Source organism: Coregonus clupeaformis, chromosome 23, assembly GCF_020615455.1.
Source record: "Coregonus clupeaformis isolate EN_2021a chromosome 23, ASM2061545v1, whole genome shotgun sequence".
In the NCBI taxonomy this organism is placed as follows: Eukaryota; Metazoa; Chordata; class Actinopteri; order Salmoniformes; family Salmonidae; genus Coregonus; species Coregonus clupeaformis.
The window spans coordinates 22941986-23230343 of NC_059214.1; the positions used below are offsets into that span (position 1 = coordinate 22941986).

General features: G+C 42.7%; 8 protein-coding genes across 11 annotated transcripts in view; 2 read left to right on the forward strand and 6 right to left on the reverse strand.

Annotated features, from left to right (window-relative positions):
- Positions 1–10288: 10288 nt before the first annotated feature.
- Positions 10289–24667, reverse strand: LOC121536749 (ras-related protein Rap-2a). Its single transcript, XM_041844261.2, has 2 exons — positions 24160–24667; positions 10289–12030 (listed from the first exon to the last, which is right to left on the reverse strand). Exons 1-2 carry the CDS (start codon positions 24471–24473, stop codon positions 11793–11795), a joined length of 552 nt encoding a protein of 183 aa, XP_041700195.1. The 5' UTR covers positions 24474–24667; the 3' UTR covers positions 10289–11792.
- Positions 24668–28228: 3561 nt separating this feature from the next.
- On the reverse strand, positions 28229–64176 carry LOC121536741 (muscleblind-like protein 2a). The gene is given in 11 exon segments (XM_045206587.1): positions 28229–30036; positions 32161–32196; positions 32746–32781; positions 33047–33200; positions 33589–33642; positions 36660–36914; positions 37082–37306; positions 37420–37584; positions 57533–57639; positions 57642–58327; positions 63918–64176. Coding segments are annotated over 10 exon segments (1221 nt in total). The 5' UTR covers positions 57706–58327; positions 63918–64176; the 3' UTR covers positions 28229–29911.
- A 10877-nt stretch (positions 64177–75053) lies between these two features.
- On the forward strand, positions 75054–76731 carry LOC121536744 (2-oxoglutarate receptor 1). Its single transcript, XM_041844257.1, has 2 exons — positions 75054–75125; positions 75234–76731. The coding sequence occupies exon 2, from the start codon at positions 75263–75265 to the stop codon at positions 76289–76291; it is 1029 nt and encodes a 342-aa protein (XP_041700191.1). The 5' UTR covers positions 75054–75125; positions 75234–75262; the 3' UTR covers positions 76292–76731.
- A 2228-nt stretch (positions 76732–78959) lies between these two features.
- hs6st3b (heparan sulfate 6-O-sulfotransferase 3b) lies at positions 78960–205584 on the reverse strand. Its single transcript, XM_041844229.1, has 2 exons — positions 204280–205584; positions 78960–82386 (listed from the first exon to the last, which is right to left on the reverse strand). The coding sequence occupies exons 1-2, from the start codon at positions 204816–204818 to the stop codon at positions 81651–81653; spliced, it is 1275 nt and encodes a 424-aa protein (XP_041700163.1). The 5' UTR covers positions 204819–205584; the 3' UTR covers positions 78960–81650.
- Positions 205585–215461: 9877 nt separating this feature from the next.
- uggt2 (UDP-glucose glycoprotein glucosyltransferase 2) lies at positions 215462–267216 on the forward strand. Of its 4 annotated transcripts, none has more exons than XM_041844214.1 (41): positions 215462–215486; positions 215985–216112; positions 216482–216564; positions 216859–216989; positions 225005–225117; positions 225330–225507; positions 226385–226481; positions 226571–226640; positions 226724–226824; positions 230765–230864; positions 231185–231245; positions 231487–231578; positions 231800–231950; positions 234491–234610; positions 234804–234889; positions 235005–235140; positions 235412–235543; positions 236062–236226; positions 236403–236526; positions 236632–236730; positions 237634–237728; positions 240321–240530; positions 247377–247508; positions 248467–248597; positions 249198–249293; positions 250263–250365; positions 251675–251754; positions 253154–253343; positions 253463–253621; positions 253855–253940; positions 256157–256241; positions 258631–258713; positions 258863–258946; positions 261218–261322; positions 261524–261608; positions 262218–262400; positions 262568–262728; positions 264067–264181; positions 264356–264472; positions 265410–265593; positions 265951–267216. In XM_041844214.1, exons 1-41 carry the CDS (start codon positions 215463–215465, stop codon positions 265971–265973), a joined length of 4698 nt encoding a protein of 1565 aa, XP_041700148.1. In that variant the 5' UTR covers position 215462; the 3' UTR covers positions 265974–267216. The 4 variants fall into 4 exon arrangements, with proteins under 4 accessions (XP_041700148.1, XP_041700149.1, XP_041700150.1 ...); XM_041844215.1 differs by having other exon boundaries at positions 258866–258946; XM_041844216.1 differs by lacking the exon at positions 258863–258946 and adding an exon at positions 259037–259060.
- A 3658-nt stretch (positions 267217–270874) lies between these two features.
- On the reverse strand, positions 270875–279458 carry dnajc3a (DnaJ (Hsp40) homolog, subfamily C, member 3a). Its single transcript, XM_041844228.2, has 12 exons — positions 279249–279458; positions 277440–277547; positions 277109–277233; positions 276821–276895; positions 275193–275345; positions 274833–275014; positions 274586–274705; positions 274188–274293; positions 273936–274059; positions 272238–272370; positions 271990–272138; positions 270875–271402 (listed from the first exon to the last, which is right to left on the reverse strand). The coding sequence occupies exons 1-12, from the start codon at positions 279328–279330 to the stop codon at positions 271254–271256; spliced, it is 1506 nt and encodes a 501-aa protein (XP_041700162.1). The 5' UTR covers positions 279331–279458; the 3' UTR covers positions 270875–271253.
- A 3378-nt stretch (positions 279459–282836) lies between these two features.
- Positions 282837–284537, reverse strand: LOC121536745 (claudin-10). Its single transcript, XM_041844258.2, has 5 exons — positions 284232–284537; positions 283837–283998; positions 283660–283744; positions 283440–283550; positions 282837–283291 (listed from the first exon to the last, which is right to left on the reverse strand). Exons 1-5 carry the CDS (start codon positions 284461–284463, stop codon positions 283093–283095), a joined length of 789 nt encoding a protein of 262 aa, XP_041700192.1. The 5' UTR covers positions 284464–284537; the 3' UTR covers positions 282837–283092.
- Positions 284538–285323: 786 nt separating this feature from the next.
- Positions 285324–288358, reverse strand: part of LOC121536748 (claudin-10-like) — a 3657-nt gene continuing 622 nt past the window's right edge. The window contains exons 2-5 of the mRNA XM_041844260.2: positions 287158–287319; positions 286158–286239; positions 285940–286044; positions 285324–285801 (exon numbers count right to left, since the gene is read on the reverse strand). Of these exons, the coding sequence (XP_041700194.1) occupies positions 285651–285801; positions 285940–286044; positions 286158–286239; positions 287158–287319 (500 nt within the window). The 3' untranslated portion in view covers positions 285324–285650. The remainder of the gene's footprint in view (positions 285802–285939; positions 286045–286157; positions 286240–287157; positions 287320–288358) is intronic.

The window sequence follows — 288358 nt, forward strand, 5'->3', positions numbered from 1 at the left end:
AGCAAGAAAGAACAGGATCAAGAAACTCTCGGAAAACTCAATCATACAACTGGTGGAGAAGAGAAGCTTTGGTTATGAAGAATCAGAGTGAACCAAGTCAACAATCACTGCTACAGCTTCAACTGAACAATATCAAATGCAATTGTACCAGCCAAGGGGGGTACCAGGTGTTCCATATCCACAGCCAGTTTCTGGACAGACACAGAATTGGAGAGGAAGAGGACGAGAAGGCTTAGAAGGAGGAGGAAGATTTCAGCTACACTTCCAGCAACTTTCAGAAGACTGTTATAATTATGGACAGGTTGGTCACTTTACCTGTGAGTGCAATGGGCCAGGAGGAAACAACAGAGAACATTTTTAAGGAAGATACAGGGGCCATTCAAGATCACCTGTTCTCCAGGTGAACCCTAAGGATTCTAGAGTGCCTAGAAGATACGAAGGGGGGTGTTTGCTGATAGCACTGATTAGAGAAGAAGAGAAAATATCTAACAATTGAAGTAAAACCAGAGGACTATGAGAAGTGATAGTGTATAGTGTAAAAGCTTTTATCTGTGTTGAGCCTAAAAGAGGTTAAACATCTCACTATGTAAAATTAACTAATTAGGATAGGGATTTGAGGTAGTAAAACAGTTAATTACTCTTTACTCTTAGGGAACCAATTGAGCTCTGCTATAAAAATCAAAGAGAAATTAAAATAGACATACTAATATTTAAAAAATATACCTATTGCATTGTTGGGAAGAGATGCATTGTTTAAATTGAATTTTACAATAAGATGTACACTAAACGGCTGTCTGGTAGAAGATTTTAAAAAGTAGGGTTTTTGGGAATCATATTTGCTTAAACAGATAATATCATAGGAAGGATGATAATCTATTAGACTGCCTATTAGACAATCTGTCTGGAAAATAAAGTTAAAAGGGGTGACTGTTATTCTGGGTTACATTCTTACACCAAGGGATTTCAGGCTAGGCTAAAAGGTGTTTGGTCGTTTGCCAAGTCTGTGTGTAAAGAAGTCAGAAGCAGGTGGGGACTTTCCCAATCACATATTCTAAAATTTGGTGGTAAAGGGATTTTGTGAATAAATCAGTGGAAAAAGGTTTTTAAAGGTTAGGAGAAAAGATTAGATTAAAATAAGTTAGGAGAACTAGGTTGAAGGAACTCTAAGACAGTAAGCTAAGTTTCAAAGTTAGTAGTAAGAGAGAGAACAGTGGGGAAGGACATTTTAGAGTTTAGTGGGAAGATATGGTAGGAGTTTAGATCTGTTAGGAGCAGATGCATTGAGAAAGTATGTGTTGCTGAATGATAAGAGAAGATTGAGGGTGATTGAGTATCTATATTTACAGTTCCAGCAGGGAGATCAAGGTAATTGTAGGGGTATTTTTATAATCAAAAGTTTGAAAGTCAGGGATTAGAGGTAGGACTGAGAGTGGAAAAAGTGACACTAGTGGTGATAGATGGAAGTACAAGCAAAGACTTCAAAGCTTTGGGGAAAATGGATGATGTAAAAATAAGGACATTAACACGTCAGTCTATCAAAACAACAGTGAGAAGCAATTTAACTCTTTCAACATTGATAGTTATTGAAGCCATAAATATATCGCATTTGATTATAAGGGAACCAATAGCTCCAGCACCAATTTTAGAGGAAAATACTGTTTTTGGGGTTAGGATGGGGACGTTCCTCCCACATGGAGAGATAATTATGGAGAAGAAGTATTGTTATCAGGACCAGGAGTAGAACCTGCTGCACCTAGTCAAAGGAGGTATAGTTTGTACAACGATATGAAGTGGAAGAGGGTTATGAGTGATTGTTCATTCATTTTGCGTAATGTTACAGAGAAAGATCAGGGAGAATATATGTGTACTTATCTAGTGCAAGCATTAAAATTTGGTCCGGTTAAGAATTATTGGTTAAAAGGCTATGTAATTCATAAAGTAACGCTTATGATGGAAGATTTGAAGTCTGTTGAAGTTTCCACAGTCACCAAAGGAGTTCAGGAAGAATATGTTACAGTAGTCACTCCAACAGTAAATAATACACATAGGATATGGGTAGCTTTCGCACTAGAAATAATTAAGGTTGATACATCAACTAAATCAACTACTTTAATGGTAACTTTGGAAGGGATTAATGATACGATGGCAATAGCAAATGTAGGAAGTATGACACCGACAACAACTTTTCTGAAATTAAAGGGGGTCGCAAGAAGGACTCAGGGGTTTATGTTACGGATGGAGAGTGCTGTCAATGATAGTACGAATAGGGTTAAAATAGGAGAGCAGATAGTAGTAGAGAACAATATAGATTCATCTGAAATAGTGATATTATCATGGAGGTACAGGATGAGGTCTTTGATTTTAATGACAGACAAGGAGAGGTATCTGATCAGTACCGCTCGTTAGGGAAGAGAGAAACTATATGCATGTGGTTTGATTCTTCTGTTGTGAAAGTTAAAGATGGATGGGCAGGTAGGAATCTTTGGTTCCAGCGGTTAATTCATTCTGTAAGATCAGTGAGGAATCTTGAGGGTCCATGTCTGTTGAGAATTCCAGCACCAAACATTTTAGAGACGGTCGCTCGACCTCTATCAAGTGTGTGTCAGTCTTATGCGTTGTTATGACTGTGGTATCAGCAACAGTCAGTAACAGATAAAATAATGTCGTTGTCAAAACATTTGTTTAAGCCTAGGTTTAGGTGGTATTGGGTTAAGTGAATTAACTTGTGTGCATTTGTTAGATGGGAAGAAAAATCAGGTAACAGCAAACCCTGAAGCATTTGAGGTGTAACCATTGAGGGCTAAAAGTTGTTTGTTCTAATAAAACATATGATGTAAAGGGTATGTTCATGGGAATATCAGATTGTGATGATTATATGATGACTTTGGATAAGCATGAACATAAGATTAGAGATGACAAATATAATGTAACTTTTTTATGTACCAGTTAGTAAGAAGAGCAGGACTTTGATGGTAAAAGATTAGCTTTTGCCTGACAATGTGACTATGGGGAATTTTAGAGATATTTGGAGGGTTTGTGGTGATGAAGTATATATTCTTACCCTATGGATGGATAGGATGTTCTTACATGTCAACGTTGAAGCTTCCATATGAGGTTTCTACCATTAAAAGAGGGGTACCACCGGACACAGATAAATCTAGGGTTGGAAATAGGATGAAAAGAGACATGGAGACATGTCATAGATTTATCCTTCAATGATAGGCTTGAAGACTAAGGGAGAAGGGGGGACTTTTTCCATGGTATGGTGTAACATTTGTGAAGATCATATTGATAATGTTAGTTATACTTTGAGTCCAGATAGTTCAGATATTATCACTAGGGTTATATTTGCATTGAAGAATATAAGGGATGCATTTGGTAGATCTGAAGGAGCGGAAGTCAGCGAAGACTTGGTTGCAAGATCAGGTAGGCCCAGTAGGGGCAGTGATGGTTCAGATTTTAGTTGCAGCTTTGATAGCACTGTGTGTGAGGTTTGTAATTTGTTACTGACCTTTGAGAAAGCTATGATATTGAGATAGGTTGGAGAGTGATGCCTGGAGACAACACTCAGATGCCGGTGTTGACTGTTCCTGATCTGGATGAAGATGGACAAGTAGAACTGGATGGATAAATATCCTTTTTGATTATTTGATCATTTTTCAATTATTTTTTTCAAAATTAGGGTGATTTTAGTATGATTTTATGAATCAAAGGGGGGAAATGGTTAATGTGATTCATACATCATTTATATATCATTTCTATATTCTTAGTTGATATTGATGTTTAATTTGAAAGTGTTGTTTTGCAAAAGATACTGTTTGGTCTTTTCTTTTCTTTCAGAAGCATTTGGGGGAACATGTGGAGATTGAAATACTCAAACAAGGACAATATGAAGGGACAATATGAAAGGACAATATGACTGGAGGAGATGAAACAAGGAGGGTGTGGCCGATTCCATCATCAACAATCCATTGGAAGTCGAGACTACGGGGAGATGAAGTGTAGTGGACTACATTCCAGTGTCTGCAATGAAATATAGACATATTTGATGTGTAATACATAATTGTGTCATATTCTTAGGTATTAAGTTTTGTAGAGTGATGTTTGATGTTATTGAATACATGTGAGGATCTTAGATGTTTTTGTTTATTTCGGTGATGCTTAGGGACAGGGAGTCTAGGCAGGGAGAGGTCCACTGTAGGGTCCAATGGGTTGACCAGCCTTAGAGTGGATATTTTTTTGGATAGGATTTTGTTTGCAGGGGCTTACATGTGTATTTAATTGCATCATAGTTTCAAATGCATTTACATTGTTTATGAGTTTATCTGGAGTACCGAGGTGGTTGCCTGGGGCAGAGGGACCGTGAGAGAATTTTACTGTCTTGATTGATGGATGAATTTGGAACGAAGGTTGCCGGACAGTTTTTCGCTCTTACACTCCATAAAGATTTGTTCATATTTCATAGTAATGTATACACACTTCATAAACAGTTATTCATATTTCATAGAAAGGTATATACACTCTAGAGAATAATGTTTTTTGGTTTAATGTTAAAGATACTCAATAAGATAAATTGTCACTTGTCATAATCCTATTCTGTTTGTTTTCGAGACTGTTTAGTCTCGAAGGGGGGAAATGACGTGTATTGGGATTATGCCTTTGTTAAATGTTTTTCTTGAAGAAATGGAATGTTGTTTATGTTAGGTCAGATGTAGCCGTTTGGAGGGTGACGCCCCAGGGGAGACTGGTGATTGGCCAGAAGAGGGAGCCACCCATCTTTTTGCATTGTTTATAAATAGGGGCTAGACAAAGAAAGGGCAGAACGGCCATTGCAATCTGGGACGCCGTTCTCCGGATGTCATGACATCTGTCACTTATGCTGAAGCTTGTGATATGAATAAACCTTATGATCCAAGTTCAGTATGAGCGGACTCCTTTGTTCATCAGCAATAATTGCCACCATTCACCCGATACGACAAGGTTTTAAAAATAGGTTATATTTGACTCAATGTTCTATGACGTACACTAAGGCATTGTTGGCAGAATAGATGGATGCAGTTCAATGCATGATTAATATAATTCACCAATACATTTCTTGGTAGTCCAAAAAATATTGCTATCAGGTTGTAAATCACAGCTGGCCTGATACATTGTTTTCTGCCTCCATTCGGGATGCACTGTTTCAGTTTCAATGACTCAATGTTCCAGACAAAAATGGACGAATGTAACTAAGGCTGGGAATGTCAATACAATCAAACTAGCAAGGGCAATGATCACAAGTCAGTCATAACGTGGCTAATAGGCTAGCATATCTATTTATGTAGCAAGCTAAAAACATGGAACCTAACGTTAGCTAGATAGCTAGCTAGCTAATAAAAAAGTAATAGTTAGTCAAGAATGCTCTAGATAACATGTAAACAGCCTAACCAGCTCTGCTACGGTGAGTAAAATGGTCAGAGTGAGATGTTCTCTCATTTGTGTCTGGAAGTAGCTAGCAAGCTAGCCAACTTTAGCCAGTCAACTTGGGTGCTTGGTTGGGACAAGCATGCATTGGCAGGCAAGCTGCAGAAGGACAAGGAGGCAACAATTCCCCATCGTTTATCAGTGCAATTTTGACGGCCAACTAGCTGAAAAAGTTTGAGAGGGTTTATCTAATGTTCCTTCATTAGATTTTAGCTAATCTTGCTCTGGCTAGCATTAGTTATTGATCTTGTTGTTGTTGTTGCTGTGCATAACTGAGGGAGAGAGAGCCTACCTTTTCATGGTTGTTTGATCAATAGGACTGTACATTTCCCAAATGTAAGAGGACTCCCGTGGTGTTTACATATTTGCAGAAATCCATTCAGGTGTGACTATTGGCAAATGCGTTCTAATGATCTAATGTTGCGCTGTTGCAACTGCCAGTAAACACACAGTCCAGTTCAAAGTGAATGATGGCAGGCCCGTGTGGCAAATTGCTTGTTTGTATAAAGGTCTACTGTAGCTCTGATTGGGTATAGCGCACCAGTCTGTGTAGACCCCGGTCCTGGACAAGACAGATGTTTTTATTTGGTTTTATTTACTGCAGTGTCTATTAATTGTCCAAACGCACAGCCGCTTTCCCACTCTATATTACTATAGAATTTTCACAAACGCTTTAGTATACGTAATTCCCAAACATTCTAAGAATTTATGAAAATGTGAAAATGACCATATCTATGTGGTCGAAAATGTTTTAAAAAGTGTCATATTGTCCCTGGAGGTGTATATGAACAGATTTTTATAAGATTTCATGTTGCTAAAATGCTTTCAGTTCCACTTTAAATGCAACAATGTTTCACTCACATAAGTTATTATCAAAGAGATGGCTAACAACTTCAAGCGCGCTACAATAAAAAACAAAGTTCCACTCACCAGATGATGATCATTTGAAACTTAACTTGAAAAGGGAGAAGCTAACAAATTAGCAACAACATCCTCTTTGATAACACCTGCTGCAGCTGCTGCAAACCTGCCGACAACAAAAGCTAGCTAGACCGTGTGAAAACTACTGATGGCTATTTCGCAGTGACCTGTTGGCCTTCAAGAAGGCAGAAGTTTCCATAAGTTTTTGTAAAAACGGTCCCACACATTAAGTCAAAATATGATTGGTTGATTCCACTGTCACTCCAAAGATTTGCCCTAATGCAGTTGAATGGCAGATGCCTGCTGCTGATGGCCTAGCCAATGGCTGATTTAGCTAGCTAGATTTATCCCCCCAGAGACAGCAAAGAAAAATTCTGATTGGATCTTTTTTTCTCTTCAGTGTTAACCCTTTCCTTTCCAACAAAAATTGAAGAGATTATATCAGAACATAATTGAAAATAATAAAATAATAATCATTTTTATTATTATTATTATTATTTTATAAATCCTTAGCCCTTCTCTGAAGGCGTAGAAGGCCCATTGTTCCCCACTGTGTTTGGGTTAGTAATCATTTGTAGAGTGTCTCTATTTTCCCTCAGCATGCATTTTTTCACTATTCTGAATGTCTAAAGAATCCATTTGTTGTTCTGAAATATGAACACAGAAATACTGGACATTTCAAATCAAATCAAATCAAATCAAATTGTATTTGTCACATGCGCCGAAAACAACAGGTGTAGACCTTAAAGTGAAATGCTTACTTACAAGCCCTTAACCAACAATGCGGGGGGTATGCTCTACCCTCTGTAGTGCCTTGCGGTCGGAGGCCGAGCAGTTGCCATACCAGCGACCGGGAGACCCATGGGGCGGCGCACAATTGGCCCAGCGTCATCCAGGGTAGGGGAGGGAATGGCCGGCAGGGATGTAGCTCAGTTGGTAGAGCATGGCGTTTGCAACGCTAGGGTTGTGGGTTCGATTCCCACGGGGGGTATGAAAAATAAAAATAAATAACGTATGCACTAACTGTAAGTCGCTCTGGATAAGAGCGTCTGCTAAATTACTAAAATGTAAATGTAAATGATGCAACCAGTCAGGATGCTCTTGATGGTGCAGCTGTAGAACCATTTGAGGATCTGAAGACCCATGTCAAATCTTTTCAGTTTCCTTAGGTACGATTCAATAGGTTTTGTCATGCCCTCTTCATGACTGTCTTGGTGTGCTTGGACCATGTTAGTTTGTTGGTGATGTGGACACCAAGGAACTTGAAGTTCTCAACCTGCTCCACTACAGCCCCGTCGATGACAATGGGGGCGTGCTCGGTCCTCTTCTTTTCCTGTAGTCCACAATCATCTCTTTTGTCTTGATCACGTTGAAGGAGAGGTTGTTGTCCTAGCACCACACAGCCAGGTCTCTGAACTCCTCCCTATAGGCTGTCTCGTCGTTGTCGGTGATCAGGCCTACCACTGTTGTGTCGTTGGCATAGTTGATGGTGTTAGAGTCGTGCCTGGCCATGCAGTCATGGGTGAACAGGGAGTACAGGAGTGGACTGAGCACGCACCCCTGAGGGGCCCCTGTATTGAGGATCAGCGTGGCAGATGTGTTGTTACCTACCCTTACCACCTGGGGGGCGGCCCGTCAGGAAGTCCAGGATCCAGTTGCAGAGGGAGGTGTTTAGTCCTAGGGTCCTTAGCTTAGTGATGAGCTTTGAGGGCACTATGGTGTTGAATGCTGAGCTGTAGTCAATGAATAGCATTCTCACATAGGTGTTGCTTTTGTCCAGGTGTGAAAGGGCAGTGTGGAGCGCAATAGAGATTGCATCATCTGTGGATCTGTTGGGGCGGTATGCAAATTGGAGTGAGTCTAGGGTTTCTGGGATAATGGTGTTGATGTGAGCCATGACCTTACTTACTCACATCGGCTACGGAGAGCGTGATCACACAGTCGTCCGGAACAGCTGATGCTCTCATGCATGTTTCAGTGTTACTTGCCTCGAAGCGAGCATAGAAGTAATTTAGCTCGTCTGGTAGGCTCGTGTTACTGGGCAGCTCGCGGCTGTGCTTCCCTTTGTAGTCTGTAATAGTTTGCAAGCCCTGCCACATCTGACGAGCGTCGGAGCCGGTGTAGTACGATTCAATCTTTTGAACTCTTATTATGGTGGTGATTTGACAAAATTACAATCATGGTCTTGAATTGGACTCACATTTTTCTGGTCTCGGTCTTGACTCGGTCTCGGACCCCTTGACCCCCTCCCGGTCTCGGTCTTGACTCAGTCTCGACCCCCTCTGGTCTTGGTCTTGAATCGGTCTTGCTTTAGGTGGTCTCGAACACAACACTGGTAAGTCATGTAGTATTTTATAGTAAACTGTAGTATTTGTTATGTTGGATAGGATGAAATCTATTTTATAAGAGCGATCAAGAGAGATTTAGTGAGACTCGACTTTGAATTGTTTAAAGCTCGGACTGAAAATGAAATCCAGGCAACCTGAATACCACTGAAGTTTGTTGTGGGCAGAGAATATTTTCTTCCCTCTTCGAAGGGCAATATGAAGTAGAATATTGAAGAGATGTCATATGAGGTTTGGGTTAAGCCCAGGGAGAGGTAAACAAAAGTGTGTATTTGGGCCCATAGATAAACTCCTTTGAAGTCTTCTTAATATATATATTTTTTATAATCAAACACAAAACCACAACCCCCATATAAACAAAGAAGAAAGTAAAGTTGAATTCATCAAGCTCTTGCTGGTACAATCAACATTGGGTTCTTGTAATTCACAAAGGCCCTTTCTTATGCATGCCTTTCCTCCTCACTTCTCAGTAGTTGGTATTCAGACTTACCTTATGAAGGTGCATAACGGGCTTTGCAGGCGTGGTTCTCTTGCACGTGCTGAATAAATGTAATTCAACCACTGAAAACCCTCCCACTTGCTGGCCAACAGATTTTCTCGTGAAGTTTTCATTCCATAGGGTTTTCAGTACATTTATCTTAAGCCATCCCTTTAAATACGGTGTACCTTTTAGTTTGAATTTTGTCGACACTCAATAGAATATATAGAGAGAACGGTCCAGAATATTAGGGATCAGTGAAAGAAAGCCATCTAAATATCTGCATATTTTTCTCCATTTCAGCACCGATTGGTAGATTAAAAAATACTCTGATATTGTACACTATTTAGGGTTAGGAAAGTATTTAAAAACATAAAAAACAGGTTTGGAGAGCCTTTATGCATGAAAGAAAGAAAACGGTAGTTTGATTCATTCAGAAAATTGCCACATTCAATTCTTGAAACCATGGTAATGTTGGAAGATTAGTGTACATATAATTATAATAGGGAGAATAGTGTACAATTGCCTGCACTAACCATGGATCTGTGGGATGACACAGCCAAGTATTGCACCATGCATCACGATCAAACTGTTATGGCTTGGTCTGCGATCCGCTCCATAACTACATCAACTGTTACTAATTATCCCCTGACCTTATTTATGGTTTCCTTGCGCGTAAAGATGGTGGAATTATTAGGGAATTAATTCAAGGTCAGAATATGGCATATCTGTAGACACACCTCGGCCACACCTTCATTTATTCCATCTCCACCCAAAACGAATAGCAGGTGAGTAGCACACTATTCTCATGTTTAAGTTCAAGGTCAGAATACGCAGAGAGAAAAGTGCATAAAAAGAGAATTATGTTCCATTTACGCGCACTTAACTGGGGTCTGAATCGGGCCCAAAGTGACTGCCTGTTCACTGTGTTATTTAGAATTGCAATTGGATTTGAAACAGAAGTGATTTCCTTCCAAATAGATTTCTCTCTCCCAGAACAATTTAGAGAGAATCTGGCGATGGCGTAGAATGCATGTCACTCCAATAAGTTAATATAGAAATAGTGTCACTCAAGCGTGGATATATTGTGTTAAACACACTTTTATTGTTTGGGTGCCTAATGAAACAGTGTCACCATTCATTTAGGGAGGGAGAAAGAGTAAATGGTCACATAAAAAAATATAAAATTAACAATGAAAATGGTAACCCAGGGAAGGTCTGGTTCCCCGTGGCAACAACGACGTACAATTGAGACAGTGTCCAGACCCAGACGTATATGTGTTTGGTTTGCACGTTTCCACAGTCTATTATAATCTCAAACGATGAAGTCCTTTTTTTTTTATTTACTAGCCATGCATACAGTTGACAATTCCACATGTGTTGAATCAGTGTCTTCATAGGAGCTGGCACTTTCCATACAAAATATTTACACTACCGTTAATTATAATTGTTATTCATCATCATCATCATCATTAATATTATTAGCCTACTATGAATTTCAATATCAATACTCTGAATACATAAAGAGTGGGATGTTGAGAAAACGTCGCATCCCATTTCATTGTGATACCCAATCAGTAGAGAATGATGAGTGATGGCATCTTCATTCTAAATGTTACCCATTCCTGAAAATAAGACAGTTTCTAGAGACAGAGTCTGTTGAGATATTCAAACACTGAAAGTCCTCCTTGTCCCATCCGAATGAAACTGTTACAATATTCAGGAATCTGTTGTCAGAACCTCCTGAAACCAAAACAAATCACAGGATATGTGACAGACACCTCTGCTACACTTATCATAACATCTCCAAAAGGAGAACATTGTTTCAAGAAGTTTCAAGAATGACACTGACTTTTCCACCATTTTCTTTCCATTCCTCAAAACAAATAAAAAGGAAACAAGAGAAAAGAAAATGGAGGCGCTTTCAAGTCACCTCTTTGGTTCTGCCCTAGTGATGAGTAAAAAAAATAAACGTCCCCTTGGATGAAGGTAGGTAGGCCCTCTCTTTTCCTGCACAGGTAAACCTAGTACACGAATCAATTACTCATCAATGTTTCAAACAAGTTGATCAGAGGGATTATCTCCTCTTGGGTCTGTGCAGTCGCTATCTGCCGCTCTGTTCTGTCATGGTAACTTAAAATGGAGAAAGAACGCTCCAGCTTGATGTGCTCAGAGAAACTGGGTCATATCAACAAAACCAAAACAATGTAAAATAAACATATTACCGAAGCCGAACGCAGAAAACATAAAGACTACAAAACCTGTAATTCCGCACGGACGACTCAAGACATATTTTTTTTAACCGCCAGAGAAAACAGGATAACATAAGGCGAGTGCACTTTCCTTTAGGGGTTTTGTCAATTTCTCTTGCGCAAATGCTTTGCATTCCTCATTCCATTCTATTAATTATTAACATATAATTATTATCAATTACATCATGACTGATTTTATGCACCAATTAGTTAAAATCCACCACAGTTCTACCATGAGTTTATTAATCATCCATGTTGTTGGTGTGAGTATTATCTTCCTGTATGCAGACTTCCTCTCTCCCCTGTCCGCCTGGCGTCCCCTAAGCGCTGGGGCTATTGTATATTGCAGGAGGAGCAGCATGGGTCATCCTTGTCTGGCTGGGCGGCGTAGTCCATCTGCCGAACGATCTCGGCGAACAGTTCGTCCACCATGGTTTTGCTCTTGGCCGAGGTCTCCATGAAGGGGCAGCCCCACTCCTCGGCCAGAGCCTGGCCCTCGCTGGCCGACACCTCCCTCTCACTCTCCAGGTCCACCTTGTTCCCCACCAGGATCACTGGGACCTTCTCGTACCTGCAGACGGCACACACAAACAGATGGAGAAAATGATTAGAAACCATCTTGTGACATGAATATATGGACAGTCACTGACTGTCAAGGCAGATCGGAATGAGACACGAGGAGATGTGATTTGCTAAAATGTTAAACTGAGATTTAGAGGTGCCGTGTACTCCATGAAGAGCTGACTAGTTTCGCAGCCCTTGTGTTTTAACTGTACCTGACGTCCTCTCTGCACTCTCCTAAATTTACAGTTAATAGGCATAATTGCAATCTAGAATGAAAGCTTCACTGGCACATCAAGATGTTGTCAATAAATCATGTCATCCATAAATAATTACATTAAATCCATGTGGCACATTTTCCTGAAATATACAGTGTATTCGGAAAGTATTCAGACCCTTCCCTTTTTCCACTTTTTGTTACGTTACAGCCTTATTCTAAAATTGATTAAATAAATAAGAATCCTCATCAATCTACACACAATACCCCATAATGACAAAGCGAAAACAGGTTTTTAGAACTGTTTGCTAATGTATTCAAAATAAAAAACAATGTTTTACTACTGAAATACCTTACTTACATAAGTATTCAGACCCTTTGATTTGAGACTCGAAATTGAGCTCAGGTGCATCCTGTTTCCATTGATCATCTTTGAGATGATTCCACAACTTGATTGGAGTCCACCTGTGGTAAATTCAATTGATTGGACATGATTTGGAGAGGCACACACCTGTCTATATAAGGTCCCACAGTTGACAGTGCATGTCAGAGCAAAAACCAAGGCATGAGTTTGAAGGAATTGTGCGTAGAGCTCTGGGACAGGATTGTGTCGAGGCACAGATCTGGGGAAGGGTACCAATACACAGTGGCCGCCGTCATTCTTAAATGGAAGAAGTTTGGAACCACCAAGACTCTTCCTAGAGCTGGCCGCCCAGCCAAACTGAGCAATCAGGGGAGAAGGGCCTTGGTCAGGGAGGTGACCAAGAACCCGATGGTCACTCTGACAGAGCTCCAGAGTTCCTCTGTGGAGATGGGAGAAATTTCCAGAAGGACAACCATCTCTGCAGCACTCCACCAATCAGGCCTTTATGGTAGAGTGGCCAGACGGAAGCCACTCCTCAGTAAAAGGCACATGACAGCCCGCTTGGAGTTTGCCAAAAGGCACCTAAAGGACTCTCAGACCATGAGAAACAAGATTCTCTGATCTGATGAAACCAAGATTGAACACTTTGGCCTGAATGCCAAGCGTCACGTCTGGAGGAAACATTGCACCATCCCTACGGTGAAGCATGGTGGTGGCAGCATCATGCTGTGGGTATGTTTTTCAGTGGCAGGGACTGGGAGACTAGTCAGGATCGAGGGAAAGATGAACGGAGCAAAGTACAGAGAGATCCTTTATTTTTACTTTTTACCCCTTTTTCTCCCCAATTCCGTGATATCAAATTGGTAGTTACAGTCTTGCAACTCCCGTACGGACTCGGGAGAGGCGAAGGTCGAGAGCCATGCTTCCTCCAAAACACGACCTGTACAACTGGCGACCGAAGTCAGCGTGCATGTGCCTGGCCCGACACAAGGAGTCGCTGGAGCGTGATGGACAAGGACATCCCGACCGGCCAAACCCTCCCCTAACCTGGACGACGCTGGGCAAATTGTGCCCCGCCTCATGGGTCTCCCGGTCGCAGCTGGCTGCGTCACAGCCTGGGATCGAAACAGAGAGATCCTTGATGAAAACCTGCTCTAGAGTACTCAGGACCTCAGACTGGGGCGAAGGTTCACCTTCCAACAGGACAACGACCCTAAGCCAACGAACCACACAGCCAAGACAATGCACGAGTGGCTTCGGGACAAGTCTCTGAATGTCCTTGAGTGGTCCAACCAGAGCCCGGACTTGAACCAGATCTAACATCTCTGGAGACCTGAAAATCGATGTGCAGTGACGCTCCCCATCCAACCTGACAGAGCTTGAGAGGATCTGCAGAGAAGAATGGGAGAAACTCCCCAAATACAGGTGTGCCAAGCTTTTAGCGTCACACCCAAGAAGACTCGAGGCTGTAATCGCTGCCAAAGGTGCTTCAACAAAGTACTGAGTAAAGGGTCTGAATACTTATGTAAATGTCATATTTCAGTTTTGTATTTGTAGTAAATTTGCAAAAATGTAGAAAAACCTGTTTTTGCTTTGCCATTATGGGGTATTGTGTGTAGATTGATGAGGAATAAGGCTGTAACGTAACAACATGTGGAAAAGTCAAGGGGTCTGAATACCTTCCGAATGCACTGTATAATCTAAAAGGCCTGGGAATCACAGTTCTAAGAGGTGGCTTGCTGAGGAAGAAATCTATACTGCCCACATGCTATATTCCTATTACTATGAGTGACAACTCGAGTACTTAACAAGCCCAGCAGTCAACAGGAAGTGGGAAAAATCACCCACAATCCCTTAGGGGCAGGAAGAGGCCATAATCTGGTGAGCTTTAAACTCTCCTCCAAATTGGTTGAGTGCTCCCACTGAGGAACTGGGCTACTTGCACGAGGGCCAGAAAGACATTGTTACATCATATTTTTAATGAAGGACCTTAAGTCTTCAACGTTTTATAATACTAACACTCTCAATGAAGAGTACCACAAATATTTAACGGACATGATTCAAAATGTCTCCATCTTATTGATCAATGCAAAGAATCAGTTTTATTGACAACATTTCAGAAAATTGGAGACATGCCATGAGGAGTTGCTGATATTGGCGTGGTGCATCCAAGGAATTAGGAAACTCTATTTCGGATACATCACAGAGAATAAAGCCTCTGCTTTTATTTATTATCTGCAAGTAGGAGCTCTCTCACTAGTGATAATATTAACCAGAACACACCCGCTATGAACCCCACTCAGAACGCCTCTCTTCTCATGTTATTGAGCACAAACAGATCACAGGAGAATCATGCTCCTTGACACCTTTCAGCATCAAAGGTTAGCCTCCCTGTATGAAATATTCATGCCTCTAAATTATTTAACGCTATTTGACAGGAAAAAACACTCGTCCTTGATTGCTATGGTAACAGGTACACAAGGACACTCATAGTGTTGGAGACTGGAGAGATAGAGAGAATCAATGACTAATACTTTCTTAAGTAGAGGAATCTGAGCTTCTCATGAGGGCCATGGTCTGCAGGTTCCGGTGCTAAATAAGCTTAATCTGGCAAAGAATAAGGAGCTCAATTTTTTTAGTGATCCAATTGACATTTTAGTCATTTAGCAGACACTCTTATCCAGAGCGACTTACAGTTAGTGAGTGCATACATTTTTCATACTGGCCCCCCGTGGGAAACGAACCCACAACCCTTGCGTTGCAAGCGCCATGCTCTACCAACTGAGCTACAGGAGGGCCAATTGGATCTAGTCCTGAATATATTATCTAGAATTAACTCTAATCTCTGCCATCCCCATTCTGTGGGCAAGCCAAGAACTACAGGGATAAAACAGTAGACTTCAGGGGTCTGTGAGCTACCGTGTGTGACTATGAAGCACAATACAGTGGGCTACCTGCTAGCCAGCCACCACACATCTTGTTACAGTACAGCTGGAAAACAATAGCCTTTTGAACCCAAAACGTACAGTCCATCTATTGTTCAAACAGCTGAAACAGGTGTCGACTGAGAAAAAATAGCATTGATAGCATTCCTAACTCTCAGGTCTCTCTTGAAAAATAGATTTTTATCTCAATGAGAAAAACCTGTATAAATAAAGGTTAGCAATGCTATTTTGGAACACATCTTTGTGGCGACAGTAAAAATATGCAGTCAAACTATACACTCCCTCTCCGTGTTCATTGAGAGGCCCTAATCATAGTGGTGGGTGTGTGGAATGGAGGGCCGTGCCGGGCCAGGCTCTGCCTCTGTGGTGGCTGTACCCGTTAAGAGAAAACCCACATTGGGCACAGGTAATGATGGTCCCCTGCAGGGGTGGGCGTTTCTATTCTAAACAGGGCTGTGGTTGCGGGGCCATCGCTATTAGCCCTTGCTCATATGGAGGCCTGGGGCTGTCATCACGAGCTCACATACTGCCTAGCCACCTCCAATTACAACCTGCTCTCCACACATTCATGGGAAGGCATGTCCTGAAGAACCCTGTGGCTCAGGGAACATGGATAACAGTGGGATGGGAGTGTGTGTTTATGCTAGAGCATGTGTGCGTTAGTGTGTGCACAGAGACAAGAGCAAAATTAGCACTATTTGGTAAGGGATTGAGCCTGGCTCTAAGACTCAGTGAGCTCTAATGGAAAATGATTTCTGATCCTCTGAAGAGCTTATAACACAACCTCTGTCCTCTGTGCTATTGTCACAGCTGTCTGCTTCTCAGCGCTCTGAAATGAAAATGAAATTCTATAGCAATGGCACTCACTGTAAAATCCACATGAAAACCACCCCAAAGAACCCCAGATGATCATGATGGATGATCAGCTAGAGAGGAGAGCAGTGACGGGAGAGAAGAAGTCAAATGAAAACATATCCTGCCATCCATTCCATACATTAACATAATGACAGACTTGATAGGCTACCTAACTGTCTCATGGCAGAACAGCCACTCCGAGGAGGAGTGCAGGCAGCACAAAGAAAAAACTTGTCATCTGGCGCCAAAGGGGGAGAGGGGCTATAAATAGCTGTAATAACAGAGGGGAAACCTGCAATCCCAGGAGGTGTGTGAGGACGGCTGCCACGGATACCAGAGCTTCACAGGGACTTAGCATGAAGGGTGTTGGGCACAATGGCCACTCTGGGTCTGGGCCAGGTGCTGGGTGCAGGCAGTGAGGATGGGGGTGGGCAGAAAAGGTCCAGGGTAGCTTATTCTTATTCCTCTACTGAGGTTTGAGCCCGTCGTTATGCATTCTCCACTCGGAAGTCGTGAGCAGTAGTCATCAACACACATAAACGGCCCAGCATGCCAACATTCCACATACCCTCCCACTGTCTGTATGTCTGCCTGTCTGTCTGTCTGTCAGTCTGACTACATGCATGTGGCTGAAACACTCTCGCTGCAAAACACCCAGCGCAGTTCTCCCAGACACCCCTATTTATAATGCATGATGCATCCACCGATATAGGCCTGGGCCTAGGGAAGCATGGTGGGAGCTGCCTGGTGGTCTCTGGGTCCGGCCGCTGGGTTTATCGGGCCCTAGCTGAGCGACAGCCAGCCAGCCTGGCCTACATGGTGAAAAGGGCCAGCCAGGTCCCTGCACAGTGAGATGGAGTCTGTCCTGAGTCTCCTGTACCTCAGGCTGACTGTGTTTATGTGTCTCAGTGAGTCCACACAGTGGTGCCCTGCTGAGGAGTGGGTCTGACTGGAGCTGACTCAGGAGGCTGGATAAAGCTGAGTCAAGGGTACAAATGAGCTCCACCACAGTCCAGGGGAGAGGACTTTTAAATACATCTCCAGCTCCTGATCCCAGAAAGGCTGTATCGCACTAATGTCGGGATGTGCCAAAAAGATCCCTCTGCTATTTGGGAGGATGACTCATAAATGACAAAAGCAGACAACAGCTGAGATATTACTTTGGGCTCCTTGAAACAATCTCCTTGGATCCTTCCAACTGTCTCAAGGTAGCAAGAGGATATCCACGCCTTCCTGTTTCCTGTAAACCTCTGATACTATTCTCAGAATATGACAAGACGAGTTTGTCAAAAACGGGAGATGTTCCAGTTAGAAATGAAGCGAGTGACAAATGCTAGACATGCATTATTGTCATTGCTAGATTGGAGATATTAGACGGCCCACTTATGCCCTGTCTGCAGACTGCAGTTTTATGGGTGATTTTGTGCTTTTCTTCAGAAGACAGAAATACACCCACATTAGGCCCCCTCAAACATTCGGTCATGGTCTGATGAATGAGCTTGTTCCTCTTCCTGGAGGTTTAGAATAGCAAAATCAGAGGGAAAATAAATAAACCAAACACTCCTACAAATTACATAAAATATCTAATTTAATCAACATCACCAAATCTGAAATGTTACTGACTGTGTTTAATTTGAAATCTGTTTTTACTCCCCCCCATGCTGGCTGAAGAGAGGGGAGAAGAGAAGCACAGGAGCTAAGATTAGATTGGTCTAATTTATGGGATTTATAAATAGAAACTGTGGCTCAGAGTGACACAGTCAGTCAGTTTCAACCCCTCTTCCCTGACCTCTGGGTCTACATGAAGATTACAGTGGCTCACGCTATGGAGCATGAGCCCATGTACATCATAATAAAAGTAAATGAAGCTTTCTTCAGCTATCCATGGGATGGATCACCTGGACATAATAATAATAATAATAATAATAATAATAAATTGCATGCACATGAAGCTTTCCTACATCATATATCTAGTATCACCCATTTACCACAAATAGTGGTAGGATAACCTTCTGTAATTGTAAATTGTCACCAATAAAACGTCCTCATCGTCGCTCTATCACTTCTTTTCAGGATACATAGAAATATAAGCATTTGTGACTTAAAACAACAGAAAGAAGAAATGTGTGCTTGAGGCTGCTTGTTTCTCTGCTGCTCTTGTAATTGCATGTTATTTTCTCTCCCCCTCAGTCATCATCAACAATAGCAGCTTAAGCATCAAACATTAATGTCACTCTTAACAACAGTGCAATCACGTATATCGTCACTCTACTACACAATGTAGACTGCGTCATTCTTTTCGATTGCCTTGCCATTTTTCGCTCCGAGTAGCTCTGCTTTATGATGCTCAAGCCATGCTTAGACAAATAGACAAAGTAAGAGTATCCTGCATAAGTATTTATAAAGGCCCTGCTCCACTTGATCTGGGTGAAACAAATATGTGGGTGGTGTTGACAGGGGGAACATTGACAGGGCTATTGAAATTCACATGAAAGCGATGAATCTGTGGATTTTTTACAAGTTAACTTTTTATCAAATAGGATCTTCCTCCATCTAATCACACGGGTGTTATAGAAATATGCAGCCTGCAGGACAGAATTCATGGCATGTTGGTCTGTGACTGAGCCAGGGCTTTGACAATAACATAAAGATAAAGACCAAAGTAATTCACCCGAATGCTGTGCAAGGAGAAATTAGGACTAGGCTTGGGACGTATACCGTCAATACCGTTGACACTATTTTTAGCTACTTTTTAAGTAAATACCTGCAGTCAACTTGTGCAATATGTTAAGAGATAAAGAAGATCGCATTTTTCATTTCACCTGTCACATAATTTGTCATTATGAAGCTTACTAGTAGTACCCAGTCACATGATGTTTGTTTACAAGCACACAACAACGAGACAGGAGCCTTGTAAATCACTCACTGTTGTGCAGCACAGGCCAGGTGATCTAGTTACAGTATGTAATTTACAACTAAATGTTTGCCAGCTAGATATCTTATAACTATTAAGTTAACTGTCTAAAATGTGCTAAATGCTCTGCAGTTGTGCTTTTGGTTGGCTAATTTAGTAGCTAGTTAGCTATCTAGCTAAGTGGTTAGCTTCTTCCAAAATCAAGCTTCGCTTGGCGGTAACAGCAGAGAATCCCCTCCTGGATCAAGAGCCTTGCTGGCTGATATTTGTTTTGTGCGTGCAGCAAACTGTGAGTAGCATTTTCATTGTTACTTGTATAACTTTATGAGCTGGGATGTCTGTCCTCGTTATCATCTAGTTAGCATTCTCTATGGGATTTTACATGTTCTTGTTAGCATTGCTAATCATCGGATTACAAAGGCTCAGTGGGGTTTGAAAATAGCGTCCATTGTGTTCAGTGCCGGTATTACCGAACATCCCGGTATGGCACAAAGTCAGTATGAAGGTATGACAATCTGGATACCGCTCAAGCCTAATTAGGACACTATTGGACAACCATATACCCAAGATCATTTTAACCAATCGACATTCGGCACATGGCAAACTCCTTTAAGGTTGACTTGATTGGTATGTTCTGCAGTACTAGATCACTGCACCATAGGATAAGTCCTGCCTTCCACCATGAAAATACTGTGAGAACTACAATAACCTTATGTGATAGTCTCATTCTGACCCTGTGACCATAACATAGGCTAAGTCCACTGGCTGACAATGGAAAGAAGTACAACATCACCCAGAAGGTAAATGATCCCTGTTCCTCCTCCTTTACCATGCTTTACATCATATCTGGGTGCACTAGCACGTCCTGTGCCACCCGTCAGCCGGCATCACCTGTGCATGGCTAACTGTTGCTGAAGCAAGGTGATGAGCCCCCCAGCGGGCATGGAGGGGCAGGGTGCGAGTGAAGCTAATAATTTGCCCCCATGGCCTCTGTTAATGCAGCCCTGTGCCACTGACAGGTGGCAGACACTGATGAGCACTGACAAGGCTCGGGACGGGCGCGACACACACCAGCGCCTCTGACTTGGGCGGGCGCCGGGACAGCTCCTGTGTGAGACAGTGACGAGGACAGGAGAGGCTAAGTGAACAGCAGTGACAGCTGCATAATCCACAGGGCAGCGTCGAGCCCTGGAGGAGAGACATTGGGCATGGGGCCTCCTTGGCCATGGGGTCCTGAGGAGAAGTCAAGGCTGCTGGCTGGGCTATGCGCCAGAGCCCCATTCCATTTTCACCCCTCTGCAGGTTGGGAGGGTGTGGTGACATTAACAGTGCCCTAGAATGTATTTTAATATACTTTCCACTCTTATTAATACAGTCATATATATTGTTATACTCTTCAGTACAACAACTGACTGACTGACTGCTCTAAATCATTCAACTTGACTCTTCGACAGCATTATCTTCCATTACAAAATGATGGTAAATTTCCTAGTTTACTGCTTGGATCTGAATGTAAGTGTACACAGCTCTAGTGTAAACCACTGGTAGAATGTAAGCTTGTAAACATTTACCTAAGTGAAGAGTAGGATGTTTTTGACCCTAAACAAAGAGTGGACAGTCAACACCATCTGTGGATACGATGCTCTTCTTTTTAGTGGTGCCGTCATACAAGCAGATAGATATCATCAGAGGAAGCCATGGTAAAAGCTAAATGGCCATGGTCCGGTCTAGACAACCCAGCACCCCAACTTAACCTCTACTGTATAAACATTTACTGTAAACACACTGTTCAACTCTAGAGAACATGGTTCCCATGCTCTTCTCTTCAAACTGTTTGGGACAGGAGAGATTTAGTCAACACAGGGTCACCACAATCTCAGAGATAGGACTGGAGGACATCGCACTATCCCATCAACCGTAACTCCATACATGTGTTTTCGCTACACTTTACTGTTGTTAAACCTGTGCAAATACCCAGTAACAACATTGTATTAACATGTTGTTGTTGCTTAGTAATGGAGAACAGAGGTTTTTGTTACACAAGAAGAAATGTAATGTAATTACAAAGTCATAACATGTTGATACATTTGTAATTACAGCGTGACTACACACTGTATAGGGGCAACTATCATGCAAAGTGTTTGTTGTGATTTATTGTACATGTGGCCATAAATGTGCATTGTCTTTGTTCCTGTGGGGCTGTGATGGGGTATTGGAGTGTCTGACAGTAGAATAGGTAACATGGGTGCCTAAAGGCATCCGCATGCTCTCCAGCTGAAACAGTTCGGAAGAGTTCGTGCATATATTATGACGACATTTTGTGACATTTTTGTTCGTTTTGGACTTCGGTTAGGGGTTTTTCGGCTGTTCGGGCACACAGCATTTTTTCTGGATGCAAGCCAAAGACTGTAGACGAAGTGTACGCCCCTTAGTCGGAGATTGGTCAACAGTAGGGATTCTTCAATAAAGTCTTTGTTGTCATTCAACGAGAGATGACTCGTTTTCATGCACGTTTTCATTGAGAAATACTGCACGAAACATCTTAGATGTAAAATTGCGTGACTAAGATCTCCTTGGAAAAAACGTCCAAATGAATGACAGAGTTCTTGAGTTATCTTAGATTAGTTCTGACTGTTTTGAGGAAGTGTATACTGGCTATGGCGTCTCAAAAATGGACAAACTGTACAGCTTTTTTCTTGTTTTTCAAGTGAAGGTCTTTAAAGAGAGTATGCGAGCATACTCGTTCGCATGCTGAAGCCTTTAGGGAGGTGACACCAGACTTGAGGAGAGAGGAGGCAGTCCCTGGGTGTGTGTCTGATTCCACACACCACAGCTGGGCCACACCTGGTGCACACACACACCCATACACACACTAGGGGATGACGCCCTGCCAGCTAGGTAGCCTCCCTCCCCTCCAGATTCCCTCACACACCTCTCCCTGTACTCACATCTTTATGGGGGAAACACATGCTGACCTCATTCTTTCATCTGGAGTCATACATTTATGTGAATGGTTTTAAATGCAATCCAAACACCAAGCGATCGAGAATTTATTGAAACAAACACACACCAAGATAGCCAGGAAAAGGAACTTATGAATTGGTAAGATAGCCAGGAAAAAGAAAAACTGAATTGGTAATGGAAAATGATGATAGTAAATATTGGAGAGAATGCAATTTCAGCTACAGATAATTGTATTTACTAGAAATCAGATCACTTGAGACCATGTTCATATGGAATGACTGATGGCGCTGTATAACATGTCAATGGGAGGATCCAACTGAAAAGTTGAGGAGTAATTTGGTAGTTTTGTGTTGTTAATCTATTTCTCCATTGTGATGTTTCTCAGTGAGCAGAGAGCTGTGTCTCTTTGTAGCTCATCAGACTCCCTCCATTCACCCTGGCAGATACACTGACACCTCCAACGAGTGATGAACCCACACTGTAACAGCTCAGTGCATGCTGGATTCCCACTTCACATCAACTCTAGAAGAGGGAGACACGAACATGTGAATGTAGCCCAGGTTTGATGATAATATAGTATTGATATGGCGGAGCGCATTTGTATAGGGTCTTAACCAGGTCACCAGGTCTTGAGTGTGAATGACTCATTCATGTTGTCACTTTTGAAGTCTGCCACAAATTAGGCCACTGCACACTCAACCTTATTGAATTACTTTGGTAAGCTTAGGGGTAACCGAGTCCTCTGGGTAGCATGTCACATTGTTGTAACATGATTATAAACATGTTAGGACAATGTTAGGACAATGAGACATGCGGCCACTAAAGATGACCTCATGTCTGGAGCATCCCTATTATAACAGTGCTTATCATACCTATGATTCCTGTTTGTTTTGGTTATTTTTTCTTTACAAACAGATTGCATGTTTCTAATTAAAAACATCACTTCCTCTCTTCAGAAACCGGCTTCTCAGTGTGCTCCTCCAAATTTAGCAACTCCTGCCAACCCCCCTTGCTTTAGCTGTATTTTGAGGGTTTGTCTGTCTGTTAGAATCAGACTTCTGCTTCTCTCTGCAGTGTCACTGGAGCTGTGAATCCTGGGTATTCAAGCTGTCTGTTTCACTGGGGTTGCAGCATCTAGGCTCAGCCAGCATACAGTCTTGTGGACAGCCCATCAAACACACAGAGCAGAGCTGCATCCAAGGTAGCCAGAGAGACAGACACTATCTCTCCACTGTAATAAGTGCAGGGGAAACTGGTCTCAGATCTATTGATGGACAAGGCCTGGTGTGTCTAACTGAGGAGAAATAGCACCATGGCCTTGAAACTAAAATGGCTGTAGAGCTATTGGCAAAAATAGCAGATGACCAACCAACCATATGTCTCCTACCATGCAAAATAAGAAAAAGGCATGCAGTAAAGACAACGCTAAATATATAATTTATAATGTTTGAAGAACCCAGTTGCATTGCCTTTAGAGAGATGGATATTGTCTAGTGTTGGATGATACAGGACCACGGATAGATTTAGCATTAGTAGACCTATGCAGGGTCAGACTGCTTTAATAGGCTAGAGTAGGCAGTATGCCTGTGTGTTGTGTATCATCACAGGCCACATCCTCAAAATGAGTGTTATTTGAGTGTATACTCTGCACAAAGGTGGTTCTTCATAGATTGTGTAGTGGGCCTACCATTAGAGAGCGATTATGTTTTCTGTCAATGGGCTATATGATAGGAGTCAGATTAGATAGATTAGACATGGGAAAATGCAAGCAGGCATTGTCATCCATGTCTATGCATGTTTACAATGAGACGTTGCACAGTTCTGACATAGGCCTACTGTAGGCCTTCCATAATACACGGATTTGATCCCAAATCACCCACCTTTTCACTCTGATGATCTGGTCCCTCATGGGCTTGATATCTTGGAAGCTCTGCTGGTTGACAAGACTGTAGACCAGTATGAAGCCTTGGCCATTTTTTATGTAAAGGTCCCGCATGGATGCGAACTGTTCGGTACCAGCAGTGTCAAGAATCTCCAGAACAGAGGGTGAGGAATCCACCTCGATTTCTTTGCGGTAAAAATCTTCTATGGTCGGGTCGTACTTCTCAATAAACGTCCCGGTCACAAACTGAACAGTGAGGGCGGATTTCCCGACCCCACCGCTGCCGAGGACCACCACTTTGTACTCGCGCATTGCTCCCTTGTTAGTTGATGATTTCAAGAGATTGTCGAAAGCTATCACTCTCCGCGCGACATAGAATAAAATATATCCGTGCAAATGGCATTCATTCGTGTCCCATTTTGAACGGATATAAAAAATACAGCCTTGCTTACCACCGCTCAGCAATGGCAAATAAAAAGCTGAGCACAAAGACTCGCTGCCCGAAGATGGATTTCATTGTAGAAATTCCCACAGGCACACCAGACATTGATTACTAGGCTATGCGCATCGAAACGATTGCAATTTAAAAATGTGCATTAAAAGGTATCAAAACGCTAGACAATGTGAAACGTGTGGTTTTTCATCTGCTTAGCTCACCATTCTATGCATCATTAAAAAAAAAAAAAACTTGCTCCAGCAAAGACATTGGAGAAAAAACAGGACGGTTCTTGATGGATTCTGGAAGAAGACTTGCGCATTTTATCTCAACAAATGTTGATAAATAAATAAATACAATTTTAAGAGTTAGGCCTATTAATATAAGTTTCGTTGCTTTTTAACCATCTCTCTCATCTCCCCGTTCCTTAAGCGTTCACGAATACAATCCTGGCCGCCATACTCTCGGGTGGAGACCCACCGCCGCCTTGTAATCAACCAGTCCCCTCTCGGTTTCCGTACCAACGAAAATGAGACGGGTCTTTCCACTCGACAGATGTGCAAAGAGTCCAATGGCTACCTATATTTGATGTTAACCTCACTCATGACTATCTGAATGCCACACGGAAACAGCCAGTAAAATTAAAGGGTTGGATTTCCGTTCATGTGCAAAATCTCCCATCATTCGGTAACTGAAGTGACACCCTCCTTGCGCTCACCCAATCACAGAAGCAGCTTGAGGATATGTATCCAAGAGGAGGAAAGTGCGCGCAGATGCTGTTGCTATGGTAACGCTGACAGCTGTGTAGCAGCATCACTTGCATCAAAAGAGTATGAAAGCAGATCATAAACAAGCATGGTTGCCTTCTCTGTTCAGCTATTACATTCCACTCCTCTATTTGGCAAATTATAGGAGTGGCAAGGAGTGGAATGTTAGCTAAAAATACTGGTACCCAGACTACTTATAAGCTGTCATTTAAACAAACAGCAGCACAATGTGAAAGCAGAGGAACCTCTTCTAGCAAAGTACCTTCTTGGACTAGACTGTATAGGCCTATACATAACTAGACACAACGATGTGGATGCATGTGGATGAGTCAATGTCTTTGCAATATCTGCTTGCGTTATCATATGCAGATGTGCATAAACAGACTATTCAATAAAAATAGCAAACATTTAGCATAAGATTTTTTTGCAAAAATGTAGCATATTCATAAGAAGAAGACCCAATAATTCATGTATTTTCCAGAAAATGGGGTAAGACTAAAACTAACATGTGAATTGCATTCCTGAGATGGTGCATTTCATTATCTAGGCCTTTGAAATCATGTCCTCTGCTTATATAAAGACACCAAACAAATAGGCTTATTATTTCCTATGTGAATGACCAAAACAAAGGCATCACAAGCATGGCATTTATTTAAACTTTTATTTCTTTTTTTTTTTTTACATTAGATTTGACACAAAACAAAACTACTGTATATATATCATAAAAGAGCACATAATTATGCACAAATAAAACATAAAAAAATTGCCACATGAACAGATTCAAAATGAGAAAGGGTTTGTACTTTTCCCCTCTGTTAAAGAGTACGGCATTACCGATGGAACCATATGTGGCACTGGCACAGCAGTTTAAGCACAACTCTGCAGTAATTGTACCACAGCCATTTAGAATGGCACCCGCCAGTTTTCTCATCATCAAGCTTTTCTCAGTAAAGTGTTTGACTGCACTCTTTACAATCTACCATTTTGGCCTCAAAATGAAAATGTCTGTAGTGAGAATTAAAACAGCATATTTCACTAAAAGCAATAGACTAAATACAATCCTTATATTTCATGAACCTTAACACATAACAACTTAAGAACAATACATCAAAGGTAAGGCAAAGTTCACTAATAAGTTTGTCTGCTCAGTTTATCAACTGTTCAGAAAGTGCTTACCCACAGGGCACACACTGGTTGAATCAACGTTGTTTCCACGTAATTTCAACAAAATTACGTTGAACCAACATGGAACATACGTTCAATTGAAGTCTGTGCCCAGTGGGTAGGAATCATGTTACCATTGGGTCAGTAAAAGTGAACACATTCTGACAGTCCAACTCTTTTGATTGGGTGGTCTAAAATATCAACTGACTTTCAGGTGCAGCTGTATCTAGCTATAATAACATTGGAAACATTTAGCAAAACTTGAGTTGAAATTACCATTAAAATTAACATCCGTTTTCAAAGAGCATTTTTTTGTGAAAGACGCCTTCAGTGAACAATTGAAATAATTTAAGAGTATCACTGCCAGATTAGCCATACCCATGACTACATGTTTAACATACTTTTTCTGCAGTTTAAAAATAACTTTATTCTGGGAACAAAGTGCAATTCTAAACAGCTGAACAACCATCAAAACACAGCTTTTTGAGTTTTCCCTTGCCTTATGCTTTGTCAGAGGACTTTAGAGAGATCCTTTTTGGTAGAATAGATTAGAGCATTTATTGAGGGACATTTAATTGTCATGGGTAGGCTGTCAAATGCAAAAGGAATATACTACTGTAATACAAAGGCATTATGATACTGAAAATATTGTTGTATATAATTTTGCCATAAAATAGGAAATGTTCAGATTCTGGCAATACAATCTAGTGTGTTACAGTGCTCTAGAAAACGTAACAATTACATCATTTACAAAAATACAGAGCTTCCGTCATTGCAACTTTAGGTTGCCACAGAGACAAATTAATATAGTTATGAAATTATACCGTACTACAATGAAAAGTAAATTTACTTAAATGTTAATTTTTTTGGTAGACTGTGACCTATACAATAAACTGTTTTTATACATAATAAAAGCAATTCTACAGCCTTGCTCGTACTGCAGTGTGTTGTCCTGTATAGGTGACAAGGCAGTGACAAGGATGAGATGTGGAAGCTTGCCATTGGTAGCTCCAACATTCCATCCCTGGTCACAGACGGCTTTTCATAGGCTAACGTGACAGGACAGGTCATCTGAGGAACCACCAGCAGAGCAAAGCTCAGCTTAATAAATTACATTCATTTTAAAATAGAATACAACATTGTTCTATAACTAATGTTAAACAAATAAGTAAATTCCATATATTTCCATCAAACATAACATAAAAATGAACTTTTCAGAAAAGAAAAAGAAAAGTGATGAAAAAGGACAAAGATGGTAAGAGCATGCGTAATTTTAGTTTTCTGTGGATTGTCTGAGTTGATCAAACACCATGACAATATCATGATACTGGATACATTTTTGACGCATACTGATTTCACTCACACACTAAATGTAAAGGGGAGGATGAAAGACTGTGGGCAAGATTTAGACTTATAATATGCCATTTAGCAGACGCTTTTATCCAAAGCGACTTACAGTCATGTGTGCATACATTTTTACGTATGGGTGGTCCCGGGGATCGAACCCACTACCCTGGCGTTACAAGCGCCATGCTCTACCAATTGAGCTACAGAGGACTACAGAGGATACTTTGCACCTGTGTGAAGTTTTTAACTGTTATTTTCAAGAGCAAATAAAACATACAAGTTTAAGCAAAAGGTCAAATAATGTTACATGTAGATCATTGTAAATAGTTCCATGTTTTTAACTTAGTTTTGCCTTTATATCCTACTGTAAATAACTGGTGTAGACTTTGCACAGGTGCATTGGTGGGTAAATCTGTCTGTGTTTGTAAGTGCTTGTTTTACAGACCAGTTTGTAAATACAATGAAGCTTAACATATGTAGGGTTATATGAGTTTCATTGCACAATGTGATTAGTTATGTGACCACGTCCTACCACTAAAACATTTACTGTGATACATTCTACTCGAAAGACGTTAGACAGACTATAATAACAATGCACTAAACATGAGAATATGATAAAGACAGTTGTATAAAGAGACAAAGGAGTTACCAACATACAAGCACAACACATATCCGCTTCTCCAAACTCATCTCCAATCACTTTTTAGTTGCAAACTACTTTCAACTCATGAAGAATTAAGCTAAACCATTTTACATAATGAACAATCACTGAACTTCATGCCAAAGCAGCCATGTTCAGATCTGCCAGAAATTGAAACTTGAAAGTAAATGAAAAGTTAAAGCACTAAAACTAACCCAGTGTACAAAGACTACCAATGCACTGAATTCGCCTCACACAAACGGTTGTTCATTGTGATTATTGTGAGACCGTGGAGTATGTTGAGAAACTGAGGGTTTTCTATTCAAAGTTGAATATTTTTCACACAGAGCCTTTTCAAGATGCTTGTTATGTACATTACTTTAGGCACTTCTACAGTTAAAATAAGACAGGATTAATAAGTGACCTCGGGTCACTGCAAGGTTTCCTTGCATGTGTAAGTCAGCCTTTTTACAAGGATCACCACGTCTTTCCTTTGAAGTCTTATCATACTGCTCCCTCTTTAATGTCTGTGGCCTCTGCACTATGACCAAGAGTATGACCACCTAACCCCTCACATGTCCGTGACAGCTCAGCAGACACTCACTCAGCCTTTCAGTTCCTCTAAAGTGGCTTATTTTCAGCCCACCCATCACTCTGCTAGGTCATTGGCACAGCATCTGGTATATGGTGTTGATTTGATGGATGCCAAAACAAGGCCCAACTAAAACCCTAACCAAAGAGACATAACGCAAACAGTGCAGCGCAGACAGAAACGTAGAAACAGTGGTAGCTAGATTCCTTGATCATTTCTGGAATTAGTGACTGATTATATCATTGCCATAAGGTAGAGAAATTCATTTTCTGCTATTATCATTGGGTTTGCTGAGGCTCACTCAATTGGTTGTTCCTCCGTAGAGGCCAAGGCACACCAGGAGGGGGAGCAGTGATCCTGTACTCAGAGAATAACCACAAGGTAAACAACAACAGGCTATCCTCTGTCACATTCATCCTTTACAAGAGTAAGAAGGACACTCTTTCTAGCCTGACTCACAAGCCAAATGCAATTTGTATATGGTGTATAAAGAAGAGCGCTTTCCAATGGTCTGTGTTTTAAATAAAAGCAATCAAGCACTTAGATGCACAATCATTATCTGCTAAAAAGTTAGGTTTGAATTGGATGAGTGTTGTGCACTTTTAACAAAACGCTAAAAAGGAAATAAAAGTAATCGTTGAATACCTCTACGATTAAATCTTCACAATCCCCAATCATGTGTGTATACATATAATAAATCAGTCATTTACATATCAGTAATGATATTAGTCCTAGCAATACAGGTATATAATTTGTATATTTTAACATAGCTCAATGTTATACATTTCCTCAGTAATCTTCTTCTCAGCATGCAGGTTGCTGTAGTTCTCGTGTGGAGCAAAAGTAGTATTTACAGAAGGGCTGTTTAGGGCCTCTAAGAGGAGCGTCTTGACACTCTGTTCCTTCCTTGTTGGTTACTTGAGGATTATCTGTTTTAGAAGCAGAGATTGAGAGAGACATCATGTTACTCAATGGTGGCATTCACAATGAACATGACCGATTGCCCTTAGGTCCAGGTTACAGTTCCAGTACATTCTTTGGTGGCAAACACAATACTGATATAGTGTTGTAGAAGAGTTATGGCGGTATATGATTAAAGAAAAAGGGTTCTTATTTGCAGAAGTAGAACAGTAGCAAAACTGTGACCAGTATAATCATATAATGCTGAAGAAACAAAGAAACCCATGAGTAAAAATACATTTGAATCCCACATGTAAAACAAACAAAATTCGGTTGATGTTAGGAACCTTTCAGATAAGATTCAGAGCTGAGGCAGTAGTCTACATACCAAAGTTATTGCTAAAACTAAAATGTTGCAAGTCTCAACGACAAAAACAAACTGAAATAGTACACTATGTATTACATGTTAATACCTGGGAGAAATAAAAGACAAACAAATCAAGCAGAATAAGCTGCAGGAGGCTGGTGGTTGGCAAGTATGTTTTTGTGTTCTCCCGACACAAACCCCAGCCCCCTCCTCTCCTGCTGGAAAGAAAGAAGCACATCACCTGACCTGCCCCCCAGGTGGAAGAGTCTAAAATGGGCAACAGAGGGCAGGCACAGCGCTGTCACAAACTCACACACATCCATGAAGACATACAGTATGTCCTTCCTTTGATAATAACAGCCATGTCTGAGCTTCATTGGTCTTTCATTCATTCAATTGATCTCTTTAGTCTGAGGTGCTAATTTAGGCTGCTTCAACCAATATATTTTGTTTTCTTTTTTCCCTCGCTTGACAGAATTATAGTAACGCGTGAATTAAATAAGGGGCACTTGACACTAAATAAAGCAAAAACATGCGAAAAACAATTAAGGAAATTATGCAACACAACACAACTACTATTTGCAGATGGGAGATCTCTAAATAAGTGCTTTATGTCATTACTACATGTAATACAGCATCTACAATAATGATAGTCAAGCTTGCTAATAACAAACAAGGCAACAGGCAGGAGAGAAATATGCTTTGATGACAACGGTCTCCTGCTGCCATGACGAGCACTTATTTAGAGCTCAGGGATTCATGAAAGAAAGCTTTAAAAGGAGCAAACCTGATTGGCTGGTGCTGTTGCTGCGTAGGGGACACTTGTGGCAGGAGTAGTTGCTGCAGAGACAGTAGCAGGCGTAGCACTGTACATCATGGGTACTTTTTCAGGAAGGGAACCATGGAAGCAATGAACAGGTAGGTGGAGCATTATGGTAACCATAGCAACGTTTCTTTTTTCTATATTTTTTTGCATGGTGAATGCAGTAAAACATTAGCAGCAAGCCATCATTAGGTTAGACCAGCAGATGGCATGCAATCACAGTGCAAAGCAAGAAAGCATTGGATAAATAATAGAGGAAAGCTGATTTATTTTAGGAAATTTGTCAGTTATTTGTCTGATTCCCAGAGAAGATTGTCACATGATACTAAACGTGTCCAATTATGACATTCAAAAAGCATGTTTTACATAGCATACAGTATCTCATCATTAGAATGGTATTTTCACTGCTGTGTTAGAAATAAGTTCCCTATTTTATACAAATAGAGGAAACGTAATTTGATATATTTGATCTTTTAGGAAAGACCAAGACACTTTAGATAACATCTCTGGGAAACTGATCAAATGTCCTAGTCCACAGAGCAGCGAAGAACTATAAAAATCAACCAGCAGTGATTGTAACTGATGTCTTGAATTTTTGAATATTTGTATTATTTACAACGGTAAAATTATCACTGCAGAGAACAAAGGACATTCAAAAACTAAATTAAATCAAAATTAGGCCAATGAGTGATGGTGAAGAGTATAAATTGAAGGCTTGAGCTTTGTCAGGGACATGGCTAACAGAAAAAAATGCCAAAACGTATTATAAAATACACTTTCTCACATGTGATTTAAAATATGCTGGTACCTAACATATATAAACAACCTTATCTCCTGACCCAGAGACTGTTTATCCAAGCGCACATTGGAATAACAAGAATGTCCTTTAAATTAACAGCGAGAGCATTCCACCCATATTCTCCATTCATTACAGGTGATAGAAAAAATAAGCAAGGGACCTACCAATGCCGGTAGCAGGAGACATGCAAAACACTGACCCTGTGTGATTATGCAGTGGAAAGTGAGTAGAGGATAATAAAGGAGGAAAAACAGGTTAGCTAGAGTTTTCAGCATGCTTTTACACATTCTAAAACAAATACAAGCAAGACATTAACCCCTCAATGGAAACCACGTTTGTTTTTTGCTTGGTGAGAATACACAGAAACAAGCCCATGAGAAACGATGCGTCTTAGGGAGTGTAGTGTGTGGGTGTACGTGTAGGGTGTGGATAGATTACTGTTTTCCAAAGGGGGAGGTGCATGCTGAATAAAATAGCTCCTATCGACTGACATGGGAATCAGTGCTAGGGCAGCCAGGCAGTATAGTAGTTAACTCAGCAGTGAGATAAAGCATCTAACCAGAGTGCATAGTGGCGGTTACTGTTGATTATGGCTGTCAGAGGAAGGCCATGTTGAGAGAAAGAGCTAAGCTCATGATATAATGGTAGAATAATACAGTGTCCTACTTAGCCATGTACTGTATCACAGCAATGTAGGCCAATGGCCTGAATTTGATAGATTTGATTAAAGCAGATCTCCTTCAACTAACCTGGATGATGTAATCTGGAAGCACTGATATATCTGCCTGCCAGGACATTGAGCTATTAAGTATGTGACAGTGGCATTAAATGTGCATCATTTCCAAAAATGTACAGCTCAAATTATAAGGTGTTGCATTAAATCATCATAGCTAGCTAGCTACATCGGACCACGAGGAAAGCAAAAAAAACAAGGAAAGACACCTGACTGACAATATGCTACTTTTTAGGCTACATGATAAATGCCCAACCAAACATTAGCAGGGAGGGAATTATAAAGGACAAGTCATAGAGGGACAGTGGGCCCTGTACCTGTGGGATAGAACGCAGACGTCTGCTGGAGCTGTGCGTTGGCCAGAGCCTGCTGGTAGTGCAACATACTGGGGTTGAAGAAGGAGCTGGCCCCGTTGCTCTTCTCCAGTGCTTGTCTCTTTGGTAGGGGCTGCAGGCAGCCATGAGGGAACACCTGTCGAGTACAAACAACATGTTAACACAACACAGCCAAAACACTTATCAGTAGCTCTATTATAAACATCCACTGGCTATGAGCTTTATATGTAAATAATAGTACAATCATTGCCAAACAGTAGAGCAAAACTGTATACAACTACTACATGACAAAATAAAGGCATTTATGATCAAATTAGTGAATGGCTAAAACTTCATACTGTTCATTTTAACACATTTTAAATACCTATTTAATTACTGAAGGATAACTGATGGTGAAGGATTTTGTACACATACTAGATGAGTCTTAAGAGGTTGTAAAAACAAAAATGCCAAATTAAATTCTGTGAGTTGCTACAGTACAATTAATAGCTACATGCAAAGCAAAAGGTGAAAGGTCAAAGTACCAGGTCTACAGTTGCCTCGAGGGGTCGCTTCATTGCTTTGGCAGTCGACTGAGTCTTTTAATAGCAGGCAGCGAGCACATGATGGCAGTGGGCCAATGGGATTCAAGCGTATTAACATACAGGTAACAGCAAGCAGAGGTGCGTCATGGGGACAGCATTGCATTGTGGATAGGTGAGAAGGAGAAAACAAAACAAAATAATCGGAATGCAGTTTACCACCACATACAAAACAATAGGCATGCACAATAAACAAAATTAACTGATTCAAGGAAACATACGACTGACTGCTGAATTAGTATGTAAGCGTCTACTATACTCGTTAATAGCTTAATCTAATAGGATTTACAATTACAACAATACTGCGCAACAACATTGGGACTAAGGTTATTTGCTATGTAGAAAACACAACAGTAGTTAATCAAAAGTTGTTCATCATTATCAATACATTATCAATTTGAATATACAGTGTGGACTACTAAATAAATGTTGTAATAATGCATTGATTGACCTACAATTGCTTTAAAGGACCAGAATTGTACATGATACACGTCAATGTGAAATGGAGACAAAAGGTAACGCTAACAGGCATTAGCTAGGCTACTGTGAGAGGTCATCCTTGTGAAATGTATCTCTACCGAGAGCTAGGCCTAATTCATGTCATCTAGTGTGTTTTAATGACATACTAAATAGGGAGCAGAGAGAGAATGTTATACCCACTGCATTGATGATAACCTATACACAGAATGTGGAGCTCTGTTTATTATGATATTAGGCATCGAATTTGCCATTTTGTTCAATTTCTTGGCACATTTGTCACAAGAACACATTGGTCAACATTTCAACATTTTCCTGTTCAAAGTATACCTTCCCTACACTACAAAATCCCTCAGCATTACAGACGTATCAAGGTCCTAAAGTATTTACCAACTCTCTAGTAATACTATCACTGTATTACGGCAGTATTAAGTCATTCTAAAACCATGCAAAAAATGAATTTAAGACCACAAAACTGATGATAAAAATACATGGAGGAATGGAAAATAGCAGAGCTAGGGTGGAAGATACAGCACATTCTATGAAAGGCCATGCATGTTGTTTTTTAAGTGCAAAAATAAAAGTCTAAATGTGCCATTATGTGAATTGCGTACATTTGATGAGAGTAATGTTAACTGTTGAATCAGCTGTTAGAAGGTTGCTGGTGAATCTATGAATGTTTTTCTTAATCCAAAGTAATTAGCAGATACGGCTTTATTCTTAGACTTGTTGGAAGTTTAAGATAAAGGCAAAACCAACAGTAGGCAATAGATCGCGATGAAACAAGACAGTAGCTATAGAAACAGGGTTAACTTTGCAGTAGCTGGCAATTTGAACATAGATTTTCAAAAAGCATGGGAAGCAAGCAAATCTTTAGTTAAACAGCTAGCTAGGTAAAGGTTAGCGTCACATAAGGAGATATACAGTGGGGTCTGAAATGAATGACACCCTTGATAAAGATGAGCAAAAATGACTATAAAATAAATCATTCAAATACTGAGCTATATTGTATGCTAAATAAAACAAGTGTGGAAATTATATTGTTTTATACTAATGCTCAGAAAAATAGTTTTTGTTTAACAAGTAAAACAATTTTTTTCTCAAAAAGGTAGGGGTAAAAATTATTGACACCCGTTTTCTGTACCTTTCAATACCTCACCTTGCGAGGGTAACGGCACTGAGCCTTTTTTCAAAAAATGTTTTATGAGTTGGAGAACATACGGGAGGGATCTTAGACTGTTCCATAGAAAATTCTTACAGATCCTTGATATCCTTTGTCTGAGCTTATGGACTGCCCTCCTGTTTCATGTCCGGAGACTGAGATGGCCATTGCAAAATGTTCATTTTGTGGCCAATTAACAATTTATTTGTGGATTTTGATGTGTGCTTGGGGTTATTGTCTTACTGTAAGATCCACTTGCGGCCGAGTTTCAGCCTCCTGGCAGAGGCAACCAGGTTTTGGGCTAAAATGTCCTGGTACTGGGTAAAGTTTATGATGCCATTGACCTTAACAAGGGCCCCAGGACCATGGAAGCAAAATAGCCCCATAACATCAAAGATCCACCACCATATTTTACAGTAGGTATGGGGTTATTTTCTGCTCATGCATCCTTATTTAGACTCCAAACCCACCACTGGTGTGCGTGGCCACAAATGTAACAAATGTAAATGCCTGGAGTTTGCTAAACAGCATTGGCACTTGGATTGGAACCGGTGCTTTGGTCAGATGACATGAAAATAGAGCTCTTTGGCCACGCACACCAGCAAGACAATAACCCCAAGCACACATCAAAATCCACAAAGAAATTGTTAATTGGCCACAAAATCACAATTTTCTCAGTCTCCGGACTTGAACCCCATTGAAAACCTGTGGTGCAGTCCATAAGCGCAGACGAAGGATATCATGGATCTGGAAGGATTCTGTAAGAAGGAATGGTCTAAGATCCCTCCCAATGCCGTTATCCTCGCAAGGTAAGGTATTGAAAGATATTGAAAACAGGGGTGTCAATATTTTTAACACCTACCTTTTTGAGAAGACAAATTCTTACTTGTTAAACAAAATCTCTTTCTCTGAGCAATTGTATTAGTATAAAATAATATAATTTCCCAATATTTTTAGCATACAATATAGCTTTTTTGCTCATCTTTATTAGGGGTGTCAATAATTTCGGGAACGCACTGTACGCAAATGAATGGTTATGCTATGTGACAGTTTAAAGGCAACTTGAGGACTACTGCATATTGGGCAGCTGCCAGTCTTAAGAGCGTATATTAGATGTAACAGTCTTTAATGTTTCATGAAGCTACTTCATATATAAAAAATAAAGCGGTGCTCCACATTCTATGATGTTGGTTAATCAACCAACAGTGGGTAATTGAATAGGATTAAGACAGTAAGCCTACTGCTGTGAATGTAGAATACATTGTATTAAAAATAAATAGGACAAGTTGCCCTTAATTAAGAAGGAATCCTACAATACAGAAGCTATACTAGCCAATAGTGTGTGCTCTAAGCTGTCTGGAGGGAAGCATCTTACCATGGCTGCAGCTGCTGCCTGAGCTGCCACAGTCGATTGGTTGACCTGGTGTTGAGAGGCTTTGATTTTGGCCTGTAAGTGAGCAGGGGGGTGGAAGTACTTGCACTTCTCCCTGGAGCAGCGCGACTTGATGTAGTCCATGCAGACGGTGACCGTGTTGTCGCTGGTGTCGATCATGGGGTTGTCGCTGGGGTGGGCGAAGCGGCAGTCCGTCTCGCCTCGCGCACAGTTCCCCCGCTGAAACTCACGACACACCTACAGTACGACAACCACACAGGGAGGGAGACTGAGAACGGTAGAGCACCCTGGCAATGTACCCTGTTTGCCACACTCAACAGGCATTCCATAATGAATGTATATATACAGCATATATCAGACAATAATATGGCCTTGTTCTTGTTTGTGTGAAGGTGACTTGATACCTCCAGTTTGTCGGTGCGCAGCAGCTTCTGTGAGGGGGAAGAGGAGGACGAGTTGGAGCTCTGGACTGTGACAGGGGGGCTTCCAGGGACCATGACTTGGGTACTGGGGAGCATCTCTGTGGGCATCAGGCTCATCCCATGGTTCATGGAGGTCATGGGTGTAAGATATGGAGAGTAGCTGAGACCAGGGTTCGTACCAAGCCCCTGGTTTACATTGAACGTAGGCTGTGAAAGGGAAGGGACAACAGTCAGTAAAAACACTACTACACGCCTGAAATGAAGGATCTGAGTTTTGGTGTATAATAAACTGTACTTACTACTGAATATGAGTAACTTACTACAGGCTGCATGCTTGTGCCTGGGATCATGAAGTGCATCTGCTGGGCCAGCATGGCTGCTGCCGTCTTCTGCTGGATGAGGTTGTTGCGTCCGTTAATCTCTAGCTGGGTTTTTAAATGCGAAGGTGGATGAAGGTACTTACAGTTTTCTCTTGAACATCGACCCTAGAGTAAGAACACACAAAAAAGCCAACTATTAGATAAAGAAAAATTCCCTGAACCTTTTACTGCAGTGGGCTAAATCAGGGTCACACAGTGTTTCTTGGTAGTCTTAAACCAATCTATTTAGAAACAAAAGTATTCACACATGGTAATGGGCTTAAAAAAAGAAGACATAGGGCCTCCCGAGTGGCGCAGCAGACTAAGGCACTGCATCACAGTGCTTGAGACGTCACTACAAACCCGGGTTCGATACAGGCTGTGTCACAACCGGCCGTGACCGGGAGTCCCATAGGGTGGCGCTCAATTGGCCCAGTGTTGGCCGGGCTTTACTTGGCTTATCGCGCTCTAGCGACTCCTTATGGGGGCCTGCAGGTTGACTTCGGTCATCAGTTGAACAGTGTTTCCTCTGACACATTGGTGCTTCCAAATTAAGCGGGCGGGTGTTAAGAACTGCGGTTCGGCGGGTCACGTTTCGGAGGACGCATGACTTGACCTTTGCTTCTCCCGAGCCCGTTGGGGAGTTGCAGCGATGAGACAAGATCGTAATTGGGGAGAAAAAAAAATATATCTGTACCATGTCAGATATAGAGTTGAAATGTATGATTTTTTGAGTTTGTATCCCAATATTACACTTTATAAACATCACAGAAGACTGAAATATAACAAAACCATTTGACATAGAAACACTGTATTTTCAGCATTTCTTTGTAAAAAAATGTCCTGAACATACAGTACCTCACTCCTCTCAGACCAAAACCATTCAGCTCAGAGGACAGGACACAATGCAATATCACAGGAACACAATCATGGTGACAAAGAATCACGCCTTCACACTCAATATGTTTTTCTGTGGGGACAGATAGTGAGGTAGTTTTGATGATGCTATTGTTATGGCACAGAGGCAGTATGATTGACAGAGAGGAGAACATTGTTCCCTACGACAAAAGCACATAGGGGATGGATTCTTGCAGAGTAATGGAACAGAAAACTGTTTGAAACACTCTTTTGTCATAAGTGCTTCATAAGTGCTTCTATGATCAGGAGGTAATCCACAGACACACTATGAGTCATTTATGAGAATAATAATGTACAAAGTTGATTGATAGGCCAAAACATTTAATTTAGCAGAAAATCAGTAGCCTACAGCCTACACATTATGAGGTGGTCACTGATCAAGTAGACCTTGTAGTAGGCTAGTGTTCAATAGGCTAATGTTACATAATGAAGGATGGTTGTGTAGGATGATGAATAAAGGACAAGAAAGCTAGCTGTGACCCACTGCACTATTGCTAACTAGCCGTAGGCTTGAAACCTACCAGCTAAAAGAGGCTTAGGGGAAAAGCTGAATGGCCAGAAAATGTCTCTGAGCTTGCCAACGTAGGGAATCTCTTCACACTGACATCCCATCCTCTTTGTAATGGAACAGTAGAATCCAAAGTCCATTCACAACAATTCAGATGTCAGCCTGATAGCATCCTGTACTCAGCTCTGCTCACTTGACCCGGCAATGATTCTTAGCCTGACCTCAAACCCATTGCTAAATATTTTTCACACAAGTAGAGTAGCTCACTTCTGAGTAGCAGGGACTTGAATTAGACAGCCACCTGAACTTGAATTACACTAAATAATATTTTGCTGGCAAATCATTAAAGCAGTGATATCGCTGTCAGTCAAAATCAATCAATCAATTTTATTTTATATAGCCCTTCTTACATCAGCTAATATCTCGAAGTGCATTTACGTGTCAAAAGAGTGAATTAATGAGAGATTAGCTGTCTATGTCCTACATATTCAAATGAGGAAATCCTTCAATAATTCATGTCAATGGAACTAATTTCGTAAACAGATTAGAGCTACTGAACTCATTTGTGACGCTCCCCTGAGATTGATATAAATGATTACCAGGGAACGCCCACATGGACCGCCACATCATTTTATAAGGGAATGACAAACCCTTTTGGAAAGTTGCCAGATATCAAAGTTAGGGTTTGGATCAGGGTTAAAGTCAAGCTATTGCGTAATGGAATTTGGCCTGACCTCTTTGCCTACCAGTCCTGATCGACTGTGGCTCCCAGACGAGATCATTCGAATAACAACATTTGGCTAAAGTAAAACACAGCATAGGCTACTGCAAACTCGGCATTTCCTGCGCTAACTGAGTCATGATGCTTATTCAATGAATGGGAAGCAGACACTGCTTTTGTCAGCCTTTGCTATGGACACACACACACACACACACAGACTTCCATTATATCAATGGAAGTCTATTCCACATTAATGAGACACAGACGAACTGTTTATTCAGCCAACAAAAGAGCTAAAACACAGTTCTGTGTTCTTCATTAACAAAGGTTCCAAGTCCTTTAGGGATGCATGAGTTCAAATTGGCTTTCTTACCCAGGCCCCTCATTTACGTGTCTTCCATTCATGGCAAATGAGAGGGTCTGAATTATTTTGAGATGTGAAGAGCATACATGCAGCTGTGACAAACAACACAGGCTCCCTGTTCACCCCTCACAAAACACAGCCATGTATCTAGTCTCTGAAGAATAAATCATGTCATCAGTTTGACAAATACGCTTTTTCAATCTTTCTCCTTGACACCCACAGCATCTTCAATAGATACCTTTGAACAATCAGTATGAACAGAGTAGGTAGGTACACTTAAAAAGATCTGTGGAACTACTACCATTAGCCCAATTCCTTCCCCTTGATGGTTGGTACAGTAATAGCCTTTATTCCTAGGTGCACAACTCAAAAAGTGCTTTAGTCTGTACTCTGGCCTGTCCCAGATAGCTCATGTTATCTATCAACTTAAGGCTCTATTTGAGCCACAATATCCTGATAACCCAGCCTTGTCCTCAACTATTTCTGCTGGCTGCTAAAAGTCTCTGGTCGCCCCAGACATCCTGGAGTTTGATGCCAGGCCAGGAAGCGGGCAAAGTGGTAACAATTGCTTTCTGACAAGAGAGCAGAGCCCACACACTGGTCTCTTATCTGCGCTTAAAAGAGCGTAATATCTTTCTCAGGTGTGGGAGGATGATAGTGGTACCTTGGCCAGAATTGGAGACGGCCAGACATCAGAATTGTCTAAGGTTTACAGAGAGCTGCAGGTAGCCTAGTTGAAGTGTCTGGTTTAAGTCTAGAATCCCAGGTTTGGCTATTGCAGAGGCTATTTCACATGACAACATTTAACGACAGTAGCCTATGTGAAGACTAGAAATGATCCCAACAAAATAGTGAGCCATAGAAATGGGATCTACATTTGTACTCTTTGTGCAATTGACAATCAGCAGTTTTAATTTTCTACAGCTCTAGAGTAATGGGCTGATTCATTAGCGGAGCACTTAAATTAAGGAGAATGCTTTGTGTCGGTGTAGCGTTCCATTTCGAACGCAACCAGAGGAGGTGTGAATACTGCAGCAGGATAAAAGGATCATTGTTCAGTGAGTGTTAAATGCCTCATGGGAATGGTTGTGGTGGGAGAGCTGCATTTGGATTCGTTTGGTTGAGAGCTCATAGATGTGTCAGGTAGCCTAGGTTGACACAATGAGAAACAATAATGGGAAATCCTCCACTGGCTCCATAAGTTCTGTTGATATCTGTTAGTGGGACACTTTTCTGGAGCTGATCGGATTCATATTTGCCTCTATTTAATAAAAGGCAACAATTGGGACATTTCAAAGTCAACATGTAGGCCTATTTACAATGGTCTATGTTTCACTTTCACATTCTCTCTCACATGGCTACACCTTGTAAATAAACACACAGACTCAGACTTACCTCATATTCCCCGGGGTAATTCAATAGCCTGTGTGTTTGTGTCTCCTCTAATAATCCTACAGATGGGCTATAACAAAAACTGCTGAGAAACTAGAAATTAATATGCTAATAACATAGCTGAGCTGTTGTCTCTTAAGCCTGGCTTTCCACTGCAGTGAGAGTGCTAATTCCAAACACATTACCCGCCTTCCCTCCTCCTGTTTTCCTGCTCTCCCACATCATATCATCTGCAGTGAGCTCCTGCAGCTAGGCCACACGCTCACCCACCCAGCTCTCACACTAACTCAATACTGCACAGCCCACAGCCTAACCCACATCAGGGGGGCAAAGGCCCACACCGCACTGTGTGCCACTTCAGCAAACATCAACAGCAACCTACACCAACAAATGCCATACACCGTAATGTAAAAGAGCACGAGAGGCTCTCGCTGCTTCACTGAATCCGATATTGAGCAGCAGAGCAGCCTATCTCCCTTTAGGTTCCTAACAGCTATTCTCTGGCTGCTATAGCCCTGCTCAGCTCCAGCTCTCTCTCCAGGTGGTAGTGGTGAGGGCTTTGATGTCATGAACAGGATGCTGGATGAGCCTGGAATGTGAAAACCGTGTAGCACCTGAACCAACAATCACCAACTGCTCATACTCACATGCATGAAGGCATCTACACTCTTAGAAACCAAAAGGGTTCTGCAGCTGTCCTCATAGGAGAACCCTTTTTGGTTCCAGGTAGAACCCTTTTGGTTCCAGGTAGAAACCTTTTGGTTCCAGGTAGAACCCTTTTGGGTTCCATGTAGAACCCTTTCCAGGGTTCTACATGGAACCCAAAAGAGTTCTTCCTGGAACCAAAAAGGATTCTACCTTGAACCAAAAAGGGTTCTCCTATGGGGACAGCTGCAGAACCCTTTTGGAACCCTTTTTTCTAAGAGTGTAGGCTACAATGGCTATCTGCTAAGGTGCTCTTTTGTTTCTCTGATATCATGGCTTTGTCTGGTAGGCTACATAGTCATGCCCAACAGGAAGTAGGTAGAATAAAAACACAACATGCTGGCTTGTGAAGTCTAAATATGGTTACAACTCTTCACTAATCAGCCAGATGTTTAACTCGTTATTTACACTTGAACTTAGGATACGTACATTCTCATTGTAGTATAATGTAATGAAAGGTCTAGTATAATTTTCTGCTTTTCTGAAGAAGGCATATTGATCCTCTGAGTGCCTAAAACTAACATCTTAACAGAAACTATTTTACACACACAGAGTGGAGAGTGGAACAGGCACAATGTCATCCAAGATCCATTTACAAGTGCGTGTGCCGTATTCCTTTCCAATAAATGCTTTAATTGATGCAAATAATATTGACGTGAATATACATTATTCAGGTTAAGAGGAAATGTTGAATCAATAATTAGTGCTTAGGCTAGTAGTGAGTATAAATAACCAATGATAATGACGTTAGCAGCACAGAAAGGTCTTTGGGAGACGCATGCAACGGTAAGCATACCATACTAGCCTATAGATTTATGTAAATTGAGTGAGTATAGGGAACAGAGGAGGTACTGTAGATTTCTGGGGGAATTCTGGGTCTGAAGCCATTAGGCTTAATACAATAGTGTTTTCATCTGTACAATGCATGGCCTTTCATGGCATTTCCTGGTCCTCAACGCATTAAAAGGGACCACACGGTCTTATGGGGGCACGGCAGTCTCAGCTACTGTAAAAACACTGACAAGACTGCCGTGAATGAGGGAGGAATACAGGAAATCAGAAATAATGACTCTGGGTGATGAACAGGAGCCTCAATTCGCATTACTTCTGAAAGGAAGGTGGTGCAGGTGCTGACTGCTGAGGGAGAGGGCTGACTAGGGGTGAGGTAGTGATGTAGTAGCCCCCCTCATCATAAGAAAGGAGTGTAGAGATCTCATGTACTGTAGCTCTGATCTCTTCATGAGGTGTAGAGTAGTTCTCTCAGTCTGTCTTTGGTTCTGTTACTTTCACCTGCTGGTTTGGTGTGACAGCCTTGTTCCTACTGTGAAATGTTAAGCATTGGTGGAGTTCCATTCCCTTTCACACGTGGACTCTGTCGACCCCTGGTCCACCCCTCTGATGGCCTTTGCTCGAGTCCTCACTGCACAGCTGTTCTAGAAGAATGCCACTGGTGGAGGCATTCATAATGCAAGATGGTTGTGCTGGATTTACAGGGGTAGAAACAATTTTAAAAAGTTCTGCCACTGTTTAGAAATAATTTGAACTCTATTAACAAAATAGGATTTACACCGGCTTTAGAGAATTTCATTTCACAATGATGCATTATTCATGTCTCACCCACCTAATGCCAAAGTCACCCTTAATATGAGGCAGATGTTCAGTGATCAATTTACATAATAGAATATCAATGTCATATCACACATTGTCTCAGATTACATTGTGAGAGGAGAATAAATAGCTGCCTTCAACGTTAGGCTATTTGGATGAGGTATCACAGAATAACAAGAGAAGGTTTTATGTTTTCCCTTGGAGTAGCCTAAACCCTCCACATCTAAAACAGGATACACAATACATGATCTACTGGCCAATAAAAGTACAAGCTCACGAAACAGAGTAGCCCTTTTTGTGATGTACTGTATCTGATGGAAGCTCTGTTCATAAATCTTTGTTAGCGCAGCAGCAGACGTGAAGCAGATAAATTTGACTAATCCCAGTATAACAGCATGTGCTGTGCTGTGCTGGCCACCCCACCCACACACTGAATGTTAAACACCACACAATAAACAAAACAGCCCGAAATGCTGGGGAGTGGCCTGAGCACAAAATACACAATTCATATTTGCTCCTCAGTACTGTTTGGGATAGGGTAAACGTCCCTATTAAGCCCACGTACCATATACAGTGGCTTGCGAAAGTATTCACCCCCCTTGGCATTTTAATTCAAATTGATTTTTGTGGGGTTTGTATCATTTGATTTACACAACATGCCTACCACTTTGAAGATGCAAACTCTTTTTTATTGTGAAACAAACAATCTTTTGCAGCAATTACAGCTGCAAGGCTCTTGGGTTATGTCTCTATAAGCTTGGCACATCTAGCCACTGGGATTTTTGCCCATTCTTCAAGGCAAAACTGCTCCAGCTCCTTCAAGTTGGATGGGTTCCGCTGGTGTACAGCAATCTTTAAGTCATACCACAGATTCTCAATTGGATTGAGGTCTGGGCTTTGACTAGGCCATTCCAATACATTTAAATGTTTCCCCTTAAACCACTCAAGTGTTGCTTTAGCAGTATGCTTAGGGTCATTGTCCTGCTGGAAGGTGAACCTCCGTCCCAGTCTCAAATCTCTGGAAGACTGAAACAGGTTTCCCTTAAGAATTTCCCTGTATTTAGCGCCATCCATCATTCCTTCAATTCTGACCAGTTTCCCAGTCCCTGCCGATGAAAAACATCCCCACAGCATGATGCTGCCACCACCATGCTTCACTGTGGGGATGGTGTTCTCAGGGTGATGAGAGGTGTTGGGTTTGTGCCAGACATAGCGTTTTCCTTGATGGCCAAAAAGCTCAATTTTAGTCTCATCTGATCAGAGTACCTTCTTCCATATGTTTGGGGAGTCTCCCACATGCCATTTGGCGAACACCAAACTTGTTTGCATATTTTTTTATTTGGACAGATACTCCAATCTCCGCTGCGGAGATTTGAAGCTCCTTCAGGGTTATCTTTGGTCTCTTTGTTGCCTCTCTGATTAATGCCCTCCTTGCCTGGTCCGTGAGTTTTGGTGGGCGGCCCTCTCTTGGCAGGTTTGTTGTGGTACCATATTCTTTCCATTTTTAATTATGGATTTAATGGTGCTCCGTGGGATGTTCAAAGTTTCAGATATTTTTTTATAACCCAACCCTGATCTGTACTTCTCCACAACTTTGTCCCTGACCTGTTTGGAGAGCTCCTTGGTCTTCATGGTGCCGCTTGCTTGGTGGTGCCCCTTGCTTAGTGGTGTTGCAGACTCTGGGGCCTTTCAGAACAGGTGTATATACAGTGGGGAAAAAAAGTATTTAGTCAGCCACCAATTGTGCAAGTTCTCCCACTTAAAAAGATGAGAGAGGCCTGTAATTTTCATCATAGGTACACGTCAACTATGACAGACAAAATGAGAAAAAAAATTCCAGAAAATCACATTGTAGGATTTTTTATGAATTTATTTGCAAATTATGGTAGAAAATAAGTATTTGGTCAATAACAAAAGTTTCTCAATACTTTGTTGGCAATGACACAGGTCAAACGTTTTCTGTAAGTCTTCACAAGGTTTTCACACACTGTTGCTGGTATTTTGGCCCATTCCTCCATGCAGATCTCCTCTAGAGCAGTGATGTTTTGGGGCTGTCGCTGGGCAACACAGACTTTCAACTCCCTCCAAAGATTTTCTATGGGGTTGAGATCTGGAGACTGGCTAGGCCACTCCAGGACCTTGAAATGCTTCTTATGAAGCCACTCCTTCGTTGCCCGGGCGGTGTGTTTGGGATCATTGTCATGCTGAAAGACCCAGCCACGTTTCATCTTCAATGAAGGAGGTTTTCACTCAAAATCTCACGATACATGGCCCCATTCATTCTTTCTTTTACACGGATCAGTCGTCCTGGTCCTTTTGCAGAAAAACAGCCCCAAAGCATGATGTTTCCACCCCCATGCTTCACAGTAGGTATGGTGTTCTTTGGATGCAACTCAGCATTCTTTGTCCTCCAAACACGACGAGTTGAGTTTTTACCAAAATGTTCTATTTTGGTTTCATCTGACCATATGACATTCTCCCAATCCTCTTCTGGATCATCCAAATGCACTCTAGCAAACTTCAGATGGGCCTGGACATGTACTGGCTTAAGCAGGGGGACATGTCTTGCACTGCAGGATTTGAGTCCCTGGCGGCGTAGTGTGTTACTGATGGTAGGCTTTGTTACTTTGGTCCCAGCTCTCTGCAGGTCATTCACTAGGTCCCCCCGTGTGGTTCTGGGATTTTTGCTCACCGTTCTTGTGATCATTTTGACCCCACGGGGTGAGATCTTGCGTGGAGCCCCAGATCGAGGGAGATTATCAGTGGTCTTGTATGTCTTCCATTTCCTAATAATTGCTCCCACAGTTGATTTCTTCAAACCAAGCTGCTTACCTATTGCAGATTCAGTCTTCCCAGCCTGGTGCAGGTCTACAATTTTGTTTCTGGTGTCCTTTGACAGCTCTTTGGTCTTGACCATAGTGGAGTTTGGAGTGTGACTGTTTGAGGTTGTGGACAGGTGTCTTTTATACTGATAACAAGTTCAAACAGGTGCCATTAATACAGGTAACGAGTGGAGGACAGAGGAGCCTCTTAAAGAAGAAGTTACAGGTCTGTGAGAGCCAGAAATCTTGCTTGTTTGTAGGTGACCAAATACTTATTTTCCACCATAATTTGCAAATAAATTCATTAAAAATCCTACAATGTGATTTTCTGGATTTTCTTTTCTCAATTTGTCTGTCATAGTTGACGTGTACCTATGATGAAAATTACAGGCCTCTCTCATCTTTTTAAGTGGGAGAACTTGCACAATTGGTGGCTGACTAAATACTTTTTTTCCCCACTGTATACTGAGATCATGTGACAGATCATGTGACACTTAGATTGCACACAGGTGGACTTTATTTAACTAATTATGTGACTTCTGAAGGTAATTGCACCAGATCTTATTTAGGGCCTTCATAGCAAAGGGGGTGAATACATATGCATGCACCACTTTTCCGTTATTAATTTTTGAATATTTTGAAACAAGTTATTTATTTCATTTCACATTACCAATTTGGACTATTTTGTTTATGTCCATTACATGAAATCCAAATAAAAATCCATTTAAATTACAGGTTGTAATGCAACAAAACAGGAAAAACGCCAAGGGGGATGAATACTTTTGCAAGGCACTGTATATAAAAAATGTCTGAAAAGCGGATTTGGTGGTCTTAATAGGGACGTTTACCCTACAGGTTAAGCGGATTAAAAGTGATTCTGAGGACAGTGCGTGTATTGTCTTTTTGACATGTTATAAGCCTATAAGCTTTCGTCCCGTATCCAGAGGCAGAATAAACATTTGTATTGCTCACCACATTTCACCATTCTGGTGTCAGCCTCGTTTAACCACCTGAAACATGAAGTCTTCAAGTCTCATTCCCCCCAAAATGTGTCAGGAGGGAATTACGACTAGATTAAGTTTCACACTCTGAGCTATGTTGACAGCCATTCAAGACGCATGGAATGGATGTTCCATTAATATTCCTGCTGCTGCTTTCAATACCTCTCAGGGATGTCAGCTAGGGCTAAATAAGCTTTACTATACAATTAAAGGTAAAATACACTGCATTTAAAACAGTCAGCAATAATGTAATGAATTTAGAGCTTGTGAAATTATACCTAGGCTAAATATAGCCTTTCACAATCATAAGACCCACTAATAATGTAATTATTTTATCAAAACAGTTTAACCTGCTTTGTTAGAAAAATCACTAATCTGGATTTCAAGTTAGTCTATGAAAATGCCCTTTTTGTTCCAAATTTAACCAGAAACATGCATAATGCACTTTCACTAATAATTTACATTTAAGTCATTTAGCAGACGCTCTTATCCAGAGCGACTAACAAATTGGTGCATTCAACTTAGGATAGCCAGTGGGACAACCACCACTGGGGGAGGGGGGAGGTGTAGAAGGATTACTGTTATACTATTCCAGGTATTCCTTAAAGAGGTAGGGATTCAAGTGTCTCCGGAAGGTGGTCAGTGACTCCGCTGTCCAGGCGTCGTGGGGAGCTTGTTCCACCATTGGGGTGCCAGAGCAGCGAATAGCTTTGACTGGGCTAAGCGGGAACTGTGCTTCCGTAGAGGTAGGGGGGCTAGCAGGCCAGAGGTGGATGAACGTAGTGCCCTTGTTTGGGTGTAGGGTCTGATCAGAGCCTGAAGGTAAGGAGGTGCCGTTCCCCTCACAGCTAATGACTAACTTCTTGTAGCAGGCATTTTAGAAAAATCTCTCAAGCACAAGCCCACGTGCTACTATGTCCTGTGTGTTTGGTAGTGGTAGTGGAGCGAGTGAGTGTTATAGTAGTTTTCCATCGTTTGTAGCTAGTGCAGTAATACCCACATAGTGCAGTACTACCCACAAGGATGGGGTTACGACTCATTTGTGGCCCAAAAATGAGATGCAAACTTTGAAGTCGGAACTGTTTGTCCGGTTGAAGCTAGCGGGTTGGAGTATGGGAGCCATGCGCTTGTCTACTGTATGTGGTGCTCATTTCACCCCGGAGGGCTTCGATGGCTTAATATAACCAGTGGAAGGCAGGATTCGGAATGAGACTGACTGAAACCAGGTGCTGTGCCGAGCGTGAATGTGAAGCCTGTAACCTATATTTCCTACTGACCTACTGGTACATCTCAAGTGTCAGCAGTGTTTGAGATAAACCAGATAAATTCAATGTGTATTTACCTCACTATATCCTATTGGTTAGCTAGCTGCCTCACCTTGGCTCTTCTTTGACTTTGGTAGCTAACTCAGCCGTCAATCGGTAAGTCTCCGTTATCTCTACTTTATATCTGCTGGCATTTTTTGTTGTGTTCTGTGGATTCCTGCCTGTGCTAGACTCGTTTTTCCAAAGATATTTATAACTAATCCCGTCTGTAGTTGTTCTCTGGCTTTCTACTTAGCTATGTCAACCGTGGTGGTTGGCTAGCTAGGCTAGTTAGCTGGCTAGGCTAAATAACTAACTTTAGCTTGCTGGCTAAGATAACTGCATATACCGGTAACATTATTTGCTAACTGGTTAGATGGAGTTTATGTATTTCCAAAACATTGGTTTACTTTAATGTAGCTGTAAGCTAGGTGTTGATAGCAACTGGCTGACTCATGCAGTGCTAACGTAATGTTAGCAGGCTAGTAGGGCTAACGTTAGCAGGCTTTGGTGGCTAATGTTAGCAGGCTTTGGTAGCTAACTCGGCCGTCAATCAGTAAGTCTCCGCTCTCTCTACTTTATATCTGCTGGCTTTTTTGTTGTGTTCTGTGGGTTCCTGCCTGTGCTAGACTAGTTGGTGGTGTACATAGGCTTACTACTTAGCAATGTCGACCGTAGTGGTTGGCTAGCTAGGCTAGTTAACTGGCTAGCTAGCAGACTAAAATAACTAACTTTAGCTGGGTGGCTTGCTGGCTAAGATAACTGCATATACTGGTAACATTAGTTATTAACTGGTTAGATGGCGTTATGTATTTACAAAACTTTGGTTTACTTTAGTGTAGCTGTAAGCTAGGTGTTGATAGCAACTGGCTGACTCACGCAGTGCTAACGTAACGTTAGCAGGCTGGTAGGGCTAACGTTAGCAGGCTAGTTGGCTAGCAAGCTGATTTGTAACAATAAATTAATAAAGTATTTGCTTGGAAGTTGGCTGAAAATAAATTGTAAAACCCTGACCTGGGAGTTGGAGTGAGTAGTTATGCTGTACTTTGCTCCGCAGGTAATATGACACACATTACATTACAATGGAACGATTTGATTAGTGTAATGTTAGCTAGCTACATAGTTATATTTGTATCAAAGATAAAGGTGTAGTATTGAGAAACTATCGAGGTTAGCTAGCCAGCTACATTTGTTCGCAGCGACTCCGTTTTTCAAACAAAGTCAACACTGCAGCCATTGTTAGCTAGCCAACACTACCAGCTAGCAGTACTGTAGCAACTAAATACAATATAATTTTAGCCAGCTACATTTGTTTGCAGCGACGCCGTTTTTCAAACAAAGTCAACACCGCAGCCATTGCTAGCTAGCCAACACTACCAGCTAGCAGTACTGTAGCAACTAATACAATATAATTTTAGTCAATGAGAATTTTTCAACGTAAAACTTCACTTTCTGAACACTGTGTAGCTAGCAAGACTGACTTTGTGCTAGCTAGCCAATGTTTAATTATTTCTGCGTTATGAAAAGAACTAGACACGGACACAAATGATCTGTTTAGTGTGTTAACACACTATTGGTAGTTGGTGGTAACCAAGTATTGGTGCTAAACCGTGTGTTATTGGATGCTAGTTAGCTATGGCGTCATAGGATACAGTGCCCTGGGCGGTTTTCACGGAAGAATACTGTACCAAGTTAGCTAGCTGAATAAACTAAGTTAGAGTCTATTCCTAGAAAACATTGAACCGCTGTAGTTTACAACAATTATAATTTCTAAAGTGGAAGTTGGGAGAGTTATATTTGAGTGTTTCAGTGAAATGTAAGTGAGGGAGGCCCCGCTCTCTCGCTTCCCCAGATGTTTAGTTAATTTTATTCCGATCTCTTTTGCATTATTGTAGCCTTTTCTGTAGCCTGTCAACTATGTGTCTGTCTATCCCTGTTCTCTCCTCTCTGCACAGGCCATACAAACGCTTCACACCGCGTGGTTGCTGCCACTCTAATCTGGTGGTCCCTGCACGCACGACCCATCTGGAATTCCAGGTCTCCGGCAGCCTCTGGAACTGCCGTTCTGCGGCCAACAAGGCAGAGTTCACCCTCCAGTCCCTCGACTTCTTGGCGCTGACGGAAACATGGATTACCACAGCAAACACTGCTACTCCTACTGCTCTCTCCTCGTCTGACCATGTGTTCTCGCATACCCCGAGAGCATCTGGTCAGAGGGGTGGTGGCACAGGAATCCTCATCTCTCCCAAGTGGACATTCTCAATTTTTCCCCTAACTCATCTGTCTATCTCCTCATTTGAATTCCATGCTGTCACAGTCACTAGCCCATTTAAGCTTAATATCCTTGTCATCTATCGCCCTCCAGGTTCCCTTGGAGAGTTCATCAATGAGCTTGACGCCTTGATAAGTTCCTTTCCTGAGGATGGCTCACCCCTCACAGTTTTGGGGGATTTCAACCTCCCTACGTCCACATTTGACTCATTTCTCTCTGCCTCCTTCTTTCCACTCCTCTCCTCTTTTGACCTCACCCTCTCACCGTCCCCCTACTCACAAGGCAGGCAATACGCTTGACCTCATCTTTACTAGATGCTGCTCTTCTACTAATCTCACTGCAACTCCCCTCCATGTCTCCGACCACTACTTTGTTTCCTTTTCTCTCTCGCTCTCCTCCAACACTACTCACTCTGCCCCTACTCAGATGGTAATGTGCCGTCGCAACCTTCGCTCTCTCTCTCCCACTACTCTCTCCTCTTCCATCCTATCATCTCTTCCCTCTGCTAAATCCTTCTCCCTCCGATCTCCTGATTCTGCCTCCTCAATCCTCCTCTCCTCCCTTTCTGCATCTTTTGACTCTCTATGTCCCCTATCCTCCCGGCCGGCTCGGTCCTCCCCTCCTGCTCCGTGGCTTGACGACTCATTGCGAGCGCACAGAATAGGGCTCCGGGCAGCCGAGCAGAAATGGAGGAAAACTAGACTCCCTGTGGACCTGTCATCTTTTCACTCCCTCCTCTCTACATTTTCTTCCTCTGTTTCTTCTGCTAAAGCCACTTTCTACCACTCTAAATGTCAAGCCTCTGCCTCTAACCCTAGGAAGCTCTTTGCCACATTCTCCTCCCTGCTGAATCCTCTTCCTCCTCCCCCTCCCTCCTCCCTCTCTGTGGATGACTTTGTCAACCATTTTGAAAAGAAGGTTGATGACATCCGATCCTCATTTATTAAGTCCAATGACACCGCTGGTCCTGTTCACACTGCCCTACCCTATGCTTTCACTTCTTTCTCCCCCCTCTCTCCAGATGAAATCTTGCGACTTGTGACGGCCGGCCGCCCAACAACCTGCCCGCTTGACCCTATCCCCTCCTCTCTTCTCCAGACCATTTCCGGAGACATTCTCCCTTACCTCACCTCGCTCACCAACTCATCCTTGACCGCTGGCTATGTCCCTTCCGTCTTCAAGAGAGCGAGATTTGCACCCCTCCTCAAAAAACCTACACTCGATCCCTCCGATGTCAACAACTACAGACCAGTATCCCTTCTTTCTTTTCTCTCCAAAACTCTTGAGCGTGCCGTCTCTAGCCAACTCTCCTGCTATCTCTCTCAGAATGACCTTAATGCCAAGTGTCGGCTGGAGTGGTGTAAAGCTCGCCGCCATTGGAATCTGGAGCAGTGGAAACGCGTTCTCTGGAGTGATGAATCACGCTTCACCATCTGGCAGTCCGACTGACGAATCTGGGTTTGGCGAATGCCAGGAGAACGCTACCTGCCCCAATGTATATATAGTGCCAACTGTAAAGTTTGGTGGAGCAGGAATAATGGTCTGGGGCTGTTTTTCAAGTTTTGGGCTAGGCCCCTTAGTTCCATTGAAGGGAAATCTTAGCGCTACAGCATACAATGACATTCTAGACGATTCTGTGCTTCCAACTTTTTGCCAACAGTTTGGGGAAGGTCCTTTCCTGTTTCAGCATGACAATGCCCCTGTGTGCAAAGCGAGGTCCATACAGAAATGGTTTGTCGAGATCGGTGTGGAAGAACTTGACTGGCCTGCACAGAGCCCTGACCTCAACCCCATCGTACACCTTTGGGATGAATTGGAAGGCCGACTGCGAGCCAGGCCTAATCGCGCAACATCAGTGCCCGGCCTCAATAATGCTCTTATGGATGAATGGGAAGCAAGTCCCCGCACCAATATTCCAACATCTAGTGGAAAGCCTTCCCAGAAGAGTGGAGGCTGTTATAGCAGCAAAGGGGGGACCAACTCCATATTAATGCCCATGATTTTGGAATGAGATGTTCGACAAGCAGGTGTCCACATACTTTTGGTCATGTGGTTTATTTCAAGTTTAGCCTACTTGGATCTATTTGCTAGCTAACAAGACAGAACAGTTGAATTGTTATGAACATACCCTTCTCTCCGTTTCCAACTGTTTGAACAGCGTGCAAGCCTGTCCACTTTGTTCAGATGTTGAAATCAAGTGGCCTACTTTATTTCTCAGAATGAGAACGAGTTGCCAATTCCTTATATAATTGTGTTTTATGCTTATTGCACATTTATAAAACACAGACTAGACAGCTAGTATAGCGGTACGTGGTATCACAATGCCGTGCGACAGAAACTGAGCATTCATTTTCCAGAATCAATGTTCATTGATACTCCCGTTTTAGTAAGGTCCGTGCAATCTGGGATCCATGGGATGTCCCTACCCCATTAAAGTTGACATTTAAAATGGTTCTGGTTAGGGTCAGGTAAGTGTTATGGTTATGGTTAAGATAAAGTTAGGGTTTTGGTTAGGGACGTGCCAAGGATCCAAGTAGGGTCTGCTCTTCGCACAATTTGAGGAATTGAGACATAAAAAGGGTATAGTTACAGTTTTTTTCTGGATCAAAAAAGGTCTTAGGTTGTGGGCGCCCCCATCTTGGTGGTGTAGAGCAATTTTTTGCAATTCTACAAATGTCTCCATGGAGCTGAGAAATGTTGCAATTTTAAAGCAAATTTCCTGCGATTCTATATATTCTGCCATGGAGCTGAGGGAACATTTTGCAGTTTTAAAACTAATTTCCTGCAATTCTATACATTTCGCCATGGCTAATGCTGTGTTATTTTGTTCAAACATACAGTGAGGGAAAAAAGTATTTGATCCCCTGCTGATTTTGTCCGTTTGTCCACTGACAAAGAAATGATCAGTCTTTAATTTTAATGGTAGGTTTATTTGAACAGTGAGAGACAGAATAACAACAAAAAAATCCAGAAAAACGCATGTCAAAAATGTTATAAATTGATTTGCATTTTAATGAGGGAAATAAGTATTTGACCCCTCTGCAAAACATGACTTAGTACTTGGTGGCAAAACCCTTGTTGGCAATCAGAGAGGTCAGACGTTTCTTGTAGTTGGCCACCAGGTTTGCACACATCTCAGGAGGGATTTTGTCCCACTCCTCTTTGCAGATCTTCTCCAAGTCATTAAGGTTTCGAGCCTGACGTTTGGCAACTCGAACCTTCAGCTCCCTCCATAAAATCTATACCTCTAAATTGATTGTTTTTGGAATTTTCAATTCTCCCTGACTGTCTAGCTTTTATTTTGGTGATTGTAGTTCTCAAAGATGATATTATTTAAAACTATATCTCCATTATCTTTTCTACATAATTTATAGCTGGTTTTAGTAATTTAAGTCAACACTGAAAGTGTTTTTCCACCCCCCCCCAATATTTTAGTTTTTGCCAACACATGGCTAACCTTTGTTTATCCAGCTAAACAGCTGCTTTTAGCGAAAATGTGTTTGAAGTTACCTTTCTACCTATTAGGCTACCGGTATGTTAGAGTTTACACTTCCTCTTCCAATGATAATGTGGGGAGGTCATAATAATGAAAAACGATCACCAAATCTATTCATTTTCAAATGTTGATTACTTTTCCTTGCCATTATCATTCACCTGATTTTTTTTGCTAACGTATGATGGCCGGGTCGCCGGTTTGCCTGGGAGGGGGTCCCTGGGCAAGAAAAGGTTGAAGACCCCTGTAGTAGACAATGAAAGCATGGCCTACATTTCATGGTTCCAGAAAGTGCCATAGCTAGGCTATTTGACATATGGTGATTACACATGTACAGCCTAATAGGCTAATGTAGGCTAAACATGTAGGCTAACCTAGGCCAGGCCCAAATAACTAAGTATCCATCCAACTGAATTTGATGTTTCCTACTCACTGCCTTTGCATCAAGTGGTGATAATGTGGTGCTACAATCAGCTGAGCTCCTAATCATACGCGATAGCCCACATAATGTCTCACCCTATATCTCTGTAAGCTAGGCAGCTATCTAGCTTAGCTTCAGGCATCAGCAGCACTGTTCTCTTCTCTGCTCTCTCTGTCTTCAGAGGCTTCCTCTGACCCAGCTTCAGCACAGTCTCCTGGGACCAGCCCACAAGAAACAGCTCCTCTCAGCCATATCATGACTGACAGCCAAGCCCCAGCCAGCCAGCCAGCACAGCAGTGTTGGGTTAGGCTGAGAGCAGTGGGAGAGACAGGGCCTGATGCCCATCCCTATTTCTGGGGAGGAAATCGGCAGGTCAGTAAGGCAAAGGACAGCTTCTCATGCAGACGATTCAGATAAGAGGGGGAGATCTGTGGACAACACAAGTTTCTGTCTGCCTTTCCTTGTCAATTTGCAGCCAGTCATGAGATAGTAGTTACTGTCATGCATTTGTTGCTGCTGGGGAAAGTGGAATCACATGCACAAAATGAGGTTAGGCATGTTGAATCAGGAGGAGAACAGACCTGTGACATCCATAAGAGATGCTTCCTCACCAGTTGTTCAGACCTAGGCCTAAGCTCCAGTCAGTATTTTATTGAAATGGTTCACCTCCCAAATTGCTTCCGCTAGAGGTTGATAAGGGGTACTTATGAAAACAACAGAGCAAATCCACAAGCTAAACAAACACAGTTTTTGTTTTCTCATATGATATTACATCAAAACTGTAAAAGTGGGCCAACATGGCTAGCCTATCATTCAGTTGACTAAAGAACACATCAATATGTTTCAGGGAAAATGTGGGCTAAATCACAGCGGAAACCACTGTCAAAGCTGAGCCAATAGGAATGTCAGTTACAGACAATGTTCGAGGAACTCTTCCTAGACAACAGGCTATTCAGCAGAACGAATCGTGACATAATCACATGATTGAGGCATTTGTATATTTTCTAGCCAATCTCTTCCCATCCCCCTTCCATCAGCTAACAACAGAGCCTCTCTCATTCTCGCTCTCGCTCTCTCTGAACAGTCCAGATACAAATCATAGGCCTAGATTTTTTAGGCTAAGATTTATCACCTAATATCATCAGGGATAGTGGTCCAAGCAAGCACATGAAAATCCTGATTATGAATCAACATTTCACTTGAACTGCAGCAGGAAATCAATTCACCTTAGACATGAACAAGCTAGCATGCATTACAAGATCCCCTTTCAGGACAGAGGCTGGACAGACACAGTTGCTATAGTGATGTGCAGAACAGAAGTGATGACATTGAGCCTAGTGTCATTAAAATCAGTTGAAGTGCAGTCTAAAAAAACCCTAGTCTAAAAAACCCTCATTAGAAGAGCAACTGTGACATAATTGAGACAATATTGAGTGAAATGAAGCGTGTGTGGGTGGGCTGAGCCAGAGAGGATGTTCATCCTGTTTGCTGAGGGCATTAATGTAGCCTAGCCCACCACAATATTTCAGAATAAACAACAAAAAAGTTAAGTGAATCATCAGTATTACACTCAATATACTGCCCCCAGTCGTAAAGCCTCTTCCACATACACCTCAAACTAAAATCCACGCAAGTCTCTGTTCTGAAGGAACCTATGAGTCTTGAGCAGGCTTTCCCCAAGGTTCTAATCACCAGCCTTGTGGTGTGATGACTCCAGTCTCAGAGGGCCCAGTAAGTAGGCTAAGACATTAGATGCATGGTAGGTAGATACAAGCCTTGGAGGACAAGCAGCTCAATGACTGCACTGTTCTGGAAGGAGCTTGGGCAACAGTGTGTGACTCTTTCTAAGATTAATGGCTAGGCAACTAGTGAGGCCCGAAATGTCCTGCCATCCATAGCAATAACAAAAAGTAACTTGCAACACTATCTCCGTCTCCATTAACGGCTTGTGGTGAACAGTCAATGGGCAAAATCAAAAGCAACCCATTTTCACCCTCCCAAAAAAGGACTAAAACCTACAGAGGCACTTTGGAAAAATAGGTCCTTTGTATCAATTCCTGTTGATGGTTGTCAGAGAACCAGCCTTGACCGATAGGGACCAGGCCCTTTGGCCAGTGGAGATAAGGAGATGATTGAACATCAGAATAATCCATGGGGGAAGGGGGCAGTGAGAGCCTCTCTGTGGATTAACCTAGGCCTAGCCACAGACAGCCGGGGCCACTGAGGTGAGGGAGAATGCATCAGCAGTAATCCCACTGGAAGCCAGCACTAGGCTATAGTTTATATACACCCCATGGGGTGTAGTAGTGTGGGATGTCAATTTTGGATTAGAATAAACAGTACAGTATTCGACCTGGCACTGGGATGTCTAGTGGGATGGGAGAAACAGCAAACTGCAGAGGTTTTTTGTATCTATTTCCTTACAATAAACACTTTAGAATCTCTTTATCTGTGTTGGCTCCTAGATCGGCCTAACACAGTTCTCCCAGCACCTAAAGCAAATAATCATGAATCTAACAGAAGAATGGTGCATGACATTCCTTACCTTTAGCGAGTCAAAGCAGGCAATAACTCTTCCATTTTCAACCTGGCAGCTCTTTGGTGGGTGTGCAAATTTGCATTCCTCATCACTCCGTGAGCAAGTTCCTCTTGAAACTGACGACAAACTTCCAATGTCAGCCATTTTGTGTCTCTTATCGAAGATATATTCAGAGCCATGTCAAGAGGTTCCAATTGAACGCTGCAAGTTCAATATATCAGTTGACTCTAACTCAAAAATGGCCTCACGTAAAGAAGTTCACAACTTTTGGCTCTGTTTGATTTGTGTTTGAAAAGTTCTCAAATCATATGTAGCAACTAGACAGGCCCTCACAGCATAAGCTGGGAGGAAAGCTAATCGATCAACGATCAATCACTCATCAATCAGTTTGCACCTTTGGCAGACCTCTGAAAAGGTTGAGTGGCTTGCTCTGTGACACCCCCAAGTGTCTCTCCTCCTCCACTGACAAGAACACTCTCAATAATAGTATTTCGAGGCAATGGAGCTCCTTGATAGAATATTAATGAAGACGTGCTTGGTATTGACTTTGCCAACTGCTAATTTTTCAGCTCTTTGTGTTTTGGCAGTTGTCCTCTCCACAATAATGCTTTCGTCTTGGATTCCTTAGCCACTGGAGTCGTTCAGAAATGAATTGGAGGCTACTGAAGATTTGCAGCTGAGGTATCCCCTGTCACAGCTCAGACCTGGCCTTAAAGGGAGCGTTGGCTTTCCAAGCACATATGGACCACAGAGCAGCTTCAACTTGGAGATGTTGTCTGAAAGGCACTTTCTGTTGGTGATCTGGAAGATAGGAAAGAATTAGGTTAGCCTAGTTATTTTATAAATAATGTATGTTAGTGCTCTTGTTATTACTATACTATTAGCCTACTTTCATTTTATGCTGCTCAAGTTGCTATGGGCTCTTTTCACAAACTGAGGCATGGCAACAGCATAGCTTGGGTTAAAAATATCATGATGAATTGTGTCAAGCAATCAAATGTATTTTAAAAAATGATGTAGGCTACTCTATGATAGGACCAGACACTATGAGTAAAGCACCTCCATTACATCCCATCTAATGGACATACACATCCATCTATATTAACAAAATAATTATGAAAATCATAGAAAATAATCACCCACTCAAGGCAGGATCTAATTTCCTTTTCTCCCAAAGGACTTTCGACTTCTATGGAAAGATACGTAATGAACAGGCTAATATCAATTGAGACCTTTTGCAATTAGCCTAATCCTACCTCATTTTCAGATCCGGTAAAAGGCTAGCCCATTTGGGGAAAGTGAATACAAAAAGGCGTATGAAATGTAATTTGTCCTCCTGAAATAATACCTCTCCCTCTACTTATCAATTGCACAATACCATTAATAACCTCATTACAGTCTATATCAGTTAGGCTACAATAATAAATAAATAAACAAGATGAGTAGATGGAGGCATGCAAATTTGCAAATGCCAAAATTACATAAGAGCTATTCTTAAAAGGCTTACTATGTCAGACAATATAATATGATCCTTACTGGCAGCCTGGCTAAATGTGCATCTAGGATAACGCTGATGAGGCATGATAGATTATAGGACACAGGTAGGGAGGTGCCTATAACACTCCTGTGACCTCTCCAGATTAGTCCAGTTCCCCCTTCAAATTGCTAAACTGCCATTTTAGGTGGTAGGATATTGTTGCCGTGGGATATTGTTGACATTGTTGACCTACGCCATAGTCCTGTGCTATAGTCCTACTAGCTAGGCTTTTGCAAATGTCAGCCTGTGACGTGGGCCTGTGTCTAAATCTACAGCCCAGCCACCCGCCTCACACACAGCAGCCTTCCTCCAATCAAAGTGATATATTTGACTGATTAATGCTTCTGACCTTGAATCTGTATTCAGCCATCGGTTTATGAAATGTTTATTCTGTGCACTCTATGTCCGGCACTGTATTTATCTCCGGACAGCCTTTCTATTCAGACAGACAAGTCCAATAAGACAAAATTATAAATATGCTTGGCGGGAGCCAGAGCAGCTGGGGGTACACTAGGAGAAGGACCCCAAACAGAGTGAAGGCCTTGGGGACTGAGGCTAATAATAACATGCAGCGATATCAATTCTGTTGACATCCTGGAAGGAAGGACAGAATTCAATTTTAGCCTCAATGTCAGCATGATGCAATGTGGCATTCAACAATGGAAGGGGGACAGAGAGGTAAAACCTTATAATATTTAGTCCTACAGTACAGGGCATGTCTGCCATTCATTTTTACATTGTCATACACCTACATTTCTGACTCTATTTTGTAAGTGTAGGCTACTGAATGCATTGTATTACGCTACATCATAAACCAAAGGTTGAAGATAAATTCAATTGATACCTAGGCTACCTACAATTCCAGTTAATAATTAAAGTGCAGCAACAATATCTTTCAAATTCTAGCTGATGTCGTCTGGAAAAAAGTAGGACATCACGTCACAGAAAAAAAGTATAATTTCATTCAACATCCTATTCTCCAAGGTCAGAAATGTATGTAATTGGGGTAATTGTGAGGTCTGCTTCTTTGTCAAGCAACTTTAAATAGCTTGTAATTAATAAATTAGAAGGTAAACTTGCACATCTCTCATGAGAGGAATTATTATATTGTAAACAGTAGTCCTACAGCCTTCTGTATTTTCTGTAAAAATGGAGTAAAAGTGAGTGTGGTTTTGCTGTCATTAGCTTAACATATCAGGGCAACAGAAATATAGAAATGCAACACTATCACTCAATAGTTTGACATTTAGCTTAGTGTGGGAGGCTCTGCACTGCAACACTTGAGGTTGTCAATGTGAGAGAAAGAGACTCTCGTTTTGCCTTTGGCTCATCCTGCTTTGCAGTAGCCCTGGTTTTGATTCTTGTTTATACTTATTCCCTACAAGTCAGTTGGATGCACTAAAGGCAGCTGTAAAATGCAAATTAAGGGAGAGCCTTGAATAATCCCATGGCCCAGAGAATGACACTTGGGTGAAAAAATAGCCTACATTTCCTACAGACTGAACGCCTGATCTCTTCATGAAAATATTGTTTCCAATTTGACATGTGAGAGGTCTTGGCAAATGTATCATTACTTTTGTTAATTGAGTCAAGTTATTAGCTGTGTATACAAATGAAAATAGGTCTAGGTCAATCTATGGATGCGGTAAAGAGGTCAATGGAACTCGACTAAAACAGTGGAAATGCCATGGAAACGCGTGGGGGAATGATGCCGTGGGGGGAAAGATCCCGAATCACCTCATTGCCCCCCCAGCAAAATTATCCTCCATTTAGGCTGTTGTTTATATATGTTATATTATACTGTGATTCAATTACGATTTGTTTGTTCCAAACATATTGCTCACCATATCTCTTCTGCAGAGGGACAAGAGAGAACCATGTGAAAACAAGTTTAAATGTGCTGAAAACAAATTGGCTCCATATTTAAAAAGATGAAGAACAAGCTATGAAGGAAGAATACTGGAGTTTTGGTGCAGGTACAGCCAACTAGCACAAAAATAATATTGCGATATTGTCAAAACGATATGATATATCGACAAAAATAATATCCCGATATGTAACTGTATCTATTTTTTCCTACATCTCTATCTCATTATCGCATCCATGGATTCATGGCCTAGTTTGGTCAGTGTTAATTCTGACATTCTGTTTTGTTCGTTTGGGATGAACAACCAGCTCTAGGGCCTTACTATTGTAAACCATCCAGCTTTCAGCCAGGGACAATGCAAGCAGCAATTTATTAAATCAGCAAGCGTATGCACTTCATATTCTAATAGTCTTCAACTACCAACTGAACTGGCGCGACCTTAATTATCTTCATGTTACTAAGGCTCCATTCACACTGCAGTATGAGAAAATCTGCAGTACTTATCTACAGCAATCTACCCACCAGTGAGACCAAACAAATTTGAGAGGAAAATAAACCCTTCCTATCAGTGTGTGCTGTAATTTCATTGGTTTCTGGGAAAAAAACATGTAACCTATAACTTACAAAACACTTGGAAATAGCAAAGGCTAGAAGTACTGGTTTTGAGTAAAAATAAAAAGTTGTGGTTATTCAAGCAGTGCTGTAGCGTAATGGAATTGAATGTTGCAACGTTAATATGGAGCCTTCAACATAAAAATGTCATAGCCTAGCTTCAAAAATGTGTCAAAATGTACAGAAGAAAACTGTCTCAGGGACCAAACTCACAACAAGCACTTTCAAATCACGTCTACAACTTTGAATTGGGAAGATGGATTAGGTATACCTTTCCATTTTTCCTATTTGTGACAGACCCTCTCCAGTTACTTCTGTGTTAGATTTGATGACGGGTTAACACCTGGTGCATCAGAGAATAAATCATGGTTATGAGATGTTGGCCCCCAGTCCTCCAGACTCATGTACATAAAGAAATTGTGCAAACACACACACTTTGGAAGTCATTTTGACACAGGATAGACAGACTGGGTAAGTGGTGAAACACCACAGGAAATTGCAGAGCAGACATAACTGGACCACCTTGTTCTTTGCTGGCAGTATGGGAGAAGTAAACTCCCAACATTGACCAACTAAATGTACACATTAGAGAGGAACAGCCAACCAAAAGCAAATAGAAGAAGCAGCAACTGCATGCGGAGCGTGATCAGTGGAACAGATTCTAACCACCTCTATGAGTGAAGTCCCCTATCTCTCCCTCTCACCGCATGGTATGCAGCATAATGCAGCAAATTCCTTTATGAACTAGTCAGGAAACAGAGCAGCCAGGGAAAAAATCCTCTTACCTCATGCAGTGCTGGAGCTCCCCAGTCTCTCTAACATCCACCACAGAGTCTGTGTTAGCAGTTCGACTTCTTCTAATTACTTTCTGTCTAAAGATAATCACCATGTGAATAGTTTTCATTCCCTTCTCAGTGCTGTGTGCTCAGGCCCATGCCTAGACAGGGATTTTCTTTCCACGACAGTGCAGAAAAAGACTGTCTGCTTAACTCTCTGGCTGAAACATTTCCAGCCACCCCCTTCCTGAATGCCCGCCCGCCTCCAGGAAGACCCTCCCAGCCCTCTCTGGCCAATAGCAGATCAGGCAAGGATTTGCTGTGTACTGGCTGCAAAGCTCAGACAGACTGACAGCCAGGCTAGCTGCAAATACCCTTATGCAAAACCTTTATGATCTGCTATTTCAGATGATCTATACCCAAGTCTTAACATAATTACTCCTTTGGTTTGGAGACATTATTGTTCACTCTTAACAACAAATTAATCGAATAATTTACAACTAAACAAAATAGCGGATGTGTAATAACATATCCAACATAAGAGCCTACTTTCTCCACTAGCCTAGTTTATGCTTTCTCAAGAGGCCCAAAATAGTTGTGATGTTTGCACTGAAAATTGCATAAAGTTGAGCAATTTGACATTACACATTATGAAAACAGGTTAGCTATCTTTCTCTCTTTTTAACCTGTTCTTTAAAAATCAGGTATCACAATGATGAAGGTCGTTCCCCCAAATTTGAAGCTGAAAAGCAAGTGACATCAAAGTAACTTGTAATGTGATCTGAGCTTATAGCTAGCTATCTACACTGTACCAACAATAAACAAGTAGCTGAAGTCTTGGGAGCTAACGTTACAGTAGCCAGCCATCAGGAGGTAGCAAGCAAAATAGGCTACGGCTGGCTATATAACGTTAGCTAACGTTAGCAAAGTCCGTGCACGAGCCACCAACACCACCCGTCACAGTTAGCTAGCTACTGCAGATGGAACTTTGATAGCTAGCACACGCTAACACGACAACAAAGATGTTATAATATATTTGCAAGATAGTCGAGTGAACGCTCTAACAATGGAAATACATGTCCTCAAAGATGGAAGGCAGGCGGGAGGAGGCGAGATCAGATAGGAAATCTAGCCAATGAGGGCAGTTACGCGTGTGAACAACAGGCATAACTCCAAAATAAAGTCGTTTTTTTTAGTTGACGAAATGCCACGTGCGTCCAATTTTATATCACTGCATTCGTAACACCCTAACCATTACGAAACGTATATTCGATCAAATAAGACTCACGTAGCAAATTAGCAATTATTTTTTGTTGTTGACCAAATTCGACACTCATTGACCAAAACCATGAAATTCCTCACTTCATGGTTTTGTTTTCGTGGACAAATTTTGGGCGGAGTAAACCCTCGCTTCGCCTCTTCCTCTCTGATGACAAGCAGAATATGCTAGCTTCTGCATGCATTCCCATTTAGTCTTAGGGATAACACTTTATTATTAGGCACTTTTCCTAACCTGCAACAAATGACACATCATATTTGGGTACATAGCGAGCTAGCTAGGACACTGACAAGCTGAAGCTAGCATTTCCACCTGCTTACCTCATCATCAGGACGACTCGCTCCCCTGCGCAAGCTACCAGTCACGCAGCCAGGGTAGAAAGCACCATGGAACAGAGAAAAACAAAATGTAAAGTGGAGAGGACAAGGTGCTGTTCAACCTTCAACGGTCGACTTAATTATTGTCGTATTACCTAGCTATAGATGAGCTATAGCCACTTTCAGAGGAAAATAACTGGGTGTTTGATTTCTCTTCGTTACTTTGTAGCTAGCACGGATCTGACACAACAAGCAACAAGCATTTGACAGCTCGCTCTACGACTGCCAGTTTGATTTATTTGAAGGGGTAACGTAATGCTACTGTCTGCCAATGTGCGTACTAAAATCGGAAAATCTAGAAGATTCGTTGGAATATAAATATACTTTCAAGGTTAAAAGATAAGGCACGTTATTATTTGTTTTTCAAATGACACATTTTTGGTAAAAACTAACTTATTAGTGAAATGGAAATCTACAGATATCCCCACAGCAGCTTGGTACGTTCCAAGCGAATGTCAGGAGGCTCCAGAAGGGCAAGGGTTTGCTTGTTACCAAGGGAACAGCAATGGAACCGTGAGGAAAATTACCGGGATTTTTTGTTTATTACAGGGTTTTATTACAAGGATTTCTGAAAAAAATCAAGCCAGCGTTCATCTCCGTTTTCTGGTTGGAAAACACTTCCTTTCTTGTTATTCTTCTGTTAGTCATAGTATTCATCACTAGAGATTGAACATAAAAAATAGGCCTAGTACTATGGGATGTTTCAAAAGCCTCAAAACTGATTTATTGCATGACATTCGTAGGTGAATAAATCAGAATAGAGAAATCCATGCCACAAGAAGATACGACTTTTGACCTCTTAATCATATTTTCACACGGATTAAATCGGAATTGACATATTGTAGTTGAAATCTTAACCTTTTCTTCCCAAGGATGCTCTTTTTCACTCATAGCCTGCCTGGTTCATAGGGGAATGAAGAGCAAGTCAAGCATCCTCCTGACCGTTCATAATACTCAAGGTCATCGCAGAATAGACAGCTGGCCATAGAAAACTAGAGCCAAACCATGTGGACAAGATAAAGGCTGCACCTTGTTGATTGATGGGATGTAGTTTAGATGCCTCTATAGGTTTATGGGAGCCTGAAGGTGGATTATCCACATTTAGCCTACTGAAATGCATCATACTTATTAATATAAGTTATTTACAAACAGACACACACATTATGTGACATTATAATAAATTTTCATTAATGCTATCATTTATCCATACATCGTAACTCTCACAAGATTATAATTGGCAGATTAGAACCAAACAAATAGCTAGGCCTATGCCTAAATGTGTTTCAGAGAGGATGTGTAATAGATTATCAGTCAGGCAAATAGAGTAATGAAATTATCTGGTAGATTGGCTATAGGAAAGGGTGCATTGTAAACTTGTTAACCTTGGAGAAGTTGTCATTGAAATCTATCAAACCTGTACTTTACCTGTGACATGCATGTGTAACCACTGTGTGGCCATTCTGTTACACATGCATGCATGCAGGACACACCAGCAGCTGTACATAATGTATCAATCCTAACATTAGTCTTGGGGACATCACACACTAATGATGTACTGAATTAGCAAACCTTTGAATTTATGGAAATCTACAAGGTAGAACACCACATATACAGTGGGGAAAACAAGTATTTGATACACTGCCGATTTTGCAGGTTTTCCTACTTACAAAGCATGTAGAGGTCTGTAATTTGTATCATAGGTACACTTCAACTGTGAGAGACGGAATCTAAAACAAAAATCCAGAAAATCACATTGTATGATTTTTAAGTAATTAATTTGCATTTTATTGCATGACATAAGTATTTGATACATCAGAAAAGCAGAACTTAATATTTGGTACAGAAACCTTTGTTTGCAATTACAGAGATCATACGTTTCCTGTAGGTCTTGACCAGGTTTGCACACACTGCAGCAGGGATTTTGGCCCACTCCTCCATACAGACCTTCTCCAGATCCTTCAGGTTTCGGGGCTGTCGCTGGGCAATACGGACTTTCAGCTCCCTCCAAAGATTTTATTTTGGGTTCAGGTCTGGAGACTGGCTAGGCCACTCCAGGACCTTGAGATGCTTCTTACGGAGCCACTCCTTAGTTGCCCTGGCTGTGTGTTTCGGGTCGTTGTCATGCTGGAAGACCCAGCCACGACCCATCTTCAATGCTCTTACTGACGGAAGGAGGTTATTGGCCAAGATCTCGCAATACATGGCCCCATCCATCCTCCCCTCAATACGTTGCAGTCGTCCTGTCCCCTTTGCAGAAAAGCATCCCCAAAGAATGATGTTTCCACCTCCATGCTTCACGGTTGGGATCATGTTCTTGGGGTTGTACTCATCGTTCTTCTTCCTCCAAACACGGCGAGTGGAGTTTAGACCAAAAAGCTATATTTTTGTCTCATCAGACCACATGACCTTCTCCCATTTCTCCTCTGGATCATCCAGATGGTCATTGGCAAACTTCAGACGGGCCTGGACATGCACTGGCTTGAGCAGGGGGACCTTGCGTGCGCTGCAGGATTTTAATCCATTACGGCGTAGTGTGTTACTAATGGTTTTCTTTGAGACTGTGGTCCCAGCTCTCTTCAGGTCATTGACCAGGTCCTGCCATGTAGTTCTGGGCTGATCCCTCACCTTTCTCATGATCATTGATGCCCCACAAGGTGAGATCTTGCATGGAGCCCCAGACCGAGGTTGATTGACCGTCATCTTGAACTTCTTCCATTTTCTAATAATTGCGCCAACAGTTGTTGCCTTCTCACCAAGCTGCTTGCCTATTGTCCTGTAGCCCATCCCAGCCTTGTGCAGGTCTACAATTTTATTCCTGATGTCCTTACACAGCTCTCTGGTCTTGGCCATTGTGGAGAGGTTGGAGTCTGTTTGAACAGGTCTGTGAGAGCCGGAATTCTTACTGTTTGGTAGGTGATCAAATACTTATGTCATGCAATAAAATGCAAATTAATTACAAATTAATCATACAATGTGATTTTCTGGATTTTTGTTTTAGATTCCGTCTCTTACAGTTGAAGTGTACCTATGATAAAAAATTACAGACCTCTACATGCTTTGTAAGTAGGAAAACCTGCAAAATCGGCAGTGTATCAAATACTTGTTCTCCCCACTGTACGTGTGACATTTCTGAAAGGATAATATATCTAAGGAAGATTGTGAGGATTTAGTGGGACTCTATAGCTTGTTAAGACATTTACACACAGCTGGTCCATTTCTAGTCAGTAAGTCACAGGATGTCCTTGTCATTATTTAATCTCTTGTGACAGACTGCCTATATTCCGCCACATAACCATGGAACATGTCTTTTCCCTGTCATTTATTGAGTGCCAGATATGGGATTATGGAGGTATTTATGGAGACAAACACATTCCTTCCACTAAATTGAAAGTGGTATCTGTGGAATGATGAGCCGGTATTGTTGTAGGCATCAGAAAAAAGATGACCAGACTGGAATGCCAGACTGGTGGTGGGGGAAGCCTGCTGACCAGGCTCCACTACCCTGGCCATTCCACAACATGGCACCCTCCATGCCAACCATGTGGCTGGCAAGCAGAGGTGGGCCATACAGCAGCGCAATGCACTATAAAATGATACAGCCATGTACATTCTAATCTACTGTAAAGTGGTTTACTCACAATAAATCTGGAAATCTGATTGAAGTGCTTCCAGCGTCTATTACCATGTAGTTGATAGGGAAGCATGGTCTAATGCAGAGAGTTCTAGTTTTGGATGAGGCACAGTGCTAATGTGGTTCTTTCTCTGCTAATTGGTTGGGGAGGAGACTTGGAATTACCAAGGGGACTGATCAAACATCTATACAGTGTTTCAGTGATAATTAAAACGTTTTTTGATGGTTTATTAATTAACTTTATCAACAGCACCATTTGGTCATTGCCAACATCAAAAGACGAAATATGTATTTTTGTGTGATGGTTTGTATGTTTATTTGCTATATAAAGTAGCGGGCTAAATGATTTATGAAACCTCTAGCACTATGAAGTTCCATTCATGCCATCCTTCTACCTATATTCAGCTCTAGATTCAGATGTCACATTCATTTTATACAGCTGTGAGATTAAATATTGACTCACAGGAGAGGTCCAATCTTTGATCTTGTCACATTGACTATCCCCTTCAAAAGAATGAAGCAGAGACATCAGAGCTGTGTGTGGAAAGGTCACCACCTTGCTCCCTTCTAGACTGGAGAAATGTCACAGTCAAACAGACTGAGATATGGAAACAGAGAGCATGAGAGTGGAAACAGCCACCCTTGGGTTATTCTTTGGACTTGTTGAGGCATCAAACTGAATAATCCTTCCTCAGTGTGCTATGTTGCCATTTTCAAGCTAATTTATAAGATAAAACATTGTAAAAAACAACATTTTTGTCATTAAATGTTCAAACAATATAAACAAATTATACCATATTTTTGAATGAGTGCTTGTTCAAAATCGTTACCTACCCTTTTTGTAATAGATCCTAATTATTATTACCAACCCCTCTCTGGCATCCACACATTTTGTATTTATTTATTTAACCAGGTAAGCCAGTTGAGAACAAGTTCACATTTACAACTACGACCTGGCCAAGATAAAGCAAAGCAGTGCGATAAAAACAACAACAACACAGAGTTACATGTGGGATAAACAAAATGTACAGTCAAAAACAAAATAGAAAATCTATATACAGTGTGTGCAAATGTAGTAAGTTATGGAGGTAAGGCAATAAATAGGCCATGGTGCAAAATAATTACAATTTAGTATTAACACTGGAGTGATAGATGTGCAGAAGATTATGTGCAAATAGAGATACTGGGGTGCAAATGAGCAAATTAAATAACAATATGGGGATGAGGTAGTTGGGTGGGCTTATTACAGATGGGCTGTGTACAGGTGCAGTGATCGGTAAGCTGCTCTGACATACCCACACACATGTATTATTTACATCATAATACGTACATTGAGGTAATTTCCTATTCCATCATCAAATCAAATCAAATTTTATCGGTCACATAAACATTTTTAGCAGATATTATTGCGGGTGTAGCAAAATGCTTGTCCCATTCCTAGTACGATAGTAGCCTACACTACATTTACATTTAAGTCATTTAGCAGACGCTCTTATCCAGAGCGACTTACTACACACTCTGGAGATGTTTTTATTGAAGTATAGCAGCAACCTTGAGGCATTCTCTATTCAACAGCAGTCATGGTTGTGCTGGATTTCTTTGGCATTACCCATTATTTATCTGTTCAGTTGCTGAAAATGTTCACAGTCGATGTGTTCAATCAATAAGATCTGAGAAATTCAAGCGATACAACTATGAGACAATATTACTGGATAAAAGGGTAAAGTCCTACGAAACCTGTTCAAACCTGTTTGTCTCTCTGTGTTTGTGTGTGAGAGAATGTGTGAAAGACTAAGAGAGAGATACATAGACTGCTAGAGATGAAGGAAGAAGTACTGTGCATAGAAATAGGAAAAGAGGTCGACAGTATCTCTCCAGTATGTGCATCAGACCTTCTGATTTATCCTGAGCCAATCTGAAGGTGGGTAGAAGGTCAATGTAAAAGTGATGGCTGTCTAGTGCCCAGGTCCCTCCTACACTTGTCGGTGCTTGTCAGCACAGCCATAAATATCACTTGATACATCTACCTACTAGAGTCATTGTCTGTGATTCAAACTTCCCAGTCTTCATTGCCTATCTTATACTGTTTGATACTGCTCAGATGAGAGGAAAAAACATGTATTATACTATCTAGTTTTAATATAATATTAATTCCATCAACTACAATACAATTACATTACTTTTCTGCTCTCTTCAGAATCAGTTTCTGATATTATGCACCATCTAGTGGTAAAAAACGACCACTTTAATATTGACAACAATATTCTGTATTTGCGATGTGAAGTTATATGTTTAAAAACTGTAGAAAATGTAATCAACCTTAGAATTTTGCCAATGCATCGCATGTAGATGTAATTTAGCATTATTCTTTATTCTTGCCAGAACATAAGGCACTCACATTTTTTAAAAAATTGGTTGGGCTGACTTAATGGCTTGACTGAAAATTGATTTGATTTAAAAAACAAACAAATTAAATCTATTTCTGCTCAGTGTATTCAAAATATCAAAATATCTTCATAATAATGTATCAATCATATTGCAAACATATGCAATTTCAGTTTATGGCCGCTAGATGTCATGCTCCTCCTGTCTGTTTTTCAGGACTACATGAGAAACTGGACCATCATCAGAGAATCATTCATTATCACTGTGGAATGTTTTCTATCAAGTTATTTGAAAGGTACTTTCTATTATCAAATGCATTCGCCAAGGGACGATTCACCGGACAATTGTTGGCTTTCTGTGGTGGACACACTCTTTTCACGCCACTTCGATACAAAGTGATTTTCGTAGCAGGTTAGGAGAGCATTTTCGCTAACACTAACCCTAAGTCACTTCGGTATCAAAGTGGCATGAAAATATTATTTCCCTTCTGTGGTAGGCCTATTCGGTGGCTGCAACCTGGTCTCAGAGCATCTCATATTATTCAGAATGTAAATCCGAGACACTCCATTTAGTATGATATATTACGTTTCGTATGGTTTGTATTAATTTGTGGATGTCCATCACCTATTTCATATGACATGTTACAAATTACAATTCATATTATATGTTACACATTTTCAAAATGTACAATATCTTACGAATTTGAAAAACGTATAATATGTTAAGAATTTCCTAAATGTATAATATGTTACGAATTCTAGATATGTGGCTAGGTGACTGACATTAGCTATGTGGCTAATGTTAGCTAGGCTAGGGTTTAGGGTTAGGGTTAAGGTTAAGTTTAGGAGTTAGGTTAAAGGGTTATGATTAGGGTTAGGAGAAGGGTTAGCTAAAAGGGTTAAGGCTATGTTTAGGGGAAGGGTTAGCTAAAAGGGTTAAGGTTAGGGTTAGGGAAAGGGTAAGCTAACGGGATCGCAGTGGAGAAGTTGGAAAGCTTCAAGTTCCTTGGTAAACACATCACTGACGAACTGAAATGGTCCACCCATGCAGACAGTGTGGTGAAGAAGGCGCAACAGAGCCTCTTCAAACTCAGGAGGCTGAAGAAATTTGGCTTGGCACCTAAAACCCTCACAAACTTTTACAGATGCACAATTGAGAGCATCCTGTCGGGCTGTATCACCGTCTGGTACGGCAACTGCACCGTCCGCAACTGCAGGGCTCTCCAGAGGGTGATACAGCCCGACAGGATGCTCTCAATTGTGCATCTGTAAAAGTTTGTGAGGGTTTTAGGTGCCAAGCCAAATTTCTTCAGTATTTAGTCAGCCACCAATTGTGCAAGTTCTCCCACTTAAAAAGATGAGAGAGGCCTGTAATTTTCATCATAGGTACACGTCAACTATGACAGACAAAATGAGAAAAATAAATCCAGAAAATCACATTGTAGGATTTTTAATGAATTTATTTGCAAATTATGGTGGAAAATAAGTATTTGGTCAATAACAAAAGTTTCTCAATACTTTGTTATATACCCTTTGTTGGCAATGACACAGGTCAAACGTTTTCTGTAAGTCTTCACAAGGTTTTCACACACTGTTGCTGGTATTTTGGCCCATTACTCCATGCAGATCTCCTCTAGAGCAGTGATGTTTTGGGGCTGTCGCTGGGCAAGGACTTTCAACTCCCTCCAAAGATTTTCTATGGGGTTGAGATCTGGAGACTGGCTAGGCCACTCCAGGACCTTGAAATGTTTCTTACGAAGCCACTCCTTCGTTGCCCGGGCGGTGTGTTTGGGATCATTGTCATGCTGAAAGACCCAGCCACGTTTCATCTTCAATGCCCTTGCTGATGGAAGGAGGTTTTCACTCAAAATCTCACGATACATGGCCCCATTCATTCTTTCCTTTACACGGATCAGTCGTCCTGGTCCCTTTGCAGAAAAACAGCCCCAAAGCATGATGTTTCCACCCCCATGCTTCACAGTAGGTATGGTGTTCTTTGGATGCAACTCAGCATTCTTTGTCCTCCAAACACGACAAGTTGAGTTTTTACCAAAAAAGTTCTATTTTGGTTTCATCTGACCATATGACATTCTCCCCAATCCTCTTCTGGATCATCCAAATGCACTCTAGCAAACTTCAGACGGGCCTGGACATGTACTGGCTTAAGCAGGGGGACACGTCTGGCACCGCAGAGATTTGAGTCCCTGGCGGCGTAGTGTGTTACTGATGGTAGGCTTTGTTACTTTGGTCCCAGCTCTCTTCAGGTCATTCACTAGGTCCCCCCGTGTGGTTCTGGGATTTTTGCTCACCGTTCTTGTGATCATTTTGACCCCACGGGGTGAGATCTTGTGTGGAGCCCCAGATCGAGGGAGATTATCAGTGGTCTTGTATGTCTTCCATTTCCTAATAATTGCTCCCACAGTTGATTTCTTCAAACCAAGCTGCTTACCTATTGCAGATTCAGTCTTCCCAGCCTGGTGCAGGTCTACAATTGTGTTTCTGGTGTCCTTTGACAGCTCTATGGTCTTGGCCATAGTGGAGTTTGGAGTGTGACTGTTTGAGGTTGTGGACAGGTGTCTTTTATACTGATAACAAGTTCAAACAGGTGCCATTAATACAGGTAACGAGTGGAGGACAGAGGAGCCTCTTAAAGAAGAAGTTACAGGTCTGTGAGAGCCAGAAATCTTGCTTGTTTGTAGGTGACCAAATACTTATTTTCCACCATAATTTGCAAATAAATTCATTAAAAATCCTACAATGTGATTTTCTGGAAAAGAAATTCTCAATTTGTCTGTCATAGTTGACGTGTACCTATGATGAAAATTACAGGCCTCTCTCATCTTTTTAAGTGGGAGAACTTGCACAATTGGTGGCTGACTAAATACTTTTTTTCCCCACTGTATGTATATATTCTTAAATTCCATTCCTTACTAGATTTGTGTGTATTGGGTATATGTTGTGAAATTGTTAGAAATTACTTGTTAGATATTACTGCACTGTCGGAGCTAGAAGCACAAGCATTTCTCTACACCCGCAATAACATCTGCTAAACACGTGTATGTGACAAATAGAATTTGATTTGATTTGATTAACATGCTCAGCAGTTGCAAAGTAGCTACAGTACCAGTCAAAAGTTTGGACACACCTACTCATTCAAGGGTTTTTCTTTTTTTAAACTATTTTCTACATTGTAGGATAATAGTGAAGACATCAAAACTATGAAATAACACATATGGAATAATGTATTAACCAAAAAAGTGTTAAACAAATCAAAATATATTTTATATTTGAGATTCTTCAAATAGCCACCCTTTGCCTTGATGACAGCTTCGCACACTCTTGGCATTCTCTCAACCAGCTTCACCTGGAATACTTTTCCAACAGTCTTGAAGGAGTTCCCACATACGCTGAGCACTTGTTGGCTGCTTTTCCTTCACTCTGCCCTCCGACTCATCCCAAACCATCTCAATTGGGTTGAGGTCGGGGGATTGTGGAGGCCAGGTCATCTGAAGGTGTGTTGGGTCATTGTCCTGTTGAAAAACAAATGATAGTCCCCCTAAGCCCAAACCAGATGGGATGGCTTATCGCTGCTGAATGCTGTGGTAGCCATGCTGGTTAAGTGTGCCTTGAATGCTCGTGTTTCTTGGCCCAAGCAGGTCTCTTCTTCTTATTGGTGTCCTTTAGTAGTGGTTTCTTTGCAGCAATTCGACCATGAATGCCTGATTCACACAGTCCCCTCTGAACAGTTGATGTTGAGATGTGTCTGTGACTTGAACTTCGTGAAGTATTTATTTGGGCTGGTAACTCTAATTAACTTATCCTCTGCAGCAGAGGTAACTCTGTGTCTTCCTTTCCTGTGGCGGTCCTCATGAGAGCCAGTTTCATCATAGCGCTTCATGGTTTTTGCGACTGCACTTGAAGAAACTTCCAAAGTTCTTGAAATGTTCGGTATTGACTGACCTTCATGTCTTAAAATAATGATGGACTGTCATTTCTCTTTGCTTATTTGAGCTGTTCTTGCCATAATATGGACTTGGTCTTTTACCAAATAGGGCTATCTTCTGTATACCACCCCTACCTTGTCACAACACAACTGATTGGCTCAAATGCATTAAGAAGGAAAGAAATTCCACAAATTAACTTTTAAGAAGGCACACCTGTTAATTGAAATGCATTCCAGGTGACTACCTCATGAACCTGGTTGAGAGAATGCCAAGAGTGTTTAACACTTTTTTGGTTACTACATGATTCCATATGTGTTATTTCATAGTTTTGATGTCTTCACTATTATTCTACAATGTAAAAAATTGTAAAAATAAAGAAAAACCCTTGAATGAGTAGGTGTGTCCAAACTTTTGACTGGTAGTGTAAAAAGTTGCAAGTAGTTGAAAAGTTGCAGATTAGCTAAAATGCTAAAGTTGTCCGTGATGAGATTCAAGCTCCCAAACTTTGGGTTGCTAGACGTCCGCGTTATAAACCCACCCAACCACCTTATTTTGTTTTTGCCTTAAGTAACCATCTAATTTGAGTATCCGGATCTACGTTTACAATATTACGTCTAGTCTATGAGACCAGGCTGTCTAATAAGGAAATGAACGGACATTCTACATGATCATTCTTAGTTGAACAATAACTTAGAGGTATGTCTGCTGTTTGTGAACTCAGTCAAGCAAACAGACATGACACATCTTCCAGGTATCTGGGATCAGGGAAGTCTGAAAAACAACAACTGCAGTAAATCACATGCATTGACAATAAAACATGTACAAGTAAGTTGTTGCACAATTTGGTTTAATTAGTGACCTAAAATCACTCTCAATTAGGTTGTAATGGTATAATGTTTTATTTTCTATTTAAACCCACCAATCTCAAGTAATCTAACCATTGTGTCAAATCACAAATGTACTGTATAAATCACTACTACTGATTCTTGTCGGCTTAGTTTGAGTAGACCTTTGAGACCTTTAAAGCTGTAAGGACATCTAATGCACCCTGCTGAAGAAATAATGGGTGTATTACACTTCCTCAGTTGGGTGGCGGTGGTACACAGTCTTTGGGGGAGGGCTCTGGGATGCTGTTAAAACTGACTGCTGCCTGAAGTGACACACGGATACTGGAGCAACACTGCAGCTAATAGTAAGAACAGATGCATTTTCCCCATATAATTTATTTCTATGATTCTCTATTTCTTTCTATGATTTTTATTGTAATAGCATGTGCAATCTCCACTTGTGTCTGTCTTAGGTCAATTTGTTGGCTCACACAACACAACCATGACTAGCGAAGACAGTGATAATAAGACTTCTGAATGTTTCCCAGTGGATGAGTACATAAAGAGATACTACCTTCCGTTCATGTATGGGATCATCTTTATAGTGGGGCTTGTGGGTAACATCACCTCAATCATCATCTACGTGGTCAGGCTGCGCCCATGGAAGAGCAGCAGCATCATCATGGTGAACCTTGCCTTGGCAGACCTCCTGTATGTTCTGTGTCTGCCCTTCCTGGTCCACTACTACATCCATGACGACTGGATCATGGGCGAGGTCATGTGTCGCATTGTCCGCTTTAGCTTCCACTTCAACCTGTATGGCAGCATCCTCTTCCTCACCTGCCTGAGTGTGTTCCGCTATGTGGTTGTGGTCCACCCGCTGATGGCAGCCCAGGTGCAGAGGAAGAGCTGGGGTGTCATCGCCTGCCTGGCTGTGTGGTTCATATCTGTGTTGGAGATTATACCCATGGTCTACATGATCACTGTGGAGAAGACTGAGAACAATATGACTTCATGCCTAGATTTTGCTAGTAATGATCCAGAAGTGGTGTGGGTCTATGGCTGGCTACTCACAGTCCTGTGCTACCTACTCCCCCTAGTGGTGGTGTGCCTGAGCTACGCCCGTGTTGCATGTGAGCTGGCCGGTGGGCCCCATGAGAGCCGTCCGAGCAGGGTGCGTGCCCGCAGGCTGACTGTGCTGATCCTGGTTGTGTTTGTGCTATGTTTCACACCCTTCCACATCCTCCGTGCCCTGCGGGTTTACACCCGGATGGAAGCCCAAAGACTGTTGCCCTGTATGCTACTGAGGGGGGTCAATGCAGCCTACACCATCTCCAGACCCCTGGCAGGGCTCAACACCTTCTTCAACCTGGCTCTGTACACGCTGGCTGGAGACAGGTTCCACCAGGCGGTCCTTGGCCTCCTCGGCTGGAGACCCCAGTTTCTCAAGACCAAGAGGCCCATCATGGTGGCCGTGATCGGCCAACCAGGCAGCAACAGTATGTCACAGGCTAACCTGCCAAAGAGCTGAGTCAAAATATTACACAACATTTTATATACATATGGTTGATTTATTTCATTTCAAAACACAGAAGTCTGCTTTTGGATTTTGACAATATAAATGTTCTCTTTACTACTTACTAACTTAGTAACTTACAAATATACTGCTCGCCTTTGAGTAACTTTATTAGATGCTGTCTTTCTAGGGTGACCATGTTTCTGAACATTAATGATATTGTCAAAATCTTCAAGCCATAAAACTGGTTCTGTTTACTGCAGTGCAAGATAAATCACAGCAGTGGGCTCTTATCTTGAGTAGACTGGATTCAGTTTGGAAATTCTAGGTTTCTGGGTCAGTCTTTTATTGGCAATACATTGCATTATAACAAGCTGTACAATCATACAACATATAATAATGTTAACATGTTGGTATGCTGAAGTTTAATCAATAAAATGTGTTAATCACTGTCAGTAAATATTGGACTTTTATTTTATTTCACCTTTATTTTATCAGGGAGTCATACTGAGACCAAGGTCTCTTTTATAGATGAGCCCTGAATTAAATAAATTACAGAAAATACACACATCAAAATATAAATACTAAATGCAAGCAGAAAGAAAAACATGGTCATAAAAAACAACAACATTAATCAGTAATAAGGTCTTCAATCAGCTTTCTGAATTGCCCAAGAGGCACTAGAACATCAAATGTAAGAACAGAGAAGACTTACAATATTAGACTCAAATATTGCCTCAAAATATTGGACTGAGGATAAAACACTGTCACCTATGATCTAGCTATAGAGTCATAGCTTTAATAAGTATATCAGACTACGATGCAGGTGATTGCCCTTGCGATTCACTTAGAAAAGCTGTGAACCTTTTCCTTTCATTTGGCTGGCTCTCGAGTGGGGGAAGATTAGTAGAAAAGCTCAGAAAGCTTTCAAAGGTGAATAATAATAATCAGTTATATAGGGAAGAAATACAGTGAGGGAAAAATGTATTTGATCCCCTGCTGATTTTGTACATTTGTCCATTGACAAAGAAATGACCAGTCTATAATTTTAATGGTAGATTTATTTGAACAGTGAGAGACAGAATAACAACAAAAAAATCCAGAAAAACGCATGTCAAAAATGTTGATTTGCATTTTAATGAGGGAAATAAGTATTTGACCCCTGTGGACAGGTGTCTTTTATACAGGTAACAAACTGATATTAGAAGCACTCCCTTTAAGAGTGTGCTCCTAATCTCAGCTCGTTACCTGTATAAAAGACACCTGGGAGCCAGAAATCTTTCTGATTGAGAGGGGGTCAAATACTTATTTCCCTCATTAAAATGCAAATCAACATTTTTGACATGCGTTTTTCTGGATTTTTTTGTTGTTATTCTGTCTCTCACTGTTCAAATAAATCTACCATTAAAATTATAGACTGATCATTTCTTTGTCAGTGGGCAAACGTACAAAATCAGCAGGGGATCAAATACTTTTTTCCCTCACTGTATATGTACGACAAGTTTTACATGACATTATATCCTGATTGTGTAAGGATCCATTTGTGGAGGTGGACCATGTTTGTTCACATCAGCCAACAGTAAAAAATCAACAGTGATTTCACATTTCACTAAATGTGCCTGTCTGTACACAATAATAATCCAGACATCTGAACTTCCTCAAACAGTAGGATTGGAACCACAAAGCAGGAGCATAGAAAATAATACAGTACATTTTATGTTAACTGTCTGAGAAGCTATTCTCCTTGTTTGTGGGTATGAGTAATTTCCCTTCCTCATACCACAGCTAGGAGGAAGCAAGAGGGATCTGTAGGGAGTAGACTAGACAGTAGAGTCTGTCTGTTTGTCTGTCTTTCTGTCTGGTGGTTCCTGCCTTGATTAGAACCTTGAAGAAAACACTTTTTTTTGCAATAAAATGAATGAGGTGTTTGAAAGAAGATGAGTCTTCATTCATTCGACTTATTTACTGCACAGTTGAGAGTCAGGGCAATTTCCTGCAGAGAGAAGCTTGTCTTAGGCAGGTAATAGTCAAATCAGTGTCTAATAAGCAGACCAATATTTCCTTACCTTGTTACTGCTGAATAACAGCAAATGGAAGAGACTGATGATTGTACAGTGCATATATATACATATATATATATATATATACACACTGCTATTTCTGGACCAGAACATTCTGAATTATTCTCCCTTGTTCCCTTAGCTCTCCCTTAGTAATAAGCTCACTATGGCAAGAGGAAAGGAACTTGAATATTTCCATAAACAAGTAGTGTTCTTCTCAATGGTCCTCTCCTTTCTAAGTTTGGTGTTTTACAATGCATATACTATATCTTATTGAAATGTAATCCTCAGGAGACAGACACACACATGAAGTGAAACACTTCCTCTATACCACACTTCATTATGATGCATGATTATGAAAATATTGATTGAGAAAATACATGCCAAAATCTTGCAAACACAACCAATGCTAATAATCCATGTAAACATATATGATAAAGATAGATGTTGGATGCCTGGTCCCATGACTGGGACTGTGTTTATTTGGGCTGTTTGCTAACATGGACGAAGCTAGTGCTTATATTGCATTTGAAAGGTCAAGATCTCATGAATGTGGTTAAATGTCGTTGAATAACATTCCTAATGTCTATGGCTTCATACCAATGATTCCAGGCAGAAAAGGGTCATGTTTGTTCAATGCATTTATTTCTAATATCTGAAGTAGTATTCACCCAGCTTTGCAGACCTGACAAGAAAATTGCTGATAAAGTATAACACATCAAATGGCATCAAGACTGTCCTTTTCATACACAATAATTTGACCAGGAACATACAGGTTCATACATTTAGAAAGTTCTCCCTAGAGTGATGGTATTATAACCTTTTTCCTTTTAGACAAAACTCCCTTGTTTGTAATAAATAAATGCAAGATTACCTGTTTTTCAAAGATGTGCACTTTGAGTGGCAGTTGAAGTTCATTCAAATCACTCTTTCACAACATGGCATGTCACAGGGCTTTGGGGATGGCAGTACAATATCTAGTGTGACATTCCCTTTTTAGGCTCGATTTCATCACTATATTTACACTGGTCTGATAAAGATAATAGGTTTGAAATATACATTTCAGACTTTCCAGACTTTGCGTCAATATACACATCCCACTACTGTAAGTTTGAGCGGATAACAACGACATAAATATAAGCTGTTGTTTTCGTCATGGAGATTGCTTTACAGCACATTCCACCCCCACCCCCCCAAAAAACGTGGTATTGTATCCATAATGTTGATTTGAAAATGCTGGGGCAATGTATTAACATGGTGTGTTGGCTCATTGAAATTGCAGGCAAACTTGTGATCAATATACAATAATGATACGCACACACACTCCAATCATTTTATAGCTTAAACAATTATTTAAAACTCAAAAGGACCAGTTTCCTGCAAACAGATGTTGCATATTCCTGAATGAAAACACACTTTCAATAGAGCTTTTCCATTTAGCAGGTTTTTTAGTCCAAGAGCAGGCCTAATCTGGATTCGGGATACCAACCCAAACTGTGATAATGGTTACTATTACATTACAGTAAATCAACTAACTGGATACAAACTTACTTAAACAACAAACAATTCCACTCATCGGTTAAGGTTAATGGACCAAAACTGTGCTCAGTGATCAGAGAGACCTATATCTTCTGAATACATCAAGTAAAAGCAGGATACATGTGAAAATAAAAGCAGCATCAAATTCATATTTTTATAAAAAATATTGTAATTGGAGATTTGAAATGTTCATAACAGAACAACAGATCAGAATAGCAAATCTAATATTTAATCTAACATGATATCATCATCACAGTCATCTGGAAGTAATTCAACCTTAACAATTAGATTCATCTCCTTTGTTACTTTCATGTTTGTTTAATGTTCATTCAGAAGTTACCTGTATTTTGAGGGGGACAATCAAACAGAAATGAGATATGGTACATTTAATCTCCTTCCTACTACAGGAACCTACTTTATTCTGCTTCCGTGTCATCTCAGGCTGTTATTCTGCTAGCATTACAACTCCCCTCACAGCCCACAATGCCGTTGGCATGGGCTCCACAAACATGTTAAACCATGGAGTGTGACGGGGTGAGCACGAGGGCCGAATGCTGATCACCTCATTGACAGTCAGTTCACACACCAACCACACTGACCTGGCTCCTCAGTCCTCACCTAGAGCATTTACCTACTGGTTATCTCTACCTTCTGGAGAAGACTACTTTAACAATTCAAGCTTAACATTTTGGAAAAAATGTCCTTGAAGAGTTCTTTCCATTTGTAATGTGAAAGATGAATATGGTAAGTCTGGTCAGTGCAAAATATAAATCAGGCTGATTTTCTTCAGGGTAATCCTCTCTTTGTGAGTCTATGATTGACTTCACATTCCAACACACTGATAGTGGATGAACAGGAACAGCAGTTCCTCCGAGTTGAAACTTGAAAGGTGTTGCATGTAGATGAACTCTACTGAATATTGCACCCTAGAAAACATTTTTGCATCATAATCAAAACATCTGAAATTATCTTGACTGACTACAACTACACTATATTTGTTTGAGGAAATGTAAATATAATTGAAACTGCCATGATAAGATGAAATTAAATACTTTTTATCTTATTTCTGAGAAGTTGTCAATTGCAAGGTCCTATTACGAAAACATTAGCTACGTAAACAAAGACAAATATTTTATAAGTAGGTGTACTTTGGCTCTCATCATTTCTTTTGGAAGTAACTCTCCATCCTCAAACCGTTTCTCAAATATAATATGGACACATGACATGCAAGAATCAGCACTTTTATATTGTTTTCTGTTGAACTACTATATTCCAGCCAGTTGCAACAAAAAAACACTGATTGATATCCACCCCTTGACATTGAGAGTCCCAATAAAAAAGTAATTACTAGCAGCGTCTTTTGATTGTGTCTTCTTTAAGCTTCATTTACTGTCTTTAAAGAGTTATCATAATCTACATGATAATAAATAACCATGACTAAGAGGCAGGAAAGCAAAGGAGCAGCAAAACAAATCATTACAAATAAATACATTAAACCATCCATTTGAAAATGTAAGACACCAAAGGGCACTCCAAGGCAGAGCTTCTGTGATACTGACTCACAGACTTGGCAGTTTCATAACCAGAAAGAAACTTTAGCAGAGCGCTAGGATCACACTGAAGCTGAGAAAGAGATAAAGATAGAGATAGTAGATAGAAAAAGATAGAGCGATAGAGAGATATTGACAGAGGGAGAGAGAGAGAGTACCATGTGAGTCTATTCTGTAGGTGATCACCAGTGACCTCTCTCTGTGTGCGTGGTCAGGGGTGTGACCTCACCAGCGGGCCACCTGGCTGGTGTAGTCTTCAGTGGTCGTGGCCAGCTCACCTCCGCCTCCGCCCCCGTACCCCCGGCGTCTGGGGAGTGAGGCCCTGCTCTGCTCCCTCTGCTCACGGAGCCAACGGCGCTCCTCACGCCTCTTCAAACGCTCCGCCTGGTGCTCGCGCTGGCGGGTGTATTGGAAGCGCTGGAGGAACAGGTCCTTGGCATACTCGTACAGCTGCACATCCAGATAGTTGAGCTCCTCGATGCGGCGGCGCACGGCCTCGCTCAGGTCCACGTTGGCTGCGCGCGTGCTGTTGATCTGCGTGAAGGCTGCGATGAAGCGCAGGCTGAATGTCCGCTCAAACAGGTACTGCGTCTTGCGCTGGAACTCGGTCAGGCCGTAGAAGGCCATGTTCTTCAGGTTGTTCATGGCGCTGCCCAGCAGGATGTGGTTGCGCTCGCTCTCGTTCATGGAGGACAGGTTGTAGCAGCCCACCAGGTTGAGGTCGGCCAGCATGCGCACCTGTCGGTTGTTGGCCAGGTTGGATGGGCAGTCCATGAACTCGGTTAGGGTGACGCCCGACCAGTCGTCCCCGCTGTAGCAGGTGGGCAGTTCGTCCTGTGTGGGAGAGCGCCCGTCACACATGTGCAGGGAGGTCTTCCAGGTGGCGCCACGCTGCACGTGCTTCCACTCGCTCAGGTAGCGGGAAACGGGGTCACGCAGCATGGTTATGTAGTAGAAGTCCCTGCAGCCAAAACAAACACAGTCAGAGAGCTATGAACACATCAACATCACACAGGCCCACGCAGCATTGTACTGACAGATGGTGACTTTTGTGACTGTGTATCACACTTCAAGGTTGGATGCTAATTACCAAACTGAAACTTTAGAGAGATTATCAGAGAGGTCTTTTTCCCCATTGTCCTTGAACAAAAAAGTTATTTATCGTGTCAACGGTAGGGGAATATCAACAAAGTAATTGGTGTTTTGAACTCACCTGAGGTTGTACTATTTGTTCATGAGCATGTCTAGTCATCAGAAATAGCCTGAAGCACAAACCTAGTTGGCCAATGATGTATATAAAACCTATCAGATCCATTCCTCAACATTCTGGCTTATCTGAATGAAGATAAAGTGTTTCTGACAGAAGTATTTTGCAGTCCTAATCAAGTGCTTTACCCATCAGTTGTCTACCAAACTAAGCTCCACGTTTTAGAGGAGAAATTCCAGTAGCACTTTGGTGGAGATGAGAGCTGTTAAATGAAATATATAATTTTTATACACATCACTGCCTCTCCTGCAGAGAGGGACTATCTCCTCAATCATTGTAAGCCTAGGGACAGCCACTGAACATATATATTTTTTTCAATTAATCAGTCTACTGCAATGCCAACTTAAGGACATTCAATGGAGAGGAACTCAGTACAGGCTACAGTAAAATTGGAGAATGTGCTGGAAAAATCCATAGCAGTAAGCAATGTAGCACAGAGTGAAAACATTGTCTAAAAGCTGTTGAGAATATACTCTGCAACCTACTCAATAAAATGGTATGTAGGCAGTAGGAATCATAATAAAACGATATGTACGCAGTAGGAATCATAATAACAATATATGTACGCAGTAGGAATCATAATAAAACGATATGTACGCAGTAGGAATCATAATAAAACGATATGTACGCAGTAGGAATCATAATAAAACGATATGTAGGCAGTAGAAATCAAATACAGTACTACAGTTCCACGATACTGACCAGCTCCAAATGGCAAAACATATAAGAAGAGACACCTGATATGTTTTCGTCACTTTACATTGCAAAGAGAGCTGTCCATTTACACAAATTCCACACCTGCTCTATCACCACAAGGCTTTCAGACAACTTCAAAGGAAAAACATCAGACTCCCAAACTCCAGGTCGGTACGCCAAGGCATCCTGAGGTAGAGAGCAGTGCTGGGCTGGGGCAGGTGTTGGCTGGGCAGGCCTCCCCTGAGGTGATGTCCTCTGAGTGCCAGTGAATATTTAATGGGGCCGCATTCGGATGTGACCCGGGAGAGCAGACTGGCCGGATAAAGTGGGATGTGCCGCTGAGACTTCACACTGATTCCAAAGCTGGTCGGCTTTTCAGGTCCTCCATAAACACACACACACACACACACACACACAGGTAAATAGACGTATGCACATGCAGGGTTGCACGTACGCAGGTGCACACGCATGCACACACTCATGGCCCAGTATTTTAACAAACGGTATAGTCTCGTATAGTCATTGTTTTAGGTATTCTGAGGAGGATGTCCTGTTCCTTGTATTTTGCTCAAACTACTACAAATTATGTTTCTCCCTTGTCAGTTCTATAAAATCAGCGCTTAAAAAATAAAGAGTGCTGCGATTACGACACTGTCATGTCCATAGTCATAGTCTGCAAGTATACACCACAAAGTAACATGCAAGAATCGAGAAATCTACACTTAACTGATTTTGTGTCACTAATCTAGACCCCATAATGTCAAAGTGGATTTTTTGTTGTTGTTGATTTTTTTTAAACAAATTAATAACAAATGAAAAGATCAATGTCTTGAGTCAATAAGTATTCAACTTACTGTCATGGCAAGCCTAAATAAGTACAGAGTAAAAATGTGCTTAACAAGTCACATAAAAAGTTGCATGGACTCCCTCTGTGTGCAATAATAGTGGTTAATATGATTTTTGAATGACTACCCAATCTCTGTACCACACACACACAATTATCTGTAAGGTCCCTCAGTCGATTCAACCACAAAGACCAGGGAGGTTTTCCAATGCCTCACAAAGAAGGGCACCTATTTATTGGTAGATGGGTGAAAATAAAAAAGCAGACAATTAATATTTATTTGAGCATGGTGAAATTATCAATTACGCTTTGGATGGTGTATCAATACACCCAGCCACTATAAAGATACAGGCGTCCTTCCTTCACCATGAGGCCAATGGTGATTTTAAAACAGAGTTGAATGGCTGTGATAGGGGAAAACTGAGGATGGATCAACAATATTGTAGTTACTCCACAATACTAACCTAAATTACAAAGTGAAAAGAAGGAAGCCTGTACAGAATAAAATATATTCCACAAAATATTCCAAAAAATACAGCCTGTTTGCAATAGGGCACTAAAGTAAAACTGCAAAAAATGTGGCAAAGAAATGAACTCCTGAATACAAAGTGTTATGTTTGGGGCAAATCCAACACAACACATAACTAAGTACCACTCTTCATATTTTCAAACATGGTGGTGGCTGCATCATGTTATGGGTATGCTTGTCTTGGGCAAGGACAAGGGAGTTATTTAGGATAAAAATAAACATAATAGAGCTAAGCACAGGCAAAATTCTAGAGGAAGAATTGGTTCAGTCTGCTTTCCAACAGACACTGGGAGACAAATTCACCTAAAATCAACCTAAAACACAAGGACAAATATACACTGGAGTTGCTTACCAAGATGACACTGAATGTTCCTGAGTGGCCTAGTTACAGTTTTTACTTAAATAGGCTTGAAAATCAATGGCAAGACATGAAAATGGCTGTCTAGCAATAATCAACCACCAACTTGACAGAATTTTATAAAGAATAATGGGCAAATATTGTACAATCCAGGTATGCAAAGCTCTTAGAAACTTACCCCAAAACATTCACAGCTTTAATTGTTGCCAACGTTGATTCCAACATGTATTGACTCAGGGGGTTGAATACTTATCTAATCAAGATATATTAGTGTTTAATTTTTCATAATAAAAAGAAACATAGTATAGTTTTTCTTCCACTTTGACATTAGAGTATTGTGCGTGGATCGTTGACAAAAAATGACAATTAAATACATTTTAATGCCACTTTGTAACATAACAACATGTGTAAAGGGGTATGAATACTTTCTGAAGGCAACATAGAACAGCAATATTTATGGCTGTTTTTCTGTGTCTCCAGGCAACACATGGCATCTTCACAGTAATAGCATATTATTATTAAATGACACTAAAGCATGTAATATGAAAACGTGTTTGTTCCTTATGCATCAATTACTTAACAGCAATGACATGATCAATCATGATTACCATGATTATCCCCAAATCAAGTATTGTGGGGAAAAGGTTTCAGAAAGTATACCCTAACACTCCAATAACTCCCCTGTGATGTAACTATGTGCTGTGGCGTCAGTATCTATGGGTGCAGGAGAGTGCAGTGTAGTCAGTGGGTGGTGAGTAGAACAGAGCACCCTCTCTCTCTTTCCCATCCGTGGTGAGATGGCAGTATGTCTCAGGCAGTAAGCTGTGATTAGAGCCCCGCTGGCAGCAGCTGTATCCTAGCTCTTCTCTTCCTCCTGGAGTGGATCGCCCAGCCCCAGCTACAGCAGACAGACACATCCTCATTAAGCTGTCTCAGGGACACAAACACATGCAGCAAGTGTTGCCTGAGCACGCCAGCACGCTCTAAGGTCATCCGTGTGCACCATCAGTGTCACGGCGCATCAGCATCAAAGTCTCGAGAGAGAAAGGAGACTGGCCCTGCATCCCACAGATGGACTTCAGACAGGGGGGTGAGTCGGCCCAGCGAGCTACCGCCCTCCGTCCTGTTCTAATAATCACTTCATATAGCCATTATCCGCAATTACAAGTGGAGCTGGCAGTTGCCATCTTGAATCTTCAGAGATAATAATTTGGAGTTTGTTAATGTGCTGATGATTTCTCCCTGTTGATTTGTTTACGTGTGATTGGTTAAACAGAAAATGATTAAAGGATATAAAACATTTTTTAATTTGGCGTCGTTTCATAAAGCCCCCAGGATGCAGACAGAGACACATCCTGTGCCAAGAATTTCCAGCTCACTTAAAGTGTTTAAGTTGAGAGGCCTGCTGAACCCCTGTTAATCATGGATCAATAATGGATGTGAAGCATATTGCATCTCAGTCAGCTCCAGAATGCTCATCTAAGAAGCTGCAGCAAGACCCAACTGGAGCAGAGACTAACGACAGGTCATTAACATGGAAGAGGAGTATAAGAGCATATGAATTCCTATAAGGCTGAGAGGAAGTAATGCAGCTGAGTAAATGGATATTTAAACTTGTATAGAAATTGTACACTATGCACATGAGGAAGACATCATAAACTCAGCAAAAAAAGAAACGTCGCTTTTTCAGGATCCTGTTTTTCAAAGATAATTCGTAAAAATCCAAATAACTTCACAGATCTTCATTGTAAAGGGTTTAAACACTGTTTCCCATGCTTGTTCAATGAACCATAAACAATGAATTGAGGTCACAGTTATGAAAACTTAGGATACTAAAGAGGCCTTTCTACTGACTCTGAAAAACACCAAAAGAAAGATCCCCAGGGTCCCTGCTCATCTGCGTGAACGTGCCTTAGGCATGCTGCAAGGAGGCATGAGGACTGCAGATGTGGCCAGGGCAATAAATTGCAATGTCCGTACTGTGCGATGCCTAAGACAGTGCTACAGGGAGACAGGACGTACAGCTGATCGTCCTCGCAGTGGCAGACCACGTGTAACAACACCTGCACAGGATCAGTACATCCGAACATCACACCTACGGGACAGGTACAGGATGGCAACAACAACTGCCCGAGTTACACCAGGAATGCACAATCCCTCCATCAGTGCTCAGACTGTCCGCAATAGGCTAAGAGAGGCTGGACTGAGGGCTTGTAGGCCTGTTGTAAGGCAGGTCCTCACCAGACATCACCGGCAACAACGTCGCCTATGGGCACAAACCCACCTTCGCTGGACCAGACAGAACTGGCAAAAAGTGCTCTTCACTGACAAGTCGCGGTTTTGTCTCACCAGGGGTGATGGTCGGATTCACGTTTATCGTCGAAGGAATAAGCATTACACCGAGGCATGTACTCTGAAGCGGGATCAATTTGGAGGTGGAGGGTCCGTCATGGTCTTGGGCGGTGTGTCACAGCATCATCGGACTGAGCTTGTTGTCATTGCAGTCAGTGTTCTGCCATGGCCAGCGAAGAGCCCGGATCTCAATCCCATTTAGCACGTCTGGGACCTGTTGGATCGGAGGGTGAGGGCTAGGGCCATTCCCCCCAGAAATGTCAGGGAACTTGCAGGTGCCTTGGTGGAAGAGTGGGGTAACATCTCACAGCAAGAACTGGCACATCTGTTGCAGTCCATGAGGAGGAGATGCACTGCAGTACTTAATGCAGGTGGTGGCCACACCAGATACTGACTGTTACTTTTTTTTTCACCCCCCCTTTGTTCAGGGATACATTATTCAATTTCTGTTAGTCACGTCTGTGGAACTTGTTCAGTTTATGTCTCAGTTGTTGAATCTTGTTATGTTCATACAAATATTTACACATGTTAAGTTCGCTGAAAATAAACGCAGATGACAGTGAGAGGACGTTTCTTTTTTTTGCTGAGTTTATTTACTGAATCTGATGAATATCTGATTAAAATGTCAGATGTATCTGTCTAGCTTAACTTCAATTACAATCACTATCAACACAATATGTTCCAATTTCTGCAGTCGCAATCGACAACTTGAGAGTTAGAGAGTTATTTACTGGCATACAATAGCGGCTTTACAGTAGCTGAGGACTTACCAACAGAGTATCTCTCTCTTTTATGATTTCTTCCTTAAACCAAGCTGGATAAAAGTAATATGAAGGACAACAGCCTATCCTAAAGACTGGCACAGCACCACAGGAAGAGTGACAGTGACTTGCCCCTTCCTCCTCCATCTCTACCTCCACTCCCATCTCTCCACACAGGGACCCATCTGTGCAGATGGTAAACTACTATTCATCCAAGCCAGTGTTAGCTCAACAGCCAACTGGCTTTTAATTGCCTGTAATTAACCTCAATTACATGATTCTAGCCCGCTGCCCCTCCATGATTGCATGCTACTAAAAAGGAAAGTACACATTTAGCCCCAGCACATGGTCTTCACTGAGGTGAGGGAACTGGCTTCACATGTCAACCAACTGGAATTAGTGAAGTGTGGGCAGGATATTGTTGCAGATGCCTGAAGGTAGACCCAAACTACAGATCTGTCTGCTAACTGTGCAGAACGTTGCTATAAACTACTCTGCTACTAAATGTCTACCACTGTGTGCCTGCAAATAAGTAAGGCAAACCTTGTCCAGAAACTTCAGCACCGAAGCTGACTGATCTCGTGTGAGGGAGAACTCCGGAGTGTTGTTTGAAGAAATTGCCTCTGATATCTTTCCCTTGAGGTTCTCCCTCAATCTGTTCACTTGCTATTGTGCCATGTCTGGTTTATAGTCGCTTTAGAATAGCTTTGATCGTTTTGTTTGCTAGCTCGGTGTATCTGCTGGAATTAGACAGGGGATGTGTAGTGTGTGCTGAGTCTGACTTTATGTTATGTGGCTGATTAGACTTGCTCAACACCTATTTGTGCCCTGCATCATGTTTTTTATTTTTTTTTATTTCACCTTTATTTAACCAGGTAAGCCAGTTGAGAACAGGTTCTCATTTACAACTGCGACCTGGCCAAGATAAAGCAAAGCAGTGCAATAAAAACAACACAGAGTTACATATGGGGTAGAAAACATAAAGTCAAAAATACAACAGAAAATATATATACAGTGTGTGCAAATGTAGAAAGTTATGGAGGTAAGGCAATAAATAGGCTATAGTGCAGAATAATTACAATAGTATTAACACTGGAATGCTAGATGTGCAAGAGATTATGTGCAAATAGAGATACTGGGGTGCAAAAGAGCAAAATAAATAACAATATAGGGATGAGGTAGTTGGGTGGGCTAATTTCAGATGGGCTGTGTACAGGTGCAGTGATCGGTAAGGTGCTCTGACAACTGATGCTTAAAGTTATTGAGGGAGATAAGAGTCTCCAGCTTCAGAGATTTTTGCAATTCGTTCCAGTCATTGGCAGCAGAGAACTGGAAGGAATGGCGGCCAAAGGAGGTGTTGGCTTTGGGAATGACCAGTGAGATATACCTGCTGGAGCGCAGACTACGGGTGGGTGCTGCTATGGTGACCAATGAGCTAAGATAAGGCGGGGATTTGCCTAGCAGTGATTTATAGATGGCCTGGAGCCAGTGGGTTTGACGACGAACATGTAGTGAGGACCAGCCAACAAGAGCGTACAGGTCACAGTGTAATACAATGTAATAGATGTAATAGAATGTAATAGAAATGAATATGCAACAAATTCCAGTGGACTGCGCTTAAGGCCATTTCAGACGGTTGCGCTGCGTTTCATATTGGACCTGGCGAAACCTCAAACCTACTGCCCCCTCCGTCTTGCTGATCAGACCACTGAGGTATAATAAGGATCAGACGGTGCTTTTCATGAGCCTCAGAAGTTCAGTCTGCCCAGCAGGGTTACAAGGGTCAAACAACTCTCTGTGCTGCTACCTTTTATTCAAAGGCAGTCTCCTCTTATTAAAGAGATGCATCACAGAGAAAATGATAAAGCTTGCCAAAATCAAGCTTAAACTAGTATGTGCTTTAAATCATGTGAACGTATTAATATTTGTCTGTCCCTATAGACATAATAAAAAAAATAAGCATTATATCCAACCTTTAATATGCATCGTAGGTCATGCTTTTGGGACAGACACTTCCAGTGACTCCTCTAACATCCATGTCATTGGAGCAGGAGTGTCTGTGTAAACTTGGCTTATTATGCAAGAGTCATTGTCCTTCCTTCCTGTCAATAAATCGCCTTAATGAGTTTGACTTTACTCAAACCAATCCAGAACATTATCCACAGAGCAAACCCACTACTATGGTTAGAGGTGACCGTTCCCTTTCCCAGTCCTTTGATGTCAATATACAAGAAGACTGTCCAATGTCAAGGGTTTTACATGAGGAGATGTTCTTCCTGTAGATGTACACCTCACTTGACTCCTGGCCTTTCCTCCGCTCTGCTTCTCCTCCATGTCCTACAGACATCAGCGCTCCCTCAGGATTCCCAACCTTTCACTGCTCTAAAGGTTGTCGGATTAATCACGCTTCTGATTCCAGTCGTCTGTCTCTTCCACCACCTCCTTCACTCTACCACCTCTATCTTTTTCCCTCTCCCTGTGTCTTGCTCTCTCCTTGCTCGCTTTCTAAGTGGCATACTGATATTAACAACTGTGGAGCTTTTGTTCTTACATTTTAGTGTTAGATCTGGTTGTTTAAGTATCTGTATGTGAAAAAAGTATCTGTATGTAGCCTAGTGTTGACAAAAAAGAAGCAAAACTCCAGCAGACAGTTTGATTTAATCGGGACAAACTAATTTTGTCTGCTACTGTATGCCTGCCTCACCCAAGATTGCAGCTTGTTATATCTGAAATCACTATAAGGGAGAATGTGATCCAGTGCAAGCTGTTTCAGGAGAGGAGAAATCAATTCCTAATAAAAGAAACTGTGCTGACGGTTTGGGATGGTGTATTAGTTATATCATACTGCCTGTAGAGAGACGATAAATTACTCGACTTCATTATTCATTTTAGCAAGTTTTATTAAAACTCGACTGAAACAGACACGAATTTAGGTTTCATACACCTGAATCAACAACCTAATGAAATGCAGAAGTGAAAGAGATACAGCTTAAATAAGAAAGTAAATTGCCACTTAACAAAGGAAGTAATGTGGACAAAGTTACGCATACAGCCAGTCAGGTCCAACATTAGTGGCACCCTTGATGAAGATGAGCAAAATAAACTGTATAAAATAAATAACAAATACTGAACTATATTATATGCTCCAAAAAATGTGCTAATTATATTATTTATACTAGTACAATTGCTCAGAGAAACAGATGTTGTTTAACAAGTAATACTTGTTTTCCATTTTTTCCTCATACAGATTTTTCAATATCTTTCAATACCTCCCCTTGTGAGGATTTTGTGTTTATTTGTATTTATTAGGGATCCCCATTAGCTGTTGCCAAGGCAGCAGCTACTCTTCATGGGGGTCCAAACACATTAAGGCACTTACACTACATATCAAAAGATAAAACAGTACATCATATAACATTATTACACCCCTACATACATGTATCTACAATACAAAATGTATAACACCACCATACAACAATATTACAATGTACGTGTGTGTAGAGTGCTTGTGCTAGCGTTTGTGTGCGTATGGGTGTGTCTGTCCCTGTGTGTGTGTCTCTTCACAGTCCCCGTTGTTCCATAAGGTGTATTTTTTACCTGTTTTTTTTTCAATCTGATTCTACTGCTTGCATCAGTTACCTGATGTGGAATAGAGTTCCATGTAGTCATGGCTCTATGTAGTACTGTGCACCTCCCATAGTCTGTTCTGGACTTGGGGACTGTGAAGAAACCTCTGGTGGCATGTCTTGTGAGGTATGCATGGGTGCCCGATCTGTGTTCTAATAGTTTAAACAAACAGCTCGGTACATTCAGCTTGTCAACACTTTATACAAAAACAAGTAGTGATGAAGTCAATCTCTCTTCCACTTTGAGCCATGAGAGATTGACATGCATATCATTCATGTTAGCTCCCCATGTATTTTTAAGGGCCAGCCATGCTGCCCTGTTCTGAGCCAATTGTAATTGTTTTAAGTCCCTCTTTGTGGCACCTGACCACACGACTGAACAGTAGTCCAGGTGCGACAAAACTAGGGCCTGTCGGACCTGCCTTGTTGATAGAGTTGTTAAGGCAGAGCAGCGCTTTATTATGGACAGACTTCTCCCCATCTTAGCTACTGTTGTATCAATATGTTTTGACCATGACAGTTTACAATCCAGGGTTACTCCAAGCAGTTTAATCACGTCAACGTGCTCAATTTCCACATTATTCATTCAAATATTTAGTTGAGGTTTAGGGTTTAGTGAATGATTTGTCCCAAATACAATGCATTTAGTTTTGAAATATTTAGGACTAAATTATTCCTTGCCACCCATTCTGAAACTAACTGCAGCTCTTTGTTAAGGATAACAACACAGCCTTTTTCTAAAATGTTTTAGGAGATTGGAGAACATATTGGGAGGGATATTAGGCCATTTCTCCATACAGAATCTTTCCATATCCTTCGTCTGCGCTTATGGACTGCCCTCTTCAATTCAAACGGCAAGCTTTCAATGGGGTTCAAGCCCAGAGACTGAGATGGCCATTGCAAAATGTTGATTTTATTGTCATTTAACCATTTCTTTGTGGATTTTAATGTGTGCTTGGGGTTATTGTATTGCTGGAAGATCCACTTGCGGCCAAGTGTTCGGCTAAACCAGGTGTTTGGCTAAAATGTCCTGGTACTGGGTAAAGTTCATGATGCCGTTGACTTTAACAAGGGCCCCAGAACCAGTGGAAGCAAAATATCTCCATAACATCAAAGATCCACCACCATATTTTACAGTAGGTGTGGGGTTATTTTCTGCTTATGCATCCTTATTTAGACTCCAAACCGACCACTGGTGTGTGTGGCCAAAGAGCTCTATTTTCATGTCATCTGACCAAAGCACCTTTTCCAATCCAGGTGCCAATGCTGTTTAGCAAACTCCAGGCATTTACATTTGTTGGATGACATGAAATTAGAGCTCTTTGGCCACGCACACCAGTGGTGGGTTTAGCATTGAAATGAGAACGCACATGCAGAAAAGAACCTCATACCTACTGTAAAATATGGTGGTGAATCTTTGATTTTATGGAGCTATTTTGCTTCCACTGGTCCTGGGGCCCTTGTTAAGCCGATCAGTCCCGAGACCCCGGCAAAAATCGGCTTTTCAATTATCTGACTTTCATTTATCTGCATGTCCAGCCCTCATGAACTTTACCCAGTACCAGGAAATTTTTGCCAAAAACCTGGTTACCTCTGCCAGGAGGCTGAAACTTGGCCGCAAGTGAATCTTTCAGCAAGACAATAACCCCAAGCACACATCAAAATCCATTGCAGACAAAATCAAAAATGTTGCAATAGCCATCTTATTCCCGGACTTAAACCCCATGGAAAACCTGTGGTTTAAATTGAAGAGGGCAGTCCATAAGCACATATCAAGGATCTGGAAAGATTCTGTGTGAGGAATGTTCCAAGATCCCTCCCAATGTGTTCTCCAATATCAAAAAACATTTTAGAAAAAGGCTGTGTCATTATCCTCGCAAGGGGAGGGTGCTGGAGTACTGAAAACGGCTGCTAATCATTTTGACCCCTATCTTTTAGCAATTTATTTGTATTACTTGTTAAAATGTGTAAGTCGCTCTGGATAAGAGCGTCTGCTAAATGACGAAAATGTTTTTAAAATGTAAATGTAAAAAATATATATTTCTCTGAGCAATTGTATTAGTATAAAATAATTTATATTTTTTCCGTGCAATATAGCTCAGTATTTTCTATTATTTATTTTATACAGCCTTTTTGCTAATCTTTATCAAGTGTGTCAATCATTTTGGACCTGACTGTATGTATTATGCCTAGACAAGCAACACTACCATAAAGCTACAATATTGCATTATTCTCCTCATCTAACCCTGACTGTCAGGCTCACCTGCTGTGCTCTCCTGTCAATAGAGACAGGATAACAGCATCAGCCTCTGTTATTTCACTACCCCCTGACATGATCTGAGTAGCATGTATCTGAGTACCAGATCATGTCAGGCCTTAGCCAGTCAACAGCAGGACATTATGGAGATAGGGGTATGCCGCTGGTGCCGCCCCAGGCTAAACTGCTGCTTCGCTCAGCCTTAAGAGCACTCGTCCTTCTCAGCCTGCAAACAACAGTGCATTCGAAACACACTGTGTGCTCAACAACATAGAGTTTTGTACACACTCAACTGCTTGTGATATACATTGATGTAAATAACTTAAGTAAAAATAATTGAAAGTACTATTTAAGTAGTTTTTTGGGTATTTGTACTTCACTTTACTATTTATATTTTTGACAACTTTTACTTTTACTTCACTACATTCCTAAAGAAAATAATGTACTTTTTACTCCATACATTTTACCTGACACCCAAAAGTACTCGTTACATTTTGAATGCTTATCAAGAGAACATCCCTGGTCATCCCTACTGCCTCTGATCTGGTGGACTCACTAATCACATGCTTCATTTGGAAATCATTTCTGAGCGTTGAAGTGTGCCCCTGGCTATCCGTAACGTAAAAAACAAGAAAATTGTGCTGTTTGCTTAATATAAGGAATTTGAAACTATTTATACTTTTACTTTGAATACTTAAGTATATTTTAGCAATTACATTTACTTTTGATACTTAAGTATATTTAAAACAAAATGTTTTTAGACTTTTACTCAAGTAGTATTTTACTGGGTGACATTCACTTTTACTTGAGTCACTTTCTATTAAGGTATCTTTACTTTTACTCAAGTATGACAATTGGGTACTTTTTCCACCACTGGTGATATACATAGAAAAAGGAGGGCAATGTATCCAGTAGTGTACACAGATGGCAGATTCTATAGAGGGCAAACAATGTCCTCTTGGTTCCATCATCATCATCGTCTCATTAACGCAGGAGAGGAATCCTGTGGGAGAAATCTGCTTCCTAGCAGTGAGAAAAGCATTGCCTCCACACCAGTGTCGCTGCAAGGAGTGAGACACACAAGCCGTGGTCTTATAGCTAGAAAGTGAAGAAAAAAGAAAAAAAAACACGGTGGTGGCTCGTCTTTGCCCTGCTTGAAGCATCTCCCTGGGGATTGCCTGGCGTGAAGCCAAGAAATAAGTTCAGTAATAATGTAGCCTGGGGTTATTCACTATAAATACTGCCTCCTGCTCCGCTACACGCTATGGGTCCCACCTCAAATAAATCTTCTGCTGTTCAGCTAACATGAGGATAAATTTTTTTGACTTATCCTAGCGTAATTGGTGACCTTCAACATCACTCTCATATTCTGCTCTTCAGACCCATGAGGTTAATAGCAGTGTTACAGTAAGACATAATAAGTACCCTTCCTAAAGTGTATGATCATTTTAGGAGAAACCAGGGGAATTATTAGGCTACATTCTATTCACAGTTCTGTGATAGCTACACTTCACAAAAAGCTGTTCCTAATTTCATCTGAGTCAATGACAACCCTATGTTTTCAACTGCTAGGCCTATTTACGGCAGTCAGGATGACAGACATCAGATCTATTGCTGTATGCCCCTTTTGATCTTCCACTGCCACACCGGTGGCATAATCACTTCCACTCCCAAAGAGAACACACACACACTGAGAAGAGCACTGAACTGCAGCCAGACCAAACAATGCAATTACATCACAGGCTTTGGAGAAAGTTTCAATTTCCACTCCCCTGAGAAAGTAAAAAATAGCCTAACCTTCAGGGAGAAGTGTTCTCCACCAGGAACTGCAATCTTTTATCATTTCATCAGTTTCAGCCTGCGGTATTGCCAAGGACAGATGTTGTCAGAGTTCGCTATTTCTCTTCTTTAAGTAGGTGAAACATTCTGGCCAATAGCACTACAACAGAATCCGTACCTAGGCCTACTGTGTTCCAAACATAATAGCTACAGACTTGCACTGTGTGTTGGCAAACTACCATATATTTTCATTTTTCTTATGATCGATCTTGTTTGCTGATGGTAGCAAACATACAGTAGCAGGTTATTTTTCTATCCCTGCTTTTTATAAATGTCTATAAGTGTATTTGCTTTTACTTAGGCTAATCCATTGACAAGATAACATTAGCACTCAAACCTCCCTTCATCTCTTCAGTAATGTTTCACTACCGTGCCTGTCCATTTGGGCCAATTATTCCAAGACCTTCATGACCACAATCAAGAAGCAAACTATCGCCCTGTACTTTTCATCTGGCATGATTACAGTGTAAGTACCAAAGGCTTCTCTTCTGGTTATTGAAGACATTAGAAGTAAACAGAGGATGGGCATAGGAGACATGGTCTACTCATTAAGAGCATACAGCAGAATCGAATGAATTTCAAACTTCTCTTTTCTTCACATGAAAGATTCATTTCCTGACAATCATTCTTATTTCACAACACAAATTACTAAAATTTGATTCCCACTCTATGTGGCAGGTTGACGTTTATTGTCATTAGTCTTATCCTGAAGGCAGAACTGAGCGATTTCCCCTTAGATAGGCTAGCTATAGTGTTAAAAATTAATGAAAACAAAAAATTAGCTTAATTTAACGTTAGGGTTAGCAGTGTGGTTAAGGTTAGGGATAAGTTTAAAATGTGATTTTATGACTGTGGCTGTGCCAGCTCAACCTGGACTCAGGGGTAGATGTAAAATAGTAAAGGTAAATCCGAGACACTCCAATTAGTATGATATGTTACGTTTCGTATGTTATGTATTAATTTGAGGATGTCCATTTCGTATGATATGTTACAAATTACAATTTGTATGATATATTACAAATCGCAATTCGTACAATATGTTACGAATTTTCAAAACATATGATATGTTATGAATTCCAATTTGTTGTAGCTAACGTTAGCTAGGTGGCTAATGCTAACGTTAGCTAGGCTAGGGGTTAAGGTTAGGAGCTAGGTTAAAGGGTTAAGGTTAGGGGAAGGGTTAGCTAACATACTAAGTAGTTGCAAAGTAGCTAAAAAGTAGTAAGAAGTTGCAAAGTTCCTAATTAGCTAAAATGCTAAAGTTATCCGTGATGAGATTCGAACACACAACATCTGGGTTGCTAGACATTTGCGTTATATGCCCGACCAACTACCCTACTTTCGTTTTTGCGTAAGTAATCTTCGGTTTTATGTAACCATACCAAACGTAACATATCATACTAATTTGAGTGTCCCGGATTGACATTTACTATGTTATGTCTAGTCTATGAGACCAGGCTGGCCAGCTAGTGACCGCTCTGATCTGCAGAGCTGCCAAACAAGATTGATTACGAAAAATGCTAACCTGCCTCTATGTGATGAGTTACAACTTACATCTCTAGAGTTTGAAGTAAGTACACTTTCCGTCAATACATGAGCTCTAACCATGTGTGCATGTTAGGACAATGTTAGTGCATAGGAATACAACTAGAACATATTGTATCTATACCTCCTCTGGTCTATAGAAGGTAGGGGGTATCAAAATCATCCAAGTCATGCCTCATAACTAATATAACCAGGGAAACAGGTATAAAAGTAATAGAGCCTGCACACTCATTAGCGCCACCACGTCGTACCTTCATTCACAAACATGCTAAAAAGTAGTAAGTAGTTGAAAAGTTGCTAATTTGCTAAAGTTATCTGTGATGAGATTCGAACACGCAACCTTTGGGTTGCTAGACATTCGCGTTATAATGTCCGACCAACCACCCTACTTTAATTTTTGCCTTAAGTAAGGATTTTTTCTTTTATTTATTTTTGGCCCCTTTCAACTTAAATACTGTATGTATAGACTGCCCTAATTGGTGCTTGTCCTAGGTTTATAAATATGGGTGTGGTACACTTCAGGTGAAATGACCTGAGGAAGATCCTTGCAGGATCGAAACGTTGTTTGTTTGTGAATAAAGGTACGTGGTGGAGTTTGAGTGATCACATTAAACATGGAGGCTGGACCATAGAAACAGATCCATGCTGCTATGGTAACAGCAAAGTGATACCCGGCCCTAATTTCCTTAAAGGTAAAATCCACCCAAAACCACTAATTTATTTAATTTAGTGTTAAATAACTCTAATATGTGAGAACAATATTTTTTACGAACAAATGTTTCATTTTGGCCTTTTAATAAGGTTGGTAGCAACATGGAGAATCGTTGTGGAAATCTGTTGCAGCTCAAGTCAACAATTACAAAATCCACAATGCAATGCTCTATGGGCTAGCTAGCAAACGTAGCTACACACAATAATACCAAAGACAATATCAGCATGTAAAACAGCTAGTTAGTCAAATTGCCTAAACAAGCTGCACTATCAATTTAGGAGTCTACAATCTCACCATGTTCAACCTGCAGATCGATGTGTCTGACATTCGCAACGGCATGATGAGAAACGTTGCCCATGCTAAGGCAATGGGCGGCGCGGTGTCTATTGGGCGCTAGATCAAAAACACAACATTAGCACAAATTTCGTCAACAAGAAGTACAACATAATTAACTTGCTATCTGTAATTTCGTATAGCTTTGGAATTGTGACATTACGTACCTTCGAGCAAAATAGGCACTTTTCTCGACATATACACTGACTTTGAGAAGGGATTGCGTGACGATTAGTTTAGCAACCGCTTGACGCAGCATGACAACGTGAACATGATTGGTCGACAGCCTGCTGGGTGGGCGTTATACGTTCCTTTATGCATTGGATTCATATTTCCTTTTTTATAATTTCTCTGGCAACTGCAAAATGCAATGCACTCTGGACTAAAGAGGCAGACAAACAGGAAAAATGAGCTAGACCCTCCGTTAAATTGCACATTTCTCGAGGTAGGAATATTCATTTTAACTTCCAGTGTAGCGAGAGCGACTTTATCACAGTGCTACGTCATACCTGCCGGATTTCTGCCTGCTTGAACGCCAATAACTCAGATACACATGAAAACACGAAATGACCCAGGGAATCAATAGAACACCACTCAGAGATTCACAAAAACAATATAACATCAAAAGAGGTGAACCTTTCCATTAATAAATGAGGCAAATCTTTGTAGTGTTTACTGCTACTCTGAAAAAATTACCTAAAACTCTCTAGGGGATATTGTTTCTTACATACGGTGTAGCAGATTCAAATCCTAATAAAACCAAAGACTGATAAAATCGCCCAGACAACTATCCTGCATAACACAGCTGCTTCACCTATGAGGTTTAAAAGGAACTGTACAGTAGTTATACAGAAAGCGACCAAGTCTGACTTGCTCTCGCAGAGGATAACTACCCTTGACACAGTTCGTATTTCATTCCATATTTTGATTAACAGTATAACTGAGAGGTATCCTATTTGTGAATAGTCATGTCAATCTTTTGTCTACATAAATCTGACATTTTTCCATAAAATGTTCACTCTTTTGCAGATGTCTTCCACATGGTCATCAGTGAAGATCCTAATGCTATTGCCCATGGCCCATACAACGGCAGGGGACATTTAGCGTCTGCTTGACAGTCATAAACCAGTAGTCTGCAAGGGTTTCATTTGCATAAAAATCACATGTGTATGAAGGCAATTTAGCTCCTCTCCATTAAAAATACATAAATGCCTCAGAGCCTAATAGCATCTTGCAACTAAAAGACTGAGCCTACAGAGTTTTGAGATAACATTTTATAAAACTGGAAGTACTATTATCAACTCAGCAGCGTTGCCTTTTCATTACAAGGAAATTACCAAATGTGCTATCCTCCAACTATTTGACTATCAAGTACTGACTAAGACAACCAGATGGATGCTAAATTACATCAATCTCATATACTGTAATTTGTACAGTTCCTCCACTGTATTTACAGTGCTTACGAGGGCATGTTCTTAACTGACCGATAAGAGTCTGTGGTAAATTGATTTCCATCACTCTCTACGGATCTTTCTGCCAATATTATTTTCCACCATGGCCACAGGAAATGACCCCAGTGAGTATGGGATTTAACACTTAGCAGAGTGTTGTTCTCTAGCTAATCCACCACAACCCACAGTTTCACCCTACACCTGTTCTCCACTTACACATCAAAAACCTGGCCAATAAAGCTATTGCTACAGGGAGATGTGGGATGTGAGGATCCCATTTTAGAATCAGAAAGTTGCTGAGTGAGCTATGCGGGGTTCCTTCAGTGCATGCTGCTGCTCTAGGGTCATTAATGTAATGAAGGGAACACAGAATGAATACATAGGTTTGACCACATCACATTAATGGCCAGTTATCAGAGTTCAATACTGTCTGCCGATTCAGTGGTATGTGAGGATTAGGGTTGCAAAATTCTGTGAACTTTCAATAAATTACCTGGTTTTCCAGAAACCCAGGTTGGATTCTGGATTTCCTGCTTATTCCCTCCTGAATCTGGAAATCCTCCAACAGGGATTTCAGGAAAACCACAGAATTTATTGAAAGTTCACGGAATTTTGCAACCATAGTGAGGATACAGAGGGCTTCTTGTATTACAGTTCCAATGTGACCTAATAGGAGAGACTCAATAACCTTACCGCTGGTGTTATCAATGTCACTTTGCATGTCCACTGATATTACGCCATTACTAAGAGGACCATCTCTCTAACAATCTAGACTCTACAGTCTATGAATCAGCACTGACCAGTCTGTTCTCATCAGCCTCTGCATTCACAAACACATGAAGATAATGTAGATATGCAGACAGCTAGAGTCATACAACATTGCGTCTACAGTGGCTTGCGAAAGTATTCACCCCCCTTTGCATTTTCCCTATTTTGTTGCCTTACAACCTGGAATTAAATTGATTTTTTGGGAGTTTGTATCATTTGATTTACACAACATGCCTACCACTTTGAAGATGCAAAATATTTTTTTATGTGAAACAAAACAAGAAATAAGACAAAAAAACTGAACTTGAGCGTGCATAACTATTCACCCCCTCAAAGTCAATACTTTGTAGAGCCACCTTTTGTAGCAATTACAGCTGCAAGTCTCTTGGGGTATGTCTCTATAAGCTTGGCACATCTAGCCATTTTTCAAGGCAAAACTTCTCCAGCTCCTTCAAGTTGGATGGGTTCCGCTGGTGTACAGCAATCTTTAAGTCATACCACAGATTCTCAATTGGATTGAGGTCTGGGCTTTGACTAGGCCATTCCAAGACATTTAAATGTTTCCCCTTAAATCACTCGAGTGTTGCTTTAGCAGTATGCTTAGGGTCATTGTCCTGCTGGAAGGTGAACCTCCATCCCAGGCTCAAATCTCTGGAAGACTGAAACAGGTTCCCCTCAAGAATTTCCCTGTATTTAGCGCCATCCATCATTCCTTCAATTCTGACCAGTTTCCCAGTCCCTGCTGATGAAAAACATCCCCACAGCATGATGCTGCCACCACCATGCTTCACTGTGGGGATGGTGTTCTCGGGGTGATGAGAGGTGTTGGGTTTTTGGCGAACACCATGCCTTTTGGCGAACACCAAACGTGTTTGCTTATTTTTTTCTTTAAGCAATGGCTTATTTCTGGCCACTCTTCCGTAAAGCCCAGCTCTGTGGAGTGTACGGCTTAAAGTGGTCCTATGGACAGATACTCCAATCTCTGCTGTGGAGCTTTGGTCTCTTTGTTGCCTCTCTGATTAATGCTCTTTGTTGCCTCTCTGATTAATGCCCTCCTTGCCTGGTCCGTGAGTTTTGCTGGGCGGCCCTCTCTTGGCAGGTTTGTTGTGGTGCCATATTCTTTCCATTTTTAATTATGGATTTAATGGTGCTCCGTGGGATGTTCAAAGTTTCAGATATTTTTTTATAACCCAACCCCGATCTGTACTTCTCCACAACTTTGTCCCTGACCTGTTTGGAGAGCTCCTTGGTCTTCATGGTGCCGCTTGCTTGGTGGTGCCCCTTGCTTAGTGGTGTTGCAGACTCTGGGGCCTTACAGAACAGGTGTATATATACTGAGATCATGTGACAGATCATGTGACACTTAGATTGCACACAGGTGGACTTTATTTAACTAATTATGTGACTTCTGAAGGTAATTGGTTGCACCAGATCTTATTTAGGGGCTTCATAGCAAAGGGGGTGAATACATATTTTTCCGTTATATACACCACTTTTCCGTTATATATTTTGTAGAATTTTTTGAAACAAGTTATTTTTTTCATTTCACTTTACCAATTTGGACTATTTTATGTATGTCCATTACATGAAATCCAAATAAAAATCCATTTAAATTACAGGTTGTAATGCAACAAAATAGGAAAAACGCCAAGGGGGATGAATACTTTTGCAAGGCACTATATTGTATCTGTATGTGTAAGAAACTAAAGATAGTTGTATGAGAAGGCATTAACCAATACATTTTTTAAAGACTGATGAGTAAAAATATAGATCTATAAATTCAGATGAAATTTCCTTGGTGCTCTGTGTCTCTCAGATTGTGGGTGTGTGGGAGTAAGGAGGCGACTCTCTGGTGCATCTCTCTCTACATCTCTGCGACTTCCCTTCCCCTCCTCCCTCAGACAAAATGAACACGGGACTGGAGACATGCATTATTTGTAACCAATATCATTCCCTAATGGGGTCTGTTGTCCCCCTGGCAGCCCATAATGGAGCGTTTTCTGAGTTTCTCTGCATCTTGTTCAGCTTTCTGATGGTGACGGAACGGGACAGTGTGTCACCTGGGAAGGAAGAAGAACGAGGGGTTCTTTCATTTACTTGTCAGAGAGCTGGCATAGACGGCACTTGACATGGTGAAAGCTTATACTGGCTGATATCAACAAGGAGAAAAACTGCCCTTTAGCTGAGAAAGACAGACTCCATCCCCTTCTGTCTTGGTGTACACCGGTGCCAAACGGAATGCCATGTTATCTCTATAGAACTACTGTAAATATACATGTATTTAGAAAAAGTATATTGAAAATAGCAGATATTAGGACACTGATAACATTGTTCCCAGTCTAAAATCTGAAAGGGCTGACTTGTAGACGGGATTAGGGCATTGATTATGGTATGGAATCAAAAAGGAGTGAGAGAAAATATCACTCAATTTAAAATGGTCATAAAATCGGGGCTATTACACACGTCATCATTTGATTTTTTTGGGCTGTAACCAGAATCTGTCAATTGAGGGACAAAGGATTTTCCAAAACATCTCCACAGACATACAGACAGACAGTTGTGGCTTACATAAGGCAGATGTAGATACAGTGAGCCTAGCAGAACAGTCTGCCTAATCTGAGACATGAGAATCCACTTAATGGATGGTGACAACAGTAAGCACAGACATTTACTACCTGAACACAGTAAGTCTCTAGTGACAGAGACAATACTTCAAAGGGCAGTCTCAGGTGGTTGTTCTCTTCAAGAGAATAGTAACATTTTGTGTTAAAAATACATGCATTTAACATTTTGCAATGGAAGAGAATTTGACTAAAATGCACAATACTTTAAATGAAATATACTATCATGTTAGATCAATAGGTCCCAACATGTTAAACATCTGTCTAACTAACATGCAAGAGCAGAGGAGAAAACGTGTTTTTAGAGGTTACTTCCAAAGTTGTTAGTGCAGCCAACGACTGAATGCTGAATACACAGTTTACTTCCAGGAGAATCAACTGAGGAGGCTGCTTAGGGAATAGCCTTTTTAATTAAAGCATCTCAGGTCTAATCTGAATGACTGTCTATCTGTAATGAGATCTAACATCTCTTTCAGCACCACGGACAGCAGTGTCTCCTCGACCCTCTGTTTGTTTATCAGCACAGAACAAGGCTATAAGTGGGAGGCTATGAGATACTAGGTGTACAGGGAATTTACATTTGACATTTTAGTCATTTAGCAGACGCTCTTATCCAGAGCGACTTACTACTGAGTGCATGTTGTACTTTTCATTTCCCTTACCTTTACAACTACTCTCTACTGTTATAGAAATGAACTTTTAGAACGAATTCAAGGTTATCATTTCACAAATAAGTGGTCCTGTATGGCTCAGTTGGTAGAGCATGGTGCTTGCACCGCCATGGTGTTGGTTTGATTCTCGGGGCCACCCATACGTGAAATGTGTGCACGAATGACTAAGTAACTTTGGATAAAAGCGTCTGCTAAATGGCATATATTATTATTATTTATGTAACACACAGGTAGAGAATTGCTATTCTCTGAAAAATAAAAATTCAAGTATGTGTACTGTAAGTTACACCGAGTCCAAAAAATAGCAATTGCTTGAGGTGAAACACACTGAAGTCAGTTGACATGTGAGAAAAACTCTTAGTTGTACTCCCAGTCGTTGTGATTGATCTCTTGTAATTTGAGGCCAATTAGCTATTCTAATTTGACAGCACCAATTCAATTACCATGACACTGAAAAACCTCCTGTCTAATTATGCCCTCTCCTTCATTCCTAACTAAGATATCTCTCTTTCTCTTTCTCTTTCTCTCTCTTTCTCTCTCATTCTCATCTCTCTCCTTTCATTCTCTCACTCTTTCTTTCTCTCTCTCTTTCACTCCCTCTCTTTCACTCTCTTTCCCTCTCTCTCTCTCTTTTTCCAAGAGGCTAGGGAAGAAGGAGGAGGAGACTTGGCCGAATTTCCTTCACACACGTCATGCAATCTCTGAATAAATGATAATGCCAGAAGAGATGCATGTACACTGGGCGGACTGGGCTTTAACATGGCACCCATCACATTACATCAAAGTGACTCTATGTGACTCTGGGAGACTTACATCCATCCTAACCTCCCTGTGGCAAACCCCCACCCCACCGTTAATCTCCCTTACCATCATCTTCATCATCAACATGATATTCCTTCCACCATCATTTAAAGTATTGTGAATTAGGTGTATGATATATTCATAAAGATGTGGCAGTAGCTGGATTGGGTAGCTGGATTGGGTAGGTAACAACACATCTGCCACGCTGATCCTCAACACGGGGGCCCCTCAGGTGTGCGTGCGCAGTCCCCTCCTGTACTCCCTGTTCACCCATGACTGCGTGGCCAGGCATGACTCCAAGACCATCATTAAGTTTGCCGACGACACAACAGTGAGACAGCCTATAGGGAGGAAGTCAGAGACCTGGCCGTGTGGTGCCAGGATAACAACCTCTCCCTCAACGTGATCAAGACAAAGGAGATGATTGTGGACTACAGGGAAAAAAAGAGGACTGAGCACGCCCCCATTCTCATCGACGGGGCTGTAGTGGAACAGGTTGAGAGCTTCAAGTTCTTTGGTGTCGACATTCACCAACAAACTATCATGGTCCAAACACACCAAGACAGTCGTGAAGAGGGCACGACAAAGCCTATTCCCATGGGTTCTCAGATCCTCAAAAAGTTCTACAGCTGCCCCATCGAGAGCATCCTGACTGGTTGCATCACCGCCTGGTATAGCAACTGCTTGGCCTCCGACCGCAAGGCACTACAGAGGGTAGTGCGTACGGCCCAGTACATCACTGGGGCCAAGCTTCCTGCCATCCAGGACCTCTATACCAGGCGGTGTCAGAGGAAGGCCCTCAAAGTTGTCAAAGACTCCAGCCACCCTAGTCATAGACTTTTCTCTCTGCTACCGCACGGCAAGCGGTACCGGAGCGCCAAGTATAGGTCCAAAAGGCTTCTCAACAGCCTCTACCCCCAAGCCATAAGACTTCTGAACAGCTAATCATGGCTACCCGGACTATTTGCACTGCCCCCCCAACCCCACCCCCCACCCCCACCCCATCCCCCTCTTTTACGCTGCTGCTACTCTGTTTATTATTTATGCATAGTCACTTTAACTCTACCCACATGTACATATTACCTCAATTACCTCGACTAGCCGGTGCCCCCGCACATTGACTCTGCACCGGTACCCCCCTGTATATAGCCTCCCTACTGTTATTTTATTTTACTGCTGCTCTTTAGTTATTTGCTTTTATTTTTTTACTTAACACTTTTTCCAGTTTTTATTTTATTTATTTTTTATGCATTGTTGGTTAAGGGCTTGTAAGTAAGCATTTCACTGTAATGTCTACACCTGTTGTATTCGGTGCGTGTGGCAAATAAAATTTGATTTGATTTTGATTTGATGTATTGCTAAGTGAATCCTTATTTAATGCCTGATCAATATGGGTATAATAGTCAGCAGATTCTAGTCACACTATTTCTTCAAGACTTATTTTTTATGAGACAGTCATGGGAGCATCCCTCCACTAGAAGTGACTAAATAAAGCACCTCTGTCACAAAAGATTCATTCACATATATACTGTAGGTCAAGGTGGTAGCTCACTCACTCTGACATCCATCAAGCAAGAATCTCAATCCACCAAGCAAAATATCTCTCTTACACATCACATACAATTACTGTACTAGTTTCGCAAGCCAGACACTCAGCACAGTATTCTCAGAATAATGTTGGCCTGCAGCTCAAGGCTACTATTGTGCCTGAGGTATGTGAGCCATTTTACTCATATATCTAATGCACCTGAGGGGGCACTCTTCCCTTCAAAGCCCTACCAGTGACAGACAGTTTTCATTCTTGATTTTGACCAGTCGGTGACTGGTTCTAGACCTGATTTAGACGAGCTGAGTTCCAGATAGAACAACCTAGCTGATAGCCTACTGTTGCCCACTAGTTAAAAATTATTCAAATCAGGGTAGCCTAAAGTACTTTATAAGTTTAGTAATGTTACTGTCCCACTTGTTTGACCTCTGGATAACATATACAGTGAGATCTTGCATTACAGAGGTGAGATCTTGCATGGAGCCCCAGGCCAAGGGAGATTGACAGTTATTTTGTGTTTCTTCCATTTGCGAATAATCGCACCAACTTTTGTCACCTTCTCACCAAGCTGCTTGGCGATGGTCTTGTAGCCCATTCCAGCCTTGTGTAGGTCTACAATCTTGTCCCTGACATCCTTGGAGAGCTCTTTGGTCTTGGCCATGGTGGAGAGTTTGAAATCTGATTAATTGATTGCTTCTGTGGACAGGTGTATTTTATACAGGTAACAAGCTGAGATTAGGAGCACTCCCTTTAAGAGTGTGCTCCTAATCTCAGCTCGTTACCTGTATAAAAGACACCTGGGAGCCAGAAATATTTCTGATTGAGAGGGGGTCAAATACTTACTTCCCTCATTAAAATGCAAATCAATTTATAACATTTTTGACATGCGTTTTTCTGGATTTTGTTGTTCTGTCTCACTGTTCAAATAAACCTACCATTAAAATTATAGACTGATCATGTCTTTGTCAGTGGGAAAACGTACAAAATCAGCAGGGGATCAAATACTTTTTTCCCTCACTGTAATGTGCATTACCACTTACTTAAAACCTGTTACTTCCTTTAATAAACCTTTCTAATGGAATTATTATTTGTCTGCCTATTTAGCTGCATTGTGGTCCATGCTGAGCCCATTGAAGGGAAAATGATGTGGCACATTTCCCTGTGCAGAGAGCCCTCACACTGACTGACTCCCCTTCCACTTGACTTACCCTATCCTTCCATCCTCAATATTAGCATATCCTCAGAGCTATTAAAACCAACCATTCAATAAAATCCCCCAGCTGGTGTCGAATCAATAGCCAACATTGCATGTTAGCAACAGCCTGTCTGTTCAGGTATGGAGACTAAAGTCTCTAAAGGTATGGAGACTCAGATATGGATAATGGTATTGTCCCTGATACTGTATATATATAAGACAGCGAAAGGCTAACGATAGTGTAGACTCTGTGGGTGTCTGCTTGATCCTGGTCCTTCCTTGGCCCGTGGCTCAGATCAACCCAGTACTGGCAGCTTCAACTAGGGCTTATCCCTGCTTTGCTGAAAGGCTAGAGAATATGGATGGAACAGGAGAGAGAGAGAGTGGGGAGAGAGAGAGAAAGAGAGAGACGCTCACTCTTAAGTCTCCTTTCCTCAGAGAAGCCAATCAGACGTCTGACAGTGCAAACAGCCTTACTCCCCTCTCTCTATCTCTCTCTCTCTCTCTCTCTCTCTCTCTCTCTCTCTGTCTTACTCCCTTACAGTAATCACTGTGGTAGGGCACTGGCCTCTGAGCAGTCTGCCAGAAAGAGCAGCTTAAGACAGACATGTCAGTCTACAAGCCCTCACACAAGCTCACAGATAATGACGTTACAAATTGAGAGACAGTTCTACGTACCGTACAGTAGCAATGCCCTCGGCCTCCAACAAAAGCATGAGTTACCTAACCTTTTACACATCACAAGAAATGTCCTCATATTTCTTTAGCACTAACATGTGATGATATGTAACATGTAGGTCCATGTGAATGCTGTATCTGATATCAATGAAAAAATTTAAGAAGTATCATCGCAAGTTACGTTGCTGCACTGAATTCTGAATTTCAGAAGAAGATCATCAGATCATTGCCATTCCAATACAGCTTTGCCAGTGCTCTTGGTTGCTGGTGCAGAGCGGTTGCTGATGCTTTTACCACTAATATGATAACTGCAGATTAATAATGCATAAGTGCCAGTTTCTCTCAAGTTAATGGAAATACACATCAACCTTCCAAGAGCACCTGGTTCTGCAAGACATCCCAGTTTATTGCCATCAAACATCACTGATCTGATGCAAAAGTGACCTCAGACTGGCTGTTACTTGTCATTATGACATGCAGGAGGAAAACCATTTCAAAACGCGTTCTGAAGATGCATTTTGCATCTCAGAAACAGAACAGCTAATCAAAATTAATGTTCTCTTTTTAGTCTCTCTCTCTCTCTCTCTCTCTCTCTCTCTCTCTCTCTCTCTCTCTCTCTCTCTCTCTGGTTTCACTTTTTCTTAATACCAGGGTGGATTTTCTTTATTCTCTCTATTTCTTCTGAAGATGCCCTTTGATTTCCTGTCTGAGCCAAGGCCAGGTCTGTTGGAGGGGGCTGAGCTGGCTGGTTTCACAGTGGTGTGTAGCCATAGGGCTTATTGACAACCAGGGAGCAGGAATTCCTCTCCACTCCTCAGATCAGGAGGTTAATCAAACAACAGACACATATCTGAACCTGGAATAGAACTGGATGAATTATTTACAGCTGTCACAGACTTCCTGAGGAGGTAGCGGTGTGTGTGTGGTGGGAGATACGTGTGTGTGTGTGGTGGGTGATACGTGTGTGTGTGTGGTGGGTGATACGTGTGTGTATGTGGTGGGGGATACGTGTGTGTATGTGGTGGGGGATACGTGTGTGTGTGTGGTGGGGGATACGTGTGTGTGTGTGATAGGGGATACGTGTGTGTGTGTGGTGGGGGATACGTGTGTGTGTGTGGTGGGGGGATACGTGTGTGTGTGTGGTGGGAGATACGTGTGTATGTGTGTGGTGGGGGATACATGTGTTTGTGTGGTAGGGGATACGTGTGTGTGTGTGGTGGGGGATACGTGTGTGTGTGGTAGGGGATACGTGTGTATGTGTGTGGTGGGGGGATACATGTGTTTGTGTGGTAGGGGATACGTGTGTGTGTGTGGTGGGGGATACGTGTGTGTGTGGTGGGGGATACGTGTGTGTGTGTGGTGGGGGATACGTGTGTGTGTGTGTGGTGGGGGATATGTGTGTGTGTGTGTGTGTGGTAGGGGATACGTGTGTGTGTGTGTGTGGTGGGGGATACGTGTGTGTGTGTGGTGGGGGATACGTGTGTGTGTGTGATAGGGGATACGTGTGTGTGTGTGGTGGGGGGATACGTGTGTGTGTGTGGTGGGGGATATGTGTGTGTGTGTGGTGGGGGATACGTGTGTGTGTGGTGGGAGATACGTGTGTATGTGTGTGGTGGGGGATACATGTGTTTGTGTGGTAGGGGATACGTGTGTGTGTGTGGTGGGGGATACGTGTGTGTGTGTGGTGGGGGATACGTGTGTGTGTGTGTGGTGGGGGATATGTGTGTGTGTGTGTGTGTGTGGTAGGGGATACGTGTGTGTGTGTGTGGTGGGGGATATGTGTGTGTGTGTGTGGTGGGGGATACGTGTGTGTGTGGTGGGGGATACGTGTGTGTGTGTGGTAGGGGATACGTGTGTGTGTGTGGTGGGGGATACGTGTGTGTGTATATGTGTGGTGGTGGATATGTGTGTGTGTGTGGTGGGGGATACGTGTGTGTGTGTGGTGGGGGATACGTGTGTTTGTGTGGTGGGGGATACGTGTGTGTGTGTGGTGGGGGATACGTGTGTGTGTGTGGTAGGGGATACGTGTGTGTGTGTGGTGGGGGATACGTGTGTGTGTGTGGTGGGGGATACGTGTGTGTGGTAGGGGATACGTGTGTGTGTGTGGTGGGGGGATACGTGTGTGTGTGTGGTGGGGGGATACGTGTGTGTGTGTGGTGGGGGATACGTGTGTGTGGTAGGGGATACGTGTGTGTGTGTGGTGGGGGGATACGTGTGTGTGGTAGGGGATACGTGTGTGTGTGGTGGGGGGATACGTGTGTGTGTGTGGTGGGGGGATACGTGTGTGTGTGTGGTGGGGGATACGTGTGTGTGTGTGGTGGGGGGATACGTGTGTGTGTGTGGTGGGGGATACGTGTGTTTGTGTGGTGGGGGATACGTGTGTGTGTGTGGTGGGGGATACGTGTGTGTGTGTGGTAGGGGATACGTGTGTGTGTGTGGTGGGGGGATACGTGTGTGTGTGTGGTGGGGGATACGTGTGTGTGTGTGGTGGGGGGATACGTGTGTGTGGTAGGGGATACGTGTGTGTGTGTGGTGGGGGATACGTGTGTGTGTGTGGTGGGGGATACGTGTGTGTGTGTGGTGGGGGGATACGTGTGTGTGGTAGGGGATACGTGTGTGTGTGTGTGGTGGGGGATATGTGTGTGTGTGTGGTGGGGAATACGTGTGTGTGTGTGGTGGGGGATACGTGTGTGTGTGTGGTGGGGGATACGTGTGTGTGTGGTAGGGGATACGTGTGTGTGTGTGGTGGGGGATACGTGTGTGTGTGTGGTAGGGGATACGTGTGTGTGTATATGTGTCTACAATAGTACACCAGAAACTGGTCAATTAAGTCATTTCATTACTTGGGAAAGCAGCACAACCACAGAGTAATATACAATATTTTATATTATCTCATTACGCATATGGTGTTGCATCATGACAGTGTGTACACAGAGCTGGATAAAGTACATGGGCTAAGGGTTCCCAAGTGGAAACGCTGGCCTATTGTTTAATTAAATATTCAATAGGTTTATTTCTCAAATTGAGCGCAGTGGGGCTCAGGGGGCTCCAATGCACTTGTCCTCCAACTATCAGTGGCATAATCATCAAGTCAGTATTATATACAGAGCCCATCATCCACAATATCTAAACGTAGTCCAATGAACTGAATGAAAACACAGCGAACATGGATAAATCATTCTAATCCTATGGTGCTGAAAGGCTGCTGGGGACATGGCAATTATTCTGTATATTAATGAAAAGCAAAAGATGGTGAGGGCTGATCTTGTCTTGAAGAAACTAGATGGTGCTTATCAGAAGCACATTTCTGCCACATTAGACAATTATTCTTATAGGCCTTAGTAGGTGGTGTCAGACAGAGGGGTAGGCAGGCTCAGAGCCCCTGTCTGCCCTCCCTGTGCTGAAGCCATCAGCCTGAAGCCAACTGTAGCCGACTGCCCCATCACTCTCACTATCACTCCTCCACAGCGGCCAGGCCGCAGACTGCTACGGCCATGGATCCAGACGCACACACACACCTCCAGTCATCCCGGGGAGTTGACCTTTCAGGGCCTTATCGATGACGTTGAGTGACTGAGTTTTGATTAATGCTGGCTCACTGACTTCCTCCTGGGCAGACTTCATCAGGGACGCTTGCCCAAGACCTTCATTACACCACAGGTGATCAGTGTGTGTATGGAATTACTGGAATTACAAGAACCAGTATGTCACTCACACACACTATCACCACTGACACTACTCTATTTTACAACCGCCAGGCCCACAGAGTTTGAGAGAACTTTGGTTTAGTCAAACTGAAGATGCATCACTGATTCTGACTCAAATATATACAGTAAAGAGTAAACACTCAATTAAATTGACCAAGCCAAGTTTATGTTTTGGTCAACTTGAACAGAGTGAGAACTGTATTGGAATCTATAAATCATAGCAATAAAATATTCACCCTAGATGTTTTGTGGATGGTTTCAATTATTGAGCCGATGGTTTATTAACATGTCTCTCTGGTGGATCGCTAAAAGCTAGGCTGAAATCTTAGTGAAGGTTTTCAGGGACATCACATGAAGTGCAGACTGAAGAAAATCAAATGTGGCAAAAGGGTTCGGCTTGAGGTCTTTTGCATGTTTTAAAGGTCTTGTTCATGTAAATTTTTGGCCTAGAGAGAAAGGTACCGTCACTATAAGACTGCTGTCCTTAAACTAGGAGAGCGATAAGAGCTGCTAACACTGATTACAGTCGAGGTCTCCATTCAACCATTTCTGACACCATAGGTGAAGACTGAGCATGGTGCTCTCTCATAGTTAACTCCTGTTCTGGTTCGGCCAAACTGTCATGTCGGTCTCATAAACAACATTAATGGAGAAAAACATGGAGCTGTAAAGATATCTAATAACGCTGTAATTAATTTACTGACTACCCATGTATTAGTTTGCGATTGATATATAGACTAACAACAGCCTTGTGCTATTATAGGTAGACTCAGCGAAGATGACGTTGACACGCGCAGCTCTGCACACTTCGCTCTCACATAGTCACACACAGTATCTGCGCATGTGCACGGGGTTCGCTTCACAGTGTTACAGCATGGTAGCCAGGGGACAAAAAAAAAAAGTTGAGCCTCACACTTCAACGCTCTTAGTTGTTGCGTAGATTTACCCACTTTGCTGTTTACTTTCTGCATCCATGTCATATCACTGAGTCTACCTTTAAGTAGTTACATTTCTAAATTCCTAAACACATATTCACTCAAACAATCATTTAAATTCTTTGCCAGTTCTCATAACCAATGTTCCATTGCCTTTTTCTTGGCTATTTATTCAGGCTGACAAATCAAGATGGTCTTTTCATGGTCAAATTAACTGAGTCACCTTTGTCTGCTTTGTAAATGGAACGCTATCGATTTCCAGGAATTGTAGCAGGACCTAAAATGTTTTCTCTGTCTGTTCCTTCACCTCGTAGCTTGGTCACGCTGCTCCAACTGAGAAATTAAGACCCTGAAATCAATACTTGCTAAGACAATTTTCATTCATTATAATCAAGGTCACGGACGTTATTCAGAGTCAATTCCAGGAAAATGCATTTACAATGCCTAATATATCAGAGACTCTACTATATACACAAGCGCTGTGGAACTCCCATGCATTATTAACCCTTCCCATACCCACAGTAATCACATGCTCTGTACACTACATTTACTGAGAATCAGTCTGTAATTGTTTCTGTAGGTACAGTACAATTGAGACTGGCTGTTGAACATTTCCTCACTCTTTACCATTCTAGGTTCATATGAAATGCCGATGCTGAATAGGCCTATCAATTTCAATAATATCATTTGCATAATGAAAATGTAACTGTGGTGATTTAAAATTGAGCATTTGCATGATTAAATGCAGATGAGATCAAACAGTTTTGGGGGAAGAGGCGGGAAGTGAAAAGGAATCTTTATTCCAAAACATTCTACTAATGTTTAAACGCCCTTTCATGCTTAACTGACATTTATTTCAGTCATCATTTATCCTGCAGCTATAGCCCTCATTTTTCAAAGAAGCAGAAAACTCCTTCGGCAATTACACTGCAATGTCTTCTATTGTGTGCGTCTCATTTTTCTCTGTTTGACTGTCATTCAATTGAGGGACTGTAAGGGAATACAATATCTGCATCTGGAGCAGGTTACTTATTCAAGCTAATGATCAATACAGTGAACACTGCTTTCTGTAGAGAATGGATGTGGATTGATGAGGTTAATCTCCCCTCCTTTGGATGACTTTAAGTGCACTGTAATGAAGGCAAAGGCAAGGTCTGCTAAATCGCCCCGGGGTCCTGTGGTACTGCAACAACAGGAGTGGCGGTCTACACAGGGCAACAGGGGGGCACAGAGGGCATAAGGGGCACTGCCACAGCAGCAACACCATGCCACAGGGGTGAACAGATATTGATTGATCTCTGCCCTTGAAAATCCCAGCAGCATTAACACTGTGGGAGGAGTGGGCTGAGAGGGACTTGGGCACACTTCATACTGAAGGGACTGCTACTACATTAAAAGGCCTTTACTGTTTATAACACAGGGTGCTGTTCATGAAGAGTGCGAAGATATTACTGTTGAGATAATAACTTAAAACAGACTAAACAGCGGAATACAATAAGATTAGGACATGGTGTTAGGCTATGTACTGACTTTTAATTACTTGTAATCCAGTTCTTATTTACATTCCATATTTTCATGTATTAAATAATGAAATTATTACATCAATGCATCCCCAAAGACATTCAGTGTGCATGTTGACCATTTCTGTAGGCATTTATTATGCTCTTACATGAAAGGAGGCTGGATAAATACCAGTGAACAGAACGCCTTGAAGACAGAGTTGTCGTTAAATCAGCGTGTCAGCGATAATGAGTGGGAGAGGTGTTTAAAGGCCTGTTTTGTGGCTGTGTTATTGATGTTGCAGATACAGCGGTGGCGTGTTGTTGGTTAAAGAGATATGTGATTTATCTCCCTGGGCTGGTCTCTGTAACAGTGTGGAATCTAGAAGCAGGAGGCAGAAGCCTGGACCCTGATTGAGACAAATAAATAAAGGTGTCAAGGTGATTGGTGACAGTTCCTCCCTTTGAAGAAAAATCCCACTGAGTCCTTCCTGGCCTTTGTCTATCCTCTATCAATTATTTAGGCTCATCATGCAGGAATGAAGATTGTTCTCTTTGCATGGAAATGAGACTGGTGGGCTATGTGGTGAATAACAGAAATTCATATTGGATGGCTCCTCTAATAAAGCTTTTACCTCCAACTTAACCTTAGCTCAGTCTCAGAGATACTTTCCTCCATGCATTTACATTTTAGTCATTTAGCAGACACTCTTATCCAGAGCGACTTACAGTTAGTGAATACATTTTTTTTTTTTTAAATCTTTTTATTTTATATTTATTTTTTATACTGGCCCCCCGTGGGAATCAAACCCACAACCCTGGCGTTGCAAACGCCATGCTCTATCAACTGAGCTACATCCCTGCCGGCCATTCCCTCCCCTACCCTGGACGACGCTGGGCCAATTGTGCGCCGCCCATGAGTCTCCCGGTCGCGGCCGGCTGCGACAGAGCCTGGATTCGAACCAGGATCTCTAGTGGCACAGTTAGCACTGCGATGCAGTGCCTTAGACCACTGCGCCACTCAGAGAGCTACAGCAACCCGGATAAATAACATCATTACCTTGTATATTACCGAGTGCTGTGGCTGAGATGTTGTACCCTGATATAGGGATCCTTTTTAGTCCATAGATTCAGTTACTCTCACTTATGTTCAGTTTAGTGTATTAACAATAACATTGATACTTTCTTCTCATAGGAGAATGTACATAGGCCTACCAACGGTAAGTATAACCATAACGGTTAGCATAACATCAGGCAAGGTTTTTGCCATTAGGTTTTAGAGAATGCCATTGTAAATCACTGGTTCAACTGTCAAAAAACAGGTATTTCTTTGTTATGTATGTTACATACAGGTAATAACGCTCTGTTGCTTTGATGAAGGTCTATATAACCTAAATGTTGTGTACATCAATAGTTTGTGGCTATACAGTACACAGTGTGCGGGAGTCCATGCCACTATTTCAAATCAGATAATCATTCTCAGAATCATGATAAAGACCTCTAACAAAAGCTGTAAATCATTACTCGCCAGAGGTAACCAAGCAACACAAGAACAACATGTGGCATGGATCTCACCACATCATTAAGTCAATAAATGCTGAGTGAAGCTATTATAAACTAATTCTAATACACAGTACATCTACACATTGTGTTCCTTTCGATATTGGTTATACAGTATTATTCAATGATGTATATGATCAGTTGACATATTCAGTTTGCTCATTTTGTACAGGTTAAGTCCACAGGGCTGGAGTTTGAGGATGAGGCCCCCAGTAATAGCTTTGACCTATTACCGAGCTCATCTCTCTTCTCTCCCCACAGCCCAGCCTGCCATCCGGCATCTGTGTTCCTTTACCCATTTATTACTTCTGCTGTGCACCGCCGTAATCTAAGGGAGCACTTGAGGTCCCTGCCAGGCGTGGCCCAGTGCAGGGATGACAAGGCTAGGTCGTGTAGCCGCGCGTTACCCTAATCGATCTCCTCTCGACTCGTCTTCATCTGTCTCTGCTTGTGCAGAGCTCAGAGCCCCCACTGCTCAGCCTTTTAAACCAGTGGTCTACGGACTGATGCAAAGTGAGACTAATTCACACTAGCACTTCCTGTACTCTCTGTGTGTCCAGCACTTCCTATTCCCTCGTTTTTCCTGGAAAGAGAAAGAGAGAACAGTGTTCACACATAGCCGATTCAAGGGACTATCATATTTCACGCAATATTTTGCACTCTCTTTTATAATCTCCAAAGCCCTTTTGAAGTCCTACTATGCATTCCGTACATGCTCTGTGGGACCTAGGGAGGCAAATAGCGGAGGATAAAATTATCTACTGTACTGTATCACTGATTTCTTCAGAGCTGCCTCCCTCTGCAATTCCTACATGGAGACAGTTCCTCATTTGAAATGATGTAGCGTTCAGATAAAAACACAAAGAGCGAGCAAAGCGTCCCTGTTCCCCTATCTTCCTAGGGCAACGGAGAATATTCAGAGGAGAAATACGGGGGCTTTTGCAGTTGGAAAGGGGAACAAGTGACAGTCAGTGAGAGGAGAGGAGAGGAGAGGAGAGGGAAAGGGGAGGGGGAGGAGAGTCCTTGGGAGAGGCAAGGTCAGAGCCCTACCAGGCTAATTACCTTTGAGAGGCCATGCTGCTTGGCCTGGCATTGGCACAGATCTCTGGATGGGAATACTGGCAACTCTACATACAGGGACACATTTTGACATCACAAAAAAAGTGCCACTGTCGTCAAAATGGACAGTGTCATTTCAAATAGCCTTTATTTTCCCGAAGGATTTGAAAGCAACAGATTTGCACTTTTGCAGTTCAACTTTTCCTTACCACCTTTGCCCTGTGGTTTGAAATGTTGAGTGCAGAGTGCCAATCAAGAGATGCATTCTTATTGAATGATTCAGTTACAATAATTGCCATTAGTTCACTTCCCAATGGGCACACAACGTCATTTCAACATGGACAATTGGGTAATATTTGGTTGAGACATTGATTAATGTCATGACTTGCCCTCATGGGTTGAGGATCAAACATGCCGGCTAGGCAAAGGTTTGAACACCCCCTTTCCTAGGGGCCAGTTTTATGACCGCTCGTAAATTCCTTGCAGAGACTTTCTCTTCCTTGCCATGAAGTATTGGGAGAAAGGACCCCTTTGCTAACAAAGGAAGTCTTCCCGCCAAGACTCCAACATCCAAAAGTGGATAATGAAACAATATTCCTACTTAAATAATGTGGGAAATGGTTAGTGGGGATCTAAAGTATAATCATGTCATATTGTTTATTATTTTGTGACGTCATTAAGGATGGTATCAAGTAATAACTGTAACTCAGAAAGTGTACATATTCAATCTATCAAGTTTACATCTAAATGTTGTATAAAATATATGATTAAGTATGAGAGTATTTTGGTGAAGATAGGAATGTGATTTTAGTCTTCTAATGAGATAATAGTTTTTCATATAAACTATGCACAGTGACTAGCCACGCCACGAGTGACATCAGAGATTGTGTAATCACAATGGAACACCCCTTTCACCCAGAGGGGATAAAAAGCCTTGAAAAACAAATCAACCTTTAGACCAGCAGACGTGAAGCGTGAGCTAAATGTTGCAAATGGTTGAAACTCTACAGACCAGCAGACGTGAAGTGTGAGCTAAATGTTGTAAAATGGTTGAATTTCTACAAGAAATTGAGAAACTCTGAAACTCTCAACCTCTACACGAGGTGAATACAGTGGGGGAAAAGTATTTAGTCAGCCACCAATTGTGCAAGTTCTCCCACTTAAAAAGATGAGAGAGGCCTGTAATTTTCATCATAGGTACACGTCAACTATGACAGACAAAATGAGGAAAAAAAATCTAGAAAATCACATTGTAGGATTTTTAATGAATTTATTTGCAAATTATGGTGGAAAATAAGTATTTGGTCAATAACAAAAGTTTCTCAATACTTTGTTATATACCCTTTGTTGGCAATGACACAGGTCAAACGTTTTCTGTAAGTCTTCACAAGGTTTTCACACACTGTTGCTGGTATTTTGGCCCATTCCTCCATGCAGATCTCCTCTAGAGCAGTGATGTTTTGGGGCTGTCGCTGGGCAACACAGACTTTCAACTCCCTCCAAAGATTTTCTATGGGGTTGAGATCTGGAGACTGGCTAGGCCACTCCAGGACCTTGAAATGCTTCTTACGAAGCCACTCCTTCGTTGCCCGGGCGGTGTGTTTGGGATCATTGTCATGCTGAAAGACCCAGCCACGTTTCATCTTCAATGCCCTTGCTGATGGAAGGAGGTTTTCACTCAAAATCTCACGATACATGGGCCCATTCATTCTTTCCTTTACACGGATCAGTCGTCCTGGTCCCTTTGCAGAAAAACAGCCCCAAAGCATGATGTTTCCACCCCCATGCTTCACAGTAGGTATGGTGTTCTTTGGATGCAACTCATCATTCTTTGTCCTCCAAACACGACGAGTTGAGTTTTTACCAAAAAGTTCTATTTTGGTTTCATCTGACCATATGACATTCTCCCAATCCTCTTCTGGATCATCTAAATGCACTCTAGCAAACTTCAGACGGACCTGGACATGTACTGGCTTAAGCAGGGGGACACGTCTGGCACTGCAAGATTTGAGTCTCTGGCGGCGTAGTGTGTTACTGATGGTAGGCTTTGTTACTTTGGTCCCAGCTCTCTGCAGGTCATTCACTAGGTCCCCCCGTGTGGTTCTGGGATTTTTGCTCACCGTTCTTGTGATCATTTTGACCCCACGGGGTGAGATCTTGCGTGGAGCCCCAGATCGAGGGAGATTATCAGTGGTCTTGTATGTCTTCCATTTCCTAATAATTGCTCCCACAGTTGATTTCTTCAAACCAAGCTGCTTACCTATTGCAGATTCAGTCTTCCCAGCCGGGTGCAGGTCTACAATTTTGTTTCTGGTGTCCTTTGACAGCTCTTTGGTCTTGGCCATAGTGGAGTTTGGAGTGTGACTGTTTGAGGTTGTGGACAGGTGTCTTTTATACTGATAACAAGTTCAAACAGGTGCCAATAATACAGGTAACGAGTGGAGGACAGAGGAGCCTCTTAAAGAAGAAGTTACATGTCTGTGAGAGCCAGAAATCTTGCTTGTTTGTAGGTGACCAAATACTTATTTTCCACCATAATTTGCAAATAAATTCATTAAAAATCCTACAATGTGATTTTCTGGATTTTTTTTCTCAATTTGTCTGTCATAGTTGACGTGTACCTATGATGAAAATTACAGGCCTCTCTCATCTTTTTAAGTGGGAGAACTTGCACAATTGGTGGCTGACTAAATACTTTTTTTCCCCACTGTAAGAAGACCTTATCATTTCAGTCTGCAGCTGGCATGTATAGCCGTCTAGAGAACTTTCACTAAAGACATGAGAGGAAAGGACAATCCCTCTCAGACAACCGCTGGTACATCTGAAGTATCCATTCTAACCACTACTACGAGCCGAAACTCTACCAAGGACATTGGGATATCTGCTGGGCAAACCAGAGTCCTACATCATCAACTCAACTATCGAGGACAGCTATATGTAAATACATGTTGCATTTCTAATCCGAATGAGCGTTTAGTGGGGTTTTAAGCATTTGTATTTCCGTGAGCGTAGTTTCCAAAGTAACCACGATAGTTTGAATCTCTGTCTCTCCCTTCCACTCTGACCCTCCTTCTACCCAAGCAGTCATGCTATTGTTAATCCAGTCCACTAGGGACCTGTTTTCATTGTATTATGTTAGTAATCAATAACCTGTGTGTGTGTGTTTGTATTGCGTTATTATTTAGTTAGTTAGTAAATAAATAATTAAGCCAATTTGTGTATTGCTGATTCATCAATAATGTTAGGGTTCTTGTAGGTTCAAGGATTATGCGACGTTCAGAATGAGACTAATAAAAGGTAATTATTTAATAAGTGACTGTTATCGATATATAACATATATATCTTCTAAGAGTTTAATTCGGGAGATGGTAACTCGTTAAACAACTTTTTCCGTGGTGCCCCAAATTCCTAATGAGTTAATTGTTACATGATTAATTTAATCACGTGACAATTAAACATAGATAGGTGATTCGATAAATAACAGTCATACATTAAAGTAAGTCACGTCACGACATTAATGAGATTACAACCTACAGGGCATTCGGAAAGTATTCAGACCCCTTGACTTTTTCCACATTTTGTGACGTTACAGCCTTATTGTAAAATTGATTAAATTGTTGTTTTTTCCTCATCAATGACAAAGCAAAAACAGGTTTTTAGACATTTTTGCAAATATATAAAAAATGAAATATCACATTTACATACACTACCAGTCAAAAGTTTGGACACACGTACTCATTCAATGGTTTTTCTTTATTTTTACTATTTTCTACATTGTAGAATTATAGTGAAGACATCAAAACTATGAAATAACACATATGGAATCATGTAGTAACCAAAAAAGTGTTAAACAAATCAAAATATATTTTATATTTGAGATTACTCAAATAGCCACCCTTGATGACAGCTTTGCACAGTCTTGGCATTCTCTCAACCAGCTTCACCTGGAATGCTTTTCCAACAGTCTTGAAGGTGTTCCCACATATACTGAGCACTTGTTGGCTGCTTTTCCTTCACTCTTCCGTCCGACTCATCCCAAACCATCTCAATTGGTTTGAGGTCGGGGGATTGTGGAGGCCAGGTCATCTGATGCAGCACTCCATCACTCTCCTTCTTGGTAAAATAGCCCTTACACAAATTATAGTCCCACTAAGCCCAAACCAGATGGGATGGCGTATCGCTGCAGAATTCTGTGGTAGCCATGCTGGTTAAGTGTGCCTTGAATTCTAAATAAATCACTGACAGTGTCACCAGCAAAGCACCCCCCCCCCACACCATAACACCTCCTCCTCCATGCTTTATGGTGGGAACCACACATGTGGAGTCATCCGTTCACCCACACCGCGTCTCACAAAGACATGGCGGTTGGAACCAAAAATCTCCAATTTGAACTCAGGCCAAAGAGTTCAATCTTGGTTTCATCAGACCAGATAATCTTGTTTCTCATGGTCTGTGAGTCTTTAGGGGCCTTTTGGCAAACTCCAAGCAGGCTGTCATGTGCCTTTTACTGAGGAGTGGCTTCCGTCTGGCCACTCTACCATAAAGGCCTGATTGGTGGAGTGCTGCAGAGATGGTTGTCCTTCTGGAAGGTTCTCCCATCTCCAACGAGGAACTCTAGAGCTCTGTCAGAGTGACCATCGGGTTCTTGGTCACCTCCCTGACCAAGTCCCTTCTCCCCCAATTGCTCAGTATGGCTGGGCGGCCAGCTCTAGGAAGAGTCTTGGTGGTTCCAAACTTCTTCCATTTAAGAATGATTTCTGTGTTCTTGGAGACCTTCAATGCTGCAGAAATGTTTTGGTACCCTTCCCCAGATCTGTGCCTCCACACAATCCTGTCTCGGAGCTCGGACAATTCCTTCGACCTCATGGCTTGGTTTTTGCTCTGACATGCACTGTCAACCGTGGGACCTTTATATAGACAGGTGTGTGCCTTTCCAAATCATGTCCAATCAATTAAATTTACTACAGGTGGACTCCAATCAAGTTGTAGAAACATCTCGAGGATGATCAATGGAAACAGGATGCACCTGAGCTCAATTTCAAGTCTCATCACAAAGGGTCTGAATACGTATGTAAATAAGGTATTTCAGTTTTTTATTTTTAATACATTTGCAAACATTTCTAAAAACCTGTTTTCACTTTGTCATTATGGGGTATTGTGTGTAGATTGCTGAGGATTTTTATTTATTTAATCCATTTTAGAATAAGGCTGTAACTTATCAAAATGTGGAAAAAGTCAAGGGGTCTGAATACTTTCCGAAGGCACTGTAATTCTATTGTCTATTTTTTGTTGAACCCTGGGTTGAATTGAAACAATAACTGTTGATGACTTTTCAAATGCTATTTTGCCTTGACGATATATGACTGATAAAGTATGGTTACATTTAATTTGCTCTGATAAACCTACCCATTGGAATGACTTCGATAGCAACAGTGGAGAGCGATGGCAACAGTGAATCTATTTAGTTTTTAAGTGGAAATTCCTCAACAATCACTCTCACGATAGCACATTGGTAATAGTCAGTGATAAATAGCTAAGCAAGGCTGGGCTTGGTTAAAACTCTGGATGGGAGACCAAAGGTTAGCTGTAGATAGATCAACTCTCCAGTAGGAGGTGCTGCCCAGCCTATTGTTTGCTTTTTCTTGTAGTGTATATAAGGTTTAAGATATGATGTTGTTTTAACGGTACAAATTAAACATACTTTATACAAGGTTTGTCAATGTTTAAATTTGGTTACCATGGTGACATAATCCTGTGGTTGAAATTTCACCCTCAAAACAACTGTCACGACTTCCGCCGAGGCTGCCCCCCCCTCCTGGTTCGGGCAGGCTTCGGCGTTCGTCGTCACTGGAGTACTTGCTACTGCCGATCCCAATCTCATCACTCCACTTGTCATGTCTTGTCAATCACACACACCTGGTGCTCATTCTCCTAATTAGTATGTGTATAAGTGTTCTCTCTGTTCCCCTTGTCTTTGTGAGTGATTGTTTTGTTGTGAGAGCGTGTAGCTCAGTTTAGCTACATTTCACTGTGTTATTGCCAAGGTGGATGTTTTCCCTTGTACAGTTTCATTTGACGCTTGGGGCGGATTAAAACTCTGGACTTCGATATTTTACCTCCTGCGCCTGACTCCTTCTTTCACACCTTGTCACAACAACAGTATTTTCCACATATATTCCACGTCACAATACATTGACAAATTGCGTTGAAACAACGTTGATTCAACCAGTTTGTGCCCAGTGGGTTTTGACTGCATCAAATATTTCAAATGGTAAGCAGTGTAAGATAAAATTGTAGGCCTATTCATACATTTTACTAACAACAACAGTAGGCTACAGGAAGGGATCCTCGCAGAAATGAAGAAATACAGATGTCTTCATCTGATAACTCACACGGCCACAAAACATGTACAGTAAACATACTAATTCCCAACTAATTAACTAAAGAAGCACAACCCATTTTGCCCATGAGAATAAGCCATCAGATTGGAATAAAACATAACTTTGGTGCAGAGTCCACCCAGCCGCTATAAGCCACAGAGCAGAGCACAACGGGAGTAGTGCCATTGTAAGCCGGATATCTCCCATCCAGACAATCTCTCCAGGCTCTACCCAGGTTCCAAACCCCAGCTCTCCCCCTGCTCCACTTTGCCACATATTAAGCATTAATGCGGCTCGTCTGTCTATTGATTTGTTAGCCGCGAATTAGCAGTCCTCCTTTGATGTCATTATAATTCCACTGTATGGAAGATTCAATATAAAATTATAGAGGGTTTAGCCCATAAGCTTGTTATTTCAGGGGATTATTGGGGCCGCAGCTGAATTATCATTCTGTTTTGGCCCAAACTGGATTACGTGTCTCTGTATTACAGAAACGATATCAAATACTCATCTCTGATTTGCTATTACGGCCATGAACTCCCTCCACAGCTGAAGAGAGGCTGCTGTGATTGGGTCTGGGGAGCCCTCTGTGTAGAGGATTTCACTGGATTTACCTCTAAAGCTCTGCAGCACAACAATATACACACACGGTGCTTGTGAGCCACGGTAAAACAACAACAATATCAACAAACACATTTAATGCAAAAGATGTACTGTCACTGTCAAATTCTGTCATTGAATACAGTGGGGGGAAAAAGTATTTAGTCAGCCACCAATTGTGCAAGTTCTCCCACTTAAAAAGATGAGAGAGGCCTGTAATTTTCATCATAGGTACACGTCAACTATGACAGACAAAATGAGGAAAACAAATCCAGAAAATCACTGTAGGATTTTTAATGAATTTATTTGCAAATTATGGTGGAAAATAAGTATTTGGTCAATAACAAAAGTTTCTCAATACTTTGTTATATACCCTTTGTTGGCAATGACACAGGTCAAACGTTTTCTGTAAGTCTTCACAAGGTTTTTACACACTGTTGCTGGTATTTTGGCCCATTCCTCCATGCAGATCTCCTCTAGAGCAGTGATGTTTTGGGGCTGTCGCTGGGCAACACAGACTTTCAACTCCCTCCAAAGATTTTCTATGGGGTTGAGATCTGGAGACTGGCTAGGCCACTCCAGGACCTTGAAATGCTTCTTACGAAGGCACTCCTTCGTTGCCCGGGCGGTGTGTTTGGGATCATTGTCATGCTGAAAGACCCAGCCACGTTTCATCTTCAATGCCCTTGCTGATGGAAGGAGGTTTTCACTCAAAATCTCACGATACTGTCACGGTTTCGGCCGAGGCTGCCTCTCTCCCTTGTTCGGGCAGGCTTCGGCGTTCGTCGTCTCCGGAATTCTAGCTGCCACCGTTGTATGTTTCATGTTCGTTTGCTTTTGTCTGTTTGTTTCCACACCTGTTTCTGTTTTGGCGTAATTAGTGTCCTATAAGTTTCTCGTTGTGTTTGTCTAGTGTTGTGTGTAATTATTTCCGTCAGTATTGTGTTTTGCTCGGTTGAGCTTATTCTCCACTGCGCTGGAGCATTTTCGCACCTGTGTGTGCACAGTTACATTTTGTCGCACCTGTTTGTGCGCAATTTACCTTTCGCCTTCGTGCGTGTTTTTCGCTTTCGGGCTAAGTTGTCCTGTTGCCTTAGTTTGGCCAGTAATACAACCTTTGGAACATTCAGTCTGAGTCCTGCGTTTGATTCCTACATTACACCTACAACACGCCCTGACAGAATTACACACCTTCTATGGAATCAGCAGGAGCCGAAGCAGCCCAGACGAGACTGGAGGCCCAGGTTCGGGACCAGCAAGATCAGCTCCTGCAGATGGGGACCGCCCTGCAGGAGGTGATTTCCACCATCCGAGGCTGGGGTCCGCCTCCACCGCCTCCCGCCCTGCCAGCACCATCGGCCAGCCCGCCCATTCCAACGCCGGAACCTCGAGGAGTCCGACTATCTCTCCCGAGGGCCTACGACGGAGCCGCGGCTGGGTGTCAGGGATTCCTACTCCAGGTGGAGCTATACCTGGCCACAGTGCACCCGGCACCTTCAGGGCATGAGAGCGTGTCCGCCCTGATCTCCTGCCTGGCCGGGAAAGGCGTTGGAGTGGGCCAACGCGGAGTGGAGGAAGATCGACGCCACGACGATTGCTTACAACGAGTTCTCCCGCCGCTTCAGGGCGGTGTTTGACCATCCCCCGGAGGGGAAAGCGGCGGGGGAGCGTCTGGTCTTCCTCCGGCAGGGGAGGAGAAGTGCCCAGGAATTTGCGCTCGAATTCCGTACGCTAGCGGCAGATGCAGGGTGGAATGATCGGGCCCTCATCGATCTGTACAGATGTAGCCTACGAGAGGACGTCCGTCGGGAGCTGGCTTGTAGGGACACCAGCCTCTCCTTCGACCAGCTGGTTGACATGTCCATCAGGCTGGATAACCTACTGGCTACCCGCGGACGTCCTGCGGAGGGTCCGCCCATTTCACCCTCCAGCGCCTCCGAGCCGTGTCCTATGGAGCTCGGGGGCGCTGGCGCTAGAGAGAGGAGGGGTCGGCAGGCTAGGGGGTCCATCCACTGCACCAACTGTGGTCGGGGAGGACACACCGCGGCTAGGGGCTGGGGATGGCCTCCTAGGGGAGATGACGACAGGTCCCGCACTGGGGATTCCCTCCAGGTGAGTAGGCGCCCCACTCACCCAGAGCTCACTGTTGCCCATTTTTGTATGCCTGTACGTTTTCCACAGGTAGCACCTCATTCCCAGCATAAGGCGCTGGTAGATTCAGGCGCGGCTGGGAATTTTATTGATAAAAAGTTTTGTGTAGCGTTAGGGATTCCCCTCATTCCTGTTGATGTTCCTTTTCCCGTTCACGCCCTAGATAGTCGTCCGTTGGGTACGGGCTTAATCAGGGAGGTCACGGCGCCACTTAGGATGTGTGCGCAGGGGGATCATCAGGAGATGATTCAGCTGTTCCTGATTGACTCTCCTGCGTATCCGGTGGTGCTGGGCATGCCCTGGTTGAGTACCCATAACCCAGCTATTTCGTGGCAGGAGAGGGCTCTGTTGGAGTGGTCTGCTCAGTGTGTGGGTAGATGTTTGGGCGTTTCCGTAGGGGCTACCTCGGTGGAGAGTCCAAACCAGGGGCCCGCATTGCACGTTCCACCTGAGTATGGGGATTTGGCTATTGCGTTTAGTAAGGCGAGGGCGACGCGGTTGCCACCCCATAGGCAGGGGGATTGTGCGATAGACCTCCAGGCAGGAGCTGCGCTCCCACGGAGCCATGTGTATCCTCTGTCTCAGGAGGAGAAGAAAGCTATGGAGATTTACATAGACGAATCGCTGAGACAAGGATACATACGGCCTTCCACTTCCCCCAGCGTCCTCGAGTTTCTTTTCGTGAAGAAAAAGGAGGGTGGTTTGCGCCCGTGCATCGATTACCGTGGTCTCAATCAGATTACGGTGAAGTATAGTTATCCACTCCCGCTGATTGCGACCATGACTGAGTCGTTGCATGGGGCGCGTTTCTTCACGAAATTAGATCTCAGGAGCGCGTACAACTTGGTGCGCATCAGGGAGGGTGATGAATGGAAAACAGCCTTTAGTACCACCTCGGGCCATTACGAGTATCTGGTCATGCCATACGGGTTGATGAACGCTCCGTCAGTTTTCCAATCATTTGTGGATGAGATCTTCAGGGACATGCAGGGGCAGGGGGTGGTGGTGTACATTGATGACATTCTCGTGTACTCACCTACCCGTGTCGAGCATGTGGCCCTGGTGCGCAGAGTGTTGCGGAGGCTGGTGGAGCACGACCTGTATGTGAAGGCAGAGAAGTGTCTGTTTTTCCAGGAGTCGGTCTCCTTTTTGGGTTATCAGTTGTCTGCGTCAGGGGTGAAGATGGAGGTAGACCGGGTGTCGGCCGTGCGTAATTGGCAAACACCAACCACTGTGAAGGAGGTGCAGCAGTTTTTGGGGTTTGCAAATTACTACAGGAGGTTTATCCGGGGTTTTGGACAGGTGGCAGCTCCCATCACGTCTCTGTTGAAGGGGGTCCGGTGCGTCTGCAGTGGTCGGCCGAGGCGGACAGGGCTTTTGGGAGGCTGAAGGACCTGTTTACCTCGGCCCCGGTGCTGGCGCATCCGGATCCCTCTTTGCCGTTCCAGGTAGAGGTGGACGCGTCGGAGGCCGGTTTAGGAGCCGTGCTTTCCCAACGGTCTGGCGCGCCACCTAAACTCCGCCCCTGTGCTTTTTATTCTAAGAAGCTCAGTCCGGCGGAGCGGAACTATGACGTAGGGGACAGGGAGCTGTTAGCCGTGGTACAGGCCCTCAAGGTGTGGAGGCACTGGCTTGAGGGGGCTCAACACCCTTTCCTCATTTTGACGGACCACCGTAACCTGGAGTACATCCGGGCGGCGAGGAGGCTGAACCCTCGCCAGGCAAGATGGAGTATGTTCTTGACCAGGTTTACTTTTAAGATCACGTACATCCCTGGGTCACAGAATGGCAAGGCAGATGCGCTGTCTCGGCGGTATGACACGGAGGAGAGGTCCGTGGAGCCCACTCCCATACTGCCTGAGTCGTGTCTGGTGGCACCGGTAGTGTGGGAGGTCGATGCTGAACTCGAGCGGGCAGCACGCACCGACCCTAGTCCACCACAGTGCCCGGAGGGTCGGAAGTACGTTCCGCTCGAGGTTCGGGATCGATTGATCTATTGGGCTCACACGTCACCCTCCTCTGGACATCCGGGTATCGGCCGGACAGTGCACTGTCTTAGTGCCAAGTACTGGTGGCCCACGTTGGCAAGGGATGTGAGGGTTTATGTTTCCTCCTGCTCGGTGTGCGCCCAGTGTAAGGCGCCTAGACATCTACCTAGGGGTAAGTTGCTACCCCTGCCCTTTCCACAACGACCATGGTCCCACCTCTCAGTGGACTTTATAACAGACCTTCCCCTCTCCCAAGGGAATACTACCATCCTGGTCGTTGTGGACCGGTTCTCTAAGGCCTGTCGTTTGCTCCCCATGCCGGGTCTTCCTACTGCCCTACAAACGGCCGAGGCACTGTTTACCCATGTGTTCCGGCACTACGGGGTACCCGAGAACATTGTGGCTGATCGGGGTCCCCAATTCACCTCCAGAGTCTGGAGAGCGTTTATGGAGCGGTTGGGGGTCTCGGTGAGCCTCACCTCGGGTTACCACCCGGAGAGTAATGGGCAGGTGGAACGCGTAAACCAGGATGTGGGTAGGTTTCTCAGAACATACTGCCAGGACCGGCCGGAGGAGTGGTCAAGGTACGTTCCCTGGGCCGAGATGGCCCAGAATTCCCTACGCCATTCCTCCACTAACCTAACTCCATTTCAATGTGTGTTAGGTTACCAGCCGGTTCTGGCACCCTGGCAGCAGAGCCAGATCGAGGCTCCTGCGGTGGATGAGTGGGCGCGGCGCTCGGAGGAGACTTGGAACGCTGCACACGTCCACCTGCAGCGGGCCCTCCGACGTCAGAAGGCGAGCGCTGATCTCCACCGCAGTGAGGCACCGGTGTACGCACCTGGTGATCGAGTCTGGCTCTCTACCAGAAACCTGCCCCTCCGCCTGCCCTGTCGGAAACTGGGTCGGCGGTTTGTAGGGCCATTTAAAGTCCTGAGAAGGTTGAACGAGGTATGTTATAGATTACAGCTACCTGTGGAGTATAAGTGTATTAACCCCTCGTTCCATGTGTCCCTTCTCAGGCCGGTGGTAGCGGGCCCACTCCAAGAAGATGAGATCTTGGAGACTCCTCCGCCCCGTTGGACATCGAGGGGCACCGGCGTACTCCGTGAGATCCATCTTGGATTCGAGACGTCGGATGGGGGGTCTCCAGTATCTAGTGGAGTGGGAGGGGTACGGTCCCGGAGGAGCGGTGCTGGGTGCCGAGGAGAGACGTTTTGGACCCGTCGCTCCTGACGGAATTCCATCGGGGGCATCCGACGCGCCCTGCTCCGCGTCCTCCTGGTCGTCCCCGAGGCCGGAGTCGGCGCACGTCTGGAGCCGCGCGTCAAGGGGGGGGTACTGTCACGGTTTCGGCCGAGGCTGCCTCTCTCCCTTGTTCGGGCAGGCTTCGGCGTTCGTCGTCTCCGGAATTCTAGCTGCCACCGTTGTATGTTTCATGTTCGTTTGCTTTTGTCTGTTTGTTTCCACACCTGTTTCTGTTTTGGCGTAATTAGTGTCCTATAAGTTTCTCGTTGTGTTTGTCTAGTGTTGTGTGTAATTATTTCCGTCAGTATTGTGTTTTGCTCGGTTGAGCTTATTCTCCACTGCGCTGGAGCATTTTCGCACCTGTGTGTGCACAGTTACATTTTGTCGCACCTGTTTGTGCGCAATTTACCTTTCGCCTTCGTGCGTGTTTTTCGCTTTCGGGCTAAGTTGTCCTGTTGCCTTAGTTTGGCCAGTAATACAACCTTTGGAACATTCAGTCTGAGTCCTGCGTTTGATTCCTACATTACACCTACAACACGCCCTGACAGATACATGGCCCCATTCATTCTTTCCTTTACACGGATCAGTCGTCCTGGTCCCTTTGCAGAAAAACAGCCCCAAAGCATGATGTTTCCACCCCCATGCTTCACAGTAGGTATGGTGTTCTTTGGATGCAACTCAGCATTCTTTGTCCTCCAAACACGACGAGTTGAGTTTTTACCAAAAAGTTCTATTTTGGTTTTATCTGACCATATGACATTCTCCCAATCCTCTTCTGGATCATCTAAATGCACTCTAGCAAACTTCAGACGGACCTGGACATGTACTGGCTTAAGCAGGGGGACACGTCTTGCACTGCAGGATTTGAGTCTCTGGCGGCGTAGTGTGTTACTGATGGTAGGCTTTGTTACTTTGGTCCCAGCTCTCTGCAGGTCATTCACTAGGTCCCCCCGTGTGGTTCTGGGATTTTTGCTCACCGTTCTTGTGATCATTTTGACCCCACGGGGTGAGATCTTGCGTGGAGCCCCAGATCGAGGGAGATTATCAGTGGTCTTGTATGTCTTCCATTTCCTAATAATTGCTCCCACAGTTGATTTCTTCAAACCAAGCTGCTTACCTATTGCAGATTCAGTCTTCCCAGCCGGGTGCAGGTCTACAATTTTGTTTCTGGTGTCCTTTGACAGCTCTTTGGTCTTGGCCATAGTGGAGTTTGGAGTGTGACTGTTTGAGGTTGTGGACAGGTGTCTTTTATACTGATAACAAGTTCAAACAGGTGCCATTAATACAGGTAACGAGTGGAGGACAGAGGAGCCTCTTAAAGAAGAAGTTACAGGTCTGTGAGAGCCAGAAATCTTGCTTGTTTGTAGGTGACCAAATACTTATTTTCCACCATAATTTGCAAATAAATTCATTAAAAATCCTACAATGTGATTTTCTGGAGAAAAAAAATCTCAATTTGTCTGTCATAGTTGACGTGTACCTATGATGAAAATTACAGGCCTCTCTCATCTTTTTAAGTGGGAGAACTTGCACAATTGGTGGCTGACTAAATACTTTTTTTCCCCACTGTATGTATGTACACTACCGGTCAAAAGTTTTAGAACACCTACTCATTCATGGGTTTTTCTTTATTTTTACTATTTTCTACATTGTAGAATAATAGTGAAGACATCAACACTATGAAATAACACATATGGAATCATGTAGTAACCAAAAAAGTGTTAAACAAATCAAAATATATTTTATTTTTGAGATTCTTCAAATAGCCACCCTTTGCCTTGATGACAGCTTTGCACACTCTTGACATTCTCTCAACCAGCTTCATGAGGTAGACACATGTAATGCATTTAAATTAACAGGTTGTCACGATTCAGACAGACGACCAGAGGACCACAATTGCGTCACACCAGAAAGTTTATTAAACTTAAGGGAAAAGGGAAGTAGGGAGTGAATGAAGGCTCCAGGGGTAACAGGGATCCCGTCCAATGCGCTGGGTCTGTGCCCCCCCCAGTGGCAGCGATGCGTCCTATGAAGCCGGTGGTGGGTGGTCCAGAAGTCCTGGGGGGGGGGAGACACAGACACAACAGGGCGGAATGAAACCAGGCAGCAGTACAGTACAAGGGAATCCAAAATACGTAGTAGCAAGGCAGAAGGCTGGTCAGAGTTACCGGGATTGAAGAGTAGTCAGGAGTCGTAATGGCAGAAGCAGGTCTGGATCTCCTAAGGCAGAAGAGTATCCAATAAACAGGCAGGTCCGGGGGTCACAAAACCAGGGTGAGCCAGAAGCGCGAGCAAACAGGTTCCGGGTGTGAGCTTTGCAGACGATCTGACACCGGAGAGCTGAAAGACAGGGCCTTAAATACTGGGAGAGGTTAGTGGGTAATGCAGCGCAGCTGGCAGAGTAATTAGAGCCGAGCAGAGCAGGGACAGGTGGAGCTAGTTAGGCTGAGTAGAGAGAGGGAGGTGAGCAGAGTGGAAGATAGTGGAAACCAATTAAGGTGGTAACCCGGTGGAGTGAGAGGGCTCATGACAGAACCCCCCCAAGGGACGGCCCCAGAAGTCCCAAGAGCAACACCACGCCGGGCGGGAGGAGGGGAGCCGGAGGAGGGCTAGAACTCCTCCGAACGGTCCGAGTGAACGTCCTCATCCTCGGAGGAAGCCGGAGGGCCGTGGTCGGGAGATGGGACAGGTCCCGAGACAGGATCAGGCACAGGACAGGAAGCCGAGCGGGCCGGACGGTTAGGGACCCCTCTGGGGCGGCCCCTACGGATTGCAGGTTGATCAGGATGCCGTTGGTGGAAAGCGGTGATGAGAGTCCTATCCACAATCCGACTAGCTGGCACCCAGGTCCTTTCCTCAGGTCCATAGCCCTCCCAGTCAATGAGGTACTGGAGACCCCTACCCCTCCGTCTGGACCGAAGCAGGCGGCGGACGGTGTAAACCAGACCACCATCGACGAGCCGTGGAGGAGGAGGACCAGGCGCAGCAGGGACCAGCGGACTCTCATGGATGGGCTTAATCTTAGACACATGGAAAGTGGGGTGCACCCTCAGGGAATTAGGCAGTTGGAGCCGGACAGCAGTTGGGCTAATCACTCTTATGATAGGGAATGGGCCAATGAACCGAGGTGCCAGCTTCTGCGACTCCACCCTGAGTGGCAGGTTCTTCGATGACAACCACACCCTTTGACCAACATGGTAGGTGGGAGCAGGAATTCTCCGACGGTTGGCCCCGGTAGTGTAGCTGGCAACGGACCTGAGGAGTGTGGCTCGGGCTTGTGACCAGGTGCGGCGACATCGACGGGCAAAAGCAAGTGCAGATGGGCAAGTAACCTCCTCCTCCTGGCTGGCAAATAGAGGAGGCTGGTATCCATAAACACATTGGAAAGGGGACATACCGATGGCAGAGCAGGTCAGAGAATTGTGTGCGTACTCCACCCATGTCAATTGCTGCGACCAGGAGTGGGGGTTGCGTGAAGTCATGCATCGCAGTGCCTTCTCGAGCTCCTGATTAGCCCGCTCTGACTGCCCATTGGATTGGGGATGGAATCCGGAAGTCAGACTGACTGTGGCTCCCAGCAGGTGACAGAACTCCTTCCAAAAAGCGGAGGAGAATTGTGGACCACGGTCAGAAACAACATCCCTTGGCAGTCCGTGGATCCGGAAGACGTGTTCCAGGACCACCTGGGCGGTCTCCTTGGCGGTTGGGAGCTTGGGGAGGGGAATGAAGTGTGCCATCTTGCTGAAACGGTCAACGATGGTGAGAATGACGGTCATGCCACTTGAAGGGGGCAGCCCCGTGACAAAGTCAAGGGCGATGTGAGACCAGGGACGTCTGGGCACAGGCAGGGGCTGCAGCAATCCGGCTGGGGGGCTGGCAGGACGACTTGTGTTGGTTGCAGATGGGGCAGGCTTGGACGAATTCCCGTACATCCTTCCTCAGAGAGGGCCACCAGAACCTCTGGGCGAGCAGGTTGTAAGTGCGGGTGGAGCCAGGGTGACAAGCTAGGCGGGAGTCATGTCCCCACTGAATGACCTGGGACCTCAGGTCTTCGGGGACAAAAAGGCGGTCAGCTGGGCAAGTGCTGGGACCTGGCTGGTTACGGAGAGCCTCCAGCACCTGTTCCTCAACAGCCCAGGTCAGAGCTGCAACGATGCAGGGACTTGGCAGAATCGACACAGGGTCCTTGGAGGGGGTGTCATCCTTCTGGAATTGACGGGAGAGGGCGTCTGGCTTGGTGTTGCGTGATCCAGGCCGGTATGACAGAGTGAAATTAAACCTGGTGAAGAACAGGGCCCAGCGGGACTGCCTGGAGTTCAACCGTTTGGCCGTGCGGATGTACTCCAAGTTCTTATGATCGGTCCAAACGAGAAATGGAATGGTGGACCCCTCCAGCCAGTGACGCCACTCCTCCAAGGCAAGCTTCACAGCCAGCAGCTCCCGGTTCCCTATGTCGTAATTGCACTCAGAGGGGGACAACCGACGTGAGAAAAAGGCACAGGGATGGAGCTTCCTATCCTCCGCAGCCCACTGAGAAATCACAGCACCAACTCCCACATCCGAGGCGTCCACCTCCACAATGAATTGCCGGTCCACATCAGGCATCTGGAGGATGGGAGCGGAGGTGAACCTCACCTTGAGGGTACTGAAGGCTTTGTCGGCTGCTGGGGTCCAGGTGAAGGGTTGCTTGGTGCTGGTTAGAGCAGTGAGAGGGGCAGCAACGGTACTGTAGTTCCGGATAAACTTCCTATAGAAGTTAGCAAACCCCAGAAACTGTTGCAGCTTCTTTCTGTTCTCCGGAACTGGCCACGAAGTGACTGCTGATACTTTGGCAGGATCCATTTGGATACTTCCTTCTGCCACTATGTACCCCAGGAAGGCCACTGTCTTGACGTGAAACTCACATTTCTCTGCCTTGGCGTAGAGGGAATTCTCCAGAAGACGATGAAGGACTTGCTGGACATGGCGGGTGTGTTCAGACAGGTTTCTGGAGTAAATTAAGATGTCATCCAGGTAAACGAAGACAAACTTGTTTAACATGTCCCGCAGTACATCATTCACTAGAGCCTGGAACACAGCAGGAGCATTGGTGAGGCCAAAAGGCATAACCAGATACTCGTAGTGGCCTGTTGGTGTATTGAATGCGGTTTTCCATTCATCTCCCTCCCGGATCCGCACTAGGTGGTAAGCGTTTCTGAGATCCAACTTGGTAAAAACAGTGGCTCCCTGGAGCAACTCAAAAGCAGAGGTGAGCAGAGGCAGAGGGTAACGGTTTTTCACTGTGATGTCGTTGAGTCCCCTGTAGTCGATGCAGGGGCGAAGAGATCCGTCCTTCTTCCCCCACAAAGAAGAAGCCAGCACCAGCAGGAGATGAAGATGAACGGATTAATCCTGCGGACAGAGAGCCATTGATGTAGTCCTCCATGGACTTTCTTTCAGGAGCAGACAACGAATAAAGACGACCCCTTGGAGGAGCTGTTCCAGGGAGGAGGTCGATGGCACAGTCGTACGGTCGGTGAGGGGGCAGAGATGTGGCTCTTGCTTTGTTAAACACCTCTCTGAGACCATGGTAGCATTCTGGGACATTGGAGAGGTCCGGAGCGGAGTTAGTAGGTACTGGCCGAGGGGGTAGTGCGGCAGCAAGCAGGCAGGTTCGGTGGCAGTCCTCTCCCCACTCCCTGATCACCCCGGTCACCCAGTCGAGCTGAGGGTTGTGCCGGGCGGAGCCATGGGTAACCCAGGATGAGGGGTTGGCCTGGAGAGGGGAGCAGGTGAAACTGGATAGTTTCTTGATGGTTTCCGGACAGACCCATCGAGACCGGGGCCGTGACATGAGTGACCGATCCGAGTAAGTGTCCGTCCAGTGCCCGGGCAGGAATAGGAGGTGTCAAACGGAGGTTCTCCAGTCCCAGTTGGCGTGCCAGCTTGACGTCCATTATGTTGGCTTCGGCGCCAGAATCCACCAGAGCAGCCAGGGTGTGAGTTGAGTCAGAGAGGCGGAGGTGAACTTGCAGCAGGGGTTTGCGGTCGGAGGACTGGATGGTCATTGAACTCGACCGGACTCCCCCTACGCCCGGTGAACTTCGGTCCTTTAAAGGGCAGGTTACCACACGATGTCCATCACCTCCACAATAGAGGCAGAGGTTTGAGGTGAAGCGGCGCTGGCGCTCTGCAGGAGTGAGGGAGGCTCGCCCAATCTCCATAGGCTCAGACTGATCAAGCTGACCTGGGTGAGTGGCAGTAGATGACAGGAGCCCAGTCGGATCTCTCCGAATGCCGGTAGTAGGTGGACCTTGGCGCCCCCTCTCACGACGACGGGTCTGTATCCTTCTGTCGATCCTGACAGTCAGTGCGATGGCTTCATCAAGAGTGGAAGGCAGTTCATGGGAGACCAACTCGTCCTTGATATAGTCAGCCAAACTATGGAAGAACGCGTCCACCAACGGTGGTGTGTTCCAAGAACTTCGTCTAGCCAGGGTTCGGAAGTCGATGGAATGGTCTGCGACTGTACGTCTGCCTTGTCGAATACTGAACAGTTCACGAGACGCCTCTGCGGTGGGTGAATCCAGGTCAAACACCTTCAGCATCTCCTCAGCAAACAGGTCGAAGGTTGCACATGCGGGGGTTTGACGTTCGAACTCTGCTGTTCCCCAGAGTCGAGCTCGGCCCGTCAGGTGAGTGATGGCATACCCAACTTTAGCCCCCTCCGTGGCGAAGGTCCTTGGCTGCAAGGAGAACTGAAGTCGGCAGCTAGTCAGGAATGGCCGGACCTGGGTTGAATCGCCGTTGAACCGCTCGGGGTTTCCAATCTTGGGTTCGGAGCAGCGGCTGCAATGACCGGGGCAGGTAACTCGGGGGCTGGGCTGGTGGGCAGACTGGCTGGGGTAAGGTTGGTGAGGAGTTGAATGAGCATGGCGAGTTGTTGTTGCTGCTGCTGGAACTGCTGCTCATGCTCATCGGTTTCCATGTCGGGAAAGTGTGCGCTGAGTCCATAATGGTCAGATCGTACTGTCACGATTCAGACAGACGACCAGAGGACCACAATTGCGTCACACCAGAAAGTTTATTAAACTTAAGGGAAAAGGGAAGTAGGGAGTGAATGAAGGCTCCAGGGGTAACAGGGATCCCGTCCAATGCGCTGGGTCTGTGCCCCCCAGTGGCAGCGATGCGTCCTATGAAGCCGGTGGTGGGTGGTCCAGAAGTCCTGGGGGGAGACACAGACACAACAGGGCGGAATGAAACCAGGCAGCAGTACAGTACAAGGGAATCCAAAATACGTAGTAGCAAGGCAGAAGGCTGGTCAGAGTTACCGGGATTGAAGAGTAGTCAGGAGTCGTAATGGCAGAAGCAGGTCTGGATCTCCTAAGGCAGAAGAGTATCCAATAAACAGGCAGGTCCGGGGTCACAAAACCAGGGTGAGCCAGAAGCGCGAGCAAACAGGTTCGGGTGTGAGCTTTGCAGACGATCTGACACCGGAGAGCTGAAAGACAGGGCCTTAAATACTGGGAGAGGTTAGTGGGTAATGCAGCGCAGCTGGCAGAGTAATTAGAGCCGAGCAGAGCAGGGACAGGTGGAGCTAGTTAGGCTGAGTAGAGAGAGGGAGGTGAGCAGAGTGGAAGATAGTGGAAACCAATTAAGGTGGTAACCCGGTGGAGTGAGAGGGCTCATGACACAGGTGTGCCTTCTTAAAAGTTTTGGAATTTCTTTCCTTCTTAATGAGTTTTAGCCAATCAGTTGTGTTGTGACAAGATAGGGGGTATAGAGAAGATAGCCCTATTTGGTAAAAGACCAAGTCCTTATTATGGCAAGAACAGCTAAATAAGCAAAGAGAAACGACAGTCCATCATTACTTTAAGACATGAAGGTCAATACCGAAAATTTCAAGAACTTCAAGTGCAGTTGCAAAAACCATCAAGCGCTATGATGAAACTGGCTCTCATGAGGACCGGCACAGGAATGGAAGACCCAGAGTTACCTCTGCTGCAGAGGACAAGATCATTAGAGTTACCAGCTTCAGAAATTGCAGTCCAAATAAATGCTTTACAGAGTTCAGGTAACAGACACATCTCAACATCAACTGTTCAGAGGAGACTATGTGAATCAGGACTTCATGGTCGAATTGCTGCAAAGAAAACACTACTAAAGGACACCAATAAGAAGAAGATACTTGCTTGGGCCAAGAAACACGAGCAATGGACAGTAGACCGGTGGAAATTTGTCCTTTGGTCTGGAGTCTAAATTTGCGATTTTTGGTTCCAACCGCTGTGTCTTTGTGAGACTCGGTGTGGGTGAAAGGATGATCTCCCATGTGTATTTCCCACCGTAAAGCATGGAGGAGGAGGTGTTATGGTTTGGGGATGCTTTGCTGGTCTGTGATTTATTTAGAATTCACACTTAACCAGCATGGCTACCACAGCATTCTGCAGCGATACGCCATCCCATCTGGTTTGGGCTTAGTGGGACTATCATTTGTTTTTCAACAGGACAATGACCCAACACACCTCCAGGCTGTGTAAGGGCTATTTTACCAAGAAGGAGAGTGGTGGAGTGCTGCATCAGATGACCTGGCCTCCACAATCCCCCAACCTCAACCAAATTGAGATGGTTTGGGATGAGTCGGACCGCAGAGTGAAGGAAAAGCAGCCAACAAGTGCTCAGCATATGTGGGAACTCCTTCAAGACTGTTGGAAAAGCATTCCAGGTGAAGCTGGTTGAGAGAATGCCAAGAGTGTGCAAAGCTGTCATCAAGGCAAAGGGTGGCTATTTGAAGAATCTCAAATTTAAAATATATTTTGATTTGTTTAACACTTTTTTGCTTACTACATGATTCCATATGTGTTATTTCATAGTTTTGATGTCTTCACTATTATTCTACAATGTAGAAAATAGTCAAAATTAAGAAAAACCCTTGAATGAGTAGGTGTTCTAAAACTTTTGACCGGTAGTGTACTATTGTAAAACACGCTTCCAAAATGACAATGATTCTGTGTTATATGCTCTCATTTATATAACGGGTGGGTCTAATCCTGAATGCTGATTGGTTAAAACCACATTCCAGCCGGTGTCTATTCCACAAGTTACCACCGGCTAAATCTATGACGTTAAAATGCCTATTTACTCTGTTCCATCTGACTATTATTATTTTTGTTGCCATAGGTGAACCCACCATCTTGGATGTTTGTATGTCTGTGTTTATCCTACTGGAAAAAGGAGTCCATTAGATTCAGTTGACCTAGAGGGACCCTATTACCGTCAGCTAGAATCCCCCCACTGGCACCAGAGAAATGACCTTCCCAGCCCTCTTGCTCTATAGACCCGGCTGGATGCAGACCATTGGTCTGGCCTCTCTCCTCTCCTCAGCATCCCAGCTCTTTGAAAAGGAAGCCTGCTGAAATATTCTAGGCTTCAGTGAACTAACAAAGCACCTCCAGAACTATGAGATTCAATGGAGTACAAAAGCAGAGATTCTGCCTTTATTGAAACCATTGCAAATTTATTTTCCTTTACTGTAGTCTGGAGAGAAAAAAGGCTTTATGGTTCATTAATTTCCATAAGTTTCACCTTCAGTAAAAGTGTCTCTTTGATATTTTCTCCAAGCCTCTCCCTAGCCTGTACACAGCATCTGGGCTATAGCCCATTCATCCTTTCTCTTATCTGAGAGAGAAGATCTGATTCACCTTGACATTAAAACTCCTCCAAAGCTCTCCCTCTAAAATATTATTCAGTGCAGCGCCATGGAAAATTGTTAGATTATTTTAAGGCAATCCACAAAGGATTTTGAGAGCTAGATGAAAAGTTATTCAAGATACTATTTTTGAGAGGTGTTGGGGAGAGGCCTATTTCTCTCATAGATTTCATTCCACTTCTGGCAGCTGGCCTTCATTGTCTCCATTACCAGGAACAACCACTTCATTCTCTTCAACAATCCCAAAAAGGCTTGTCTCCTCACTATGCACAATTATTTACCTATCATTAGACAGGTGCCAGGCTAAAGAGTGATATAAAACGTATACTTGTACAGTTATCTCTGAAATGGGAGTGATTGGAGTGATGCAGCTAAGAGGAGTGTGGATGTTAGTATAGTGTGGATGGCAGGCAGATCCAGGTCAGTGAAGCTGGTGCTGCTGTCTGATTCCTCCTGCCTGCTCACTGCTCTCCTGTGAAGCAGAGATAATACTGCACCATTCTGAAGACCTGGCTGATCTACACATTCCCGCAGAGCCAAGTGCATAGACAGACCACAGCACCACTCACACAGGAATCCTCCCAGCAAAACATATCCATGCCATGTTTCGGTATAAAACACACTCACACACTAACAGTTCGTAGTGGACATGCATTTAAACACAACTACTGTCCCAACTCTACCGAGACCCATGTATTATGTATGATCAGATCACACACAAAGGTGTGATGCATAACCACCACCACACAACTGCTTGTGCATCTGCTGTCCTGTTTAATTCCAGCTCCATCTACACAGTTTCACAGTGTCTCTGCCATCCTAGCGCCGTTGGCTGTGTGAGAGGTGGAAGGACCCACGGTGACACTTTCATTCTGGTCCTGCTCTCTGTTACCTCATTACACCAATATATCCCACTGCTAACAGCCCACATTTCCTGACAGGATAACAGGCATGATATCATCACAGAGGAACTTGTCCCGCCCCCGGATTAAGCTCAGATTCCGCTGTCCTTTCCCCTTGACAAAAATTGGGTTTCAGCTTGTGCTTCGGACCATGTGAAGGGCATTTCTGTGAAAATATGAAACCGCCGTTGTGACATTTCCCAAGGCCTCCTAGGAAGGCCTCTAATAGGCAGATCTTATTGTTATGGACTAGGGCAGACAGAGACTTCTTGCTATACTATACACTTGTTGCCCACAAAATACACATTTAATATACATTCTGGTTATTAAACACGAAATGTAATATGTTGCTTTTTATCGATCCAGGCAAGATCTGAGACAAGAAAGTTATCTTATTACTATATTTCACTACCTTGCCTCAAAATCATGCATGATCAATACCAGAAGGGTAAGATAAATCGTGTTCATCACAGACATAATGTGTGTGGCCATAATCAATAGGGTTCATCATCCACAAACTGCTGGGTCTTTCCCCGAGCATTCATTCAATTGTGGCATTTCTGCCTTGGAGATACGGTATAGAGATTGAGGTTACAGTACTGGAGCTAATCAGCCAAGCATGTAGCCTGCAGACAGAGATAGCTTATCAAAAACACACCCAGGTAAAACACACATACACTAAGGTTTTTCCTTACAGCTAGTGGATGTCAGGAAGGAGTTATTTGATGCTACTGTAAAGTGATATTTAAAGCCATTTCAGGGTAGTCAAATCAAAAATGTGGCGTAATGCTACTCTGTGTTAAACTATGCTACATCTTGTCGTGTCAGGTCATGTCATGTGTATAATCTTGGTTATCAATAGTGAAGCCTCCTGTAGCCGGGGCGCTGTAAGCTCTGTCATCCCCACCCATCACACCAGATGGACACACAGATGGACGCAGCAACATTCTATTAGTCCATGTTCATATTGCCTCCCCGCCAACATGTCATGCTGCAGTCTATCATAGATCTGGGTCCAACTCCCAGAATTAGACATTTTATTTATCTATAAATCACACATTCAACATCATCAAGCGGTTGACAGACCATGGAAGTGAAGAGGTTGTGTATCCTATCCTCTGACTGAATCCACGGCAGACTTCAGACTTCAGTACAGTTCATAAAGTCCACCATTATTGTGTGTTGTTTCAGAGAAGACTTCAGACGCTTGATAGTGAAGCTGTATGTCAGGAACACTGACAGGGTCAGGTGAACCTCTTGTCAGCTCCACGTGTGTTTTCACAAAGCCTGTGTAATATCCTCTCCTTCGCTCCCTCTCTGTTCCGTGTGATGTGTGTCCGCCAAGATCGAGGAGAAATACAATCCATTTTTTCTGTCCATCATTATCAGACAGATGTAGCTAGCAGTAGTGGTGCAGTGTAGCGTTTCATTGTTTCATCGCTACAGCAGCGCGCTCGCTCTCCCTCTCTGCTGCTCTAGAGCATTTAGTTATCAGGCCAGGGCATCTCTGAGGAACCAGGCCGGACGGCTCCTCTGATCCGCTAAGAGTTTGAGTGAAGGAGCGCCGTGGTCCCACTCTCCAACTGATAACATCAGTGATTTATCTCCTCCATGTTCTCCTGCTCGATTACAGGCCGTCTCCTGTAGCCAGCCAGCTGCAGACAGCCGGGCCCGCATGCTGACAGCCCCACAGCACCACAGCACCCAGCACGGCTTCCGTTACAGCCAAATCAGCTCCCCTTCCAGGATGAGCTACACAGACAGTCTTAGCCATGTAACTCAAACTACTGGAAACAGGGGGTTTTATAGACTGTCATAAGTGCATTCAGTTGGATGTCTTTAAACACGGGATTATGGTCGAATAACTAAGTGTAACGTTAAGGAACAGCCACTATGAAAGTCTCAACCAACCAAGGTGCAGTCATTTGGGACCTGTTCAGTCTGTGTGAAAAATAAAATTCTAATTGAATTTCATACCCTACCCTGGCATGCATTAGCTTAAGTATAGGAAATTGAATGTTTTTGAATGATTTCATATAGCACAGTACAGTTGAACAAACACATCAGTGCTACAGCAAATCCCCCACAGCCTCGCTATGATTACAGGCCAATAGACTAACAGCTCAGTCTGACAGATGAGAAGAACTTTGACTGCCTGCCTCACTATAGCACAGACACTAAGTTTCATTGACAATCTGAGTAGAACGACTTGTGTAATGAACAAAGGGATTGGCAGAGCTGACACCCTGATCAGAGGACTACAGGGAGGAGAGAGAGTATGTTCTACTGGCTTCTGCTACTGCCACTCACTGCTGCTGGTTTTCATGTTGCTGTTCTGGAGATGTTCAAACTTAAACAAAGTCCTTATCAGTAAAAAAAAAAGGCTGGCTTGACACTTTGGGGGTGACAGGGGAACACATACACACACACTTCTTTCCTCACTCTCATTTTTACATTTTAGCAGACGCTCTTATCCAGAGCGACTTACAGTTAGTGAGTACATACATTTTCATACTGGCCCCCCGTCGGAAATGAACCCACAACCCTGGCGTTGCAAGCGCCATGCTCTACCAACTGAGCTACAGGGGACTCTCCTGTGAGACAAGTCCTCCTTTCACTGTCAGCCTGAGTCTGCCACCTTCTTGGCGGAGCATTGGTCTCTCAGTTAAAGTACTTGGTTGTATTTGAATAAGACATTGTGTTCCAATAGACACAAACACATCACAGGAAGTTTTTAGTGTGAATGTGCAAAGAATACTGAGGTGAACACTGTAAGAGGTCTCAGTAGTGTAATAATTGGATATAGTTCAAGAGTGTTGGATAAACAACCGTGTTGTTTGTATTGGTAATGTGATTGAAAAGCCAGTGAGGGAGTACTATATACACAATTAACATGAATTAATTCTGTGGCTGACCCAATGACACGGCACAGCTGATAATGTGAAAGGGAAGTTGCTTTAAAGTTGAAGGAGTTCTAGAGACTAAAACCCCAGAAGAGACCTTATGGCCCTATCACACTCCTCCTCTATCTTCCTCCCTTCTTTTCATATTTTCCTCTGACTGATGAAGACAGGTTTTTGTGAAAGCCCAAACTCAGCCACCAGCCCAACGGAGGCAGTGAAATACACTCACACTTCATTTACTCTGGCTGGTGCTTTTATGGCTCCCAAGAGGTACCCAAAAGTCGTCTTTATGCAGTTCAGCAGAAATGTTCCACTTTTACGGCTCCGTCTGGCTTTAATCTCTATAGGTACCTACCAGACGTATATCAGAGATTGTCAAAGTACGTTTTCATAGGTTCAACCATCCCAGCAAACACTTTTTTATTGATCTCCTGTGAAATACGCCAACACACAAGGGCAATCTCAAGAGGTGGTGTGAGAGGGATGATGTCAATCTGCTAAAATGACCGCTGCAACTACTAAGGCTATTGTCAACCAAACCTAACGTGGCATAATCATGAAAGCCCAAGGCACAGTATATTTCTGCATGGGGAAAAATATTATGTTGGACGTATAAAGCACAGAACCATAGAACAACAAAACACATGCATCCAATTGAGCAGATCAAAACCCCAGCTGTGTTTCTGTGTATGCAATGGAATCCTTCATAGCTCCTACTGTAGTGAGTCAAAGCAAACTGATACAGATGGTCAGACTGATGCATATTGGTCCGAATTCATTGTCCAAACACAGCTGTCTCGTAGGTATTCCAATCATGGGTATTTATATGCTAAACCAGTCTGGAAGAATGAAAGGCAAATTAAAGGTTGTATGTCATGTCTATAGTTAATCTGAATCTGCCCTGGAAGCTCTGAAACCATCTGCCTTCACTGCCAACATATCTATACTCTAGCCATGCCACAGACAAAGTGTGCCATAGAGGAGCAGGGCTAAATTGGGCTTCACTATCAAAGAGTTTCTCCATTGAGAGAGAAAATTAGGTTAACAAAAAAGGTTGTTCTATTTTGACCTCAGTTTAATATAAGACCATGTTTTCCAAATGTGGTGGCCCTGCTGGTTGTGGATTTAAAGGTAATATCATTACATTTTCACCCCTCTGGCATTTTAAATTCACCTAATGTTTCAAAGCCTATCGATCTAGCCTTCCTGGGACTCTACAGTACCTGCTCTCCAATTACTCAAATAAGCTGGATTGGCCGCAAGTCGTCACAAAAAGCTTAGTGAGGTAAACTAGCAGGCAGGAAATAAGGTGAGGGATGCCAGCCTTTCGGAATGGACAAATAGAAGTGCATTCAATTCCCTGGGAGGAGGCAAGCGCTGCAGGCTAGGCAGATTTACAGTGTTCTTCCTCCACAGCCCCTCTGTCTGTCTTCTCTTCTCTCTGGAGGCTGACTGAGGACCTTGCTCGCCCAACAAAAACACTGTCAGAGATAGTTCAGCCAGCCATGAAATTGATTTTGTATTAACAAACAAGGGGATCTGTTTCTCCTCTACTGTTAATCAAATCATTTCGAGGAATGAAAGGAAGATGAGAGTAAAATCATTACGTTCCAAAGGTAAATCACATTCACTGCCAACCTGTTGTCCCATTAACCCTGAAACCTGTTCAATAGCTAATTAAGGCAATTACTTCAGGCATGACACGCCACTTAATCACGGATGACTAGCCCATTTATAGTGGTGCCTTCATTACCATTGGCAGCCTTCACTGATGGGCTCCCCGTCCATCTCTACACTGTGGAAATATACTGTGGGAAGAACTTGACTGACTGTCTGTACCTCCTCCTTTATCTCAATAGTCAGCTGTTCCTGAGGTAATGTGGAAGCTGTTACAGAGGGAATGTTGAAGCTGTTACAGAGCGAATGTTGAAACTATTACTGAGGGAATGTTGAAGCTGTTACTGAGGTAATGTGGAAGCTGTTACTGAGGGAATGTTGAAACTATTACTGAGGGAATGTTGAAGCTGTTACTGAGGGAATGTTGAAACTATTACTGAGGGAATGTTGAAAATGTTACTGAGGGAATGTTGAAGCTGTTGCTGAGGGAATGTTGAAGCTGTTACAGAGGGAATGTTGAAACTATTACTGAGGGAATGTTGAAACTATTACTGAGGGAATGTTGAAGCTGTTACTGAGGGAATGTTGAAGATGTTACTGAGGGAATGTTGAAGCTGTTACTGAGGGAATGTTGAAGCTGTTACTGAGGTAATGCCACAACTATTACTGAGGGAATGTTGAAGATGTTACTGAGGGAATGTTGAAACTATTACTGAGGGAATGTTGAAACTATTACTGAGGGAATGTTGAAACTGTTACAGAGGGAATGTTGAAGCTGTTACTGAGGGAATATTGAAGCTGTTACTGAGGGAATGTTGAAGATGTTACTGAGGGAATGTTGAAGCTGTTACTGAGGGAATGTTGAAGCTGTCACTGAGGGAATGTTGAAACTATTACTGAGGGAATGTTGAAGCTGTTACTGAGGGAATGTTGAAGCTGTTACTGAGGTAATGTGGAAACTGTTACTGAGGGAATGTTGAAGGTGTTACTGAGGGAATGTTGAAGCGGTTGCTGAGGGAATGTTGAAGCTGTTACTCAGGGAATGTTGAAGCTGTTACTGAGGGTATGTTGAAGCTGTTGCTGAGGGAATGTTGAAGCTGTTACTGAGGGAATGTTGAAGCTGTTACTGAGGGAATGTTGAAGCTGTCAGAGAAGCAGTAAAAGCAGAATGTTTACAGTAAAGCCATATGTGCAGCCTAATATATGCCTTGAACAAGCCACTGTATGGCCTTCAAAAAACACATCATTCATTTTTATGTACAGTCCAACATAAAGAATGCATTGACCAGTAAAACATATCTGCTAATGTTGCACTCTCATTGCCAGGCATTATATTCTGACTGTAGCGCTGACCCATCTTTCTCTCTCTGGACACCTTTCTCTGGACACCTCTCTCTTTCTCTCTCTGTAGACATCTCTCTTGTTATACACCTCTCTCGCTCTTTCTTTCTGAACATTTCCATATCTTCCGCTCTCTCTGTAAGCCTCTCTCTCTCTGAACTCTTTCCGTCTCCCTCTCTCCCCCCTCTCTATCCCTCTGTGATGGTGTGCTCAGTGTGGTCTGACACCTCTCTTGTCCGCAGTTCCCGTCTTGCCTGTGACAGTCAATGGTACTGAGGGAGGCCCTTGTAGTGAGCTGTCCTGAGTGGGACTATCGATTTTCCTGTTTGTCTCCTCTGACTGCGGCAGGGCAAGGCTGGGGTAGTCGTAGCTGGGATGGCTCTTTTAGCCCTATGGCTCATTCATTCCTCTCTTCTTCCTCTGTCCGCTCTCTCCTCTATAATGACTAGACTCAGACAGAGACTTGTAGAATGTATGTGGGTGGGGCCTCTGTTGCTGTTGGACTGTGGCTGTGCACTCAAGCTGGACAGAGGGAGAATAGTCTCCTCTTCACACAGTTAATGTCACTCTCTTCCCTCCGCCACACATCAATAACAGGGGCCAGCGCTGCAGGACACCTCTCACACTCATTTAATTTCCATTTGCTCCCATGAATACAAATTGTAGGAGGACCTGCCACTCTCTGAGGCAGAGGGGAATGTCACAGCACCTCCATCCCGACAGGAAGCCTCCAAATGTGGAGTGACATTAAACACCCGCAATAGATATATTTCCCCCAGCAACTCCCAGACGACACCCATTCAAACACGCTGGGGAATAAAAGGCTCACCTCAAACTGCTCAGTTGGGTTTGACTTTGATATACTTTCATTAGATGGCGACGGAGGACATGTTTATTGCTGTGATTACGTGTGGCACGTTAATTAAAACCAGCGGTAGTTACCCTCCCATCGATGTTGTTTGTCTTCCTAACATGAAAAGCACAGCGCATTCATCAAAGCCCTGTATAAACATGTGCCTGTTTGCGTTAGCTTATCAAGCATCAGCGCTTAGGACCTAAGGGAGCGTGTGGTGCGGCGCCCATGCTTTTAAACGATTAGAAAATATATACTGGGAGGGGAAGGAGATCAGGCACACTGCCTAAACTTTGTGACACTGTGCATTATAATGTAAATGTCAGAGCGCTTTATCCTGGGCAAAGACTCCCCATGGACTCAACGTGTTTTGCATTGAAAGACAGCCCAGGGCAGATGGGTTTCATTCATGTCCATATGGTGGGGATATGCTTGAGGTCTTGTTAAAGGTCCTGCACAGTCATCCTATTTCCCAAGTAAAAATAGCCTTTGAATGACCAAAACATCACCCATAATATTTTTACGCTATTAAAATGTCAAAATAGATATATATTTTTTTTTTCTCTCATCTCTAACTATCAGGAAGCCTGAAAGAACAGGCTGAGTGGGCGGGGAGCTTATATTCATGAACCACATGTCATTGATAACAAGGTAAACAATGGGCCACGTCATTCCGAGCCTAAATAGTATGCCTCAACCCATTTTCTCTGTAAAATGCTCTTATGGTCCACAGAGCTGTTCATGGACTGTTGGATATCAGACAAACAGCAGCAATACACAGTTGCATTTCTATTGTTTTGTAACTAATTACAGAATACAGTTTATTGATAAATTTCTTCACAAGAATTAGTAATGTCTGTGTCACCTTAAAATCTTAGACATAAAGGGAAACAGCATACAATTAGTGTACTGGACAATTTATTGGTGCCTCCGCATTAGCATTATAAAAGACAATATGTTCAGAATTGTATGTATTGATCAGACATTTATTTGATCACTTACAATAGGCCGGCATTGCCGAAATATTGATCATCATGAACACTCATGAGAAATAAAGATGAGAAATAATAGTGAGGCATCATTTGACATTAAAAAAATGTTTTAGCCGTATGCCTAATATAGGCACCCTACAGTGTCCAGGACCCCATTGATTTGTACAATTTGTAACACTCATCTACCGTCCGAATATATCACAAATATATCACAAAATGTGATATTATATCATGTAAAAGTGAATTACTTAGGCTTTAGAGATTGAACCAACTACAGAGATTGATGGGGAGGGGAGCAGGAAGGAGGGGGACCCATGTGCCCCGCTTCAATCAAGCAGGCTTCAGTCACCCACTTGGCTTCAGTCACCCCCAAGATTGAAGCGGGAAACAAATCCAGCTATGGCCTCCTCCTTGTCAGGCTTCTCACACTGGGCAGACAGGAGTCCTGGGATGGACAGCTCACACAGCTTCCCCACATATGGCGCTGGATCAAGGGTGACCTCGTTGAAGAGGAGATTCAGGAGCCTGTCTATGTAGCCTGTAATGTTTTAGAAAAGGGAAATGTTTGTTAAATGGGTAGTGAATATAATTTCTGTTTATTTACTGTTCTGAGTTATGATGATATCGTTGATGTAGTGATCTACTCATTCTACAATATGTTTTCTGGTGCTTTTGAAGTACTCAATTAGAAATATGCAATATTTGGTCATGCACTTTTTTGTAAAACTTTAAAAATTGTGTATTTAGAATTTTTGTATGCCTGAAATGCTCAATTTATGCAGATTTTAAATGAATAACTATTACTTACAATATGTTGGGTCTTCACAGCAGATACCCGCTTCTTTGCCCTGGGAAAGCTGATTTTGTCATCATGATTAGCCCCAATAACACAAGCTACATCAACTGTAAGACAACAACCCACACAATGGAATGGCAAAATATGATTTTCAGAGGTAAATTACAAATACTATACACACTCCTTTTGTGGACAACATTCCTTTGTCAGCTGTGTGCTGGCAGTTCTCAGACTCAATGTAGGAGGCTTAGGGATGGAAGAACAAAAACGATATAGTGACTATCAGGTGTTACAGAAAATATACTGTTCACAGTTGCATTATCTAATGTTACCCCCTCAATCCACCCAAAATGTTAGCTACCGTGTCAGACTCATCAAACTCTGATACTTACATTATGGTCAGCGCTACAGTTGATATTCTCGTCTTAGCTTTTATGAAAAATGATGAAGAACATTAACGGCCAAAAACATATACATATGAAGAGAATTACCTTGAGACAGTGGTTCGTGACACCCCCCTCTCCTAATTCATCAACCAATTAGAGACAATGAACCACTCTGTGATTCTGGTAAATGTGAAGCCAACCATTTTGGACCTAATTTACAATGGTTACACTTCTTATTAAGGTACAGTAAATGGCTGTCGCCATGAATTAGGAACACACCAAAGAATGTAAGGCCCCTTCTATTCATCCAAGAGGAAACCGCATGGTCCCCTTCCCAGTCGAATGTGACATTTGATCAATACCACCAACGATGAAAAAAACACACACAAAAAACACCCCACACTAAAGTAAACAAGTGCATCAAGATTAATTTATCTCCCAATTAAAAGCTTAACACCTCTCACATGACTGGCTGAGCTGCATTAAGTGGCTTTTAGCTCAGCTTTCTCTGCAGGACAATGGGAAGGCCCCACTGAGCTCCAGGCCCATTATTTCAAGGATTGAAAGCATCCCCCCACTGGGAGAACCATTACCACAGCCCATGTTTGGGGCTGAGGGGTGTGAAGTACTGAGGCGTCCCTGGGGGGGGCTCTCCCTCTCCAATAAAACAATGTCATGTAGCACTATGGGGGCCATTATACCCCCTGGCAATCATTTTCATGCCAGGTAAAATGACACTTTGATAATTAGCTCATACCTGTCACAACACAGCTCATTAAAAGTTGGGCTAGAGTGAAACTTGGGCATTCAAATGAGAGAGAATACACAGATATGCATAGATAAAGTTGCATCTCAATGTATAGGATTCTCTAAAATATCCTATTCAACTATAGGAAAAATACACTGGGGAAAATACAAAAATAGATCTGGTTGCAGAAAGAATAGCCAAACAGATAGCACCTAAATCAGGGGTGTCAAACTCATTCATGTGGGTTTTTGGTTTTTCCTTTCAATTAAGACCTAGACAACCAGATGAGTTTTTTTTTTTTTACTATAGTAGCAAAGGCCATGTGTACAGAGACTCAGACAGAGTAAAACAGATGCTACGATATGACCTTGCTGTCAATGTCAAAGCATGAGTGAAATGAGTAAACCAATGTGAATTGCATTGTGTGCTCTGCACTTTCTCTTTGAGCCTCTCTGATTACATTTCTTTGGCAATTCTCGTTTGATTTCTCCTGCAAGTACAAGCACAGCCTCAAGTCAAATTAGCAAGCGTTATCCAGTTGATATGTAAATAGGATTTGACTGTGCCAGTCAGGCTGGGCCAGCTTCACATCTGTTTCTGGACACCACAGGATCCATCTAATGGCCACAGATGATTTCACTTTTTTTTAACACTTCACATTAACTTTGATATTATACCAGCAATTGCTTTTATATTACTTTTATATTATACCAGCAATATTATACCAGCAATTGCTGTATGATTACACTGTAATAGCAGTGAAGATGATATACTGTTTAAATCTGTCATCACACCAGTTCAATTAGTTGGTCTGTGTGTAGATGCATGTAAGTGAGGGGTTGTGTGTATGTTGTTCAGCTATAGATGTAGCTAGTATGGTGTTGCAAATTCCACAGCAGTAGATGGGATCTTTTTGGTGTGATATTTATTATATCTGAGAGCAAATCCTTAAGCAACACCAATATCCTACAACTAAGAGCGGGAGAAAGAGCTGAAAACTCTAAGCATTCTCTAAAGCTAGAATGTGTCCTTTCCATGTACTGTAGATGATTGATTCAGGTGCAGTGAACAGGGAACGGAGGGAACGGAGGGAAAGGAGGGACTCAGGCGTTGGGCTGTGTTCGTTAATCATGCTACATTACCAAACAGAAGGCATTTATCACACAAGACCAAAGGCTTTAATCTAAAGGGAATGTTGGACGCAATCTCGCAGCTCACACCCAATCCATCCAGGCCCACAAAAAGGAAGGCTGGAGAGCCAGCCACATCCATTTATTGGACATGAAGGAGAAAAACTTGAGTAGAACAGAGTCCCTGGAAATCTAACAGCCATTCCGTTTTTCAGTCTTGTATGTCATATTTGGAGTGTTTTTGTGTGACACCAATCCACTATGAGCTCAGCCTTTGATCTGACAGTTATGAACTACAGTGATATATATTTAGGTCACGTTTCAAACTCATTCCACAGAGGGCCGAGTGTCTGCAGGTTTTTGCTCCATCCTTTGTACTTGATTGATTCATTAATTTCACTAATTACACTGAACAAAAATATAAACGCAACATGCAACAATTTCAAAGATTTTTTCTGAATTACAGTACATATAAGGAAATCAGTCAATTGAAATGAATTCATTAGGCCCTAATCTATGGATTTCACATGACTGGCAATACAGATATGCATATAATGGTCATAGATACCTTAAAAAAAGGTAGGAGCGTTGATCAGAAAATCAGTCAGTATCTGATGTGACCACCATTTGCCACATGCAGCGTGACACATCTCCTTGATCAGGCTGTTGATTGTGGCCTGTGGAATGTTGTCCCACTCCTCTTCAATGGCTGTGCGAAGTTGCTGGATATTGGCGGGAACTGGAACACGCTGTCGTAAACGTAAATTCAGAGCATCGCAAACATGCTCAATGGGTGACATGTCTAGTGAGTATGCAGGCCATGGAAGAACTGGGACATTTTCAGCTTCCAGGAATTCTGTACAGTATCGAGGCGGCTCTCGTCACGGTATCTCTGTGCATTAAAATTGCCATCAATAAAATGACATTTTGTTCATTGTCCGTAGCCTATGCCTGCCCCTACCATAACCCCTCCACCACCATGGGGCACTCTGTTCACAACGTTGACATCAGCAAACCGCTTGCCCGCACGAACACGCAGGTGAAGAAGCCGGATGTAGAGGTCCTGTGTTGGCGTGGTTACACGTGGTCTGCGGTTGTGAGGCTGGTTGGACGTACTGCCAAATTATCTAAAACAACGTTGGAGGAGGCTTATGGTCGAGAAATGAACATTCAATTATTTGGCAACAGCTCTGGTGGACATTCCTGCAGTAAGCATGCGAATTGCACACTCCCTGAAAGATTTAGACATCTGTGGCATTGTGTCCTTTTATTGTCCCCAGCACAAGGTGTACCTGTGTAATGATCATGCTGTTAATCAACTTCTTGATATGCCACACCTGTCAGGTGGATGGATTATATTGGCAAAGGCGATATGCTCACTAACATGGATGCAAACAAATTTGTGCACAAAATTTGAGAGAAATAAGCTTTTCGTGCATATGGAAAATTTCTGGGATCTTTTATTTCAGCTCATGAAACTTGGGACCAACACTTTACATGTTGCATTTATATTTTTGTTCAGTATATAAGGATTTTCTGATTATGAATGTCATTCACAGACTTCAGTCAAGGACTTCTCCACAGAGTATTGCTGGACTTGAACCCAAGACATTACTCAATTATGAAGATGTGTAGTGTTTTGTTCTCAGTGGCAGGGAGCACAAAATCACAGACATTCAAATTCCTTAAAACTAAGAGGGAAGAGTGAGTTAATTGGAAGGCTGAAATACACTCTGAATATTTAAAACCAAGTCACATTGAGATTGACTTTGCAATTTAAACCTAACCTAACTTAACCTATGACCTGACCCATCACTTTATGTTTTATTACTGCCTACCAGTGGCAAGAAGTTAGTCTGGCTGACACCTAACTCGAAGTCCTCCTGACTTCCGAGTCTGGAAAGGCTATTTTGATGTTGTCGGCAAGATGCGTCGATAATGAAGGGATGTGCTTTTTTACTGATTGGTTCTCCTCTATGTCTTTCACTCAAACACCCACATGGACACACCCTGATTTAGCCCATTGCATTAAACGGTTAATGAGCTAATTAACAAATCACTTATCATAAACAGACACAAATGAAGACAAAATAAATCAGTTTAAGCTGTAGAGATAACAAACTCTAATCCAAAACAACATCATATGATGTGATTAAAAACCTGATCCTAGACGGAAGAGAAAAGGGCTGCAGTTGACATGGGTCAGAATAAGGTCAAAGTAAATGAAGTTCACCATTACACCTTGCTGGTCATTTTATAGGTTGGATGTTCTGGATGATATTTAACAGCACCTTCTTCCTTGCTGCTGCAGCATTTGTTTTTACACAACATATCCATGATATGTGGGCAGATTATGGCTGTGGCATAAGCGCTCAAATCAATCATAGTGTATTTCTGTCCAGTCGATAGCAGGTCCAGGTAAGGCACATTAGTCATGTTGGCACCCTGTATTGTGCTCCCGGGGCTGGGACCCAGCCTTCCCTACACCCCACACTAGGCCAGACCCATGGATGAGAAATGAAGCCATGCCCTCAATGGCCGCACAATTAGAATGTGTCGACCCAGGGTAGAGGGGGTCTCAGGACTCTTGGCCACTGTGGCCATTGTGGCTGGTCACCTGGGAATAGCTCACTAAGTGACAAGGACTAGGCTATGTCGCATTGCACCGATGCTGTCCACTCACTGGCTGTTTGGAACAGAATCTCAATGCCAATTTACTGTAGTATATTAATGCCATAGGATATTAAACTTCTTGGTATGCATGACAACAGAGTGAGTGGTTCTGTCTTGACCAGTGGTGGAAAAAGTACCCAATTGTCATACTTGAGTAAAAGTAAAGATACCTTAATAGAAAATAACTCAAGTCAAAGTCAAAGTCACCCAGAAAAATACTACTTGAGTAAAAGTCTAAAAGTTTTAGGTTTTAAATCTACTTAAGTATCAAAAGTAAAAGTAAAAGTATAACTCATTTCAAATTCCTTATATTAAGCAAACCAGACAGCACGTTTTTCTTGTTTTTTAAATTTACAGATAGCCAGGGGCACACTCCAACACTCAGACATAATTTACAAACGAAGCATTTGTGTTTAGTGAGTCCGCCAGATCAGATGCAGTAGGGATGACCAGGGATTTTCTCTTGATAAGTGCATGAATTGGACAATTTTCCTGTCCTGCTAAGCATTCAAAATGTAATGAGTACTTTTGGGTGTCAGGGAAAATGAATGGAGTAAAAAGTACATAATTTTCTTTAGGAATGTAGTGGAGTAAAAATATCAAAAGTAAAGTAAAGTACAGATACCCAAAAAACGACTGAAGTAGTACTTTAAAGTATTTTTACTTAAGTACTTTACACCACTCAGAAGTGAGGAAATAGCCTGTTGGAGATATTTCAGACGGAGAAGAAGTGGGACCAATCAGACCCAGATATTTAATGCCGTTTGTCTGTTCCTTATTACGATTCAAAATCATGCTTGGCATTACAAGCACTTTCAATGAGAGGACAATTTCCTTTACCACCCTCGAAAAGTAAGCAAACAAATCTTGCCTGAATTCCCAGACACTACATGAGGAACTGGGCTAGAATATTGAATAACACACACGTCGCTTGGCAGAAAGTATATGATTCACTGCAGCAACCCAGATAAATGAGAGCAGAGTGATCCCTGGATTTGTGAATGTGATTTGGAGCTGTAGATAGTAACCCTGGCTCTGGTGCCTCAGGAGGACTGTCTTCAATTGAGGGACATTGGATTCCTATGATGAAGTTTATGTGCTGTATTACAGCCCACACTGGAACATAATGCTATTTGTTCCACATCACCACTCTGTGATCCGCAAGATGTTCCTCTATTCTCCAGTGCCATTCCAATTGTTAGGATGGATTTTCAATCCATAGTAATTTTACTGTAGACTGGGGAGTCAATTTATACTGCAATATAGCCATGCTCAGGAATTGATCTACAGCTTCCCATTGCAATATGATATATTATAATAATAAGGAATTTAGTCAGCAGAACATAGGACATGCAACATTATATCTATACAGTAGCAATGCTCTCTCATCATAATGTCAGTCCTAAACACGATGATGAATGATGAGGGGGTTAAAACTATAAACTTTTCAGTTTACATCCTCACACGTATCAAAATAAGGGTTAACTATTTCCTTAAAGTTAAGTGGTTCCAAAACTGTACAAAGTCTTCACTACAAGGTTATTATAGTTTTGTGTTTTATACTAGTTTCTATTTATATTATTTGTTTTAGTTTTTTGAAATTCAGTTTAGTTTCAGTTAGTTTTCAGACCTGATTTACTAGTTTATATTTGGTTTTAGTTTTAGTTTTAGCTTTAGTGTTAGGGACAGAATGCATGCATGGGAGGCTAGGAACCATTGGTGGGTGTTTTTGTTGGTGATACACAGCAGAAGGCAGAACATAGGAAAAGATGACGCGTACTGTATGGTTTCCGTCTTGAGAGCTTCGACCCAACTTTGCTATTTTGTGATTCTTTTGCCGTTAGCCACTGAGATACTAAATGTATCCGCTATCATTTCCTATGATCAACAATAACTTTTGAAGATCAGATAGGCAGTTACTAGCCTTATTTCCAGCTTCAACTTCGACTTCGACTCATCTGCCCTGTGCTCTTTGTGTATCTCTGACCCAATCTTCGGGCTACCCAAGAGGAAAGGCAGGTGAAAAAGAGGCAGGAGAGCTAGCGTCCTGGTGAGACTAAGGCAAAGGGAAAACCGGCCACCACTTCCCTCCATGCTATGAACGGGACTCACGTAAAGGCAATAATCTCTGTTTTTCTGAAACACGGCTTTTGGACAAGATACCGCCTATGGCTATTCAACTCAATGGATTCTCCATTCACCGTGCGGACAGGACACTGGATTCAGGGAAATCCAGAGGGGGAGGGGTATTTCTCTTCATCAACAAGAAATAGCATGCAGACTGTACAACAGTGGAAGTCTCAATCTATTGTTCATCCGTCTTGGAATACCTGATGGTCAAATGCCAACCCTTCTACCTCCCGAGAGGGTTTTCATCTGTTATCGTGACTGCTGTATATATTTCACCTCAGGACAACAACAACAACAAGCTGGCACAGAACTGTACGGGGATATAAACAAGCAGGAAACCATGCACCCCTGAGGCTGCTTTTCTTTTTGCCGGTCACTACGACATGTGTTGTCCAACTTCTATCAACACGTCTCCTTTGCCACTAGGGGCGATAAAGTTCTAGACCACTGTTATTCAATGCACAAGCAAGCTTACAAGGCCCTCCCTTGTCCCAACTTCAGGAAATCAGATCATGACTCTTTACTCCTGCTTCCTGTTTACAAACAAAACAGGTATTACCAGTGAATCGCTCCATAGAGAAATGGTCCTCTGAGTCTATGCTGCAGGACTGCTTTGCTAGTGCTGACTGGAATATGTCGATAGCATCGACGAGCTAACCACCTGGACAAGAGGAATACCTACACTACCAGTCAAAAGTTTGGACACACCTACTCATTCAAGGGTTTTTCTTTATTTTCACTATTTTTTACATTGTAGAATTATAGTGAAGACATCACAACTATGAAATAACACATATGTAATCATGTAGTAACAAAAAAAGTGTTAAACAAATCAAATCAAAATATATTTTATATTTGAGATTCTTCAAATAGACACCCTTTGCCTTGATGACAGCTTTGCACACTCTTGGCATTCTCTCAACCAGCTTCATGACGTAGTCACCTGGAATGCATTTCAATTAACAGGTGTGCATTCTTAAAAGTTAATTTGTGGAATTTCTTTCCTTCTTAATGCATTTGAGTCAATCAGTTGTGTTGTGACAAGGTAGGGGGGTATACAGAAGATCGCCCTATTTGGTAAAAGACCAAGTCCATATTATGGCAAGAACAGCACAAATAAGCAAAGAGAAACGACAGTCCATCATTATTTTAAGACATGAAGGTCAGTCAATACGGAACATTTCAAGAACTTTGAAAGTTTCTTCAAGTGCAGTCGCAAAAACCATCAAGTGCATAATGATGAAACTGGCTCATGAGGACTGCCACAGGAAAGGAAGACCCAGAGTTACCTCTGCTGCAGAGGATAAGTTCATTAGAGTTACCAGCCTCAGAAATTGCAGCCCAAATAAATGCTTCACAGAGTTCAAGTCACAGACAAATCTCAACATCAACTGTTCAGAGGGAACTGTGTGAATCAGGCCTTCATAACATGTGGTCCTCTGTAGCTCAATTTGTAGAGCATGGCGCTTGTAACGCCAGGGTAGTGGGTTCGATCCCCGGGACCACCCCTACGTAAAAATGTATGCACACATGACTGTAAGTCGCTTTGGATAAAAGTGTCTGCTAAATGGCATATTATTATTTTAGTAGTAGTATTATTTAGCAGACACTCTTATCCAGAGCGACTTACAGTTAGTGCATACATTTTTCATACTGGCCCCCCGTGGGAAATGAACCCACAACCCTGGCATTGCAAGCGCCATGCTCTACCAACTGAGATACACAGGGTCCTGAATTGCTGCAAAGAAACCACTACTAAAGGACACCAATAAGAAGAAGAGACCTGCTTGGGCCAAGAAACACAAGCAATGGACATTAGACAGGTGGAAATTTGTCCTTTGGTCTGGAGTCCAAATTTGACATTTTTGGTTCCAACCGCTGTGTCTTTGTGAGACGCGGTGTGGGTGAACGGATGATCTCCCATGTGTAGTTCCCACCGTAAAGCACGGAGGAGGAGGTGTTATGGTGTCGGGGTGCTTTGCTGTTGACACTGTCTGTGATTTATTTAGAATTCCAGCATGGCTACCACAGCATTCTGCAGCGATATGCCATCCCATCTGGTTTGGGCTTAGTGGGACTATCATTTGTTTTTCAACAGGACAATGACCCAACACACCTCCAGGCTGTGTAAGGGCTATTTTACCAAGAAGGAGAGTGATGGAGTGCTGCATCAGATGACCTGGCCTCCACAATCCCCCGACCTCAACCTAATTGAGATGGTTTGGGATGAGTCGGACGGCAGAGTGAAGGAAAAGCAGCCAACAAGTGCTAAGCATATGTGGGAACTCCTTCAAGACTGTTGGAAAAGCATTCCAGGTGAAACTGGTTGAGAGGATGCCAAGAGTGTGCAAAGCTGTCATCAAGGCAAAGGGTGGCTATATGAAGAATCTCAAATATAAAATATATTTTGATTTGTTTAAGACTTTTTTGGTTACTACATGATTCCATATGTGTTATTTCATAGTTTTGATGTCTTCACTATTATTCTACAATGTAAAAAATAGTAAAAATAAAGAAAAACCCTTGAATGAGTAGGTGTGTCCTAACCTTTGACTGGTACTGTATGTGAGAATGCTGTTCATCGACTACAGCTCAGCGTTCAACACCATAGCGCCCTCCAAGCTCGGGACCCTGGGACTGAACACCTCCCTCTGTAACTGGATCCTGGACTTCCTGACGGGCCAACCCCAGGTGGTAAGAGTAGGCAACAACCTCCGCCACGCTGACCCTCAACACGGGGCCCCCCCCCCAGGAGTGTGTGCTTAGCCCCCTCCTGTACTCCCTGTTTACCCATGACTGTTTGGCTCCATCATCAAGTTTGCTGACGACACGACGGTGGTAGGCCTGATCACCAACGCCGATGAGACAACCTACAGGGAGAAGGTCAGAGACCTGGCAGTGTGGTGCCAGGACAACAACCTCTCCATCAATGTCAGCAAGACCAAGGAGCTGTGGATTACAGGAAACAGGGGTCACTGAGGACTTAACATGGTCCTCTCACACCAGCACAGTCATCAAGTCACCAGCACTCTCACACTTCCAGTGGGTGGTGCGGACAGCCCAGTGCATCACTTGGGGCGAGCTAGTATCTATCTATTTATCCTGCTAATGGTCACTATTACTCCTGCTTAGCATGAGTGCAGCGGTGTAAAGTACTTAAGTAAAAATACTTTAAAGTACTACTTGAGTAGTTTTTTTGGGGTATCTGTACTTTACTTTACTATTTGTATTTTTGACAACTTTTACTTTTACTCCACTACATTCCTAAAGAAAATAATGTACTATTTACTCCATACATTTTTCCTGACACCCAAAAGTACTCGTTACATTTTGACAGGAAAATGGTCCAATTCACGCACTTATCAAGAGAACATCCCTGATCATCCCTACTGCCTCTGATCTGGCGGACTCACTAAACACAAATGCTTCATTTGTAAATTAATGTCTGAGTGTTGGAGTGTGCCCCTGGCTATCTGTAAATAAAAAATACAATAAAAATTGTGCCGTCTGGTTTGCATAATATAAGGAATTTGAAATTATTAATACTTTTACTTTTACTTTGGTACTTAAGTATATTTTAGCAATTCCATTTACTTTTGATACTTAAGTATATTTTAAACCAAATACTTTTAGACTTTTACTCAATTCTGGGTGACTTTCACTTTTACTCATTTTCTATTAAGGTATCTTTACTTTTACTCAGGTATGACATTTGAGTACTTTTTCCACCACTGACTGAATGTACAAAACACCCGGAACACCTTCCTAATATTGAGTTGCACTCCCTTTTGCCCTCAGAACAGTCTCAATTCGTCGGTGTGTTCCACAGGGATGCTGGGCCATGTTGACTCCAAACCGGTGCGCCTGGCACCTACTACCATACCCTGTTCAAAGGCACTTCAATCTTTTGTCTTGCCCATTCACCCTCTGAATGGCACACATACACAATCCACATCTCAATTGTCTCAAGGCTTAAAGATCCTTCTTTAACATGTCTCCTCCCCTTCATCTGCACTGATTGAAGTGGATTTAACAAGTGACATCAATAAGGGATCCTAGCTTTCACCTGGATAGTCTGTCATTGAAAGAGTCAGGTGTTCCTAATGTTTTGTACACTCAGTGTACCTCAGTTCACAGACCCGATGCCAAGGTATTGGGACATCAAACACCTGTTCCCAACGGACTTTAATTTTATACGGCATTGCTGTCAAACTTTAAGTGAAACTCATAATTTTTTCGATTTATACTAATCATTTTAAGCCATTTATGTTTTTTAATGGGTGGCAGACAGACAAATTCTTGAATTTCTTCTTTAAGTAATTGCCTCTTCCAAATCTGTGTCAGAGCCCCGATGAGTTGCTTATAATTTGCTTGTGTGACAACATTTTACTGTCCTTGTTTACAATGTCCTTCCTTACCTTTCTTGTAATTATTTTATTATACACTTCTCAATTGTCTCAAGGCTTAAAAATCCTTCTTTAACCTGTCTCCTCCCCTTCAGCTACACTGATTGAAGTGGATTTAACAAGTGATATCAATAAGGGATCATAGCATTCACCTGGATTCACCTGATCAGTCTATGTCTTGGGAAGAGCAGGTGTTCCTAATGTTTAGTACCCTCAGTGTACATTACCATTCCTATATTACCATATGTACAGTGCCTTCAGAAAATATTCATACCCCTTAACTTATTCCACATTTTGTTGTGTTACAGCCTGAATTCAAACAATACCCCATAATGACAAAGTGAAAACATGTTTTTTGAAATATCAGCAAATTTATTGAAAATGAAATACAGAAATATCTCATTTACAAAAATATTCACACCCCTGAGTCAATACTTTGTAGAAGCACCTTTGGCACCTTACAGCTTTGAGTCATCTTGGATGTGTCTGTATCAGCTTTGCACATCTCGATTTGGGGATTGTCTCCCATTCTTCAGATTTTCTCTGTTAAATTTGATGGGGAGCGGTGGTGAACAGCAATCTTTAAGTCTTTCCACAAATGTTCACTGGGATTGAAGACTTGGGCTTTGGCTGGGCTACTCAAGGACTTTCACGTTCTTGTTCTGAAGCCATTCCAGCATTGCTTTGGCTGTATGCTTGGGGTCATTGTCCTGTTGGAATGTAAATCTTCGCCCTATTCTAAGGTCGTTTGCACTCTGAAGCAGGTTCTCATCAAGGATTTGCCTGTATTTGGCTCCATTCATTGTTCCCTCTATCCTTACCAGTCTCCCAGTCCCTGCCGCTAAAAAGCATTCCCATAGCATGACGCTGCCACCACCATGTTTCATGGTAGAGATGGTGTTAGACGGGTGATGAACTGTGCCTGGTTTTCTCCAGACATAGCGCTTTGCATTCAGGCCAAAGAGTAAAATGTTTGTCTCATCAGACCACAGATTATTTTGCCTTATGCTCTCAGAGTCTTTCAAGTTCTCCAGGCGCGCTATCATGTGCCTATTTCTCAGGAGTGGCTTCTGTCTGGCCACTCTCCCATAAAGCCCAGATTGGTGAAGTGCTGTAGAGACTGTTGTCCTTCTGGGAGGTTCTCCCATCTCAGCCAAGGAACTCTGTAGTTCTGTCAGAGTGGTCATTGGGTTCTTCTCCCTGACCAAGGTTCTTCTTGCCCGGTTCCTCACTTTGGTCGGACGGACATCTCTATGCAGAGTCTGGGTAGTTCTATATTTTTCCATTTCCCAATGATGGAGACCGCTGTACACTTGGAAACAGATATGTTTTATACCCTTCATCACAATTCTATCTCAGAGATCTACGTAGAGTTCCTTGTACTTCATGGTATAGTTTCTGCTCTGACATGCACTGTCAACTGTGGGACCATATTTAGACAGGTGTAATTCTTTCTAAATCATGTCCAAACAATTGAATTGGCCACAGGTGGACTCCAATCAAGTTGTAGTGACATCTTAAGGATGATCAAAGCAAATTGGATGCACTTGAGCTCAATTTGGAGTGTCATAGCAAAGGGTTGTGAATACTTATGTAAATTAGATTTCTGTAATACATTTTCAATAAATGTACCAAAAAAAACAACAACATGTTTTCACTTTGTCATTATGGGGTATTGTGTGTCGATGGGTGAGCTAAAAAAATCTATTTAATCAATTTTGAATTCAGGCTGTAACACAAGTAAATATGGAATAAGTCAAGGGGTATGAATACTTTCTGAAGGCACTGTATTTATATATTCCTGCCACCAGTCACTTTTCAGTCCTGTTTACATGTACAGTGAGCTCCAAAAGTATTTGGACAGTGACACATATTTTGTTGTTTTGGCTCTGTACTCCAGCACTTTGGATTTGAAATGATTGCATGCTAGGAATATAAGTACTAAACTTTACTTTAATACACATAAGTGAATTTGTCCCAATACTTCTGGTCCCCTAAAATGGGGCGACTATGTACAAAAAGTGCTGTAATTTCTAAACGGTTCTCCCGATATGGATGAAAATACCCTAAAATTAAAGATGACAGTCTGCGCTATAGTCATTGTATCATTTCAAATCCAAAGTGCTGGAGTACAGAGCCAAAACAACAACATATGTGTCACTGTCCAAATACTTTTGGAGCTCACTGTATATCCTACTACCAGTCACTTTTTATGTACAAACCTACCTCAATCACTCCAGTACCACTGCACATTGAATAAGGTACTGACACTGGCTTGTATATACTTGCATTCTCGTGTTTATTCAACCTATATTGTACATATACAAAAATAAAAAAATATATTTATTACTATTATTATTATTATTTTATTCTATTTTTTATTATAATCTACAGTACATCAGGGGTGTCAAACATACGGTCCGCGAGTGGGTCCAATCCGGACCACGGGTGGTTTGAATAAAACAATTACACAATGATTAAAACCAAATCGAAACTGTGTAGAAATGATAATGGACCTATATTCATACAGTTTCTTGACTGTCCAGCTCGCTAATAATCTCTAGCATTGAAAATTCCAAAAACGATGGATAGGGGACTATTTTGGGGAAGTTTCAACGGCAAGGAAATATAAAAACGTTTCAGTGTGGCCCTCCGGACCTCGTTGAAGACCAGCTGCGGCCCCCGGGGCAAAATGAGTTTGACACCCCTGATCTATATTATTATTACTATCACTGCATTGTTGGGAATGAGCTCTCAAAGGTAAGAATTTCACTGTGCTGTTTTACACCTGTTGTATCCTGTGCACGTGGCGAATACACTTTGAAACTTGAAACTTGACACACTGGTCTGTTGTAAATGCAGTATTCAGCTGAGCTCTGATTAGTTATCTCAAACATTTTATTTCCTGGGGGGTTGAGACCTCAAGTTGTTTGAATTTGAAAATCTAACAGTTGTATTGGAAGGGGGCGGCACTTGGGGGCTGTGTGTGGCTGTCCATGTGGGTATTTGAGTGAGATACACAGAGGAGAAGCAAAAAAGCACATCCCTTCATTATCGATGCATCTTGCCGACAACATCAAAATAGCCTTTCCAGACTCGGAAGTCAGGAGGACTTCACGTTAGGTGTCAGCCAGACTAACTTCTTGCCACTGGTAGGCAGTAATACATAAGGTGATGGGTCAGGTCATAGGTTAAGTTAGGTTAGGTTTAAATTACAAAGTCAATCTCAATGTGACTTGGATTTAAAAGGAATAGCGCCGGGACCGTTGCAAAAAATATGGTGGAAGGAAACTCTCTCTTGTTTACACCAATCCAATGCTTTTTAACTTTGGTAGTACATGTAAGAATAATCAAGTTAGCTACCTAGCTGATTTTTCCCTGTTAGCTAGTGATAGCTAGTGATAGTGATGCACAAGCTAGGCCTATTTGAAACATCGCCATCTCCTTGCAGCATTTACCCAGCACATTCAGAAGCTTAAAAAACCCTAAACAGCTTAAAACCCCCATTGAAAACCCCATTAGATAAAACTAAAACTGAACAGAATTCAGTTATTTTATTTCAGTTTACTTCAATAACCTTGTTTCACTAAAACGAAAAGATTCAAAAATATGTGTATTTCCTTTGATACTGTGCACTAGTATTAATCAAATATCAGAAATTATCTTGCAGATGAAACCAGGAACACACACAAGCACCTATTTATAAACACAGGAGTCTAAGAAGCAATCTGAGCTGCAATCTGTTCAGTGAGATCATTCTAGCCTCTCTCGCAGACAGTCTTGTACAGTGCCTTCAGAAAGTATTCATACCCCTTGACTTATTCCACATTTTGTTGTGTTACAGCCTGAATTCAAAATGGATGATTTTTTTTCTCACCCGTCTACACACAATATCCTATAATGATAAAGTGAAAACATGTTTTTAGAAAATTTAGCAAATGTATTGAAAATGAAATACAGAAATATCTCATTTACATATGTATTCACAGCCCTGAGTAAATACTTTATAGAAGTACCTTTGGCAGTGATTACAGCTGTGAGTTTTTCTGGGTAAGTCTCTAAGAGCTTTCCACAACTGGATTGTGCAACATTTGCTCATTATTCTTTAAAGAATTCTTCAAACTCTGTCAAATTGGTTGTTGATCATTGCTAGGCAACCATTTTCAGGTCTTGCATTGATTTCCAAGTCGATTTAAGTCAAAACTGTAACTAGGCCACTGAGGAACATTCACTGTCTTCTTGGTAGGCAACTCCAGTGTAGATTTGGCCTTGTGCTTTACGTTATTGTCCTGCTGAAAGGTTAATTAATCTCCCAATGTCTGGTGGAAAGCAGACTGAACCAGGTTTTCCTCTAGGATATTGCCTGTTTCTGTTTATCCTGATAAACTACCCAGTCCTTAACGATTATAAGCATACCCATAACATGATGCAGCCACCACAATGCTTTAAAATATGGAGAGTGGTACTCCGTAATGTGTTGCACCAAACATAACACAGAAAGTTAATTGCTTTAGTGCCTTGTTGTACAGGCTTCCTTCTTTTCACTCTGTCAATTAGGTTAGTATTGTGGAGTAACTACAATATTGTTGATCCATCCTCAGTTTTCTCCTATCACATCCATTAAACTTTGTAACTGTTTTAAAGTCACCATTGGCCTCATGGTGAAATCCCTGAGCGGTTTCCTTCCTCTCCGGCAACTGAGTAAGGAAGGGTGCCTGTATCTTTGTAGTGACTGGGTGTATTGATAGACCACCCAAAGAGTAATTAATAACTTCACCATGTTCAAAGAGATATTCAATGTCTGCTTTTTTTTTTACCGATCTACCAATAGGTGTCCATCTTTGCGAGGCATTGGAAAACGTCCCTGGTCTTTGTGGTTGAATCTGTGTTTGAAATTCACTACTCAACTAAGGGACCTTAAAGATAATTGTGTGTGGGGTACAGAGATGAGGAAGTCATTCAAAAATCATGTTAAACACTATTATTGCACATAGAGTCCATGCAACTTATTATGTGACTTGTTAAGCATGTTTTTACAAAGGGGTTGAATACTTATTGACTCAAGACATTTCAGCTTTACATTTTTAATTCATTTGTAAAAATGTCTAAAAACATAATTCCACTTTGACATTATGGGGTATTGTGTGTAGGCCAGTGACAACAAATCTCAATTTAATCAATTTTAAATTCAAGCTGTAACACAACAAAAAAGTCAAGGGGTGTGAATACTGAAGGCACTGTACATATCGAAGAGACTAGAAAGGATGTCTACAAAATGCCATGGAGATTGTGAGGAGAAAACATTGTGAATTACATTTGTAGCAGGGTTTCTCCATGTGCATAATAAAATAGAATATGAGATTCTTGCAAGAGCCACTAAAAGCACTGTCAAAAGCCTCTACAAGGTCCCTGCCACTGTCTCCACATATCTGTCAATCACTGTCCACATCCCTGAGCATCACACCCCAGGCACCTGCCACGTCCTGGAATAGTGGTCTCTGAAGCTCATACCCGGCACAGTGATTGGCACAGCGGTGGGGTCCGAGGCACATTTAAATGCAGTGTGGTGCTGTGCCCTGTAGGCTGGCACAGTGACATCATAGGGCTGAACCAATCCCCTGGCAGCAGAACTGAGGCGGTATGGTGTGCCTGGCCCTGCACTGGAGAGGAGATTAAACAGTATGAAGGTGACTCTGTACCTGTACTCACAAAGTGCCAGGCGCTATACCACTGAGTCCATGTTAGAGAGACCCATGGCACAGGCAGCATTGGCCCTAGCCCAGTTACCGGCAAGCCTCCCCTCGCCGGCCCTGCAGCATAACTTACCTGTCAGCAGCTCGCCCCAAATAAGGAGAGATGACCTTTCTCCAGGTTGTTATGATAAATCAGCCCCAGCGCAGGCTTTCCCTGGCAGAAACCTTCCGTCAGGCCTTACACGTATCAATTGAAAAATAATAGAGCAAAGTATCTGTGCTGCCGTTTTCCCTGTCGCTGTTTGATCTGTCAGTCGGTCACCTAAATAAAGAAGCTGGAACAACACGGTGCTGCTGAGAGGAAAGTCTATCCCTGGCTGTAGACCGCAACAGTGAAGTCAACCAAGCTTGCCTTATCTTTAAGACTGTGTTAGATAGACACCTACACTCTTAGAAAAAAGGTTTCCAAAAGAGTTCTTCGGCTGTCCCCATTGGAGAACAATTTTTGGTTTCAGGTAGAACCCTTTAGGGTTCAAAGTAGAACCCTCTGTGGAAAGGGTTCTACATGGAGCCCAAAAGAGTTCTACCTGGACCCAAAAGGGTTGTACCTGGAACCAAAAATGGTTCTTCAAAGAGTTCTCCTATGGGGACAGCCGAAGAACCCTTTCAGGTTATAGACAGCAAAAACATTTTCATTAAATAATGAGTATGACCGCTATGTAACACAATTACATACAATAACAACATTGACTCTACATGACTCACAAACTGAGTACATACACTGCAACCTATGTAAAGAATAATCCTGAAGAGATGAAGAAATCGCATGGATAGCAATGGTAGATAGCACCATTAACTTCGCAAGTACCATGGTTATCTGCATGGTTTTCACCAAATATATTATATTATTCTATGTACTGTAACATCATATATATGTTTCTGTTGAGCTAAACACTATCTAAACTACCTTAGTTTATTGAGATTTAAATATGCTTGCACTTTCAAGCTTGAGAAAATAACACTTTTAATGGGAGACACAAACGCTTAAAGGAGTTTTATTAAGCAAAGACCCAGATCTGCAAGACAGCAGAAAAAATAAGCTTGGCTACAACATTCCAGCTGTTTAAGAATGTTTTCTCTGAATACTCAGAGCAATTTGTTGTGAGAAACTGCTGATCAGGCTATTTTCATTAGTGTACAAAGAAGAATTTATGACCACGATCTTAAAGCTACATCGCCAGTACCAGTGACGATTATTTTTTAATGAGCATGGCCTTATTTCTATTACAGCATATTGGAAGACTGTCATTCATTTCCATTCACCCAGCTCAATGTAACATCAATAGATTTAGGCTACTACATGATACTTGAATTTGCCCTACATACAGTGCCTTGCAAAAGTATTCATCCCCCTTGGCGTTTTTTCAATTTTGTTGCATTACAACCTGTAATTTAAATGGATTTTTATTTGGATTTCATGTAATGGACATACACAAAATAGTCCAAATTGGTGAAGTAAAATGAAAAAAATAACTTGTTTCAAAAAATTCTAAAAAATAAATAACGGAAAAGTGGTGCGTGCATATGTATTCACCCCTTTGCTATGAAGCCCCTAAATAAGATCTGGTGCAACCAATTACCTTCAGAAGTCACATAATTAGTTAAATAAAGTCCACCTGTGTGCAATGTAAGTGTCACATGATCTGTCACATGATCTCAGTATATATACACCTGTTCTGAAATGCCCCAGAGTCTGCAACACCACTAAGCAAGGGGCACCACCAAGCAAGTGGCACCATGAAGACCAAGCAGCTCTCCAAACAGGTCAGGGACAGAGTTGTGGAGCAGTACAGATCAGGGTTGGGTTATAAATAAATATCTGAAACTTTGAACATCCCACGGAGCACCATTAAATCCAATATTAAAAAATGTAAAGAATATGGCACCACAACAAACCTGCCAAGACAGGACCGCCCACCAAAACTCACGGACCAGGCAAGGAGGGCATTAATCAGAGAGGCAACAAAGAGACCAAAGATAACCCTGAAGGAGCTGCAAAGCTCCACAGCGGACATTGGAGTATCTGTCCATAGGACCACTTTAAGCCGTACACTCCACAGAGCTGGGCTTTACGGAAGCGTGGCCAGAAAAAAGCCATTGCTTAAAGAAAGAAATAAGCAAACACGTTTGGTGTTCGCCAAAAGCCATGTGGGAGACTCCCCAAACATATGGAAGAAGGTACTCTGGTCAGATGAGACTAAAATGTAGCTTTTTGGCCATCAAGGAAAACGCTATGTCTGGCGCAAACCCAACACCTCTCATCACCCTGAGAACACCATCCCCACAGTGAAGTATGGTGGTGGCAGCATCATGCAGTGGGGATGTTTTTCATCGGCAGGGACTGGGAAACTAGTCAGAATTGAAGGAATGATGGATGGTGCTAAATACAGGGAAATTCTTGAGGGAAACCTGTTTCAGTCTTCCAGAGATTTGAGACTGGGACGGAGGTTCGCCTTCCAGCAGGACAATAGTTATGCACGCTCAAGCTTTCTGTTTTTTGGTCTTTTTCTTGTTTGTTTCACCAAAAAATATATTTTGTATCTTCAAAGTGGTAGGCATGTTGTGTAAATCAAATGATGCAAAATCAATTTTAATTCCAGGTTGTAAGGCAACAAAATAGGAAAAATGCCAAGGGGGGTGAATACGTTCGCAAGCCACTGTAATACCCATCATGAGGTTGCTACAACCTAGCCTACAAATGAACGTTTATAACGTAACTGCACAAGTTGAGAGACAAATCAAGGTTCTGCATTGTTGGGAAAGGGCTCGTAAGTAAGCATTTCACAGTAAAGTCTATACCTGCTGTATTCGGTGCATGTGACAAATACAATTGTATTTTATTTTATTTGACAGACAGTGACACATTCAATACCGCCTTGCACACTCTTGCCTGCATCTAGTAGATCTGGGGTGTTGCAAAATGAGAGTTTCTATTGGACAAATTCAAGTAGGTCCCTCCCCGTTTTGTTACGTTTGCTTCCGTCTAAGAAACATTTTGCAACAGAATCGGCGGAATGAATACACCCTTGATCACCCGCACACACAGTTCACTTTCATAGCGGCCACATACAGCATCATCACTTTGCTCGCTTCTGGACTTCAGTGCACAACACAACTGTGACCAGGCACAAAAACCTCTCCAAGTCAAACCTTCATACCATAACCGCTACACAGCCTACATCGTTGTCACCATATTAACATTATAGTCAACTAACTAGAACTAACGGGTTAGTAAACCCACAATCCAATCCGTGTACAATCACGCGCACAATACAGTGTACAGCAAGCAGTTTAGCGGTTACACCGGCAGGTCCTGGTGGCAATAACTACACGGCTCACAAAAATAAAGGGAACACAAAAATAACACATCCTAGATCTGAATGAATGAAATAATGTTATTAAATACTTTTTTCTTTACATAGTTGAATGTGCTGACAACAAAATCACACAAAAATTATCAATGGAAATCAAATTTATCAACCCATGGAGGTCTGGATTTGGAGTCACCCTCAAAATTAAAGTGGAAAACCACACTACAGGCTGATCCAACTTTGATGTAATGTCCTTCAAACAAGTCAAAATGAGGCTCAGTAGTGTGTGTGGCCTCCACGTGCCTGTATGACCTCCCTACAACGCCTGGGCATGCTCCTGATGAGGTGGCGGATGGTCTCCTGAGGGATCTCCTCCCAGACCTGGACTAAAGCATCCGCCAACTCCTGGACAGTCTGTGGTGCAATGTGGCGTTGGTGGATGGAGCGAGACATGATGTCCCAGATGTCCTCAATTGGATTCAGGTCTGGGGAACGGGCGGGCCAGTCCATAGCATCAATGCCTTCCTCTTGCAGGAACTGCTGACACACTCCAGCCACATGAGGTCTAGCATTGTCTTGCATTAGGAGGAACCCAGGGCCAACCGCACCAGCATATGGTCTCACAAGGGGTCTGAGGATCTCATCTCGGTACCTAATGACAGTCAGGCTACCTCTGGCGAGCACATGGAGGGCTGTGCGGCCCCCCAAAGAAATGCCACCCCACACCATGACTGACCCACCGCCAAACCGGTCATGCTGGAGGATGTTGCAGGCAGCAGAACGTTCTCCACGGCGTCTCCAGACTCTATCACGTCTGTCACATGCTCAGTGTGAACCTGCTTTCATCTGTGAAGAGCACAGGGCGCCAGTGGTGAATTTGCCAATCTTGGTGTTCTCTGGCAAATGCCAAACGTCCTGCACGGTGTTGGGCTGTAAGCACAACCCCCACCTGTGGACGTCGATCCCTCATACCACCCTCATGGAGTCTGTTTCTGACCGTTTGAGCAGACACATGCACATTTGTGGCCTGCTGGAGGTCATTTTGCAGGGCTCTGGCAGTGCTCCTCCTGCTCCTCCTTGCACAAAGGCGGAGGTAGCAGTCCTGCTGCTGGGTTGTTGCCCTCCTACGGCCTCCTCCACGTCTCCTGATGTACTGGCCTGTCTCCTGGTAGCGCCTCCATGCTCTGGACACTACGCTGACAGACACAGCAAACCTTCTTGCCACAGCTCGCATTGATGTGCCATCCTGGATGAGCTGCACTACCTGAGCCACTTGTGTGGGTTGTAGACTCCGTCTCATGCTACCACTAGAGTGAAAGCACCGCCAGCATTCAAAAGTGACCAAAACATCAGCCAGGAAGCATAGAAACTGAGAAGTGGTCTGTGGTCACCACCTGTAAAACCAGTCCTTTATTGGGGGTATCTTGCTAATTGCCTATAATTTCCACCTGTTGTCTATTCCATTTGCACAACAGCATGTGAAATGTATTGTCAATCAGTGTTGCTTCCTAAGTGGACAGTTTGATTTCACAGAAGTGTGATTGACTTGGAGTTACATTGTGTTGTTTAAGTGTTCCCTTTATTTTTTTGAGCAGTGTATATAAAACCGAAAGCTTACCTTGACTTGGAAGAGTTGAAGTATTGGATAGCCTGCTAGTTAGCATTAATAACATTCCTCTCTGTTTGAGTCAGGTTGTTGAGTAGGCTAATTGAGCTGCATTATCTAAGTGAAAGGTAAATTAAGAAGAACAAAAAATACAATGAAATATAGCTCTCGCTCGCTCTCTGCTGCTTATCTTACATTTTGAAGAAAATAATTTGTTCAAAACTGTTAAACTATTATCTTTCTCTCTCTTTGAGTCAACTACTCACCACACTTTATGCACTGCAGTGTTAGCTAGCTGTAGCTTATGCTTTCAGTACTAGATTAATTCTCTGATCCTTTGATTGGATGGACAAGATGTTAGTTCATACTGCAAGAGCTCTGATAGGTTGGAGGATATCCTCCGGAAGTCATCATAATTACTGTGTAAGCAAAGACAGCACAGTATGAAGATAGGCAGAAACTGCTTCTCCAATAGAAATCCCCGATCACACTTGTAGGCGATGTCATGGCGACATTGGCTAGCTAAGCTCATGCGTAGAAACACATCATCGAGTCTAATGGTCTTCTCACACCAAACTGCGCATGTGCAGGGGCCATCAATTCAAAGGCACTCCTTCGATATAAAGTTGTTTTTGACGAAAATGAAAACGTGTCAGTTTGTCATTTTCACGAGGTTGGTGTAATAATGTTCAACTACTTTACACCCATAATTATCTGACTACTACAGTGGAACAGGGAGACCTGAACACTCACCAAAGAGGAGAGGTCCTGGCCAGCCACTGGTCCAGTCAAGGTGTCCCCCTTTAATCAGAGGAGAAGAGCTGAATCAACTATTGGATAATTATATTTGCCGGACCAGCAAGTATTTGACAGCAGCAGAAGCAGCGTCAGAGCAGAGGAGCTGTGTGCCTGCCTGGCTGGCAGTTCTGGCAAGCTGCAAGCCTTTCATTACCCAGAGTGGCTTTTAGAGATAGACTATGAGCTCCATATCGAAATATTTCAGATGAAATAGCATCAAATATGCAGAATGGTCTCATAAAAATGCAGGGCTTTTCATTTTCCCAAATGCTAATAGTGCTGGGCCCGAGCCTGTAATCTCAAATCAGTGCTTTCTGCTATTTAATCAAAGCGCACTAGACAATAAAAAAGATGAAGGCAACTTGGTCCACCATTTTGATGTGTTACGAACCAAGCTACATATTTCCGCATAAATCTGGAACTATAATCTCCTTTCTGCTGAAAATACTTCACTGTGCTTACACTAATCTTCCTCAAAGTAACTAGATATTTAAAAGGTCTAAAGTATTTCTATTTTGTGTGTGTGTGTGTGTGTGGGGGGGGTAGATCAGCTTTAAAGGGGCAATCAGCAGTTGCTACATTGATATTTTGACTTTTAAATGAATGATACAGTTGAAGTCGGAAGTTTACATACACTTAGTCATTAAAACTCGTTTTTCAACCACTCCACAAATGTATTGTTAACAAACTATAATTTTGGCAAGTCAGTTAGGACATCTACTTTGTGCAAGACACAAGTACTTTTCCAACAATTGTTTACAGACAGATTATTTCACTTATAATTCACTGTATCACAATTCCAGTGTGTCAGAAGTTTACATACACTAAGTTGACTGTGCCTTCAAACAGCTTGGAAAATTCCAGAAAATGATGTCATGGCTTTAGAAGCTTCTGATAGGCTAATTGACATAATTTGAGTCAATTGGAGGTGTACCTGTGGATGTATTTCAAGGCCTACCTTCAAACTCAGTGCCTCTTTGCTTGACATCATGGGAAAATCAAAAGAAATCAGCCAAGACCTCAGAAAAGAAATTGTAGACCTCCACAAGTCTGGTTCATCCTTGGGAGCAATTTCCAAAAGCCTGAAGGTACCACGTTCATCTGTACAAACAATAGAATGCAAGTACTAACACCATGGGACCACGCAGCCGTCATACCGCTTAGGAAGGAGACACGTTCTGTCTCCTAGAGAGGAACGTACTTTGGTGCGAAACGTGCAAATCAATCCCAGAATAACAGCAAAGGACCTTGTGAAGATGCTGGAGGAAACAGATCCAAAAGTATCTATATCAACAGTAAAACGAGTCCTATATCGACATAACCTGAAAGGCCGCTCAGCAAGGAAGAAGCCACTGCTCCAAAATCGCCATAAAAAAGCCAGACTACGGTTTGCAACTGCACATGGGGACAAAGATCATACTTTTTGGAGAAATGTCCTCTGGTCTGATGAAACAAAAATACATCTGTTTGGCCATAATGACCATCGTTATGTTTGGAGGAAAAACGGGGAGGCTTGCAAGCCGAAGAACACCATCCCAACCATGAAGCACGGGGGTGGCAGCATCATGCTGTGGGGGTGCTTTACTGCAGGAGGGACTGGTGCACTTCACAAAATAGATGGCATCATGAGGAAGGGAATTTATGTGGATATATTGAAGCAACATCTCAAGACATCAGTCAGGAAGTTAAAGCTTAGTCGCAAATGGGTCTTCCAAATGGACAATGACCCCAAGCATACTTCCAAAGATGTGGCAAAATGGCTTAAGCACAACAAAGTCTAGGTATTGGAGTGGCCATCACAAAGCCCTGACCTCAATCCTATAGAACATTTGTGGGCAGAACTGAAAAAGCATGTGCGAGCAAGGAGGCCTACAAACCTGACTCAGTTACACCAGCTCTGTCAGGAGGAATGGGCCAAAATTCACCCAACTTATTGTGGGAAGCTTGTGGAAGGCTACCCGAAACGTTTGACCCAAGTTAAACAATTTAAAGGCAATGCTACCAAATACTAATTGAGTGTATATAAACTTCTGACCCACTGGGAATGTGATGAAAGAAATAAAAGCTGAAATAAATCATTCTGTCTACTATTATTCTGACATTTCACATTCCTAAAATAAAGTGGTGATCCTAACTGACCTAAGACAGGGAATTTTTACTAGGATGAAATGTCAAGAATTGTGAAAAACTGAGTTTAAATGTATTTGGCTAAGGGGTATGTAAACTTCCGACTTCAACTGTATGTACACATTGATTCTTGAAGAATTCAATTGATAAATTCTTCATGAGCTTATTTCAACTGTCCTACCTCATCAGAGCCAAAATGCAAGTTTGTTTTACTCCAATGTTTGTAAACAAAGTAAACGTAAACAAACAATATATAGCCTCAAAACATGGTTAAATCTATAATTTCATATCATGGATAGTCAGTCCTTGCATCCATAGCTCTGCCTATGAATTTGATTGTGCTACATTTCTCCAGCCCCATCCTTCAGGTTTTACCGAACAAGGGCGGGGAATTGTTTAGCTTTGTTATTGTTTCTACTGCCGATTGACGCTTTACTATTGCAGATAGGTTTAGGGTTCTATCAATTTAATTGTTTGCATAATTTCTAATTTCTAATACATCCCTCCATTTTACTGTGATGTCTTACAAGTGTTTTTACAAGAAAATTGCTTTTCTCCCTAAATGTCTCGCTATTGTAATATTTGATCAGCCTTTTCTGGAGGCTTAAATTCTGTATGGCCAAGTCTGTATGGCTTCATTTAAAAAGGAGGATACTTTAAACAGGGATTCATTGTTAATCCATCATTGCTACAGTGTCTTCTGAAAGTATTCATATACCCTTGATTTATTCCACATTTTGTTGTGTTACAGCCTGAATTCAAAATTGATTGATTTTTCTCTCACCCATCTACACACAATACCCTAAAATGACAAAGTGAAAACATGTTTTTAGATTTTTTAGCAAAAATGTATTGAAAATGAAATACAGATATATCTTATTTACATAAGTATTCACACCCCTGCGTCAATATATGTTAGAATCACCGTTGGCAGCGATTACAGCTGTGAGTCTTTCTGGGTAAGTCTCTAAGAGCTTTGCACACCTGGATGTGCAAAATTTGCACATTATACTTTCGTAAATTCTTCAAGTTCTGTCAAGTTGGTTGTTGAGCATTGCTAGACAATCATTTTCAAGTCTTGCCATAGATTTTCAAGCTGATTTAAGTCAAAGGTGTAACTACGCCACTCAGGAACATTCAATGTCATCTTGGTAAGCAACTCCAGTGTATATTTGGCCTTGTTGTGACGTTCTGGCTCCGGGACTCTTAGTAGTGAGCCAGGGTTGTCATTTTCATTTGGGTGTAGTTCTATGTGGGATCTAGTTGTTTCATTTCTATGTTTGGTTTTGATGTTGATTTAGTCATATGACTCCCAATCGGAGGTAACGAGTGTCAGCTGTCGGCTCGTTATCTCTGATTGGGAGCCATATTTATACTGTGTGGTTTCACCTTGGTTTTGTGGGTTTTTGTTTCCTTGTTGCTGTTAGTCATTATCAGTATTGAACTTCACTTTCGTCATATTTGGTTTGTTGTTTTGATCGTGGTTTCTTTATAATAAAGTCTACGATGTTCGCTCAACACGCTGCGTATTGGTCCGTTTCCTCAGACGATCGTGACAGAAAAACCCACCATAAAAGGACCAAGCAGCGCGTCCAGGAGCAAAGGGTCTGGACATGGGAGGAACTGTTGGACGGTAAAGGGTCCTGGACTTGGGAGGAGATCCTGGATGGTATGGATCGCCCGACCATGGAACGAGACGGTGGAGAGGCGACGGCGAGAGGAGCAACGGCATCGGCAGGGCCATCGTCGGAAGGACGGGAGGCAACCCCAAAAAAATTTTTTGGGGGGCACATGGCAGGGCGGCTGGGCAGCAGGAGGCTGCCACAGGGAGAAAAGGAGAGAAGGCTAACGGAGTACGGGAGCCATTGGCGAGTAGAGGGAGGGAAGTGTGTGTGGCACGGCGTGAAAGACTGATGTGTGTTGCCAGTCCGGTCCGGCCCGTTCCTGATCCTCGGTTGAGGCCAGTGGTGTGTGTTCCCGGTACGGACCGGCCTGTTCCTACTCCAAGCACCAGGTCCACGGTGTGCTACGCCAGCCCGGCCCGGCCTGTTCCGGCCACTCGCACCAGGGATGCGGTGCGCGTCGCCAGCCCAGCCCGGCCTGTTCCTGCTCCACGCACCAGGGATAGGGTGCGCTTCGCCAGCCCGGCCCGGCCTGTTCCGGCCACTCGCACCAGGGATACGGTGCGCGTCGCCAGCTCAGCCTGGCCTGTTCCTACTCCACGCACCAGGGATACGGTGCGCGTCGCCAGCCCAGCCCGGCCTGTTCCTACTCCACGCACCAGGGATACGGTGCGCGTCGCCAGCCCAGCCCGGCCTGTTCCTGCTCTCCGCACTAGGCCTTATGTGCGTCCCCAGGGTCCAGCATGCCCTGTTGCTGCTCTCCGCACTAGGCCTTATGTGCGTCCCCAGGGCCAAGCATGCCCTGTTGCTGCTTCCCGCACTAGCCCTGAGATGCGTGTCCTCAGCCCGGTACCTCCAGTTCCGGCACCACGCATCAGGCCTACGGTGCGTCCCCAGGGCCAAGCATGCCCTGTTGCTTCTCCCGCACTAGCCCTGAGATGCGTGTCCTCAGCCCGGTACCTCCAGTTCCGGCACCACGCATCAGGCCTACGGTGCGTCCCCAGGGCCAAGCATGCCCTGTTGCTTCTCCCCGCACTAGCCCTGAGATGCGTGTCCTCAGCCCGGTACCTCCAGTTCCGGCACCACGCACCAGGCCTACGGTGCGCCTCAGACGGCCAGAGTCTGCCGTCTGCCCAACGGGGCCTGAACTGTCCGTCTGCCCAACGGGGCCTGAACTGTCCGTCTGCCCAACGGCGCCTGAACTGTCCGTCTGCCCAACGCCGTCTGAACTGCCCGTCTGCCCAACGGCGCCTGAACTGCCCGTCTGTCCAACGCCGTCTGAACTGTCCGTCTGCCCAACGCCGTCTGAACTGCCCGTCTGTACTGAGCCTGCAAAGCCGCCCGTCTGCCATGAGCCTTCAGAGCCGTCCGCCAGACCGGAGCCGCTAGAGCTCTCCGCCAGACAGGATCAGCCAGAGCCTTCCGCCAGACAGGATCAGCCAGAGCCTTCCGCCAGACAGGATCAGCCAGAGCCTTCCGCCAGACAGGATCAGCCAGAGCCTTCCGCCAGACAGGATCAGCCAGAGCCTTCCGCCAGACAGGATCAGCCAGAGCCTTCCGCCAGCCATGAGCAGCCAGATCCGTCAGCCAGCCACGAGCAGCCAGATCCGTCAGCCAGCCACGAGCAGCCAGATCCGTCAGCCAGCCATGAGCCGTCCAGCCAGGGATCCGCCAGAGCCGTCCAGCCAGGATCCGCCAGAGCCGTCCAGCCAGGATCCGCCAGAGCCAGCCAGCCAGGATCCGCCATTTAGTCAGGTGCTGCCCCTTAGTCCAGTGCTGCCCCTTAGTCCAGTGCTGCCCCTTAGTCCGGTGCTGTCCCTCAGCCTGGTGCTGCCTCTTAGTCCGGTGCTGCCCCTTAATCCAGGTGGGTTTAAGTGGAGGGTGGTCATTGGGAGGAGGTTAAGAAAGCGGGTAGTAACTATAGTGGGGTGGTGGTCAAGCCCGGAGCCGGAACCGCCTCCGGGGAGCAACACCCACCCAGCCCTCCCTATTGTGGGGTTGTGAGGCGCGGTCGCAGTCCGCGCCTTTAGGGGGGGGTACTGTGACGTTCTGGCTCCGGGACTCTTAGTAGTGAGCCAGGGTTGTCATTTTCATTTGGGTGTAGTTCTATGTGGGATCTAGTTGTTTCATTTCTATGTTTGGTTTTGATGTTGATTTAGTCATATGACTCCCAATCGGAGGTAACGAGTGTCAGCTGTCGGCTCGTTATCTCTGATTGGGAGCCATATTTATACTGTGTGGTTTCACCTTGGTTTTGTGGGTTTTTGTTTCCTTGTTGCTGTTAGTCATTATCAGTATTGAACTTCACTTTCGTCATATTTGGTTTGTTGTTTTGATCGTGGTTTCTTTATAATAAAGTCTACGATGTTCGCTCAACACGCTGCGTATTGGTCCGTTTCCTCAGACGATCGTGACACTTGTGTTTTAGGTTATTGTCCTGCTGAAAGGTGAACCAGGTTTTCCTCTAGGATTTTGCCTGTGCTTAGCTCTATTCCATTTATTTTTATCATAAAAAACTCCCTAGTCCTTGCTGATGACAAGCATACTCATAACATGATGCAGCCGACAACCATGCTTGAAAATAAGCTTTGTATTCATGACAAAGTTCATTTCTTTGCCACATTTTTTGCAGTTTTACTTTAGTGCCTTATTGCAAACAGGATGCATGTTTTGGAATATTTTTATTCTGTACAGGCTTCCTTCTCTTCACTCTGTCATTTCGGTTAATATTGTGGAGTAACTACAATGTTGTTGAGCCATCCTCAGTTCTCTCCTATCACAGACATTAAACTCTGTAACTGTTTTAAAGTCACCATTGGCCTCATTGTGAAATCCCTGAGCGGTTTCCTTCCTCTCCGGCAACTGAGTTTGGAAGAACGCCTGTATCTTTGTAGTGACTGGATGTATTGATAGACCATCCAAAGTGTAATTAATAACTTCACCATGCTCAAAGGGATATTCAATGTCTGCTTTTTTTTATTTTACCCATCTACCAATAGGTGCCCTTCTTTACGAGGCATTTGTCACGAACGTTGGAGGAAGTGGACCAATGCGCAGCGTGATGAGTGAACATACTTTTAATTTGATTCACCACATGAAACAAAACAACAAAACAACACGTGAAGTCCTAGGTAACAGACACAAACCATACACGGAACAAGATCCCACAAAACACTGTGGAAAACAGGCTGCCTAAGTATGGTTCCCAATCAGAGACAACAAGCAACAGCTGATACTCGTTGCCTCTGATTGAGAACCACCCCGGCCAACACAGAAACACATGAGCTAGATAATCAGCCTAGAACACAAAACACATAGAAACAACACACCCTGGCTCAACATAACGGAGTCCCAGAGCCAGGGCGTGACAGCATTGGAAAAACTCCCTGGTCTTTGTGGTTGAATCTGTGTTTGAAATTCACTGCTCGACTGAAGGGCCTTACAGATAATTGTATGTGTTGGGTACAGAGATGAGGAAGTCTTTCAAAAATCATGTTAAACACTATTATTGCACACAGAGTGAGTCCATGCAACTTATTATGTGACTTGTTAAGCAAATGTTTACTGCTGAACTTATTTAGGCTTGCCATAATAAAGGGGTTCCAGTTGAAGCTCGCATCTGTTACAAGACCATGGTGCTTGCCTATGGAGCAGTGAGGGGAACGGCACCTCTGTACCTTCGGGCTCTGATCAGTCCCTACACCCAAACGAGGGCATTGCGTTCATCCACCTCTGGCCTGCTGGCTCCCCTTCCTCTGCGGAAGCATAGTTCCCGCTCAGCCCAGTCAAAACTGTTCGCTGCTCTGGCACCCCAATGGTGGAACAAGCTCCCTCACGACGCCAGGACAGCGGAGTCACTCACCACCTTCCGGAGACATTTGAAACCCCACCTCTTTAAGGAATACCTGGGATAGGATAAAGTCACCCTTCTACCCCCCAAATTGTGAGTCGCTCTGGATAAGAGCGTCTGCTAAATGACGTAAATGTGCCCTTGAGCAAGGCACTTAACCCTACTTGCTCCTGTAAGTCACTCTGGATAAGAGCGTCTGCTAAATGACTAAAATGTAAATGTAAATGTAATGTAATGGGTTGAATACTTATTGACTCAAGACATTTCAGCTGTTCAACATTTTCAAAAAACATAATTTCACTTTGACATTATGGGGTATTGTGTGTACGCCAGTGACACAACATTTCAATTTCATCCATTTTGAATTCAGGCTGTAACACAACAAAATGTAGAAAATGTCAAGGGGTATGAATATTTCTGAAGGCATAAAGTTCCCAAGTTGATTTAAAACCTATGTTTAATCCTTTATCATGGTTGGTGTCTTGATGGATTTATCCAAAATCCTGTGACATTAAACATTACTTTTCTGTCCTTGCATTTATGGCAGTGAAAGTTGTCGTTATATCATATATTAATCATTAATCAGTTAAATTAGACATTGAACTTGAACCCTGTAAGAATCCTGGATCTAGCTGTAAGATAGTTTTTTGTATAGAGATCTCAGAAATGCAGTGTAACTACGTAACATTTCGTGTCCTCTTATGTTAGGTGGGGAAAACTGTTTTCATGGGCACACAAATTCAAAATAATAACTGTGATTCCAAAATCGAATGCTTCTAACTGAAAGAGTCACCTTACCTTGATACTTAAAACCTAAATCGATCCTGTTATTAATGTGGTTCTTCAATAATTATACATAATACTTGTTGGATGCGCATTTGGTGTCCAGCTGATTAGATACGGCGTGATATTTTCACACATCATCATCTGATCTAGGATGGAATTTTCCGAATGACAGTCAAGTAACGAACAGCTGTTCTGATAGCGCATGCAATGCAACAACAGCCCAAGTGCTGGAAAAAAAGGTGTTTGCGAGGAATGTCCAGAATATTTTGGTGTCTCATTTGCTACACTGGTGAAGACAGCTGTGCCTGAATCCACGTTGTTGATGTTGTCTGCTTGATTTACTGCAGGGTCTTGTTAGATTTAACAGAGACATCATCAAGGTAATGTGCTCATGTTTTCATATGTTTTTGTGCCTCGGATTGGACACAGAGTCTACTGTGTGCAATTGGGTAGGATAGACTATTGCACACCACTCAAAGCTATTCCTATTAATGATTCTGGCTATAATGATAAGAAATTACATTGCCTAGTGGGCTTATTCACAATGTTACACCTGCAATTTGAAACAATAAAAGAGGCTTGAAGTAGCCTACTTGAATTTGAATGTCAGAAATTGAAGTACTGCAATAGGCCTACCTTGAAAATTAGATATTTCCTCAATTTGGTGCTTGAAAATTCATTGTAATTATTGTAGCCAATCTATAAGTTCTCCTGCTCCCTTATAATCATCTGTGATTTCATTTTTGATCAATTTTTGTGAGAGTTGTGGCCAATTTCGTTTGTTTCCCGATGCTTCAATTGAAGGGCGTTGCGTTACTCTGTTGTGGTAAAACCATATGCGGTTATTATAAGGATGACAATATCTAATGTTCGCTTCAACTTGGCTTTCCATACACATCCTTCCATTAAAAAAGGAACCCGTTTTTTGGTCACTTTCTCATTATAAAAACAGCAATGGTGATATTAAAGCATGGCTTTATTATGTGTGCTTGCGTCGGCCAACTAGGCAACAGAAAAATTGCCACGCATGCAATCTCTTTAGTCAGCCAATGTCCACATTATTCTCATATATTTTAAATGCAGTAATAATTTGAATATCAATGCATAGGCAAGGCCAAAAAAGTCATTATTTTTAAAGTGGTATTGGCCTTTTTCTTTTTTTTGGGGGGGGTTCTATATTAGGCCCTATATGTACAATTATATAAATTATACAATTGTATAACATTGAGGTCCTTGAAAATTACAATTAAGTGCTTGAAAAAGTCCCTGAAAGTCTTAGAATTTGACTTGCCAATGTCTGTATGAACCCTGCTTAAATGATGTATAGTCCTATGTTGTTGAATAGATGGAGTTATGGGCCAATTTGCATATTCACTTTTATTTGAACATCTTGGCATGGTTCTGTTATAATCTTCACCCGGCACAGCCAGAAGAGGACTGGCCACCCCTCATAGCCTGGTTCCTCTCTAGGTTTCTTCCTAGGTTTTCGCCTTTCTAGGGAGTTTTTCCTAGCCACCGTGCTTTTACACCTGCATTACTAGCTGTTTGGGGTTTTAGGCTGGGTTTCTGTACAGCACTTCGAGATATTAGCTGATGTAAGAAGGGCTATATAAAATAAAATTGATTGATTATTTCTCTAACTGCACATGTGTAACTGTATATGTAACTCTGTGTTGTTGTTGTTTTTATCACACTGCTTTGCTTTATCTTGGCCAGGTCGCAGTTGTAAATGAGAACTTGTTCTCAACTGGCTTACCTGGTTAAATAAAGGTGAAATAAAAAAAAATAAAAAAAACAACTGCATGAAAGTCCTTTTTTATTTTTGTTTCAAAACATTTTGAAATCTTGATCCCAATGTCACACATTGGCCCCATTATTTATAGAAAGACCCAAATACATTTGCACTTTACCACTTGTTTTCTCTCAAATACATCGTTACAGTTGTTGGTTAGCTAACTAGGTAGTGAATTTCAGCTATATTAGCATAGACATGACATCAGTCAAAATAACAAGACATGGTATCAATAACAAGATACAATGAGCTGAAACAAGCCACCTACGATTCCCCACATGGCAGCTTCTTGTCATTGTTGCTAGTGATCTGACTGTTCAGAATCATAACAAAGCACACCTTCCGGACACATTGATCCGCGCACATCATTTTCGTGACGTTGTCAGCCAACCCGTCTATCTGCAAAAAGGCAAAGAGCCCACTCTTAAACATAGGATGGGCCTCTCTTAGTAGCCTAATGGAAAACCAGTTTGGATTTAGATATCATTTCGGTATAATGGAGGCTTTGAGAGGTTTAAAGCCTTAACAATTAATGTAGTTTTAAACCTCCAAACTAGGTTTGGGCGATATTCAGATTGTCATACCTTCATACCGACCTTGTGCCATACCGGGATATTTGGTAATATCGGCACTGAACACAAGGGGCGCTATTGTAATCTGAAGGGTAGCAATGCTAACAAGTACATGTAAAACCCCATAGAGACTGCTAACTAAATGCTAACGAGTGCATTGCAAACATTTTATAATCTCTGACCTAAAGTATTTGCAGGACAAACATACCAGATCATAAAGTTATACAAGTAACTAAAATGCTACTCACAGTTTGCTGCACGCACAAAACAAATATTAGACAGCAAGGCTCTTGATCCAGGAGGGGATTTTCTGCTCTTACCAAGCAAAACTTTTGGAAGAAGCTAACCACGTAGCTAGATAGCTAACTAGCTACTAAATTAGCTAACTAAATGCAAACTGCAGCGCATTTATCACATTTTAGACAGTTAATTTAATAGTTATAAGATATCTAGCTGGCAACATTTAGTTGTGAATTCCATACTATAACTAGATAACCTGGCTGCACAACAGTGAATTACTCATTTACATTTTTAGTCATTCAGCAGACACTCTTATCAAGAGCAACTTACAGTTAGTGAGTGCATTTTTTTTTCATACTGGTCCCCTGTGGGAATTGAACCCACAACCCTGGTGTTGCAAACACCATGCTCTACCAACTGAGCTACACGGGACTAATTAAGTCCCCCCGGCCAAACCCTCCCCTAACCTGGACAACGCTGGGCCAATTGTGCGCCGCCCTATGGGACTCACAAGGCTACAGTCTCTCATCATTGTGTGCATGTAATCAAACACCATGTGACTGGGGACTACCGGTAAACTTCATAATGAAAAATTATGTGACAGGTGAAATGAAGAACACAATCTTCTTTATCTCCTAAGTATTGGACAAGTTGACTGCAGGTATTTACTTAAAAAGTAGCTACAAATATTCACATTTATTAAATAAATAGTTTCAACATTATTGACGGTATTGAAAAACCATCCCATGGCTATTTCCAAATACCCCGGTATATGGTATATATGGTATACCGCCCAAGCCTATTCCAAGCTCATGTTCGTTATATAAATGTTTGACTTCATCTGGTTTGCCATTCCAAATAAAATGTTGATGTTTTTTCTTGCATGAATTCAAAAAGGATTCTCCTGGAGTCAGTAAAGCCATTTATAAATATGTAAACTGCAATTTCACTAGAGAATAAATCAGGGTAATTTTCCAGTAGATGGACAGGTGTTTCCCTCTCCACGGTTTCAAGATCCTATCTATTTTGCTAAGTTTTCTATCAAAGTTAATAAGTGCAAGATCGCTCAACTTTTCTGGGATATTTACACCAAGCACATTAACTTCACCATCCACCCATTTAATCGGGAGACCACATGGCAATTTAAAGTTTGTGTCTTTTAGAAACACAATCACTAATATAGTACACTTCTCATAGTTGGGTTTTAATCTGGATAAATTATCCAGGTCCTCAATGAGTCCCTTCAAGGTTGAAGATTGAGGACTCAAGAGAAAACTTCAATCATTGGCATACATTGATACTTTTGTCTCTAATCCATACATTGTTTGCCCCTTAATGTTATCACTAGATCCAATTTTTATAACTAACAGTTCAATGGCCATAACAAATAAGTATGTAGACAGATGGAAACCTTGTTTTACGTCTCTTGACAATTAAGTTCTCAGAGAACCGTTATTTATTATTTTACATAAAGGATTGTTGTACATTACTTTTACCCATCTTATGAAAGATTCTCGAAAGTTGAAAGAATCCAGGCACTTATAAACTGATTCTAGACATACTGTATCAAAGGCATTCTCAAAATCTGCTGTAAAGATTATACATTCTCATAGTTTTCAATTATCTCTAGTAGTTGTCTAATGTTGTCTCCAATATATCTTCCATTTAAGAATCCTGTCTGATCATGATGAATAATGTCCGGTAGGACCTTTTTAATTCTAAGAGCAATACATTTTGCCTATATGTTTGCGTCACAGCTTTGAAAGGTGAGAGGCCTCCAATTTTGTTTTAAGAGACTGGGTCTTTGTATTGACCCCCTGGCACCTGCTTAAGTAGGAGAGAGATCAGTCCCTCTTTTTTTGTGTCTGACAGTTTGCCATTTATAGACGAGTAATTAAAACATGATAGTAATGGATCTTTCAGTAGATCATAAAGAGTTTGATATATCCCTATTGGAATGCCATCGAGGCCAGGGGTTTTCCCTGTCTGAAAGGAATCAATTGCCAACCATAGTTCGATATCACAAAACTCATCATCAAGTGAGGTTGAAGGAACTTGACATGAGAACATTTGTTTAAAATATTTTACTTCCTCATTCACGATCTCCTTTGGTGAGATAAGGATTTCTCCATTGTTTGTAACAATTTTTTGGAGGTTCTTTTTGGCTGTGTTTCTATATTGAAGGTTTAGGAAAAGTTTTTTTAGATAAATAAAACCCAATATTTTCTGAATAAGTTCCTCAAATTCCTTTGTTTTGTGTCTAGATTATTCAGTGCTTCTGTAGTACATTTATCAACACCATTGATGTGTAATGTTAGATTTTTCTCAGTTGACCGATACCGTTTAGTTTTTGGGATGAAAATTAAATTGAATGGCCTCTAAAGGCACATTTAAAGGCATCCCATAAGATAAGTGGGTCCGCTGAACCTGTATTGTGCAAGAAAAAGTATGTTATGAATTCCTTTGTTTTTTAAAAGAAAGTAGTGTCAGTCAATAAACCCTGGTTACATTTCCAATATCCCCATCCTCGTGGAAAGTCTGTCATAGTTATATGTAAAGATATAAATTGATGATCTGATCGTATTCGATCCTCAAACAATACTTTTTTCACTTAGAAAAGGATACAAGAAAAGAATCAATCCGACTAGCTTGATTAAGCCTCATCCAAGTATATTTTACGAGATCCGGGTTTTTTAGCCATCTAAATATCAGTCAATTCCAAAGTGCCTATAATATTCGTAATCTCTTTGAGCGACAGAGGGTGACAGTTGGTAGTATGATTGCCTTTATGGTCTATTCATGTAATTAAGACTGTGTTGTAGTCTCCTACAATTATAATATAATTATTTGTATCTTAGAGAGATTATTATAAATATTTCCAAAGAAGTTCGGATCTTGATTATTCGGTCCATATAGATTTATGAGCCATACAGTGAGGGAAAAAAGTATTTGATCCCCTGCTGATTTTGTACGTTTGCCCACTGACAAAGACATGATCAGTCTATAATTTTAATGGTAGGTTTATTTGAACAGTGAGAGACAGAATAACAACAAAAAAATCCAGAAAAACGAATGTCAAAAATGTTATAAATTGATTTGCATTTTAATGAGGGAAATAAGTATTTGACCCCACTGCAAAACATGACTTAGTACTTGGTGGCAAAGCGCTTGTTGGCAGTCACAGAGGTCAGACATTTCTTGTAGTTGGCCACCAGGTTTGCACACATCTCATGAGGGATTTTGTCAAACTCCTCTTTGCAGATCTTCTCCAAGTCATTAAGGTTTCGAGGCTGACGTTTGGCAACTCGAACATTCAGCTCCCTCCACCGATTTTCTATGGGATTAAGGTCTGGAGACTGGCTAGGCCACTCCAGGACCTTAATGTGCTTCTTCTTGAGCCACCCCTATGTTGCCTTGGCTGTGTGTTTTGGGTCATTGTCATGCTGGAATACCCATCCACGACCCATTTTCAATGCTCTGGCTGAGGGAAGGAGGTTCTCACCCAAGATTTGATGGTACATGGCCCCGTCCATCGTCCCTTTGATGCGGTGAAGTTGTCCTGTCCCCTTAGCAGAAAAACACCCCCAAAGCATAATGTTTCCACCTCCATGGTGTTCTTGGGGTCATAGGTAGTATTCCTCCTCCTCCAAACACGGCGAGTTGAGTTAATGCCAAAGAGCTAAATTTTTGTCTCATCTGACCACAACACTTTCACCCAGTTCTCCTCTGAATCATTCAGATGTTCTTTAGCAAACTTCAGATGGGCCTGTATATGTGCTTTCTTGAGCAGGGGGATCTTGCGGGCGCTGCAGGATTTCAGTCCTTCACGGCGTAGTGTGTTACCAATTGTTTTCTTGGTGACTATGGTCCCAGCTGCCTTGATATCATTGACAAGACCCTCCTGTGTAGTTCTGGGCTGATTCCTCACCGTTCTCATGATCATTGCAACTCCACAAAGTGAGATCTTGCATGGAGCCCCAGGCCGAGGGAGATTGACAGTTATTTTGTGTTTCTTCCATTTGCGAATAATCGCACCAACTGTTGTCACCTTCTCACCAAGCTGCTTGGCGATGGTCTTGTAGCCCATTCCAGCCTTGTATAGGTCTACAATCTTGTCCCTGACATCCTTGGAAAGCTCTTTGGTCTTGGCCATGGTGGAGAGTTTGGAATCTGATTGATTGTTTGCTTCTGTGGACAGGTGTCTTTTATACAGGTAACAAACTGAGCTTACAAACACTCCCTTTAAGAGTGTGCTTCTAATCTCAGCTCGTTACCTGTATAAAAGACACCTGGGAGACAGAAATCTTTCTGATTGAGAGGGGGTCAAATACTTATTTCCCTCATTAAAATGCAAATCAATTTATACAAATTTTAACATGCGTTTTTCTGGATTATTTTGTTGTTATTCTGTCTCTCACTGTTCAAATAAACCTACTATTAAAATTATAGACTGATCATTTCTTTGTCAGTGGGAAAACATACAAAATCAGCAGGGGATCAAATACTTTTTTCCCTCACTGTATCTGTTATCATCAAGTAGTATATTCAATGCAATCCATCTTCCTTGAGGATCTATTTTAATGGATTGCACCCAAAGATCTTGATTGTTTTTGAATAGTATCATAACACCTTTCGAATTCCTTAGCCCATGACAGAAATAGATTTTACCATCCCACTCTTTTTCCCAAGCCACTTCATCAGAGTATATTGAATGAGTTTCCTGTAAAAACATAAAATAATGGTAGTCCTTCTCCTTTAGCCATGTAAAAACTGCTATCTTTTTCCTATTTATTATCAGCCAAACCACTGGAATTATAGCTTGTCACGCCCTGGCTCTGGGGACTCTTAAATGTTGAGCCAGGGTGTGGATTTTTCTATGTTTAGTTTTCTATGTTTTTTGTTCTAGATCGTTTAGATCTATGTTGGCCAGGGTGGTTCCCAATCAGAGGCAGCTGTAGCTCGTTGTCTCTGATTGGGGACCATACTTAGGCAGCCTGTTGGCACCAGTTAGTTTGTGGGATCTTGTTCCGTAAAGGTTTGTGTTGTTGTAACCTCAGGACTTTACGTATCGTTCATTTTGTTGTTTTGGTCGTGTGTTGTGTACTAAATAAAATGTACGCTTATCACGCTGCGCCTTGGTTCCACGAGTCATCAGTCAACGTTCGTGACATAGCTAGCTTTCATCAATTCACCAATTACCATGATGGGTTGTATTTGAGATGCTTACCACTATCCTGCCATTATTTTGAGATACTTATCCATACCTACCAGTACCACCAGAACCATTGCCTGCCCGGTATCCACGTAGCTGTACCATGATAGATACCCTGCTAAACATACTGTAGCTCCAACTGGCTCTAAGTAGACCTCCAGTTGTCCTCCAATTTCCCTCTGGGAAAAACTTTCCCCCATCCCAAGTAGGGTTGTCTTCCCTGTGACTGGCACTCCACCCCCGTACACATGGACCCTAGGGCCTTTAAGAGGTTGGGACCCATCCCTTGAAAAGAGCACAAAGTGCCACTTACATAACAAAACCAGGTTAGCAGTCATAAGCATTTCTAACCCCTTTGCCTGTTAGGTTCTGAAGTATTGAATACATGCTAGCTTGATGCGCTACACATCTTCCATACAGAGATAAACATCACAATCAAATAACAGGCATATTAAAGGCTCATTTAAACATGACTCAAAAACAAATCAGCATAACTCCCAGAGCCCCGTTTCCACGAGCACCACACATATGAGAAGAGTCGATATGATTGCATGTGAGCCTGAGCACACTGTAACTACTTGACTATATCATCTCTAAACGTGTTTTCAAATTGCAACACCGATAATAACGATAATATATCTAATCTTAAATCATATTTAAAACCTTGACTCCCTTTTATTTGCTTTGTCAAGACAGTGAATAAGTGCTTGACTGATGCTGTAACACCCCCTGTCTAGGTAACACTTAATTATCGAACCTATGACAGCTTGGATTAATGACACATGAAAAGCAATCCCCACACCCTGAGAGGACTGGCACCACAAGGGCACACTCCACACATAATAAACATCCCATAATCGGGAGCACTCGCCTCGCAGGCCTGCTGATGCGCCCAAGGTTGTAAATCTGTAAAACTTTACTTCTACAGGTTCATCTGTGCTCCCTAGGCACCTGGCCTACAGCCTGCTGCTGCTACTGTCATGTGTTGGGTCAGACCCTTGTTGGGGCCTTTTCAGTTGCTGTTGTTTCACTGAGCAGGAGATCCCTGAGAGAATAACACCTTCACTGAGATAAATAGGTCCAGTACTGTATTTCTTATGAATGGAATGTTTTCATTTTGAACTTTGGGAACTTCTAGATCCACAAATGTACTTATTTATTTACATAAGCTTCCTATTTATTACTCCAACATTACTAACCCACCTGTGTGTTAATGGCCAAACTATGTTTCCTTGGCTTTGATTATGTACACAAGAGATGACAGTACATTTGGGTTATGCCTACCTCACTGACAGAGCATTAGTGACACACTTGCCGACTACTGTTGTTTGGGCATGTGATGAAGTTAGGGAACAGCACTGTAGTAGTTAAAAAACACACCACACTGTATCACCACAATTGGTCTTTCTGGGTCATCCTGACAGTCCATGCCCACCCACATGCCCACATGCAGGGAGATTTCTAACTGGCTAAGGCCCAGGCACCAGGCACCAGGGGACAGGTGGAGGCAGGCAGACATGGCTGGGTGATCTGAGCGGTTAGTGGTAAGGAGCTTGCAGTAATTGCAGCCCTCTCTGCGCAGGCTATAATGAATAAAATATGATGTGGGGTATTATTCAGCCAGGAGCAGGGCAGTAGCGTGTCATCGCTGTGCCATGTGAGTAATAACGGGGCCATTACTGCTGCTGCAGGTTGCTCATTACTCTGATTGTCTTGGAAATGAAGAGGTTGTGAATCTATTATATTCCAAATTGTTTGAGGGGAATGCGGGAGCATCTATTACCGTGCTGTACGCGCCGTGGAGCTCAGCTGAACTGAGACACACTGCTCACACACACACACACACACACACACACACACACACACACACACACACACACACACACACACACACACACGCGTGCACACATACTCCTGGGCTTAAGACTAGAATCAAAGGATCTGGTGATGTGGTGCTCCTATTTTGAGCTACTGTAAAAGTAAAACAAATAAAAAGATCCTGCTGTTAGGCTCTTTTGTACTTCTGTACTAGTGTTCATAAGACAAAAACAGCGGGTTAATTCATTAAGTTTTTATAATTCATCCACAACTGCTTCATCAGCATCTGCATAGTTAGGACTTAATCGTTAAGCTTTGAAATGTAAATGAGAATGGATGATGAGAAGCACTGCAGCTAATATTAAATGTACTAATACTATCAATAATTGAATCTTAAGCAGATTTAAGGTGGGGATATAGAAATATGCTGAGAAATGCCAAGTCAATCGACTCCTTTTTCCACAGCTATGACAGTGATTTGTTAAATGTCAAGACAACTGCTAAACAGAGGGGGTTTTACAGGTGATACTTTGTATTCAATGAGACAGCAATTTTAGGCATATTACTTTACATGACATAGTAATCTGGCAGAGCGGAACTGATTTGCCGTTTCAACAAGTTTGCAGGGATTTTGTCAATAATTAAAGCAAGGATAGAGAGCCTGCTGGGTAAATCAGCAGCAGTGGCAAAATCAACAGTCACCCCTCTCACTCTCTCTCTCTCTGGTTAGCAACTAAGGTGACTTGAGCACCCTGCGCTCACACACTCTCAGCTCTCAGGGGTGGTGTGTGAAAATCGCACCATGCTCCATTCCAGCTGAACAGAGAGCCATCTGACCCTGTTCTGAGAGGGATAATGTAATGATGTTGGGTCTCTTCATGTTCATGAAAAATATGATTCTGGGCTTTTTTTGGTGCATAAAAGGTTTTGGTTGGGTTTCTTTCTATTCATTATAAAGGAAGCAGAGTTGTGTTATTGTTGAGGCTCCAGGCCATATGTTTGGTACCTTTAATCTTCTCCGATCAGATGAGCAGCCCTAGTAATGATAGTGAAGGGGAGCAGAAGGTGCATTCTGTGTCTAATAGACAGGAGCCTGACTCCTGCAGAATGTGATCAGATGACAGAGGACAACAGAGGGGAGAAATGAAGCCTGCATACAGTGTTTCAATACTGTGGAAAATTATTATATGCATGGTTTTCATCCAGAGGGAGACTACTGTTATAATGTTCCTAGGCCGTTCAATAGTCATTCAAAACATTGTAGCGTATTCACAAGATTTTTACATATACAGTGCCTTCGGAAAGTATTCAGACCCCTTGACTTTTTCCACATTTTGTTACATTACAGCCTTATTCTAAAATGTATTAAATAGTTTTTCCCCCTCATCAATCTACACCCAATACCCCATAATGACAAAGCAAAAACAGTTTTGTAGAAATGTTTGCTAATTTATATATATATATATTATTTACATAAGTATTCAGACCCTTTGCTATGAGACTCGAAATTGAGCTCAGGTGCATCCTGTTTCCATTGATCATCCTTGATATGTTTCTACAACTTGATTGGAGTCCACCTGTGGTAAATACAATTGATTGGACATCATTTGGAAAGACATACACCTGTCTATATAAGGTCCCACAGTTGACAGTGCATGTCAGAGCAAAAACCATGCCATGAGGTTGAAGGAATTGTCCGTAGAGCTCCGAGACAGGATTGTGTTGAGGCACAGATCTGGAGAAAGGTACCAAAAAATGTCTCCATCACTGAAGGTCCCCAAGAACACAGTGGCCTCCATCCTTCTTAAATGGAAGAAGTTTGGAACCACCAAGAGAAGGTCCTTGGTCAGGGAGGTGACCAAGAACCCAATGGTAACTCTGACAGAGATCCAGAGTTCCTCTGTGGAGATGGGAGAACATTCCAGAAGGACAAACATCTCTGCAGCACTCCAACAATCAGGCCTTTATGGTAGAGTGGCCAGATGGAAGCCACTCCTCAGTAAAAGGCACATGACAGCCTGCTTGGAGTTTGCTAAAAGGCACCTAAAAGGACTCTCACCATGAGAAACAAGATTCTCTGGTCTGATGAAACCAAGATTGAACTCTTTGGCCTGAATGCCAAGCGTCACATCTGGAGGAAACCTGGCACCATCCCTACGGTGAAGCATGGTGGTGGCAGCATCATGCTGTGGGGATATTTTTCAGCGGCAGGGACTGGGAGACTAGTCAGCATTGATGGAAAGATGAACGGAGCAAAGTACAGAAAGATCCTTGATGAAAACCTGCTCCAGGGTGCTCAGGACCTCAGACTGGGACGAAGGTTTACCTTCCAACAGGACAACGAGCCTAAGCACACAGCCAAGACAATGCAGGAGTGGCTTCGGGACAAGTCTCTGAATGTCCTTGAGTGGCCCAGCCGGAGCCCGGACTTGAACCTGATCGAACATCTCTGGAGAGACCTGAAAATAGCTGTGCAGCGACGCTCCCCATCTAACCTGACAGAGCTTGAGAGGATCTGAGAGAAGAATGGGATAAACTCCCCAAATACAGGTGTGCCAAGCTTGTAGCGTCATACCCAAGAAGACTCGAAGGCTGTAATCGCTGCCAAAGGTGCTTCAACAAAGTACTGAGTAAAGGGTATGAATACTTATGTAAATTTCAGTTTTTTATTTTAAATATATTTGCAAAAATTTATAAGAACCAGTTTTTGCTTTGTCATTATGGGGTATTGTGTGTAGATTGATGAGGATTATTTATTTGTTTTAATCAATTTTAGAATAAGGCTGTAACGTAACAAAATGTGGAAACGGTCAAGGGGTCTGAATACTTTCCGAATGCACTGTATATTTATACACTGAGTATATAAAACAATAAGAACTTCCCATGACAGACTGACCAGGTGAATCCAGGTGAAAGCTATGATCCCTTATTGATGTCACTTGTTAAATCCACTTATTGATAATGTTACCAAATTAGTTTACATATTGCACACTGAGTATACAAAACATTAACAAAACCTGATCTTTCCATGACATAGACTGACCAGGTGAAAGCTATGATCCCTAATTGATGTCACCAGTTAAATCCACTTCAATCAGTGTAGATGAAGGGGGGAGACAGGTTAAATAATATTTTTTAAGCCTTGAGACAATTGAGACATGGATTTTGTATGTGTGCCATTCAGAGCGTGAATGGGCAAGACAAAAGATTGAAGTGCCTTTGAACAGGGTATGGTAGTAGGTGCCAGGCGCACCAGTTTGTGTCAAGAACTGCAACTCTGCTGGGTTTTTCACGCTCAACAGTTTCCCGTGTGTATCAAGAATGGTCCACCACCCAAAGAACATCCAGCCAACTTGACACAACTGTGGGCCAGCATCCCTGTGGAACTCTTGTAGAGTCCAGTCCCCAACGAATTGAGGCTGTTCTGAGGGCAAAAGGGGGTGCAACTCAGTATTAGGAAGGTGTTCGTAATGTTTGGTATACTCAGTGTATATATATTTATATTCCGGACTCTGACATTGTTCGTTCTGATTTTGCTCATTCTGATATTTCTCCATTTATTTGTATAATTTTATTCATTTTACTTTTGGATTATGTGTGTATTGTTATTGTATTGCTAGATATTGCTGTACTGCTAGAAACATAAGCATTTCGCTGAACCTGTGATTACATCTGCAAATCTGTCTACGCGAACAATACACTTTGATTTGATTGATGAATCAAGGACCATTATCTAGTTGCGTGACAAAAGCTGGTGTTGCTCTAAATGTATCCTGGCTCTGGTAAATCATGCATCTACCCACTCTCATATTAACATGCTGCTCTCCAAACAGCAGCAACTTAAGAGGACAGCTCGGAGAGGCATCTCTCTCTCCAAAGCCCTGTATAAATGGCCTCGCTGCTCTCCTCTTCTCCTCTGACTGGCAGCACACTCCAGTGGAGCCCCGCTGCAGGACGACGCGCTGATCCACTCTGACATGCCTGACCTTTCCCGGGCCGCACGGCTGGGCTGGCTTGCCGTGCCCGCCTGAAAAGGCCATGCCAGTCAGGCCAGGCAGTCAGGCCCCGCTGCCCTATGCTCTCCGCCCTGCCTCACCTCAGCCCCTGCACTAGCTGCCATCTCAGGCCTGGCAGGGTGAGCTTCCCTGGACACCCACCCTGGACAGACAGCCACTCAGTCTGAGGTTCTCTCAACTGCAAAACAAGGGCCATGCCATCATAATCTGGCAGGGAAATATGAACCCTGTGCTTCTCTACAGCACCCATAGCAGGTAGGGCACTTTTCAGCACTCATCTAGTTTCTGCGGAAAATACATGTAACCTATACAGAAGGTCTGTATAAATGTTTTAAAGAAGCTAATAAATATGCATCCGAATCTATGGCGTTCCCATTAATGGTGTCACATTATAGATATCTCATTAAGCAGTCAACGCACGTGAGAGCTATTTCACTTAATTTAAGATTAAGCAAGACAATGAGGGGTAAGGAAATTGCGCCTAAACTAGGAAGTAGTTCTCCCTCATTTTCTGTTTTAAACAAGTGGAGTTCTACATTTTCATAATGTTGCCACTTAACTGTATGAGGTAACATATTTGTTCTTAGTCTCAATAGAGGCAGTGTTAATATGCTCTTGGAATAGCTGTTGGGGGCCCATTTAGGAGCCAGGGAGGGGAGGACTGAGAGTGCAGAATTGATGCTGCAGCTATGAAACGAGGAGCTGTCGCATCCAGTGAGCGCTTTCCAGAGCAAAGGAAACACTTGGCACTGCAGAAATAAATCATGTGCTCATGCCCTTGCAGTTTAGTGCACCATTGTATTTTTCTTCAAAGCAGGGAGGGAATTTCTCTGCTACAAACACTGCGGTTTCAGCATCAAGGGTGTGCTTCGCATAACACATTTTTCTCTCATTTGCGCCCTTCTCTGGCATTAAATGTTCAAGGAGCTACTTGGGTACAATCTACTGTAGTCTAAAGAGAGAATTAAACTAATGTTGAATGAATGAATGGATGAATTCAATGGACTAAGTGGTCAGAACAGCCAAATAACAGGTTGCTTCATTTAATAATTGACTGTAAATCTCCTGTGAGTGGCAACATTAAATGATGAATTCAGTTTGCATCTCATTATGATAACTACCTTTTGGTGGGCAGTAACAAAGCAGATGGCTTTTTATTTACTTAGACAATCTATATGTGCAAACGTGCATTTATTTTTCTCTCCTAAGGCTATATATTTTACATCACTCTGTGAAACTTGTGGATGGTGCTTGACTGTTTTCCACAACTGAACCTCTCCCATTTAAACTCAGTTAGGCCTACCAATATGAGTAAATCAAAACCCAAAAGCTGCAACAGCACATTTTAGATACAGTGCATTCGGAAAGTATTCAGACCCCTTGACTTTTTCCACATTTTGTTACGTTAAAGCCTTAATGACAAAGCAAAAACAGGTTTTTTTAAATGTTTGCAAATGTATTAAACCTAAAAAACTGAAATATCACATTTACATACGTTTATTTTATTTTTATTTCACCTTTATTTAACCAGGTAAGCCAGTTGAGAACAAGTTCTCATTTACAACTGTGACCTGGCCAAGATAAAGCAAAGCAGTGCGATAAAAACAACACAGAGTTACATATGGGGTAAACAAAACATAAAACATAAACATTGTTAACACAGTGTCCAATGAAGGGCCAGATGTATACAAAATGGTGTCGTCTGCGTAGAGGTGGATCTGAGAGTCACCAGCAGCAAGAGCGACATCATTGATATTCACAGAGAATAGAGTCGGCCCAAGAATTGAACCCTGTGGCACCCCCATAGAGACGGCCAGAGGTCCAGACGACAGGCCCTCCGATTTGACACATTGAACTCTATCTGAGAAGTAGTTGGTGAACCAGGCGAGGCAGTCATTTGAAAACCAAGGCTATTTAGTCTGCCAATAAGAATGCGGTGGTTGACAGAGTCGAAAGCCTTGGCCAGGTCGATGAAGACTGCTGCGCAGTACTGTCTTTTATCGATCGCGGTTATAATATCGTTTAGGACCTTGAGCGTGGCTGAGGTGCACCCATGACCAGCTCGGAAACCGGATTGCATAGCGGAGAAGTTACGGTGGGATTCGAAATGGTCGGTGATCTGTTTGTTAACTTGGCTTTCAAATACTTTCTAAATGCAGGGCAGGATGGATATAGGTCTGTAACAGTTTGGATCTAGAGTGTCACCCCCTTTGAAGAGGGGGATGACCGCGGCAGCTTTCCAATCTCTGGGGATCTCAGACGTTACGAAAGAGAGGTTGAACAGGCTAGAAATAGGGGTTGCGACAATTTCGGCAGCTAATTTTAGAAAGAAAGGGTCCAGATTGTCTAGCTCAGCTGATTTGTAGGGGTCCAGATTTTTCAGCTCTTTCAGAACATCAGCTGTCTGAATTTGTGTGAAGGAGAAGCGGGGGGGTGGGGGGGCATGGGCAAGTTGCAGCGGAGGGTGCAGAGCTGGTGGCCGGGGTAGTGGTAGCCAGGTGGAAAGCATGGCCAGCCGTAGCAAAATGCTTGTTGAAATTCTCGATTATTGTAGATTTATCGGTGGTGACAGTGTTTCCTAGCCTCAGTGCAGTGGGCAGTTGGGAGGAGGTGCTCTTATTTTCCATGGACTTTACAGTGTCCCAAAACTTTTTGGAGTTAATGCTACAGGATGCAAATTTCGATAGAGCTCTGCAGGCTATCTCTACAGTAGATTGCAACCCCACCCCCTTTGGCAGTTCTATCGAGACGGGAAATGTTGTAGTTGGGGATGGACAGTTCTGAATTTTTGGTGGCCTTCCTAAGCCAGGATTCAGACACTGCTAGGACATCAGGGTTGGCGGAGTGTGCTAACGCAGTGAATAACTCAAACTTAGGGAGGAGGCTTCGGATGTTAACGTGCAAGAAACCAATGCTTTTACGGTTACAGAAGTCAACAAATGATAACGCCTGGGGAGTAGGAGTGATACTGGGGGCTACAGGGCCTGGGTTAACCTCTACATCACCAGAGGAACAGAGGAGGAGTAGAATAAGGATACGGCTAAAGGCTTTAAGTACTGGTCTTCTAGTGCGTTGGGTACAGAGAAAAAAAGGGGCAGGTTTCCGGGCGTTGTAGAATAGATTCAGTGCATTATGTACAGAAAAGGATATGGAAGGATATGAGTACAGTGGAGGTAAACCTAAGCGTTGGGTAACGATGAAAGAGATAGCATCACTGGAGGCACCGATTGAGTCGGTCTCCACGTGTATGGGGGGTGGGACAAAGGAGCTATCTATGGCAGGTTGAGCTGGGCTGGGGAATCTACAGTGAAATAGTACAATAAGAAATAACCGAAACAGCAATAAGCAAGGCATATTGACATGGGAGAGAGGCATAAAGCAATCACAGGTGTTATTCGAGAGAGCTAAGACAACAGCTGGTAATGGCGACAAAGTTTGGGCTGAGGCTAAACATAAACAGGATGCAGTACCGTATAAAGGAACAGTCCAGCAGGCATCAGCTGTATAGCCGAGTTATCATAAGGTCCGCTGAATAGCAATAGGAGAGTTTGGAGGTAGTTCGGGGGCTGCTATAGCACTGGTGAGCAAGAGGCCACGGCTAGCGTGTGCTAGCGGGCCGGGGCTAGCAGATGGATCTTCATGGTCGACGTCGTAATGGGAAACCTGTTGTAATCGCATCAGACAATTTCGTCGGCAGACCAGTCGTGTTGGATCGGCGGGGCTCCGTGTCAACACTAGGAGGTCCCGTCCGGTTGACAGAGGTAGATAGCCGGGAGAAGGGCCTGGCTCGCGGCTAGCTCGAGGCTGATTAGCCAACAACAACGTCCATTTGATTGCAGCTATCTCGCTACGATGATACGGTATTCAGACAATTTACTCAGTACTTTGTTGAAACATCTTTGGCAGCGATTACAGCATTGAGTCTTCTTGGGTATGACGCTACAAGCTTGGCACACCTGTATTTGGGATGGTGCCAGGTTTCCTCCAGGCATGACGCTTGGCATTCAGGCCAAAGAGTTCAATCTTGGTTTCATCAGACCAAGCGGGCTGTCATGTGCCTTTTACTGAGGAGTGGCTTCCGTCTGGCCACTCTACCATAAAGGCCTGATTGGTGGAGTGCTGCAGAGATGGTTGTCCTTTGGGAAGGTTCTCCCATCTCCACAGAGGAACTCAGGAGCTCTGTCAGAGTGACCATCGGGTTCTTGGTCACCTCCCTGACCAAAGCCCTTCTCCCTCGATTGCTCAGTTTGGCCGGGCGGCCAGCTCTAGGAAGAGTCTTGGTGGTTCCAAACTTCTTCCATTTAAGAATGATGGAGGCCACTGTGTTCTTGGGGATCTTCAATGCTGCAGACAATTTTTGGTACCCTTCCCCAGATCTGTGCTTCGACACAATCCTGTCTCTGAGCTTTACGGACATTTCCTTCGACCTCATGGCTTGGTTTGTGGTCTGACATGCACTGTCAATGGTGGGACCTTATATAGACATGTGTGTGCCTATCCAAATCATGTCCAATCAATTGAATTTACCACAGGTGGACTCCAATGAAATTGTAGAAACATCTCAAGGATGATCAATGGAAACAGGATGCACCTGAGCTCAATTTCGAGTTTCATAGCAAAGGGTCTGAATCTTATGTAAATAAGGTATTTTTAATACATTTGCAAAAAAATCTAAAATCCTGTTTTCACTTTGTCATTATGGGGTATTGTGTTTAGATTGCTCAGAAAAAATACATATTTAATCCATTTAAGAATAAGGCTGTACAGTAATCAAATGTGGAAAAAGTCAAGGGGTCTGAATCCTTTCTGAAGCACTGTATACTATAAATACAGATACTGAGTATTTATTATACACTACCAGTCAAACGTTTGGACACACCTACTCATTCCAGGGTTTTTGTTTATTTTGACAATTTTTTACATTGTAGAATAATAGTGAAGACATCAAAACTATGACATAACACATATAGAATCATGAAGTAACCAAAAAAGTGTTAAACAAATCAAAATATATTTTATATTTGAGATTCTTCAAATAGCCACTCTTTGCCTTGATGACAGCTATGCACACTCTTGGCATTCTCTCAACCAGCTTCATGAGGTAGTCACCTGGAATGCATTTCAATTAACAGGTGTGCCTTTCTTTCCTTATTAATGAGTTTGAGCCAATCAGTTGTGTTGTGACAAGGTATACAGAAAATAGCCCTATTTAGTAAAAGACCAAGTCCATATTATGGCAAGAACAGCTCAAATAAGCAAAGAGAAACGACAGTCCATTATTACTTCAAGACATGAAGGTCAGTCAATACAGAACATTTCAAGAACTTTGAAAGTTTCTTCAAGTGCAGTCGCAAAATGATGAAACAGGCTCTCATGTGGACCGCCACAGGAATGGAAGACCCAGAGGTACCTCTGCTGCAGAGGATAAGTTTATTAGAGTTACCAGCCTCAGAAATTGCAGCCCAAATAAATGCTTCACAGACTTCAAGTCACAGACACATCTCAACATCAACTGTTCAGAGGGGACTTTGTGAATCAGGCCTTCATGGTCGATTGCTGCAAAGAAACCACTTTTAAAGGACACCAATAAGAAGAAGAGACCTGCTTGGGAAAATAAATACAAGCAATGGACATTAGACTGGTGGAAATTTGTCCTTTGGTCTGGAGTCCAAATTGGAGATTTTTGGTTCCAACCGCTGTGTCTTTGTAAGACGTAGTGTGTGTGAACGGATGGGGGAGGAGGTCTTATGGTGTGGGGGTGCTTTGCTGGTGACACTGTCTGTAATTCATTTAGAATTCAAGGCACACTTAACCAGCATGGCTACCACAGCATTCTGCAGCGATACGCCATCCCATCTGGTTTGAACTTAGTGGGACTATCATTTGTTTTTCAACAGGACAATGACCCAACAAGAAGGAGAGTGATGGAGTGCTGCATCAGATGACCTGGCCTCCACAATCCCCCGACCTCAACCCAATTGAGATGGTTTGGGATGAGTCGGACCGCAAAGTGAAGGAAAAGCAGCCAACAAGTGCTCAGCATATGTGGGAACTCCTTCAAGACTGTTGGAAAAGCATTCCAGGTGAAGCTGGTTGAGAGAATGCCAAGAGTGTGCAAAGCTGTCATAAAGGCAAAGGGTGGCTATTTGAAGAATCTCAAATATAAAATATATTTAGATTTGTTTAAGACTTTTTTGGTTACTACATGATTCCATATGTGTTATGTCATAGTTTTGATGTCTTTACTATTATTCTACAATGTAGAAAATAGTAAAAATAAAGAAAAACCCTTGAATGAGTAGGTGTGTCCAAACTTTTGACTGGTACTGTATATTATATCTGCTGTCATTTAAATAACGGATCACATTCATCATCGTCCTCGAGGTAGTTCAGACAAGTTCAGACATTCAGTGGGCCACGGTTATGAAGTAAACACAATCATGTCAAATTATTTTATGATGAAGACTGCAGATGCACATTTCAATAATACATCGACAGAGGATTATAGAGCTCATAATACATATCATGAATTCTTTGCCGTTTGCCTTCAGTCAATTGTTCCCTGTAATATTTCTAAATGGTAAGAACTGTATTTCTAAATGCACTGTCAACTGTGTGACCTTAAATAGACCGGTGTGTGCCTTTCTAAATCATGTCCAATCAATTGAATTTACCAATAAATGGACTCCAATCATTTTTACATTTACCAGACGCTCTTATCCAGAGCGACTTACAGTTAGTGAATACATATTTTTTTATACTGGCCCCCCGTGGGAATTGAACCCACAACCCTGCAAACACCATGCTCTATCAACTGAGCTACATCCCTGCTGGCCATTCCCTCCCCTACCCTGGACAAATTGTGCGCCGCCCATGAGTCTCCCGGTCGCGGCCGGCTGCGACAGAGCCTAGATTCGAACCAGGATCTCTAGTGGCACAGTTAGCACTGCGATGCAGTGCCTTAGACCACTGCGCCACTCAGGAGTACAATCAAGTTGCAGAAACATCTCAAGGATGATCAATGGAAACAGGATGAACCTGAGCTCAATTTCGAGTCTCATAGCGAAGGGTCTGATTACTTATGTAAATAAGATATTTCTGTTTTTTTATTTGTAATGAATTTGCAAACATTTATAAAAGCCTGTTTTCGTTTTGTCATTATGGGGTATTGAGTGTAGATTGATGAGGGGGGGAAATTATTTAATCCATTTTTTAATAAGGCTGTAACGTAACAAAATGTGGAAAAAGTCAAGGGGTCTGAACACTTTCCGAATGAACTGTACATAGAAAATACATTGGATTTGAAAGAAGTAATCAATGTAAACTGTTGTTTTGAGGGTGAAATTTCAACCACAGGATTATGTCATCATGGTAACCAGATTTCAACATAGACAAACCTTGTATAAAATACTGTATGTTGAATTTGTACCTTTAAAACAACATCAGATCTTCAACGTCATTTCCACTATCAGAAAAATAACAATAGCCTGGGCAGCACCTCCTACTGGATAATTGATCTATCTACAGCTAACCTTTGGTCTCCTATTCAGGGTTTTAACCAAGCCCATCCCTGCTTTTCTATGATATTTGTCACTGACTATTACTAATGTGCTATCCTGAGAATGATTGTTGAGAGATCTCCATTTAAAAACTAAATAGATTCACTGTTTCTATCGAAGTCATTCCAAATCTAAGTTAAAGTATAGGACTAAATAAAATCAAACTTTATTTAAAGTGCATTTAAAGTTGGATTTGATTTGATTCAGTCCTATTCTTTAACTTTGATTTTTGGTTGAGATGGAGACGTGAATCCAACATATCAATTATTAATATGTAGACAAACTGGAATTAAAGCCAGACTAAGTCAAGGGAACAGATGGAACTATACATCTCCTTCAAATGTTGATATTTGGTTGCGTTGTCAACCAAACACAAGTCAATATTACTTTTGTAATACAATAAATTGCCTATTAACTTGTCGGCAAGTTCTCAAATGATATGTTGGATTCAAGTCTCCAACTCAACCAAAAATAAAGGTTAAAGAATGGGATTAAGCCAGTGGCTCAGATGGAACTATCTAAGCAGTATACACATCTCCTTTAAATGTTGATATTTGGTTGCGTTGTCAACCAAACACAATTCCATATTACTTTTGTAATACAGTAAATAGCCTAAAGTTAAGGCTATCTTACAAACTACAGGTGTAGGATCTTAATTTGATCACCCTGTTGCAGGATAATTTGTAGTGTATTTGAGGTTTAAAACAGTTTCTAATTTCCCCTTTGAAATTTCAGACTTGATTTTCCCTTACGGAAAATGTATTAACCGCTACAAAGATGTCCATTAATTATAATCCACATAATAATTCACATTTCCTGTTTCTGCAGGATCATTTTCCTCCTGTAGCAAACTGGCTCAAATTAAGATCCTACACCTGTAATGCAACATTATACCCTAAAATACGAACACATCCATGGCCACATTTTGAGGTTACTGTGACTACAAATATCTTCTAATGTAATCATATAAAGCGTGCATGTTCAAGATAGCATGCATAGGTCGTCACAGGTCTGTGGAGATCTTCACAATTGCTGTAATAATCTGCGGAGAATCTCAAACTGCATTGATCACTTGCACTATGTACTAATAATGTAATCTCAACTGCAATCCAAGTCATTTGGTTGTGCTATTAGATAAAGCACAGTGATAACACTCTAATTTGTTGTATAAATAACCAAAATATCTGACATGGTATTCCCATTTGAACTTTGCTGTGCTTTTAAATGAGTGAAAGCGCAGTGATAGACGTTTGGGTGCCAACTAAACCAAAATCAGACATTGTTTTTCCATTGGAATTTGGTTGTGCTTTAGATGGTTGAAAGCATAGTGATAACACGTTGGAAATTCAAAAAACTTTTAGAGTGGCTGAATATAGGTTGTAATCAATGTCTCAACCAAACATTACCCAATTATCCATGTTGAAATGACTTGGTGTGCACAGTGGGCCACAATCGTATGCAAATCTGTGAATACATGAAAAGATGGATCACTTAAAAACTCACAATATTGAATTGCACTTTCCTACTTCCTAAATGTCATGGTTTGATTGCAGAGATTATGTAGCATTTGGTCTAGACTACATTTATTTGCAGCGGGCTTTAATACCAGGAAATAAAAGTAAGGTCAACAGCAACAGGAGCTTTTACAGAGATGGGGACATGCTTAAGACAGACCTATTTTCTCACAATAGAGGATGCAGGAAAAAAAAGGCAGAGAGGCTTGTAGCCTGCGTAACAGGGTGCTTCTAGGTAAACAGTAGGCAGGGAGAGGACAATGGATATACAAGATAGAGAGACGGAGAGTGGGAGAATGGTAACTGCTGTGACTGTATTCCTTGCATCATCATCATTGAAGGACAAAAAATACTTTGAAAAAAGTGTCCAGTGAAAAATAATGTTTAAGAAAATGAACAGCATGGACACATTACAATTCATGCTACAGACGGTGAGCAGGGGAGACACAATTCTTAAAGGAGACTATAATGGATTAGAGATTACATGGTTGACATGAGGACTGTAGAGAGCCTTTGCACAAAAGCAGATCCCAAACAAAAGGGTATAACCCACACTATAAACTCATAAACTGGCCATTCAGATAGTCCGCTTGAATAGGCCACCTGTAATCCTATAAAAAATCGGAGAGTTTCTCATTGGTGTATACATTTCAAACTGGCCACCTCATACAATATGTTCGAACACTGTCCTTGGCTAAACTGTAGAAAATACCTAAGAGTAAACTGTATTTTTTGTGTGTTTTCTACAGCTGTGGTGGATAATGGTGGTGAAGACGTTTCTGAGAAAACAGGGCTGCGTTCTGTCCTCCAGGGAGACTGTGAACCATGTGACTGGCCAACATAGACATACATCCCTTATGTTCTACATCAATTTCCATGCTATCTTTTCATAGCGGTGCAGGAGAGTGAAGCTTCTTCACACTTGAGATGGATGAACTTCATGTGACTTTTCCCACCCTTCCTTACCTTGCACCCTGTGATGTTTTCAAGGGAAAGTCATGAGCAGATCAAACAGAAAGCACGTACTTAGCACTTCTGAGCGTATAGCATGCATCGTCAATTCCTAGCAGTGGCACCATTTTATGGTTCAGTTCATTTTAGTTGCAGGAATGCCCATGTTATTGGTAACACCTAATTGGTTTACAAAATCCACTCTGTCTGACCTTACTTAACACTATGACCAAAGTTTTTATGTGATTTCAGGTTTCTATCACATCCATCCACATCCATCCACACTCTCTGTGCTGAGAGATAGATTTCCACCAGCTGCACTTGCAATCTCTACTTTAACTGGTCCACAGTCGATCTATCTCTGACACCTGTAAATCATCACCAACAACTCCCTGTTACATTTTAGTCATTTAGCAGAAGCTCTTATCCAGAGCGACTTACAGTTAGTGAGTGCATTCATTTTTCATACTGGCCCCGTGGGAATCAAACCCACAACCCTGCCATTGCAAACGAAGCATGTTTTGTATTACAGGTAACTTCAAAAGCCTTTTTTGTATTACAGTTCATAGTCTCAGAGTTAAATGTACATTGAACTGTAGGCCATGCTGTGATTACAGAAGTTGAAGCACTTTTTCAAGAAGGCAATGCTACGGAAAGTGTGAATATGAATGTAAAGGTATTTCTCGCCCTACTGCTTTCCCTCCCTCTCTCCACACACACACACACACACACACCCAGAGAGAGCGAGAGAGAGAGAGAGAGAGAGAGAACATAATGTTATACTGTACCTTTTGTTCTTTTGAGCTTCCTTCTTGTCCATGATGACAGGTACACAGTTGGTGAGCTCTGTCCAGTCGGCATGCAAACCACAGCTCCAGCCCGTAGAGAACCGAGAGAACAGCCAGGACTCCTCTTTCCCTGGTCGGTGGCATGTACATTTCTTCTGCCCTGGCTTGCAGTCGCATGGTTGCTCCAAACGAATATTCCTAACTAAGTGCCTTCCGAATGTGGTTCCCCCGGTCTTTTGAATGTGTAAAAACACTATCACATCGTATCCTTTGATGTTGAAATCCACGTGCCGCTGAAGGTCTCGTTCAGTAAAGTTGAATTTTGACGGCAATTTCGGAGGGCTGTCATCCTCCAGTTCTGTGTAAAAGTCTTCGTTTGTCCGATATTGGGTAGAAAGTATACTGACCCCTCTCAAATTTTCCCCAGTTTTAAAGTGGCAAGAGTTGCTGCCAGCTGGACATATATATTGATAGCCTATCATTACAAAAAGAACAGCTAAAATAGGAACTAAAATCAACTTATTGGATTTATCATCCATGTTAACAATAATATGTTTTTATGCCATTAGTGTGAATTATTACACATGATCCTTTCAGTAGTTGCTGCTTTATTCATCACAATAATGTCTATGGATCTTCAGAGTGCCACATGTTGATCTGGACAAGATTTAGTTATTTTTCTTGCTATCAAAAGGCATATTTTGGTCTAAGCAGGTAGCCTACCTTTATGTTTCAAGGATACTGCAGTCATATCACACCAGAGCATATAATTTAAAACAAGGCAGGCTTGCAAAAACATGACATATTCCGGTTATTTCTCACCTTGGTTGTCCAACTTCACAAACGGTATTTTCAGTGTTGCACACTGACGTCCCCAGTGCTAGAATCTCAAGTGGAAACGAACCAGTCAAAATGTTTTATTCTGATCCCGCAAAATTACAACTTCACATTTCGCGAAACAGTTGTGTCTGATTCACTTCAGCACCACAAACGTGCTTGTAGGGAAGTGGAGAAATGTCGGGGTTTATCCTTATGTTCAAGGCGTGCGCATGAAGGGGCAAGCGACTGCAGCTCCGACTACAGTGGGATGGGTCCTGAAGCATCCTTATACATCGCGGGGTTTAGTTTTCTTCAAATATCGCAGGCTAGCTTAGGCTATTACTTGAAGATGCTGCTGCATTCAAGACCCGGTGATCATATTACGCCCTCTTCTTGGTCATATCCTTTCTATCGATTTTTGTGGACATAGCCAAGGCTACTGTAACTTGGCTATAGGCTAGCATAGGGAAAAAGGCTCATAATCTTTCTTGTCTCGTAGAACAGATAGCCTACATTCAGCTCTTGCGGATCAGTCAGTACACACAAGTGACTAGACAAGTCGATGTTTTTAAACTAAGCTATGAGAAATTGGGAACGGAATGTGAGTTTAGTGCCGTGCAATTAATTAACCAATGATGGCTAATCTTACACCAAGAAAATGGAACCAATAGCACTTTGAAGATTGCAACGAAAGCCAATGGCGACAGAATAATACAATAAAAACGACATTACAATATTGCCAGCCAATCAAAGGGGGAAACAATGTATCCAGTCCAATCCAAATACTGTACTAACTTCAGGCAGCCTATTTCATGCATTGACATGGTTTCATGAGAGCCAAAGGCATTTAAAACAGTTAGCACAATATGAATAGATAATTAGATTAATCAAAAAATGAAATAAATATAAAAGTTAAAAACCAATCGTTAGGATCACAATTTGTGGGAATGAAACATCATCACTTACGATTTCAACACCATGGACAGATCCCAGGTATCAAGTAGAAACACAAAAGGCTGTTTGTAGTCAATTGTTGACACATGGGATCTGTCCATGATGCTGAAATTGGACGCAAGGATGATTCATTATCACGAAGAACACTTAACGTAAAGGTATTCCATTTTAAAAGAGCCTTGTGCCAATACTATGTCATCCAAAAGGCTTTAGAAGAGGAACTGAGAAATAAATTGTTAGAAAGGTACTTGATTTATTTTAAAACTGCAGACTTACAAAGTAAATCACACATGGCTGGTGAAAACAATGGGCGCATTTGAGTGGTAAGGCTACACCAACCAACTGCAGACAAAAGCCAAGGTGTGATGTCAGGGGAGGCCAGGGATGGATTACCTAATGCAAGGCATGTGCCCCGGGGCCCCGACCTCCAGGGGCCCCCAACCCCTTCGGAAAGTACTCCACATTTTGTTATGTTACAGCCTTATTCTAAAATTGATTAAATAAATAAAAATCCTCAGCAATCTACACACAATACCCCATAAGACAAAGCAAAAACAGGTTTTTAGACATTTTTGAAAATGTATTAAAAATAAAAAACAGAAAAACCTTATTTACATAAGTATTCAGACCCTTTGCTATGAAATTCGAAATTGAGCTCAGGTGCATCCTGTTTCCATTGAGATGTTTCTACAACTTGATTGGAGTCCACCTGTGGTAAATTCAATTGATTGGACATGATATGGAAAGACACACCACTGTCCATATAAGGTCCCACAGGTGACAGTGCATGTTAGACCACAATCCAAGCCATGAGGTCAAAGGAATTGTCCGTAGAGCTCCGAGACAGGATTGTGTCGAGGCACAGATCTGGGGAAGGGTACCAAAAGATTTCTGCAGCATTGAAAGTCCCCAAGAACACAGTGGCCTCCATCATTCTTAAATGGAAGACGTTTGGAACCACCAAGACTCTTCCTAGAGCTGGCCGCCCGGACAAACTGAGCAATCGGGGGAGAAGGGCCTTGGTCAAGGAGGTGACCAAAAACCTGATGGTCAATCTGACAGAGCTCTAGAGTTCCACTGTGGAGATAGGTGAACCTTCCAGAAGGACAACCATCTCTGCAGCACTCCACCAATCAGGCCTTTATGGTAGAGTGGCCAGACACAAGCCACTCCTCAGTAAAAGGCCTGCTTGGAGTTTGCCATAAGGCTCCTAAAGACTCTCAGACCATGAGAAACAAGATTCTCTGGTCTGATGAAATCAAGATTGAACTCTTTGGCCTGAATGCCAAGCGTCATGTCTGGAGGAAACCTGGCACCATCCCTACGGTGAAGCAGGGTGGTGGCAGCATCATGCTGTGGGGATGTTTTTCAGCGGCAGGGACTGGGAGACTAGTCAGGATCAAGGAAAAGATTAACAGAGCAAAGTACAGAGAGATCCTTGATGAAAACCTGCTCCAGAGTGCTCAGGACCTCAGACTAGGGCGAAGGTTCACCTTCCATCAGGACAACGACCCTAAGCACACAGCCAAGACAATGCAAGCGTGGCTTCGGGACAAGTCTCTGAATGTCCTTGAGTGGTCCAGCCAGAGCCCGGACTTGAACCCGATTGAACATCTCTGGAGAGACCTGAAAATAGCTGTGCAGCAATGCTCCCCATCCAACCTGACAGAGCTTGAGAGGATCTGCAGAGAAGAATGGGAGAAACTCCCCAAATACAGGTGTGCCAAGCTTGTAGCGTCATACCCAAGAAGACTCAATGCTGTAATCACTGCCAAAGGTGCTTCAACAAAGTACTGAGTAAAGGATCTGAATACTTATGTACATGTGATATTTTCTTTTTTATATATATATTAGCAAACATTTCTAAAAAACTGTTTTTGCTTTATCATTATGGGGTATTGTGTGTAGATTGAAGAGGGGAAAAAACAATTTAATCAACATTAGAATAAGGCTGTAACATAACAAAATGTGGAAAAAGTCAAGTGGTCTGAATATTTTCCATACATATACAGTGGGGTAAAAAAGTATTTAGTCAGCCACCAATTGTGCAAGTTCTCCCACTTAAAAAGATGAGAGAGGCCTGTAATTTTCATCATAGGTACACGTCAACTATGACAGACAAAATGAGGAAAAAAATTCGAGAAAATCACATTGTAGGATTTTTAATGAATTTATTTGCAAATTATGGTGGAAAATAAGTATTTGGTCAATAACAAAAGTTTCTCAATACTTTGTTATATACCCTTTGTTGGCAATGACACAGGTCAAACGTTTTCTGTAAGTCTTCACAAGGTTTTCACACACTGTTGCTGGTATTTTGGCCCATTCCTCCATGCAGATCTCCTCTAGAGCAGTGATGTTTTGGGGCTGTCGCTGGGCAACACGGACTTTCAACTCCCTCCAAAGATTTTCTATGGGGTTGAGATCTGGAGACTGGCTAGGCCACTCCAGGACCTTGAAATGCTTCTTACGAAGCCACTCCTTCGTTGCCCGGGCGGTGTGTTTGGGATCATTGTCATGCTGAAAGACCCAGCCACGTTTCATCTTCAATGCCCTTGCTGATGGAAGGAGGTTTTCACTCAAAATCTCACGATACATGGCCCCATTCATTCTTTCCTTTACACGGATCAGTCGTCCTGGTCCCTTTGCAGAAAAACAGCCCCAAAGCATGATGTTTCCACCCCCATGCTTCACAGTAGGTATGGTGTTCTTTGGATGCAACTCAGCATTCTTTGTCCTCCAAACACGACGAGTTGAGTTTTTACCAAAAAAGTTATATTTTGGTTTCATCTGACCATATGACATTCTCCCAATCCTCTTCTGGATCATCCAAATGCACTCTAGCAAACTTCAGACGGGACTGGACATGTACTGGCTTAAGCAGGGGACACGTCTGGCACTGCAGGATTTGAGTCCCTGGCGGCGTAGTGTGTTACTGATGGTAGGCTTTGTTACTTTGGTCCCAGCTCTCTGCAGGTCATTCACTAGGTCGCCCCGTGTGGTTCTGGGATTTTTGCTCACCGTTCTTGTGGTCATTTTGACCCCACGGGGTGAGATCTTGCGTGGAGCCCCAGATCGAGGGAGATTATCAGTGGTCTTGTATGTCTTCCATTTCCTAATAATTGCTCCCACAGTTGATTTCTTCAAACCAAGCTGCTTACCTATTGCAGATTCAGTCTTCCCAGCCTGGTGCAGGTCTACAATTTTGTTTCTGGTGTCCTTTGACAGCTCTTTGGTCTTGGCCATAGTGGAGTTTGGAGTGTGACTGTTTGAGGTTGTGGACAGGTGTCTTTTATACTGATAACAAGTTCAAACAGGTGCCATTAATACAGGTAACGAGTGGAGGACAGAGGAGCCTCTTAAATAAGAAGTTACAGGTCTGTTAGAGCCAGAAATCTTGCTTGTTTGTAGGTGACCAAATACTTATTTTCCACCATAATTTGCAAATAAATTCATTAAAAATCCTACAATGTGATTTTCTGGAAAGAAAATTCTCAATTTGTCTGTCATAGTTTACGTGTACCTATGATGAAAATTACAGGCCTCTCTCATCTTTTTAAGTGGGAGAACTTGCACAATTGGTGGCTGACTAAATACTTTTTTCCCCCACTGTACATACATACATTCACATACAGTACCAGTCAAATGTTTGGAAACCTACTCATTGTAGAATAATAGTGAAGACATCAAAACTATGAAATAACACATAAGGAATCATGTAGTAACCAAAACATTTTAAACAAATGTAAATATATTTTAGATTCTTCAAAGTAGCCACCCTTTGCCTTGATGACAGCCTTGCACACTCTTGGCATTCTCTCAACCAGCTTCATGAGGAATGCTTTTCCAATAGTCTTGAATGAGTTCCCACATATGCTGAGCACTTTTTGGCTGCTTTTCCTTCACTCTGCGGTCCAACGTCATAAGCAAAGGCAAAATGATGATTGTGGACTACAGGGAAAAAAAGAGGACAGAGCACGCCCCCATTCTCATCAACGGGGCTGTAGTGGAACAGGTTGAGAGCTTCAAGTTCCTTGGTGTCCACATCACCAACAACTATCATGGTCCAAACACACCAAGACAGTCATGAAGAGGGCACGACAAAGCCTATTCCCCCTCAGGACACTGAAAAGATTTGGCATGGGTCCTCAGATCCTCAAAAAGTTCTACAGCTGCACCATCGAGAGCATCCTGACTGGTTGCATCACCGCCCAGTATGGCAACTGCTCGGCCTCAGACCGCAAGGCACTACAGAGGGTAGTGCGTACGGCCCAGTACATCACTGGGGCCAAGCTTCCTGTCATCCAGGACCTCTATGCCAGGTGGAGTCAGAGGAAGGCCCTAAAAATTGTCAAAGACTCCAGCCACCCTAGTCATAGACTGTTCTCTCTGCTACTGCATGGCAAGCGGTACCGGAGTGGCAAGTCTAGGTCCAAAAGGCTTCTTAACAGCTTCTACCCCCAAGCCATAAGACTCTTGAACAGCTAATCATGGCTACCCGGACTATTTGCATTATTCCCCCCACCCCACCACACCCCACAACCTCTTTTTACGCTGCTGCTACTCTGTTTATTATCTATGCATAGTCACTTTAACTCTACCCACATGTACAGTTGAAGTCGGAAGTTTACATACACTTAGGTTGGTGTCATTAAAACTCGTTTTTCAACCACTCCACAAATTTCTTGTTAACAAACTATAGTTTTGGCAAGTCGGTTAGGACATCTACTTTGTGCATGACACAAGTAATTTTTCAAACAATTGTTTACAGACAGATAATTTCACTTATAATTCACTGTATCACAATTCCAGTGGGTCAGAAGTTTATATACACTAAGTTGACCATGCCTTTAAACAGCTTGGAAAATTCCAGAAAATGATGTCATGGCTTTAGAAGCTTCTGATAGGCTAATTGACATCATTTGAGTCAATTGGAGGTGTACCTGTGGATGTATTTCAAGGCCTACCTACAAACTCAGTGCCTCTTTGCTTGACATCATGGGAAAACCAAAATAAATCAGCCAAGACCTCAGAAAAGAAATTGTAGACCTCCACAAGTCTGGTTCATCCATGGGAGCAATTTCCAAACGCCTGAAGGTACCACGTTCATCTGCACAAACAATAGTACGCAAGTATAAACACCATGGGACCACTCAGCTGTCATACCGCTCAGGAAGGAGACGCGTTCTGTCTCCTAGAGATTAACGTACTTTGGTGCGAAAAGTGCAAATCAATCCCAGAACAACAGCAAAGGACCTTGTGAAGATGCTGGAGGAAACAGGTACAAAAGTATCTATATCCACAGTAAAACGAGTCCTATATCGACATAACCTGAAAGGCCGCTCAGCAAGGAAGAAGACACTGCTCCAAAACCACCATAAAAAAGCCAGACTACGGTTTGCAACTGCACATGGGGACAAAGATCATACTTTTGGGAGAAATGTCCTCTGGTCTGATGAAAAAAATATATAACTATTTGGCCATAATGACCATCGTTATGTTTGGAGGAAAAAGGGGGATGCTTGCAAGCCGAGCAAGGAGGCCTACAAACCTGACTCAATTACACCAGCTCTGTCAGGAGGAATGGGCCAGAATTCACCCAACTTATTGTAGGAAGCTTGTGGAAGGCTACCAGAAATGTTTGACCCAAGTTAAACAATTTAAAGGCAATGCTACCAAATATTAATTGAATGTATGTAAACTTCTGACCCACTGGGAATGTGATGAAAGAAACAAAAGCTGAAAAAAATCATTCTCTCTACTATTATTCTGACATTTCACATTCTCAAAAAATAAAGTGGTGATCCTAACTGACCTAAAACAGGGTATTTTTATTAGGATTAAATGTCAGGAATTGTGAAAAACTGAGTTTAAATGTATTTGGCTAAGGTGTATGTAAACTTCCGACTTCAACTGTACATATTACCTCAATTACCTCGACTAACTGGTGCCCCTGCACATTGACTCTGTACCGGTAGCCCCTGTATATAGCCTCCCTACTGTTATTTTATTTTACTGCTGCTCTTTCATTATTTTTTATTTTTCACTTATCTCTTTTTTACTTAACATTTTTTTTCTTAAAACTGCATTGTTGGTTTAGGGCTTGCATTTCACTGTAAGGTCTACACCTGTTGTATTCGGCGCATGTGGCAAATACAATTTGATTTGATTTGAAAATGCGTAGAATTGCAGGAAATTAGCTTTAAAACTGCAACATTTCTCTCAGCCTCATGGCAAAATGTGTAGAACAACAAGAAATTAGCTTTAAAACTGCAAAATGTTCTCTCATCCTCATGGAAAAATGTGAAGAATAGCATGAGATGAGCTTTAAAACAGCATTTTTTCTCTCTCTGCCCCATGGCAAAATGTGTAGAATTGCTGTAAATTAGCTTTAGAACTACAAAATATTCTCTCAGCCCTTTTGACAAAATGTGTAGAATAGCATTATAAAAAGGCACATATTTCTCTGTGCCCCATTTTTCTCACTGCCACATTTTTGGGGGGAGGTGGGGGGCCCCTGGAGGTAGGTGCCCATAGGTTGTATTCTGCGCATGTGACAAATAAAATGTGATTTGATTTTTGATACAAATCTGTCTACTTCTATCTGTCTACGTCTGTTTCTTCTGTTTCAGGAATCATATTTAGTGGGCTTAATACTTTAGAGGAACAAACAACCAGGTGCAATTCAGGAAGGTACCTTAGTGGTTAAGAGCGTTGTGCCAGTAACCGAAAGGTCGCTGGTTCTAATCCCTGAGCCGACTAGGTGAAAAATCTGTCGATGTGCCCTTGAGCAAGGCACATAACCCTAATTGCTCTGGATAAGAGTGTCTGTTAAATGACTAAAATGTATTTCCAAAATTGTTTTAAATACTTCACACACAACAAGTCTCTAAATTAACACATTGGGTGCCTTGCAAAAGTATTCATCCCCCGTGGCATTTTTTCCTATTTTGTTGCATTACAACCTGTAATTTAAATGGATTTTTATATGGATTTCATGTAATGGAAATACACAAAATAGTCCAAATTGGTGAAGTGAAATGAAAAAAATAACTTGTTTCAAATAATTCTAAAATATAAATAATGGAAAAGTGGTGCGTGCATATGTATTCACCCCCTTTGCTGTGAAGCCTCTAAATAAGATATGGTGCAACCAATTACCTTCAGAAGTCACATAATTAGTTAAAGTCCACCTGTGCGCAATCTAAGTGTCACATGATCTGTCACATGATCTCAGTATATACACACCTGTTCTGAAAGGCCCCAGAGGCTGCAACACCACTAAGCAAGGGGCACCACCAAGCAAGCGGCACCATGAAGACCAAGGAGCTCTCCAAACAGGTCAGGGACAAAGTTGTGGAGAAGTACAGATCAGGGTTGGGTTATAAAAAAATATCAGAAACTTTGAACATCCCACAGAGCACCATTTAAATTCATTATTTTAAAAAATGGAAATAATATGGCACCACAACAAACCTGCCAGGAGAGGGCCACCCACCAAAACTCACGGACCAGGCAAGGAGGGCATTAATCATAGAGGGAACAAAGAGACCAAAGATAACCCTGAAGGAGCTGCAAAGCTCCACAGCGGAGATTGGAGTATCTGTCCATAGGACCACTTTAAGCCGTACACTCCACAGAGCTGGGCTTTTTGGAAGAGTGGCCAGAAAAAAGCCATTGCTTAAAGAAAAAAAATAGCAAACATAATAATATAATATGCCATTTAGCAGACGCTTTTATCCAAAGCGACTTACAGTCATGCGTGCATACATTTTTTTTGTGTATGGGTGGTCCCGGGGATCGAACCCACTACCTTGGCGTTACAAGCGCCGTGCTCTACCAGCTGAGCTACAGAGGACCAACATGTTTGGTGTTTGCCTAAATGCATGTGGGAGACTCCCCAAACATATGGAAAAAGGCACTCTGGTCAAAATTGAGCTTTTTGGCCATCAAGGAAAACGCTATGTCTGGCGCAATCCCAACACCTCTCATCACCCCGAGAACACCATCCCCACAGTGAAGCATGGTGGTGGCAGCATCATGCTGTGGGGATGTTTTTCATTGGCAGGGACTGGGAAACTGGTCAGCATTGAAGGAATGATGGATGGCGCTAAATGCAGGGAAATTCTTGAGGGAAACCTGTTTCAGTCTTCCAGAGATTTGAGACTGGGACGGAGGTTCACCTTCCAGCAGGACAATGACCCTAAGCATACTGCTAAAGCAACACTTGAGTGGTTTAAGGGGAAATATTTAAATGTCTTGGAATGGCCTAGTCAAAGCCCAGATCTCAATCCAATTGAGAATCTGTGGTATGACTTAAAGATTGCTGTACACCAGCGGAACCCATCCAACTTGAAGGAACTGGAGCAGTTTTGCCTTGAAGAATGGGCAAAAATCCCAGTGGCTAGATGTGCCAAGTTTATAGAGACATACCCCAAGAAACTTGCAGCTGTAATTGCTGCAAAAGGTGGCTCTACAAAGTATTGACTTTGGGGGGGGTGAATAGTTATGCATGCTCAAGTTTTCTGTATTTTTTTTGTCTTATTTCTTATATGTTTCACAATAAAAAATGATTTTGCATCTTCAAAGTGGTAGGCATGTTGGGTAAATCAAATGATACAAACCCCCAAAAATCAAATTTAATTCCAGGTTGTAAGGCAACAAAATAGGAAAAATGCCAAGGGGGGTGAATACTGTGCCACTAGAGATCCTGGTTCGAATCCAGGCTCTGTCATAGCCGGCCGTTGCTCAGTTGGTAGAGCATGGTGTTTGCAACGCCAGGGTTGTGTGTTCGATTCCCACGGGGGGCCAGTATGAAAATAAAAAAAGTATGTATGCACTCACTAACTGTAAGTTGCTCTGGATAAGAGCGTCTGCTAAATGACTAAAATGTAAATGTAATACTTTCGCAAGACACTGTAGGCCTACATAGCCAGTAAGTAGGGCATGCTTTATTCATATCAAATTCGATTGTGATTTCCCATTATTTCACAGTAGGTTATATATAAGGAGCAGCAATTTTTTACAGCATGTTGCCTTTTCGGTGCATATCAGGGATCCTTCGGACGTCCCATTGAAATTAAATGTAAAATGGTTAAGGTAAGGGTTATGGATAGGGTAGGGGTTTTAGGGTAGGGACGTCCCAAGGATCTAGTAACCGTTGCTCCGCAAACCACAAAAAAAAAAAAAAAAATCTCAAATGTAGGTGGCCATGACATTGCATGTCCCAAAATATTGTCACCAAAAACTAGTTTTTTGATTAACTACGCCCGAGTACACTTCTCAGAAAGGTATACATTATGTAATAAAAAAATCCAATATATATTATACAATCTTTATTTTCCTTTGGCTTTTAAAAAGAATACAAACAAATATATTCTTCAATAAAATAGGTAGCGAAGGACCTATCAATGGCAGCGGCCAGCATTACCGGGGTAAGGAAGATTGATACATTGTAACCACTAGAAATGTCTGTAGAACGTTCGAAGCTTCATTCGGGAGCTTTATGGGCCACAAAGTAACGGTATTGTCGTAGCCTTGACATTATTGTAGCGCTGCTTGAATCAGTTTTCATTCATATAAGCAGCTTTCCTATAGTGTGTGTTAAATGAAACGTGAGGCTATCATTTGCTATCCTGACTAGCCTATCATTTGCCATCCTGGCTAACTCAGACTTTCTCACATGAACGATTTCCTGCCCCTGTTATCTTATCACCTTCTTTCATCTCATTCGGTTAGTCTTCTTAAATGGACTGCATAGGCTATTCCTTCACATAATGTTGCCTGCTAATGCATCTGTAAACAATTGCTTGCTACAGCTACGTGGCACATTGAGACGATAACATTACAGGGTCATGTTACATTTCACGCTCTTTTCTATAAGGCTAATCTATTGCCGCATATGTCAATCTTCTCCATCGTGTCTTGAGTAGAGGATGAGAAACGTCTTGTTGTTGTCGCTGCTCCTGCTGAACGTCCAGTATGTCCAGTCCGCATCGAAAGGCGTCTCTGCCAGTCTGAAAGCCAAGTGGAGCATGACGCCTTTCCTCCTGGAGACAAGGTAGGCTTTACTGAAAAAAATCTGCTCGAAAACAAAAACATGTCTCCAGGATAGCATAGGCCTACTACTCATGTCTCTCCTGAATACCACATATGCAGGCCTATCCATTTTGTAAGCAGTAGGCTAGGCTACATGCATGTAGATGATGCTTTTGTACTAATTACAATAGAAATAGGGACTGCTCCTTATTCCACCGAAACGGCTAAACTTTATAACTATGTAATTACTAAAGTACAATGTGTAGTAATTACAGTGTTAATATAAGACAGGTATAAGAGCAACTTAATGTAACATGTTGCAGTTCCTCAGTCATAATGAACTTACATTTTCCTGTTATCATAACTTTTTATTTCCTTCTCTTTTGTTTAGTGAGTTTATTGCAGAGGACGGAAATGAGAAATTCTGGGACTTTGTTGACACTGTGAAGGAGTTAACAGTTTACAAAAATGGAGGTATGTGGAAACTCTGATGTGACAAGCAAACACTTCAGTTTTATAACCACAAAATAGGTATTCTATATCAGATACAATGCTTCTCACACAATCTGTTACATTGCCTCTTTCCTGCACTTCCAGACAGTGCCTGATTGATACAGAAATGTAAATGTGGATTGAATTTGATGAATAATAAATATCTTTGCTCCATGAGAAAACCTCATAAATCTGTCTACAAACTAATTTATGTGGATTTTGATTGTCAGAGTCAAGTTTCTTTGCACATTCATTTGACTCAGATTTCCTTTACAGAGTCTGTGCGCTCCTATTACAACTTGGTAATCAAGAAGGCTGGACAATTTTTGACAGAGCTCCAGGTCAATCTCCTCAAATTTGCCCTCTCCTTGAGGTCCTACTCACCAGCTGTTCATGCATCCCAACAGGTAGGCTTTGAAATACTTTTACAACTCACCTCACTGTGATGATCAATTTGAAGAAAGACGTTCAACAGCAGGTTGAAACAGTGTAAAACACGGTTGTTGTAGCTGTTGTTTCAAAGCCTAACACAACGAAATGGAGAGTGCTTTCTAAGGTGATGATTCATTCAAAACACCAATACGCATACTAGAGCTTATGCATAGGTTTTTATTAATTACTATTATGATTGTGCAGTTATACAATACATAGCCTATGCATATTACGCATGGCAGAAGAACATAAAACAAAACTGATTGACGGTGTCTTTGGTACATAATTGGTCTAGAGTGTGGACTGTATTATTATGCATACTGGATGGACTTGTACGCTCCAAAATTTATATCAATGAGTCTGCGAGAGAACTTATAGCCCTTGGCAATGCTGTTGGTTCATTGATTGTGCAGGGCGGCTTACAGTTAGGCTACAATTAATGAATTTGTATTTGATTTTGAATAGCCTAGTAATAGGGGATTTTTTATACAGTGGGGAGAACAAGTATTTGATACACTGCCGATTTTGCAGGTTTTCCTACTTACAAAGCATGTAGAGGTCTGTAATTTTTATCATAGGTACACTTCAACTGTGAGAGACGGAATCTAAAACAAAAATCCAGAAAATCATAATGTATTATTTTTAAGTAATTAATTTGCATTTTATTGCATGACATAATTATTTGATACATCAGAAAAGCAGAACTTAATATTTTGTACAGAAACCTTTGTTTGCAATTACAGAGATCATACGTTTCCTGTAGGTCTTGACCAGGTTTGCACACATTGCAGCAGGGATTTTGGCCCACTCCTCCATACAGACCTTCTCCAGATCCTTCAGGTTTCGGGGCTGTCGCTGGGCAATACGGACTTTCAGCTCCCTCCAAAGATTTTCTATTGGGTTCAGGTCTGGAGACTGGCTAGGCCACTGCAGGACCTTGAGATGCTTCTTACGGAGCCACTCCTTAGTTGCCCTGGCTGTGTGTTTCGGGTCGTTGTCATGCTGGAAGACCCAGCCACGACCCATCTTCAATGCTCTTACTGAGGGAAGGAGGTTGTTGGCCAAGATCTCGCGATACATGGCCCCATCCATCCTCCCCTCAATACGGTGCAGTCGTCCTGTCCCCTTTGCAGAAAAGCATCCCCAAAGAATGATGTTTCCACCTCCATGCTTCACGGTTGGGATGGTGTTCTTGGGGTTGTACTCATCCTTCTTCTTCCTCCAAACACGGCGAGTGGAGTTTAGACCAAAAAGCTCTATTTTTGTCTCATCAGACCACATGACCACCTCCCATTCCTTCTCTGTATCATCCAGATGGTCATTGGCAAACTTCAGACGGGCCTGGACATGCGCTGGCTTGAGCAGGGGGACCTTGCGTGCGCTGCAGGATTTTAATCCATGACGGCGTAGTGTGTTACTAATGGTTTTCTTTGAGACTGTGGTCCCAGCTCTCTTCAGGTCATTGACCAGGTCCTGCCGTGTGGTTCTGGGCTGATCCCTCACCTTCCTCATGATCATTGATGCCCCACAAGGTGAGATCTTGCATGGAGCCCCAGACCGAGGGTGATTGACCGTCATCTTGAACTTCTTCCATTTTCTAATAATTGCGCCAACAGTTGTTGCCTTCTCACCAAGCTGCTTGCCTATTGTCCTGTAGCCCATCCCAGCCTTGTGCAAGTCTACAAATGTATCCCTGATGTCCTTACACAGCTCTCTGGTCTTGGCCATTGTGGAGAGGTTGGAGTCTGTTTGATTGAGTGTGTGGACAGGTGTCTTTTATACAGGTAACGAGTTCAAACAGGTGCAGTTAATACAGGTAATGAGTGGAGAACAGGAGGGCTTCTTAAAGAAAAACGAACAGGTCTATGAGAGACGGAATTCTTACTGGTTGGTAGGTGATCAAATACTTATGTCATGCAATAAAATGCAAATTCATTACTTAAAAATCATACAATGTGATTTTCTGGACTTTTGTTTTAGATTCCGTCTCTCACAGTTGAAGTGTACCTATGATAAAAAATTACAGACCTCTACATGCTTTGTAAATAGGAAAACCTGCAAAATTGGCAGTGTATCAAATACTTGTTCTCCCCACTGTATATAAAATAATTAATTGGGTGACACATTACCTTTAGCTACAGAATATCTCGCCACCATGCGTTTCCATCTCCTCTCTCCCCTTTATTCCTTTCTTGAGCATGCAGACGGGCTGTCAACAGTTTAGTGAAATATGTTTTGTTGTGAAAACATGTTACTATCGATGTTCTTGAACAGATTTCACTTGGTTTGCCAAACTAAGCACTGGGTAGTTGCAGGAACAAGGTTGGAGAGCCCATGGCATTCAGAGATTGGGCGGAATATCACCTGTCGGGCAGCGAGAGAGCGAGAGCATGCTCCTCAAACAGTGGTTGATGCGTGGAGTGAAATAAATTTTCTTATATTTATTTCTCAGCTACTCATAATAAGCACATGCTCTGCTATAAAACCGAAGTAGCCTACAAAACAGACCGGCTGGAAAGCACACAGCCTCCATTTGCTATTCGAGTGCATACAGATGACATGTATTTTTTCCCCTGCCCCTGTTAATGTCCATTTGATAATGGGCCATTCTTTATTTAGTAAACATTTATTAGCCCTTTTTTGTGATATCCAATTGGTAGTTTTGTCCCATCGCTGCAACTCCCATACAGACTCGGGAGAGGCGAAGGTCGAGAGCCATGCGTCCTCTGAAACATGACCCTGTCAAGCCGCACTGCTTCTTGACACACTGCTCGCTTAACCCGGAAGCCAGCCGCACCAATGTGTCGGAGGAAACACTGTATAACTGCCGACCGAAGTCAGCGTGCATGCGCCCGGCCGCCACAAGGAGTCGCTAGAGTGCGATGGGACAAGGACATCCCAGCCAGCCAAACCCTCCCCTAACCCGGACGACGCTGGGCCAATTGTGCACCGCCTCATGGGTCTCCCGGTCGCGACACAGCCTGGGATCGAACCCGGGTCTGCAGTGACGCCTCAAGCACTGCGATGCAGTGCCTTAGACCCCTGCGCCACTCGGGAGCCAATGGGCCATTATAAATCAAAAGACCTGATTAAATTGAGAATAGTCTGATTGGTGAAAATATGATCACTTGATGAGAGAACAGCTGTGCAGCCTGGGGCACAAGCTTTTTTTGCTACTTTCTCAAATCATCAAATCAAATCAAATCAAATCAAATTTTATTGGTCACATGCGCCGAATACAACAGGTGCAGACATTACAGTGAAATGCTTACTTACAGCCCTTAACCAACAGTGCATTTATTTTAAACAAAAAAGTAAGAATAAAACAACAACAAAAAAGTGTTGAGAAAAAAAGAGCAGAAGTAAAATAAAGTGACAGTAGGGAGGCTATATATACAATAAAATAAAGTGACAGTAGGGAGGCTATATATACAGGGGGTACCGTTGCATAGTCAATGTGCGGGGGCACCAGCTAGTTGAGGTAGTTGAGGTAATATGTACATGTGGGTAGAGTTAAAGTGACTATGCATAAATACTTAACAGAGTAGCAGCAGCGTAAAAAGGATGGGGTGGGGGGGGCAGTGCAAATAGTCCGGGTAGCCATGATTAGCTGTTCAGGAGTCTTATGGCTTGGGGGTAGAAGCTGTTGAGAAGTCTTTTGGACCTAGACTTGGCACTCCGGTACCGCTTGCCGTGCGGTAGCAGAGAGAACAGTCTAAGACTAGGGTGACTGGAGTCTTTGACAATTTTGAGGGCCTTCCTCTGACACCGCCTGGTATAGAGGTCCTGGATGGCAGGGAGCTTTGCCCCAGTGATGTACTGGGCCGTACGCACTACCCTCTGTAGTGCCTTGCGGTCAGAGGCCAAGCAGTTGCCATACCAGGCGGTGATGCAACCAGTCAGGATGCTCTCGATGGTGCAGCTGTAGAATTTTTGAGGATCTGAGGACCCATGCCAAATCTTTTTAGTCTCCTGAGGGGGAATAGGCTTTGTCGTGCCCTCTTCACGACTATCTTGGTGTGTTTGGACCATGATAGTTCGTTGGTGATGTGGACACCAAGGAACTTGAAGCTCTCAACCTGTTCCACTACAGCCCCGTCGATGAGAATGGGGGCGTGCTCAGTCCTCTTTTTTTTCCTGTAGTCCACAATCATCTCCTTTGTCTTGGTCACGTTGAGGGAGAGGTTGTTGTCCTGGCACCACACGGCCAGATCTCTGACCTCCTCCCTATAGGCTGTCTCATCGTTGTCGGTGATCAGGCCTACCACTGTTGTGTCGTCGGCAAACTTAATGATGGTGTTGGAGTCGTGCCTGGCCATGCAGTCATGGGTGAACAGAGAGTACAGGAGGGGACTGAGCACGCACCCCTGAGGGGCCCCCGTGTTGAGGATCAGGTGGCAGATGTGTTGTTACCTACCCTTACCACCTGGGGGCGGCCCGTCAGGAAGTCCAGGATCCAGTTGCAGAGGGAGGTGTTTAGTCCCAGGATCCTTAGCTTAGTGATGAGCTTAGAGGGCACTATGGTGTTGAATGCTGAGCTGTAGTCAATGAATAGCATTCTCACGTAGGTGTTCCTCTTGTCCAGGTGGGAAAGGGCAGTGTGGAGTGCGATAGAGATTGCATCATCTGTGGATCTGTTGGGAGCGGTATGCAAATTGGAGTGGGTCTAGGGTTTCTGGGATTATGCTGTTGATGTGAGCCATGACCAGTCTTTCAAAGCACTTCATGGCTACAGACGTCAGTGCTACGGGTCGGTAGTCATTTAGGCAGGTTATCTTAGAGTTCTTGGGCACGGGGACTATGGTGGTCTGCTTGAAACATGTTGGTATTACAGACTCAGTCAGGGACATGTTGAAAATGTCAGTGAAGACACTTGCCAGTTGGTCAGCACATGCTCGGAGTACACGTCCTGGTAATCCGTCTGGCCCTGCGGCCTTGTGAATGTTGACCTGCTTAAAAGTCTTACTCACATCGGCTACGGAGAGCGTGATCACATAGTCGTCCGGAACAGCTGGTGCTCTCATGCATGCTTCAGTGTTGCTTGCCTCGAAGCGAGCATAGAAGTGGTTTAGCTCGTCAGGTAGGCTTGTGTCACTGGGCAGCTCGCGGCTGTGCTTCCCTTTGTAGTCTGTAATAGTTTTCAAGCCCTGCCACATCCGGCGCAGCGTCAGAGCCAGTGTAGTATGATTCAATCTTAGACCTGTATTGACTCTTTGCCTGTTTGATGGTTCGGTCGGAGGTCATAGCGGGATTTCTTATAAGCGTCCGGGTTAGAGTCCCGTTCCTTGAAAGCGGCAGCTCTACCCCTTTAGCTCAGTGCGGATGTTTCCTGTAATCCATGGCTTCTGGTTGGGGTATGTACGATACGGTCACTGTGGGGGACGACATCATCGATGCACTTATTGATGAAGCCAGTGACTGATGTGGTGTACTCCTCAATGCTGTCTGAAGAATCCCGGAACATGTTCCAGTCTGTGCTAGCAAAACAGTCCTGTAGCTTAGCATCTGCGTCATCTGACCACTTTTTTATTAGCCGAATCACTGGTGCTTCCTGCTTCAGTTTTTGCTTATAAGCAGGAATCAGGAGGATAGAGTTATGGTCAGATTTGCCAAATGGAGGGCGAGGGAGAGCTTTGTATGCGTCTCTGTGTGTGGAGTAAAGGTGGTCTAGAGTTTTTCCCCTCTGGTTGCACATTTAACATGCTGGTAGAAATGAGGTAGAACGGATTTAAGTTTCCCTGCATTAAAGTCCCGGCTACTAGGAGCGCTGCATCTGGATGAGCGTTTTCCTGTTGATTAATGGCCTTGTACAACTCATTCAGTGCAATCTTAATGCCAGCATTGGTTTGTGGTGGTAAATAGACAGCTATGAAAAATATAGATGAAAACTCTCTTGGTAAATAGTGTGGTCTACAGCTTATCATAAGATACTCTACCTCAGGCGAGCAAAACCTTGAGACTTCCTTAGTATTTGATTTTGTGCACCAGCTGTTGTTTACAAATATACACAGACCGCCGCCCCTCGTCTTACCGGAGTCTGCCGTTCTGTCCTGCCGATGTAGCGTATAGCCTGCTAGCTGAATGTTGTCATTGTTGTCGTTCAGCCACGACTCCGTGAAACATAAGAGTCTATAGTCTATAGTCGCACCATGCAGCCCATACACTACCGGTCAAAAGTTTTAGAACACCACTCATTCAAGGGTTTTTCGTTATTTTTACTATTTTCTACATTGTAGAATAATAGTGAAGACATCAACACTATGAAATAACACATATGGAATCATGTAGTAACCAAAAAAGTGTTAAACAAATCAAAATATATTTTATATTTGAGATTCTTCAAATAACCACCATTTGCCTTGATGACAGCTTTGCACACTCTTGGCATTCTCTCAACCAGCTTCACCTAGAATGCTTTTCTAACAGTCTTGAAGGAGTTCCCACATATGCTGAGCACTTGTTGGCTGCTTTTCCTTCACTCTGCGGTCCGACTCATCCCAAACCATCTCAATTGGGTTGAGGTCGGGGGATTGTGAAGGCCAGGTCATCTGATGCAGCACTCCGTCACTCTCCTTCTTGGTAAAATAGCCCTTACACAGCCTGGAGGTGTGTTGGGTTATTGTCCTGTTGAAAAACAAATGATAGTCCCACTAAGGCCAAACCAGATGGGATGGCGTATCGCTGCAGAATGCTGTGGTAGCCATGCTGGTTAAGTGTGCCTTGAATTCTAAATAAATTACAGACAGTGTCACCAGCAAAGCACCCCCACACCATAAGACCTCCTCCTCCATGCTTTACGGTGGGAACTAAACATGCGGAGATCATCCATTCACTCACACGCGTCTCACAAAGACCCGGCGGTTGGAACCAAAAATCTCAAATTTGGACTCCAGACCAAAGGACAAATTTCCACCTGTCTAATGTCCATTGATCGTGTTTCTTGGCCCAAGCTAGTCTCTTCTTATTATTGGTGTCCTTTAGTAGTGGTTTCTTTGCAGCAATTCGACCATGAAAGCCTGATTCACACAGTCCCCTCTGAACAGTTGATGTTGAGATGTGTCTGTTAGTTGAACTCTGTGAAGCATTTATTTGGGCTGCATTTTTTTAGGCTGGTAACTATAATGAACTTATCCTCTGCAGCAGAGGTAACTCTGGGTCTTCCATTCCTGTGGCGGTCCTTATGAGAGCCAGTTTCATCATAGCGCCTGATGGTTTTTGCGACTGCACTTGAAGAAACTTTCAAAATTCTTGAAATGTTCTGTATTGACTGACCTTCATGTCTTAAAATAATGATGGACTGTCGTTTCTCTTTGCTTATTTGAGCTGTTCTTGCCATAATATGGACTTGGTCTTTTACCAAATAGGGCTATCTTCTGTATAGGTTTGTGTCATTCACAACTAAAGTTGCCAAAGTACTCTAAATCTGTCATACTGTAGGACCTGTTTCAAATGATCACTTTTAAGCTCAACATAGCCACTCCACATGCACACTTGCTCCGTAATGGAAAAAATATCCTTTCAATTTTATTCAGCTAAGTTCATTTATATTCTTCTTACTATAAAATCATATAAAATAAAATAATGGCAAGGGACTTATAAGCATATCTTGTCAGCTAAATGAACAACCCTACAGCATGGAGCATAGCCAGATAACTAACATACAGTAGGCCAACTCATATTCTGCTTTTCTGAAATACATTTTCTTCATATCATAATGTTTCTTTAGACTTGCCTAAAATAAATAATGGATTTATTGTGATGGTATATATTAAATTGATTTATTAGACTTTTTTTAATGTAGATATTCAAAAGGCGCCCATCAGCGGCTTGTATGTGTGGCGGCCTGGAGATGCTAAATGTGTTTATGTTAATTAACGGTCAGTTACCGTGAGACTGCCAGTCTTTTGCATGACAACCGGATGACAACATCTCATGACTGCCACAGCCCTAATGCTGTAGCCGAATTGTGTCGCTCCTCTGCTCTCAACAGATAGGCAGTGATGAGTCTCCGCCTGAGGCATGCCTTGCCTTTGTTTCGGTCCATGGCCAACATGGCTGCAGCACAAAGGATTTGAAGAAGCTCCTGAAGGAAGCTGCAGGCAGGTAGCTACACACCACTTCATACTCATCTCCTCAGAGGATCTACCTCACTCTAGTGCTAGAGGAAACTAACAACTAAAATTATAATAAATGAAATTAAAATCTGTTATTTTATAATTAACAGTTAATAAATGACGTCATTCAAGTTTGATTAGTACAAATTATAGATTTGTATGTAAATGGTGGAATCTAACTTTCTTTTTACATGTTTGCAGGCCAAAACCTTATCTATACAAGAATGAGCACAGATACCCTGGACTCAATAAAACAGATGTCCCTGTTGTGATCCTTTATGCTGAGATCGGCACCAAAAAGTTTGGCTCTTTCCACAAGGTGCTGGCTGAGAAGGCTGCGGAGGGCAAGCTCATCTATGTGCTACGTCACTTTGTAGCTGTGAGTAGTGAGGCTTTTTGGATTTCCTTAATCATTTTTAACGGTATTTAAAGATTGATACGCTCTAGCCAGGGATTGAAGTGGGATTTTATAGGGGGTACAACAACTGTCCTCAAAACCGGGTGCTTTACCACACTTATTTTGAACAATAATCTATTAAATGACCACTGTATGCCGTTTTTTTTTATCCTCAGTTGCTATAACTCATAATGGTTGGCTATGCTCTTCTACATGTGAAAATCTGATTTGGTTCTAACCAATATTGGACGGATGTAAGATTGCATGTTGTTGGAAGCTTGGAAGTGTTCATGCTAATGGAGAACAGGCTTGTGCTTTACTGTGCATTGTGGTCACTGGTCCCAACTTTGAGCTCTGTGGGAAGATGGAATGGAGGGGGTGACAGGAAGGCCATTGCAGCTTTAAGAACAACATCCACAAAGGGTGAGGTCATCAGGGCTGTACAACAAATGGATTGCATTAGCTGCCAGTGTTCAGCAGGAGAATACAGATAACCAGAGGAAGTTAGCTGGGGCCTGAGTAACGGATGGCCTGACACTGTGAGAAGCAGCACTAATGTGTTCTTTTCAGAGATGTACCACAGAGTTCACGAGCTACCGCGTAGGTGTAAAAGACTACACATTCAGAGCACCTCATGTCTCTGAGATGTGAATAAAATCTTAAGAATCACAGGGTCATGGAGTTGAAGTTAACATGCAAGGCCCTTTGGCATGCACTACCAGTTTGTCCACTCATGAAGAAAACATGATTTCTTATAGGCCTTGAAGTGTAAATCAATGTTTTTCTTCCCCCTTACATTGAATTAAAACACATGCTTTTATGGTTAAGATTATATTTCCATTGCTGATTTCCACTACAGGAGCCAAAGCCTCAGAAGATGCTGTTGTCTGGATATGGTGTTGAATTGGCCATAAAAAGCACCGAATACAAAGCTGTGGATGACACACAAGTAAAAGGTTTGTTTAAGCATGCTTATTCTGTATTAAAATATATATTGAACTGATGCCAATTGAAGAATGTTAATGGCAACTCTGCTTTTCTAAAGATAAAGGAGCAGTGAACACTGATGAGGATGACATTGATGAAGTCCAGGGCTTTCTCTTTGGGAAATTGAAGTAAGTCAATGTATTTATAAGTCAATATATTTGTATAATACAATTGGAACCATAGTATCACCTTCTGTCTTGTTCTGTCCCAGAAAATCCCACCCAGACCTGGAGGAGCAGCTAGGGGAGCTCCGGAAGCATCTGTTGGAGAGCACCAACGACATGACTCCTCTCAAAGTGTGGGAGCTTCAAGGTACTGAGCATCCATTAGTTATGTTATACGTTTTTCCTGACCACATGACCTGACTAGGAAACACTCAAGGCCCTAGCTAATAGATACCTTGAGTGTACAAACTCAATATTAGAGTGTGCAACTCAATATTAGGAAGGTGCTCTTAATATTTTGTACACTCAGTGTATCAAAAGGGGACCATGGCGCTCTCCCAGAAGCTTGGCTGGTGCGTAAAACCCGCAAATTCAGACAAACAAAAGGTGTAATGGGTCCACACTCGAAAAGATGTCACAAAGCTCACCTCATTTTTCAATTTTGTTATTGTTATTTTCACTGCATCAGGGATAGCGTACATAGACATTTTGGCTTTGCAGCCTTCTTCAGTGTGTAGGTACAATTTTATTTTAATTAAAAACAGCATTTGTAGGGAACAACTGATGAGCAGCAGGTGCTTCTAATCAGGGTTGCCACTCATCTGCCAATCAGGGATGTAGCTTTTCTGGTCTACCTGTATACAAGTTAGTCACAGAAATACAGAATTATAGGGTATGGGAGTGGGCACAAAGGGCAATTGAGGGCATCAGGCATGAACCATTCATTAATCAATTGCCATATGTGCCTGCTCACTTACTCACATACATTATATCAATTCATGAGATAGCTTACCACAAATGACATCAGGCTCAACCGTTCATGAATGTGTTGGGCTAACTCATAAACGATATGTAAAATCTGATATGGACAGTGTTCTTGTATAACTTTTGGCCTATAGGAAGGAGGTGAAATCTCGTTATTCGTTTGAACCATGTGGAGATACAGAATTACTTGTATTTATTGACATGGCGTCTTTTCTTGTTGTAATCACCTCCTCTGCGTGGAGGATGAACATTTTAGATCCCGACGCAACGCAATTCATTAATAGAATGATTTTGTTCTATAAAGTGTCTTGTAACTGGTGAGGTGATATCTTGACGTCTGATAGTGGATTTATGTTCTTCAAGGCGCGGGATGTTTTTCCAATATAAATCTTATTGCAAGAACACTGTAACATATAAATAACTCCTTTAGTATTGCAAGTTATACATTACTTTATCTCATAGGTCCTAGAAGTCTAAAGGCATACAAAGTTATAATATTTCCTTATGGTGCTACATGAGGTATATGATATACAGGTGAAGCATCCTTTTACGAATGCCTCTTTTCTCTCTGACCACATCTGATTTAACCAATGTGTTTGATAGATTTCTTGGTCGTTTATAGGTGAATAGTGCTCCCGGGTGGCGCAGCGGTCTAAGGCGCTGCATCTCAGTGCTAGAGGCGTCACTACAGACCCTGGTTTGATTCCAGGCTGTATCACAATCTGGCCGTGATTGGGAGTCCCATAGGGCGGCGCACAATTGGCCCAGCGTCGTCCGGGTTTGGCCGGTGTAGGCCGTCATTGTAAATAAGAATTTGTTCTTAACTGACTTGCCTAGTTAAATAAAGGTTAAATAAAAAATATAAATAAAGGTTGATTCTGGTAGGCAGAAGTCTGATAATATATGCCAGTGTTTATTGACAGTATACTTGATGCCATTACAGCTATTATTGAAAGTAAGTATATAGTTTACAGAAAACTGTTTCTTCTATTTCTTAAGTAAGCTTAATGCAACAACGTTTTGAGTGCGGACCCATTACACCTTTTGTTTGTCTACACTCAGTGTATACCACCTGAACTGACCAGGAAAAACCCCTGGCCATACCCGTTAGTTACAGTGGGGGAAAAAAGTATTTAGTCAGCCACCAATTGTGCAAGTTCTCCCACTTAAAAAGATGAGAGAGGCCTGTAATTTTCATCATAGGTACACGTCAACTATGACAGACAAAATGAGATTTTTTTTCTTCCGAAAATCACATTGTAGGATTTTTAATGAATTTATTTGCAAATTATGGTGGAAAATAAGTATTTGGTCACCTACAAACAAGCAAGATTTCTGGCTCTCACAGACCTGTAACTTCTTATTTAAGAGGCTCCTCTGTCCTCCACTCGTTACCTGTATTAATGACACCTGTTTGAACTTGTTATCAGTATAAAAGACACCTGTCCACAACCTCAAACAGTCACACTCCAAACTCCACTATGGCCAAGACCAAAGAGCTGTCAAAGGACACCAGAAACAAAATTGTAGACCTGCACCAGGCTGGGAAGACTGAATCTGCAATAGGTAAGCAGCTTGGTTTGAAGAAATCAACTGTGGGAGCAATTATTAGGAAATGGAAGACATACAAGACCACTGATAATCTCCCCTCGATCTGGGGCTCCACGCAAGATCTCACCCGTGGGGTCAAAATGATCACAAGAACGGTGAGCAAAAATCCCAGAACCACACGGGGGGACCTAGTGAATGACCTGCAGAGAGCTGGGACCAAAGTAACAAAGCCTACCATCAGTAACACACTACGCCGCCAGGGACTCAAATCCTGCAGTGCCAGACGTGTCCCCCTGCTTAAGCCAGTACATGTCCAGGCCCGTCTGAAGTTTGCTAGAGTGCATTTGGATGATCCAGAAGAGGATTGGGAGAATGTCATATGGTCAGATGAAACCAAAATAGAACTTTTTTGGTAAAAACTCAACTCGTCGTGTTTGGAGGACAAAGAATGCTGAGTTGCATCCAAAGAACACCATACCTACTGTGAAGCATGGGGGGTGGAAACATCATGCTTTGGGGCTGTTTTTTCTGCAAAGGGACCAGGACGACTGATCCGTGTAAAGGAAAGAATGAATGGGGCCATGTATCGTGAGATTTTGAGTGAAAACCTCCTTCCATCAGCAAGGGCATTGAAGATGAAACGTGGCTGGGTCTTTCATCATGACAATGATCCCAAACACACCGCCCGGGCAACGAAGGAGTGGCTTCGTAAGAAACATTTCAAGGTCCTGGAGTGGCCTAGCCAGTCTCCAGATCTCAACCCCATAGAAAATCTTTGGAGGGAGTTGAAAGTCCGTGTTGCCCAGCGACAGCCCCAAAACATCACTGCTCTAGAGGAGATCTGCATGGAGGAATGGGCCAAAATACCAGCAACAGTGTGTGAAAACCTTGTGAAGACTTACAGAAAACGTTTGACCTGTGTCATTGCCAACAAAGGGTATATAACAAAGTATTGAGAAACTTTGTTATTGACTAAATACTTATTTTCCACCATAATTTGCAAATAAATTCATTAAAATCCTACAATGTGATTTTCTGGATTTTTTTTCTCATTTTGTCTGTCATAGTTGACGTGTACCTATGATGAAAATTACAGGCCTCTCTCATCTTTTTAAGTGGGAGAACTTGCACAATTGGTGGCTGACTAAATACTCCCCCCACCCCCCCCCCACTGTATGTGCTAGCCTGTGTGCCACTTACTGACTGTGAGGATCACTGTGGTAACAGTTTGATTAATGGCAATGGAATGGAAATTATAGCACTTTACTCTTGAGCTTAGTAAAGCAATCAGTTTATGTACAGTAGAGACTGTCAAGTACATGTTCAATGTACCGGGCTTGGCCACATGTTGCTCCCACCCGTGTGCTATTACTTTGATTGTATGAAGTAGAGTGGAAATGGGCAGGACTAACCAAGCTTTCGATAACCCTTATGCACAATCAGTTCTACACAGCATGGTATGATATCCTAGGGAAAGGGAAAATGGTCTACTATTTGAAATATTTAGAAATTGAGCTAATGATATGTGTACCAACTTCACAGTTCACAGAGTTTTACGTAGTGCCTCAGTCTGAATCAATTATTTGATTGAAATCAATATTTTATTCAATATTTTATTTAATCTATATGTCACAAATGAACAATCGTTTTTTTATGCATGGAACATTTTCACCAAGTAATATAGGCATCCCAAGGTGATCTACCTTTCCAAGAAAAGGTTATTAACTGGTTCAACTTCATAAGATTTCAACTTCTGATGAAAACATCTGCAGATCTAAGCTTCCAGGCAGCGGCCAGGATCATGTCTGTACCAAAGTTTGATGCGCTGAAGCTTATGAGAGACCTCAGTCAGAACTTCCCCAGCAAAGCCAGGTAAAGCTATACACCTCACTCTTTCTATTTAAAAACGCTTGCACAGTCTGCAGGAATAAATAAGCCCATTTGAAATGAAATAAGAAGAAGTTCTCAGAGCTTGTAGACTTGAATCCGATCATGGGATGTAACTTGTTTTAGACAGCTGTTATGAACAACAACCCAGGAGTGCTGAGTCAGCGGTCTGGCGCGTGATTACAGAGAGTCGGCTGTAGATATACCATCTGAGGGCCCACAGATTTGGGAGATTAAACAGGGGTTTTACTGCTCGATGCGGGGGAAAAAACTGATGGTGACTACATGTTTTACTGTTCCCACAGATCACTGACAAGAGTGTCCGTAAACCAAGAAATGAGAAGAGAAATTGAGGAGAACCAAAAGGTGTGATATCAGAAGCAGCAGTTTGTCCCTAAGACTGTGCACTTGTTTGTCTAATGTGAGGTCTCAACGTATCATCTGTTTACGGCTATTATTGTAAATGCTCTTACATTCTTTCCTCTGGCATCTCAGAGCTTACAGCCCTTAGAATATATTTCTACATTGTAATATCAGCCATATACTATAGAGATAATGAGGGTTTGGTTGGCATCAGACTAACAGCAGTGAATCGTCTCTATTCCAGCGGCTGAGTGAGACCATGGGGATCCATCCGGGAGATGGAGGCCTGTTCATTAACGGCCTGCACATTGATCTGGATGTCCACAACCCCTTCAGGTACAGTAGGAGCTCAACTCAGCAGGGAGGATCAACCGTCAGCCTGCCTGCTCTCTGCTCTCTCTCCCCGGGTCGCCCCAGCCTCAGCGCTTGCTGCCCACAGCTCAGTGATCCAGGGATACAGGATCAGAGCTATCCTAGCGCACCTCCTACAGACAGCTGCCCTGCTCGGGGGAGATGAAAGCTGACCTGCGATTTCTCTGATTCTCTTTCTTTGGTAGCATCTTGGACACTATCAGAGGAGAAGCCAAGATCCTGGAGGGCCTCCATAACCTGGGCATTACGGGAGAGGACCTAGGAAAGCTACTGAGACTGCCCATGAACCCAGTGGAAGAAAACTACGCCTTAGACATCCGTCATCCAGCTATAACGGTGAGAGTCAGGGTGTTTTCACACTTGGTTCCTTTCAGCCAATTTTTGTGAACTCAGTGCGGTTCGTTAATTTTTTGTTCAGTGTGAAAACTCATACCCCTCAAAAGAGCCCCTGAAGCGAACCGAACTGAGACCATCTCGAGAGGTGGTCTGAGTTTGGTTTGCTTGAATTCCGTGGTCCAGTTCCCTTTTTTAGGTCAATGTGAACACAAAGCTCCCCATGTTCGCTTGTCATTATTCCAGCACCACACACTAGAATACTGCAATAGCCCCTCACTTTGGTGCCACAAAAGAGAGAAGATGATGATGTGCAGCTTAGTGGAAAAAACGTGTGCTGTTTTTGGATATTAATTAGCAATTGTCAAGGATGCACAGAAATTCTAAAATATGTGTGGAGTTTTTATACTGACACGATGCTCAGATTATTTGTTTGCAATATGTGATCTATAAGCTAAGAAAGCTTCATACGCTGTTATTCGATTGTGGGGTTTGAATAGTGTGAAAAGACAACATATTTGGTGAGAATCACAACATAGGGTACAAAACCAAGGTCCTTGCTATCCGGTATCCTTGGGACGTCCCAACTCTGACGTTACCCCATTGAAGTTGACATTTACAATGGTTAAGGTAAGGGTTAAGGTTTATGGGTAGGATTTAGGGTAGGGACATCCCAAAGATCCCAGATAGCACCAACCACAAAATCAAAACTAACTTTTAAAGGGCCAGTAGCCTACATTGGGTGTACAATTTTAAATTACAGCATTATTTAATCTGCAGTATTCTTCTGCTATTTATTCTGTTACCAATAATATTTACATGTTTATATTATCGTCAAATTATAATTATTACTGTATGTCTCATCTTTTAACTAAATGCAATCTATTAGCTTTCAAAATGTAAGTAGGTATAAAAAAAATTTTAAGCATTTCGCTACACCCGCAATAACATCTGCTAAACACGTGTATGTGACCAATAAAATTTGATTTTATTTGTATATCTAGCTGTCCGATAACACGTTCTGATGGAATGGCTTGTCCATTGTGTGAATGTTGGACAAAGATCTTGGTTCCTTTCTAAACATAACAATGTGAATGCAAAGAGGACTCGGACCACAGAATAGGTGAATTGAACTGGCAAAATAGTTGAGTCCTAATTCAAAGGCAAGGGCAGTGTTAATACAAAGAGAACCGAGTTCTTTAGCTTCTTTTTTTTTACCCCAGAGTTCACTTTAAAGAGGACTGAGATCGATTATTTGAAAGAGGACTATATGTGAAAACAACCTGAGAGATGAACCTGTGCCAACAACCATCGTCCTGTGGAAGGGATGGTTTTTCTTTCTTTCTCCTGGCCCAGATCAGCATTGCAGGTGCTTTGTCTTGAGTGCTGGCATCGGGGTGTGGATTAGAGGATCAGTCATCAGACTATTGCACTAGTCCCAGTCTGCCAAAAACCTCAATTATACACTGGGCAGCCAGCCAAGGAAAGCTACTGTATCAAAAAAAAAAAAAAAAATGAGGCCCCTCTGCCATTTTATTATGGAAAAAACCTTGGGGGAAAAAACCAACAAATGGACGTGACATTTCATCTAGAGAATGTTTTCTTCCAATCAGGCTGGCTGTCTGTCTTTTCTCTCAGTGAGGCAAGTAGAAAATGTTCCCCTTTGGGTTGTCTGCTCTGTGCAGAGATGGACAGGAGTGCTGGTATCCCATTGTGGCTCTTTGTTTCTCAGGGAGGTTTCTCAGCGTTCTGAGGGGGGGAGAGAGTTCTGTTAGTGCCAGTTTGGCTTGTAATGGATGATTAAGCTACAGTAGGCATCTGCTTCCCTACCTCCTAACACTGGAGTATATACATGTAGCTAACCTCCCATGCACTTTTCATTCAGATGGCACAAACATACAGTGCATTCGGAAAGTATTCAGACCACTTCTCTTTTTCACCGTTACAGCCTTATTATAAAATGGATTAAATAAAACATTTTCCTCATCAATCTACACACAATTCCCCATAATGCTTTAAACATTTTTACAAATGTATTACAAATTAAAAACAGAAATACCGTATTTAACATTTCTAAAAACCTGTTTTTGCTTTGTCATTATGGGGTATTGTGTGTAGATTGACGAGGAAATCCCCCAATTTAATCCATTTTAAAATAAGGCTGTAAAGTAACAAAATGTGGAAAAAGTCAAGGGGTCTGAATACTTTCCCAATGCACTGTATCATCTATCATCTGCTCCTTGGGGAATATGGGATAAAGTGCAGTCGCATTTAATTAATTTGATCGTTTTCAAGACTAAAACTGTAGGTTGCTGATATGTATGGTATTGAGGTTACGGTTGCCAATATTTCTGTCTGATGTGAGTGTGGCTTATTTTAGTATTAAAGTACTGAATTCTAATTAAATGCAGCTACGCTCGCAAAGCTTTCACTGTGCTGATTACTCTGATGTATTTGGGCCTCGGGACACTTAAACTCAGTTTAAGACAAAACTAATTCCACAACCTTCCACACTAAACCAGCTTTCCTCTTTCCTTTCCCAGTGGATTAACGACATCGAGACAGACTCCATGTACCGCAGCTGGCCCTCCGGTGTTCAGGAACTCCTCAGAGCCACGTTCCCCGGAGTGATCCGCCAGATACGACGCAACTTTTTCAACCTGGTGAGAAGAAAGGACATTTGGGAAGGGTTGTGACACAAAGCCACTGGAACAGTTGTTTCATCTTTTAGAGGAAATCCTGTATAATACATGGTGGTCAGGTGAATTTGCACTACAATAGACGTACATGTCAGAGTAAACTGATTATGTAAGGATGTTTTTCTAGCTGAGAAGTCTTACGTTCTTTTGTTTTCAGGTGCTGTTGCTGGACCCAGTTCAGGAAGAGAGCATTGAGCTGGTGAAACTGGCAGAGCTCTTCTACAAACACAAGATTCCTCTCAGGTACTTTATAGGTTGCAGAGAACTACACGTTTCTCTTTGCACCTGTCAACTCCACCAGATGGTGACTCAGACTTTGTCTGCAAATTGAAACAATGTATTTTTCTGCTTCTTTAAGGATTGGATTTGTGTTTGTCGTCAATACTGAAGACGAAGTCGATGGAACTATGGATGCTGGAGTTGCATTTTACCGGCTGCTGAATTACATCGCCGACGAGTATGATTTATCACAGGCTCTCATGTCTATGGTCTCTGTGAGTATCTCATGCTTACCCATTTCCAGCAAGCACTTTCTTGTGGAATTATTTAAACACAATCTTTTACAAGCTCATGTCTCTTTGATGTTTCTCAGTTGTATAATGGTGCCCTCTCTGTTGGGCCGCTGTCTCAGACATTATTGGACTAGACGAGTGAGGAGTCCTGAGGCATCAGCCTATGTAGGCAGGCCTGGAAGTTATGGACAGTGCCTTTGATGTAATGGAGAGTGATGGTCAAGTCTCACTGACCTTTTTTGTGCACTTGCAGATGTACAACAAAGTGGAGATCGGCGAGACATTGTCTGTTGACACAGTGTCTGCATATCTCAAGAAGAAGTACCCCAAAGCCAGTGCTGCAAGGATTCTTGGGGAGGATTCTGAGTATGATGACAAAAGAAAGGTATGGTTAATGGACGGTATGTTTCTCTTGTGCATGTACTTTTCAAATGTAAACCATAAGATAAAGTATATTACAGTTTCAAAATACCAGATTAATTTGATTACATGCCTCTAAATGTTTGTTCATAATGCATAAATAACTCATGAAACAGGAAAGAGAGAACATTCTATGGCTTGGGTGGCTTTCACACCACCTGATATAGAGGTCCTGGATGGCAGGGTGCTCGGCCCCAGTGATATACTGGGCTGTCTGCACCACCCTCTGTAGCGCCATGCGATCGAGGGCGGTGCTGTTGCCATACCAAGCAGTGATGCAGTCAGTCAAGATGCACTCAATGGTGCAGCTGTAGAACCTTTTGAGGATTTGAGGGCCCATGCCAAACCTTTTCAACTTGCTGATGGGGGAAGAGGCGCTGTCGCGGCTTCTTCACGAGTGTGCGCGTACTTGAAGCCGAGGAACTTAATCAAATAGCTTGAGTGTCCATTAACCCAGGCTCTGGTCTGTGTTGGGGACAACAGGCAGGGGCAATGTTCTACAAGAAGAGTGGCTTGGGCCCCCTGCCTCTGGCTCTGTTCAACGGAGTCCCACTCAATGCTGAGGAGATGGACCCAGATGAACTGGAGACTGTCATCCTACAGCGCATCATGGACACCACCAACTTCTTCCAGAGAGCTGTCTACATGGTAAGAACTGTTGGGGGAATTGTAGTCATTATCATATTGTCCATTTGTGTCCATTTATTGTCCATTTGTGGAAACAGATCTTAGTTTGTTATTTAATATGAGAACTGTCTCTAGGTCAACTGATTTGGTTGAATAGGTTATGTAAATAATATGATTTCCTCACTTCACATGACCAGGGACAGCTAACTGAGGGGACAGATGTGGTGGACCATCTGATGGACCAGGCCAATGTGGTGCCACGCATCAACCCTCTCATCCTCAGCACTGACAGGACATATCTGGATCTCACAGCCACTCCAGGTAACAAATAACACATTCTTGTCCTTTGATAATGTGTGTATTGACAATACAGTCTCAATACAATTTACAATACTTTTGTTAAGATTATTCATTTTCTCCTTTCAGTTGTATATGAGTGGGAGGACACCACCATGTTCTCATACCTGGACTCCAAGGACAAGACTGCTGTCATAGCAAAAAGAATGAAGTATTTCACCAAAAATGGTAAGAGTATACTTTTGTATACTTTTGTGGCACTCCTGATTTTATATTTCTTTCTCCCTTGAGTGTAAATACTGTAGTGATGTATGGTTGAGTATACTTGAACAAGGGTATAAACTATTTGTTCCGAAAAAGCTGAGCAGCTTATACGAGGGTGGGAACGTCTGAGGAGTGTTTGTTCGTCAAACATTTCATTTCACCAGGCGGATCGTCACACTTTACACACAGATAATATACCAACATATTAGTATGGATCCAGGGATGTGTAAAATTGCCCGTTAGGGGAGCCGTCTGTGCTTGGTCTGAGGTAATTGCACTGCGCCCTGGTTAATAGTTTGGCATCAGGCCAGTGGTCCATTGGTCCGGCCTCAGCCCCAACTCTGCTGCATCCTGCCTGGGGAGCCCTGCTCAGAGTCAGGGTGGGGCTGGAGCTGCCCAGGGAAGCTGAGAGGCTGAGGAAGGTGACCGGGGGGAATGAAGCAGTAAACCCTGACAGGTTGCACAATCTCCTTCTGATTTAGTGTGCTTTTCTCAAGGACTGTGCCTCTCTCTCACTCTCTCTCTCTTCTCTCTGGATCATATAACTTGAGCCAGATTTAATTCCCTTCTCACTGCCCGTCTCCACTGTCAGTAGGTGGTCTGTGTCAAGACCCTTTTTAAGGGATTAGCAATATTCCCTTATAAGCATGCTGGAGCTTTAAGATTGAGATCCCTCTTTTTAACTGAAAAAATTGTCAGAAATACTTTAATATCTGCTTTATATTTGATGTCAAGACTGGCTGAGTCACTGTGTATTTGAGCATTTGAAATGATTCAGTGCTTTTTGACAATGGCAGTTTTTCTGCTTTCAGAAATGTCACCCTATTTGAAATGTTGCGTTGTACAGTAATTGATGTTTATTTCCAGACGAGGATGGGATTAATGGAGTGACTGTGTGGATCGTTGGGGATTTTGAAAAGGCCTCAGGGAGAAGACTGCTGCTGAACGCACTGAAACACTTGGTGAGATTCTGCTGCTGTACGCTACTGCAGGGTTTCCCAAACTCTGACATGGGGGGCCCTCCCTGGGTGCACATTGTGTTTTTTGCCCTAGCACTACACAGCTGATTCAAATAATTAAGCTTGATGATGAGTTGGTTATTTGAATCAGCTGGGTTGTGCTAGGGCAAAAACCAAAACGTGCACCCAGGGAGGGCCCAAGGACCGAGTTTGAGAAACCCTGCTCTACTGCAGATCTTCTCCTTTCCCTTATCCACACAAGGCACAAATGACATAATTTTCACTGGCAAAGTTTGGAGCTATGAATTAAGCTATGTATTAATGATCATTTATAAATTACAAAAATAAACATCTGACTTTTTGCTCAGTACTGCCGATCAGTCACGTCAATGTGATTTAGGAATCCTAATTAAGTACACTGCAGTGGCCTGCGCCACACCAATGCTAATTTAGCTTTTAATGTAGTCAAGCAAGTTAGGTATACCCCTAGACTTTAATTACTATCCAGCTGCCATGGAGAATCTTTGTTGGAATTAAAATTTTAAAACTCACGTGGGACACCATTTTACCTTGGCCTGAAATGAAAACAAAGGCTGCAGTTGTTATTCTCTGATAAACACCCACATAAATATTCCATGGTTGATATAAAATACAGCCAGGGTTATACCTCACTTTACTGCAGATAAGAAGAGAAAGACTATTAGTAGAGTCATAAAGGTCTGGCCACTGCAAGCTATTGAGGCTTATTTTTAAGAAGGTATAGTTATTATGAGCTCTCTACTGAGACAGACAATACCTTGTCAACAAGAGACAAGAATGTTATAAAGTTAGTGAAATCTCACCTATTCTCACAATAAATCTCCTGTCTGCAGTAATTTCAAGGACATCCTCAAAATGTTTTGTATAGGCAAAGTTAAAGGTACCTTACTGTGATTTTTTTCTTCAATTAAAATGGTCAAAAAGAAACATAGCTTCTTAGCAAAGGGCAATTTCTCAAGCAAGGATTTTGCTAGGACTGTCTGGGAGTGGTCTGAGTGGGAAGGGGAAAACTGAAAATTAGCTGTTATTGGCAGAGAGGTTTGGCACTCTCTTATTGGTCTATTAACTAATTTACCGCATGATGATGTCACCATGGAAAACTCCATCCCACCAAAACAGGCTGAAAGTATTTTCAAACAGCTCTTACACTAAAAGGGAACTATCATAATTTTCACAATTTCACAGTATTATTCCAACCTCATAGTGTGGAAATATACACTCACCGGCCAGTTTATTAGATACAACACCCCGTTCACGAAAATGTATCGCTCCAACAGACAGTGAGACACGTGGCCATGGCTTGCTATATAAAGCAGTCAGACAGGCGTCGAGGCATTCAATTACTGTTAGATTGAATGTGGTATGATCGTCTGTACTAGGGGCGCGAGATCCAGTATCTCAGAAATGGCCGCCCTCCTGGGCTTTTCACGCATGACAGTGTCTAGGGTTTACTGAGAATGGTGCAACAAACAAAAAACATCCAGTCAGCAGCAGTCCTGTGGGCGAAAACAGCTCGTGGATGAGAGAGGTCGAAGAAGAATGGCAAGAATCGTGCAAGCTAACAGGCGGACCACAGACAGACATAATAGTGGCGCAGTACAGCTGTGGTGTGCAGAACGGCATCTCGGAACACGTCGATCCTTGTCACGGATGGGCTATTGCAACAGACGACCACACACCGGGTTCCACTCCTATCAGCTAAAAACAAGAAGAAGCAGCTCCAGTGGGCACGCGATCACCAACACTGGACAACTGAGGAGTGGAAAAACATCGCCTGGTCCAACGAATCCTGGTTGCGTCATGCTGATGGCAGAGTCAGGATTTGGCGTAAGCAGCATGAGTCCATGGCCCCATCCTGCCTGGTATCAACGGTACAGACTGGTGATGGTGGTGTAATGGTGTGGGGAATGTTTTCCTGGCACACGTTAGGTCCCTTGATACCAATTGAGCAACGATTGAACGCCACAGCGTATCTGAACATTGTTGCTAACCAAACCCAATAGAGCATCTTTGGGATGAGATGAACTGGCTGTTGGCAGCATGTATGTACCGCCTCCAATCTGCAGCAACTGCGTGATGCCGTAGCGTCAGCATGGACCAACATCCCTGTGGGACGTTTCCAAAACCTTGTAGAATCCATGCCCCGGAGAATTCAGGCAGTTCTGAAGACAAAGGGGGATCCGACCGGTACTAGATGGGTGTACCTAATAAACTGTCCGACGAGTGTATATAAAACACAGGAAAATCACGTTTTTGACTCCACTGGGCCATTAAGCTTGACATAATGCTATGTGCAGATGTGAAAGTTCTCATGGTGCAGACAACGAGGGAAGGATGAACATTACAGCACTTAAACAAGCTGCTATTGTGTGTTGTCTTTACAAAAGAAGAGAATACACCTTGAAGGTTATATTAATTCAATTAACATTCTTCACTCCTTTCTTGACACCTCCACTCTGTAAATAGGAGTGTGTAATAAATCAGTGCTAGGCTAAGTGCTCTCTAACCTCCCTTGTGTGTGTGTGTGTGTGTGTGTGTGTGTGTGTGTGTGTGCAGAGGGCCAGTGGTGGTGTGCGTGTGGGGGTGATTGATAATCCCAGCGGTGGTGCGCCCAGCGAGGACAGCACTGTGCTCAACAGGGCAGTGTGGGCCGCCCTGCTCACCCAGAAGAATAAGGCCGCAGTGGAGTTTGTGCAGAAAATCCTTAAAGAGGAAACTGTCCAGCTCCTCCAACAAGGAACCAAGATGAAGAACTTACTGGTGAAGGTAAACTGGGGGGGGGGGGGGGTCTACTAAGATAACATATGTAATTGTTTTAAGATGGCCATACCATGGATTATTTAGCAATTTGCTTTTGAATTTTAGGACCCCTGTAGGTATATACAAGAAAATATTATTTGATAAAATATACAATTTGGCCTTTACTACTTTAGCCCATAGGAACACAATGAATAACACATTCATAAATGGCAAAACAGACAGTAAAAAATAAATCATAAGGAATAATGCTTTAAAGTGTCTGTCCTATATCTAGGAGATATAAGAAAGATCAGGAAATGTTATTTTGGACACATATTTAACCCCTTATTTTTGATGGCACAAAACTACCTCCATACTTCCATTATTTTTTTAAAAACCGGTACCAGGTTATCTTCAGACTAGTCCCTTGTGGGGGTCATAGAGCAAAACGGAGAATACCATCGTGGCCACAGTGTGGTCATATTAATTTGTAGGCCAAACCGTTTAGACGCTACAGGCACTTTCTTGATAAGACCGATTTTCGGGATGTCTCGTGGTCTGACAAACACCGCTGTAGCTCGACCACCTTCCACCATAGATACGGAAGGCCGACATAGGCGGATGCGGTGGATTGAGACGCAGCCCATGAAAGAAAACAGATATCTCTAGCTTAAACGGACAGATTTTCATGTTTTTTTGTTTTGTTTTTACATCTTACCAAGCACGACTCCAACACCGTCATTTAAGTTTGCTGATGACACAACAGTGGTAGGCCTGATCACCGACAATGATGAGACAGCCTATAGGGAGGAGGTCAAAGACCTGGCAGTGTGGTGCCAGGACAACAACCTCTCCCTCAATGTGAGCAAGACAAAGGAGCTGATCGAACTACAGGAAAAGGAGGGCCGAACAGGCCCCCATTAACATCGACGGGGCTGTAGTGGAGCGGGTCGAGAGTTTAAAGTTCCTTGGTGTCCACATTACCAACAAACTATCATGGTCCAAACACACCAAGACAGTCGTGAAGAGGGCACGACAACACCTTTTCCCCCTCAGAAGACTGAAAAGATTTGGCATGGGTCACCAGATCCTCAAAAAGTTCTACAGCTGCACCATCGCGAGCATCCTGACTGGTTGCATCACCGCCTGGTATAGCAACTGCTCGGCATCCAACCGTACGGCACAGTACATCACTGGGGCCAAGCTTCCTGCCATCCAGGACCTATATACTAGGTGGGCACAAAACATTGTCAAAGACTCCAGTCACCCAAGTTATAGACTGTTCTCTGCTACCGCTCGGCAAGCGCTACCGGAGCACCAAGTCTATGTCCAAAAGGCTCCTTAACAGATTCTACCCCCCAAGCCATAAGACTCCTGAACAATTAATGAAATGGCCACCCAGACTATTTACATTTATTATCTATGCATAGTCACTTTACCCCTACCTACATGTACAAATTACCTCGACTAACCTGTACCCCCGCACATTGACTCGGTACCGGTACCCCCTGTATATAGCCTCGTTATTGTTATTTTATTGTGTTACTTTTTATTTTATTTTTAACTTTAGATTATTTAGTAAATATTTTCTTGAATCTATTTATTGAACTGCATTCTTGGTTAAGGGCTTGTAAGTAAGCATTTCACGGTAAGGTCTACACCTGTTGTATTCTGCGCATGTGACAAATAAGATTTGATTTGAGATTGACACACGGGTGTGTCAGTAGACTCTTACTTAACTTGAAGAGCGAGAGTGGTGCCTTTCCCCCCTCACATAGAGAGTACAGTGCCTTCAGAAACTATCCACACCCCTTTACTTTTTCCACATTTTTGTTGTGTTAGAGCCTGAATTTAAAATGGATTAAATTGAGATTTTGTGTCACTGGCCTACACACAATACCCCATAATGTCAAAGTGGAATTATCTTTTTAGACATTTTTACAAATTAATGACAAATGAAAAGCTGAAATGTCATGAGTCAACCCCTGTGTTATGGCAAGCCTAAATACGTTCAGGAGTAAACATTTGCTTAACGAGTCACATAATAAATTGCATGGACTCACTCTGTGTGCAATAATAGTGTTTAACGTGATTTTTGAATGACTACCTCATCAGAGCAGTGATTCAACCACAAAGACCAGGGAGGTTTTCCAATGCCTCGCAAAGAAGGGCACCTATTGGTTGATAAAAAAGCAAACATTGATTATCCCTTTGAGAATGGTGAAGTTATTAATTACACTTTGGATAGTGTATCAATACACCCAGTCACTACAAAGATACAGGCATACTTTCTCACTCAGTTGCCGGAGAGGAAGGAAACCGCTCAGGGATTGCACCATGAGGCCAATGGTGACTTTAAAACAGTTAGAGTTTAATGGCTGTGATAGGAGAAAACTGAGGACGGATCAACAACATTGTAGTTACTCCACAATACTATCCTAATTGACAGAGTGAAAAGAAGGAAGCCTGTACTGAATAAAGATATTACAAAACATGCATCCTGTTTGCAATAAGGCACTAAAGTAAAACAGCAAAGAAATTAGCAGAGAAATGAACTTTATGTCCTGAATACAAAGCGTTATGTTTGTGGCAAATCCAGCACAACACATCACAGAGTAACACTCTACATATTTTCAAGCATGGTGGTGGCTGCATCATGTTATGGGTATGCTTGTCATCGGAAAGGACTAGGGAGTTACAGTTTTGACTAAAATCGGCTTGAAAATCTATGGCAAGAGTTGAAAAGGGCTGTCTAGCAATGATCATCAACCAACAACAGAGCTTGAAGAATATTTTAAATAATAATGTGCAAATATTGTACAATTCTGGTGTGCAAAGCTCTTAGAGACTTACCCGTAAAGACTGTAATCACTGCAAAAGGTGATTGTAACATGTATTGACTCAGGGGTGTGAATACTTACAGTACCAGTCAAAAGTTTGGACACACCTACTCATTTAAGGTTTTTTCACTATTTTCTACATTGTAGAATAATAGTGAAGACATCAAAACTATGAAAGAACACATATGGAATCATGTAGTAACCAAAAAAGTCTTAAACAAATAAAAATATATTTTATATTTGAGATTCTTCAAATAGCCACCCTTTGCCTTGATGACAGCTTTGCACACTCTTGGCATTCTCTCAACCAGCTTCACCTGGAATGCTTTTCCAACATTCTTGAAGGAGTTCCCACATATGCTGAGCACTTGTTGGCTGCTTTTCCTTCACTCTGCGGTGCAACTCATCCCAAACCATCTCATTTGGGTTGAGGTCGGGGGATTGTGGAGGCCAGGTCATCTGATGCAGCACTCCATCACTCTCCTTCTTGGTCAAATAGCCCTTACACAGCCTGGAGGTGTGTCTTGGGTCATTGTCCTGTTGAAAAACAAATTATAGTCCCACTAAGCGCAAACCAGATGGGATGGCGTATCTCTGCAGAATGCTGTGGTAGCCATGCTGGTTAAGTGTGCTTTGAATTTTAAATAAATCACCAACCGTGTCATCAGCAAAGCACCCCCACACCATCACACCACCTCCTCCATGCTTCATGGTGGGAACCACACATACAGTGATCATCCGTTCACCTACTCGGCGTCTCACAAAGACCCGACGATTGGAACCAGAAATATCAAATTTGGACTCATCAGACCAAAGGACAGATTTCCACCGGTCTAATGTCCATTGCTCGTGTTGCTTGGCCCAAGCAAGTCTCTTCTTATTATTGGTGTCCTTTAGTAGTGGTTTCTTTGCAGCAATTCGACCACGAAGGCCTGATTCACGCAGTCTCCTCTGAACAGTTGATGTTGAGATTTGTCTGTGACTTGAACTCTGTGAAGCATTTATTTGGGCTGCAATTTCTGAGGCTGGTAACTCTAGTGAACTTATCCTCTGCAGCAGAGGTAAGCCTGGGTCTTCCTTTCCTGTGGCAGTCCTCATGAGAGCCAGTTTCATCATAGCGCTTGATGGTTTTTGCGACTGCACTTGAAGAAACTTTCAACGTTCTTGACATTTTCCAGGTTGACTGACCTTCGTGTCTTAAAGTAATGATGGACTGTCGTTTCTCTTTGCTTATTTGAGCTGTTCTTGCCATAATACAGTGCCTTGCAAAAGTATTCATCCCTCTTAGCGTTTTTCCTATTTTGTTGCATTACAACCTGTAATTTAAATAGATTTTTATTTGGATTTCATGTAATGGACATACACAAAATAGTCCAAATTGGTGAAGTGAAATGAAAAAAATAACTTGTTTCAAAGAATTCTAAAAAATAAATAACGGAATAGTGGTGCGTGCATATGGATTCACCCCCTTTGCTATAAAGCCCCTAAATAAGATCTGGTGCAACCAATTACCTTCAGAAGTCACATAATTAGTTAAATAAAGTCCACCTGTGTGCAATCTAAGTGTCACGTGATCTGTCACATGATCTCAGTATATATACACCTGTTCTGAAAGGCCCCAGAGTCTGCAACATCCCTAAGCAAGGGGCACCACCAAGCAAGCGGCACCATGAAGACCAAGGAACTCTCCAAACAGGTCAGGGACAAAGTTGTGGAGAAGTACAGATCAGGGTTGGGTTATAAAATAATATCTAAGACTTTGAACATCCCACGGAGCACCATTAAATACATTATAAAAAAATGGAAAGAATATGGCACCACAACAAACCTGCCAAGAGAGGGCTGCCCACCAAAACTCACAGACCAGGCAAGGAGGGCATTAATCAGAGAGGCAACAAAGAGACCAAAGATAACCCTGAAGGAGCTCCACATCGGAGATTGGAGAATCTGTCCGTAGGACCCCTTTAAGCCATACACTCCACAGAGCTGGGCTTTACAGAAGAGTGGCCAGAAAAAAGCCATTGCTTAAAGAAAGAAATAAGCAAACACATTTGGTGTTCACCAAAAGGCATGTGGGAGACTCCCCAAACATATGGAAGAAGGTACTCTGGTCAGATGAGACTAAAATTGAACTTTTTGGCCATCAAGGAAAACGCTATGTCTGGCGCAAACCCAACACCTCTCATAACAACTCAAAAGCATTAAGAAGGAAATAAATTCCACAAATTAACTTTTAACAAAGCACACCTGTTAATTGAAATGCATTCCAGGTGACTACCTCATGAAGATGGTTGAGAGAATGCCAAGAGTGTGCAAAGCTGTCATCAAGGCAAAGGCTGGCTACTTTGAAGAATCTCAAATATAAAATATATTTTGATTTGTTTAACACTTTTTGGGTGACTACATGATTCCATATGTGTTATTTAATAGTTTTGATGTCTTCACTATTATTTTACAATGTAGAAAATAGTAAAAATAAAGAAAAACTCTGGAATGAGTAGGGGTGTCCAGACTTTTGACTGGTGCTGTATGTAAATGAGATATTTCATTTTCAATAAATTAGCAAACATTTCTAAAAACATGTTTGTTTTAGCTTTGTCATTATGGGGTATTGTGTGTTGATGGGTAAGAAGCTATTTAATCCATTTTGAATTCAGGCTGTAACAACAAAACGTGAAATAAATCAAGGGGTATGAATACTTTTTGAAGGCACTGTAGTTGGTTCATAGATTTGACGTGGAGCCCTTGAATTATTAGCTACTGCCGAATGACTGGAGACTCGTCTCCACTGTTCTCTTTGTGAAACCCTGTGCCACAGGACTGGTGACGGATGAGCACCTCTTCTCATTTCGCCACACCCTGAATATTACGTGGTAGTATAAATATTGAGCATGCCTGACAGCTTCCATACAAAGGATGCATAGACCTACTCACTGTCAGTTACACTTGATCAGTCAGAGCGTGAGGAGTGAGCACAAGGTCCACGTGCTGAATACTTAACTACCAGTGTTCTTTGGATACCCCATCCCCAGAGAGACCGTGGTGGCTGAGCTGCTGCCTGGTCTTCGTGGCTGTGTGGTACAGCCATATGCCTGATCAAGCCTGACCATGGCTCCCCTCCTCTACTCTCCTCTAAGCCATCTCTACAACCACAGGTGTTCTTCCTGCACTCAGTCTGTCTCCACACTATTACAGTATAGGATTCATTCACACTGGCAGACTCATAGCAAACCTTCTTCTCGGGGATCGATCAGCCAATCAACTGACAGGAAATCCCCCCCATTTTAACTCTCACCAGTGACAACAGTAAATCCTGGTGAGTCTAGTGAGTGTTCAGCCAGTGGCCTTAACACAGAGAGGCTGGGAGAGTTACCACAGCAGCCTGGCCTTCAATTACTGCCCTCGTTAAAGGAGGGAGGAAGGAGGAGGGGAAGGAGGGATAGTGATGGAAATATCAGCAGTGGCTCTGTGTGTGGAGCTCTGTGGGTTGGGGTTTGGGATCCAGAGAGCTGGGGATATGATGTTATTACTGGCTGCCAGACAGACTTGCTGACATAGTTGGGGCTGACATTATTGGTATTTCACCTGTTCTCCTTGGGGGTGAAAAAATTGTTTGAGAAACTAATAACCTGACTCTGCAAACTGAACACTCTCTCTGGTGGCTGATTTGTTATGGACAAAATGGCCAATGTTTAATTAAATTTGTGTTAGATTAATTACAAATTGATTAATCTCTCTTCTGATTTTTTTTTCTCCCAGCATGTGCATTGCTATTAGCTCAGCTGGCTCTGACTTTGAAATATGTATGTTTAATAGCGGAGCAGTGATTGCCCCTGATGCAGGACTTCAACGATTTGTCAATAACAAAGTGATTTCTAGCCCGGCATGCATCCTACTTTACATCAATGCGATTCAGACTTTGTTTTGAGTGGACTGCAATGGGAGCGATGTCCTTCAGGAGGCCTTTCCAATCATATATCACCCGTTCTTCAGACATGTACAGTACGACTGTGTTTCTTTTTCTCCACTGCAGGGCATGGACGCGGATGCCTTTGAGAAGAAGTTCAACACCATGGAGGTGGATTTCATCCGCAGTCAGCAGCTGTTCTGCAGAGATGTCCTGAGGCTGCACACTGGACAAAGGGCCGTGGTCAGCAACGGCAGGGTGAGTGGACAGGACTCTACAGTCCCTGTTTTACCAGTGTTATAGTGATACAGTCCACTGTCCACTGCAATGACATTAACACACCAGGAAATGTATTATCTCAGCATTACTTACCGAATGATACTAAACATCATAACAAATAATTATATGAACCATGGATTACTGTCAATCGGGAGAGGTAGTAGAGCACATTGACCTTTCGGTAAAGTAAGCGCTGTCAGTGTTTTCAGGGGGAGATGAGATGAGCGGGTTATTCCACAGTAAGCTGCTGTAGGAGGTGAGTATTATTCTCTCTGGTGTTTCACAGAGCTCCTCTGGACTGTCCAGTCAGCATGACGTCTGTTTCCCAGAGGTCACAGGTGGCACAGAGGGCTGCAGCGTGTGAGAGTGTGTGAGAGTGTGTGTTTGTGTGTGCGCTTGTCCGTGTGTGTGCGCTTGTCCGTGTGTGTGCGTCTGTGTGTGTGTGTGTTATCATAGAGCAGAGCTGATGACTGATGTCTCGGCAGCAGCAGCAGTGCTGACAGCAAAGGATGAAGGGGCCAGACCCTGAGATGGCAGTAACAATTAATATAATTTTACATTCCTCTGCAGTCCGTCCAGCAGAGTAGGGGATGCTTTCTCTCCTCTTAAAATAGAAAGGGAAAATGGAGAGGCAGCAGCCCTGGAACACAATGACCATATGGGGGGAAGAGATGAAACACCCATCTCCCTTTAGATTAGTACTTTATTTTAGGTGGATGCTCTGTACAAAAGTCCAACATTCAATGTCTAGAAACAGGTACATCAGAGCACATTGTTGAACTTTGACATTGTTGAGGAATGCATTCTATTAGTGAAAATTGTTAAGGGATTTTATTTTTGAGGGTTGTTTGCTCTGTGTGGCACATCACGTTTCCACTCTCTGAAAACATTGAATGTAAGGTCTGACCATGATTGTATTCTCTTCTCTCCATGCTAGATCCTGGGGCCATTTGAAGACGAGGAGGAATTCAACGTAGAGGATTTCCATTTGTTAGAGAAGATTACGCTGAGCACCACAGCCGAGAAAGTCAAAGCTAGAATCAAGCAGATGGGAATGAAGGGAAAGCAGTATGTTTGTTAACATCTCTCTCTCTCTGTTTGGACTCACTGTCTGTAGCAGTGCCCTGTGCTTCACCTTCTGCGATGGACGCTGATGCACAAATCATCATTTTATGATGAAAGTCAAGTGAAAATCATTTCTCATATCCTATGATGAAAATCATAAGATGTTATCAAGTGAAAATACTCAGATCATTTTCCAAATCACTTCTCATAACCCCTAGAGCCTCACATTACGTTTATTTTCTAAACTATAAAAAAGACTACTGTTTTTGGAAATAGTCTTGTGTATTTCTATGTGGAGAAATGTCCGTTTTTAAAGATTGCAGGATCTGTCTTGAGCCATATTATTCATTCAAAATGTCCCCCCCTGAAACAGATTGAAGTCACAACTCTGAGCCGAGGACAGATGTCTCTGGGTGTGTTCCAAATGGCACCCTATTCCCACATAGTGCACCCTATTCCCCCTATGGGCCCTTGTCAAAAGGAGTGCACTATAAAGGGAAAAGGGTGCCATTTGGGACGCATCCTCTGGCTTCTCTCTCTGACTACCTTAACAAGCGTCATCAATAAGTGATGGAATAACCCTTGTACTCCTCTGCCCCCCAGAGCCAGCGATCTAGTCATGAAAGTGGACGCCCTCCTCGCCGCCGCCCCTAAAGGAGAGGGCAGGAAAGATGTCCGCTTTGTCAAAGACAAGCACAGGTGAAGGATAGCACTCTCACTCACCACTATGTCTCCCACTACTGCACTTTCAGTTTCACCGGGCTTTCCTTTTGTTGTAATGGGTCGGGGAATTGCTAGTTGTATCATTTGGAAACGGTACTAATAGGGAGAGGGAGTGTTGTGGAAGTAGAGCCACGTTGCCAACGTGTTGCTGAGTGTTGTGGAAGTAGAGCCATGTTGCCAATGTGTTGCTGAGTGTTGTGGAAGTAGAGCCATGTTGCCAACGTGTTGCTGAGTGTTGTGGAAGTAGAGCCATGTTGCCAACGTGTTGCTGAGTGTTGTGGAAGTAGAGCCATGTTGCCAACGTGTTGCTGAGTGTTGTGGAAGTAGAGCCACGTTGCCAACGGGTTGCTGAGTGTTGTGGAAGTAGAGCCACGTTGCCAACGTGTTGCTGAGTGTTGTGGAAGTAGAGCCATGTTGCCAATGTGTTGCTGAGTGTTGTGGAAGTAGAGCCATGTTGCCAACGTGTTGCTGAGTGTTGTGGAAGTAGAGCCATGTTGCCAACGTGTTGCTGAGTGTTGTGGAAGTAGAGCCACGTTGCCAACGTGTTGCTGAGTGTTGTGGAAGTAGAGCCACGTTGCCAACGTGTTGCTGAGTGTTGTGGAAGTAGAGCCACGTTGCCAACGTGTTGCTGAGTGTTGTGGAAGTAGAGCCACGTTGCCAACGTGTTGCTGAGTGTTGTGGAAGTAGAGCCACGTTGCCAACGTGTTGCTGAGTGTTGTGGAAGTAGAGCCACGTTGCCAACGTGTTGCTGAGTGTTGTGGAAGTAGAGCCACGTTGCCAACGTGTTGCTGAGTGTTGTGGAAGTAGAGCCACGTTGCCAACGTGTTGCTGAGTGTTGTGGAAGTAGAGCCACGTTGCCAACGTGTTGCTGAGTGTTGTGGAAGTAGAGCCACGTTGCCAACGTGTTGCTGAGTGTTGACACTACCTTTTCTTCCTCCTCCCTAGCGTGCTCCATCTCGCCCCTCGGGAAGACCAGGTGTTCTACGACGTGGTGGCCATCGTGGACCCTGTGACCCGGGACGCCCAGAAGATGTCACCGCTGTTGATTGTAAGCAGCGCTTCCCTTTTCACTATCACCTCTATTTCATTGTGACTACGTCAAGGACATTCAACATTCGGTTTCATTTGCAGGAAGGCTGCAGAGATATTGACAAGCTCCGACAAGGGCAAGTGTGAAAGTGCAGGCTGAATGTTTTCAAACCCATAACTGATGTTATTACTTTTCATTATTTTCATTCTCTCTTTTATATAGGCTGAAAGGTACATTTTCAATGCTTCTTTACAATTTCATCATTCATTAAATGTGACTTTCCCTAAATGGACATGTTTGTAAATAGATTCAGAGATAACTCCTGAGTGGCGCAGTGGTCTAAGGCACTGCATCGCAGTGCTAACTGTGCCACTAGAGATCCTGGTTCGAATCCAGGCTCTGTCGCAGCCGGCCGCGACCGGGAGACTCATGGGCGGCGCACAATTGGTCCAGGGTAGGGGAGGGAATGGCCGGCAGGGATGTAGCTCAGTTGATAGAGCATGGTGTTTGCAACGCCAGGGTTGTGGGTTCGATTCCCACGGGGGGCCAGTATAAAAAAAATATGTATTCACTAACTGTAAGTCGCTCTGGATAAGAGCGTCTGCTAAATGACTAAAATGTAAATGTAAATAACTCTATTGCTCTGCAAGGGCTATTCCATGCTAATTACCCAACTTGACAGATATTTGCCAGTTATTTTTGCTGCACAGTGTGAAATGTACAGCTCTGAGTTCCTCAGGGAAAAGGAAAGGACAGTGCTATTTGGAGCTGCCTGCTTATTCAGTCTGATGATGATGATTCACTGACACAAACCCACTGGCTGCACTCTGTACATTAGCTGCCTGCCTGCCTGTTATATGACTGAGGTGAATTCTATGAGTCACCTTGCTATCACTTCCCGAGCAGCCAGCCACTTCTGGTGTGATGTGGAGTGTGTCGCGTTGGCCAGGAGAGTATGTTGCAGTGTGCTGGGATGCGGCGGTGATCACCCTGCCACTCAATCAGCTGCAGGCAGCCAGGCACGGCTGGGACACACGGGAGAGAACCAGCTGTACACAGTCGGACACGCTGTTCTTATGCCCTCACCTCTGTTTGAATCTTCCTGTCAACCTGAGCACTAATCACTGTGTTTATTAAGGAGAAACTATGTCTTGTGTTAGCCAGTTCAAACAGATTTTCACAGCGGGATACAGTAGCTGAGTAAAGATGGACAGCAGACTTTGAGCTTGTCTGTAGAACTTGGAGCGTGTAGGTTTACCCCGTCTGCTGAGTGGTTTATTTTGCTGTGTACGCTAACTGGGTTCTGCCTCCCACTCCCCTCTTGCAGGTGCTCAGTCAAGTGGTCAATGTGAAACTGCAGGTGTTTATGAACTGCCGGGCCAAGCTGTCCGATATGCCCCTCAAGAGGTAAGCCTCCTCCTCTGCTCCTAATTAAACTTCCTGCCCAAGTACTGTAGTGTGTGTGTGTGTGTGTGTGTGTGTGTGTGTGTGTGTGTGTGTGTGTGTGTGTGTGTGTGTGTGTGTGTGTGTGTGTGTGTGTGTGTGTGTGTGTGTGACCACCCAGGACCTCTCTGAGACTACCCCACAGATGCTATCTGTTTAATAACACCACCTTATTGCTCTGGGCCTCCCCTGCTTCTCAAGACAAATAGTTTAGAACATATATGGTAGTGCATAGAGGTGTGGAGGTTTTAAGGTAGACTCAATCTCTTGATCGCATAGGTGCAATTGAGTGGAGTTTCTTTCTTAACATTAATGATATTTGATGGTATCAGTGTGTAAATGTTAACTTAATTTGTGGGTTTAGGAGAATATGGGAAAATGAATAATAAGCCAGTTTAGAGCACAAGACTCCTTCCAACTACCGCACCCCAGCAGTGACTGAGGGCTGCTAACTCTATTGCTCACTATTTGGGATACTTTGCTACTGGCGAGCACAGGTGCATCTCATCCGCTGCCATTGTGAGCACATTGTAATGTCTTCCAAGACTTTCATGGCTTGAGGGGGATGGCGAGGAGGATATCAGTTCAGTTGGCTGCCGTCTTCAGCTCTTTCTGACTTTTCTCTCTGTCTAGAATTGGTTCACTCTTCCAAATTTGGACCAATCCAATAAAGATAGAGCGAGAGAAAGAGAGTTTCCTCTGGAGACTTGGTTATGGCTCAGTAATTTAATCCTCTGTCCCCTCTCCTCCTAACTTTATATGCACCAGCTCTCGCTCTCTTCCACCCTGGAGTCAAAGCGCTCCTCTCTCTAACTCTCCCCAGCAGCAAGACAAGCTGCTGCGACTGAAATTAACTTTTGAAAAATCTTCTCGGGAGGAAATGTGAGGATCCTTTAGCCTCTGGGATCGGTTGTCAGTTTTAAATACAGAGAGAAGGTGTTAGTAATATTGATCGTCTGCCGCTTTATCTTTACTCATTACGACTTCACTGTGTCAGAGGGCAGATTGAAGAAAAAGCAATTAGCATAAAGATTAGCAGACAATAACCTATGTGGAAACTCTGGCTGACTAATACCATAGAAGTAGAATATACTCTATATCTGGGGCATACGTTCCTATTATTGGCCGATACGGTTTCAGATACCTCCCTTTAAGACACTGTATCCTCAGCGCTCACAATAGAACGACTCCCTTCCCGAGAAAGTTAAATAATATACAACGTGTATGTCTATAGCTAACAGAAGCTACTCAGTTGCGATGCATCTGTCTCAAATGACCTAATCTTGATAATTGTTAACATTCACAGTTTTAGGTGAGAACCTATCGACTTCTGTCACTCCTCACTGAACTCTTCTCTCTTTAGCTTCTACCGTTTTGTGTTGGAGTCGGATGTGTCTTTCCTGGCCAATGAAACAGTGTCTGCAGGACCAATGGCTCACTTCTTGGAACTCCCTGAGTCGCCCCTCCTCACCCTGAACATGATCACCCCAGAGAGCTGGATGGTGGAGGCAGTCAGGAGCCCCTATGATCTGGACAACATCCATCTACAGGAGGTACTGAGCTAGGCTAATGGGTATCAGACCAAACCAAGGGAAGAGACGTGATTCTCCTCCTTAACCCTCCCCCAGATGGTATTCTTCATTTCCCCTCTGACCTTTTAACCTCTGTTCAGATGAAAGGTGTAGTGACTGCAGAGTACGAGCTGGAGCACCTGCTGCTGGAGGGCCACTGCTTTGACCTGTCTACGGGCCAGCCCCCCCGCGGCCTGCAGTTCACCCTGGGCATGAGCCAGGACCCCCTCATGCAGGACACCATCGTCATGGCCAACCTGGTGAGAACCACTCAAATGTAGTAGTTGAATGGGCGCCATCTTGGCTCCAAGTTTCATTATGGCTCAAATAGGAATTTGAATGGCATTGTTATGGAGGGTTTGGTGCTCATATGGAGACAGTTTGCAGAACTGTGTACAGCTATGCTTCTGATAATGGACTCAAGGAATGAAAATATATAAATAAATGGATCTCAGATAATTCTTTGAGTTATCTTAACCGATGTTGTCAATAGGGATACTTCCAGTTGAAAGCCAATCCTGGAGCCTGGATCTTGAAGCTACGGGAGGGGAGGTCGGAGGATATCTATCAAATTCTAGCGTGAGTATAGTCAGTCTACAGAGTCAATATTTTAGTTGATTTTCCTAATGATTGAGCATTAATTTTCCTTTGAATCTCCCAGTCTGCCATCAGTTTTCTCTCATCATATCATGATATGATTTCACTGCATTCCAGATATAAGTTAGTAATATGTGTGAACGCATGCAGAACCTGCTGGTAATTAACTGTCTCCATCTGTACAACATCAGTTTTTTTACCTCAGTAACCGCTCGCTGGAGGTATCAAGCACATCGCTATGGTAACGCAGGGAGCTGCTGACTTTGTTGCAGCTCAAGGTTTTGATGAGTGCAGGGAGTTGTGCTGTGTGTGTATGGCCTCGGAGACAGAGACTGGTGGGAGGAGGGATGGAGGGAGGGATGCTATTAGAGGGAAGACCGAGTGGAGGGATGATTCAGCCGGTCACCTGCTCTAAACCCAGGAAAATCAGCAGCACAATATCTTCCTGGCTGCTAGGAAGGGCGTGGGTGTGGATTGCTGCTTATACAGGGCACGTTGATGTTTTTTTTTATATCCCATGATGTACATTAACTGTAGTCGATTTTAGACATTCCTCTCTAGGGTTGCGGCTTGGTCAAGCCTTTTTGAAATTCCATGCATTTATCTATCCGATCTTTTAAAAACACATAAAACTAATGAACAAATTAATCTTATTAAAACCGTCATAAATATATCACTCATGACACCACTTGCAGTACTGTGCATGGAAATCCTAGAGAATATGAATGGACAATTCCGTGATTCCGTCCATGGATCCATACAGTACATTGGGTCTCCCAGCTATTACCCGCCCATTCATCTCCACACAGGAAAGGTTTAGGACACCTCCAGCCCTGGATTCCACCACAATCATATCAGACAACAATAGTTATTCCCCACTCCTCCAGGTTAAGCTAAAAGGTGTTGTCATTTTTCACCTTGGCAGCGCCATTATTCTTGCTGTTAATGGCTCTCTGCTCTGGTTAGGGGGGCCGATCGGAGCAGAGTGGGAGTGTCTGTTCACTGCATGTCCCAACGCCGTGCTCTCTCCTGTAGCGTACTGCCCCTGACAGCGATGAATGAGACGCCCAGCTCTCCCCGGATACAAATTGATCTCTTGTGCTTTTCCCACCACAGCCCCTAATGGCCTCGGCTGAGGCAGAGGCGACAGTGGACCAGTCCAAACCAAACAGCACTTTCCAACGGGGGAAAATGCACTTTGTGCCCAATGAGGGCGGACATTTATCATAGTGATACGGTTAATTCTCTGCCTTTAGTAAGCACTGAAGTCATGATGGTTTGCTGAGCCATGATAGCCTATTGCTCATCTCTGGCTGTAGGTTGTTCAGTGGTGTTCTAACCCTCGGACCTTGGGTGTCTAATGTTACTTACTCCACAGAGACACACTCTCCACTGGACAAGGGTTAAGAATAGAGCACTGGGTCATCTTAAAACAATTACAGCCTAAGTCCAGTGGCCACACAATTGAAACTACAGTGGTTTCCTCATAAAGAATGTGTCAATAGATAAAACAGAAAGCACGGTTGGAAAGTAACGACGGATCAAATGGAATAAAAGGGATGCTGAATGACGAGCAGGGGGAATTAATATGATCAGAGCAAGACCTTGGCGTAGTTCCCAGAAAGGCCTGTTTGCATGCATTATTCTGTTGTCTGTCTGAATGCCTTGTCGGTGGTCCCCAGTGCTTTTCTCTCACCGTGTTTTCTTCCTGAGCATAACCTTTGTTGTTGTCCTTGTGTTTTTTTCCCCCTCCCTCTGGATTGATGGGTTTGGCTGGGAGTGGGACACTCGTTCTGTGGGCTTCTTCACAGTTAATGACACATGTTAGCTGGTGGCCTACGTGTATGTGGATACTACAATATATTGAACTGAATACGCTATGCAAGTGACGCGTCGTTTTCCAGGAAGCAGCCTTTTAGTTTTTTCAACTTTTCTAGACTTTTTGAATGGTCTTCAGGGCAAAAACGTCATAAAAGGCATCTGGCAGATGTAAATTTATCCACAAACTCAAATATAATTTTATATAGCTATATAATATAATATATATTGCTATATACATCTTAAATGGTCATGGTGATCTGAAAGTAAAGTGGAAGAGTTGGTTACTTTCACAGGGAAGAGGCAAATGGGAGATGCTGTTCAGAGAATACTATGTCCATGTTCTAACTATTTCCCCCTAATTGTTGGCTCTCTTACAGGCATGATGGGACTGATTCTCCTGCTGATTCTGGTGATGTTAAAGTTGTGCTGAACAGCTTCCATAGCAAGATCATCAAAGTCAGGGTATGTATTCTCTAACCACATACACTATATGTACAAAAGTATGTGGACACCCCTTCAAATTAGTGGATTTGGCTATTTCAGCCACACCTGTTGTTGACAGGTGTATAAAATCAAGCACACCGCCATGCAATCTCCATAGACAAACATTGGCAGTCGAATGGCCTTACTGAAGACTTTCAACGTGGCACCGTCATAGGATGCCACCTTTCCAACAAGTCAGTTGGACTGATACGCAAAACAAACCGGATTCAAAACTTAGAATCCTTCAATTTAAATTATTATATACAATTCTTGCTACCAATGTTATTTATATGGGGGATACAATCTTCCCAGCTCTGCAGATTTTGCTGCGAAGAGACAGAATCATTAGATCATTTGTTTTGGTACTGTTCATTTGTAGCTTGTTTTTGGACACAGGTCCAGGAATGGCTAAAGGATTGCAATATTTACCTGGAGCTAACCCTGCAGATAGCACTACTGGGTGATCTGAAAAGTCATAGTCAATCGATCAATAACATAATAATACTATTAGCAAAAATGTTTATTTTCAATTCACAATCTGTAGAAACAATGAGAATAGAAAGGTTCAGAACTTTTGTAAGACATCACAGTACAGTTGAAATATATATGGCAAATATAAATCCTATATGGATGGTGTTAAAAGATAGATGGGAGGTGTTGAATGGAATTGAAGGATGGGACTAATAACAACTAACAACAAACAATAACAAGATAACTAATAATGTAGGCACGCTGTGTCCATAATAAGTGTATGGGTTGTAGGTTGGGAGCTTTTGTGAAGGAGCACAGTTAGAAAGATATGGCATATAGAAGCAAACCGGATGGACATCATGAAAATGATCGGAGAGGTTGAGAGTAGAAGAAGTTCAGGAGAAAGAACAAACAAAATGTAATTATTGTAAAATTGACTGTGTCCATAAAATGTAGATAGTGGGTATGGGCTGGAAGTAGAGGCCTAGGCGTTGTTGTTCACTAGTTTACTCCAAGTGGGGAAAGGGTGGCGTGGTTGTAAAGTAATAAAGGGGAATATATATATATATATATATATATATATATATATATATATATATATATATATATTTTAAGGATATGTATGTATGTATGTATGTATGTATGTGTGTATGTGTATATGTATATATATGTATATGTATGTGTGTATATATGTGTGTGTGTATGTATATATATATATATATATATATAAACATGGGGGATTGGAAGTGATGCAGACAATTACATTGATGGAAGTTACAATCTATCTGCAATATTAAGCTGATCTACCCCCCCAAAAAAACAAACAAAAAAACAAGTCAGTTGGTCAAATTTCTGCCCTGCTAGAGCTGCCCCGGTCAACTGTAAGTGCTGTTATTGTGAAGTGGAAACGTCTAGGAGCAACAACGGCTCAGCCGCGACGTGGTAGGCCACACAAGCTCATAGAACGGGACCGCCGAGTGCTGAAGCGCGTAGCGCGTAAAAATCGTCTGTCCTCGGTTGCAACACTCACTACCGAGTTCCAAACTGCCTCTGGAAGCAATGTCAGCACAATAACTGTTTGTCGGGAGCTTCATGAAAATGGTTTTCCATGGCCGAGCAGCCGCACACAAGCCTAGGATCACCATGCGCAATGCCAAGTGTCGGCTGGAGTGGTGTAAAGCTCGCCGCTATTGGACTCGGGAGCAGTGGAAACGCATTCTCTGGAGTGATGAATCACGCTTCACCATCTGGCAGTCCGACGGACAAATCTGGGTTTGGTGGATGCCAGGAATACGCTACCTGACCCAATGCATAGCGCCAACTGTAAAGTTTGGTGAAAGAGGAATAATGGTCTGGGGCTGTTTTTCATGGTTCGGGCTAGGCCCCTTAATCTTAACGCTACAGCTTACAATGACATTCTAGACGATTCTGTGCTTCCAACTTTGTGGCAATAGTTTAGGGAACACGTATGGGATGAATTGGAACGCCGACTGCGAGCCAGGCGTAATCGCCAAACATCAGTGCCCGACCTCACTGACGCTCTTGTAGCTGAATGGAAGCAAGTCCCTGCAGCAATGTTCCAACATCTAGTGGAAAGCCTTCCCAGAAGAGTGGAGTCTATTATAGTAGCAAAGGGGGGACCAACTCCATATTAATGGCCATAATTTTGGAATGAGATGTTCGACGAGCAGGTGTCCACATACTTTAGGTAATGTAGTGTAGCTCTAACACAAGCACACTCCAAGACAATGTAGTTTGGAGATATTCACCCATTTTTCGTAGTGTAATGTGTCATCTCCTAATCTAAGGATATTGCATGGATTCAAGTGTACTTCCAAGCTTTAGAGAGAAATTAAGAAAAAAAAACTGTGTGCCTCTATCTAATTCCCCACTGTAGGTTCAGAAAAAGACTGACAAAATCAGCGAGGACCTCCTAAGTGAAGCCACAGAGAATAAGGGAATATGGGATTCCATTGCTAGGTAAGAGTGTGGCGCATTCTCACATACAGTAGCTATATTTTACATAGACTTAATTTGATCAAGTTACATTAATAGAATGGTGGTAAGAGCATTGATTTGTGGGCGAGTTGATCCACTATCTATGGTCACTAATAATGCTGCGGTTTCAGCAGGAGAGATGGTGCCCTCGGAGCCAGACTGAGATATTACTCTGTAAAATCTATTGCAAAAAAAATGTGCTACTGTAGACCTAGGTATGTGTGTATGTGTGTAGCGTGTTGTGTTTCCACTGACACACCCTAATTGTGTGATCTGTCTCCTCACCTAATGCTTGCTGTGTGAAGTGTGTGGAGCACTTTTGAGAAAAGGTAGGACGTGTGTTGCTGCAACTACTTAACCTGTCTGTTTACCATATTGATTAACATAGAAGAGTCTTGGTTGCTTCCCAGGCTCAGTTCCTAATGATAATTATGCTTTTTATTTTATTTTTACACTGGTTATTTTCTTACTGTCACATTGAAGTCACTGGTATAAACCCTTATTTTATTGAACATTATATTTTCTCATGAAAATAATATGCTTTGACGTAGAGAAATACTGCTAGAACTGCCCACACAGTAAACTGACGTTGTTGTGGCTGTAGTAGGAACTGAAATGCGGAGAGTTACAATCCAGCTCTGGAGTTCATCTGTGATTGTACTCAGGCTGTGGATGGGTGGACAGTACTCTGAGGGTTGGGTCATTCCAGAGGTCTGGATTATCTGGTGCATGTCGTCCAAACCAGCCCTCACCTGAAAAGCTGAAGACCTAAAGCTGCTTATCTGGGGTCCCGCTGGAGCAGAGAGCTGTAGATGGCATTATCTGGCCCTCACAATGGAGGCCGCCTCTCGCCCCTCAGCCCTCGCCCCCTCCAGCCCTTCATAATGACAGGCTTAGCAAGGCCAAGCACAAGGCATCCTCCGGACCACAGTGGTGACGGCCCAGCAACCAGCTCACTGTACCAGTGCATTGGTGGGGCTTACAGTAACACTGTGAGGCTGGCTCTTGTATGAGAATGGAAGAGAGGAAGGCTTTAGCCTTGTATGACATGAATAGAGGACTGAAGCAAAGAATTCAGAGAGAGAGAGAGAGAGAGAGAGAGAGAGAGAGAGAGAGAGAGAGAGAGAGAGAGAGAGAGAGAGAGAGAGAGAGAGAGAGAGAGAGAGAGAGAGAGAGAGAGAGAGAGAGAGAGAGAGAGAGAGAGAGAGAGAGAGAGAGAGAGAGAGAGAGAGAGAGAGAGAGAGAGAGAGAGAGAGAGAGAGAGAGAGAGAGAGAGAGAGAGAGAGAGAGAGAGAGAGAGAGAGAGAGAGAGAGAGAGAGAGAGAGAGAGAGAGAGAGAGAGAGAGAGAGAGAGAGAGAGAGAGAGAGAGAGATTTGACAGATACAGACAAGTTGGACAGACAGGGAGAGAACATAGACGGTTTGCTACAGTATTGTGTGTGCGAGGGCAGAGAGATGCAGACTTTCTTTCCCTCTTCAATTCTATGCGCTGGAGCCTCTGGGCCTTGCTTTGCTCTGCTGATTGAGTGTGGGAGGAGAGACACACTCCCCTCATCAGCAGTCTGTTACAGAGAAGGACACACAGTTTGACTGCAGACATCACTGCCCCAAGCACAAGCCCTGATTGGTTTCCTCCAAATGTGCCCTGCATGATCTTATGAGTTTGGACAGTGCCTGGTTTGATAAACACCTGCCTGGACTCCTACCTTTTATCTTAGTTCATGGCATCTTTTTTAACAGTCAGTTTTTACAGTGCTAATGTTTTTACATGTTAATTATTATTTATTTTATACTACACGCTATCAGATCAGTTTAGGCTAGATTTGGATTGGATATTGAATAGAACCTGGATACAGCACTTCCAGCTGCCTTTCTCTCCATAGCAGCTTCTGGGGCTTTCACGCTTCTCAAATACTCTGTTCACATGCCATGTCCAGAATAGATCCATTCAGTCAATACACCTGACTATCCCAGAGGGTTCACCAATCTCATGACTGAGTCCAAAACCATCTGCCATTAGCAAGCCGAGTGGGAATAGAGAGGAGCTAGTGCTCTGGAGGTGTTGTGAGAGACTATTTAATTATCTGTTCTTTATTTGATATTTGTGGAGGAAAACAGAATGGGCCCCATAAAAGTTACATCTGCCTTTATTGTGTCTCTGCTGTAATCAGTTGATTACTCTGGAGGAGAGCCAGCAGGAGAGCAGTGGCACTTTCTGCTGTAAAAGACACTAACAACTGATCTAGGTCTACCAGAGTGGTGCCACGATCTTTGCAATTCTGTCGCTCAGCAAACGCTACTCAAGTGTAAATTATAAGTGATTTATGTTTGGAGAATCATCTCTGTTACTGAAATAGTGCAGTATGGTTCCTTCAGGCTGTAGCCGAGGCATGCTGGCTAGATTGTGAGGTAGTGGTGTTTGTCTGAGGAGGTTACTGAGCAGGCTACTTCAATCAAGCTTATGTAACGTGCATGGTCCTTTGTAGCATCGCAGGTGGTGGGTCTAGTTCAGAGGACAGAGAGAAGAACAGGGAGGATGTGCTCAACATCTTCTCTGTGGCCTCGGGCCATCTGTACGAGCGCTTCCTGAGGTGAGACGCCCACACACACACACACACACACACACACACACACACACACACACACACACACACAGAGACGTACACTGCTGGTCTGGAGGCCCCACGCGCCTCTTGCCTTTTCTTAGCCCTCATCCTCTGAGACTTACTCCTTCTCTCCCTCCCTCCCTCTCATTCTCTTTCTTTCTCTCCCTCTCTCTCCTCCTGTTCCAGAATAATGATGCTGTCCGTACTCCAGCACACCAAAACCCCTGTGAAGTTTTGGTTCCTCAAGAATTACCTCTCACCGTCCTTCAAGGTAACCGCCTCACGGCTTGACTCCACACAAACTTTCTGCCTTCCTGTCTTGTCGTGATAACTTTCTCCTCGCTGCAGTGCGACCCCTGGGAGAAATATATTTGTTTGTGTTGAGGGATGAAAGGAACTGTGGGATGCCTTCTCCTTTGTGATTGTCCTCTTTTTATCCATCTGTTCCTCTTCCTATAGAGATGAGTCCATATACATGAACGCCTACTAAGCTACATCATATATATCTAAAATAGTCAAACGAGCCACAGGAAATGGGGAGTGTTATAAAATTCTATAAATGTTCTGCATTTGGAATGTTTCACTATTTATGAAAGATTCAAACTATTTTATGCGTCAAGGGCGCTTTGCTTGATCTGTGAAATGTGCATTACCAAGTGCACAGTGTCTATATATTTACAATGATCAAGTGTAACCTATTTCGAACAATTCCAGCTTGTTTTTGAGGAGGATTTTAGTCAATTCCTCACAATAATTGTTTTCTGAGACCAAATGTCAGAACATATTGTACATTTTCTCATTAACCTAAAGAAGAAAAATCATTATTTTTCTGCTAGGAACTATCTATTTTTTCTCTCATTATATGAGGTTGTGTGTTTAGGAGTCCATACCTTACATGGCTGAGGCCTATGGTTTCCAGTATGAGCTGGTCCAATACAAATGGCCCCGCTGGCTCCACCAGCAGACTGAGAAACAGAGGATCATCTGGGGTTACAAGATCCTCTTCCTGGATGTCCTCTTCCCCCTGGCTGTGGACAAAATCATATTTGTGGACGCTGACCAGGTAACTGTCTAGTGAAAACAAGATACCGCTGTTACAAAATCAAATGGATACCCATAATAAAAAATTATATATCACCTAGAAGTGGACCTGCAGGATTTGTGCATGTCAACCGACCGGTTTTAGGGCTGTCATTGGTGCTGATTTACTGTTGTTCCCGGTCCTCACAGATAGTCAGGGCCGATCTGAAGGAGCTGAGGGATTTGAACCTAGAGGGCGCCCCCTATGGGTACACTCCCTTCTGTGACAGTCGGAAGGAGATGGAGGGCTACCGCTTCTGGAAGACTGGCTACTGGGCCTCACATCTGGGGAACAGGAGATACCACATTAGGTAAACACCGCTACAATTCCTACACAGTTTGACGTTTTGATTTGAAGCACTATTGTGTATGCTATTAATGTCCAGCAGCCACTGGAAGTGCATTTTTGCAATGTTACTATTGCATAGTAAGCACATATTCTTTGCTAATGCATACAAGCTTGACAGTTATGGTATCCTCCTCTTTTTTCCCTTTTTAAGGCCGATGCACTGTCATTGTATTGATATTTCACATAAGTTATTCGCCGAAGAGATGAAGGAAAATACAATTCAAGGAAAATGTGTTCCCTCAATGTATTCAGCAGAATAAATGCATACATTAGAACAGTAACGTTCAGTATTTGACAGTGACTCCTTTGAGTCGACTATTGGCGGTTTATACAGAAACATTCATGGATTATTTCCTGTCCTTCACAACGAGGCATAACATGGTTCTCAGAGGGGACTGTGGGTGTGGAAGATGCAGCAGGATCCTATCCTCTGCATAGATAAATTACCTTCTCTGATAAAACATTCCTTTTTCTCTCTCACACAGACGAGAATATTTGTATCACAACTACAGTATCGCACCTCTATTCTCTGCTTGGGGTTGGTCTTCATTGACATGTTGTTTCATTCCTTGCACTCTGTGAGACTGAACCATGAAAGCCATACGATATGTATGTGGAACACCACATTGAACAGACAGTTACTTCCAGAAGTGAGAAAATATCTTTACTTCAGCCTCAATATTTACAGCCCTGTGTCCGCATTGCTATACATGAATAACTAGGCATGGTAAAAAAGGAAAGGGACTAGTGCACTGGTTCCTTGTTGGGAGTGTGGGGGTGCTGCTGGCCTGTTTGAAGCGGCTTAATTCAGCCAGCCAGCCCTGCTGAACATATTAATCTCCCCAGCGAGGCGCTCTATCCACTGGGCCAGGGCCAGAGCAGGAGTCCATTGCCTGGGAGGCTAGCTAGCTGGAACAAAGGCCGCCAGCAAATCAGGAACATTTTATTGGATTCCAGCAGGCTGCACAGCTGCATGGGGCCAACCACAGCCAAGCAGGGTAGACAGGGTGTGAAATGAACCAAACCACAGAGCTCACTGAAATGCCGGTAAATTATCCTGTATGAATCAGATTTAATTTAGTCAGACTATCATGATCTGTGATGGGAGTCATGGCACATTAAGTACGTGGCACCTTTGTGTATGTTAACATGATACACTACATACGCTTATAAATGTGGATGACTGGGACATTTAGCTTCGGTTTATGATAGCAGTATTTCCCTCTAGGTGGGTTATTCATTTCAAAGCATTTTGACTGTTTCATAACCGTCTCCTCTCTCTCTTTCTCTCTCTGTCCAGTGCTCTGTATGTAGTGGATCTGAAGAAGTTCCGGAAGATAGCAGCAGGAGACCGACTACGTGGCCAGTACCAAGCCCTGAGCCAGGACCCCAACAGTCTGTCCAACCTGGACCAGGTGAGAGGGACATCACACACTTCTCTCCGTCTCAATGGCTGGACAACTACTGAATTACAATGACATGCCCGTAGCAGAGGATCTGTTTCTGCTTACCTTTTGAAAATTCTGTCAGTAAATGTCTAATTACTATTAATTGAAATGTAGAGTAAATGTTTGATTTCATTCTGCTAGGACCTGCCCAACAACATGATCCACCAGGTGGCCATCAAGTCCCTGCCCCAGGAGTGGCTTTGGTGTGAGACTTGGTGTGACAACGCATCCAAGACCACCGCCAAGACCATTGACCTGGTGGGTCTATTTTCTATCTATCTGACTGACTGACTGAGGAAGGGCATCTCATTACTATGCCAGACATACTCTTACTGATGGAAATGTCTCTACAACACACCCCCTTAACAGCAGCATATATAGAATTCTCCATTGTCTACCTCTGCAGGAAGCAAGAATAATCCTAGCTGATATTTAGCAGCTAACACAGTCAAGAATAGAAGTGTAATTTATACGTTCACCTCCACTGCAGTGAGCTCCAAAAAAACTGTTATTTTAGTTTAGTTGGGGATTCAATAGAGTTGATAGAGTAAAGTAAATGTTTATACAGTAGCAGTTGACCGTCCTAGTGTGGCTTTATCAGTTACACCCTGACAGTTGTAGCAACTTCAGCATAGCTGTGAGTCCACTTGCGCAAAGGGAAGGCCACCATTTCTTAGTCTATTCCGCAAGAGCTTGTAAAAGTGCTGACAGCCTCCCATATTAATTTTTATTGAGGAAGAGTAGTTCATACTAAGTGCCAATCTTTTGAGTATGGATCCTATGTAGAGTCCATGATGTTGACTCTCAGTGTTATTGCATATCCTTTTAGGCTCCATAACTTCTATCATCCATCCAGTAATGCTAATGTGTTTGGCATTTATCGGCTCTAAGTTTTTGTGATGACAGTAGAAAATATGGGAAATTGGTGTTATTTCCCCCATCTCCTAAACTAATTATGACGATAGAGTGAAGAATTGGCTGTGGGAATATCTGACAGGCTCACAATGACTGCATACTCTTTTCTGACCCTGGGACACCAGCGATACATGAGATACTGTCTCTTTTAATGGAGAAGAAAATCGGATCAGCTTGAAATGGTAGCCGCAGACACCGGGAGGGGTTGTTGTGTTGTGAGGAAGTCCACTGTTCTGGTGGAAGAAGTCATGACTGATGTGTCTGTCTGCGTTATCTGCAGTGCAATAACCCCAAGACCAAGGAGCCCAAGCTGTCGGCGGCCGTGAGGATCGTGCCTGAGTGGGTGGAGTACGACAACAAGATCAAACAGTTACTGCGAGACGTCCAGGAGCAGAAAGACAATGACCGAGCAACGCAGATGCAGAGCCCGACGACTGCACCCTCCTCCTCTCCAGAGAAGACAGGTTAGCATACAGAGACAGAACACTCACTCAGTTTCCATTCCCGTTTTAGCTGCTTCCATACGGTAGAGAAGTCTCTGAACATATCAATCTATATCCCACTGGGCACAGATGTCAATTCAACGTCTATTCCACATTGGTTCAATGTAATTTCATTGAAATGACGTGGAAACAATGTTGATTCAACCAATGTGTGCCCAGTGGGGTGTGTGTATCAATGTATTTTCCCCCTTTATTTTACCTTTTTTATTTCGTTTTTGTCAACTTATTTACAGTTACCCCAAATACAACCCAATGTCCTGACAGGTCTAAACGGTACCAGATAACAGCAGTCATTTCTCACCCTTGTTTACCTTCCAGGAAGCGAACGTGATGAACTCTAGCGCCTGCCCACACTGCTGAAGAGGAGAGGCATATTTGCACCTAATTCTCCTGTGAAGCTTGAAGACTACAAAGATGATGTACATTTCCCACAAACGTACTTTACTTAGCCAAGAAGTATTATGCCTTCCATTGGAAAAGACAGAGGGACAAGAGAAAATCTTTTTTAAAGATTTCGTACAAGTTTTCTATCCAGAGTATGTGTCTTATGAAGGAAATCATTTAATGTAACCCTTTCTTGTGGTTTAATATCAACTTTATGGACAGTAGTTTGCTTCATGGTCTTCTCTTATGTAAAGAAGTATAAAGGGTTAAGAGGAAGTCAAGATTGGTGTAAGTCATTTACAGTCTGTAAAAGGCATTTGAAATGATTGCTCTGATCCTGTATGCAAAGAATCAAATGAATGCGGCACATTCATAAGCTGACTTTAAGATCAGCTTACATTTGAATTTTCATGAGATCATTCTTAGCATTATTGCGCACCAAGCTACATCTAAATTGCCTGGTAATGTAGGCTGCTAATGGGCCTTTTGGTTCGTCTGTTATTGATTGGTGCGATATTGCCATTGACTTAAATGCCCCAACCAAAGTTGTAGAATCAGCGCTTGGAGACAATGTTACAACATTTTGATAATTGATTTATTGTACTACTGGCAAACAATTGCAATGAGGGCTCACATGGCTCATATCTGTGCATTAATGTACTCTGCTGTATAGGGGTTGTAGCTTACACTACACACACTGTGGTCCGAGGCCCACAATGCTGTCTGTCTGAATGATTGCTTCACCAACCATTTCAAATCTCTGCCAAGTGATGCATTACTACAAATGCTTTGTTGCCAGATAGAGAACCTTTATTGTAATCACTGGGAGTAGGACATGGATCTCAGCATTTCACTATCCATTTGCAAATATACGTACATCACAGTACGGTACAATCTAAAATTATTAAGTTATCAATGTTTACATACCTTGTGTTTGTTGGTTAAAGTATGTTACATTTTAGACTGCATTTTTCAATAACTTGAAATGTACAGCAAATCTTCTCAGGAATGAAATAGGTGTTGATGCATTATCAAAACACATTTTATACCTGTCACTGTCTTGTCTTAACAGCCAATAGCAGGGAGCTTGCTCTTAAAAAGCTCAGCTTTTCACCTCACTGTGTGTCAAATGAAGGTGTTTCTTGTCTTTGTCAATTTCAGGTGTGAGGAATAAAATCGGTCTGTGCTACCAAAACCTCATTATGTATATGAACTTCCATTGTCAGAGTGTGATTGATGGAGGTGTGAGTGTGATGTGCCCTGGCTTTTTTTTTTTTTTTTTTACTGGTTATCACAATCCGTTCAAATTTTTCTTGCAGTCTCTGCACTCCCCAAACAGAATATTTGGTTATTGAGGTCACTGTGAGATGAGCCCCGACATCACGTGTAACTGTATCGTGCCATTTCCCCTACATAAAAACGATTGTAGGCCTAAGTTGCTAGAGTCGGACATTCACTATTCAAATGTGTTCTTTACGCCCCTCAATAAAAACACGTTATTGAGTATTTTGCAACTCTTGAGACAAATGTCTAGTAGTTTATACATGCCGTGATATGGCAGACGCTGTTTGCGAATGCTCAGACAGTGACTTGTGTCTAGGCAGACAGCTATTTGGCAACGTAACCTATTCATGACTCAACCATATCCCTTGTAACTCAAAACGGTACTATTGTTGTCGATATGTTCCCTGCCTTTGAGTCAGTATACTATATACCATCATCTTTGGTTTTACCCTGCTCACTTCTTTGTCATCCAGGGGGTGGCCTAGGCGCATCCAGGGTAGCAGCGTATCCATTCTTGCAGGGGGGGGAGAATTTAAGAAGTGCACACTTCGGGAGAAAGGAGAGATTATTGAAAAGCACTTTGTTCAATTTACAGTCAGCACTTGCATATTGAGCAGTTCATCTACAGTGCCTTCAGAAAGTATTCAGACCCCTTGAATTTTTCCACATTTTGTTAAGTTACAGCCTTATTCTAATTCTAAAATGGATAAAACAAATAAAAATCCTCAGCAATCTACACATAATACCCCATAATGACAAAGCGAAAACAGGTTTAGACATTTTTGCAAATGTGTAAAATTTTTAACATAAATACTTTATTTACATAAGTATTCAGACCTTTTGCTAGGACACTTGAAATTGAGCTCAGGTGCATCCTGTTGCCATTGATCCTCCTTGAGATGTTTCTACAACTTGATTGGAGTCCACCTGTGGTAAATTCAATTGATTGGACATGATTTGTCTCCTGAGTGGCGCAGTGGTCTAAGGCACTGCATCGCAGTGCTAACTGTGCCACTAGAGATCCTGGTTCGAATCCAGGCTCTGTCGCAGCTGGCCGCGACCGGGAGACTCATGGGCGGCGCACAATTGGCCCAGCGTCGTCCAGGGTAGGGGAGGGAATGGCCGGCAGGGATGTAGCTCAGTTGATAGAGCATGGCGTTTGCAACGCCAGGGTTGTGGGTTTGTTTCCCACGGGGCCAGTGTAAAAAATAATAATATGTATTCACTAACTGTAAGTCGCTCTGGATAAGAGCGTCTGCTAAATGACTTAAATGTAATGTAATTTGGAAAGGCACACCTGTCTATATAAGGTCCCACAGTTGCATGTCAGAGCAAAAACCAAGCCATGAGGTTGAAGGAATTGTCCGTAGAGCTCCGAGACAGGATTGTATCGAGGCACAGATCTGGGGAAGGGTACCAAAAAATGTCTGCAACATTGAAGGTCCCCAAGAACACAGTGGCCTCCATTCTTAAATGGAAGAAGTTTGGAGCTGCCCGCCCGGCCAAACTGAGCAATCGGGGGAGAAGAGCCTTATTCAGGGAGGTGACCAAGAACCCGATGGTCACTCTGACAGAGCTCTAGAGCTCCTCTGTGGAGCTTGGAGAACCTTCCAGAAGAACAACCATCCATTAGGACAACCATCTCTACTGCACTCCACCAATCAGGCCTTTATGGTAGAGTAGCCAGACGGAAGCCACTCCTCAGTAAAAGGCACGACAGCCCACTTAGAGTTTGCCAAAAGGCACCTAAAGGACTCTGACCATGAGAAACAAGATTCTCTGGTTTGATGAAAGATTGAACTCTTTGGCTTGAATTGCCAAGCGTCACTTCTAGAGGAAACCTGGCACCATCTTTACGGTGAAGCATGGTGGTGGCAGCATCATGCTGTGGGGATGTTTTTCAGCGGCAAGGACTGGGAGACTAGACAGGATCGAGGCAAAGATAAACGGAGCAAAGTATATAGAGATCCTTGATGAAAACCTGCTCCAGAGCGCTCAGGACCTCAGACTGGGGGCGAAGGTTCACCTTCCAACAGGACAACGACCCCTAAGCACACAGTCAAGACAATGCAGGAGTGGCTTCAGGACAAGTCTCTGAATGTCCTTGAGTGGCCCAGCCAGAGCCCGGACTTGAACCCGATCTAACATCTCTGGAGAGACCAGAAAATAGCTGTGCAGCAACGCTCCCCATCCAACCTGACAGAGCTTGAGAGAATCTGCAGAGAAGAATGGGATAAACTCTCCAAATACAGGTGTGCCAAGCTTGTAGCATCATACTCAAGAAGACTCAAGGCTGTAATCGCTGCCAAAGGTGCTTCAACAAAGTACTGAGTAAAGGGTCTGAATACTTATGTAAATGTGATATTTCATTTTTTTTATAAATTAGCAAACATTTCTAAAATCCTGTTTTTGCTTTGTCATTAGTGTATAGATTGAGGGAATAAAAACAATGTAATCAATTTTAGAATAAGGCTGTAACCTAACAAAATGTGGAAAAAGTCAAGGGGTCTGAATACTTTCCGAAGATCTGTAAATGTATAATGGGACATTTGTATTTATTTATTTATTTATTTTATTTCACCTTTATTTAACCAGGTAATCCAGTTGAGAACAAGTTCTCATTTACAACTGCAACCTGGCCAAGATAAAGCAAAGCAGTTCAATAAAAACAAGTTACATATGGGGTAAAACAAAACGTAAAGTCAAAAATACAACAGAAAATCTATATACAGTGTGTGCAAATGTAGCAAGTTATGGAGGTAAGGCAATAAATAGGCCATAGTGCAAAATAATTACAATTAGTATTAACACTGGAGTGATAGATGTGCAGAAGATGATGTGCAAAGATACTGGGGTGCAAATGAGCAAAATAAATAACAATATGGGGATGAGGTAGTTGGGTGGGCTAATTTCAGATGGGCTGTGTACAGGTGCAGTGATCGGTAAGGTGCTCTGACAACTGATGATTAAAGTTAGTGAGGGAGATAAGAGTCTCCAGCTTCAGAGATTTTTGCAGTTCGTTCCAGTCATTGGCAGCAGAGAACTGGAAGGAATGGCGGCCAAAGGAGGTGTTGGCTTTGGGGATGACCAGTGAGATATACATGCTGGAGCGCATACTACGGGTGGGTGTTGCTATGGTGACCAATGAGCTAAGATATGGCGGAGATTTGCCTAGCAGTGATTTATAGATGGCCTAAAGCCAGTGGGTTTGGCGATGAATATGTAGTGAGGACCAGCCAGCAAGAGCGTACAGGTCACAGTGGTGGGTAGTATATGGGGCTTTGGTGACAAAACGGATGGCACTGTGATAGACTACATCCAATTTGCTGAGTAGAGTGTTGGAGGCTATTTTGTAAATGACATCGCCGAAGTCAAGGATCGGTAGGATAGTCCGTTTTACGAGGGCATGTTTGGCAGCATGAGTGAAGGAGGCTTTGTTGCGAAATAGGAAGCCGATTCTAGATTTAACTTTGGATTGGAGATGCTTAATGTGGGTCTGGAAGGAGAGTTTACAGTCTAACCAGACACCTAGGTATTTGATTATTGAATTCCAAAAAGGAATGCCATGACACTATAAGCATAAATATATATTTATTTACAATTCAGAATGACTCCATTCATATAAAAATAGTACTGTATCTATGTACACATTAGTCTTAGGAATGGATACCAATTTTCAGTGTACACCACAAAGGTGGTCGCTTTGGAATTAACCCAGAACTCAATTGTGAGATCCCTGAAGATAGGCGTTGCTGCAAAGATTAGAAAAGATTCATAGAGTTGCATCAGAGTGAACGTAGCTCCAAAAATGTATCATTCAAAAGCAAGGACATCTTTAATCTATTCAAGTTGTCTCAGACATGTCATCATGAAGGTAATTGTGCTCTCCCTGAACGAGGGAGGTTAAGCTACAGCCATACTGGATGAACACGAATAAGCTCCTCTCTTAGGGCTCACTGGTAGTTGAATTTGAAGTTGAACGGTCCGGAGCCGAAGGGGTTAAAGCCCTGGAAACCGCTGTGGAAGTTCTGATGATGGTGTCCTCCCTGCTGGCTCTCTGGGTCCATGGGGTCCTCGCCCTGGTCAAACTTCTGTCTCATCTCTGTACAGGCACACAGACAGACACAGCAATGTTAACGCCACATAACGAAGAGCAACAATGGACTGAGTGGAGGCATTCAGCGTTTTGAAACTGTGAAAGAATGCTTCGAGAGCAGTTGAGAACACTATGCATATTTGACATGTGGCTGGTTTTTCATCCATATGACAGGAGTTGGCAGGAGACACTATTTGATATTAATTGAAAGGGTAGGTAGACAGCCCTGAGTCCTCCCAACCACGTGACGAGGGTACTGATAAATCAACACAACTAAAGCGCAAATTGAAGGTTTGACCATCTAGCACAAAGAGGGTGATACATACAGTATGCAAAAATAAGTCCTAGAAGGGTACTAAGTGACAATTTATATGGAATGTCATGAAAGTATTGGCTTGTAGATGAAGGATAAACATGTCTGCTGCGTTAAATGCACTATGGAGAACTTGGGCATGTACAGAGTGGTGAATGATGAACTCCAGTATATCTGACCCTATACATCGGTCTGCTTCAGTCTTCATTGACATCCACTTGATGTCTGGTTAGTGAACAGCTGCTGAGGGGGGAGTAAGCTCTACCCATAGGACATTTACCTGGATCAGTGAGCACTTCCTTTGCCTGAGCAATGTCAATGAACTTCTTCTCTGCCTTCTTCTTCTCTACAGGGTCCTGGAAGTTGTCTGGGTGCCACTGCTGTGCCTGTTTCCTGTAGGCCTTTACGATCTCCTTCTTCTGGGCAGTCCTGCGACAGGGTCAAACAGAGGTAATACAATTCCGTTCTGCTTTACAGTATTCTACATGAGCTATGACTAGCAGAGCACCCCAGCTGTTTGTAATGCACCTCTTGACTCCCAGGATCTTGTAGTAGTCCCTCTTCTGGGACTGTTTGAGGAGGCGCTGTGCTTTCTCAAGCCCTTCCTTGATCTGCCGGTCATTCTCACTGTGCTCACGGGCAGTCTCATAGTCCTTGATAGCTGCAGAGAGAGTAAACACCCATAAATAACCTATAATACAGTACCTACATGTATTAAATGGGGGGGTCTGTACAATACCACCATTATCTTTGCAGTACAATCAAGAATAAAGACGGCTAATCGGAAGTCTGGTTCTGGTGATTAACCAGATCTGTATTATATGCTGTCTAGTCATGGAGTAAACCCAAACATCTTTAGTTCAGTGTGCTGTGCATCGATTCCAGCAGCCTGTGTAGACTAGAAGGTGGCGTGCGGTGGTTGAAGGCAGCCGTACTCTGTGAGGCGTATTGAGGTGTGTGGCGGACGGGCAGCTGGGCAAGAGGGAGGGAGGATTTAAGAGATGCTGCAGTTTACTGCGCCCTGTGGAGCCTGACAGTTTAAAAGCCCACATGACTGAGTCTGTGATGCTCCCACCCACCCGCCACTCTCTGTGTTCACGCCTAAGCAGATAAAGTGACTTAATGACAATTTACTCCTCCTCTGCTGCCCAGTCAACATCCCCTGCGGTTGCTAGGCTGGTGTAGGAGATGGAGCCCTGGTGCGGGTAGCGCGCGCAGTTCTGACTGCCCAGATCGCCTGTGGCTACATGGAAGCTGCCTGAGCCGCATCGTAGCCAGCCACAGATGCCACGCTATTTATACACTGCAAACACACACTCACTGCCTCCTCTCTGAGGCTAGGAGGAAGCTTTCTAATCAGCTGATTGTTTTGGAACAATTACATTCACACTTTCCACCTTGTAAAATGTTAGCACTCTTGTATAATTTGCTATTTAAATTCTACATCCATGACTAGCTTTTCAATGATTTGTAGTGAGAATTGTTAGTCTAACGTAGCAGTAGAGTACATTTCAGGGATTTGGAAGTACACACCTACACTGTAGCAACACTACTCCAGAGCCAGAGACCACAGGTAAGACTTGGCAAAGTGTTAAGGTCCCTTCCATTTGGCTCGGCCCAGATGGCACCACTGAGCCTGTGTGTGTGTGTGTGTGTGTGTGTTGGCTCTGCCACCACTGAATTGCTAGCAGCTTGATTAACGAGTGGTCCAGGTTGTGCTTACTGCTTACTAGGGTCCAGACCAGAGGGGAAATTGCTCCCTCTGCATTTATAATAATATTGCATCACTTTGGGCTAACTAAATCACTACATGTTGTTGAACAGAAAGAAAACTAAAGTTAGTACATATTTTTCCTCCTATCCTTTTTTATTGTAGTAGCAATCAGTTTCTCACAAATAATTGCTTTCCATACAGACTATAGATTAATGTTACTCTGATAGTAAAACAGTGCCCTCTACTTTCATCCTTCAGAATAACTCATCGGTTATCAACAAACCCTCAACACCACTCCAAAAAACAACAACTGCCAAGACAATGTTGAACAGCAAACCTGAGAAGATTCCACTGATCGGCATGTTGTATGGACAAAGACTCGTCCATGTCAGGAAAAAGTCAGATGCCATTAGAGAAGAGGCGAGTTCCTCCCATACTATGTAAAAGTGCTTTAAGCACTGGAAAATCGCTAAATAAATCAATTCAATTATTAAATATTAATTAGACATTACCTTCCTCGTACTGTTCGTCCAGTAGGTAGGCCTCTGCTCTGTCCTTCAACACGTTTACATTGTGAGGGTCAGACTGAAGGACCTCACTGCACACTGTGATGGCTCTGCTTACATCCTGCTGCTCCTGAACAAGGACACATGCTCAAATTACAACCCCAAACTCACTCAAAATACACAAAAATGTCTAGATTTCATTTGTAATTCAAAAAGCTTTATTGTCCCATCAAATCTACATTACACAGATAGTCATACCTGTGCCAGACAGTGGCAGATGCGCTCCTTGGCATGGTGTGAGTACTGGGGCACATTTGGCTCAGTCTTCATCACTGACTCATATTTACTCACTGCATCTCCATACCTACAAGTAAAACAGGAGTCTTAGTGACTTCTTGCCATCAGGATTTTACTCTTATACAACCTACTCAGAGAATATCACTACACCCCCAGACCTATATGACTCCATCTGTGACATCTGCATTTCTAGTAGCTGATGATGCTAAATGTGATGTCAGATCCATTTAGAGAGACAGTCTGCTTTTAATAGCTTATTGGGGGAGGATAAATCAATAATTTATAGGATATATACAGTATCTCTGCTGATCCAAGGGTATATTCTTACTGCACACACACACGGGGACACACACACACACCTCTGCTGCTGGATCAACTCCTCTGCAGACTGGATCTGTTTGTTGAGCTTCTTCACTTGTTTGTAGTGGCTGTAACACTGCTTATGGTCTGGGTCCAGCTTCAGACATTCTCGAACCTCACTGGCGACATCAGAGAGGAAACAGAACCAGTAGAACCAGTCAGGCATCCTCTCAATGAATTACATCTAGGGATGCAGCTTTGTCCAAATGTACCGTGTGTCAATCTCACATTCACGGACAGTCTTACTTGAGGGACATTTCGTGGTCTCCCAGGTGGTAGTAGATGGTGCTGAGTTTGTAGAAGGCCTGGGTGTTGTCACTCTTCAGTTTGGAGGCAGCTGTCAGGTCACTGATGGCCTTGCCCATCTCTCCCATCTGGATGAAGCACTCTGCCCGCAGCTCTCTGGAGCTCACGTCCCACACACACGTCTGGCAGGGAAACAGTACAGCTCAATACATGTAAACAGATTTGGTATAATGTTATTTATGGTTAGTGGTGAAAGTGACAACATCTAGTCTCAGGAAGAACAGCCACAGATCATAGTGTACTAGCAGGACTTGCTATATCTCTGATGACATTAGGAGTTGGGTCAGGTGTGCCACTCACTTCAATAATTAAGTCCAGGTGGGCCGCAGCGGTGATGTAATCCTTGCGGTCAAAGTTAGCCCGTGACTGAGTCACCCACCTCTGGATTTCATCAGATTTCATGAGCTGACTTTGGGCCTCCTTCTCATCTTTGTCACTAGGGTTCGACTTGAGCTAGAAGATAGAACAATTAATTTTAACCAATAGAAAGGTATGGAAGCAGGCCACATACTACAGCCTATTTACTTGAAAGAAAGTAACACATTCATTGAAAGGATGAACCCTCTATTGTAAATACACTTAAAATAACTGATTCTTAAAAGCGTTACCTAGCACTCCTCCCTTTACTTGCAGTCCTGATCCCTGAACCCATTATCCACCAGTCATCCCCATCATATTGGTCATCATCTCCATGATAGCAATCTTAGTTAATGGGACATACGTTACAAATAGACTTGGCTATCCTATTAGGATTTACTGCTAGCTCAGCCCTGGCAGGGAAGTGATGAATAAATGTGATGCATTACAACATGCCAGTGTAATAGACTGCTGAAGCAGCAGGACAGCATGCACCTCTAGCCAGAGCCGTCGACAACATACTGGCAAAATATGGTACACATAAAACTGTACAGGTCCAAATGCATATTGCCCTCCAACTGTGACTATGGCTCAGTGCCGCCCAATAGCAGGAGCATGATAGTTGACTTCAATTATGGAACTTTCCACACCTTGAGCGGTCTCTTAAATCTACTTCTACTAGCATTTTAAAGAGCAGCATTACAACGGCTCTACATTTTGCCTGGTAAGCCACCTGGGAAGTGTCCTTGAATAATCAATTTAAAGCCAACCAAAAACACTGACTATCTCAATCTTGCTATTCTACATTCTAACGCATAGTGTTCCTTATTGCTTCCCCTCCCTGTATCTGAAGAGGGATGTATAAATGGCCAGGGCCCAAGGGGCTGCAGACCCAGGACAATACCTGAGGTGACACAAGTGACTGACAATCAAACTCTACTGCTAGAGGAATTAGCCTACGTCAAGATTTCCACTGCATGTTCTACTGGGTATACCTACTCGAGAATACCAAATAATTAAAAGTAGAACTGCAAGGGCATTTATGTCTTCTGGCAATGTTATGATGCTCTGGGCAGAATGGTAATACTAATGGAAAATCTATCAGTGATTTTCACTCTTCTACCTTAATGGGCACCTGAAAACTGTCCATGACGGGCAAGAGGAGAGATGACTAGACATCTAATTAAGCTTGGTTTGTACATTGTCTGTCCTACTGAACACAATTTCACATTTCCATTGTTAATTTGGCTTATTGAATATGTCTGATATAAATTATAAAGTAAAATACCAATTTCATAACTGTATTGCATTATCATTATTCCTGTTCAAGTAGGTATTGTTAAATCTTAGCCTTAGGCTATTTGCCAATGAATATGGCAAACAACAAAGCCAATATCTACATTCGTGCAAGTGCATTAATCTGATCAAATCGTTTCCCTTTAGATGTACTGTACTGTAGACGGAGCCGTTTCCACTGGTCAATACTGACATCTCCTGGCTGCTACTCCTTAATTCTGCCATTGAACAAATCACTTCCAGTGAGATTGTTACTGTATGTTGACATTACTTACCACTTTCTTAAAGTCGCTCTCTGCTTCATCTAGTCTCCCCTGCTTCAGGAGTAGATTGCCTCTCTGAAGTCTTGCCTGTTGGAAGAGTGAGAGACGAGATAAGAGTGCGTTTGTGGTTGTTTTTAATGAAATGAACTAAAGTGAGTCTTCCTCTAGTCTAAACAGACTTTAAACACTAGTTTATTAACAGCAGTTTGTAATGTTTCAAGCATACACTGACCTTGAAACAGTAAGATAAACACTCTTCCCCTTTATTTTTCTGCTACTAAAAGTAGACAGTGGACTCACCGATGTGAAGTCTGGTTTGAGTTCAATTACTTTGCTCAGATCCGGCAGAGCAGATTTAGATTTGCCCATGGCCAGGTAGACTGTAGCTCTCCTGTAGTAGGCCATGTAGTTCTTTGGATCCCCATCTGAGCATGATCAAACACAGGCAATGGCAAAACAATAAATATATATTATTTATACTATAGTTATACTATATATTGATAGAAATTATAAAGTAGAAGTAAAGAGGTTTTACACAAATCATAAAACCCTCTTTACTTTACTAAAAAGTGCACATTATGAATATTCAATTTGATTCTACTGTCAACAATTTAAATCCTTTAGTACTGACCAATAGCAGCATGGAAGTGAGAGAGTGCATCAGCCAGCTGTCCAGCAGCAAGGAGTTTCTTCCCCATCTCCAAATGGTTCTCCAAACTTCCATCCTTGCCACATACCCCTGAAACCAAGGAGAATGTCATCCAAAATGTAAGTAACCACAGTTTGTGCAGATTACAGTATTTCCACCTTGTAGTTAGTCTTCCATTGTAGCTCAGTTGGTAGAGCATGGCGCTTGCAACGCCAGGGTTGTGGGTTCGATTCCCACTGGGGGCCAGTATGAAAAATGTATGCACTCACTCTGGATAAGAGCATCTGCTAAATGACTAAAATGTAAAATACAAAGTAGCTAGCTACTCCACTAATGACTAAAGTTTCCATTCACTAGCGCAGTGGTTCCCAACCTTTTTCGGTTACTGTACCACCAACAGTTTTTTGCTCTGCCCTGAGTACCCCTGAAGTACCCCTTCATGTGCATTTGACCAGTAAGACTATTGTCTCATGGGTCTTTTCAAGTACCCCCTGTGGATAGTCCTAGTACCTCTGGTTGGGAAACACTGCACTAGAGTTGCTTTCAATTGTATTGGGTTGCACAAAAACAGTCCATGGGAAGCCAGAAGTTAAATACAATGACTGCCATCAATCACGTGACACCATTCATTCCTATGTGAAGACTCAATAGCGCATTGAAGCTAAATGAAGTCTGTTAAGATGGCTTCTCATGGAGACGTTACATCCGTTGTTTGCGCTACTCCAGGAAGTGATGTTGCAGGCTAGCTCAGTGCTGCCCCTCTCATTGAGTAACTCAAGTTGAAGGCCGACAGGGGTACTGCAGGCTGCCATTAGCAACTAAATTATCCTTATATGCGGTTTTAAACAATCGGTTTTAAAACAATCGGTTCAAGGACATACATCCGGTGTATTAAAAACAATTATTTATACCATGATTGTCTTCGAAACATTTTTTAATTTACACGAACTGACCACTAAGATTGCCATGGCTTCAACGAGAGAGGGCAGTCATTCTCCCCTGGTTAAAAACAATTCCATCTCAACTTACTGTGCCGGTGGGCATGTCGGTTGGTTATTATGAGGGGGAAATTTGAGACAATATCTAAAGGATCGTATTATTAAACACTTTCCAAACTTGGGTTTGTTGTAGACCCACTTCTTCTCTGCTTACCTCATGTAAAAAAATAAAAATAAATCCCAAACAAGTTATTCATTTTGTCCACACATGGCGCACGTGCAGGACTTTTACTTTGACATAAGGTAAGCAGGAAGTTGGTCTACAACAAGACCCACGTTTGGAAAGTATGTTTAATAATACGATATTTTGTCTCATATTCCCCCCTTCGTAATGACCAGTCCAATAAGTTTAAATATAATTGTATTCCCACGGACTATTTGTGCAACCCAATACAATTGAAAGCAACGCTAACGTTAGTGTATGTAAATACACCCGCGTTGCTAAAAGCACCTAGGTGACAGCTGTGATAGTAACAACATTGTAGCCATGTACATTTGACTCCGTTGTAGAACGTTAGCAAGCTAGGTAACTAGCTAGCTAGCGAACAAAGTGCTGTATGCACGTGAAGGCCAACACAAATGATGGAATACATGAAGCACATACTATTGTTAGCTAACTAGTTTGTAAGGCTATCTCCCCTGAAACTCAAACCGCTAACCTAGCTAGTTATCTACACTAACTAACAAACTAGCTAGTATATTTTTGTAGCTACTGTCTGTAGGGCAGGCTACTGGACCTGGTAACATAACTGTAATAAATATAGGTTGAAATCCATTGTCTGAGAATGCTTACCTTCGTATCGCAGGTCAATCAAAACAAGAAGAAAAGGAACATAACTTAAAATTTTGCGCACAACTTGGTTTATTGCAACCATAATTAAGCTCTTAGAAATAAAGGAAAATACTACCTACGATAATTCAAACATGAAACTCTCACGAAATACTTGACAGTCCCATATTAGCTGGATGACAGCTAAAGGGAATCAGTTATCCAACCAGACATAAAGTGAGTCCACCGATCGTGGGTTGCTCTGATTGGGCCATTTGTTGGAAAACTCCGCCCCCCACTGTTTGTTCAACGGAGTCGAGCCACGGCAGCACAAAAGTAAGCAGTAAGTGCGTGTCATTCAATGAGGGGCCAGACGCTATGTAAAATGCATCGATCTAGCTGTAGGCAAGCTCAGTCACGGTTTTGAATAGAAGGCTCAGCCAACAATTAAATATTTCTCTCTACTGTAGCCTAAACTGATGATGATGCTTATTTATATGGGGGTGCAATGGAAATCAAGTATGATTAAGGTTAGGTAGGGCTACGAATGACTGGAAAGTATGATAATCTATGTTTGGGATGTTTTATTTCAGGACATGGGATGCAATACAAAGCCTACAATGGAAAAAAGTTGACCATTGATTAATACCTTCACAGTGTAATTTAGAGTTTAAGGCTACACAGCAATTTGAATAGAATACAAAATAGCTTTTATATATATATATATATATATATATGTGTGTGTGTATATATATGTGTGTATACATACATATATACATACATACATGTGTGTGTATATATGAGTGGACAAAACATTAAGAACACTCAGAGCAGAACAGCCTCAATTCGTCGGGGCACGGACTCTACAAGCTGTCAAAAGTGTTCCACAGGGATGCTGGCCCATGTTGACTTCAATTGCTTTTTTCATTTTTTTTTCACCTTTATTTAACAAGGTAAGCCAGTTGAGAACAAGTTCTCATTTACAACTGCGACCTGGCCAAGATAAAGCAAAGCAGTGCGATTAAAAACAACAACACAGAGTTACATATGGGGTAAAACAAAACATAAAGTCAAAAATACAACAGAAATATATATACAGTGTGTGCAAATGTAGCAAGTTATGGAGGTAAGGCAATAAATAGGCCATAGTGCAAAATAATTACAATTAGTTTTAACACTGGAATGATAGATGTGCAAGAGATGATGTGCAATATGGGGATGAGGTAGTTGGGTGAGCTAATTTCAGATGGGCTGTGTACAGGTGCAGTGATCAGTAAGGTGCTCTGACAACTGATGCTTAAAGTTAGTGAGGGAGATAAGAGTCTCCAGCATCAGAGATTTTTGCAGTTCGTTCCAGTCATTGGCAGCAGAGAACTGGAAGGAATGGCGGCCAAAGAAGGTGTTGGCTTTGGGGATGACCAGTGAGATATACCTGCTGGAGCGCATACTACGGGTGGGTGTTGCTATGGTGACCAATGAGCTAAGATAAGGCGGGGATTTGCCTAGCAGTGATTTATAGATGGCCTGGAGCCAGTGGGTTTGGCGACAAATATGTAGTGAGGACCAGCCAGCAAGAGCGTACAGGTCACAGTGGTGGGTAGTATATGGGGCTTTGGTGACAAAACGGATGGCACTGTGATAGACTACATCCAATTTGCTGAGTAGAGTGTTGGAGGCTATTTTGTAAATGACATCGCCGAAGTCAAGGATCGGTAGGATAGTCAGTTTTACGAGGGCATGTTTGGCAGCATGAGTGAAGGAGGCTTTGTTGCGAAATAGGAAGCCGATTCTGGATTTAACTTTGGATTGGAGATGCTTAATGTGGGTCTGGAAGGAGAGTTTACAGTCTAACCAGACACCTAGGTATTTGTAGTTGTCCACATACTCTAGGTCAGACCCGTCGAGAATAATGATTCTAGTCGGGTGGGCGGGTGCCAGCAGCGTTCGATTGAAGAGCATGCATTTAGTTTTACTTGTGTTTAAGAGCAGTTGGAGGCTACGGAAGGAGTGTTGCATGGCATTGAAGCTCGTTTGGAGGTTTGTTAACACAGTGTCCAATGAAGGGCCAGATGTATACAAAATGGTGTCGTCTGCGTAGAGGTGGATCTGAGAATCACCAGCAGCAAGAGCGACATCATTGACATACACAGAGAAAAGAGTCGGCCCAAGAATTGAACCCTGTGGCACCCCCATAGAGACTGCCATAGGTCCAGACAACAGGCCCTCCGATTTGACACATTGAACTCTATCTGAGAAGTAGTTGGTGAACCAGGCGAGGCAGTCATTTGAGAAACCAAGGCTATTTAGTCTGCCAATAAGAATGCGGTGGTTGACAGAGTCGAAAGCCTTGGCCAGGTCGATGAAGAAGGCTGCACAGTACTGTCTATTATCGATCGCGGTTATAATATCGTTTAGGACCTTGAGCGTGGCTGAGGTGCACCCATGACCAGCTCGGAAACCGGATTGCATAGCGGAGAAGGTACGGTGTGATTCGAAATGGTCGGTGATCTGTTTGTTAACTTGGCTTTCAAAAACTTTAGAAAGGCAGGGCAGGATGGATATAGGTCTGTAACAGTTTGGATCTAGAGTGTCACCCCCTTTGAAGAGGGGGATGACCGCGGCAGCTTTCCAATCTCTGGGGATCTCACATTTACAGTTCAGTGCGAACATGGAAGGGATACCCTTGCAGTCGGATACTCCAGTTGGATCAGAAGTGCAATCCTTCCAGAGATTGGAGAAGTAATTTGAAGTGGTCAGAACGATGCTGTCTACCTCAGATCAGGTCCAGATCTCAGTGGCATTGTAGAGCAGACCAGGATCCATCCACTTACACAGACCACATAGCAGCCAATCTCCATGTACATTGCTACTGTCCTGTAATTCATTGCTGCCTCTCTTTATGCAACAGACACCAGACAGGAGGGAGGAGAGCCAAATAATGGCAGTTGAGCTGTTGCTGTCCCTGTCAGAACTCAAACTGAGGAGAACTGTGAGCTATCGGGAGAAGGAAGGCTCACATTCTTCTTCCACCACCCCCGCCCCTCTTCAATGCAGCGAGAGTCTCTCTTTGTGTATATCATCACACCTCCTTGCTCCAAACTGATGGAAAAAGAGGCAAGGTGTTTGCTGACCCATGGCTTTTCTCCCCATGCCGGCATGCCATGTTTGTTATTGGTATAATATCCAGGATCCTACCAACATTAAGTTTGTTTTGTGTAGGCCTTAAAACACAGGTCGTGTTCATGTTATGTCTTTGCCATGATTTTCATTATAGGTTTCAGTCTGTACTAGAGATTTTACAAAATAATAAGTTGACTGCTATATCTGCAAGAATGACTCCATTATTTCTATAGCATATCCAAAGTTGTATTTATATTCATAAAAATCACAATTATATACAATCATACAGACAGAAAACAGATGAGCTTAACAGTATGTGGCATGTTTGTAAAATAAAACCGATTTCATAGCAATACAGATGTACTATCTTAATTTGACCAGTTTCTCACAGCAGGAAAATAATCCTGCAGTAACAGGGAAATGTTAATTATTATGTGGATTATAATTAATTTACTTTTTTGTAGGGGTTGATAGATTTTTAGTTACGATAAATCAAGTCTGACATTTTAACGTGGAAATGACAAACTTTAGAAGCCTTTTTAAACCTTGAATACACTAGAATTAGTATTTCCTTCTGCGCAGGAAAATTCTCAGCAACAACCGAGTGATCAAATGAAGATTGACCTGAAAAGACACAATCAAATAATGTAGCTGGAAAAAAAACAATGTTCACAATTTTCCTTAATAGACTTCATCTTAATGGTATTTACGAACGCATTGTCTGGAACTAGTACTGTTGCCAGTGTCACTACACAAAGGCATCTCTGTCTGACAGTTTCTCAGGTGTTATCTGGGAGATCCTAGTGAGTTTAGAGCTGCTGGATCTCCCTGATCCGTAGGATCTGTACTGTCTGGGTGGTCTGTAGTATCCAGTGTAGAGGGTTCTGCCTCCAGACCGAGAGGCCATGTATGTTCGTGTTCCAGGACCACCATGGGCATGCACCACTCTGAAATAATGAGACAAGATACAACATAGTTCTCATTGCCATTATTCAATGAAGGCAAAACACAATGATGGCATGCTGGAATGATGGGATCTTATTGTTCAGAGATATAATGAATGTCTATCATTCTGATCAAATGACTTGTTCTTACTTTGCTGTAGGGAATAAGACTTTGTACACAGTCACAGCATAGAGAATGGCCCCTAAGAGGATGCAAAAAGATCCAACTATTCCAGTAAAAATGGGAGGTCCTAAGTCATACCTTAGCAAGAGTAGAAAGCATAAATCAGTACAGTTACTAATATTTGCAGCTGTTAATTTGTACTTTTAATTTCAAACAGCATTGTAGACCTTTGAAATAGTCATGTTACCGTAGGATTCCTGGCGAAGATTGAGTGAAAGTGTTCCTTGCGACTTTGTTGATGTATAAGCAGTATGCAGCTAAGTCTGACACACCTGTGTGAAGAGGTTTCAGTCATACCAGGAAATGTTGATGGAAAACAATGTCTGTCATTTGGAGAACCAAACATATCATGGACAGTACTTACCACCGACAAAGTGAAATACGGATCCAGCAAATAAAAGGGTATCCTTGTTTTTTTCCCCTCCTCCAATATAAGTGCACTCCATGCCAACAAAGCAAAATATTGCACCAAAAAACCCAAGGGTTAGTCCACACATCAGCAGGCCTCTCACTCCCTGGATGATAGCTGCAAAAAAAAAAAAAAGGAGAAGTAGATATGAGTCAACATTTCATCGATCAGCACAAAGTTTGTGTTGTTGTTGCTCTTCCCATTAGAAAATAGTTACAAACTGCTCTCAAGAATTCAAAGTGATGTTTGAGTATGAAATATTGCAACAAGATTGTAATCAATTTGCAGAGATCCTACAATGTAATCTATATTTCAAAAACTTAAATGAGATGTTTGAACGGTGTTCTTACGTGTGACAGACCACAGCACAGGGAAGTCTCTGCAGTTGGTGACTGCTGTCGAGTGAGTGATGCAGTCCTGCCACAGGTTGGACCAGTACCAGGCCACCTTGATAATGAAGGAGCCTCCCTGGCCACCTATCTGGGTGATCCTCCAGTAATCCATCGCCATGGTGCAAAGCACAAAAAGCCATCCCAGCGTTGAGATCAGGAAACCAAAAACCTGGATCAGCCTTTTCCTCATGGTTCCAGATGAGAAAGGATGGGTGTGCTAACCCGCTGCTCCTAGGCGCTCCTGAAGAGGTGTGTGTGAGGGATCAAGACTCAGGACACACGTGATGCCAGGTCTGCTGCAGGATGTTGATGCTTGTCTTGTTTCAGTAGGTGATAACACATCTCTCTGGACTGGATGACATGGTGTGTGTATAGGAGAGTGTTGATGTGGGCTCTGTTGTTGAAACCATGTTGGAAGCTGTTTACTGTAAACTGTAAGGAGTGTGGGTCCAACTTGAAAGGAATCACATCACTGGCAGCTTTACACAAAGGATAAGTGTTTCATTTGAGTCATGCTGGTAAACCCTTTGTTTTAATCAGTTTATTTAAAATGTAACATTCTGAAACAACTTTTATTATAGACTCTATATTTAGTGGTAGGAATTTAGTAATGGCATAGTAATTACATAATCTTTTAGGGAGAGAGGATTATTTGAAACAAGCACAAATACACATGATTTTGTAATAGGCTAAATACAAATTGTTTAGGATTTTCTGAAATAGGACTATAAATAATGAGTTATTAAAATATACTAGAGGGACTGTAAATGGATAGCACTTTTCCAAAAGTGACCTCAAAGATACTTTGATTGTAAAACAAACTGTAGTTGATGGTTATGTCATGGAAGGTAGTTTAGTAACATGATGTTTCGCTGTGAAACATTGTTTTAAATGTTCTGTCATTATAGATTAACAGCATTTTAATGTGTGTCGTACAGTTAGAGACAGGCAAGACAACACAATATAACAATTCACATACTTTAATGTCAAACAATTATCAAAAAAGTAGAAAGAAAATCAACAATTGTATAGAAAAGTGGTTATTATTGACGCTGTATTTTGATTTGCTGTTTAGGTCTACCAGAAGGCTCACATATAATAAAGGAAAGTATCTAAGCCAAAAATATCAGCCAATCTCTTATGAACTGAAAAAGGCACTGATTTCCATTGGACTCAGCATGGAAATTAGTGCTATCATAAATAGGTGAACTGGGGGATCAACTCCAATATGCAGTGACCTCTTTCTGATCAATCGTGATTTGGGCCACAATGCCAGTCTTGTAACACATTCTTTCTCCCCCTTTTAACTGGTATGGAGGTAAGTCGGCCTCTCGAGACCATGCCGCTGTTCTGGTTCTGCATTTGTCCTATCATCCCTTATACATAGGCATTCTTATCAAAGTGCTGTACTCTAGAAGAGCTACTGTACTCTGGTGGAGGCCTCTGGCTCATGGGCTGTGCATGCCCTCTAGGATGGGAAGAGACATGAGAGGCAGAGGTAGCTTCTCTGTAGGCATAGCCTGTGTGACTAGAGGATAGAGATAGAGAGAGAGAGAGAGAGAGAGAGAGAGAGAGAGAGAGAGAGAGAGAGAGAAAAATGTTAAGTAAACCAAACATGTAATTGACCAAATATCATTACACATCATTAATGAACTGTATGACTTACCTTGTAGTGGAACTATCTGCTATTGAGAAGCAGAATATCACCCCTCCCAGAATACAAAGGATAGATCCTGCCCAACCAATGAACAAGGCAACTCCCAGTTCATACCTGGAAAACAGGAGAACAAAGGAGACGGGTTAATTAACAGCAGTATTACTTCATCCAGGATCATGTGTGTCACTGCTGTATGTCTGATCCTATACATCAAATTAGTTACTCACTTCTGAGCGACAAACATGGGGTTAAAAAACTCAGATGTTATCCTGTGTGCATACAGGGAGCATGCAGACAACGAGCAGAGACCTGCAGAGAAGAAAATAACGTTCAGTGCTGCAGACTTGGTAACATCAATTCAACAGGGCTGTAGTGGAACAGGTTGAGAGCTTCAAGTTCCTTGGTGTCCACATCACCAACAAACTATCATGGTCCAAACCCACCAAGACAGTCGTGACGAGGGCACGACAAAGCCTATTCCCCCTCAGGAGACTGAAAATATTTGGCATGGGTCCTCAGATCCTCAAAGAATTCTACAGCTGCACCATCGAGAGCATCCTGACTGGTTGCATCCCCGCCTGGTATGGCAACTGCTTGGCCTCCGACCGCAAGGCACTACAGAGGGTAGTGCGTACGGCCCAGTACATCACTGGGGCCAAGCTTCCTGCCGTCCAGGACCTCTATAACAGGCGGTGTCAGAGGAAGGCCCTCAAAATTGTCAAAGACTCCAGCCACCCTAGTCATAGACTGTTCTCTCTGCTACCGCACGGCAAGCGGTACCGGAGTGCCAAGTCTAGGTCCAAAAGACTTCTCAACAGCTTCTACCCCCAAGCCATAAGACTCCTGAACAGCTAATCATGGCTACCCAGACTATTTGCACTGCCCCCCCACCCCATCTTTTTACGCTGCTGCTACTCTGTTAATTATTTATGCGTCACTTTAACTCTACCCACATGTACATATTACCTCAACTAGCTGGTGCCCCCGCACATTGACTCTGCACCGGTACCCCCCTATATAGCCTCCCTACTGTTATTTTATTTTACTTCTGCTCTTTTTTTCTCAACACTTTTTTGTTGTTGTTTTATTTTACTTTTTTATTTAAAAATAAATGCATTGTTGGTTAAGGGCTGTAAGTAAGCATTTCACTGTAATGTCTACACCTGTTGTATATCAATAAAACTTGATTTGATTTGATTTGATCAATGGCTGTGGCATGATAGTTACCGCTGAGTATGAAATTGACCCCGGCGATGCAAGCTGTCCTGGCTTTGCTTTGGTCTGATCCCCCAATCTTGGTGCACTTCATTCCGACCAAGGCGAAGACAGCACCAAAGAAGCCCAAACAGACAGCAGTGATCATCAGACCCCGGCAGGCCTGGATGTAGCCTGGAAGAACAAACGTGGACCATGTCAGACATCTGTTACACATACCTTTAGGCCATGCATCTTGATTTGATGTATGGTCAGCTGTAGTTATAAGCATAGTCAAAAGCATTCTCAATAGCTAAATGTACCCCAGCCATTTCCCCCAATGCCCTCCCCATCTCATTACACCCACATACCATACAGGATCACAACACAGCAAAAAGTGAAAGCTAAATTATCTAACGTCATTGGCAGATAATTTTGCTTATTTTAATAATTTTGCTTGTATTAAGCCTTTTTTAAAGTTTAAAATAAGTAATTTATCTTATTTCAAGATATTTTACCTTAATCGTCTTATTAAGCTAAAATATATTGCCAATATTGTAGCTTGGTAGTAAAAAAACACATTTTAAGTGAATTATCACTCAATATAAGATATTTAGGCTTGCTTAGATTTCACTTTTCATTTGCTCAGCTAACTGTGCAAGCAACACATTGGTTCAGTACGCATAAACTGTAATTTGTAAGCACAACCAGTAATTGTTTCTAAGTAAAGAGATATGCTAATCTGTCGATGTGCCCTTGAGCAAGGCACTTAACCTTAATTTGCTCCAGGGGCACCGTACTACTATGGCAGACCCTGTAAAACAACACATTTCACTGCACCTATCCGGTGTATGTGACAATAAAACATTTTTTTTTTGTAGTCTTGAAATTGGAGCTGCCTTTGAGATGTGATTAACAGGCAAATATTAGCTTGGTGGTTAACCCCAGAAATTAGCCAGCCATGGGAGAAAGCCCCAAGCTCCCAGTAAATTTAATTTATAGCCTTCAACTCCCATGAAGTTAGGCTAAACATTGACATCTCTGAAGGTAGATGAGTTGTCCCTGGGAGAAAACTTGCATTGTGCCTTCCCCCAAAATCTATTAGCACTGGCAAGCTCTGAGCCCTTCTCTTTCCAAGTAATGAGCCCTTCTTTTTCCAAGTAATGAGCTTGAAATTGAACTGTGGCACAGTTACACTGAGGTGGCAGATCCACTGACCCTCATCTGAGACACG

Coding starts and splice junctions, on each gene's coding strand:
- LOC121536749 (XM_041844261.2), bottom strand. CDS start 24,473: ATGCGCGAGTACAAAGTGGTGGTCCTCGGCAGCGGTGGGGTCGGGAAA. Junction 12,031..24,159: donor CAGATCATCAGAGTGAAAAG/GTGGGTGATTTG, acceptor TGCCGTCTGCAG/GTACGAGAAGGTCCCAGTGA.
- LOC121536744 (XM_041844257.1), top strand. CDS start 75,263: ATGACTAGCGAAGACAGTGATAATAAGACTTCTGAATGTTTCCCAGTG.
- hs6st3b (XM_041844229.1), bottom strand. CDS start 204,818: ATGGATGATAAATCCAATAAGTTGATTTTAGTTCCTATTTTAGCTGTT. Junction 82,387..204,279: donor GAAGCTCAAAAGAACAAAAG/GTACAGTATAAC, acceptor TTTTGGCTGCAG/GGACTTCTACTACATAACCA.
- uggt2 (XM_041844214.1), top strand. CDS start 215,463: ATGGCAGCGGCCAGCATTACCGGG. Junction 234,890..235,004: donor AAACACAAGATTCCTCTCAG/GTACTTTATAGG, acceptor TGCTTCTTTAAG/GATTGGATTTGTGTTTGTCG. Junction 264,473..265,409: donor CCGCCAAGACCATTGACCTG/GTGGGTCTATTT, acceptor CGTTATCTGCAG/TGCAATAACCCCAAGACCAA.
- dnajc3a (XM_041844228.2), bottom strand. CDS start 279,330: ATGGTTGCAATAAACCAAGTTGTGCGCAAAATTTTAAGTTATGTTCCT. Junction 275,015..275,192: donor ACCTGGACTTAATTATTGAA/GTGAGTGGCACA, acceptor TTTCCCTGCCAG/ACGTGTGTGTGGGACGTGAG. Junction 274,060..274,187: donor TCTGCCACTGTCTGGCACAG/GTATGACTATCT, acceptor GTCCTTGTTCAG/GAGCAGCAGGATGTAAGCAG.
- LOC121536745 (XM_041844258.2), bottom strand. CDS start 284,463: ATGAGGAAAAGGCTGATCCAGGTTTTTGGTTTCCTGATCTCAACGCTG. Junction 283,999..284,231: donor TGTGCTGTGGTCTGTCACAC/GTAAGAACACCG, acceptor TTTTTTTTGCAG/CTATCATCCAGGGAGTGAGA. Junction 283,551..283,659: donor TCTTCGCCAGGAATCCTACG/GTAACATGACTA, acceptor ACTCTTGCTAAG/GTATGACTTAGGACCTCCCA.